General features: G+C 52.0%; 3 protein-coding genes across 25 annotated transcripts in view; 1 reads left to right on the forward strand and 2 right to left on the reverse strand.

The window, feature by feature from the left end:
* The first annotated feature begins 9,318 nt into the window (after positions 1 to 9,318).
* On the forward strand, positions 9,319 to 166,236 carry SHISAL1 (shisa like 1). 3 transcript variants are annotated; one of them, XM_055254029.2, is made up of 5 exons: positions 9,319 to 9,440; positions 108,160 to 108,258; positions 112,451 to 112,664; positions 123,916 to 124,233; positions 160,061 to 166,236. In XM_055254029.2, coding segments are annotated over exons 2-5 (600 nt in total). In that variant the 5' UTR covers positions 9,319 to 9,440; positions 108,160 to 108,191; the 3' UTR covers positions 160,062 to 166,236. The 3 variants fall into 3 exon arrangements, with proteins under 3 accessions (XP_055110004.2, XP_055110003.2, XP_055110005.2); XM_055254028.2 differs by lacking the exon at positions 9,319 to 9,440 and adding an exon at positions 79,076 to 79,333; XM_055254030.2 differs by lacking the exon at positions 9,319 to 9,440 and adding an exon at positions 97,109 to 97,130.
* Positions 166,237 to 195,917: 29,681 nt separating this feature from the next.
* On the reverse strand, positions 195,918 to 230,701 carry PARVG (parvin gamma). 18 transcript variants are annotated; one of them, XR_010117014.1, is made up of 14 exons: positions 230,400 to 230,476; positions 229,852 to 230,056; positions 228,364 to 228,454; positions 225,921 to 225,985; positions 223,920 to 224,022; positions 222,543 to 222,683; positions 221,138 to 221,253; positions 219,707 to 219,762; positions 219,192 to 219,214; positions 216,746 to 216,804; positions 216,544 to 216,612; positions 214,237 to 214,338; positions 198,428 to 198,751; positions 195,918 to 196,626 (listed from the first exon to the last, which is right to left on the reverse strand). XR_010117014.1 is itself a non-coding variant. In XM_063623008.1 (14 exons), the coding sequence occupies exons 3-14, from the start codon at positions 228,440 to 228,442 to the stop codon at positions 206,284 to 206,286; spliced, it is 996 nt and encodes a 331-aa protein (XP_063479078.1). In that variant the 5' UTR covers positions 228,443 to 228,454; positions 229,852 to 230,056; positions 230,400 to 230,701; the 3' UTR covers positions 206,055 to 206,283. The 18 variants fall into 18 exon arrangements, 15 of the variants coding, with proteins under 15 accessions (XP_063479076.1, XP_063479075.1, XP_063479074.1 ...); XM_063623008.1 differs by lacking the exons at positions 195,918 to 196,626; positions 198,428 to 198,751 and adding exons at positions 206,055 to 206,393; positions 206,881 to 206,953 and having other exon boundaries at positions 230,400 to 230,701; XM_063623010.1 differs by lacking the exons at positions 195,918 to 196,626; positions 198,428 to 198,751 and adding exons at positions 206,055 to 206,393; positions 206,881 to 206,953 and having other exon boundaries at positions 229,852 to 230,028; positions 230,400 to 230,535.
* Positions 230,702 to 243,455: 12,754 nt separating this feature from the next.
* Positions 243,456 to 286,586, reverse strand: part of PARVB (parvin beta) — a 141,446-nt gene continuing 98,315 nt past the window's right edge. For 2 of the 4 annotated variants that reach the window (XM_055254021.2, XM_055254024.2), the window contains exons 5-13: positions 281,373 to 281,513; positions 279,989 to 280,104; positions 276,476 to 276,534; positions 272,872 to 272,891; positions 265,437 to 265,498; positions 262,136 to 262,204; positions 254,232 to 254,333; positions 248,410 to 248,482; positions 243,456 to 243,835 (exon numbers count right to left, since the gene is read on the reverse strand). In XM_055254021.2, coding sequence (XP_055109996.1) covers positions 243,759 to 243,835; positions 248,410 to 248,482; positions 254,232 to 254,333; positions 262,136 to 262,204; positions 265,437 to 265,498; positions 272,872 to 272,891; positions 276,476 to 276,534; positions 279,989 to 280,104; positions 281,373 to 281,513 — 719 coding nt within the window. In that variant the 3' untranslated portion in view covers positions 243,456 to 243,758. Of the gene's footprint in view, positions 243,836 to 248,409; positions 248,483 to 254,231; positions 254,334 to 259,342; positions 262,205 to 265,436; positions 265,499 to 272,871; positions 272,892 to 276,475; positions 276,535 to 279,988; positions 280,105 to 281,372; positions 281,514 to 286,586 lie in introns of those variants that run through there. The other 2 variants (XM_063622995.1, XM_063622994.1) reach the window with 2 other exon arrangements.

The raw sequence follows: 286,586 nt of genomic DNA on the forward strand, positions 1-286,586 counted from the left end.
CATCTTAAGGAAGGGCTGGTATATTTTTAGGATGGGCAGACTTCCCAGGGTTCCGTCAGCCAGTCCAGGGTACCTGCGTCCACAGAGCTTCCCTCCCTCCCTTGGAAGGAGCACAGCAGAGCAGAAAGATGGAGAGAGGCCCCACCCCTGTCCCCGGGGTCTTCCCCTGGATCCGAAGGGTCTTAGACTAAGGTCAAGCTTAATAGCAGGTGAGATTTCTATTTCCTGCCTCTGGGAAGAGAGGAAAACAAATTATCAATTACAGGTGGAATTGTCGGTCAGAAGAAAGCCATCACTCTTGCTTTGGAGTTTACAGTTAATTAAGCCCGCAAAGAGGAACAGCTCCACCAGCTACAAATCCTGCCATCTCTGGGGACCCAGGTACCTGCTAGCCCAGGGGAGAGGGTCCCAGGGTACCGAGCAGAGGAGGCTGCAAGTGCTGTTGCTGAAGCTTCTGGGCAGGTTTGCAACCCTGGGAACACCTTAGAATCACCTGGGCTGCTCTTCAAAGTACGGCTGCCAGGCGGCTCCAGTGATATTTATGTACTTGGACAGGGGTGGGGGCGGACACCAGCACACACATTTTTTAAAGCTCCCCAGCGATTTCTCCATGCAGCCAGGGTCAACAAGCGCGGATGGGTGCTGGATGCATGAGGGGCTGCCCACTGCCCACTGATGCCAGCCCTGCCTGCTCCCCACCCGCGCCTGGACTCTTGTCACCAGGGGGCCCACTTGAATCCCCTCAACAAACCCAAGGGAAGGTGAGCGGCCTCCAGAGAATCCAGCCTGTGCCCCTGGCCTCTGTGAAGCCCAGTCTTCCAGCTGAGCCCAGACACTGAGAGTAGGTGAGAAGGGCGGGCCGTCCAAAGTGCCTGGGGCCCTCCCAGGGCTGATGGTGGCCTGGAGCTCCTGGAACCCTTGGGGAGGAGAACTTAGCGCCTGTCTTGGCTTCAACCTCACGGCCTTGTTCTCATCGGTTGTCCACATCTCTCCCTGGCCCCTGCTTCCTGCTGTCCATCTTCCCAGCTTTCAGGCCCGACTGCTGAGCCTCTTGCTGTGTTTCCTCCATCCTGGGCCCACAGATGGGAGCAGGAGTAAACCTCCTGACAGACACAGCCAAGTCAGGAAAGAGTGTTGTTTAGCTCCATCCGGAGGGACAAAAAACAAGAACATGGAGGGAGAGGGAGGCTGAGGGAAGGGGGCCACATAACAGGTAGCCGAAGGGTGCAGGAGGGAGCCCCCAACTGCTCTTTCAAGGAAAATGATTCTCCAGGAAGGAGGTGGTGACCAAGTACCTACAGGTGCCCAGCAGAGTGCAAGGGGGTGGGAGGGGCCAACTGAAGGCCAGTGTGTGCCAGGCCCTGCACCAGGCCTGGGGAACGCTGCAAGGGAGAAGACAGGCCTGCCTCTGCCTCACAGGAAGGGCATTCTGTTCCGAGAGACAAAGAATAAACAAATCAACCTGCTCATGAGCAAGGTCACGTGAGAGAGCCACAAGCATTGGAAAGAAAACTGGTGATGGGAAAGCCAGTGAGGACTTTGAGTTCGGTTATGAGGATGTGGGGGAGACACTTCCTGAGGAGGATGGGGAGGGGAGTGGAGATCCCAATAGCTGGCAGGAAACAGCCAGGCAGAGACCTGGGGGCAGAACGTTCTGCCAGGGGGAAAAAGTGCCAAGTCCTAGAGGCGGGAAAGAGCTTGATGCATGCAACAGAAAAAAGCAAGGCCTTTGTGACTGGAGGTGAATGAAAGTGGGGAGTGAAAGGCGAAGTCTGAGAGGTAAGCAGGGCTGGATTATGCAGAGCCTTGAAAACTGAATGAGGAATGTGAGCGTTCCTCTGCACGTAACCAGAGGCCAGGGAATGGTTAAGGGTGAGAAATGAAGCCACTTGGGACTGCTGCATTTGACCAAGGCAGAGTAGCTGGCCCTTCTGTAAGTCAACAACTATGCAATTAAGGCTGGGTGCGGTGGCTCATGCCTATAATCCCAGCACTTTGGGAGGCCGAGGCAGGTGGATCATCTCAGGTCAGGAGTTTGAGACCAGCCTGGCCAATATGGCGAAACCCCGTCTCTACTTAAAAAAATGCAAAATTTAGCCGGATGTGGTGGTACGCATCTGTGTTCCCAGCTACTGGAGAGGCTGAGGCAGGGGGATCACTTAAACCAGGGAGGTGGAGGTTGCAGTGAGCTGAGATCATGCCATTGCACTTCCGCCAGGAGGACAGAGTGAGACTGTCTCAGAAGCAAAACAAAACAAAGGAAAACAAAAAAACTATGCAATTAAATTAAGTGCATGAGGCAACCCCTTGGAAGCAGTGGGCAGCAGGCAGTGCAAGACTGCGATCCCTGAGAGAAGGAAAGCCTGCAGAGGCGCCTGCAATCAAATGAAGCAGCATTGGCTATATGATTATAAGCAAGTATAAAATAAGTATACATGAATCCGTACTGATATAAATATTAATACTTATATTTGGTTGGTGCAAAAGTAATAATACCTAATATTAATAAATGATTGAATAAGTAAAGAAATGGAGAGAAAACTTCAGTCTCCCATGCAGAAGATTTTTCAAATACTTTATGTAGATACTCCGTATTTAAGGAGGTAGGACATAACTCCCTACTGTTTAAGTGCGGAGGTACGTAGCAGCTTTCTTCCAGGGTATAGTATGGAAACGAGGGGGAAGAGTAAGTTTACAGTGAGAAACCTGACCATCACCACCTCGGTCAGGAATTGGGCTCAGCCTCAACAGTGATATGCCATGTTGGGAGGACATCCCCTTGATATGATGTGATGAGAATGGCACTTCACCTTTGTGGCCTTCCTCCTCAAAACCCAAAACCCCACTCTAATCCTGAGAAAAACCCTTTTGAGAATCCCAATCAAAGAATACAAAATACCTGGGCAGCGACCCTTAAAACCAGCAAGTGGCCAGGCGTGGTGGCTCATGCCTGTAATTAATTCCAGCATTTTGGGAGGCTGAGGCGGGCGGATCACGAGGTCAGGAGTTCGAGACCAGCCCGTCCAACATGGCAAAACCCTGTCTTTACTAAAAATACAAAAAAATTAGCTGGGTATGGTGGTACATGCCTGTAGTCCCAGCTACTTGGGAGGCTGAGGCAGGAGAATCGCTTGAACGCAGGAGGCAGAGGTTGCAGTGAGCTGAGATCGCACCACTGCACTCCAGCCTGGGTGACAGAGCGAGACTCTGTCTCAAAGCAAACAAACAAACAAAAAACCCCCAGCAAGTCGTCAAATACAAGGTAACTGAGAAACTGTCATGACCAAGAGGAGCCTAAGGAGATACGGCTGCTAATTATAACGTGGTGTCCTGGATGCCATCCTGGAAGAGAAAAATGACTTCAGGAAATCTGAATGAAGTATGAACTTTAGTTAATAACAATGCATCAGTGTTCATTAATTATGACAAATGTCCTATATTAAGATATTAATAACAGGGGAAAGTGGATATGAGCGCTAAGGGAACTCTCTGTACTCTCTTTGGAATAATTCTGTGAATCTAAAACTGTCTAAAATTTATTTTAAAAAATTAACAGAGACTTAAGGGACAATACCAAACAGTCTGATAAATTAGTCATGAGAGTCAGGAAAACTTAGATTAGGGAAGTGAAATCTTTGAAGAAGTAATGGGTGAAAGTTTGTCAGCATTGATGAAAAATACTCATGAAACTGTAAAATCAAGTAGAATGCGTAGAAGGAAAAAACATGCTTTGTCACATCATATTCAAGCTTCTAAAAACCAAATAAAAAGATAACATTTTAAAAGCAGCCAGAAAATAAGTCACATCACATACAGGAAAACACAGTAAGAATATTCATGATGGACTTTTTTTTTTTTTTTTTTTTTTTTGAGAGGGAATCTCGCTCTGTTGCCCAGGCTGGAGTGCAATGGTACAATCTCAGCTCACTGCAACCTCTGCCTCTCAGGTTCAAGTGATTCTCCTGCCTCAGCCTCCCGAGTAGCTGGGATTACATGCTCCCGTCACAACGCCCAGCTAATTTTTGTGTTTTTAGTAGAGACGGGGTTTCCCCATGTTGGCCAGGCTGGTCTCAAACTCTTGACCTCAGGTGATCCATCCACCTCGGCCTCCCAAAGTGCTGGGATTACAGGTGTGAGCCACTGTGCCCGGCCATGATGGGCTTCTTAAGCAGAAACAATGAAAAACAAAAAGAAAGGGACGATATTTTTAAAGTTCTGAAATAAAAAAAAACTGTCAATCTAGATTTCTATAATCAGTAAAAGCATTCTTCAAAAATGAGAGTTAAATAAAGAAGTCTTTAAATAAATGGAAGTGAAGAGAATTACAGCAAAACTACAATTTAAAAAAATGCTGTAGGATGTCTTTTGGGTCAAAACTTAGAGACAGAGGAATGAATGAAGAGTACCAGAAATGGCAAATAAATGGGTAAATATAAGGGGCTCTCTCTTGTTTCTTATCTTTACTTAAAAGACTTCCTGTATGTATTAGTCCATTTTTATGCTGCTGATAAAGACATACCCAAGAGTGAGTAATTTGTAAAGGAAAAGAGGATTAATGGACTCACAGTTCCGCGTGGCTGGGGAGGCCTCACAATCATGGTGGGAGGTGAAAGGCATGTCTTACATGGTGGCAGACAAGAGAGAATGAGAACCAAGTGAAAGGATTTTCCCTTATGAAACCATCAGATCTCACGAGACTTATTTACTACCCTGAGAACAGTATGGGGGAAACCACCCCATGATTCAGTGACCTCCCACCAGGTCCCTCCCAAACACATGGGAATCATGGGAGCCACAATTCAACATGAGATTTGGGTGGGGACACAGCCAAACCATATCACTATATGATCAAAATTAAGTGTAAGGTAGGGCTTATAACATATGTGAAAATAAATGATATGAAAACAATTGCTCAGGGTCAGGTAGGTGAAATTATACCATTGTATTTGCGAAGTGAGAAGTGTAAAGTAAAATGAGGAAGTAGAAATCGTGAAATTCAGGTGTGAAGGATGAAGAGGGACGCTAAATAAACTTTGATAAGTTAAGGATGCATATTGTTACCCCCAGAAAAACCACTTAAAAATAAAATCAGTACAGGAATTGCTAAGAAGCCAATAGCAGAAATAAAATGGAGCACTAAAAAATATCTAATTAACCTAAAAGTAGGCAAAAAGGAGCAATGGGGAACAGAAAGCAGGGGAACAAATAAAAAACAAATAATAAGGTGGTAGGCTTAAACCCAATCACATCAATATTACATGAAATATACATGGACTAAATGCCTCAGTTAAACAGCAGAGATTGTTGGACTGGATAAAAAAAGCATGACCCAATTATATACTGCCTACAAGATATTCATTTTAAATAAAAAGGTTGAAAGTAAAGGCCAGGAAAAGATAAAACATGCAAACATTATTTTTTAAAAATCTGGTGTGGCTATATTAAGGACACAGTAGACTTAAAAGCAAAAAGTATTACCAGAGATAAAGAAGGACACTTCATAATGATAAAAGAGTTCATTTAATAAGTAAATATACCAAAATATGTATGCATTTAATAACAGAGCATCAAAATATAATTAGCAAAAACTGATAAAAGGGTAGAAATAGATAAATCCACAATCATAGTTAGAAATTTTAATACTCCTGTCAGCAATTGATAGTACAATAAACAGAATATCAATAAGGTTATAGGTATTTGAACAGCACACTCAAACAACTTGATTTAATTAGTATTTATATAACACCCCATCCAACAATAGCAAAGAACACATTTGTGTGTGTGTGTGTGTGTGTTGACCTAAATTTTTTTTTTTATTATTATACTTTAAGTTTTAGGGTACATGTGCACAATGTGCAGTTTTATGACATATGTATACATGTGCCATGTTGGTGTGCTGCACCCATTAACTCGTCATTTAGCATTAGGTATATCTCCTAATGCTATCTCTCCCCCCTCCCCCCACCCCACAACAGTCCCCGGAGTGTGATGTTCCCCTTCCTGTGTCCATGTGTGCAAAGAACACATTTTTTAAGTGCACTTGGAACATTCACCATGATGGGCCATATTCCAAGCCATAAAACAAATCTCAATAAATTCCAAAGGATTGAAATAATAATGAGTATGCTTTTTGACCATAACAGAATTAAGTTCGAAATCAACAACAAAAATGATATCTAGAAAGTCACCATGTGTTTGGAAATTGGTAAATACACTTCTAAATAACCTAAGAGTCAAAGCAGAAATCACAAAGGAAACTAAGATATATTTCTAACTGAATAAAAAACTACCACCTATCAAAATGTGGGGGATGCTGCAGTACTTGGAATAAAATTTCTTTCGTACATGCCTATATTTAAAAAGAAGACAGGTTTAAAATTGGTCATCAAAATTTCCACCATAAGAAGCTAAGAAAAAGAAGTGCAAACAAAATCCAAAATAAGCAGAAGAGGAAAGACGTAAGTACACATTGAGAGTGGCCTTGTTCTTGTGTTGACGTTGCCCTATTCTGCCATCCTCCATCATCTCCTTGAGACCAAACATCGTGCCTTCAGGAAAGTTGCAGAGTTCTGATGGAGAGATACTTGAAGGTGATGTGGAAATTGTCAAGCAATCAAGACCACGTGACTATCAAGACCACGTTGTAGGCCGGGCATGGTGACTCAGACCTGTAATCCCAGCACTTTGGGAGGCTGAGGCAGGCAGATCACCTGAGGTCAGGAGTTCAAGACCAGCCTGGCCAACATGGTGAAACCCTGTCTCTATTAAAAATACAAAAATTAGCCAGGTGTGGGGGCAGGTGCCTGTAATTCTGGCTACTCAGGAGGCTGAGGCAGGAGTATCACTTGAACTCAGGAGGTGGAGGTTGCAGTGAGCCAAGATAATGCCACTGCAATCCAGCCTGGGTGACAGAGTGAGACTCCATCTCAAAAAAAACAAAAAGAAAAAGCCCAGGCACGGTGGCTTATGCCTGTAAACTGGAAAACACTCATGAAACTGTAAAATCAAGTCGAATGTGTAGAAGGAAAAAACACGCTTTGTCACATCATATTCAAGCTTCTAAAAACCAAATAAAAAGATAAAAATTTAGAAGCAGCCAGAAAATAAGTCATATCACATACAGGAAAACACAATAAGAATATTCATGATAGCCTTTTTTTTTTTTGAGAGGGAATCTCAAAAAAATCCCAGCACTTTGGGAGGCCGAGGCAGGCGGATCACGAGGTCAGGAGATCGAGGCCATCCTGGCTAACATGATGAAACCCCGTCTCTACTAAAAATACAAAAAATTAGCCAGGCGTGGTGGCAGGCACCTGTAGTCCCAGCTACTCAGGAGGCTGAGGCAGGAGAATGGCGTGAACCAGGGAGGGACGTGCTCCCCCGGCCTCGCCAGCTATTCCTGCAGGACAGGTCCTAGCAGGGACCACTGGCTGGGCCGGGTCAGCTGCCCAGGGATGGACAGTCCTGGGTGAGGAGTGAGAGCCGATGCTGCTCTGCTTCCAAGTAGCCCCGGAAGCTGGGGAGGCCCTGGGGAGGTTCACATCTGCCTCCATGCGGGGAGAGGCCTCTGAGCTTTGTCCCTGCTGTCCCAGCATCCAGGCAGCCGGCCCCCTATTCCCCAGGAGAGGAGCAAGGGGGCCATTCCCAGTCCCCAGCCCTGTTGGGGCCCTGCGAGACCGGCCCACCAGTGCCCAGAGGTCAGAGGAGGCGGGTCTGGGCTTGGGAGGCCCTGAGGGATCTTGGCAGGCAGAGAAGTGGAAGGGAGGGAGGAAGGTGTCTTCCCAGGCACGGGGGGAGCACCGGCCGAGGGGGTAGTGGGGAGGCCCAGAGTCCAGCAGCTGCACCCAGGCTTGCGTGTCTGGGGAGGACAGCCCGGCCCAGGCTCTTTCTGCACTGAAGCTGGAACCCACCAGGGTCGGGTTGCTTGTTAGCTCCAGCACACGGAGCAAACACACAAAGATTCGCAAACTTCTTTCCTGTGAGCTGAGTCAAAGCGGATGAGCAAACACGGGCGCCTGTGAGTCTGGCGCCTTCACCTGTGAGAAGGCAGACAAGCCCCTCACTGGCCCCGGGGGAGGAGGAATCACTGTTTGGTTTGAGAGGCGAGAGTGAGGCCCAGCAGGGTCAGGAGAAGCGCCCGGGCGCCCCAGGCGCGGGGGGAAATGCCCAGGAGAAACAGCCAGAACCAGGGAGGAGCCTTCCCGGCACACTGGAGAGCTTCCTCGGGAAGGCAGATGCGTTTGCAGAGGGCCTGGCCCACGGGGGTCAGCCGGCAGGAGCGAGGAGCAGAGATCGCAGGAGCCACGGTGGTGGGGGAGCCCTGAACTATATACATCAGGTTCGGAAGACGGCAGCGTTGCAGGGGACGTTCATCTGACCCTGAGGCCTGATGAGGGCGTGGTAAGGGAATGAGTTTTGGAAACCGAATGACCCAGGGGAACTGTGGTGCTACCGCCTTTTGTTGGGGGGCCCTGGAAAGGCCACCTCACCCTTCTAGACCTCGGGCTTCCCGTCTGCCAAATGGGCGTATCCCAGGGCCCTCGCAGGTTATTAGGAGCCGGAAGCGAGCCTGTATGTGGGATGGGTGTCTGCGCCCTTACTAAATCATTCTTAAGCACCTACTGTGTGCATCTCCTATGGAGTAGTCCCTGGGGGTGACAGTGGTGCCCTCGTGAAGCCTCAGCCCAGCTGGGGAGAAGCACAGAGTGGACGTGGTGGCCATTCTTCCTTCCAGTCCATTCTTCGATTCCAGCCCTGCTCTAGACAGGCAGACCCTCTGTCTTCTTTTATCTTCCAGAAAAGGAAACTGAGGCAGCCTAGGGAGGGGAAGCACCTTGCCCAAGCTGACTCGCAGGCCTGGCTCCTGGGTCAGGTGCTGTCCACAGCAGGAGGGCCTGGGAGACCCCCCCCTGTCCAGCCCTGTGCTTCTCAGGGGAGAATGCTGAGAACCACATCGCTTAAGTGCCTCACTCCTTCTCCTCCAGAACAGTCCCAGTGAGCAACAACTCAGGGCAGGCATGGGCGAGTTTGAGCGCTAGAAATCTCAGCTGGGATCCTGGCATCTGGGGAAGGGCCGGGCTCTATAAATAAACCACTCGCCTAAGCCCGGGAGCAGGCAGGAGCCTGGAGAGCCAGAGCTGCTGCCTGCCACTCCCCACAGATGACGGCGGCGCAGCCGGAGGGCCCCCCTCTCAGGCAGCTGGCCCCTGGGATGGGCTGGCAGCAGGTGGCAGCCAAGAATATTTGACCCCCTGCTCCCGAGGGCACCCCACCTCCACAGGCACACACACATCTATGCCCTGAGCTGGGACGAGCTGCACAGAGCGGGCTGGGGGCTGCTCCCTGGAAAAGAGGCAGCAGGTCCCTGGGACGCCTGGAGCCGCTTCTCCCGGTGCCAGCCTTGCCCTCTGCGTACTGGACAGCAACAAGCCCAGGCACAGGTAAGCGATGCCTCCTTGTGCCCCTGAAGGGCCTGCTCTCTTGGAGAAGGGGATGCGGGCCGGGGGGTGGGAAAGAGGCTTTGGGAGGAGGCCGGAGCCACAGTTCCCTTGGTTTCTTGCATCTTCCCTCAGCTCTAAGAATCCTGGCACAGGCATTGAGCTCTCCTCGCTCTCTGGCTCCCTCTCCATGCCCCCAGCCTGGTGGGGAACAGCCTGCCCTTTTCATTCTGGAATACTCTCTTCCTCCATCAAAACAATGGAGTTGTTGGCTTAATGAGACACTGGCCCCAGGGTAATAGGTTTGCAGGAACCAGGTGGAAAAGTTTTACTGCCCTGGGTTGCAAGCAGCCGGTGCTTTTGGGAGGAGAAAGGCCTCCGCTTCCTGCTCCGGGGTCTGGGTGGGGCAAGGCCAGAAGGCACCGGGCTTCTGCCCCTGTGGAGGGTGGACAGCAGTTCTTCTCGGGAGCACTGGCTGGGGAAGATTCTCTTTGGAAGATGGGGAGAAATCCAAGGAGGCAGTCCCCTGGGCGGGTCTCCAGTTCCCCAGTTCTGTGTCACACTTCCAGGCTTACACAAAGAAACTCGTTTTGGTGAGTGCTGCTTTGGGAGTCGAGCCAGGCCCGACGGACTCAAGGCAGAACGAGGGGACTTGCTTTGGGAGTTCGGTGCACTTGTCCTCGTGCTCAGAGGGGCTGTCAGGCCTGGCTTTCTGCCTAAACAGCTTTCTGTGTCTGATCCCAGGAAAGGGTATTCACCTGCAGGAGAAGCAGTTAGAGCAATTGTGCAGGACGCCGGGGAGATGAGCCTGTATATGGGGCTCCGTGGAGGGGCCTGCTGGCGTCCTTCACCCCCCCCGGTTCGCAAAGGAAGGCAGGTGCTGGGGGGAGGCCAGAGAGGATTTGGGGCCAGCCTTTCCACGGCACACAGCTCAGGAATCACTGGGGGAGTGGGATTAGCCGTGATGGATTTTTCTCGGCCTGAGGGCGAGCTGGCATCTGCCGCAGCCAACTCCTGCAGCAGGCTGGCTTGGCTGAGCACAGGTGTGAGGGCTGCTGGGCTCGGCAGGGCCAGGCTTCGTCTGGGCTGCTCTCCACTGTGGCAGGTCAGGAAACACCAGGCGGCCAGCGCTGGGTCTGGAACGGAGCACACAGTTCCTGCAAATGCTACCCAGGATCCTGAGGCTGCCCAGGGCCAGGGGTCCACCCCACCTCCCTCGCCGTCCACTCTGCCTCCCTCGCCGTCCACTCTGCCTCCCTCGCCGTCCACTCTGGTCGTGTCCCAGGAGCTGGTTTCCTTGACCTTCTCTCCCCTGTGTCTTCAAGGAACCCTGTTCAGGAGCCACTTTGTGAACCTGCCCAGGAAACCCACCCCACTTCCAGCTTTGCTTTAACTTCCAATCCTTCCATGTGGCCTGTGTCACTAGGACCAGAAATTGAATCACTGCCATCACTGGTACTGAAATTCCCACCCGGGCTCCTGCTGCGCGCTCCCCAGCCATGTGAATCTTGGCAGAACACTGGGCTCCTCTAATCTCAGTCTGCTCGTGGATACAATGGCCGCAATGCTTCCTTCCTTACGGGGCCGTGGGAGGATGGACAGATCACACGTGGGAAGCAGGACAGGGATGAGGGATGTGGCAGCCCTTGCGCTCTATGCATCATGATAATGTCTTCTTCTGATTAGCCTGTGCACCTCAAAGGCCAATATTTCCCAGCATGGGACCTGGCACACAGTAGGTGTGCAACAATGCTTATTGAATTTATACATTTGTGCGCACGCACGCACACACACACACACACACACACATCAGGCGACCTGCAAGGGTTATGTGGGCACCACCACCCTAGCTCCAACTCATCCCAACCCCGTCTGCCTAGGACAGTGGCCGTGATGCCCGCAGAAGCAGCCTCCGCACCCCCGTTTCTGGTGCCACCTCTGCCCCGCGCAGTCCTGGCCGACACCGCAGGTGGATGGATTTTGGTCCATGGCACTTGATCACTTCCGTACAATGGGGAGAGCCTGCTGAGGGCAGAGCTGAGGCAAGCATGGCTGTAAATCACCATAACCACCACCATCAGGCACTGGTCTTGGTCTTGGGAGTGTCTGCTCTGTTTTGGCTAATTATCTTCCTACTTATGAATGCATGTGCACACCCAGCCTCTCCCCCAGACGCCTCTGATGTGGGCCTGTTCCTGAGAGCCGTCCATAGACCACGAGGCTGGAAGGAGAGCTCCATCTGACTGGGTGCAGTCTCTGCGGGTGCCCAGGAAGGCTGGGAGAGTCTGAGGTGGTGGTGGTCATTTTCCCACCTCCATAACTGGGACGCCAGGACCGGGGACAGGGTCCTGCAAGTGTTGTAACAGAGGCCTGAAAACCAAGGCACGTTCCTACAATCACAACAGTGGCCCCGTTTGTCAGGAACTTGATGGAATGCCAGGCTCGGTGCGCCATGCTTGCAAACGTTGTCTTACACATTTAACTAGTCAGCACTTTGGAAAGGAACAAGGCTCTGTAAAAATACACCAATTGGCAAAATGATAGGGCATTCTATATGTTAGTGCAAATGAGTAAAAACCCCATGGTGTCTTTTGGTCACTCCAACAAACCTGCCCAGCCTTTAGCACCAAGCCTCTGCTGTGCCTGCTGCCCCGAGCACTCCTCTGGATGCCCCGAGCCCCCTGCCTCCGGGTTCGGTGCCGTGCACTGCCAGCCCACTTACCCCGGCTGTGGGTGCAGAGGGTAAGCTCTGTCTCGTGGATGTGCTGGTGAATTTTACCACCCAGCCATTTCATTCAGATTACTTCTGCCCATCCAGTTTGGGGTACTCCCTGCTCCTGCACCACACATATATCCACTGCATGGGTCTGCTGTTGCCGTAACCGTGCTCTGTAACAAATAGTCCCCCAGGCTCAGTGGCTCACAGCAACACACGTGTGTTTCTCTCACTCCCGGGCCTGTGGTCCGCTGGGGTTGGCTGTCTTGGTTGGGGATGGCTGAGCTCCACGGAGCTCAGCTGCACTTGGCTCCAGCCTGTGAGTCAGTTTCAGGACGGCTCCACAGGCCTCACGCTGGGGTCTGTTCTTATCTTGATGGTGACCGAAGAGCGAGGGGTCAAACCACACCACAGAAGCTGGCGGATGGTCTGCTCATGTGTCTCGGCTGCCGTTCCGTCTGCCAACGCAGACCACAAGGCCAGGCTCCGAGTCAGCAGGATGAGAGTGTAGACCCCCACCGAATTCTGCTGGAGGGCACCGTGAGGTCACATAGTGCGGGGAGGGAGTGGGGAATGGGGATGGGTGACCGCATCTTCCACACGTATCCTCCACGCTCTCTGCGGTTTATTCACTCATCTGTCCCTGTCCAGGCTGTTCCTCCTGAGGACAGGCCCCTGCCTGTTCTCCCTGGACAGGAGAGTAGAGGTTTGTTAAGTACAGAGCCAGGCCAGGCCAGGCCCTGAGGGTGCAGATCTCAGCGAGACAAGCTCAAGTTCAGAGTCAAGAGGGGACGTCAGTACTTAGGTCACAGCATTCCTCCCAGCTTAGCGGGGCTCAGCAAGAGGCACGGAGATGAGGCCGGGAGCACTTGTGTGTGAATGATGGAACAGGAAAGTCTTCGCACGGGAGGTGGCCCCATAAAGGAGCACCACAGGCTGGATGGGATTTTAGGCTGAGGAATGGATGGAGGGCATCCTGGAAGGGGGCACTGCCTGGGCAAAGACCTGGAGACGAGAAAGTCTGTGCCGTTCGTTGTTTAGCCTGGCTAGCCCTGCTGCCACTTGCTGAGCAAGCTGCCCTCCCTCCTTGGGCCTGGACGTTGCAGAAGGTCCACAGCCCTAGGACTCCATCAAAGGCAATTCCCCGGCACTTGAGTTGTTCCCTGAGAACTCCTTTAAGCTCCTCTGGCACCAGCTCTAAATTAACTAGTAACTAGGAACCTCTGATCTCATTATGTGAATTATAATTGTCCTGTTCTTTAATAATTCATAGCTGTGGAGCCCCAGGACACGGAGGCTCGGGAGAGCCACCCAGCAGGCAGCTCGAAGGGGAGGCAGAGTGGCTTAAAGGTGGCTCACAAATATTCCAGTTCAGGATAATTTGCAAAATAAATAATACACAGCCCCAGTGCCCTTAGGCTAGGAAGGTATTTCAATACCAGCCAGTTGAACTCACTGCAGGGAGAGAGGTTATTCTCCCACATTAAATACGTCCTTGTCTCCCAAGAATTCAAGAACCTGGACAGAGAGAGGACATTTAAGGAAATGAATCCTGCGCAGGAAGCATTTGTTCAAGATGTTCTGATCCCTGCCTGTACACACCACTTCCAGGCAGTGCAGACCAGGAGACAGAAAGACCTGCATTCCCAAATAGGCTCCTGTGTCTTGTAGCTATATGCGCTTGGACACATCCCTTAGCCTCCATGAGCCTCCGTGTATCCATCTGTGAAATGGGCAGGTGATCCCTGCTTGGGCCGGTCCTCCAGGAGGGCTGGGAGAATGAAGGGAGATGTGTGTGAAAATGCAGGAGGAGATTCTGCCTCTGTGTACATGGAGGAGGCTGGGCAGGAGGAGGGCAATGAGGGGTCCCAGGGAGGGCACAGGGAGGGGAAGGAATGAGGAGAGAGAGATTGGTCACCCCAGGCCTGGGGCAGTGACTCTAGCAGTAAACAGGGACCCAGTGACCTCAGATATCACTTGCAGGTGGTCCATGAAGCCTGGGCCCACCTGCTCTCTCTGCAGGGCGTGTAAACAGCCCCCAGCACCCCCCAGACATGAGGGCTGATGCACTAAAGACCCTCACGCGTGTCAAGGACGTGTGGGAGCCTGGCTGCAGCTGGCCTAAGGACCTGGGACCCCACCTGTCCCCACTCCATCATTCAACAGAGACCTAGACCCCTTCAACATTGTCTCCATCTCAAAAAGGAAAGAATTGAGTCCATATTTTAAGACAATGATTTTTTTTAAATTATACTTTAAGTTTTAGGGTACATGTGCACAACATGCAGATTTGTTACATATGTATACATGTGCCATGTTGGTGTGCTGCACCCATTAACTCATCATTTACATTAGGTATATCTCCTAATGCTATCCCGCCCCACCCCACAATAGGCCCCGGTGTATGATGTTCCCCTTCCTGTGTGCAAGTGATCTCATTGTTCAGTTCCCACCTATGAGTGAGAACGTGCAGTATTTGGTTTTTTGTCCTTGCGATAGTTTGCTGAGAATGATGGTTTCCAGCTTCATCCATGTCCCTACAAAGGACATGAACTCATCATTTTTTATGGCTGCATAGTATTCCATGGTGTATATGTGCCACATTTTCTTAATCCAGTCTGTCATTGTTGGACATTTGGGGTGGTTCCAAGTCTTTGCTATTGTGAATAGTGCTGCAATAAACATACGTGTGCATGTGTCTTTATAGCAGCATGATTTATAATCCTTTGGGTATATACCCAGTAATGGGATGGCTGGTCAAATGGTATTTCTAATTCTAGATCCCTGAGGAATCGCCACACTGTTTTCCACAGTGGTTGAACTAGTTTATGGTCCCACCAACAGTATAAAAGTGTTCCTATTTCTCCACATCCTCTCCAGCACCTGTTTCCTGACTTTTTAATGATCGCCATTTTAATGGGGTCTTACTCTAAAACCCAGGCTGGAGTGCAGTGGTGTGATCTCGGCTCACTGCAACCTCCGCCTCCAGGGTTCAAGTGATTCTCCTGCCTCAGCCTCCCAAGTAGCTGGGATTACAGGTGAACACCACCATGCCTGGCTAATTTTTATATTTTTAGTAGAGACAGGGTTTCACCATGTTGGTCAGGCTGGTCTTGAACCCCCAACCTCAGGTGATCTGCCCACCTCAGCCTCCCAAACTGCTGGGATTACAGGTGTGAACTATCACACCCGGCCAAGAAAATGAATGATTGAACATATAAGAGGAATAACATGAAAGTCAGTTTAGGATGAAACATTCATTCACTGTCACCCCCCACCCACCCCCATCCTACACTGAGAGTTGGTTTCCTTTTTATTAATCAGTCCTTGTCTTGCTTCAGAAGGGGCCACTGCTGAGCACCTACTGTGTGCACGGGTGGTCTGTCGAGGGGCTGTGGAGCCAGACAGCCTGGGTGCAAACCCCTGCTCTGCCACATCAGCCATGAAATCTTGGTGGTCACTTTACCTCTCAGTGCCTCGATTTCCCAACCAGTCAATGGGGGCGATGGCAGCGCCTGTCTCACTGCGTCTCGGTGAGGATGGAATGAGTTCACTGGCTTGAAGCTCTTGGAACTGTGGGGCTCTCGGGAAAGGCAGACTATTGTTTTCCCAGGCTCTGCCCTTAGAGAAACGCACCCAATCTGGGGCACTGATGCCCACTTCATAGAGGAGGAGACTGCAGCTCCCGGGGAGGCCTGTGCGCCTTACTGTGCTTGGAGTGACTCAGAGGAAGCCCTTGACTTTGGAGGGTATCAATGGCAACCTGGAGGAGAGACTGTAGCCTTATGGGTTTTTAGCTTTTCTTTTGGTTGGTGGTTTTCAAATAAAACCTTTTCTAAGGGGCTGCTCTGTTTGGAGCCACAGCCTCCTTGTTCACATGAGTTACCTAAGCAGGCAAATGGCCTGTGTCCTGCAGAAGCCTCTCTTCATCCAGGGAGGCTGCAGGTACCGGCTGTCCTTGCTCTACTGGGGCGCCTATAGTTGTCCTGAAAAATGAGTTATTTGGGTTCATTATTTCATGACATGCTGGTGCTTTGTTTTGCTTCAGTGAGCACTACCGAACTGAGTATTTCCTCAAAGAGCCTTGGGCAGGCAGCCTGGGAGGAGCCAGCCACAGCCTCTGCACAGACTCGATTTCTGCCTCTCTCCCTGATGCTTCAACTGCCTCTGCAGTGAGAAGGCTTCTGGTGATGTTTGAATGTATTTATGAGTGAAATGAATTTCAGGCTCCAGGGACAGAGCCTCTTTGTAAGAGCATAGGGGCCAGGCTTGCATCTCCACCTTCCCCTAGTGCCAGTGCAGCCTGCTGGACCGAGGACCCCAGGGGTTGGCCCTGTCTCCTGCAAGAGTCCATCGAGGGTGGTGTTGGAGAGCCAGCAGCGGCCAGCCTGGGTTCCAATCCCAGCTCTGTCATTTACCAGCCCACTAACTCTGCACTAATTTAACCTCTCTGAGCCTCAGTTTTGTCATCTATAGAATGGGAACAATTAGGCAAGTGTGCTTTGAGAAGAAAACAAAATAATCCACTTGGAATGCTTAGCACAGGGCATGGCACGGCACAGAGGAAGCACCCACAGGAGCTACCGTTGCCATGGTGTTACCATGAATTATAGAAGGATGCTGGGCTTATCACCGCCAAACAGCCCAGGACACAGGGATAAGTTCTGGCCATGAGGCCTGAGACAGCCCCCTCCCGTCTCACCTCCCCACCGCCTCCCCCGTGGAGGGGGATTCCTGTCTCTTACTCCGGGATTCCCATCTCTTCTTTGGACCTCTCATGTCCCTGGTCAGTTTGGCTTCAGTGTTTCACACTTGCTGCTCCCTCTGATCCCCTCTCCCATTTATCAACTGGTACGCCCACATTCCCCTGGGCTCAGCCTCTGTTCTGCCTCCTGGAGGGGCCTCTGGGACCATCCCATGCCAACAGCCCCGCCTCTGCCCATCTCACAGTCACGGCTTGCTCTCAGCACATGCTCCTGACCACGTCCCCTCCTCCGCCATTAAGTTGGTGGCTTGTTCTGGAAGGATGACACAGCCACATCTTTCTAGTTTCCCCCCACCCCCTCCCTTTTTAATTAAAAAAGTTACATATGCACATGGTTATGTAGAATACATATAAAATCTTATGGAAGAGTAGGAAATGAAGAGTAAAAGCCGCCTCTGCTCCCATCCCCCTGCCCTGAACCGCTCCCCTGAGGCAACAGCTGTTCTTTGTTTTGCTTTTAATTCTATCAGCTCTCTTTCTAGCTTCAAATAATCCACTTCGACCTCTTTCTTATCAACTTTGCACGTTATCTGTGGGCTCTGGCTCTGAGACGCGAGGCTTGCCCAGGTGGGTCCCCTATGCATCCTGCTCTCTCTCCCCCTCCCTTCACCTCAACGGTATTTTCTTCTCCCTGCGGGCTCCGATGGACTCCATGATTTAAAGCATAGACGACCATTGCTGCCTGACCCCGGTCATCGCCCCAGACTCTTGCTCTCCTCCTGCCCGAATCGTCCCCAGCAGGCCAAAGGCCAGAGGGAGCTCCTTGGACCAGGGCTCTCCCCTGTTCAAGCCTCCTGTGATGCCCAACAGCACCTGTGGTCAGGTCCAAACTCTGCCGTGGCCTCCAGACCTGCAGGACCTGGGCCTGGGGCCTCTCTTGAATGCACCTTGCACCCCTCTTGCTCCACGCGCTGTGCCCCCTCCTCCACCACCTCTCTGTGCTTTTCCTCCCAGCCCCGCTGGCCCCCTTGCAATTCCTCTAGCCGGGCAGACTTCCCCCACCGGCCCCCGAGCCAGCCGAGCCCCGGGCAGGACGATCGGGTCCTTCTTGCCATTCATGCCAGGCTTGAAAGTCACTGTCCACAGGGCGTGCCCAGCATAGTGGCTCTGAGGCTCCCCTCCCAGACGAAGTCCTCCCCGCCACCCGCGCCGCCATGGGGCTTCTCTCCTGTGTTGGTGGTGGGCTTCACATCGGACCCTCCCACAGGAAGATGAACCAGTTCCATCTTGACCTCAACTCTGACGTCAGTGTCTGGAGCAGCGCTTGGCCCTCTTTGGGCCTGGACCAATGAGGCCGCTGGGTACATGAGCAAAGAACCTAGTCTCAGTTTCTTGATGTGCCAACCTCGACCGGCATAGAGGGTGAAGAAATGACCCCCCCATTCTGCCCTTCCCCACTCTCGCTGCTGCCCAGGGTCACAGCTCCACGGTCAAGGTTGGGAGCTCCACGGTCAAGGTTGAGGGCCTCTGCATTCCAGGTGGAACAGCCAAAAATCGCTTTACGGCCCTTTGTCAATGGACTCATTCTACACGTTGGAAATTAACAAAGAAGCCGATGTTAGCATTGCGTGGGGGTCATTCCCTGAGGAACCTCGGAGTGTGATTGAACCCACAGGCTAGGAAATATGGTTCCAACTCCTGAAAACCTGTGCTTAGGAGAATCCACGCAGCAGCGACTGCCGCACAGGCGTTTTCACCTGCTTCTTGTCTCGCAGCTGCTCTGCGTTGCCTTGGAAGCCCCTGTCCCCCAGTCTATGCTGCCTTCTCCTTGGCTCCTGCTTAATTACAAGCAGCTCTCAAATGTTCATGCATCCTAAATGCGGTGTGCGTGCAGCCTGGGCTGGGGCGTACATGAAGGGCATGGGGGGTAAACCAGCTGCCTTTCTCCTCATCTCCAGAAGCTTCTGTTTGCCTTCATCCTTGAAGACAGTTCAGCTGGCACAGAACTCTGATCAAAACCTGTTCCATCAGAACTTGGCAGACATGGCTCCACTGCCTTCAGGCTTTCGTGGCTGATTGGGAGAACTCTGATACCCGCCCGTCTCTTGTTTCCTTGCCCCAGACTGCTCTTTCCCTCTGTAAGCTTTCACGATGTTCTCCTTACAGTTGTCATTCTGAAATTTCACCAGGCGTGGGTGTTTCTCCATCATTAGTCCTGCTCAACTCTTATCGGGTGCTTCGGATCCATAAACATGTATCTTGCTGCAGCTCGGGGGGGGAAACATTTCTTCTGTTACTATTATTATTATTTTGACAGAGTCTTGCTCTGTCGCCCAGGCTGGAGTGCAGTGGCGTGATCTCGGCTCACTGTAACCTCTGCCTCCTGGGTTCAAGCAATTCTCCTGCCTCAGCCTCCTGAGTATCTGGAATTACAGGCACATGCCACCATGCGCAGCTAATTTTTAGTAGAGACGGGGTTTCACCATGTTGCCCAGGCTGGTCTTGAACTCTTGACCTAATGTGATCTACCCATCTCGGCCTCCCACAGTGCTGGGATTACGGGCGTAAGCCACCATGCCTGGCCTATTATTTTTCAAACTATGACTTCCTCTTCCCCATTGTCCCTTGCTATCCCCCATGAGCTGTTCTCAAAGGGCTGCTAAATCTTGTTGTCAGACGCCCCTGCCCCTCAGTCCTGCAGTTCACGTCCCTCCTCTGGAAGTCACTTTGCTCTGTGCTAAAGAGGTGCTTTCTCTTGTCTTCCAGAGTGCCAGCCTGATCTCCAGATGAGCCTCTGATGATTCAACACACCCGTTGCACTATTTTTGTTAATTTCATCATCTTCAGTATTCTTCGTGTCTTAGCTATTCTTTCTTGTTCCTCCGCTTCATCCTTACCACCTAGCACGCAGGCAGGTCCACACAGGCCCACTGCCCCTGGGTTCCAGGAGTCGAAGGTCCCTGTCACCAGCGACTCTGGTTAACAAAAGAGAGGAGGAACCAGGCGAGCACCTGTCATCCTAAATGCTCCTGCGCCCCGGCCAGTCCTGACCTGAGTAGTTTGTAATGCCCAACTTGGGCTTTTCTGCGCCCAGCTAGGGAGACCCATCCTTCCTGCCACCTCTGGTCAAGGTTTATTTGACTCCAGTCTCACCCTCAGCCCAGCCCAATACTGTCCTGTCCACAGGGAGGCCCCTTTTCTCTGTTGCCAGCATAGTTAGGAGTTCGCCCTCTCTCTAAGCACTTTCTGCTTTTAGCGGCCCCAGGGAGGGAAGGACAGAGTCCTGTGAACCCAGTGTGCCATCTTGGGCAGTAAGTCCACCCTAGCAGGGGGCTTGGCTATTTTGCCTGGCAAATGGATTGATGATGTTTTTCTTTCGTTCCCCCTAAGTAAATATTAAGTAAGGCATTGCTTCTCTTTCAGCTTAATCATCGGGGCCCGGTCATCCTTCAGGCACCTGTGGCTTATCCACTCCTTCTGGGGAGGGGAGGGGATGACTTGACAGGTTTATTCCCCTGGAGGCTGGGGCTGGGGCTGGGGCTGGGGGCTGGCCTGTCAGCTGCACTATTGCTCATTTCTCAGCTAGGCAGCCCCTGGCCCAGGGTTGGGGTGTTGGCTGCTTTGGCTGGGTTGGCTCCGGGCTCTGAGCTCCACAGAAGGTACCTGGGTGCCTGCTGAGCCCCTCCAATCACACGACATGTGATGCAACAGAGCACGTATCCCAGAGGAGGCCCTACTGTGCGCAGGGCCCTGCACCTATAGAGAGGCCCTCAAGGCATATGCCTGGGGCCAGAGCTGTGTGCCTGCTCTTTGATCAGAGCTGGTGCAGTGCCCGGGGCTCACAACATGCCTTACGGATGAAGAGAAGACAAGTCCCTATTCCCAAGATCCTGAAGTCCTTGAGGGACAATTGGGCCATCCAGAGAGACATGAGGGTCAGAGAGGAAGGTAGCACCTCGCCCCCGCACTGCAGAAAGCCTGCCGAACACTCTGCCTGCGCCCTCATGGTGTAGGTGCTCTTATTGCCCTACCTTACAGATGATAAAACTGAGGCCCAGCTAGGCAAACCCGTGCCCGAGGCAGCCCGGTAAGTGGTGAAGCTGCCATGGAGCCTCCTTCAACCCATCTGCCAACCTTCAACTCTGTCAATGGGAAAACTCTAAGTAGCCAGCACCTTAGAAAGGCAACTTACCTGTGCCCGACCCCATGATTTACCTGTTTCCGCTCCATGATTTACCTGTGCCCACCTCCGTGATTTACCTGTTCCTGCCCCCATGATTTACCTGTGCCCACCCCATGATTTACCTGTGCCCACCTCCATGACTTACCTGTGCCCACCTCCGTGATTTACCTGTGCCTGCCCTTATGATTTACCTGTGCCTACCCCCGTGATTTACCTGTGCCCGCCTTCATGATTTACGTGTGACCATCTCGACGGAAACCATGAGCCTGAGATCCACAGAGGGGAAGGGGGGCTGCCTGCAGCCATCAGAAGCGCTTTCCCAGGGAGGGATATCTGAGCGGCTGACGGGCTGGGGAGGGCCCGGGAGCAGGGCGTGTTCCGGGAGACTGCGAGGATTAGGAGTTGCTGGAGTGCAGCAGGGAGTGGAGGAGAGGAAGGGGCTGCGGGTGGGGCTGGGGTCCGGGCAGCTCTCAGAGCCTCAAGTGACATAAGTGCATTTAAAATCCCCACAGAGTGCAGAGGGGAGAGTGACAGGTGGCCAGCACTGTTTTGCAGGGGTGGGTGGGGCAGGTGCCAGTGCCCAGACTCCGGGGTGGCCAGACAGGGCACCGGATGTTCTCCCAGGGGGCTGGGTAGTCCAGAAAGATGCCTCCCACTTCCTCCTGCCCCCCGTTTCTTTGCCATTTTCTTCCTTCCAGCACGCACCCCTACTCACCCTGCTCCGCCGAGAACCATCAGGACAGAGGAGAAAGCAGTTTGGCCCGGGGCTCCCCAGGCTCTGGCTTCCAACAGGCTGGGCCACCTTCAGGAAGTCACACGACCTCCCTGAGCCACAGTTCTTGTTTGTCTCAAAATGCAAACAGTATTCCTGCCACTGGGAGCTGTGTGAGGGCCTCACAGGTGATGGATGAGAACAGACTCTGTGGACAGAAGCAGCCGCAGGGAGGCGGCTGATCAGGGCCATTCATTCCCCCATCCATATGGACGTGTCACCCCAGGGAGAGAGGGCATCCGGCCGTCCCCTCTGGCCTCTCCCATTGGCCACAGGCTCTGAGTTCAGGCCACCACATTCAGATGTGATCAGTAGATTTGATTAATGTAGATTCCACTCGTCATCACTCCTCAGAAGGGGATGTGGGTTGGAGAGTAATTATAATCAAGTTTGAGGAAAGCTGATGGTATTAATGAAAATCATTATGCTCCTGGCAGCTAATCCCGGCAAAGGGAGGGATTGACTATGTTTGAATTCCTCTTTTTAATGTTCTGTTTTCGATTGGGAACACTTTCAAATGACTTGTGGGGGACAGCTGCTGCCAGGCAGGGCCATTTCTCATGCCACAGCTTAGCCCTGCTTGGGGCGGTGGAGAGAGAAGGGGAGGGCAGCTGAGCCGGCCTAGGTTTCCTGGCCTCACTCCAGTTTTCTCTGGGTCTCTCACCCTCGTGTCTCCCCATCCTTCCTGAAAGATCCAATCAGGCTTCTCCGGCTAGTTACCTCCAAGGTGCTTGTGGAACTTCCTGAGACACAACTCCGCCAGCCTCATCCCCGGCTGAACATGCTCTGTGTCTCCTCTTGCCCTCCAGAAAAATATCCCAACTCTGAGGAGGGTCTGTCTGATCTGCTCCCCAACCCCAGCCACCTCCCACTGGCCTCTGTAGCCCCCTACCTGCATGGGGTCCTAGGCCCTAGTGTCCAGGCCTCCGCTTGGCACACCCTGCACCTTTGTCCACACTGTCCCTCTACCCAGGGCACCCTCCCTCCTCCCCTCCCCTGGTCACCTCCTCCTCACCTTTTAACACTTGGCTCCTCCCTCAGTTTCCATGGAAAGAGCCCTCCCAGTCTCCCTCTCACCTCCACATCCATCCCGATGCTCCTTTGGCACCTGTGCCCCTGCCCCACCCCAAGAGCTCTATCTAATCGGTCATACTGATTTGTGCTGTGCTTGTCCCCTGAAAGAGTGGGCCTGACTCGCCCGCTTCTGTGGCCCTAGGGTCTGGCCCTGGCAGGTGCACAGGGAACAGTCATTGATACCTAAGAACTTCACTTGGCCCAGAGACACAGAGGTGCAAGCCACAGCCCTGCCCTCCAGGAGACCCTGATGTGGTCACAGAGACAAGTCTCCAGTAATTGCCACATGAGATCAGGGCAGGAGGAGGCCTCACGGAGTCACGGAGGGTCCTGGCATCTCAAAGCAGCAAGCGGCTCTGAGCTGAGCCTGTCCTTCACCCACCCTGCCCTCCACCCACCCTGCCCTCTTTTTTTTTTTTTAGACTGAGTCTCGGTCTGTCGCCAGGCAGGAGTGTAGTGGGGTGATCTCGGCCTACTGCAACCTCTGCCTCCTGGGTTCAAGCGATTCTCCTGCCTCAGCCTCCCGAGTAGCTGGGACTACAGGCATGTGCCACCACGTCCGACTAATTTGTTTATATTTTTAGCAGAGATGAGGTTTCACCATGTTGGCCAAGATGGTCTCCATCTCCTGACCTTGTGATCTGCCCACCTTGGCCTCCCAAGGTGCTGGGATTACAAGCATGAGCCACCATGCCCGGCCATGCCCTCTTAACTGGAGCCACCCCAATGGCCTCTCAAGCCGAGCCCACCAGCTCCTCCTGCCCAGGCAGACGAGAGCTCTGCCAGCCATGAAGTGCCTCTCTGGGGAAGCCAAACCCCTGCCAGGGAGCTGCCCTAACCCATCCTCCCTGCACAGTGGGCTCTGCCTCCGGGACAGCCCTTGGACGGAAGTCATGACATCAGCACAGCCCCTCTCTGCAGCACGCGCACTGGTGGCGGGGAGCCACTGGGGGGGTGCAGGGCCACCTCCCTTCTCTACCCCAGGCCAGGAGGGCAGAGCTGCAGAGCCCTGCACAGGTGGATGGCTGCTGATGTGAAGCCCACTCCACCCCAGATCTGCTCCTGCCCCCGCCCACCCCGTGGAAGCCACCTGCCAGGAGGAACGGGTTGGAGTCCCACCTCTGCCGTTCTCTGGCTGGGTGATCTCCAGCAAGCTTCCTCAGCGCTCCAGGCCTCGGGAAAGTCACACCACCTGGGGGCTGTTGCCAGCCCATCAGCCAGAGAGGTCGAGACCCACTCTGGGGCCAGAGCCTTTCTAGGCAGGGGACTTAGCGGTGTATTTTTCTATTGCTGTATAAGCAATGACCACAGGTTCAGTGGTTTAAATGGCACCATCCGTTCTCTTACTGCTCCGTAGGTCAGAAGTCCAATACGGTGCATGCTAGGCTAAAATCAAGGCGTGGGCAAGGTCTTTCTGGAGGCCCTGGGGAAAATCCATCCCCTGCTCATGGGGGTACAGTTGGACTCCAGCTCCCGGAGGTGGAGGACTGAGTTTTCTTGCTGGCAGTCAGCTGAGGACCATTCCCAGCCTCTGGAGGGACTCACATGCCTGGGCCCATGACCCCTTCTTCCATCTCCAAAGCCAGTGTCAACCTAAAATCATCAAAAGGGCCAGAATCTAGTTTCAAGATAGTTTATTTAAACCATGGACCTGAGACCCACAGAGGTTTATTCAAGTATTTATTATAAAACCACAGAGGTTTATTAACAGTGTTTGAGCCCAGCCACTAGGGAAGCACAGACTCCAAAGAATGGAAGTCAGTGCTCCAAAATATGGAAGTTTGGGAGTGTTTATAGAGACAAAGTTTAGGGAAGCTTAGCAGAGCTTCAACATCTTTCTGCGTAAGGCTTAATGTATAGTCACAATGATCTGATTAGTCAAGGTGATCTTTTCCCTTTGGGAAAGGTATATTTAACCTTCCACGCTGAAGATGTAACAGTCCTGGGGTCTTTTGTGCCGTCTGGGCTGAGCTGGGACAGTATTGTCCTGACTGCAGACAATCAAGGAGGCAGTTCTAAAACAAAGATGAGTGATTGGAAGTGGGGGAGGTCCGGCCCCTGTTTTCTTCTACCGAACAAGAACAATGAGGAAGAGGGCTATTCTCTAATCTAAGAAACAGGAGGCGACCGTCTCTGGTAAAAATACAAAAAAGGGCTGGGCGTGGTGGTGCACGCCTGTAGTCCTAGCTACTCAGGAGGCTGAGGAAGGAGAATGACTTGAATCTGGGAGGTGGAGGTTGCAGTGAGCCAAGATTGCACCACTGCACTCCAGCCTGGCGACACAGCGAGACCCTGTCTCAATAAAAAAAAAAAGAAAGAAAGAAAAAGAAAAAAAAGAAGAAGAAGCAGGAGTTAAAACTCACTATAGGACTCAGTCTCTGGGGCTTAACTTCCCCCTTGGTTTAATAAACCTAGAGGGTCTTGGCATTTCTTTGACACTAGCAATGGAGGTCAAGTCTTTCTCGAGCTTCTAATCTCTCCCCCTCCCTCCACCTCATCTTGCTTATCAGCCAGACATGGGTCCCTGCTTCTAAGCACTCGTGTGATTAACACTGGGCTCACCCGGACACCCAGGACAATTTCCCCACCCCCAGGTTCCCACCCTGAATCACAGCTGCAAAGCCCCTTTTGCCATGAAAGGTGACGCGTTCACAGGTCCTGAGGTTCTGGTGTGGACGCCGTTGGGGGCCACATTATGGCGACCACGGCAGGAAAGAGAACCACGCGCATGCCTCCAGGGTTTCACATTCTAGTGAGGCAAAGAAAGAAGAAAAAGTCTTAAATAGAAGCCAAAATGAGACACGCTATAATCCAGACAAGAGCTGTGAAGAGAACCGACAGGGCAAAGTGCCCAGTGGTGGTGGGGAGGGAGGAGATCCCTCACCCTGGAGGAGAATCCGTGAGCACACAGTGGTGGCTTTAGCTGTGGTAATTGTTCCTGGCAGAGGCGTGAAGTGAAGTGAGGCACACAGGTGGGGGCGGGAAGGTTTGGTGGTCGCCTGGTAAGAGAGGCTGGCCTGGACCTCCCTGGCCAAGGAGGGCTGGGGTAGGGGATGTTGGCCTCTGGTCCCACTGAGGCAGGGTTGCCCCTGGCTGCAGGGCTCCCAGCCCAGAGCTGGCCCCATCTCCATGTATAAATCCACGGACTAGAACATAAGGCAGTCAGCTCCCCTGAAATAATTGCTGGTTTCTGCCTCAGGATGCTGTCCATGAGGCTTTTCCTCCTCACTGGGACAGGAACTTTGAAACATGTGGAAAAGAGGGCGGGGGCAGTAATGACCCAGACCCCGAGCAGTCACCAGCTGCCCTCGGGGTCAGCAAGGGAGGGGTGTTAGCCGTCAGAACCGTGAGACGTCTGCAGGTCCACAGGGCCCTTTGCGAACGGATCGTTGCTTGCGGGAGCTACTGAGCCTGGGGCTGTCCACGGTGGGTGGGCAAGACGAGGACAGGGGCGGCATGATCAGGTTCGGGGCATCGGGAGGAGAGCAGTGATGGCTGCCACAGAGGCCACAGCACAGTGAAATCTCATCTCGGGGATCCTGTGTCCAGTGATGAGGGATGTGGGCTCTGGGGCAGGGCAGAGGAAGCTTCAAACCCCACCTCCTCTGGGCTCAGCTCCGCCCCGCTTGTGGGAATAACAGTAGGCTCTCCTCCACTGAGTGGTTTAAGATGTGTTTGTGAAGCACCTGTTGTGTACCAGGCGTTGCCCGGGAAGATGTCAATGCCCCAGAAAGGCGTGCATCCACAGGTACATGGCCCAGGACGGGACAGACATTAGCTATCTAAGGGGCTGAGGAGCCACAAAGGCAGGTAACTACTCCGAGGCCCCAGGGAGGGAGGAAGGCTTCTCTGAGCTGGGAGCTAAAGGACGGGCAGGCGTTCACTAGGAGAAGACGAGGAAGAACATTCCAGGCAGAGGGACCCACACGTGCAAAGGCCCTGGAGTGGGAAGGACCCTAAAGTGTTTAGGCACAGAAAAGCTCAGAAAATTATGCTGGGTGTGGCATGTAATGTGGCTGGAGAGGTGGCAACAGCCAGTGTCCACTAAGCCTTCGGCATAGGGCAGCCACACGTCCGGGTGGCTCAGGGAGCCCTGTTCACACTGGTTATTCACCCTCATCAGTAACAGCACCCCCTTTACTCACGTGCTTGTGAACTACAGAGGACCAGGCGCCAACGTCCCTTTTACAGACCAGAGCCAGTGCAGGAAGAACGCTTTGCCCGTGGTGCCCGGGGTGGGCATGGGGTCAGAGCGGGCAGGGCCTGGGTGGGTGTGGGGTCAGAGCAGGCAGGGCCCAGGGTGGGTGTGGGGTCACAGCAGGCAGGGGACGCAGGCCCTGACTCCCAGGCCAACACTCAGTGGCTCCGAGGGACACTGGCCTGGGAGCGGGATGCTGTTGTGAGTCCCGATTTTCCCACCAGCTGCAGGAACAGTGGGGACAGGAGGTCATTCCGGGGTGGAGGTCCTCATGGCACAGGCCTGGCTGCAGGGAGAACGAGAGGAACAGTGAGGACCAGAGGTCGTTCCAGGGTAGGGGCCCTCGTGGCACAGGCCTGGCTGTAGGGAGACCGACAGGAACAGTGAGGACTGGAGATAATTCTGGGGTGGGGGCCCTCGTGGCACAGGCCTAGCTGTGGGGAGACTGAGAGGTTTGTCTTTGGCGTTTCAACTTTGGAATAATTAAGGCTGACAATTTGGAAAGTAGAGGAAAACCTAAAGAAGAGAATTCTCCTCCTTATAGAAATGACTGGGATAGTGGCCGCGGGCACAAAGGTCCAAAAGTCTTCTGGGAGGTGCCCTCCAAGGGAGGCATTGGGGTGGCCATACACAGGCGGGACCCTGGGTGCACCCCACGGAGTAAAGCCAGGGGAGTTCGCCGAGGGGGAGGTGCAGCCACCGTGGGGCATGGGTGCCAGGTAGGGCCTGGGTATTGGGCTCAGCCGGGGGACTTAGAGCTGCTGAGAGCTCAGGGCACCGCAGGGACCGTTGCGGGGAGGCCAGGAAGCACACCAGCCCCTGACAGTAGAGAACACAGGACTGGGGGTTGGGTCGCCAGGGTCAGTGCCACTGAGAGCTGCAGGACTGGGCAGGTCCCCCACCGCCAGTCCTCGGGCCCTCATCTGAGCAGAGCTGAGGCTGGCTGGGCCCTCACAGGCCAGTGCGAGATGTCAGGGAAGGGCTAGGGGAGCGCTAGGAGAGAGTGAAGTGTGGTCAGGAGACCCCCACTGCTGTGCCCGCTGGGAGGGTTTCATGAGTGTCACTGAGACATGGGATCCAGGAGTGAGGGGCCTTCCCCCAGCGAAATTCTACCCTCTGACCTTGGCAGGCAACCATCCTGGCAGGCCCGGCCAGCCTGTGTCCCACGGCAGGGACTTCGTATTTGCTGATGCCCAGTCCATCCCAGGGTGACATCTGACAAATATCTACTGGCCGGGGTTTCCCCTCTCCCATCTCCCCCACCCGAGCTTCCCCCATCTCCCCTCTCCTGCCCCTCCTGCCTCTACCTGAGGCAGCCAACCCACCAGCCCTTCCCGCAGCCCCACGTTCAGGCCACATCCCAATCCCTCTGCTTGTCTCCACCCTGTGGCAGCCCTGCCAGGGCTCCAGGCTACCCTTGTCCAAGCCACCGTCTCCCGCAGCTCATCTCCCACTGGGTGCCCACAGTCTCCTCTGAGCCGGCTCCCTGCTTCCCCGACCCAAGGCAAGATGTCTTTGGAATCCTGCAATTTCTCCCTGCCACCGGGCAGCTCTAGCCACCTCCGGTCCACTGGGGATGAAGTCCCAACACTCACCAAGGCCCCTGGCCCTAAGTGACTGCCCCCTCCGCCCCCTCTCTTGATCTCATGACCCCTCCCCACACCCCTTTCCCACCCCCACTCCCAACCAGGCTCCAGCCACGCAGCTCCCCTCCCCCGGCTCTTCCTCTAGCCCAGCTGTTGGCCATCTCCAGCCTTCTGGAAGGTCCCAGGAGTTTCCTTCCCAGCTTTTGGCGTGGCTGCTGGTTCTTGCCCTTCTGCCTGTTTCACATCTCACCCCTCCAAGAAGCCACCCCCAGTGGGAACTCAGCAGAAACCGGGGATTTTAATACACTTTGCCGACATGCCAGCCTGGAGCCCGGGGAAATCAGCAGTTTGTAAACACTGGGAATTAGGGCGATTAGGGAGGAGGCTGTTCCCTCTCCATTAATTCAGGCAATTGCACTTCATTGCTCCCGGGGGCCCCTGAGTCTCCTCTCCCTCACCCCACCCTGCACACACTAACTGTGGCCAAGGGTGCCGGGATCGAGGAGCACCAGTCAGAGTTGGAGGAAGGGGTCTGGGGTGTGGGGGAAGCCTTCAGGGCTGGACGGCCAAGTTCAAACCCGGGTTCTGCTCCTCGGTGTGTCACCCCAGAGGAGTCCGTTCAGCTCTGAGTCTCTGCTCAGGGACATCAGGTTGTCTCCATGAGCTGCAGGGAGTGTCCTGGCTTTCAGGCTCTGCTCTCTGCCTGCCGCTCCCTCCCTCCCTCCCTCCAGAACTGTGTGCCCATCAGCTACTCTCTGAGAGCAAAGGGCACCTGCCCGAGGCCAAAGCATGAGTGTGGGGCCAAGGGCAAAGAGGAGGGAGGGCAACTCAGCATGGGCTGGGGAGCCGGGAGGCTGTGTGGAGGTGCAGTCCGAAACAGTCCTTAGCTTGGGTAGAATGTCTGTGGGTGAAAGGAAAGGGATAGGGGAGAAGGTGTCCAGGAGGAAGGACAAAGCTGAGCAGAAGCCCAAGGCAGGAAGGAGGTGGATGAGCCCAGATGAAATCAAAGCAGGGTTGGGGAGAGGAGCAGAGGGCCTAGAAGAGCTCACCTACAGAGGGCCTTAAATGCCAGACCACGGGCAGACCCTGGGGGCAAAAAGGGCTCGAATGTGCTTACAGCTATGTTAGAAGCTTCTAGATGCCAGTCCTGATCAACCAGCCCTCAATGACAGTGTCAGGTCCTATGTCAGGTGCTGGGGACCCAGACATGCGCTCTGCTCTGGAAGGCTCGTCTGCAGGGAGGCAGGAAAATCAACGTCCAGTGCCAACCCTGTATGCCCCAAACTGTGATGGGGAGGGCCAGGGCTCATCTGGGCAATCAGGGAGGGCTTCCTGGAAGAGGGCACCCTGAACTGAACCTTGTAAGTCAGTCAGGGCAGGAATAGGGGAACAGTATCTGCAAAGGTACAGAGACATGACAAGGAAGGGACAGGGAATTTGCAGGTATGACCAGTAAGAAAGTGAAGGAAGGGGTGGGGAGAAGGGGCTGTGATAATGACCATGGGCATTCAACCGGGCACAGAACTCTTCATTGGGGTCATTTCAGGTATGTCTTAGCCCCTCCGGGCTGCTATGACCTCTACACCATTTTGCAGATGAGCACACGGGTTCAGAGGTTAGGTGACCTGTGGGGACAAGGCCGTGCTGGGATCCCAGCCCGAGGCTGCCTGACCAGGGTCCGTGCTCTCAGTCTGGGAGTTGGGGCAGACAGCCAGGCAATGGCCAAGAGCCACTGGAGATTTTATGCAGAAGAAGGACAATGTGTGAGCTGCACTTTTAAAGGTTACTGTGGTGGAGGGTGGAGGAGCAGGAGGGGCCAGGTCCCTGTGTGACAGCAAGCTCCAGAGAAGGCACGCCCGAAGTCACCTCACCGAGCTGTCGGGAGTGTGGCCACGGCCATCTGTGGCTGACCTTGGGCTTTGCCCACTTAGCTGCTGGAGAGGCGCAGCTCCCACTGTGCCAGGCCAGGACGGGTGGGGGAGGCGACCCTGAGAACCAGAGTGGGAAGACCCTGACAATGAGGTGATTATGTCTTGAGCTTTGCTTTTAAAAACCTTAATGGATTTTTTCCACTCCATAAAGCCACCCTGCGGTCTAGGAATGATCATTGAGATCCGGGAACAAGACTAATGTGGCTGAGCTGAGCATCCGCACCCCACCCCCTGCCTCCTGGCTGTGTTCAGTGAGGGAGAGGGAGCTGGGCACAGCGTGGGGTCTCAGCCGCTGTCCTTCTGGCCCTCCAAGTGTGTGACAGATATTCTAGCTGGCATCCCAGCATGCCAGCACTCTGCCCAGGCTCTGCCAGTGGGAACGCACTCAGTCCTCAAGGCCACCCTGCAGGTTGGGGGCCGCTGTCATCATCCTATTTATAGGTAGAGTAGCTGAGGTACAGATGTCTGTGTGCTCAGCCAGGAGGTGGGAAGCCCGTGGTCCAGGAGCCTCTCCCCTACATCCAGCCCTGGGGCTTCCCTTCCCTCGTGGATGGGGTGCTCACCACCCTTCTTCACAGTCCTTCTTGTGGTCAAGCTGCTTTGACCTCCTGCTATAGGATGTTACATTCGACAATGGCCCCTGTCGGGCTTTGTCTCTGCCCTGCCCCAACACCAGCGTCACTCCCTGCCTGGCCACATGGATGGATGTGAGCCCCACATGCCTTGTCGTACCAGCCAGGCCTGTGGCTCCTTCTTCCCTACCAGGGTCACCCTGGGCCCCTGTTCACCCTGTCTAAGGAGGGTGACAGGAAGTGACAAGCTGGAGACCACCCTGCCACTGGACTCCTCCACCACAGAGCCTCACCTCTTTCTAGTCCTTGCCCTCCGCCTCCCCCTCCCCTTCTTCCCTACACTCCTTCTTGCCAGGATTCCACAATAATAATAACGATTACAACAATAATAATAGCAACCAGCACATTTGTGGTATTTGCAGGTGCCAGCCTTCGGGTAAGCAATGCACACATCTTAACTCATGGAACCTGCTCAACCATTCATACAGGACACAGCATACTGATACCATTTTACCACTGAGGACGCTGAGACCCAGAGAGGTTGAGGCACTGGCCCAAGGCCACACAGCTCCCTAGATGGGAAGACCAGAGGAAGTCTGCACTCACTCGTAACTGTAAAGCCATATGGCCTTTCTGTTTGAGAGGGGCCTTCTGACGTCGGGGAGCCAGTGCCCCTCCCAGGGATGACTCTGGCTCCCAGTGTTTGGGGACACCCAGATAACGGGAGCTCCTGATTTGAACTCCTTTCCCTGCAGAGTCGAGCTTCCCTCCTCCTCAGCTGCTGTTGCCAGGGCAGCTGATTCCACAAAGAGCCCGGCGGCTCCAGCAGGACTGCGCTTTCCAGACAGTCCGTGCACTGTTTGGGTTCCCTTTGTTCCCTGGAGGATTGATGGAGTCTGGAGGCTCCTTGTTCTCCAGGAGTCCCTCAGCAAATGGATCTGGGGGCTGGAGGGCTCGGGACCCCACCCTTGGCTCTGCCACCAACCCCTTGCTATGCAGCTTGGGGACGGGCTTTCTGTTCACAGCACTCTTCAGCTCCGCAGCCCGCGAGGGCTGAGAGCTGGCATTTTCTGCACAGCCACTGTGTGTCCACCCCGGAAGCAGCTTTCACCCTTGTGGATCTCAGGGACTCTTCCTAGTAGTGCAGTGAGGTGGGTGACGTTCCCATTTCGCGGGAAAGGATACTGAGAACTGCCTTGCCCAGGGGCACAGGGGGGCCAGATGCAGCATGGGGGAGACCCAGCTCTCGCATTGCTGACTCGAACTTCCCGCTGCTGCGGGGGTTCTGGGGATCTGGGGTTCCCAGATCAACAACCAATCCTTATTCCCAGGGCTGTCTGGTCGCATCCCTCCCAGGGCCCCGTGTGACCCTGGAACATGCAAAAGGAAATTGTTTGGAGCCAACATTTGGATCAGCTTCTTGTGGCATGATTCAAATTCACTGGAAGTATACAGTATGCACCCTACTTGCTGAGAATAATTTTTATTTTGTGTGTCCAAACCTTGGCTGAGCTTTCACTTAAGAATCTGAATGGAGCTGATCTAGTCACCAGCACCTAAGACAGCTGCTGCAGCATTACCGCCTCTTAGGCTGGCCCGTGGCCCCCTCCCTCCCAGACCACCCTAGAAACAGCGCTGTTTGTAAGCAGAAGACTTCTGGGCTGTGTATGATTCAGCTGCAGGGACAGAAGCCCCAGGCCTGCCCCAGCGAGGAAGAAGGCAGCATCAGCCTTGCCCCAGAGATGCCTGCCTGCAGCTGTGGGAGTGTTCGGCTTTGCAGGGATGCAGACTCACCTGCATTGCCTCTCCCCTGCTCACCCCTGGGTCTCTCCTCTGGCCCAGGTCAGTCTTTGTTAGTAGATGCACAGCACAGGTCATGGAGTTGGAGCTATGTTTGAATCGTGGCTGTATGTGAGTGGGCAAGTGGCTTCCTCTCTCTGAGTCTCAATTTTACTTATCTGCAAAATGGGATGGTAACAAGCTTTGCAGAGCTATGCTGAGGATTCAAAGACTGCCTACACAGTGTGCTGACAGCAGGTGCTGTGTCCATCCTGCCAGCTTCTGCCCCCACACACGCCGTTTTCTGAGCCCGTTTCTTTGGGAGGTCTCACAGATCATAATAATGATGTGCATACACGCTGACAGCCTCCTTTTTTCCAAATCCTTATCCCGTCTCATTTTCTTGCCTTATTATACTGGCTACAACCTTAATGTTGAATAGATGTAGTGGGTGTGCCTGGCTTGTTCCTGATCTAAGGGGCAACATTTTCAATCTTTCATCATTAAGTATTATATTTGCTGTGGGTATTGTAAACATCTTTTATCATATTAGGGAAGTTTCCTCTATTCCTAGAATGCTAAACATTTTTTAAAAATTATGAATGTGTATTGAATTTTATCAAGTGCTATTTCTACATCGAAAGAGATAAACATATCATTGTGTACATTATTCTTCTAATGTGGTGAATTACATTGATTGATTGACTGTCAAATGTCAAATCAATCTGGCATTCCCAGAGCAAATCCAATTTGATTATAAGGTATTGTTCTTTGTATATATAGCTAGCTTCTGTTTGCAAACATTTTTGAGGAGTTTTGCATCTTTAATTTTTTTGTATTAGTATTTTATGCAGCAATAACTGCATAAAAATTGCAACAAAATATATGGGTTTAAAGCAACAATAGTCTTATCTCCAATGGATCTATCATTGGGATTCAGACAGGACAGAGCAGGGAGAGCTTGCCTCTGCCCTATGCTTTCTGGGGCCTCAGCTGGAAGACTCGAAGCTTGAGGGCAGGAATGGCATGAAGTCTCATTCACTTTTATGCCTGGAGGTGATGCTGACTGTTGACTGGGTCCCTAACCAGGGCTTTTGGATGAATACCACGTGCAAGCTCTCCAGGTCGCTTGGGCTTCCTCACAACATGGCTGCTGGATTCCAAAAGCAAGTGCCCTAAGAAGGAGAGGGAGAGAGACAGAGAGAGAGAGGGAAGTAGAGAAAGGGAGAAGGAGGGAATGATTGAAAGGAGAGAGGGAGGGGGGGGGAAGAGAGAGAGAGGGAGAGGTAGGGGAAGATAGAGGAGGGAGAGAGAGGGAGGAAGGGAGAGAGAGAAGGGGGTGGAGAGAGAGAGAGAGAGAGAGAGAGAGGTATATGTTCTTTTATCTTTTATAGACCTAGCCTAGGAAATCACATGACATAATTTCTACAGCTCTTCATTGGTAGGGAAGTCACAAGACTCCTCCCAAACTCAGAATGAGTGAAGACTGTCAATCCCGTTGCAACAGGAGCATGTGGGATGGGATAAACCTATGGGTGTGTCTGCCTTTGGAGAATACAGTCTGGCCCCCTTCTTGTAATGTCCTTATCAGCTTTAAGTATGAGGGCTATGCTTTGCCTCTAAAACAAGTAGAAAAATATTCCCACTTTTTTTGTTATGTGCGTAATTTGTACCCAATTGGTGCTATTTATTTCTTAAATGTTTCGGAGAATTCACTCGTGAGGCCATCAGGGCCTGGAGATCTCCTTGTGAAACGATTTTAAATTATAAAGCAAATGCTTTGAGGACTATTCAAACTTTTAACTTTTTTCTTGATCAGTTTTGTTTTTCTAAGAGTTTGTTCATTTCAACTAAATTTGAAATTTATTGCAATAAATAGGTGTTCATAATATCCTTTCTTCATGATGGTAAGGTCTGTAGTGATGTCCCCTTTTTATTCTTGATATTGCTTTCTATTTTCTTGATCAGTCATGCTAGGGATTTATCAATTTTATTACGCATTTGAAAAGTAAACCTTAAACCTTGTTGATTTTTCACTATCATATATTCATTTTCTATTTTATTTTCAGATCTCTCTTTTATTTATTCTACTTTCTTTGGGTTTACTTTATTCTTCTTGTTGCTGCTGCTGTTTTGGGGACTTTGGGGGGTTTCTTTTTGCCTCTTGAAATGGATATTTAGATAACTTATTTTCAGCCTTTTCCCCCCTAAAATATATTTTGAGACTGTAAGTCTTCTTCTATGCACTGTTTTAGCTAACTTGCACACATTTTGATAATTCTTTTTTATTACTGTTTAGTTCCCAATTATTTTCTAATTTTCATTGTAATCTTTTTGTCATTGTTTATTTAGAAGTATATTACTTTATAAACAGTGGGGATAGTCTAGATGCCATTTTGTTATTTTCAGTTTAATTTTACTGTGGTTAAAGAATGTATGATTTTAATCATTTGAAATTTGCTGAGACTTGCTTTATGGGTCAGCATATAATCCATCATGGTAAGTGTTCCATACACACTTGATAAGAATAAGAATCCCACTGTTGTTGTTTTACCATGTTCTATATATGTTAGTTAGGTCAGGTTTCTTAATCATGTTGTCTGAGTTTTCTATATCCGGACAGTTTTTGTCTGCTCATTTTATCAGTTACTGAGACAAATGCATTAATCTCCCACTGTGATTGCTGCTTTGCCTATTTCTCCTTTTAGTTCTGTCCATGTTTTGCTTTGTTTGTTTTGAGATTATGTTATTAGGTCTATAGAAATTTAAAATTGTTTTATCTTCTTGGCAATTGACAATTTTTCATTATAAAATGTTCCTCTTTATCTCTAGGTATGATTTTTGCCTTAAAATCTACTTTGCCTGCTATTACTATAGCTAAACCTACTGCTTTTTGGTTAGAGTTTGCGTGATCTTTATCTTTTAACTTTCAACCTCTCCAGTCCTTTTATTTAAGCTGTCTCTTTGAAGCAGCATATAGTGGAAATTGAAAAAGCTAATTAAATCAATTAGAATTATGAGATAATTTTGTCTTTAATAAAAGTATTTCTTTTCTATTTGTCCCACCTGCTCTATATTTCTTCACCCTCTTACTTTACTTATTTTAGAATGATCAAATATTTTTATTATTTCACTTCTCCCTCCAATTAGCTTGTTAGTTATACATTTTTAGTTATTTTTTAGAATTACTGTATAGATTCCAACATGCATCTTTGATACATTATAGTCTAATTGAAATGACCACTTTACACTTCACAGTAAATGCAAAAATGCAAGCATCTGTGAACATTTTAATTTTCCTCTTCCATACATTTTTCTTGTTGTTCTGTTGTACCCACAGATTCACGTTTACTCTTTATCTGGCTCTTCATATGGTAACCCCCATGTGGCTATGTTTCTGTCTGAAACAAGTTTCCTCCTGCCTGAATAACTTCTTTTATAGTATTTCCTTTCTTGAAGGTTTATTAGGAATAAATTCCTTGAGTTTGTATTTGTCCAAAAATATTTTTATTTCACTTGTATTTTTGAAGTATTTTTCATAAGGTTTATAATTCTAGGTTTAGAGTTATTTTAGGTTTGTCTTATTTTCTTACAAATGTTAATTGTATACATTTGTGGGGTGCAGTGTGATGTCTATATATGTGTTTCTAATACACACACACACACACACACACACACACATACATATAAAGGGAATGATAAAATCAAGCTAATTAGCACTTTAAAGGTGCCATTCTACAGACTTCTCGCTTTCATTCTTTTTTTGAGAAGTCAGCTACTAGTCTTATTATTGTTTCATTGATGGTAATGTGTCTTTTTTCTCTGGCTGCTCATAAGCCTTTCTCTTTGTCTTTAGTTCTCAGCAGTTGCGCTATGATATGCCTCAGTTTGGCTTGGGAGTGTGTTATGCTTCTTGAATTTTGACTTGAGATCTCATCAGGTTTGAGAAATTCTTGGAAATGATCTTTTCAAATATTGTTTCTGCCTAATTCACTTGCTCCTCCCCTTTCTGGGATACCGATTATATGTATGTTGGATCTTTGATTCCCATAAGTATTTTTTTTTAAATTATCTTTTCTGTATTTTTCCTTTTTTGATGTCTTTATGCTACACATAAATATAAATATTTTCTACTTGTTGATCTTCCTGTTAGTTAATTCTCATTCAGTCTAGTCTACTTTGCTCTTTACCCCATTTATTGAATTCTTGTCAGCTATTGCGTTTTCACATCTAGATTTTCTATTTGCTTCTTTTTTGCATATTCCAGCTCTTAGCTGAAACTCTTCATCTTATTTATTTCCTTAAACATATTCATCACAATAATGTTGATGTCTGTGTCTGATAACTGCAATATTTAGATCACCAATGGGTCATTTATTATGTCTGGTTTTTTTTCTCTTGTTCCTGTTGCTGGTATGCCTGGTAATTTTTAAATACATGTCGAACATCATCTAAAAGCCTATATCATCTTCATATAATATAATCCCCTTGAGAGGGTTTAGTTTAACTTCTAAATGCATTTAGATTATGAGGAGATAATTTCAATCTAATCAGGGCCTGAGCTGACTCTAAGCTGGGTTTTGGACTTCTAAGGCCTGCTTTCTGTGATTTACTCTTACTTGTAGGGTATTGACACCTTCAGAGTCCATCCGAGACTGTGGTGTCTCAGGTGTTTTCTTGCGTCCCTCCTCCTTGGTGATCCCTGAACTCCAATTTTTCCTCCTTGACCATAAATCTGCTAAAAGTTCTTAGATTTTCAGTCTAAACGGCCACTATCTGCTAGGTTTATTTTGCTTAGGAATTGGCACATTTTTCAAAGGGGAGATGGAGAGAGTATTGGGGTCACTTCTTTGTGCTTCTCTTCTCCTGGAACTTACATCTTCAAGTCTTGGATGCTCAACTCCAAGATTTATCTTCCTGGTCTCTTGCGACTTCCAGGAGCTCTGATTAGCTGTCACTTTCTGCTTGGCTTTTTCTTGGCTTCTCAGCCTCTTGGAACAGCTACCTACAAATTGGCAGACGTCTTGATGGGAATAGAAGGGTAGACTATCAGCCTCACCTTAATGAGTTTTCCTTCTCTCTGGGATCTTGGCCCTGAAGTTCAGGCTGCCTTCATAGCTCTCCTGTGTTTTTGAACTGATACTGCCTGTATTTTATATCACTTTTCTCCTTTCTTGGAGATCAGGATAGAGGGCAGGTAGGAGGGAATGCTGGCCTCAACTTGGCAGATACAGTGGAGATGGTAGCCATAGGAGGGTTGAGAGAGATACAGTCACGGCGATTAATTAGATGGGAGAGGAGGAACCAATAATGAATGTAGATGGATTGTCTCTCTGAGATGCTGGGCACATGCTCACCAGCCCCCAGGCTCAGGGGGGGCCTCTCCTCTGGGTCCCCAACCTCTGCCCTGTGGGTCCCCATTACAGCCCTGATCACTCTCTATAGTCGCTCTATATGTTCTTGTCTTTGTCTCCCACCAGCTAGGAGCTCCTAAAGGAGGGGGCTTTATCTGCCAGTCCTGGTGTTGTCCAGCACTGAGATGGTCATGAGTCATTGAGGGAATGAATGGATGAAAGAATGTGAATTTGTTGAACAATGATCCATGATGAAACCAGGGTCTCATGGGTCCAAAAGCAACTGGGACTTCAAGCTCTGTTCCCAGCCAGGGCTTGAGTACAGCAGTGAAGCTGGACAGGTCCGAGGTCCCAGCACATCTGTCCCCCTTGACAGCTGGCATGCCTGGGCCCGGCTCTACCTGGGTCACTGGATGAGTCCCAAGGCTATTCCCAGGCTATTCCCTGGGCTCCTGGCTGTCCCCAGTCCTCACTGGGCCCCAGGCAGACCACATTCTCACCACCCTCTCCCCTTTCTCAGGTTAGATGGGGGTGGGTGCCAAAGGCAGGCCTCTCCCTGGCAGTGGGAGGGCTGTGGGAAGTGTGTGGGTATAGCATGTATAGCAACCTGGAGGAAGCTAAAAGATAAACACCGCTTGAGATGACTTGGCCCTTCCGTTGGCCTCTCCTTTGGGTGCAGAATTTAGATCAGCAACAACAAAGAAAGAGGGGCTCTCCTGCTGGGCTTGCTACGCCTTACCCAACCAGGCCAGCCCACTCTGGGCTGTACAGGGCTCCTCTCACCACATCACCTGTAGAAGAACTGGCCAGCCAAGCCATTGACACTGCCAACTGGCTTTGTTTTGTCTGTGAAGTAGCACAGAACTCCCCTGCAGGGCAGAGGCCAAGGGACACAGAAACTCCTGTCACTGGGCCAGGTGCAGTGGCTCACGCTTGCGATCCCAGCACTTTGGGAGGCCAAGGCGGGTGGATCACTTGAGGTCAAGAGTTCGAGACCAGCCTGGCCAATGTGGCGAAATCCCGTCTTTACTAAAAATACAAAAATTAGCCAGGCATGGCAGCATGCACCTGTAGTCCCAGCTACTCGGGAGGCTGAGGTATGAGAATCGCTTGAACCCAGGAGACAGAGGTTGCAGTGAGCCAAGATTGCGCTACTGCACTCCAGCCTGGGCTACAGAGCGAGACCCTGTCTCAAAAATAAAGGAAGAAGAAGAGAAACTCCTGTCTCATGTCTCAGGTGTTCCCTCTCCATTGGTATCAGACAGATTTCCTCAGCGCGCCCTGGAGGGGTTTGGGAGGGCAGGGAGAGCTGGGAGGTGAGGCCAGAGGAGCTGATATGCACGGTCATGTGGGCTGAGGGTAACTGGGCTAGGGTCTTGGACCCTGGATTCTGGTTCTTTCCTGAAGACCCAGAAGCTTCTGGCTCCTGGCCAAGATCCCAATCAATACCCACTGCCTCCCATGGACCCTGGCCACCCAACAGACTCCCATTCATCCCTCAAAACTTTGAGGCTGTCTCCTCCAGAAAGCCTTTGTCAGCTTCCCCAACACCTCCCAGAGAAGAAAACACTCTTTCTCTAGAGTGACTTCCTGACTCCATTTCACATTGGATGGGCTGTCGTTGTTTCAGTCTCTCTTATCCCCGTGCAGGCTCATGAGTATCTTGGGAACAGTCTGCCTCGCCCCTCCTCGCCCCCCCAGCTCCAAGCACCGCAGCCAACACAGGGTCAGGCTAAGAGCTGCTCTTCTCTGGAGGTGATTATGACTGAAGAAATGTCACAAACCTTGTAGAAAAGAGACGGGCTGGAGGAGACACAGGGCAATGGGAGAATTTGCCAGCCATCACTGGAGATTTGACTCACCGTCCCAGCCAGCAGCAGCTGGGATGCAAACCTGCCCCCTGGGAAGGTGCTGTGTGACCCTGGGCAGGTCCCTGTACTTCTCAGAGGCTCAGTCCGCTCCCCTCTACAAATGGGTAATGACCTATTCCCTTGAGGCTGCTGTGAGACTCCAATAGGTCACAGCACGTCCTCTGTTCCCACCCTCTGTGAGTAGGCAGAGCCTGCATGAGCAGGTGGTTATCAGGAGGTTCAGTGGCAAACAGCAGAAATCTCATAGAAAGCCTACCTGAGGATTCTCAGAATCTACAGGAGCCCAAATCCTAGCCAGGAAAGGGGACAGGAGCCGAGGGCAGCCTGGTGGCCCAGGACACAAGCAGGTCCAGCTGTGGGAATAGGGTGGCCAGGCAGCCCTTGCTGCGGGCGCAGGCACTGCCACACTGGAGGCACGGTCTCTACCATGATCACTCCCTGATGGCACCAGCTTCTTTGCCTCGCAAGCGCTAGATGCAAAGTCCCAGGGGAGCCTCTGATTGGCTGAGCCAGCTGGAGCAAAGTCCCAGGGGAGTCTCTGATTGGCTGACCCAGTTGGAGCCAATGACCTCAGCCTCCTGGCCTGGGCACTTCCCTAGTAGAAGAGTCAAACAATGGTGAACTCACCAGGATAGGCCAGGGGCGCAGGTGTCTGGCAGCCCCCAAAGCAACCAGTTCCACTCAGAGGGCTCTTTGTCATAGTAATTCAAGGAATCGCCCACGGCCAGAGCCAGAGCTGGGGGCCGTAGCAGGTTTCCTGGAGTTGCCGTAATAAAAGACCACACAATGGGGCCTTAAAACAGTAGACTTTTATTCTCTCCCAGTCTGGAGGCCAGAAGTCCAAAACCAAGGTGGCAACAGGGCCGTGCTCCCTCTGAAGACTCTTCGGCAGGATCCTGTCTTGCTTCTTGCAGCTCCTGGTGGCTGCGACATCCCCGGGCACGTGGCTTGCAGCGGCTTCACTCCCATCCTGCCTCCCTTGCCGCCTGTCCTTCTTCTTGGCTCTGGGCGCATTGCTGTGTCTTTCCAGGGCTTCTTAGAAGATCACATTACTGGGGCTGGGCGCAGTGGCTCATGCCTGTAATCCTGGCACTTTGGGAGGCTGAGGCAGGCAGATCACCTGAGACCTGAGGTTGGGAGTTCGAGACCAGCCTGGCCAACATGGTGAAACCGCGTCTCTACTAAAAGTACAAAAATTAGCTGGGTGTCATGCACCTGTAATCCCAGCTACTCGGGAGGCTGAGGCAGGAGAATTGCTTGAACCCTGGAGGTGGAGGTTGCAGTGAGCCAAGATTGTGCCACTTCACTCCAGCCTGGGTGACAGCGTGAGACTCTGTCTCAAAAAAAAAAAAAAGATCACGTTACTGGACTTAAGGCCTACTTAATCCAGCATGACCTCATCTTAATGAATTACATCTGCAAAGACGCTGTTTCCAGATGAGATCGCATGCTGGGGTTCTAGGCAGACACGGGCTTGAGGGACAGTAGTCCACCCGGTGCAGGAGTTTTGTGAGTACTTGTGATGGAGGCGACAGAAATGTGCTGCCACATCAAAACCTACTAGAAAAATGTTGTGCCTTCTGCACGGGGTCCTACACTGGTCCCCCAGTCCACTGTTGTGCCCCAAGAATCCGAGCTGTGTCTCCGACCCCATCACTTCCCCGGAGGCCACCCTTGAGGCCCATGTGTGCCGCTGCCTTCACAAGGGGCATCTTCAGCCAGTTCCTGGCCACAGAGCAGCAGGAAATTGATTCCCGGCATTCGGAGGATCAACAGGTCGTTAAGGCAGCCTGCGACATCTGGTTTGGATGCTGTAGAAATGTCCGAAGTGCTTCCACACCCGATGGGGCCTGGGCTGCAAGGAGACCAGGGCTGGTGGCCAGAGAGAGTCCCCAACATCTAAGTCTGGGTCCTCAGACCTGGTGACATCACCCCACATAAAACCTTCCAGGGCCTCCTTTCCCTCAGGTAAAGATCGAACATCTCAGCATAGCCCACGAGGCTCTGCAGGCTCCGGCCCAGCCCCTGATGGGCCAGCAGCTTTTCTGCTCTTGGCACGGGCCCCCCCGAGCATCTGTCACTGCCTCAAATGCTTGCTGAGGTCCTGCCTCAGGGCCTTTGCACAAACTGCCCCCAACCTGAGAATCTTCCCCCACTCTCTCCCCGAAGCCAGTTGAGGGTTCCTGCCCACCCTTGGGTCTCAGCCCAAATGTGTCCCATGCCAGGGCCAGGCTAGGTCACCTGTGAGCCGCCCTTCAGGTACCCACTCCTCTGTTTGCAATGGCACGTTATTGGTGATGACCACATTGTACCCCCCATCCTGAGGGACGGCAAGCTCTGCAGAGAGCTGCTCCCCACCACGTCCCCTGTGTGAGGGTCCCTGGTGCTGGCTGGCTTGGACCTGTGCTCCTGCCTGACTCTGCCTCTCACCTTTTCAGTGACATCAGGCAAATCTCCTTTTGTTGAGCCTCAGTTTTTCCTGCTGGCAAAATGGGGTATTAATCCTGGCCTGTCTGCCCCACCTGAAAAGCTGATGATGAGGCTCAAAATCATCTCCTTGTACCCAAGCATTTAGCTGATAATTGTGGAGCACAGTTATCCCCCTGTGAAGGGTTTGTCAGGTACTGACAAAATAGGCAAAAGTCTCTGTCCTTGTGGTTAACATCCTGGGGAGGGAAGGACAGGCAATCAACAACCACATAAGGGGTGATAGTAAGTGCAGAGAGAAGTAATAATAGTAGAGCAGGTAAGGTGGCCAGGGCGGGATCACAGGCGGCTACACCGGTCAGGGCTTGGGGGGTCTCCAGGGAAGGTGCCGTGCGGGTCGTCCCCTGCAGGAGGTGCTTTTGGCAGCCTGCTTTTGTAACCGCCTTTGGAAATAATATCAAAAGGCTGCAGGTGCAGCGCTCTAGGCAGGGGAACCAGCAAGGGCAAAGGCCTGGAGGCAGGAAGGTCGAGGCCGGCAGAGCAGGCAGACCACTGTGGGCGTACATGCCGGGCGGGGGCTGGCGGCAAGGTGCCAATGCCCTACTGAGTGCTGGCCCACTGCCCCTGCCGTACGTGAGCATCCCAACTTTGCCCAGGTGTTGCCTGCCACCAGCTTTGTGCAGGGAAGCACTGAAGAAGACTGCTTTCTCCGCCTCCGGCCCCAAGCCCCCACCTGGGGAGGACAAATTCATCACCGCTACCCGCCCTAGCTGAGCAGTCATGTGTTTTCCTCCCAGACAAATGAAAGAGCCCTGGCTGCTGCCTAGCCTCCGGGCCCCTCCAAGGCATGGAAGAATTAATCAGATTGGAAGCCGCTGCCATGTACCCATGGGCTGAAAAGACCTGCCGCAGTACAAACAAACCCAATCTCCTGCTCTGGGCACACGCAACCTTGGAAATAAAGACACGCTTAAACCGCGCCTCTCCCATGAGAGCCCCCGGCCAATACCCAATTATCTTCCTACCATTAGCCAAGGAACATTTGGAGGTCGGGTTCTCATTGACACATATGGAAGCAAGGCTGAATGTGGATCCCACCCTGGGGGAGTTCCCCCAAACTCCCCTGCAGCTGACCAGGGTCTTCATCTAGGTGCTCACTTCCAGGGAAGAGCTCCAAGGAAGACCCGAGGGTTGGCTGTGGGGCCAGCAGAGCGAGGGTCTCTCCCTCCACCAGCAGGAAGAAGGGAGGTGGCATTGGTTCTGGTGCCTGTGACACTGGGAAAGGTCTGCTGGCTGTGCAGTCAGAGGGGCTGGCTTGGTTGGACTCCCCGGCCTGCCGTGTACCAGGCAAAGGACATTGAACAGGCCATCTCAACTTTCTAGGCTTTGGTTTCCCCATGTGTAAAATGGGCTCCCACCTGCCTCACTGCATTGGCTGGACAGTCAGATGAAACTCAGCAACCTCGTCCAGCGAAGGGACTCCACACCTTCAGGGAGATGTAACTGCTTCCCAGAGCAGGTATCTGTCTGTCACAGTGTCTGGGGACTGGCAGAACTTTATGAAGAAAATTAAAAGTGTTTTGCAGCCAGGCGCGATGGCTCACACTTGTAATCCCAGCACTTTGGGAGGCCGAGGCGGGTGGTTACCTGAGGTCAGGAGTTCAAGACCAGCCTAGCCAACACGGTGAAACCCCGTCTGTACTAAAAATACAAAAAATTAGCTAGGCGTGGTGGCAGGCGCCTGTAATTCCAGCTACTTGGCAGGCTGAGGCAGGAGAATCGCTTGAACTCAGGAGGAAGAGGTTGCAGTGAGCCGAGATTGCACCATTGCACTCCAGCCTAGGCAACAAGAGCAAAACTCCATCTCAAAAAAAAAAAAAAAAGAGAAAAATGTGTTTTGCAGATCCTTGCTCTGGAATAATAATTATGCATATGTTTTATCAGGCCATTAACTTAAATATCTATGTAAATATTCTGTCTTATCATATGTGATGTATAGATACATACACTGAGATATAAAAATAAATTGTGGGGTTCTGGGTCCCCTCTCCACTTACGGACTGGGGAACTCCTTAGCTAAGCTAATTACCCCTGGATCAAAATTGGGGCCTCATTGTTCTCTGTCCTGAGCAGTTTCCTGCTGGAACCGTTGCTTCTTCTGCCAGGATCCTGGCTTTTCCTACCCGAGAATGTTGAGGTTCTCTGTCAGTTTTGTTGTTAATGTGTCTTCGCCAACCACATTTCCGGGAGACTTGCCACCCCAAAGGAGCCTGTAAAACACCTGTCCCCAGACCTAAGTCCTTGGGAATGACCCTGTGTCTCTGCATCGGGACACCTTTGCTGCTCCATCAGCCACCCTTTGAGGTCCGTGCTACAGCTCTGAGTGGGTTTTAGAAACTTAAGCTTTTGGTGTAAAGAATAATTTCCAGGCCAGTCTGAAAGCAATTCTTCCAATGCACAGAAGTCTTGAACACTTATACCCAATACCCAGTCCTCAAATCAAATGTTAGTGGCTGTGTCAGTTAGTTTTTGCCATGTAAGAAACCAGCCCAAATCTCTGTGGCTTAAAATCAGTGATTTCTTGAGCTCATGACTCTATGGGCTGCCTGAGCCATTTTGGGGGCTGGCTGGGCTGAACTCTTATCTGCAGGGTAATATCATGCTCTGTGGTCAGCTGGAAGGTTGGTTGGTGATGAAATGATCTCGGGTGGGCTCGCTTGTTTGTCTGGTGCCTGGCAGATGGTAGCCTGGGGCCCCTCAGTTTCCCCTTGTGGCCTGTGCAGCAGACTGCTTCGGGCTCACTGACTTGGTGGCCTCAATGTTCCCAGTGTACTGAGTGGACAAACCCTAACACGCTGGGGCTTTCCAAGCCTCTGTCTGCATCACACCAAAGCTAGTCACATGGGCAGGCCCAGGGTCAGTGTGGGAGGGGACAGCACAGGCCAAGGAGAGAAGGAGGGAGGGCTGTGGCCTTTTCTAGTCTATGGAAATTATTGTTTCTTGAATGAAGATATGGTTGGGGGAGGTAGGGGAAGTGGGAAGGGAACAGTTGTCACAAGTGGCCGTTGGCTCACTATCTTTGCTGCTTGCTGGTGTTAGGGGGGCACATGCTAGCACCAGCCAAAGTGCCATGAAAATCCACCAATTCTACCCCAAGGGGTGTCCAGCACTTTGTGATAAGGATGCATGGCACAGTGGGGGCCAAAGCAGGTGAGCAGAAGCTGAAGGAGAAATAGGAAGGAGAAGCTGGAGGGTGGGGTCCCAGGATGCCAGAGACCAGAGAGACCTTGAAACCCAGGATGCAGCCCACAGCCTCTTCACAATGGGGAGCTGAGTCACAGATGCCTTCAGGGGAAGCATCTGCGGCCCCACCAGGGCAGCCAAGGGGATGTGGGAGGGTGGGCTCTGTCCTCTGGCTGTCTTTCACTTTCTGTGACCTCAGGCAGGACCCTTGACCCCTCGGGGCTCGGTGGCCTGGTCTATAAGGTGGGTCTGTTTGCTGTCTTTCCATCCTGGGGTTGTGGGAAGATTCAATGAGATAATGTGCGTAAAACACTGAAAACCATGGGTGGCTCACAGAGTGTGCACCTAGCACACAACGGCTAGTCGCCGTCATAACCAAAACAAAGGTTCCGTGGCTTGCCCCTTGCAGAGTTCAATTAACAAGAGTGAGGTCCGATATAAAGAAAGTGACTTTTTATTCCTAAGCTAGCTTAGGGGAAGAAGTACAGACTTCCTGCCTTAAGAGTATTGCTTTACTTTTGGAGCAGAAGGCAAGTGCTTTTTAAAGGGGGCCTAACATGAATGGCACACAGGGAGAAAGCGAGCAGGTAGCAGAGGTCTGTGTGCTAACTTGGTACTTTATCTACCAGGCGGTGGTAAAACTGGTGACTGCTGGCACCTTCATGGGCAGGACTGGGTTGTAAAAGCAGCTGAAAACTCTCCAGGTGGGAGAGAGTTTCATAGCGGACATCCTTTGGATTGTCGATGGACTGTTATCTCCCGAGGCAACCTCCTGGTGGGTGAGAGTTCCACTCTGGAGCGTCTAAGCGCATAGCTAGATGGACTTGGACTGTAGCACGCATCAGGTGCAGCGGAGGCAAAAGGTTATAACTGCATTTCTAAAGGGATAAGTAGGAAGTAGGGAATAAGGGGAATCAGACAAAAGAGAAAGATAATAAAAAATAACTCATTATATTTTTCTTAGAAAAATGGGGATACTTGGTTAGACTGTTATTACTCATACCCAGGCCTCCCGCTCCCAGCTGCATGATTTTTCCTTGGCCCTGTGTGACAGGTCTCTGTCTTCGGAACGTGGGGAAGTTTTCTCGGAAAATCCCTCCCACATCTTTCTTGGGATTCTGAAGTTTCACTGTTTGAGATGAATTCCTTTGAGATCAAAGTTGTCTCCACCTGCAAATGGGGGTTCCACCGGATGACGTGTGATGCTCGCGAAGTGCGGCCGGGCTCCTCGCAGACGCTCCATCCATGCCGCTGGCATGAGCATCATGGAGACGGGGAGGGGATGAATCAACAGACACACAAGTGTGTCCTGGGAAGCAGCACCACAGGCCAGGAAGGGTACCCGCTGGGGCTAGCCTGCCCCATCCGATTCCAGCTCTGCTGTGTGCTGGCTGTGTGACCCTGGGGCATCCTTTAGCCTCTCTGTGCCTCAGTGGCTCCCTCTGGAAAGCAAGCATGGTAACAGGCTCCACTCAAAGGGCTCCTGTGACAATTCAACAAGTTTAACATCCATACAGCACTTTATTCATTCTTTCTCAATTCCCCCCTTCACTCCTGTCTGGCAGACTCACTCTCCCCGCTTGCAAGGAACTGCAGCTATTTCACCTCATTTTTCCAGGTGCTTTGGGTAATGCAAAGTCCAGGTGGCTCTTGTATTAAATTTGAGACTCTTAGAATTTGGAGCTTCCTCCTCTGCCAGCTCAGCTCCGAGTAGTCCAGCGGTCGGGGAGGCGTGCGGTCAGTTTCTCCTCTATCCCCTCCCTCTTGCTGGGTGTTGCTCTTGCCCCTCCAGGGCTGGGCCTGCCCAGGGAAGCAAGGAAGGTTTTTTTTGGCAGGGGAGCGGGGCGCCGGGTCTCCCTCGACAGACACGGCTGTGAGCTGAGGCTGGGCCTCTTGGGTGGTCCTGGAGACCCTCCCCATGGGTTCCTGATTGGCAATGCCGCCCTCTGCTCCAGCTTCCAGGATCCACCCTTTCTTCTGGGTCCAATTTGGCTGAAAGAACAAGTCCTTTTGTCCCACAGCTCCTAGAATAGCCCAGAGTTTGTTCCCAGACCTTAGCATAAACCCCAAGATGTCCCCAGGGGACACTTGTCAAGCTCTTGGTTGGCTGGCTGGTACCCCTCATCCTTCTCCTTAAGCAGCTACCAGCTTATGTTGCACCCTTGTACCAATTACAGTCAGGCCCCTTCCTCCAGGGTGACCTCCTGGCTTGGCTTGTGGGGGATGGCTCAGTCCTACCCCCATTCACACCCCAGCCAAGGCCCCACTGACAACCATAGGGGCCGCTGCCTGGCGGGACTTCTGCTTGAACCCCAGCAGCCGTGAGTCCTGGGCTGGCTTCTCTGGCTGACTCAGGAGCCTGTCTCCACCGCCTCCATCCCTGTGCTCCGTCCTCCCCTCATTTCAGTGTTTACCACTCTGGCCTGGAGGTCACTCCTTCCATGCATGTCTTCAAAGGCAGAAACCATGTCCTGGGCAGGCTCTGGCACAGAGTGGCAGTTCCATAAATAACCAGATGAAGCCTCTGTCCCCCGGGGATGGGGGTGTGTGACCTGGGACGTGGCAGTCCCAGGGCCTCTTCCCTGTGCCTGAGGCCCAGCCCCTCCTTCATCAGGTCAGGGCGAGCCCCCCCAGGGGGAGTTGGGGTCCAGATGGTCCCACCGCTGCAATTATAAATGCAGCAGGATGGAGGACGGGGTGAGCAGGGGCTGAGGGGAGCCGCTCTGATGGTTGACAGGGAGTATCCAGGGTGGCCACGTTGCCCTGCCTCTGGACCTCGGTGTTCTCATCTGTGAAACGGGGGCAGTGAGCCAGGCCCATTTAAGTCAGGGGACTCTGGGCTCCCTCACACAACCAGCGCTCCTGTGACGACGCGTGGCCTGTCTCTTGGCCAGCCCAGAGCGGCCGTCTGGCTCAAGCGCTGACTCAAAGTGCGTCAGACAGGGAGCCAGAGCGGGATTCCCGGAATGCCCTGGAAAAATGCTGGGCACCGTCCAGGCGCCGCCGCCAACCATGTGGAGTCTCTCTCATTCCACAGGGAACCCTTATTACCCTCCGGACTGGCGTTCCTGATCCAGCCGGGCTGGCCCTTCCAGAGGGCTGGGAGCCATCAGGGCTGGGGCTGTGGCGAGCAGAGAGGGATGTGCCAGGTGGCCATCGTGGCCTCATGTCCTGGGTGTGAGCCTCGGCTGGTCTGAGAGCACTTGGGGCTCGCTCACGCAGGCTGCTGAGCTGGGGGCTCCTAAGCCAGTGACACAGGGCCATGGAGGAAGGAAGGAGCCGGGCTGAGTCACCAGGCCCTGAGGGCCCCAAGTCCTAGGGTCAGGTCCTTCATCAGACACTCGTAGTCAGGCACCAGGGGCTGCAGATGGCCCCGTGGTCCCCGCCCTCCCTGCCCCCACAAAGCTGTCAGTCCACACAACGAAGCCGAGTCTCTGGAATCAGGCCACATCTCTCTCAGCGACACAAGGCAGCTCCTGGTGGGGAGTGGGGGAAGCCCATTTTACAGATGAGGACACTGGGGCTTAGCAGGTCTAGGGGACTTACTGCAGACCCCGCAGCCAGGAAGTAGCAGGGCCACTCGCTCATTCAGTCCTTCAACTACCGTGGGCTGAGAGTCAGGATAGCCAGCGTCTGCACACTTGGGCTAGGAGCCCAGCAGTGCCAGGGGTGACTACTGGCACCCCCACGTTCTAGGCGTTTACCCTGGATAAGTCACAGCCCCTCCGGGCTTCAGATTCTTTATCTGTGAAATGGGTCTGACACAGTATTTGCCATGGGCATCGAGCATGGTATAAGCCAGCCCATGTCAAGGGCTCAGAGTGTGGCCAGCACACAGCCAGTGGGTGCCCATGTTTGCTGCTATGGTCAACTGGATGGAGCCTTGTGCTGGGTGCTGGGAAGGGAGGTGAGGGAGACCAAATCCCTGCCTTTGAGATGTTCTTTAGCCTTGTGTGTAAAATAGGGACAAAAATATCTAGCTTCTTTAGGAAGAAAGATAAACAAGATAACTTACAGAAAGCATTTCTTGGAGCCAGGCGCTGCTTGGAGGGCAGTTCAATAGGCATCGGTTGCCTTCTGCATTTCCCTGGCTGTAACTTTCAGACCAACTGGGTGTAAGCTACTTTGGACTCCATTGAATGGACCCACCAGGGCTCACTCAACTGCTTGTTCCTCTAAACGGTTTTTCAACCAGGATGGTACAGCTGAAAGTATCTCTGGAACTAGAGCGTCCCTAAGAACAGTCCCTGGAGGCAGAAGCTGGGCCCTGGCTATAACTAACCGCTGGCTGTGCTCGGTCAGGGATGGTGGAAGGCGTTCCTTTGAGAGAAATATTTGGGATCCTCTGGGTAGAGAATCATCTTTGACAGGCTTGGGGCTGGGAGCCCTGCCTCCTCTAGAACTGAACCCCAGTAAAAGTGCCAGCCAGGGGCCCACGGCTGGTACCGTGCAGGGGGACTCCAGCCTGAAAGGGTCTGCAGTGCGGCTTGTGTTTTGCTCGAGTTGCCATATACCAAGGCAGCACTGACGGACGGGGCAGCTTCAACCACGGACAGCCATCTTCTCACCACTCAGGAGGCCAAGGTCCCAGGTGGGTGGTTCCTCCTGAGGCCTCTCTTCCTTGGTGTGTAGATGCCACCTTCTCCCAGTGTCTTTGGCCACCTGATTGTCCCTCTGTGGGTGTCTGTGTCCTAATCGCCTGTTCTTATAAGGAAACCAGTCCTACTGGATTAGGGCCCACCCCATTGACCTCATTCTAACTTAGGCACCTCTTTAAAGGCCCTGTCTCCGGGTACAGCCACATGTGGAGGTATGGGAGTTAGGATTTCAACACATGAATTTTGGGGGTCATAACCGAGCCCATAGCGTGGGTGATTCATCACAGTTCTAGGATTTAAAGAGCCTGAGTTATTCGAGACTGCAGGATGACTACCCCAGTAACCGCTGCGACAGCACCCTTAGCCCTGCCCTTCTCAGGGGAAGCCAGGTCTGGGGGAGATAGTGACTTGTCCAGGCTCTCACAGTCAAGGCTGAGGCGGGATTGAACCCAGGCCTGGCTCATTCCAGAGCCTGCCAGTGCCAGCTGGGAACCCAGTGCTGGAAGGAGCTGGGAGGAGACGGAACTTGAGACCTATTTACCTTGGCACCTGCAGTGCCCGCTTGGGCTTGGCACACAGCTGCTGTTCGGAAGTTGTTGGATGAATTTGACAATGACACATTTTGGCACAGTCCTTGCCCTGGGGGCACCCCCCACCCCATGAAAAGGAAGGCTCGCCGGCACACACACAAACACCAAGATCACCGAGGCCAGAGCCAGGCCACTTTTCCTTTCTGGTTTGGGCCCTGCCAGCCTCCGCACTGGGACAGTGTGGAGCTGATCTCTCCACGTCTGCTCTGCAAAGCCAAAGCCAATTCCTAAGCCCTCGGCTGTCCCAGAACTGAGTCATGACGGAAGCTGGTGGGATTCCTCGGGGGACAGATCTGGCCCCCACACGTCCTTGCGTGCCTCCATCCATGCCAGCCAGCTCCAGCCCATACCACACCACCCAGAAGTCCGCAGCCAGCACACGTTTCCACTGGAATGAAGCACTGCCCTGGCCCCGGCTCCGAATTCCTTGCCGCTCACGGTCTCCAGCCGGCCGCCAGCTGTAACAGCCTGAGATGGCCTGCAGGGCAGGGAGCCGCAGTAGCAAAGAACATTTGTCTTCATCCGGTTGGAATTTTCTCTCCAAATTACAGTGGCTGCGGTGGGCCTACTGTGCGAAGCTCCATTTACAGAAACCCTGGGCCACAGTCTGGGCATGACCTGCTCTCCCGAGATGCCTTTCCCAGCTCGGCACCATGCTGCCCAACATTCGTGCGCCCTGGGTTTCCAGGCCCCTTCCTGCCTCTGAGCCTTTGCCAAAGCCATTCTCAGTCTCAGAAATCCCTTCCCAGCCCACCCTGCTGCAGCCCCGGGTCGGGCAGGGCAAGGCCCACACTTGCGTCTCCATTGTACTCCTCGCCGGCTACCAGACTTAAGTGGGCTGCTTTGCCTCTCTGAGCCTCACTTTCTTGGTTTCTTCATCTGTAGAATGGGAATAGGCTTGGGGGAAGCCTGTGTCCTGTGGGCAATGAGGGGATTGGCAGAAGCCAAGGAGAGAGAGCTTTTGCAAAGCAGGATAGCTTTTTTTTTTTTTTTTTTTTTTGGTGACGGAGTCTCGTTCTGTTGCCAGGCTGCAGTGCAGTGGCACGATCTCGGCTCACTGCAACCTCCTGGATCCAAGAGATTCTCCTGCCTCAGCTTCCCAAGTAGCTAGGACTACAGGCTCGCACCACCACACCCAGCTAATTTTTGTATTTTTAGTAGAGATGGGGTTTCACCATGTTGGCCAGGATGGTCTCGATCTCTTGACCTTGTGATCTGCCCGCCTCGGCCTCCCAAAGTTCTGGGATTACAGGTGTGAACCAGCATGCCCGGACAGCAGGATAGCTTTGAAGGTTGCCTCAGCCAGCCTGCCCCTGGCCCTTTGCACACACGCCCATGCAGCCCCATAGGGAGGATGGCTCCTCTCCAGCTAGTCCTGCAGCATGCCATGGCCAATCTCATGGGATAGAGGTGGGGGTCCTAACTCCTCACCATCATCATCATCATCGCTAACCCCATGGGCCAGGCTTGGGCCCATGAAACCCTCATGACTCTCTCTGAGGAGTCAGTGTCCTCATTACCCGTTTTCAGGATTAGGAAGCTGAGTTGAGCGAGGGCTGAGTTCACCCCACCAGGAAGCGGCTGAACTGGGACTCAGCTCTGCAGCTGGGGAGTCCCAAGCACCAACCTCACCAAGGTCCGCTGGGCTGCGGGTGGGGGCCCAGGTAGCAGGCATGTCCCCACACATGTGGTCTACCCCTCATCCAGGATGCTTATCCTGGGGTCCCTCTGGGCCCAGGCACATTGACGCCTAACCAAATCTGTGTTCTGTTAGCAAGAAACTGGGGAGGTGGCTCCCATTAAGGTGCACACAGTTACAGCGGAGGGCTAGCGCTGTCCCTGATGGATGCCCAGAGGATGCCCTCTGGACACCAAGGGGGCCTGAGCCACCCCCTCAGCAACACCCGCACCGAGCCCTTTGCTGCCCTCACCCTGCCAACCTAATTCAGCATCTCTTTCCTCCCCTGCTGACCCCAAACTTCGGCTGAGAACCTCAGGTCTGTCACACACACTGGGGTCCCCAGACCTCTGGGTCCAGTATCTGCTGGATCCTCAGCGTGCCCCCGCCACCTCCCCCTGGCTCTGGGCATTTGTCCCGGCCCCTCACCACCTCCTAGGATACCTCGAAGCCCTGCCACGTCCCTGGGGAGACTTGGACATTCACACTGTGATGTGCAACCTCCTGCTCCTAAGTGTCTCCCCCTCCACGTGACAGAGCGCCCTCCTTGACCAAACTTTAGCCAGGTGCCTCTGAGCCCTCTTCTGGCACAGGCCTTGACCCTGGCTGGCAAAGAATCCCGCTAAGTCAGTTCAGGGAGAGAATCCACCACCCTTGATCTCGGATCAAGTTCCTCTCTCCCACTCTTGATTGTTAAGTCCTCGTCCCTTTAGCAAGAATCCCACTGGGCCTGGGTAGCAGGAAGTCCTCTACCCTTGATGTCAAATCCAGTCCTTCTGAGTAATTTTCCATCCACCGCCCCTCACTCTGCTCCTTGGCCATAAATCTCCAGCTGTCCTTCCTGTCTTCGAGGTTGAGTTCAAACTCTGTCCGCTGTTACAATCATCTTTAGTAAAGTCTTCTTTGCTATTTTTAAACACAGGTCAGGTGCAATTTCTCTCTTTAACATACACCCCTTAGCCCTCCACCAGCTTAACCATCCCCCTAAAACCGTTCAGCCCTTAAATCTCAGTCCATGTCCTGGTTTACAGCGAGCTTGATATTCCAAGTGATAATTTCACCTCCGCGAGGGGGCTCTCTCAGCTCCCTGCCTCTTCGTTTCTTATCCGTAAAATAGGTACAGAGGATTGAAAGGATGTCAGGCGCTGCACAGAGCCTGACTCAGAACAGGCACACAGCAAAAGTGTGTTTCTCTCTCCTTCTTTGGCTCTTCTTTACAAGAGGTCTTAAACCTGCCAGCAAAGAAAGATTGCACGTTGCTGGGATATTCTGTCTTCCAACGGGGAAAACAAAATTCCAGGTGGTGAGCGAGCGGCAACTCTCAGAAACAGTGACATCTGCCCAGCTCCAGCTTCCCCATTTATCCCTCGAGTTCAGTGCTCAAAGGGACAGGCAGGTGGCCAACTGCAGAGATTAAATTGAATGAAAAGAACCAGGATGCCATTGGATGGTCCAGGCTCGGCCGCGGCAGGGTGTGGGTCGTCAGCGAGACTGGCTCAGCGTTCTGTTTTCTCTCCAACTGGAACAGCGGGGCAGGGAGCCGTGAAATGTTGCAGTTGTTTGTTGGAGTTTCTTTTCTTATCCTCACGCATGTAGCTTTGGGAGCTGGCTGGAATGTAAGCACGACCTGCGTGACTCCCTTGCAGGGGAACCAGTGTCTTTACTTCAGCTGGCTTTGACAGCACAGTCTGGGGACCCTGAGGCCCAATTGATGTGACAGCTCTGAGTCTCTCCTGGAGGCAGGCCTTGGTGGCCTGTGAACTCTTGCTCCTGGTTTTTCATTTAAGGAGGCTCAGAGAAGGCAAGGGGCTGGCCCGAGATCACACAGCAAATAAGCTGGGAGCCCAGAAGCTTGGATTCTCTTCCTTTTATGTTTATTTCAAAAGCCACCTGCTCCAGGAAGCCTTCCTGCACATGCCACCTTATTCCAGGCTGGGCCAGGTGCCCTCTGGACCCCCAAAGTCCCCGAGTTCAGAGCCCTGATCATGCAGCATTGCAACTGCTTTTGATGTAGCTGCGTCCTTGGGGCAGACATGGCATTGTGTGGGCACAGAGGCAGCAACAAGTGATGAATGAATGAATGTCTGCACAATGCATGCAGATCTTTCCCTTATCCTCAAGGTGGCCTCCTCCCCTGCACACGGTGGTGAGCAGAGGCCCTGACCACGAGGCTCTTTTATCTCCAGGATGGCCAGCTCAGACCTGGAAACTGACAGCTAATTAAAATAACACGATTCATAATAACAACAATAAAAATAACTATCGCATTACTGCCACCACCAATTACTGAGCATCACTACAAACCAGGTGCATTTTCTGTTATATTTTATTGAAGGAGCGTGACAGCCGTGGGAGGTAGGTATTCTTATCCTAATTTTTCAAGTGATCAACTAGAGACTCAGAGAAGCAACTCCTTATCTGAGGAATGAAGGTTCCACTGGGAAATGAGACAAGTCAGAACAGCGGAGGGCACAGGGTGAGGGCTGAGGACTGGCCAGTTTGTGCTTGGCAATGACATTAGGGCTATCCTAACAAAGTTTTGCAGACTGAGTGGCTCAAGTGATGGAAATGGTCTGGGTGCGGTGGCTCACGCCTATAATCCCAGCACTTTGGGAGGCCGAGGCAGGTGGATCACCTGAGGTCAGGAGTTTGAGACCAGCCTGGCCAACATGGTGAAACCCTGTCTCTACTAAAAATACAAAAAAGTAGCCAGGTGTGGTGGTGTGTGCCTATAGTCCCAGCTACTCGGGAGGCTGAGGCAGGAGAATTGCTTGAACCCGGGAGGCGGAGGTTGCAGTGAGCCGAGATCATGCCACTGCACTCCAGCCTGGGAGACAAAGCGAGACTCCGTCTCTCTCTCTCTCTCTCTCTCTCTCTCTCTCACACACACACACACACATGCACACACACACACAAACCCACAAGTACAGCCATGAAGAAAATCCCCAGAAATAATGAAATAAAGACCATAAGCTCACTACCAGAAGAAACGAAATTCGCAAAAACTGCAAAGGGGAATCACAATCTTTCTGAATTTTCTCCTTGCTTCGGCTGAATTGCCACAAAGTACTTCCTTCTTCCTTAGGCTTTAATGGGCCCATGTAGACCTGTTACCGCGCTTGGCACAGGCTTGGTTTCTGATGGATGAAACAAAGATATGGGCCACTTGCTCATTGGGAACAGAACCCAACTCCCCACCCGGGGTCTGCCCAGTGTTCCCAGGGTCCTGGGCAGCTGCTGATCCCAAAGGTGCTGCCCCAAGAGCCAATTCATTCATTCATTCAGAAGATTAGTATTGAGGTCCTAGAGGTGACAGGCCCTGGGACGTAGCAGAGGGTAAGGCAGATGCAGACCCAGCCCTCGTGTTGCTGAAGCTCCAGATCAAAGGGGCATCGGTGACAGCATGGATGATAGTAAATTGCACAGATGTTCGGGAGGTGAGGAGCCGTGGCAGGAAACATAACCGAAAAGAACAGGGAAAGGGGAATCAGGATAGGGAGAAAGTGGGGAGGGCAGGTAGAGATCTTGAACAGTGAGATGGCCAAGGCCTTACAGAAAAGTCAGTGCTTTAGAAAACATGTGACCTGGCTGGCCGCAGTGGCTCATGCCTATAATCCCAGCACTTTGGGAGGCCGAGGCAAGCGGATCACCTGAAGTCAGGAGTTTGAGACCAGCCTGGCCAACACGGTGAAACCCCATCTCTGCTAAAAATACAAAAATTAGCCAGGCGTGGTGGTGGGGTCCATAATCCCAGCTACTCAGGAGGCTGAGGCAGGAGAATCGCTTGAACCAAGGAGGCGGAGGTTGCAGTGAGCTGAGATTGCACCATTGCACTCCAACCTGGGTGACAGAGCGAGACTCCGTCTCAAAAAAACAAAAAATGTGACAGAAGCAAGCCCATTAGCCCAGCGGGTATCTTAGGGCGAGTGTGTTCCAGAAAGAGGGTGGTGAGTGACTTTGCTCTGGTGAGGTAGGGACTGCAGAGGGGTTGAACAGTGAGCAGGGTCGTGGTCTCCCGGCCTTCAGAGGGGTCCCTTGTGCTGCTTGCCGAGAATAGAGAGGGGGAGAGGGGTTTTACCCACAGCTCCTCCACACACGTCTTGGCTGTGTGCTTCTGCCATTACCAGATGACCTGAAAGCTTCCCCAGGGCTGGGAAGACAGTGCTGGAATAAGGCTTGGAAAGTGTGGGTGCTCTCACCAGCTCTGTTGCTGACCCACTGGGTGTTCTCAGCCAAGTCACTCAGCCCCCTGAAGGCTTATACAAAATGTCAGTTGAAATCGCCAGGCTGTCGTGGAGTCTAAGCGGGAGAGTACACGGGCACTTGCTATAAAATCGCAGGTGCTCCCTGAGGTCTAAGGAGCCTTGGGACGAGCCGCCTTGACTCAGAGCGAATTCTCAAAAGGGGACATATATGCACAGAGCACCTGCCGCATGCCACCTGACGGAAGGTGCAGAAAATGGGGGCTATTGGGGGCCACCTGGGTTCTCCAAAAACAGGAATTTACCTGCAAGCAATAGGTCCCTCAAGCAGCTCCTTCCTTGGGGCTCCTGGCTCAAATCCTTCTCCTCGCCCCCCATCCCTTCAATAGCACCCTGGGACTGGGAAGAGACACAGGCCAGGAGGCCCAGTCTAGAAACCTCCATGCTCAACTCATCCTGCTAGAGGTGGATAGAAAAGAGGGGTCTCCAGGTCCCTGAGCCTCAGAGCCCGGGGCAGGCAGGAAGAAGGCCGTGGGGCCCACACATCTCACCCCAATGGGCCCAGCAGCAAGCCCCACCGGCCTGGCGGAGACAGAAAACTGGGAGCCCTGGAGATCACAGGGCTGTGTTGTGTTTCCTCTTTTGCAAGAAAGGAGGGGGCGGGCCAGCTGACCATCAAGGGGAAACTGAGGAAGGGGGTGAGGACAGTGAGGGGAGCTGTGTCAGTGCAGTGGATGTGGTGGCCAAAGCGGTCCTCTTCTCAGGCTCAAATACCCAGGGCACCCAGGCCACAGGTAGTGACCGATGAGGACCAAGCCCAGAGGAGTCCCCTCCCCTCTATTGCGGTCTCCACTGGCTGTGACGGGGTGTGGGGCCATCGTGAGGGGGTGCCAGCCCTGGGCCTACTCCTGAAAACCCCAGGAGGAGGAGCACCAGTGACAGATGTCCCTGACACCCATCTCACTGCCACCCCCACCCAGCCTGCCAGACCTGCTTCCTGAAGGAAACTATGGGAATGGTTCAACTGCAAGCAAATTGGCCACCTTGTAAGTCAAGCCAGGCTGTCCGGGGCTTTTCCTGCTTGTGTAATGAACAAGACCTGCAGTTCTTGGTCTCTGAGAATCACAAACCTCTCTGAGCTTTGAAAGAACCTAGAATCCTCTCTGCCATGAGGCGCACACACGTGAATGCACACACTCACCCAACGTGAGCCTCCCTGACTACAGAGCCTCTGGGGCCCCTTCCAGCCGGGACTCATTTTCCACTGAGGTTTGTCCTTACCCAGTCAGAAACTGAGATCCACAGTGGGGGTGAGGGTGAGGTTGAGGAGTCAGGAACACTTGTCACCAAAATTCCCAGAATTGCCCACAAAATGCCATGTCAGCGGGTTCCTGTATGCAGGCAACTAACCCATCATTAAATTCCCCAAGTCTCCGTCAGCCGCAGGCTCTCAATGGCCCTCAACCAATTCTTCAGATTCTTCCCCTGTGATGCAGGCAAAGCCAGGTTCCCACTGCGGCCCTGCCATCGGTTTCGCTATCCGGTTCCCCCATCAGGCAGGGCCTGCTTCTACCTGCCGTGTTCATTGCCTACTTAATATCAGTGAGGTGACGAGGGCTGGGGTGACGACACTGTGGCTGAGACAGGGTTAAATTGATCACATACTTTACGGCACCCCCTGCTCCAAGATGAGTCATTGTTTCAGGGGGAGGTTCAGGGCATTTGTGGGAACTGGTGTTTTGTTTTGCTTTGTTTTTGAGATAGAGTCTTGCTCTTGTCACCTGGGCTGGAGTGCAGTCGTGTAATCTCGGCTCACTGCAACCTCCGCCTCCCGGGTTCAAGCGATTCTCCTGTCTCAGCCTCCTGAGTAGCTGGGATTACAGGCGCCCGCCACCATGCCAGGCTAATTTTTGTATTTTTAGTAGAGATGGGGTTTCACCATGTTGGCCAGGCTGGTCTCGAACTCCCGACATCAAGTGATCAGCCCGCCTCGGCCTCCCAGAGTGCTGGGATTAGAAGCGTGAGCCACCACGTCCGGCCTGTGGGAACTGTTTTAAATGTCGGCTGAGAAGAGGAAACATTCAAAAGTGGAAGGGAGACAGGGGAAACAGCATTTTCTGACCACTCACCCCGCACAGGGCATCTGTCCAAAAGCTCGGCTAGGAAAACATAGAGAGCTCTGGTAACTTGCCTCAGGTCACACAGCAAGTGAGAAGCACAGTGGCAGGCAAACCCAGGCCTGCTGGGCTAGTTTCTACCCTCATCACATGACCCTGGGCCACCTCTCAGGCACAGCAGAAACCCCTGGGCAGAAACACATCCAGGAAGACAAACCTGGAAACCTGACAAGTTTGGAAAGTCGGGGAATCTCTCGTGCAAGGCTGAGACCTTTGGGGCCCCTGGGCAAGTGGGCTGGGGGGAGCTGTGCCATGCATGTGAACACCAGGCTGACGAAATTTGTCTCCATTTATACTTTCTAGTGTGGGGGAGGGGTGCCTGTGAACTTGGGGTATGCCCACCCCTCGTGATTCCTGGACAAAGGCCACTTGTTCCTCAGAAGCAACCCCATCACCTGGGAGGAACTGGCAGGGGTGGTCTCAGGACCTGGCAGCCGCCGCATAAATGGGGATGGGGCTCGCACCCCCTGAGGCCACAGGCAAATCAGCTGAACCGCAGCCCCCCAAGCCTCTAACACAAATCCCACCCCAGCTGCCTTCCCATCTCATCCTCTGATTAGACGGCAAGATGCAGCCACTGGGCGGAGTTTCCCAAAGCAGATGGCTGGCCCCAGGCTGCTGCCCTCCCACGCCTAGTCCCTGAGTCTCTTCTTCAAGATCTTCACACCTTGAAGACTCACTGTCAGGGTCTTTTGGCAGGACCCCCCAGCCCTGAGCCCCATGTCTGAACCATGGACTGATGTAGGCACCTCGGCCAGGCCAACTCTGGGAATAATAGCCGTGCCCAACCCAGCCCTCTCTCCTGGGTTTCCCCTGAGCCTGCGGCCCCTGGCTCCAGTCAACATCGAGCCTCTCTCACTGGTCCCACCAGGCAGAAGAGAAGCTGGCAGCAGTCTCCTCCCCTTTGGAGACTCAGGGTGGGACTGCGCCCACTCTCTTCTTGAAAGAGTGTCCCCGCAATCCTCCCTCTCTGGTCTCTGATGTGAGTGAGGAGTCAGGATTGGGAAAGGGGGACCCCCTTCCTTTGCCTTTCTGGGGACCCTGACTAGTGATATCTCGCTGATGCTGGTGTCCTGGCACCTTGGTCAGATCATCCCACTGCAGGAGGTTCTGGGCAGCTGGCTGGGCTGCTGGGCAGAGCCAGGCTGATGGTACTCAGGTGGAGGCCTGGGAGCAGACAGCAGGATGATGCCTGGACAGCGACAGTGGTAGTGGATGGAAGTGGATGAATTCACGAGGTGGAACCACAGAGCCTGGTGCCAGCCAAGGGGAAGCATCTGACTGGAGGGTGAGGGTGGAGATCTGGGCATAGGGTGCAGAGTTCCAGCTCAGACCTGCCTGCAGCCTCAGGGCCTGGACAGTTGGTGACATGGGTTTCATGCTCAAGAGAGAGATTGGGGACTTGGCAGCCCATAGATGAACAAGTGAAGAGGAAGGGTCAAGGTTACAAATGTGACCTAGAAAAATACCTCCCAGCCTGTCTCCCTGCCTCCGCCTCTCCAAGTGAGCAGACCAGAGCACCTCCTGGAATGCAGCCTTCACCCTCTGTGTCCTTGCTGAGTGGAAGAACCCTTACTCCTGGTCACTGTGGGAGGGTTTGAAGCTAAGACCCAAATGCAGGAACTCGCCCTCATTACACTGACTGTGCTTCAATTCCCCCGAGGCTGCTGGGTTTCAGGAGGATGTTATAGGATAGGGGTCCAGAGAATGGAGCCTGAGGGACCCCATAGGTTGGCTGCCTGGAAGAGGCCACCCTGACCGCCGGAAACCTGCTCTGGAGTCCGCAGGTCAGGGGCGCCAGCCAACAGACACCTGGACAGCAGACACCTGAGCGCTCCCCTCCAGTTGGTCCATGGGAGTAGAAAACAGTCATTGTGATTTGCCGACCGCTCAGGACTCTGTGCAGCCACGGGGCAGGGGAGTGGTGAGCTAGACAGCAACCCGGGGAAGGCATCCACTCCAGGGCAGCAGGCCCACCCCGGGCTGCAGAGCTCAGAATCCAACAGGCCTGCCCAGTGCATCAGGGGCCACCTGTGCCAGACACCAACAGCAGCCTGGGATTCAGCTGCGTAACCGGCCTATGCTGGCCAGGGAGCAAGGCAATGACCCCTCGCAGATGCCACCCAGGCAGCAATGGGCAGTAGCATTTGCGGCTGGGCTCAGATTCCCACTCCACGGCTGGGAGTTGACCACGGGAGGATCTCTGAACTTATCTGAGCCTCTGACTCCTCCTCTATGAAACAGGCATCAAAGAACACCCCAAGGATTGTGCCAAGTTCACTGAGTGACAGGAGCTCTGGGTGGCACATGAATGGCTTTGATTTGTTCCAATCGCTGCCTCTCACCTCATCCTCTCCAGGCCCCTGGGGATGAGCCCTCAGCCCGGATGGAATCCACCTGTCCAGGTTCATCCACCTGCTGGTGTTGGCCTTGTGTCCTTCCTCCCACTCCAGGTCGTGGCCGGGGTCGTGGCATGCATGGGGACATCATTGTTGGGTTTCCCCTCCTCCCCTCCCTTGCCTATTGGGACAGTGGGAGCACAGAAGGGTCCGTGGCAGGAGCCTGGCAGGGTCAGACCTGATTTTCACCTGAAGTCTCTATGGAGTGTTTCTACTGACGAGGATCTAGATAAACAACAGCATCATGAAATCTCAGGGAAAATACTGACCCACGTATATGTGAATCACTGGACAGCAGAGGACCAGATTATATTTGATTGCCCCTAGGAATGAGGAGCTCCCTACCTGAAGGGACAGCCAATTTAGACTGTTTTTCCCAGCTCCGAGATTTGGGGCCCTTCCAATCCACCCCAAAACTCTCCCTGCTGGTTCCAGCCTTGACTCTCAGAGATGCAGAAAACTTGGCCATTTTCTATCCTCCCCAGCTTGGCTCTGCAGAGGTAATCTATTGTACAAGTCACCACAGCAGTCCATCCCATGGGGAAGCATAACGGCAACATCAAACGCCTACTGTGTGCTTTAGAAGCTCTCACTATGTGCCATCGACATGCATATCTCACCCCGCAGCACCACGCCCCAAGGATGGGCCATTGTCCCCATTTTACACAGGGGGAAGCAGGCTAGGGGCAAAGCACTTGACTGAGGTCATAGGCTGGGAGTGCCCAGTGGCATTTGTCCTCAGGCTGGCAGACTCCAGAGCAGTGCTGTGAGCTCTCAGCCACTCCTGCCTCCTCATGTGGAAACAGGGGGTGCCAGGGGTACAGCATGCGCTTGGCAAAGCTGAAGATGAAGACAGGGGCCTGGGGCAAGGGCCGCCATCCTCGAGTCCCCTGGTGGGGGTCAGGATTAGAGTGGGGGCCAGGAGGCAGCCTGCATCCTGAAGCAAGGGCCCTGACACTTTCCTCTCTGGGAAACAGAGATGCAAGGACAAGCAGCTTGCTCAAAGTCACTTGCTAGTAAGCGGCAGAGCCAGATTCACACGCCTTCCGCTACTCCAGGTGAGACTGCAAGGATGGCAGCCTGGAGTGCTGGCTCGGCACATTTGGAGATGGAAACTCTCCCCGCCTCTGGCTCCCCTGCGCTCCCCAACAGCTGCCCAGGCTCAGCCATGTCCCCACAGATGGCAGCAGCAGCTGGCCACACTGCGGGGGCGGGGTCCCTTCACTATTCTTAGCTCCTCAGGGCCCAGGCTCTGGGAGATGCAAGGTCACCCTCCACCCTCCTGTCCCTGAGAGAGAAGTGGCTTAGACTCAGCTATGCAGATGGAGGACCTGGGCAGCCAGTCTGCCCTGCTCCGAAAGGCAAGGACCCTTCGTGGTCCAGGGAACAGGCCAGCAGGCAGCTGGTGGGAACTCAGCCCCCAAAATCCTTTGGCTTGTCTTGTTTGCTGTCATTTAGGCAGATATGCGATGCCACCATTCGGTCACCACTCTCCTATGTCACCTGGGGCCTAGGCTGAGCCTGGGGGACCTCTGTGCACTAGCGTGTCCCTGGCACCCAGGTCACTGATCGGCACGGAGGAAGGGCCTCCATAAATATCTGTTGAAAGAAATGATTCATCCATGAACAAGCCCTAGTCTTATCTTTGAGAAATTCACTGCCTGGTGGGGAAGGCAGGCACTTTATTAATAACAATCATAGCCAGGCATTCGCAAAGCGCTCTCTGTCAGCTGTGTCGTCAGCACTTTTCACACCTCATTGAGTCCTCACGACAAGACAACTGGGGGGATGAGAACAAGTCTCACCCTCATTTTACAGATGAGGAGGCTGGGCTGGAGAAGCCGAGGTTTGCACACGGCGGTGGCTCCAGACCTCAGGCTGGAAACCTCCGCGCAGACTCTGGGATGGTGGCTGTGGCGGGGGCTGCAGAGGAGGTGAGGTTTCCCTCGACCCGAGGTGAATTGGCTGAGATGGGGGCTGGCATTTGGGAAGAGGCACCTTGTAGTCATGACCTGGAAGCCTGAAAGAACCTGTTGTTGGGGGGAAACCAGGGCCTCAGGTGTGTCTGCAGCTGCTGGTCATGTGACACATGGCAGACCAGGGCTGGCTGTCCATGGGGTGTTGGGAGCCACAGAAGAGCTTGGGCAGGGAGGTGGCAGGATTAAGGTTGCATTCTGGGGCCGGCCACGGCAGCTCACGCCTGTAATTCCAGAACTTTGGGAGGCTGAGGCAGGTGGATCACGAGGTCAGGAGATTGAGACCATCCTGGCCAATATTGTGAAACCCTGTCTCCACTGAAAATACAAAAATTAGCCGGGTGTGGTGGCATGTGCCTGTAGTCCTAGCTACTTGGAAGGCTGAGGCAGGAGAATCACTTGAACCCGGGAGGCAGAGGTTGCGGTGAGCTCTGCACTCCGGTCTGAGTGGCCCCCGAGACTCCATCTCAAAAAAAAAAAAGAAAGATTGCATTTTGGCCAGATCCTTCTGGCTTCCATGTGTAGGGGACAGGGGAGTGGGCCGGGGCAGCTAAGGGGGCCTATGAGGCAAAATTCAGCAGGAGTCAGTGGGATCTGGAATGGGTGGTGTTAGATGGCTGGAGCCCTAAGGGGTGGTGGGATGAGGGACCGAGGCAGAGATGGCCATCAAAGGGGACACCAGCTTCCTGGTGTGGGTGTCCAGTGGATGGAAATGTCCCTCCCTGAGGTGGGGGCAAATAAAACATACTCAGCTCTTATGTCAGCCTCTCACCTGCCCCTCAGGACCTCTCATCATCCTGTTTCCCGCACGCCTCCCCTCCCAGGCTGCGCAGCTCCCCATCTGTTTCATCAAGCATCTGCCCCCATCACAAAATGCACATCTAGCCGTCCGCCTGACTGCCTGCCTGTCCACAGCACAGACACCCAAGCTGCCCCCTCTCAATCTACCATGCTTTCTCCCATGGAAGAGTTACAAGTATTAAATGGGCTAATTCATCATGTAAAATGCCTGGAACAATGCCTGGTACCTCAATAAATATTAGCTAGAGGTAAATTATTACTGCCATTATTGTTACTGTCAATTGAAGACCCACCACCCATCGTTCACCCAGTAAACTCCCGAGCCATGCACCCCTCACCCATCCATCTCACACTCACCACCTTACCCATCTACCCATCAACCCAGCCTGCCCTTCAGTTCTCCACATAGCCCTCCATCTACCCAGCCACTCATTTGTATAGTCATCCTGCCATAAACTTGTTCACCCATCATCCATCCGCCCATCATCCACCCGCCCATCATCTACTCACCCATCCACCAGGCCACCCATTCACTTATCCAACCCTCTAGCCACCCGCCCATCTACCCATTATCTACCCATCTAGCCATCCCACCCATTCACTTACCCACCCACTCACCCATCCATCCATCCACCAGTTACCTACCCATCCATCCCTTCATCCATTTACCCACCCATTCACCCATCTATCCATTCACCAATTACCTACCCACCCATCCATCCATCCATCCATCCATCCATCCATCCATCCATTCACCCATCTATCCATTCACCTATTCCCTACCCATCTATCCATCCATCCCCCCATCTACCATCTGTTCACTCATGCCACATCCATCTACCTATCTACACATACCCATCTACTGGATGCAAAGTCCTCTGCTCACCCCCCAGGATACAAAGACATGGAAACTTGAATCTGATGCGGGGACTCTCAGTGTCGTTGGGAAGGCCAGGCCAACACCAAGCAATCACCTATTAAAACAGGGTCCTCTGCTCTAAAGGCCAGAGGGAAACAGAAAAGTGAGAGGCCAAGCTGAGCAGACTAATCAGAGGAGGCTTCCTGAAGGAGGGAAAGCTTTCTAAAGTTGTGATTTCCCAGGGCCCTCCCCAACCTCAGTTCACTCTCCAAGCTTTCAGAAACCAGGTTCCAGTGTGGCTGCGCTCCACTTACTGCTCCTCCGCTGCCTCTGTCATTTCTGCAAAAATTATCCCATTATATTTTCCAAGGACAGGCCAAGCTGTTGAGGCAGTGAGCTCATGTGTGGCTTCGTAACAAGAATAAACCAGCGCTCTATGCTGAAGTCCTCGAGTCCACCTGTTGGCCCGGGGGAGGGAGGGAGAGAACTGGAAGGGGCCTGGGAGGCGGGAAGAGACGATTCTAATTACACAGTGGAATTAATCACAACACCTTCACCGAAAGGACTTCGCACATCATTATCTGCTGTGGGAAGAGCAGCTTCATTGGGGTGTGGGGAGAATTAATTAAAGTTGGGGACGCGTTCAGAGGGTTGGGGATGAAAGGTGCAAGGCAAGTACCAAATATGCTTATTAATCAAACATCAGTGCCAAGTTGCAGATGTGGCCAGACTGCTCCAGGTGTCCCGGGGGAGCTCAAGAGGCACCAGCCGCTGCCTGCCTCCCAGGCTGGCTCTCCAAGCCAGACCTGTTGGAACCACGTATGCGACTTCAGGCGTAGAGACCCCCTCTGGGCTGGACCCTGTGGTGGGTCACACTGGGGACACTGAGCCAAGGCAGACCCAAACCTGACTCTCTGGGAGCTCCTGGCAGTGACAGAGGCACAGATAGACAGTGTCACTTCACTGGGACCAGGGCTGTGATGGGCAGGAAGCACAAAGTAAGCAGGGACCCAGACTGGGGCGCAGAGAAGGCTTCCAGGAAGAGGAGACAAATGTTCTTAGTCCTCAGAGACAAAAAGGAGCAAGAGAGAAGTCCAGGGAAAGAAAACAGAGAGTATAACGGTACCTTCAGAAAAGGTGAGAGGCTACGCAAGCCTAGGGTGGCCTTTGGCAGGAGACGGGGCAAGATGGCAGGTGGAATCCAGACTTCAGCCTGAAAGTAGTAAATAGGGAGCCATAGGAGGGTCTTGAGCAGGAGAGTAGTGCTGTTGGATGTGGATTTCACACAGATCCTTTGGCTCCATGTGAAGGATGGCTCAGTGGGCCAGAGAACGGAGTCAGAGAGATTGTTGGCTACTGCCTAAGTGCAGGCAGGAGACAGTGAGTCTTGGACCAGATGGCACCAGTGGGCACTGAGGGGGGGTACTAGGAGGAATGGCTGAGTATCTAGAGCTAGAGGGCCAAGGGACCCTGCCCAGTGAAGCCAGCTCACCTAGGGACTGTGAGCCCCCGTTGTCAAGGGCAAAGTCCCATGCAGACAGGGCCCTATGTCTGTGGCACAGACCCATCCTGCTCTGACCGCCATACTCCAGAGTCCAGGGCGGGGCCTTGGCCCTATTGACTCCACCCTGGGAGGCACCTGGCAGCCTGCAGGTTCCCATTTTTGCCCATCTACACCCAACCCCCTCGCCAAACTTCCTCACTGCTCCCTCCCTCCTCTCCTGGCAGGCCAGACTCTGCCCCAGGGTCCCCAAGCTGGCTCAGGAGGACAGGACCTCAGCTCTACTAACCAAAGGTGCTAGCCTTTTGCCTTGGGCAAGTCACTTTCCAGCCTCAGTTTGTTTGTGAGACGGGTGTGGTGATGACAGTGCCCACATTACAGCCATTGAGATGTTTCTGAAATGCACAGAATTGCACCCAACAAGCGGCTCAAAACAGCGGTTGTGGTTACTGTCATGGATGATGATACCAAGTGCCTAGCAGAGCGCCTTGCACACAGCAGGAGCTTAAGATACAGCAGCAGTGACTGTGATAAGTGAAATATCAAACTATAGGTACTGACCGCTAGTGGGGGCAGGCAGTGAGAACTGCAGAACAGAGGCCCTACTGTGTGCCAGGCTTTGTGGTAAATCAGTTAGTTATATGGCCTCCACTGACCAACCGTCCCAGGCCCCTAAAAGGGAGGAACTGTGGGCCCCATTTCAAAGATGAGGAAATTGAGGCTTACAAAAGGCAAGTGTTTTGTCCAAGGGGGCGCAGACAGGAGGCAGACCCAAGAGTCTGACTGCAAATCTGTAACCGTCGCATTGAAATGAGACATGAAGGTGGCAAGGAGGCTCACTGCGCAGGGGCCTTGAGCAACTCACCAGACCCTCGGAACCTCCATTTTCTCATCAGTAACTGGGGCTCATGCTGCTGGTCCTAGAAGGTTGCTCTAGCAAGCCAGGGTTCTGGGCATCCATCTTTGCAAGCGGTGCTCCCAGATATTCCCATGGTGCCCTGGGGCAGAAGGCAGCCCATCCTCTCTCTTGGCCTGGGCTCCAGTACCCAGCGTCACATTCTGGGGAACCTAGAGCAGGATGTCAGCAAACCCGACCGCAGAGGGCCTGGTCCCTCATGGGGCCTGGATCCAGGGTGGAGAGACTGAGGCAGAGGCAGCTCCTGGACACCAAGATGAAACCTGGCTTTCTCCGACTGAGAACGCAATGTTGGCATAAATGACACTGAAGGGTTTGGAAATCCAACCCAGCGCAGGCAACGTCTTCTACCGACCAGCTGTGTGACCCTAGACAGGGTACTTAACCTTTCTGATCCTTCCTATCCTCAGCTGTAACAGCGCAAAAGCAATAGTGCCTTGCTCATGGTGGGCTGGTAGTGCTCATGAGGAAATGTTTGTAAAGGCCCAGGCCTGGCAGGAGGTTTATGAATCCAAGCTCTGGAAGCTGGAGTTTCCTTTCCTTTCTCCTCTTCCAAAGGAACCAGGGCTTGGCTGGTCCCGATCTGCCTGAGAGCCCTTGGACAGGGTCTGTGGAGTGTCCCAGGCCTGTGACCATGGGAACACCTCCCCCGGCTTCCTCATCCCAGTCTCACCCGATCTGGCCCTTGGGCATCTCTGTGGCAGTTCTGGTTCATCTCAGATGTTGACTGGTGACCAGGCTGCAGCTGGCAGGTGCCCACACAGGCTTGGGCCACCTGGCCAGGGCCACAGCCTCCACCCTGCCGCTCAGCCCCGGGCCGGCTTCCCCACAGCTGGGAGCCTCACAAGAACAGAATTCAGACAGTCACTGGAACCTGCCGCCAAAGCCTCTTCTTTCCCTGGGCTTTACGGAAACATGAGATTTTGCAATAACAAAAGGTTGCTCCGTGAGGCCAAGCCAAACAATTTGCAAGATTGGGAGAGGCTGCTCAGCGAAATCAGAGGCCTGGAATTCCAGCCTGGGCCACGGGGGCCTGAGCTCTTTAATCCCAGATAACCTGCCTCTCGGCGCCTGCGCTAAACCAGCCAGAAGCCATTGTTGTACGGAGTCTACCAGAACCTCCCACTGTGAGATGGAGGGGCCCGACCTGTAATGAGCATGGAGCAGGTGAGGAAACCAAGGCCTAGAGAGGCAGACCCAGGATAAGCTCCCACTCCAGAGCTCTCTACTCTGTTCTTTGTTGCATTGAGGTCAAGAGTAGAGGCAGGGCGGGGGCTAGGGAGGGACAGATCCAAGTTCAAATTTCAGCTGTGCCACTGCCAGCTGTGTGCCCTTGGGCAAGTCCCCTAACCTCTCTGGGCCTGTTTGATTTTTTAATCTGTTAATAGGGAATGCATAGAAGTGACTCCTAGGATGGTGGTGAAGATTCAGGTAAACCATCCGAGTGACACCATGAGGCACAGAGTCCCCAGTAAGTGGGGGCCTTCATTTGGCTTCAGTTAAACAGAGTGTTCTGCCAATACTCTGTGCCGAGCCCAGGAAGAGTGGGGAGAGAAGGCGCACTCCCTGTACTCAAGGAGCTGGTGACCTGGTCAGAGAAAAAAGGTAGATCTTAATCTCAGAGGGGCCATATCACTCGTGCAGGGCACACAGCTACAAAGTTGAGGCTCCTGTTCCGGCCTGGGCTGCCTTGCTCCACCTTGGGGATATAAAATGACTGGTCTACAGAGCAGAGCCCTCACCCTAGTGCCCCAAGACAGAGGCTCTGAGAAGGAGCTTCCCCAGCAGGAGCACGAGCATCTGCATCAGGGTCCTCAGATTTCTGCCCATCTCTGTCTCTCATGAGCTGTGTGACCTCTGGCCCATGACAAACCTCTCTGAGAAGAGGGTAGCACCTGCCCCTACACCCTGCATGGATGCAAGGCATGAGCAGATGTGGAGGGCGCTCAGTGAACTTCAGGGACTCCCGCACACACCAAAGATCCTGCCTGTCATCATGTTTGTTATTATTATTAGTGCATTACTCCGGGGCCTGCTGCAGGGTAGGTGGGGCTCTGTGCAAGTGAGGCTCATCGCTGGGTGTTCAGCTCCACCTGCCAATTGGCACCATCTAAATTCTCGCCGTCCCGGGCTGGGTTTCAGGTGCCTGGCGGTAGGATGCAGTGAGCTGTGACAGCCGCCAGCTGCAGAGATGCCAAGCCCGGGTTAGATGCACAGTGCCGGGAAACAGGAGTGGATTCTGCCATTCCCCCAGATGAATCTGATGCCACAGAGCTGTGGGGCGGGGCTGAGCATCTGAGCTATGGTGGGGACCTCTCACTTCCCCCTGGACAGAATCTCTGCCTCCTGTGAGCCAGCCTTGGGCTGAGGCCAGTCATCACTGTCCCCAATTTACAGAGGAGGACATGGGGCGCCAGGAGGTAGCCAGTCCACCTGCTCCAGGTCCCCAGCTGCTACGTGGGGTGCCAGGAGGCAAGCCTAGGACACAGCCACAAAGCCAGAGCCAGGGCCCTCATTCACCAGCCCCTCCCCCTGCCCGAGAGCCACTGTTCTAGCCTCACCTGTCTCCTCAGCTCCTTGCCTGGGAAACTGATATTGACAGCACAGACAAATAGCACCTACCCCACCTTATGACGTAATGCGCATCACGCGCTGAGAACAGAGCCCAGTGCTACCCGAGCGGGGCTTATCATCAGTGATCGCCTACAGATGAGGAAACTGAGGCCAGGAACAGCCTGCATCCCCGGGGTCTCTTGTGTTTCAGCTTCAGGAAGTTCAGTTGGTGTTCCCCAATCCCCCAACCCTCCTGGCTCCGTGTCACCCCCTCGCAGCCGACGTCCTCCCAGTGTGCCTAGGCTGCTCGGTGGTCCCTGACCCAGGGGCATCTCCATGGGGCCTGAGCCCCAGGACTTGGGGGGGGGGCGGCAGACAAGTCTGCACAGCAGCCTCTGGAGTCCAAGCGTTTCCCTGGGAGCTCGGTCCCTTGTGAGACTCAGCTGCCCCCAGCACATAGCAGGTCCCCTGCAGCCAATCTTCTCCAAACTGATGGTGACGATGTCTTTTCTTTCCCATGTTGAATGCCCAACCACTGGGAGCTCAGACTTCATCCTGAAGGTACCCATGGAGGGTCTGTAAGCAGAGCATTGGCGAGGTCAGGAGGTGTCCCCTTGAGGGACAGTGGAGGATGGGCTGTGAGGCTCTGCACCCCTTTAAAAAGGCATTAGCATGAGTGGTTGCTGAGGACGTGGGTTTTTCTATTGCTGCAAAACATAACAAACTGCCACAAACTTGGCCTCTTAAAACACAACCCACCTGCTGTTTCACAGTCCTGGAGGCCAGAAGTCTGCATGGGCTCAGTGGGTTATCTGCTTAGGGTCTCATAAGACTGACCTCAAGGTATCAGCTGGGCCGGGCCCTGGCCTGGAGGCTCCTGGGCTTATCTGGGGATGTCAGCAGAATCCAGCTCCTTGTGGCTGTAGGACTGAGGTCCTGTGTCCTTGCTGGTGTTGGCTGGGGGCTCTCAGCTCCTCACCGCCTTGCCCTGAGACCCCTGCACCCCACTGCCTCATGCCCACGCCTCTCACCCGGGGTCTCTTGGGCCCCAGCTGCTGTCACCAGTCAGAGAAAATGCTCTGCTTTTAAAGGACTCATGTGACGAGGTCAGCTGAGCCAGATCATCTCCTCTTAAGGTCTGCTGATCAGTCACCTCTGTGACACCTGTAAAGCTCCTTTCACAGTGCAGTGTAGTCACAGGGAAACACTGGGGAGGGGGGTCATGGTGTGGCTTAGAGCCGAGCCTGCTGCATGCGCTTTGTTTGCAGACAGAAGCCACCTCTTGCCTCCTGCCAGGCCTGGAAGAGAAACCTGTGTTTACACTTGTGACCAAGAGGGAGGTGGGCAGGCCAGAGAGGAGGAGCTGGGAGACTGTGGAACCCCCAGGGATGAGATGATGGCCTTTGGCAAACCCCACTGCTGGCATCTGTGCAGTGCATCTGGCCTGTGAGCCTCCTGGACCCTGGCACCCAGCTCACCACACCTTCCAAATCTGTGGGACCACAGTCAGCCATGGCAATGATGCCTGCACACAGAGCAACTACTATGTACCCAGCCCCAAGCAGTCAAGACTCACAATACAGCAGCAGCCAAGGTTCAGATTCAGCTCTGACCCCACAGCCAGCGCCCCTAACCAGTGGGCAGCCCTTCCTCCCTGTGACCCATCCCTATAGCCACAGGGAAGCCATGGCTTTGCTGTGACACGAGGCTCCTGTGGTCAGTTGGGAGAGAGAGCAGGGACAGGCAGCCAGCCAGCCCCACCCACTGGCAAAGGCACGAGGGTGGCAGTGACCCAGCCAGCCTCACACCTCAGAGGAGGCCAGGGCTGGGAGGCAGAGGCCTGGCTGCTGGCTGGCTCCTCTCCCCACCCCCCCAGGGATCCTGAGCTGAGTCACCCCCCTCACGGCCTCCGCCTCCTCCCAGGTAGTCAGGTGGAGTGAACACAAGGCCCTCCAGGGCCCACCAAAGTGCTTCCTCCTGCCTGGAATTGATTGATAAATAAGGAAACAGAAGCTCAAAGAGGCAACAACTTGCCCCCGCCTTGTCCACCCTACCCAAGGAGCAGAGCAGCCACCCAGTCCAGGGCACTGCCCAGCTTGGCCACACCCTTGTTGGAGGACTTTGAGGGGGTAGGGTGCATCTAAATCTCTCTGAGCCGTCGATCTTGAATTTAGGAAACGAGGGCTGGAGGATTGGACCCCTTGGAGGAGGAAGGGGCTGGGGGTGGTCCTTGGGAGGGTGGGGGGCTGCTCCGCAAGGAAGTGGGGGAAGATGAGGGAACGTGTCAAGACCAGGGACCAGCTGGTCACGCCAAACCGGAGCCCCCTCCCCCTGCCTGCCCTAGGGTCTTGGCCTCCAAGCACCACCCTCTCAGAAAGGAAAGAGGGTGCGATGCCTCATGTCCCCAACTCCCGATTAAATGGCTGCAATTTTGATGTGGCAGGTGATCTTCTCGGGAAGCCTGGCTTTAAATTTAGCTCCCTCCCCAGCCAGCCCTTTGAAAAGGCTGCTCTCCACCAAGGGAGAGAGCGTGAGTCATCGCCAGGCCGCCCTGTGAGCAGTCGCGTTTGCGGGGGACCAGGCCTCCCGAAGTCAGAGACATAGTAAATAGGGATGGAGGATGAAGCCACGACAGATGTGGGGTGTCGGGCTTGGCCTGGCACGCAGTAGGTGCCCAGAAATGGGGCAGGGGAATGTCTCCCAGGGTGGCCTGCATAGTCACCTGCACATGCCTCCCCCAGTGCAGCTGGCAGCAGAGACGCAGCAGTATTTGTTGCATGGTCCGTGGATGACAGCTTACTCGCGTGCATGCTCCGTCTCACTGGACTCACATAATAGCCCCCGAGCCTACGCCCTCACCTGCCTCGGCAGACGCCCGGAGGGCAGAAGGCTGAAGAGTGCTCCCCTGCCCCCAAAGATACCCGCATCCTAATCCCTGGAGCCTGCCACTGCTACCTTATACGGCGAGCAGGGAAAAAAGGACTTTGCAGCTGGGGTTGAGTGGAGGATTTTGAGATGGGGGGATTATCCGGGATGATCCGGGTGGGCCCTAATGCAATCACAGGCATCCTTATAAGAGGGAGGCAGAGGGAGCATCCGCCCCGAGGCTGTGGGAAGAGGAGCGCAGAGAGATCTGAAGATGCTGCCCTCCAAGGCCGGGTGATGCCGCCGCAAGCTGAGGGTACCACTAGAGGCTGGAAGGGGACAGGAGGCTGCTCCCCTGGAGCCTCCAGGAAGTGCGGCCCCGCGTACCCCTGGATTTGGCCCAGGGATACCCATTTGATTTCAGACTCTGGAACTGTAAAGTGGGTGGTCACCTGGTTGGCGCAGCACAGGACACGAGTGCACAGAGAAGTGAACGGCCTTGGCCATGGCCATATAGCTGGCGAGTGGCCAAACAGAGATCCAAACCCAAATCCATTCAGTTCCAAAGTCCACCCTTCTTCCTGCCGACCCCTCAGCCTCCTGGAAAAGCAGAAGGGACGTTGATGAGACCAAGTACCCACGAAGTGCCAAGCATTCATTTATTTTGGGTTAATCAACAGGACCATTGCCTGTTATGATATTGTCTCTCATCTAATCCTCACATTGACCCTTTGAGGTCATTCCCATTATGCAAATGAGGAAACTGAGGCTCAGAGAGGCAAAGTAGTTTTGTCCAAGGTAGGCGAGCCCGTGCTAGAGAGAGAAGGTGAAGGTGCAGGGCCCTGGGAGCACTGCGGAGGGCAGCCCAGCCCAGCACATAGTGGGCCTGTCATGGGGTTATGAGGAGGCCACGGAGTGACCACCCAGGACAGCCACCGTCCTTGCAGATTTGACATGGCTGGAGCTGCGGCACCTGGCTGCAGAGGAGGCTGGGCAGGTGGGCTGGGCCACAGGCACAGGAAGAGGGGATGGAGTTTCATCCTGTAGGAGATGGAGTGACGGAGCTTTAACATTTGGGCTGTCACCAACCCGACCGTGAGCTTCTTTGGGGCAGGGACCTCTTCTGGTCTCTGGGTGTCCAGCACTACCTGGGACAGGCACAGAGCCCCACCCAGTGGCAGGTGAAGGGCGGGAGGGAGGGAGGATGAGGGGGAGGGGCTCCTCTAAATGATGACGCTTTCCATATGCCCTGAACACACCACACACACACACACACACACAGATACAAAGACACACACACCACACACACACACAGATACAAAGACACACACCACATACACACACACATACACACACAGATACAAAGACACACCACACACACATATACACACAGATACAAAGACACACACCACACAGACACACACACACATACACACACAGATACAAAGACACACACCACACAGACACACACGCACACATACACACACAGATACAAAGACACACTACACACACACACACATACACACACAGATACAAAGACACACCACACAGACACACACAGCACACATACACACACCACACACAAACACACAGATACAAAGACACAGACACACACACACACAGACACACACAGATACAAAGACACACACCACACAGACACACACACATCACACATACACACACAGACACAGACACACACAGCACACATACACACACCACACACAAACACTACACACACACCATACACACAGAAACACACACCACACACCGCGCCACACACAGACACGCACCACACACATACCATACATACAAACACACCACACATATACACACACCACACACAAACACCACACACACACCACACATACCATACACAGATACACCACACATACATAGATACACAGACACACACCACACATACACCACATTTACCACACATACACAGATACACAGACACACATCACACATGCACACACACACACACCATCACACATATACGTGGAAAACATGCACCGACACACTCACCATATGGAGATTCCAGACACGTGCACCCCAAAAAGGGAGATGCCTCATTCCAACACCCCCACATGCCAACAGCCATCGCACACCCCAGCACACACAGCACACACCCCACTCATTCACACCATCCACTCACACCTCACACACACACACCATTCACTCACACCCTCACACACACTCACACACACCCCCACCACTCACGTCTCACACACAACCCACACCACTCACACCCTCACACACACACACTCGCATACACACTCACCCACCCCCACCACTCACACACACAAAACCACACACACCATTCACATCCTTACACACACATAACCACACACCACACACGCTATTCACTTTCACCTCACACACATACATACACACTCGCACCCCCCACACCACTCACACCCTCACACACACCCAGTCATATACACACACATGCCACATCCCCACACTACTTATACCCTCACATACAAACACACCACAGGCCCCACACACAGCACTCACACCTTCACACATATACACCACTCACACCCTCACACACGCCCGCTCATACACACACACACCATCACATCCCCACACTGCTTACACCCTCACATACAAACACACCACAGGCCCCACACACAGCACTCACACCTTCACACACACATGCCACTCACACCCTCATACACCCCCCCCACACCACCACACACCATTCACTCACACCTTCACACACTCACATATACACTCATACACACCACACACCCCACAAACCACCACACACACCACTCACACCCTCACACACACCACTCACACTCACAGACACACACAGCCTGAGACACACACACTGACACACATCACTCACATATACATATCACACTCACATATCTTCACATATACACACAACACACCCTGCTCACACTCTCATACACACACACATACACATTCACAAACACACCATACACACCGCAGACCACACACCAACCATACCACATACACACAACGCACACATATAACACACACAACACACATATAACACACAACACACACACAACACAAACACACATTTATACTCACATACCACACATGACACACAACACACATAACACACATATATAACACAACACACACTCTTATACACACATATACACACAACACATACAACACACACAGCACACACTTTCAACCGTCCTATGTATACTCACACACATACACATCTCACACATACCACACACACCACCACACACTATATATAACACACAGACACACTGTAAACACACATCACACACCTCATATACAGTACCACACAGACATACAACACACACAAGACACACACACCACTCACACACTCTCATATTCACACACATACCACACACACAAAACACACACCACTCAGATTCTCTCATACACACATACATATTCACACATGTACCATACACCCCACACATTTAATAGGCATTCACAGAACACACATAGCACATGCACACACCAAACACCACATACAAATCGCACATGCAACACACACACACACACCACTCACACAACAAACACAACACACAACACACATACACACCCTACACCACACACACACAGACACCACACACACAACACACCCCATCCCAGCAACACAGGCGGCCTGCTGTGACGCCCCCACACTTCCTCCCCTTGCTCAGCCCACATCCCTCAATGCTGAGTGTCCCTGGCGCTGAGAGCCTGAGACACGGTCCCTGCTAGGGCACAGATGACAGAAACCTCTCCAGCATGACAGCCAAAATCAGACGGGACAGTCTGGCAGGCACCTTCCAGCCCCGCCACCACCAGCACCCGGCACTTCTACCTGTTCCACGGCCTCTCTGGGCCGCAGTTTCCTCCGTCCTCCTCTTGGGATACTTGCCAGGCGCCAGGAGAAGTATCTCATGGGCCCAGTCTCATTTAGTCCTCGAGACACTGCGTGGGAGGCAGTGCTGTGACCTCTTTAGGAAAGAGAACTGACATTCAGGGAGCTTCTGTGCCGTGCCCAAGGCCACCTGGCCAATTAGGGACAAAGTGCCACCTTGCTACAAATCCCATGAGCCTTCCCACTGGGCAACACTGCCTGCCCCTGTGGCTGAGCAGGCACTGCCTCCCTGACCCCTCGCTGTGGCCCTGACCTCGCCCTGCTGGGGCATTCATGGGGCCCCTCTGCCCCTCCCATGAGCAGGGCCCACATCGGCTCCCTTGGGAGGAGATTCAGTGTCCTGCCTGGGCAGCTGCTCAAGCCAGGTCCACTGAAGGCAGGAAGGCATGGACACCTGTGAGACAGGTGGGGAAATCGAGGCACTCCAACAGTGCAGGCTTCCTAGGGTGGGCGCCCCAGCACCATTCCCACTGTCCAGCTGGGTGCCTCGGGCACGAGGCTGAGCCTCCCTCTTATCCTTGAAAGGGGACCAGGATGTGGCATCAGAAATGCCATCTGGATTCCCAGCCTCATCAGCGGGTCATGCACAAACTGTTGCCAGGCACCTCCCGCTGTCTCGGTTCCTCCTCAGTAAGGAGAGGGTGCAACACTTGCCCTCGGTGCCTTCTCTTGATGTTCACCAAGGTACCTGTGAGGCCCCAAGGCTGGGGGACTGGGCCTGGACGTCAGGCAGACCTGGGCTTGAGCCCCAATTCTGCCCCTAGCTGGCTGTGTGGCTCAGAGCAGATGTCCTAACCTCTCTGAGTCCCAGCACCTCTGCTGTGAAGTGGGGAGGACGCTGCCCAGCACTGTGGTGAGGAACAAATAAAGCATAAAGAATGCATCAAGTATAAAGGGCTCAGCCCAGTTTCTGGTGCGGTTCCATCAATGCTAAGAAAAACGAAATGAGGGCCACCATCTCAGGAGACCCAGGTGGGAGGATCTTGGGGCCAGTCCTCCAGGGGCTCCCTTCTCCCTCCTAAAATTAGGAATCGATAAAAGATCCTCATCTCCATTCTCTCTCGGGGCCCTCGAGGAGGCTGCAACCGTTTCCCCACAAGATCTCTTTACACCGGAGCTCTCCTGGCCAGGGACAGAGGAAGGTGGGGAAACGGGGGCTCACTGGCTTTGAGGCCACAGAAGGGCAAGCGCAGCCTTGTCCCGCAGGTAAGGGGTGAAATGGGGGGCAGACTGGAGCTGGGGGGCTGCCGGGTGGAGAGGGGAGAAGAAGCCGAAGAGGGGACCCCATGCAGTGGCCCAGGAGGGTCGGGAAGTGGCGCCTTTCCCATTGGAAACCCCGGCAGAGGAGCTTGTCTCATGTGAAGGGTTCTTAGCCCAAGCTGACCGTGACCCTGATACCCTGGCCAGGGTCTGGCTGGCAGGAATAACGTGGCTCCCAGACAAAGCAGGTGTGTGTTGGATGCGGATGGGAGGACTGGAGAGTAGGAGACTGGGGTGGGAAGAGGAGAGGAAAAGGGAGTGGGAAGGAAGGAGGGAAGGAGGAGGAAGGAACAAAGGAGAGAGGAGGAACGCAGAGGAAGGAAGGAGGAAGGGAGGGAGGAAGGAAACGCGGCAGGAAAGCGGAAAAAGGGAAGGGAAAAGTAGAAGGAAGGAAAAGGGGGAGGAAGGCGTGAAAGAACGAAGGGAAAGGAAGTAAAAAGAGAGAAAGTGAGAAGCCACCGCAAACAGCAGGAGGGGAGAGAGAAAGAGCCAGAGGGGGAGAAAAGAGACCGCGAAAGAAAAAAAAAATGAGAGGAGGACGCAGAGAGAGAGAGAGAGAGAGAGAGGAAGGGAGGAGAGAGGAAGGGAGAGAGAGGAGAGCGCAGGACGCGGCGGGCAGGGCGGCGGGAGCTCGGCGAGCCCGGGCGAGGGGGCAGCAGAGGGCGCGGCGCGGAGCGAGCGCCAAAGAGTGAAGTGGGCAGCGGCGGCGGCGGCGGCGGCGAGCGCGGGGCCCGACGAGCATGAGCGCGGCGGCGGCGGCGGCGGCAGCGGCGGCAGCGGGCGCGGCGCGGGGCTCGGGGCCGGCGGGCGGCCGGGCGGCGCGGGCCGCCGAGTAGCCGCGGGCGGCGACGGGGCATGCGGCCGGCCGCCGGACCCCCAGCCGGACCCCGAGCCGGACGCCGAGCCGCAGCTGCAGCCCCGGCCCCAGCCCCAGCCCCAGCCCCAGCCCCAGCCCCAGCCCCGGCCCCGGCCCCGGCCCCGGCCCCGGCCCGAGCTCCGCGCCGCGCCCGGCGCGCCTAGGAGCGGGCGCCTTCCGAGCGCCGATCCGGGAGCCCGGAGTCCCCGCGTCCCCGCAGCCCCCAGAACCCGGACAACTGTTGCGGCGGCGGCGGCGGCGGCAGGGGCATCGCGGGGGCGTGGGCAGCCCCCGCACCCCAGCAGGCGGCTCCCACGGGCGCCGGCTCCCGACTACGAAGCGAGGAACGAGCGGGCGGCGGGCACGAGGTGAGCTGAGCCCCGGGGCGGGCAGGGCGGGGGCCGCGCGGGGGAGGGGCGCGCCCGGGCCGGGGTCCGAGAGCGGCGGGGAAAGGGGCCGGGGCGGAGCTCCTGGCGGAGGAGGGTCTGGGCGAGTGGGGGGCGGGGTCTGCGGCGCGGGGCTCCGGAGAAGGGGTGAAGGGTGGGCGCTTTGGGAGAGGCGGGTACGGGGCATATGACGGGGGTCCGGGGCTCTTTAGAAAGGGGCCGGGGACGACCGGGCAAGGGTCTGGGGCAGGAGCCCTGCGGGACAGCTGGTGTTCGGCACTGGGGTCCGCGCCGGCGCTCACCAAGGTCGGGGTCGCTGAACCTTGGAGAGGAAGGGGCTGGGTTCCGAAGAGCAGTCCGGGGCGCACCGCTCCGGGACGCGGCGGCCGGGACTGGAATCCGCGTCCGAGGTGGGGACTAGCTTCCAAGAACAGAGTCGGGGAGCGCAGTGGGCTGGGAGCCCCGTGCGGGCTGCACAGGGACTGAGGGCCACGCTGCGGACCCAGAGGGGCCTGGGGGTCCCAGCTGGGCAGCGCAGGGGACGGGGAGAAGGACCCCTCCCAAGTGCGTGCCCCTGAGTCCTGGTCCGCCGTGTGGCCCCCCGCGGAACCGCTGTCGCCTCCGGGGCCGAATCAACATTGATCCCGCGCCCGGGGCTGGGGTGGCCCGGCGGCGGCCTCAGAAGCTCATTAGCGCCCGTGGTTGCCATGGCAACGAGACCCCAAGCGTCTCGAGGTTATATTTATTCTAATTATTATTATCATTATTAGTATTAGTATTTGTTACTCAGCCAGAGGAAAAAAAGGGGGAAAAAGCCAGCGCGTCCTGGTGACTGCAACCGTTACCTCTTTGGAAAGAGTCAAGAGGATGTGGGCAAACAAGGCCGGGTCCATGCCCCCCTAGGGTCCCCCCCACTTTTGCTAGCTGCCCCAGCCTCACCCCTGGGGCCATCAAACAGGGAAGGGGAGTTATGTAATCTGTGGGAGAGCACCTCTGGGGATGCCTCTTTGTATCTCCCTTACCTCTCTGGGCCTCCTGAGCCTGTTTTAAGTGACTACACCTGTCACTTAAAGGAATCCCAGCCTAGGATGGGAAGAACACGAAGTGCCCCACACAGGGACTCTCTGGGGGTGGCCTCCAGCCCCCTCTCCACGGCTGTGTGACCTTGACCAAGGCTCCTGACGCTTCCCAGCCCATTTCCTCATCTGGAAGATAGAATGGCAGCCATGCCCACCACCAAAGGCTGCTGTGAGCTCACTCTAAGAAACCGTTGTCGGTTCCCACTGAGTGTTGGTGGCTGTGTGACCCCAGGCAGCTATCCACATGTCTCTGGACCTCAGTTTCCTAGACTATAAAATGAGGGCCCTGCTCTGGGCATTGTCTTAGGTGTTTTCGGTCAGTAATGTCCTGTGAATCTAGCTGCTGGCTGGCTGGGCCTGAAATACCATCAAGTTCAGCTCTGTTTAGACCCAAACTGAAAAGAAGTCCCTCCCTGCGTCACCCTTTGTTTCCTCGCCTGATTCTGATTGTCCAAACCTTGCTGGGAATCAGACGGTCCAGGGGTAACCATTGGGACTTTTCACCTACCGGTAGGCTTCAGCTTCGGTGAGAAATGTCATTCAAAAGCAGAATTCAAATAACCTTCAGGTCCTGGCATCAACCAGGACAATCCCCGTGCTGGTCACGGTGGCCTAGAATTGGGGGGTCGCTCCCCATCCCCTGAATCTGTGACTGCTCAGTGCGGGACACCTCTCTGTAAGCACCTCGTCTCTCCAGAGAGGCTGTCTGCTGTGCCTGCTCTGCCAAGAGATGACCAGGAAGTTCTGCAACCAGACAGCCCCGGCCCCTCTTGTGGCTGAAGCTGATAGCCCCAGGCAAGGGTTTCTGACAGTTTCTTTCTTTAATGTCGTCTTCACGCTGCATTCCTGGCCCAGGCATCTGGGAGGTATGGACTGATGAAGAGGGGTGAGGGGAGCAGTTTGGCTTAGAGCCGTGTGTGTGTGTGTGTGTGTGTGTGCGTGTGTGTGTGTGTGTGTGTCCCATTCTCACACTTCTGAGCCACCCAGCCTGGAGCTTATCAGGGCAGGTGGACCGGATGAGAAGGGTAGGGGGCAGGGCCAGTGCTGCTCAGTCAGACCTGTCAGTTAGTGACAACAAAAGCGAGTGGGACCTGCCCAGAGTGAGACCAGCTGAGAGCCACTCCCGGTTACCAGTCATCCATCCATCCATCCATCCCTTCACTCCCCTTCTTCAGCCAACTCCCCAAGCCCCCATGCCTGTGCTGAAGGGCCTCGGCTCACCTTTGGCACTCTCAAGGAAGCAGAGGAGGAAGTGACCCTGGACAAGCCAGCAGAGCTGGAGGCGTGCCTAGGTCAGGCCACGAGGCAGTGGGGAGCTCCTGGGGGTGGGGAAGTGCACATGCGGTAGGCATCTGTCCTTTGGAGCCTGGGAGAGGTTGGGGCCAGGGGAGCTTGGTCCAGAATGACAGGCATGAATCAGCCAGAGTAAGGGGGAGGAGATGTTCTGGGCAGGGACCCTCTGTAGGCAGAGATGCAGACACGGCAGGGCAGCTGAAGCCTTCTGGACCTGCGGGGCTGGGAGGCGGCTGTAGGCCTGGAGGGCTGGGGGATGGAGCAGGGCCAGGGCAGGAGACAACACTACCCCCAGCTTGAGTGAGGGTTTGAATAGCAGGGTGGGGCAGGGAGGAGGGGAGGGTGGCCAGGTTTGGAGCTTAGACAGCTTCTGGGTGGGCTGCCCTTGGTTGAGGTGGGCAGAGGGAGAGGCAGTTTGGGCCAAGAAGGTGAATCTGATTTCCAGTTCCCCAGGACAATTGGCTAAGCCCTCTCCAGCCCCACCCCAAAGGCCACACTGGCCTCATGCCCAGGCCCTTGGCTTCTGGGGCGGGTAGGGGGGCGGTGGCATGTAGACACCAGGTCTGGCCACTTCAGCTGTCTGTGTCCACAATACAGGACTTCACCCAACAGGCTCACAATTGCACCCCCCACAGAACTAGGGTTGCACTTGGCAGTGACAGCCCGAAGGCCTGCTCCAAGCCAGGTCCCATGCTAAGCGCACTCAGAACCCAGCTTCCCACTGAATCCTCATGCCAACCTTGTCAGTGGCAACTGTAGATTCTGTTGTATAGATGAGAAAACTGGCCCAAAGAGGCTAATAATACATAACCCCACCAGGACCAGGCTCCCAACCACTACACTATATCACCTAGTGAGGCATGGGGATATAGAGGCTCCTAGGACACAGCACCAGGAACCATGAGGGGGCAGGGGCCCCGCAGTCTCACTTTCTAGTCATTATCCTGTTTACTTTCCAATATTACCGACCCAGAGCCTGGCCCGCCTTATGCTTAGATGAAAGCTATCACCTCCCTTCTTAAGGATGCTCTGCCTCTATTAACCCAGTCTCGGCTGCTTTAGCTTCTCCCCAGTTGACTCGTACAACAGATTCACAGGATCTTAGAGCAAACTGAGAGCCCCTTCCCCAGCTCCCCGAAGAGGGGCTTTTCCCAGCCCAGCTGCTCTTTCAGAAGTTACTGAAACAATCGTCAACCCCTAAGAATAGTGGGGCCTGGTTTCCTAAACACTAAACAGGCAGGGTTCTGGACATCTGAGCCAGGATGAGTGAGGAGGGTGACCCGAGGTCCTGCCCATCCTGGTTATGCCTTCTTGGGGACACCAGGGGATACCCACTCTGTAGACGCTGGTCTCACTCTGCACAGGGCCTGGCAGGGGGGTGGCCCCATCTCTTCCTCCCTCCCTTTTTGCACCCCTTCCCTCCTTCCTGCCTTCCTCCAGAGTACACATTCCTTGACCCCTAAGCATGAACCCCCTGGAGAGGTGGAGGAGACCCCAATGTCACTGAGACCCACCCCCCGGGCAGCTTCCAGCCAACCTGTTTAACGATTGACTCTATGAATAAATCATTCTCTAGCTGGGGCTGCGGATGTCCCACTGGCCCTACTGATGTGCCTTCTGTCCCCCCACCCCAGTTATGATGAGCCTCTTCCTCCTTTTCCTCTTAGCTGTGGCCAGGTCAGAAATGTTCATCCTGACTTCCCCAGTCACTGGCCGTCCCCACTTCCCACAAGCCCAGGTTTTCTCGTTCAGCACCTCAGGACACAGTGCCTCCGAAAGCACCAGACCAGGCCCAGGCAGGGTCTCTGGCGTATGCGCACGTTGTGTGTGTGTGTGTGTGTGCGCGCGCGTGCGCGCGCCCCACTCTCCACAGCCCTCAAGGGGGTGGGCAGGGCGGTAGACAAAGACAGTGCCAATAGCAGGCCTGAGTCTTGTGTGCTGTGCTGTGATGGGGAGAGGCCCCAGGAGCTGCTGGTGGAGGGGGTTGAAACCGATCTGCTTCCCCATATTCAGATGGGGACACTAAGGCCCAGAGAGGGCTGGGACCGCGCTCAAGGTCGCACAGTGAACTGGGGATTCTTGAGGGCCAAGGATGTTCAAACCTACATTGCAGACATGTCGACATTGTCCAGAGGCCTCGAGGAGCTTTCGGGAGTCGGGGGCGTGGGGAGAAGTACAAACATTTCCTAGATGATGAAATTTGCACTGAACCCCCCCGAGGCACTCATTTTAGGAAAGGGCTTCAGAATCTCACCCTGCCTGGCCATCCACAGAAGCAGAAGCTGAGATGAAATGTAAATGTCTCCAGTCCCATATTTTTCAACATCAACCTGAACGGGGCGTTTACATTGACGGCCCATACCTCCCAGCCTGCTCTCCTTCCCCTCCCATCTGGGGCACATACTCCAGTCACCACCCATCTGCCTGCATGCACACCTACCCCAACAGATGTGTGCAAACGGCTCCCTCCAGAAATTAAGAAATAATGCATGAGTTTCCCAAATTACACCCATTTAACACTGAATTAAGTTCTGGAAGCTCTTAACAGAGCCCTGGGAGGGAAAAAAAAATTTTTTTTTGTTCACACTTCCCTGGAAAATGAGACAAACCGTGATCTTTGAAAACCCAGCTACATAATCTGATTATTCCTCCCTGGCAAGCCTCAGAGAGATGCCCGGCAGAGGGAGGGGACGGCCGGCTCTGCCGCGGAGGAGAGATTTGCATCGGGAAATTGGACTGGGAAAGTTTGTCTCCCGTGCCAGATTCCGAAGCTCCTTGTTGTCGCCTGATGGGCTCAAAATAAAGTGCCGTTTTCTTAGATATTGGCACAAATTAAAAATAAAGGCAAATTCCTTCCATAATCCAGCGCGAGAATTTCCTCTGAGGCTCCTGGAGCTTGTCACGGAAACGATGGTGATTTGCTTTCACTTTGGGTTCCTTTCCCTTGTCGGGAGAATTGTACGTGTGCAGCTGGATTTACAGACCAAAAGAAATGCATTTAGCGTTCATTCATGCCACATTTCTGGAGCGCCTACCAAGTTCTGGACAGGGTGCCAGGCCCAGGGGGCGAGGAGGGGCGATTTGAAACAGGGTCCTTCCCTGGTGAGTTTTGCAGTGTGTTTGTTGCGGGGAGGGGCAGGAGAACTAAAGAAAGGCCTCTGAGAGGGGTCAGGGAGGGCTTCCTGGTAGAAGTAACTTTCGGCTTGGGTCTTGAAAGGTGTGTAGGGGAGTGCCAAGTAGAAAGCAGAAGGGCATTTCAGGAAGAGGAGCAGCCTGAGGAAATTCTTGGTGTGGGTCTCACACGGATGTGGCTCCTCATTATGAAGGTTCCTTTGTGACAACCTAGCTGGACATGTGGCTTTTTACAAAGCCCTTTCATATCCATTATTTTCCACTGCCCTCGGGTAGCCCAAGGCAGGCCAAGTTTCCCTAAAGGAGAGAGCTGAGCCCAGAGACGGGAAGCAAGGTGGCCAGAGTCACAGGCAGGCGGGGCTCTGAAACCCAAGGCCCTGGATCTCATGGGCTCTGTGCGGGTGGAGAGCAAATAGAGTAAGTTATTCTATAGAAATTCTAAAACTTAAAGAACCATAGACATGAATTCCAAAGTCTAGAAAGGCCCCTTTCTCCCTCCACGGGAGCCGAACTCCCTGGCTGCAAGAGGGGCCGGGCTTTAGGACCTGGGTCCCGGTGATGCCCGTGCTGGGGCTGCCAGCTCTGAGCCTCGGTCTCTGCGTCCAGAAAATATGCTGACGGAGCCTCTCTCTGCCCATTTGCAGGAAGTCTGGCATCATCCCAAGCCCCAGAAGGTCCAGGTTCAGCCTTCAGGTCAGTGAGAGTATAGCAGGGTCTTTTTTTTTTTTTTTTTTTTTCTTCTGAGGCGGAGTCTCTCTCTGTCACCCAGGCTGGAGTACAGTTGCTCAATCTCAGCTCACTGCAACCTCCACCTCCTGGGTTCAAGTGATTCTCTTGCCTCAGCCTCCCTAGTAGCTGGGATTACAGGCACGCACCACCATGCCCAGCTAATTCTTGTATTTTTAGTAGAGACGGGGTTTCGCCACGTTGGCCAAGCTGATCTCGAACTCCTGAACTCAGATGATTCACCCACCTTGTCCTTCCAAAGTGCTGGGATTATAGACATGAGCCACTGCGCCCAGCCCTCCAGCAGGGCCTTTGCTGTTTAAATTGTTCGGGCTTCTGGGAGCTGGGCTGGAGTGTGGCAGTGTAGCATCAGCTGGGTGCAGCTGCCCGGAATCTGATCCCTAGGACAGAAAGGCCTTTGGGGAATGAGCCGTGCAGCTGAGATGAGCCCCATCGTCAGGACAACGGGCCAGAGGGAGGCTCCGTGTGCTGATCCCAGGCAGGCTGCCTCCTTCCCCAAGAGCAGCCTGGAATTCCCAAGGCTATGCTGGGATTCCACACAGACAAGTCTCCTCGTTGCTTGCTCCTCACTTTGTGACCTTGGGCAAGTTATATAATCCCTGGAGCCTCAGTTTCCTTACCTGCAAAACGGGTTATTGTGAGACCAGATAAAATAAATTCATACAAAGGGCTTAGTTAGCACAGTGTGCATTCAATACCTTGTCCACCTCTGTATTCTCACTTTGATACAGTTACCAACTTTGTGTTACTGTGTTAACATTGTTGCAGCCCTTCCATGAAGCAGCCAGGCAGGAACCAAATCTGCTCATCCTCAGACCCCTAGAGTAGGGACCGCCATGCCTGTGGTTGTTGAATGAATGAGGAAATGAATCAGGTGAGCAGTTAGACCAGTGGTGGTGTTTCTTACCCAGCACCATGGCAACTGCGCACCAGGCAGGTGGGAGCCAGCTTTGGAGCCTGGGTTCTGATCTAGCCCCGTCTCTTCCTAGTGACCAATGGGGGCTGCATATTTCCCTCTGAGCCTCAGCATCCTCATTTTCAACATAGGGCTAATAATGATGATAATAACCTGAGTGGCTTGTGAGGATTTGAGGTGGGGATTGTAACATTTGGGACAGCTGGGTCAGTTACATCGCTAACCGTTGTGTTTTACCCCTAAGCTCTGGAGAGACAGTAAGAGTTCAAACCCCAGTCTCCACTCCTCCTGGCTGTGTGGAAATTACATCACCTCTCTGAGCCTGTTTCCTCATCTAAAAATTGGGATGATATCCACCTCTTTAGGTATTAAACGAGTTATTTCAAGGAATGTGTTTGGTGCAGACAGGCATATAGTAAGTGCTCAGTAAATATAACTGGTATTATTATCACCACTGCTAAATTTAAAAACAGAAGCACCAAGGAGGCACAGAAGCAGTGAAGGGTCAGAGAGCCTCTCTCTATCCTGGAAGGGTGGAGGCCACCTTGTTCCTAGTTTAGCTTGATAGTATCAAGTGCAGGTTTGGCATGCTTTGAACAGGTTGCTGAGAATGAAGGGATGGATGGATGGATGGATGGATGGATGGATGGATGTTGAGTGGGTGGATGGATGCATGGATGGATGAATGAGTGGATGGATGGATGGATGAATGGGTGGGTGAGGTGGATGGATGGATGGTGGATGGATGAATGAATGAATGAATGGGTGGATGGATGGATGAATGGGTGGGTGAGGTGGGTGGATGGGTGGATGGATGGATGGATGCATGGATGAATGGGTGGATGGATGGATGGATGAATGGGTGGGTGAGGTGGGTGGATGGATGGATGGATGGATGCATGAATGAGTGGATGGATGGATGAATGGGTGGGTGAGGTGGGTGGGTGGATTGGATGGATGGATGGATGGACGGACGGATGGATGGGTGGATGGACAAATGAATGAATTAGTGAATGAATGAAATTAAGATCAGGGCAGCCAAGGAAGAAGCTGAAGTTTGGGGGCAGAAGCTTCCCTTTGAGGATGAGAGCGACAAGGTGGGATGCGTTGTGTAGCTGGACATGATCTCTCTCTTTGCTGCATGAATCTTTGTTGATAGGGATGGTAGCCCGAGTCTGGGGGCCCTGGCTGCTTGGTATCCCTTGCAATTTGGTTCTGGAGCTGGACAGAGCTGAGTTCAGGCTGTGACTCCCTCAGTTTCAGCATAGGCAAGTTCCCGTGCCACTCTGAACCTCTGTTTCCCCCTCCATAATGCGGGGAGAGGACTGGCTTGCAAAGATAACACATTTGAAGGTGGTTTGCAATCTGTAAAGTCAAACTGAAAGTCAAGGGAGGTGTTTGGGCTCCATGCAGTGGGTGACAGGGAGCAGAGGTGGATTTGGATCTGGCGGAGCTCATGAAACATCAGCCTGGACACTCTCTGGTCCCCTCCTGAGGAGACGTGAGGCACAGGGTCAGGGAAGGGGTAGAGGGGGCACCTTGGGCAGTGAGGCAGCACCTCCAACTCATGGGCAGAACCAGGCCCAGGGATGGGAGTGCTCTGCCCAAGGCCCTTGGAGCCCCAACCTGATGGGAAGACCTCACCTGCTCACCATAGCCCTACCCTGCGCACTTTGCCAACATCACCTTGTTTAAGTCTCATAACTTTCCGTGAGCAGGGACAGGTTGCCATTCTCACTAGAGGCTCAGAGAGGCAAAGTGACTTCCCCAAGAGCACACAGCCACTATGTTGCAAAGCCAGGATTTGGACCTGGTGGCTTCTGTTCTTTCTGCTGGGGAGGCTGAATGCACTTTGAGGTCAGGAGGGGTGCTGGTGTGGAAGCTCAGGGTCACCACGCTTCTGTGCCCACCCCTCACCACCGTGTGGCTTTGCCCAGCCTCCTGCCTCCTGTCTGCCTCGGTTTTCTTCTCTGTAAAATATGTTCACAGCAGGCCCTCCTGCAGGAGTCTGAACCCAGGAGGGACCGTGCAGAGTGCTCTGATGGGCCCACCCTCTCCATTCCTTGGTTGTTCTTTGACTCCTCTTTGGGGAGGAGAGACACCCGGGGAAGGTGTGGGGCCTGCAGGAGCCACAGAGGAGCTGCACTGGGGTTGCTCCCGCTTCCCTGCATCTTAACAACCAGGGGCTGGTTTCTGCTGCCTGCTGCTTCCTCAGAAGGGGGTGGGTGCCAGGCAGGCATGGGCAGGCCACTTGTCCGGTGCATGTCATGGGTTTATTCACTCCTGAGATAGCACCCAGGGCCCTTGGAGATAGCACCCAAGGACACCTGTTTGTCCTTGCTGCTGCGAATGATGGGGATGATGATGCCCCTTCCCAGTTGCTTGTGTCTTGACTCAGCCCAAAACCCAAAGCACTTTCCCTGTGGGAGAAGATGGTGGGTTGTGGCTGGCCGCTGGTGAGACTCCACTGCCCAAAAGTGCTGGCTAGTTCCCACCACTTTTGCTCTTCCTGCAAAAGCAAAGCCTTCCCCTCCAGGGACGAGCTGCTGCCAGGGCCTCCCTGGGCGTGCGCACCGCCTGGGAGTGCAGCCCTTCCTCCATCACCTGCAGGTCCACAGGCCAGGGCTCGAGCCCCAGACAGCCTGGACATCGGCTGGAGCTGGGCCAAAGAGGGGGTCACAGTGGGAGGGTGGGGTCCTGGTAGAACCTTAGGCAGGACTAGGAAAAGATCAGGAGATTTCTCTCCTGAAATTCAAACAATTGGACAATCTGTTCTGGATCGATTTAGAAGCAGTGGAGTGGAAAAAAATTAGAAAATATAGTGTGAAAGCTATTTTCTCTCCCTCTCAGCTCACTTGGGCAGAGGGATGAGCTGGAGTTTATTTGCGGACTGTCCAAGGCCCTGGCCAGGGCCTCATACCTCCTCCCTGCCCCCTGCTCCACTGCCTGGCCCACTTATCCCCAATGCCTGCTGCCTTCTCCTCCACGCCCAGTTCTGGGCTGGCAATAGGGGGTCTCAGAGGGGCAGCATCCCTGTTGGTTCCAGGAACCAACAGCGTATAGGAACTCAGACATGGACATGGCTAAGATCGGACGTTTGTGTTCCAACAGGCACCCTGAGGGAGGCCCTTCTGTCCCTCTCTCCCACACTGCCAGACAAGGCCTCTCCATGCCAAGGTTAAGGTGTCTCTGCCTAATTCACTCCTATACCCCCAGGGTTCAGGCCATAGAATCAGGGCTGGCACATAGTAGGTGCTCAGTAAAAGTTTCTTGCCTGAATGATGGAAGGAAGGGACAGGGGAAGGAAGGAAGGAAACTGAGGCTTTAAATGAAGTGATCCGTTCACAGTCACATGGTCTGTTAGAGATGGAGGTGGGATTGGAATCAGATCCATCACCCTTGAGACCTGATTTCCACCCACCGCCATCGCCCATCCCTGGGGCCAGGAGCTAGGTCTGAGACATTTAGGGGCCTCCCACACCGACGACCCCTTTCTTTCCCCAGTACAGTGCATCCCACTCCTCCTAACACAACTCCTACATTTAATCTTTCACGACTTGAGCCAAATGCTGATTGTTTTAAAATAAGCATGTTTAGTGTGAGGCCAGACCGGAGTGGTGGGAAGGGCAGGAGAGCCGAAAGCCAGAGCCTTCCTTCCACATGGTCTGAATTGTCCCCGAAGGGAGCAGTTCCGTCTCCGCTGTGGTGTGGGGAGTTTCTGCGGCTGGAGGAGTTCGCCCAGGGGCGGGGTCTGCCGGGACATCGCCAGTGTGGGGACATCTGGCACTGGTGGGAAATGGGACCAGTGGATCCCAGAATGGTCTCTTGTGTTTTTCCCCTGTCACTGGGAGAGGGAGCTGTTCCCAGTAATGGGGAAGTGGTTTCATTTCTGGGAGTGGCAGCTCTCTCCTCTTTCCCCTTCATCCCCAAGGACCAAAGCTAAAAGCCTGAGTCCTAGAAAGAACTTTGACTTGGAAACCCAACCAGCTCGGGTCCAAGTCCCAGAAGCTCAGCAGCTGTGTGGTCTTCGGCAGGCAACACAACCTCTCCGAGGCTGTTTCTCATCTGCAGACTTGGGCAATAGCTCCTCCTTTTCGGAACACTGGAGGAGATGATACTTGTGAAACACCCAGGACGGTGCTGAACACATTGGAGGTGCTCAAGGAATGGCCTTTCCCTCCTGTCTCCACCACGTGCGAGGCCAGGGCTTATGCACAGTTTCACTCTTACTTTGGTTCTGCCTCCGTGGCCTGGAGTCTTCACGGGCTACTGTCCTGGGCAGGTTCCCTGGCTGACAATGAGAGGCGAAGCCACGGTACAACGGGACCCTTTGAGCCCCAAGTGTCTGAGCCTCCACCCTTAGCCACGCTGGGGACTTGTGTGTGGTGCCAGGTGTGGCCAGCACCGCATCCTGGCGGGAGCCCCGTGCTGGGAAGTCAGAGATCTGGGTGCCAGTCCCAAGTCTGCCACATATGAGCTGTGTGACCCTCTGGGAGTGATAGCCTCTCTGTGTCTCTGTGTCCTCACCCGAGGGTCATGAACAGCCCTTACCCACTTCTCAGGGCCACTGTGCTGCTCACCTAAAAGAACCTATGTGACAGCAGTGAGCAGGCCCCGAGCCTCAGGAGAGGATGGGAGGGAAAAAGGCAGCCCTGGTGACTGACCCCTCCTAACCACCTAGCATGGGCTCCGAGTTTCACATACATCATCTCATTTAATCCTCACACCACCCAAGTAAAACTGGGGTTAGCACCCCACTTCACAAGTAAAGGTCCAGAGAGGCTAAGTCACAAGTCCAGGATCACAGGGCCAGCTGGGTTCCCACCCCCAGACCAGCCTGCATGTTCTGTCCTCTTTCTGGCCATGGCTGTGGCCACCCTCCGCCAGGCCTGGGCCCAGCACCCACCTCCCCCTGGCATTCTGCACTTGCCATCCCAGTCCTGATTGCTTTCCTGCTGACAAAGTGCTTTCATAAATACTTTTTGATGTTACCTCTCCATTCCCCAGAAATTTGTGAGCCAACACTCCCCTTTCAAAGCAACAGCACACTAATTGGACTTCCATGATACCATTTACCCAGATGTCGACCGATGCTACACAGTTTAGCAGTTTTCTCCCCGTTATAAGGGCCGTTCCTTTTTGGAAAGCAGGAGGCCTTCTCTTGAAGGCTGGTGCATGGCATCAGGCCTGCAGAGCGGACTCTTGGGGTAGAGGCTTGTCTGCTCTGGACTTCCCCACCCCCACGGTGGGCTCCTGGATGGGCTGGACTGGGTCAGGGGGCAGCCAGCCTGAGTGTGGGGCCTTCCCCTGGAGGGGCTTTGCCCTGCCCCTCAGTCCCTGCTCCCTCTCAAGCGCCTTGGTGTCAGGAGGCTGCAGTGGCAGAGCCCAGCTCAGGAAGGTCAGAGGGCCCCGTGCTCAGCAGACGTGGCAGAGATGTTTATTAGCCATGCTGTCGTTTCCAAAGTGCAAACTCAGGATCAGAATGGATCTCTAGTTTGGGGACGACTAAGCAGAGAAGGATTCAACTGAGGAAGTGGAGCCTGGTGCTTGCTGTGCTGCGGGGGAGGACGGAGAGGACTTGGGGAGTCTGTGTCTGAAGTGGGCACAGTTCTGGGTTCTAAGTCTGGTGTCAGGGGGTCTGCCCTCCTTGCCTCCCCCAACAACGCATCATCCAGTGGTTTATTCTTCCTGGGGGTTCGGCCCCCATGGGAACAGCCCACAGAGCAGGGCAGCAAACCTGAGACCAGAGACTACAGAGCCAGGGCAGCTGAGAAGGCCACCTGGCGGCACGGCAGGTTTGGGGTGTCAGGGGCCACAGGCGTGGAGGCAGATGAGGTGGGAGGAAGCTATTGTCTGTTGACATCTGGGCCTAGGAAAGCTGGTGGGGCCAGCAAGGGTTTGCAGGGGCTCGAGAAGGCAGCCGAGAGCCACTTCCTACCACCTTTGAAAGCACCTATTTCCCTCGCTGTCCAGCCATTGCCACCAGGGAGTCCTCCTGGGCGTGGACCGCCCCGAGTAGGGAACAGGCCTGGCTCGCTGCAGGCCGGTGTGGCTGACTGGGCCCCGCTCGTTGGTGCAGCAACTGATCCATTCGGGAGGCACATCTATCCCTCCCAGCCCGGCTCTCGGAGCTGGATCGCACCCGCCCAGCAGCTTCCATGCCAATTACACAGAGTGTGGGTGGGAGGCTCATTAACCCTCAGAAGTGGAACTGGTCCAGGGAGTGGCGAGGATGGACAGGGGCCTTCCAGCCGACGATGGGGGGTTAAGCGTGCCAGGTCAGGGGTTGGGGAGCTGGCTCAGCACCATCCCTGTGGTCTCCGCTGCAGCTCTATTTGCATAATTTTGAAGTTGATTGGCCTAAAGGCAACTTCGCTTAATCACAGCTGACAAGTCTCTGGTTGAAACAGCAGCTGCTGCCAATTAGCCGCGTTGGTGCCTTGGTTTGTTATAACTCTCTAGGCAGCAACCCCCAGCTCCCCCTCCTGCCCGCCCCCTAATCTGCTTCAGAAGGAACTGGTGGGGTCAGGTAGCTGCCCAGAGAACCTGCTACATGCTCCAGCCCAGGTCTTCTCAGACTTGCAGATGCTGGGGAATGGGTTAGCGCGCGGCCTCTGATTCAGCCGGAAGGGTGGCGCGAGAGCCTGCATTTCCGACAGCTCCTGGGAGATGCCAGGGTTGCTGGTTTGTGGGCTGTGCTTGGGGTAGCAATGATCTCACCCAGAAGTTTGCAAACTGGGGCTGCCTGTTTGTGTGAATAAAGTTTTATTGGAACACACCATCACTCATTCATGTAGGATTCTCTACAGCTCTTTTTTGTCTATAACTGCAGAGTGGACAAAGACTGGGCGGCTTGCAAAGCTGGCCCAGCAGCTCTTCCTTGAGTGGGCATCAGAGCACCCTGGAAAGCTGGGAGAGATGCAGATCCCTTGCCGCCCTCCTGCCACCCTGGTTCTGATCCAACAGGTCTGTGCAGCCCTGGTGCAGCCACTTCCGGGGATCTCTCTGTTCATCCTGGCCTACCCTGGGTACCATTCCCATTAGATAGCTGGGGAAACTGAGGCTCAGAGCGGTCACTCACTTGTCCGAGTTCCCAAGCTAGTAAGCTCTGGCCGATTCCCACCACATCCTGCATCCTTGACCCAGGTCCCTCTCTCCAGGGTGTACCACGTCCCAACTGGGTTCCCTGGCTTGGTCTGCTCCAAATCTGGATTCCATGTGGGGGCCTGCTGTTTGTAACCTTGGGCAAGTCACAGAATGACATGTCCTGTTGCAGGAGCATGATGTTAGGAGACCAGGTCTGTCAAGGGCACTGCAGAGAGCACTTGGCCCCTGGGGGTTATCGTTGCCCTGCTCCACATCGATATGGGTGGTTTACACTGTGTGATGCCTCTCCCCTCCCTGCCCCGGACTGTGAATCCTTTGAGGGCCAGGATGGATACCCATCCTTCCATTGCAGAATCACCTGAGGCCGGGGAACTGCTGCCTGTGAGCCTATGAAGGAGGCAGCAACTCCCCAGCAGTGGCTCAGGCAGGGCCCTGCATGTTCTTCATCTCAGTCATCCTGCCCATGACCTGGAGGGGCCAGGATGGAAGCATGGCACCATCCACAAAGGAAGAAACCAAGCCTCCTCGAGGCAGGTGACCGACCCGCCAGGCAGGTAACAACAGCGTAAGAAGCAGCATTGGGATTCTGTGGCCCAGGTGACGTGGGGCCACCAGCTCAGTTCCAAACACGGAAATATAGGAGGATGTTATATGGCCTGGTGTCCTCAGTTTACAGATGGGGAAACTGAGGCACAGAGCGTTTATGACTGGGAGGGTCTCAAAGGGGCGAGGTGTCCTCGGCCTCAGTAGGCAGAGGCTGGGAATTCATGGCGATTCCCTACTGGAATTGGACAATTCCGGCACCACGCCCAGCAGCCTGGGACTGTGAACCGGAAAAAAACGCCGCTTTCTCAGGGACCCCCAGCCAGGCCAAAGCAGCTTCTGCAGTCCCCACCCAGGCCCCTGTGTGGGTCTCAGCTGCCCAGAGGGGTGGGCCTGTGTGCAATGGATGGGGACTGGGGGGTACTGTAATCATTATTTTTCTTTACATATATTTTAAACCTTGACTTTCTATTTTATCTTCTGAACTCCAGGCCACGGAGTCAGGCCCATGTCTCTCCCTGCTTTCTGGTACTCTCCCTCGGCAGTCCTTGCCAAGGCTTCTTTATTTACTTGTTTGTTTGTTAATAATATCAGAAACATCCTTGACCCATCCCCCAGCATGAGGGCAGGAGCGTCAGCCTGTGCGCCCGCCAGCAGGGCCCACTTCACCCCACGTCCCCTTGTATGCCTCGCTATAGCCAGATGTGCTCTCAAAAAGTGCTTTTTATTTACAGTTCTTTTTAGCCTTCTAGAAAGCGTACTATGCTGAACTTCATCTGTGGAGACTTTACTTTCTCTCTAGCCTCATAGGCTGAGATGCCCCATGATGTTGTGTGTGGCCGCAGTGCATTTGGGTAGCTGAAGAGTGTTCTGGTGTTTGGCCATAGCACCATGCATTTTCCTCTTCATCCACTGGGCCATCTCCAGAGCTGTCTCCAGGTTTTTCCATAGCGCTGCTGTGAGCTTTCTAGAGCCTGGTCCCCTCGGCCGAGAGGGGATGTTGGTGCTGGTCCTCCCCCACAGTCGCTGAGGCGAAGACCCCCTGTGCAAGAGGATGTGGTCACAGTGGCCTCCCTGAGGTGGGGTCACCTTCCCTCCAGGTGGCCCTCACCCCGGTCTTCCAGGCAGTCTGGTCTTTGTTGTGCTTCCAACCTCTGTCAAAGGTGAACTTTTAAAATTCCTGCCTCATAGGGTGGATTGCAAGGAGTAAATGTCATTGGCGGACCCATACTTTGCTATGTCGTAGGTGTTCCAGATCTGGCACACAGGAGGTCTGCTTTGAACTATAACAAAATCCACAGGGCAGCCCAGGCTCAGAGAGACAGAGAAACATGCCCAGGATCCCACAGCTGAGAAGTGGCAAGGCCAGGACTTGAACCCGTGTTCAGACCCCAAGCTCAGAGCCCTTTTGTTTCTCTGCTGCTATGATGAGCCCCAGACAAGAGGCAGGAGGAACTTTGTGTGCCTTGTTCCCTCTGCCAGGAACACTTCCCCACCCCCACCCCCGCCCCGCTGCCCGACTCGTCCTTCAGGTGTCCACACCAGACCCCCGATCTGAGTCCCCAGCCAGGTGGCCCAGGATGAGTTACTGAAACTCTGCACCTCAGTTTCCGCATCTGTAAATTGGGGATAATCACAGCCCCTCCTAATCATGAAGATTAAATAAATACCACCCCCACTCCCGGCCCTTTACCCCATCAGGCTGCGTCAGGCACTCTGGGCACCCACAGCCCCCTGGTTTCCCATCATGGCACCCATCGCTCTGGGCTGCCATTGTTGGGACCGTGGCTAGATAAGGGGCACCCAGACCAGTCTGAACTTGCTCTCTGTCCACCGAAAGGAATGGAAAAAGGAGGTTTATTTCTGGCCTGGCTCAGGATGGGCAGGCTTCCAGGGATGGGTGGGAGGCAGAGGAGGGCTGGCCTCCTTTATGGCTGTGTTTAAATGCCACCCAGAAGGCAGCCAAGGGCGCCGCCGAGGTACCACGATGCATGATGGCCCAGGGGTGGGAGATGGCCATGGGCTGGGGGGTTGCCTGGCAGCCAGGAAGTGTGGCTGCAGAGGCCAGCCAGGCCCCTGGGCTGTGTCCAGATGGTCATGGAAGCCACTGATGTGTTTTGAACAGTGGCAGGTGTGGGCATCCCCCTCCCCGTTCCTGCCCCATCCCCACCCCATTCCTACTGGCAAGGAGGACCCTCTGCTGCTAGGTGGGGACAGGCCAGGGGTAGGGGGGCAACAGCAGGAAGGTCAGCCCAGCTTGGAGTCAGGCAGGTGCTGCACACCCTCTGTGGGCTCTCGGGTTCCAGGTACCCTTCCTCACCGGGCTGGTGTGGGGACCGTTTGTTTTACCCACACCCCTTGCTGGGCCGTGCTGGACAGAGGGGCTTGTGCAGTGGTATCACTGACCTCCATTGCCTAACAGAGACTGAGGGCCACGGGAGGGAACCCACATGTATTGTGCCAAGCATCTGCCGAGGTGTGGACCTGGAGCCCGGTGGCCTGGGTCTAAGCCCCAGCTCTGCTGCTTCTAGCTGTGGGATCTCACAGGGAGTGTCTCTAGTTTGCTCACCTGTAAAATGGGGCTCTTGCTGGTGCTCTGAGGATGCACAAGGCTGTAAGACCAGAGCCTGGAGTGCGTGGGGACTGCGGGAGCAGCCACTGCCATTCTGGGCCTGGGAGGTGGCGGCCCTAGGCCCAGGCGGGAGCTGGACGTCTGCAGGGCTGACTCAGCGCCCTAGCCCGACTCCCCGCCCCGAGGAGCACGCTGAATTCTCGTCAGCACACACAGGCCAGGCTGCACTGGAAAACACTCTTTTGCCTATACAAGGCCCGACCAAGTTGCTCTCCTTTTATTGGGGTTTAGGGTTGGTGGCAACCAGGAGCCGGGGAAGAGGCCAGCAGCCACAGGGAGATCGCAGCCAGCAGAGGGGGCTTCTGGTCCCTCAGTCACAGGGCTCGGCAGGTAAGGAGCAGCCTGTGGAGGTTTCCAGGTCCTCATTGTGCAGGGGCACCTCTGTTCCTTCACACTGGGCCTAGGGTCCCTGCCCTGGCTAAGCACTGGGTCTAAGGGAGAAGCCAGGCAAGGCTGCTAAGTGACTCCCAGTCACAGAAGAAGAGGGGTCAGGGTGACGGCTATGCCAGTGGGGCAAGACGGGGAGCAGGCTCTGATCGAGAGGGGCAGGAGCCCTGCAGGGGTGCACAGATGCTGGTGCTACTAACTACCTGCTGTGTGACCTTGAGCAAGTTGCTGACCGTCTCTGTGCCTCAGTGTCCTTGTGTCAAGAGCCTTGCATAGAGAGGGGTTGGAGAGAAGGCCAAAGGCTCGGGGCAGGGTCCGGCATGGCTTGAGAGTTGCAGAAGGCCTAGGGAGTGCTCTCAGGATGCCCTAGTCATGGCCTGGAGGGCATTTGGTTGGCTTCATGGAGGTGAGGTGGGTCTGTTCAGCCCACTTCGGAGTCTGCAGTCCCAGTCCAGCATCACACCAGTATGAAATAAGTGAATAGATGAATGAATGAATGAATGAATGAACGTACGAACGAACAAATGAATGCATTGGCCCCTCCCAATACCCCTTCAAGGTAGGTTTGTTGTCCCCATTTACAGATTGGGAAACTGAGGCTCAGGGCTTTGGCTTCTCTTCACTCCAGTGAGGAAGGGGTTCTGGGGACCAGGGAGGCTGAGGGAGCTGAAGAGAAACCCAGAGCCACCCCCACCCCGAGGCGAGCGCCATGCCTGTCTTTCCTCTTCCTGCCCTGACACTTTAAGTGATTCATTCTTCATGTGATATTTTTGTGTTTCTCCAGTGGGAAAAAAATGCCTCTGGGATTTCCAGGGGTTGTTTTATCTCCATGGTGCAACCAAATAACTTAGGAGGACAGAGAGAAACAAAGGGTTGTTGAGCTGCAGAAGGCCCACGATTGTCTCAGCCGAGCTCTCCCTTTAATAGGGGAGGAAACTGAGTCTGGCCTGAGCTCCTCGCCCTGTGACCCAGTGTGGCCCCCTGGAGGACAGTGGGGCCTCTAGGGCCTTCAGCAGGGTTGGGGTTTCCAGCTAAGCCCCTTTCAGCTGTGTGTTCTTGCTCAAGTTTCCCCTTCCCCAGGCCTCAGCTTCCTCATCTGTAAAATGGGATCACAGTGGTGCCTATTTCCAACATTCAAGACAGTAGCACACGCAGAGGACTTGATGCGTGCAGAACTGGCCCAGGCCAGGGGCTCAAAAGGGGGAACATTGAAACAGCTGAGTTTGTAACTTGGACGCAGAGCCCAGCTGGCTGGGGCATGGTGGATTCAGCGGGGAAAGGTGTCAGTGAGGGACAAGAGCCTTGTTAGGGATACACTGGAATGGTTATCCACTGAGGGAGGGATCTGGGGAGATGGGAGAGGTTTCCAGGTTGGTGGTCACCTGCATGCCTTCCCAATTCCAGCACCCAGGCCAGCACCCTTTGTGGCAGTGTGCTTCTCCTCGTGGCCCTGACCCTGAGACTAGCTCCATGGAACAAGTAGTATGCCCGCCTGGTAGGGAGACAGTGGGGGCCCAGGGGGTGTGAGCTGGCCCACCTCAGCTCCCCTGGACTCAGGGGGACCGGTCCCACCAGAGCCCTGGAGTTGAGTTTCTAGGCTAAAATAAGGGACTTCCACCCAGGGCTGATGGCCCAAGGTCACTCCTGGTAGTGGCTGTAAAATTTGAGGCTGTGTCTCAGTTGAAGGAGATCTCCTGCCTGGATCTCTGCTGTTCCCATCTGGAAGTTTGCTCTTTGCAATAAAACAAACCAGGCCAACGCGTGCTAATGGACTTCCTACTCTATGGCCAGCAGATATTTATTCAGCACCAACTGTGTGCAAAGCATGGTGGGGCGATGCAGAGGCACAAAATTTCTCACCCTTGAAGAGCTTGTACTAGGCAGGGAAGCAATAAACCAACAGGTAAGGCAGAGGGAAATCAGTGCCAACTAAAGGAACAAGCAAAGCATGGAAAGATGAACTGGGGAAATCAGACGTAGACATGGAGTTCAAACACACTTTCATTTGCCAAGGGGCACACAGGACCCTCTCTGGTACCTAAACCATCAGCTTTGGGAACAGTAGAGTAGGCGACATCAGATAAGAACCCTTTATGGATCAGCTGCTAATGTTGTGGTCCTTTCTATCTTTGGTATACCTGCAAGGGGTGGGGCACAGCTCCGGTTTCACAGATGAGGAAGCTGAAGCCAGTGAAGTAACTTGCCCTAGATCACCCAGCTAGTTAGTGATAAAGCTCTGATCCAAGGCCAAGGAGACTCGCTGCAAAGCCTATGTGGTCGCCCCCAGCACCCTGTTTGGAGTTGAGCAAACCCGGGTTCAGATTGCAAACCTGCCACCCTCCAGCTCTGGGCAATCACTTAGTGTCTCTGAGCTGTGGTTTATTTATCTCAGAAATGGAGATGATCATTGCCTATGTTCATTCAACCAATTAACACGTTTATAAAGTGCCTACTACGTGTCAGGCCTGTGCTGCCCATAGAGATGAGCAAAAACGAATCGGTCTCAGCAGGGCTGGGTTCGGGGATGTGATCACTGCAGGGCTAGGCATCGGGTCAGCAGGGCTCAGGTCACATTGGCCGTTACTAGGGTGTGAGGTGCTGGCCCTTCTCACTCGCTGTCAGCAGTGGAGCCCAGCACCCCAGCTGCAGGTGAATGGGCTGCCTCTCTGTCCTTCTCCAGCCATACACTCTGGCTGCCTCAGTCCTGGCCAGCACAGCGAGGAAAGATGTCCTAGTTCTCTCCTGCCGCTTCCTCCTGCAAGTATGAAGGGGTCACAAAGACATGCTTTGATCTCACTTCATATGCAGGCATGGAGCCTCGAGAAGTGTTTATTCCTGGACTTCACGTTTCAGAGTGAGATTTCATAACCTCTAAGTGGATGTCCTGAAAACAAAAGTTCACAAACTCAGGATTAGGTCTGCACTGCTGAGGAAAGGCCCTGGAGACTGGGAAACTTGAGGAGGTTAAACATCCCTGATGATACATATGTGCACACGTGTATGCATGTGTGTGCTGTGTGGAGACAGGCATGCACACAAGTGCTGCCCGTAGGGGTAAACACTCTTATGAGTCGTGGAGACAGGGCACAGGAGCAGACCCTGGGGTTTGAGTCCCCTCTCCGAGCCCCACATTCTCCATCTGCGTAACAGGGAGACTGAGGGTGCAGCATAGGGCTGGGTGGGAAGGGAACGGGTGAGGAATGGGGAGCATTGGGCGCCATGCTCCACCCGGGGCTTGGTGCTCTGCAGCTGCTAGCCCGTCTCCTCATCTATACTTCCTGCCCTTCTGCTGGGCCGCTGCCTACCCACAGGACTGTTGGTGAGGCCCCAGAGAGCCCTGCCCTGTTGAATTACTAATCCGTGCTAATGCTACCACTGCTAATCATCGTGCCCACATAGAATTACTAAACATTATGTAATCTACTGTCTGTGACCGCCTCCCCCCAGGCTGCAACGCTCATGGCAGTGGGAATCCGCCGTGCCCAGCACTGTTGGTCCACAGTAGAGACTCGTTAGGTGATCCCTGAGTGGCGACCAGGAGAGAAACCACTCCCTGAACAGTGGGGTCAGGAGGGCGGGCAACTGGGGCTGCTTGTGGATGAGGTGGCACTTGAGCCAGGCCCCATGGGCAGGTTCAATTTGGACATACAAGGTGGGGAAAGGATGTCCAGGGGCAGCAGCTGGGCAAAGGCCCAGATTCCTGAGCTCTGCCACCAGCCGCTTCACACCTAGAATGCTGGGCAAGACTGATCCTCACCCCAAGGTCGGCCTCCTGCCTCCCATGACCGTAAAGTAGGTGGGATGTGTTTGGGGAACAGGCCACTTGTCCTTTGTTCTCCATCCTGTGGGGTTCAGGCCCGAGCGTGGCCCTTGTCTAAGGAGGGCCAACCCTGGGGCAGAGGTCCCAGTTCTGCCACCCTCGGCAGCCCTGTTCTCCCAGCTCACTCTCAAGTTAGGACACAAACCAGGCAGGCTGCACAGAGTGCTCCTGCCCATGCTGGCCCCGGGTGAACCCCACCCAGCCCCTGCCCTAGCACGGCCTCCAGACAGCCCGAGACCACCCTGGGGAGAGGGGAGGTCAGAGTGTCAGAAGCTCACCTGGGGAATGAGAGAATCACTGGGGCGAGCTGCCCTGAGAGGTGGCCACCCAGGATGAGCCTCCAGGCTGCGGCTTTGGAGAGGGGAAGGGTGGTCCTAGCATAGGGGAACGGCATGAGTGAAGGCCCAGAGGCACCACAGACCCAGAGGGCTGAAGCTCCAGGAACAGGGAGGGCAAGATGGCCACAGGACCAGGCCACAAGGGGCCTCAGGTGCGAGCGCAGCCTTGAACCCAAGGGGGCAGGTAGGTGATTAGGTGGGTACTTGGGAAAGCTGGCTCTGGGGGCCGCCTAGGGCTTGGGTTGATGGAAGAGGCAGAGTCAGAGACAGCAGCAGCAAGAAGCATGTGGCCAGGCCTGTCCAAGGCTCACTTCCTTTAGTTGGTGAATTAGATGCCGATGTTCGTTCCCATTCTAGGGCTGAGGACGCTGAGGCTCATGTGTCACCCCAGGTCACATGGGATGTGGTTACAGAAGGTGGAGCCAGGACTTGGCCCCAGGCAGAGGGCTCGACCCCCAAGCCCTGCTGCCTTAGACCTGCAATGGACTGGAGGTGTCGCGCTTGGTCGTGCCCAGAAGTGGGGCGTGGTGGGCTGAGGAGGGGCTGGCTGGAAGCCCCCAGTGCTGTGGGGGGTCTCCAGGCATCAGGCCAGCGTCCAGGCTTCTGGGAGCCTGAGGCCTCAGCCCCGCCCCTCAGGCCCTCCTGCGTCCCGCCCTGCCGAACCTGGCTGACACAAAAACAGATCCGTTGCTGTTCCTGGTGGGGTGTAATTCATCTTCCCAGCTCTGTTTCTCTTCACGTGCCCTCCTTCCTCTCCTTCCCCAGCCTCGCCAAGTTCAGTGTTTAAAAATAACCTTCGAATCTCGGAGCAGCAGTCCCAGGCTGACCGGAGGGGTGGCCCGCAGAGATGCATGCCTGATTCGTGATTCTGGCCGTGGTCAAACAACAAGCGTTCAGGAACATCTCACTCAGCCAGAAGGTTCTTCCAGTTGCTTGAGTTTTGTTGTTGGCCACGGACTACCATCTTAGGCAGTTTACAATTTTCAGAGAAATAGAACCTGAGAGGATAAATCTAACCTGTCCATGGTAAATGTGCTTTCTGGGGGTCCTCGGGAGGCCTCAGAAGCTTTTTCAGTGCCAGGAGGTAGAGTGAGCTTTGCTGCTGAGTGGCTGTGTGACCTTGGGCAAGTCACTTCACCTGAGTCTCAGCTTCCCCCTTCTGAGATGGGAGCTTGGTGATCCACCTCCTCGGGCTGACATGGGGGTCACCTGAGACAGTGCAGTGAATACCAGGGTTCAGCCTGATGCACCAAGAACTCTGCGAGTGTGAGCCAGCCTCAGTCAGCAGCCCCAGGTGGCAGGCAGCTCAAGGCCCACAGGAGGACGGAGGACGGCGGACGCCCTTCCAGGCCTGTTCTCGGGCTGCTGGAGTGGTGTCCCACAGGCCTCATTTGTGGGGCCCCTCAGGTGATGTTGCCCAGTGGTGTAACACGCCATCATTATCAGAGCTCCCCGAGCCCAGGTGCCCTCCGCACACCCATCATCATCACAGCTCCCTGAGCTCAGGTCCCCTCCACACACCCATCGTCATCACAGCTCCCTGAGCCCGGGTCCCCTCCACACATGCCATCGTCATCACAGCTCCCAGAGCTCAGGTCCCTTCCACACATGCCATCGTCATCACAGCTCCCTGAGCCCAGGTCCCCTCTGCACACACCATCATCATCACAGCTCCCTGAGCCCAGGTCCTTTCCACACACGGCAACATCATCACAGCTCCCCGAGCTCAGTTCCCCTCCGCACACACCATCGTCATCACAGCTGCCTGAGCCCGGGTCCCCTCCACACACACCATCGTCATCAGAGCTCCCTGAGCTCAGTTCCCCCTCTACACACCCCACGGAGGGACCCAAAGTGATGGCTTTGGCCTTGTGAACATCGGTGCTATTGAACTCATGGCCCTGAGGCTGGCCGCCTCATGGAAGCCTGACTGGGATCACAGCAGCTGGCTGGTCCCCAAGGTCCGGGGAGGTTTCCAAAGTAGCTTTCTGACCTGGCTTGGAATGGGGAGGTTGGCTTCTAAGCTTTGCTGTCTCAGATCATTAGAAATAGAATTTTTACTTAGGTAACTTTTCGTGACGTACAGCGGGTTCTTCTTTCTACTGAGGATTCAGATTTCAGCTCTTGCCCTGAGCTGCCTTGGGGGCCTGGGGAGTAAGGGCAGCCCCTACCTCCTCATGCAGAAGCCCCCAGACCCCTTCATCCAGAGTTCCCCACATGCCCCTGGGGCTTTTGTCCAGCATACAGGGCTGCGGCTTTGATTGCACATTGGCCCATCTCAGGCCAGACTTGGGGGGTTGGGGGCACAGCCAGGCCATGGATGCCGAACAGACCCCCAAGGAAAGCCCAGGCTGGACGTGGGACCAGTACAACCACAGCGTGCTGTGGCAGGGACACCTGCAGCGTGCAAATCCACATGACCACAGGGTGTGCCTCAGGGCCCAAGGCTGGTGTCCCGCAGGGCTGGGATTCCCACCCAGTCCGTGGAACTCCTAAGCCCCAGCCCCCGGCTTCAGGCTGCACACTGTCCTTTCCTAGAACCACGTTGTCTCACAGCACATCTCTGCAGTGTGCGTTCATCTCTGGAACCGTCCCCCAGAGGCATAAAGGCCTCTCCAGCTCTGGACCCTGGGTCTGCGAAGGCAGAGGTGGGGTCTGCTCGGCAGATCGGGGGCTGAGGGCCAGCCCTGGCCAGGACCCTCTTGGCTTAGTAGAAGAGGTCCTGGGAAGAATCGCGTAACGGGAGGCTGCTGGGCACACTTGCCTGTGCTCCCTCAGGGCAGGGACTCACCTATTCTGTGTTCCTGGAGCCCAGCCCAGGGCCTGGCCCCGAGTGCAGGTCAGCAAGTGGATGTTGAGAGAATAAGTGAATGAATGAATGAATTAACACGTGAATGAAAGAAGAGATGGAATACTGTAGGCCTCAGTGGAGGGGCAAACTTTTTCCAGCTGATAAAATCATGGCAGGCTTCCTGGAGGAGGTAGTGCTGAAGCAGCTTCTAAAGTGATGCAGGATTTGGACTCCTAGGGGTGAAGGAAGAGTGCCCCCTGGGGTGAACAACAGCCCCCCAACATCAGCCAGTACACTCAGGGCTTTGTAGGGAGTTGGAGCAGCAGGAGCAGGGGCGAGGCCTGTGGCTAAGGCAGATCCTCCTCATTCACTTAACAAACGTACCAGCTCTTGGACCTGAGCCCCAGCCACAGAAGTGGGGCAGCCCCACCCTACGAGGGCAGAGGAGCTGGAGTCTGGGGACCTGTTTCAACTCTTATTGGGCCTCGGCTTCCCCATCTGTAGAATGGAGCACGGGGGAGGCATCTCAGAGGTCCCGTCACTCTCCACTCCCACAGGGCATTTCCCAGAGCTCATCCACAGGACTCCCCAGGAGGAGTCCATTCCTGAACACTCCCGGATGCTTGACCTCGGCTCCTCCTCCCAGGAGGGCCAGAAGGAGGCCGGGAGGAGGCCCAGGCTCGGAGCAATTAAGCAGCTTACAGCCCCCAGGGACGAGCAGGGCAGTGGTGGGAGCAGAGAGGCCTGTGGGTGGATGGGGGGGGCCCTCCCCAGAGGAAGAGATGAGTAAGCTTAGTGTTAGGGGCCTGCGTTTCAGCAGCATTTTAGCATCCTCACAGTCCCTTCCCTTGTTCTGGCAAATCAGACTTCACAAGGTCAGCACCTGACATCCCAGCTCCCACCGCGATGCCCATGCTACAGGGGAGGAGACCAAGCCTGCAGAAGCAGGGCCCAGGCCAGGGCCAGGCCATGAGCGCTGTGCGTTTGGCCTTGAGTTTTGCCCCATCTCCTCGCTCCAAAGTCACCAACCTCTGGGTGGTCCGAGTGGCTTTCCTTTCTGCCTGCCCAGAGCCCTAACTCTGCCCCCATAAAGCAGCATTCAGAGCTGCCCTGGGACGCGGGTTGGTGTCCCCTCTGCTCTCCCTGACCAGGCTGTGAGCTCTGGAGGGCAAGGCAGCCCCTGGCTGGCTCCCAGGGACAGAGCAGGTGCCAGGACAGTCTGGGCAAGCAGAGGGGCTTATTTCTTTGAGCCGCGCATCGTCTTCCACCAGCTGTTCTTTCAGAAACATGTGGTCTGGCAGCAGATCCCTGCACTGCGTGTTCAACTCTGAAACCATCCTCCTGGGGGGCGGAGGGCCTCACCTGGCATGGACAGGATGGAGCGGGCAGGGAGTCTGTTCTGCAGATGGTGGAGGTGGGGCTGGGGGATGGGAGGGTGGCTCGGCCCGGCTAGGAGGTCCTCAGGGTCTCCCACCCAGGTGGGATTCGGGGCTCTCCAGGCCCTACCATCCTCACATCAGACCCTGCCCCCAAGTATGCAGGTGAGCTTCCTCGTGTGGACCCAACCCAGTCTTTCCACAGAGCAGGCTCCACATGAGAGGCTGTACCTGTTTGCTCGGGCTGCCTAGCAAAGCTCCTCAAACCAGGAGCTTCAACAAGAGGAATTTACTCTCTCAGCCTGGAGGCTGGAAGTCCAAGTCAAGGTGTCAGCAGGGTGGGGTCCTTGTGAGGCCGTAGGGGCGAATCTGTTCCTGGGGGTTCGCTGGTGATCTTTGGCATTCCTTGGCTTATACGTGCATCACCCCGACCTCTGCCTCCATCTTCCCATGGCGTCTTCCCTGCACATGTATTTCTTTGTCCAAATTGTCCCCTTTTGTAAAAACACCAGTCTTCTTGGATTAGGGAGCCACCCCACTTCACCATGATGACCTCATCTTAACTAATGACCTCCGTGATGACCCTATTTCCAAACAGGGTCAACCTTCTGAGTCCTGGGAGTTAGGACTTCAACATGTGAATCTGGGGGGAACACAATTCACATTCCATAACAGGGTGCCACCAGGGAGAGGATGGGGTACAGTACCTCTTCTGGCCCAGAGCCGGGCACATAGTAGATGCTCAGCAAATCAACTCCCATCTCTCATCTCTACCACTCCCACCAAATACACGCAGGCAACAGGGGCTCTGGGAGGACGATGCTGTTACACAGAGCACATAGATGGCCTCTCCTAGCCTCCGTTTCCAACTCGTATGGGAGACAGGGTGATCATAGGCTAATCCTGTCCCCTCAGGGCCCAAAGCCCTGTCTCTAGTGGCCCTGCTGATACCCCAACCCCAGGGCCTTTGACCCTGCTGCCTCCTCACCACACCCGCCCCAGGGCCTTTGCCCCTGCTATCCCTCTGTCTGCAGCACTCTTCTTCCAGAGAGCCACATGGCCTCTCCCGCCTCACTCAAGGGTCTACTCAAACGTCACCTTCTCAGAGAGGCCCTCCTTACCACCCTTCTAAAGCAGCTCCCCCATCACCATTCTCTGCACCACTCTCCAGACACACCTTGCTTTATTTTCCCTCATAATATTAAAATTTTTTTTTTATTGGGGCAAAATATACATTACAGAGAACTTATTACTTTAACTCCTCCCCGCTCCTTTTTTTTTTCTTGAGACGGTGTCTCGCTCTGTCGCCCAGGCTGGAGTACAATGGCATGATCTCAGCTCACTGCAGCCCCCACCTCCCGGGTTCAAGCTGTTCTCCTGCCTTGGCCTCCCAAGTAGCTGGGACTATAGGCCTGCACCACCATGCCCGGCTAATTCTGTATTTTTAGTAGAGACAGCGTTTCTCCAGGTTGGTCAGGCTGGTCTCGAACTCCTGACCTCAGGTGATCCGCCCGCCTCGGCCTCCCAAAGTGCTGGGATTACAACGCCTGGGTGGTGTGGGCCACTGTACTTTAACCCTTTTTAGGTGGACAGTCAGTGGCATTGAGTAAATTCAGTGTTGTGCGACCTTCCCCACCACGCAGCTCCAGAACTTTTTCATCTTCCCAAACTGCAACTCTGCACCCATGAAACACTCACTCCCCATCCCCCTCCCCCAAGCCCCTGGCACCTTCCATTCCACTTTTGAGCTGATGACAAATCTCCTGTGAATGGGACTTCTCTAGGGACCCCATGTAGGTGGAATCTCGTGGTCTGTGTTCTTCTGTGCCTCGCCTAGTTCATGAACATAATTCCCTCTAGGATCCCTGTGCTGTAGCATGTATCACAGTTTCCCTCCTGTTTTGGGACAGTAATGTGCATTGTGTGATGGGCCACCTTTTGTTGACCCATCCGTCCCTCGATGGGCACATGGGTTGCCTCTACCTTTTGACTAAGGTGAAGGATGCTGCTGGGAACACGGGTGTGTGTACGTATCTGTTCGAGTCCCTGTTTTCTGCGCCTTGGGATATGTACTCAGAAGCTTGGAGCATTTTAAACATTCATTTGTTTGCATGTTGTCAGCCTTCCTGAGTAGAACACAGGGGCTCCAGGGAGGAACCGCATCTATTTCACGCACTGCTGTGTGCCTCGTGCCTGGGAAGCTGCCTGGCTCCGTGTATACTTGTGGAGGGGTTCATAGAAGTCACCATGAACCCCTCCACCTTAGCGACACAGCAGGGGACCTGGGTCCTGTAAGCTCCTCAAGGTGGCCGAGCCAGCCCGGGCATCCTCACTCCTGTAGCTCTGGTGCCTGCCCACCAGCATCTGCCTGCCGGTCATTTCTACCAACTGAGCCATCCGTCCTCCTTTGATTAAGTCTCATTTTGCCATGAAAAGAAAAGGAGGTGAGAGTTGGCTTGTGGGGGAAGGTCATCCATTCCAGAAAGGAAATTGGATGGCGGCATCTCCATCGTCCGCACCCGGCCCCTGCTCCCAACAAACTCGCTGTCCTGCCTGCTGCCCACCTGCCCGTCCCCCGCTGTGGGCAGCAAAGCCAGTGTCAGGCGAGACAGCCCACACCCAGCCTCTCCTGGCTCTCATTAAACAGGCAGCTCTGGACGGATCAATGCAAGCCAGACGATGACCAGTTGTGGCCAGCAGTCCTTGAACGTGCTCGCCGTCCTCTTCTCGTTGCTGTTTTCTGCAGGTAAAACCTCCGTGGATGCTGGGGGCGGGGGCAGCATGGGGGATGTGGTCTCTTCCTGAGATTCGTGCTGGCCCATCTGGGGTTCTGGGGGGCGCGCAGAGGCTTGCCTTTTGTCCTCCACCTTACTGGCACCCCTCTGGTGAGCAGCTGATGTTGGTTGCTGTGTGGTTGGTCTCTGTCTGTCTGTCTGTCTGTCTGTCTGTCTGTCTCTACTGTGCACTGCAGCCCTGGGACTTCCCGTGGGAGCTCAGCTGGCTGCCAGGACCCTCCGGAGAAGCCCTGACTCGCATTCTCTCCTTTGCCCCTGCAAGACAAAGTTAGGCAGTGTCCCAGTCATCTCATTTTATAGATGAGGAAACTGAGGCTTGGAGAGGGACCTGACTTGCCTGGGACAAGGCAGTTAGCAGATTCTAGCCCGACCAGTCTCCTGGGCTGTCCCTGGGATCCCAGTTTAGGTCACAGGTGGGCTCCTGCTCTCTCAGTTACAAGGACGAGCACAAACTAAGTCCTGTGCTCCTCCCAGCTAGAGCTGAGAGCCCAAGTTCAAGGGCAGCCCTGCTCCCCAGCCAGAGCCTGCTCCCAGCAAGGAGCCCCCTCCGGCTCTCCGGCTTCCTCTCCCTCAGTCTTTCTGTGTCTCTGTGTCTCTGGGTCTCTGTCTCTCTCTGTGTGTCTCTGTCTCTCTGTCTCTCTGTCTCTCTGTCTCTGTCTTTCTGTGTCTCCATGTCTGTCTCTGTTTCTGTCTGTCTGTCTCTGTCTGTCTCTGTCTTTCCGTGTCTCTGTGTCTGTCTGTCTGTCTGTTTCTCTCTGTCTCTCTGTCGTTGTCTCTGTCTGTCTCTCTATGTCTCTGTGTCTGTCTCTGTCTCTCTGTCTCTGTCTCTCTGTGTCTCTGTGTCCGTCTCTGTCTCTGTCTCTCTGTCTCTGTCTCTGTCTCTCTGTCTCTGTCTCTGTCTCTCTGTGTCTGTCTCTGTGTCTGTCTCTGTGTCTGTCTCTGTCTCTGTGTGTCTGTCTCTGTCTCTGTGTGTCTGTCTCTCTGTCTCTGTCTGTCTCTCTGTGTCTCTGTCTCTGTCTCTGTCTGCCTCTGTCTTTTTCTGTCTCTTTCTGTCTCTCTTTGTGTCTCTGTCTGTCTCTCTTTGTGTCTCTGTCTTTCTCTGACTCTTTCTGTCTCTGTCTCCATCTCTCTGTCTCTGTCTCTGTGTCCGTCTCTGTCTCTGTGTCTGTCTCTGTCTCTCTGTCTTTGTTTCTATCTGTCTCTGTGTGTCTGTCTCTGTCTCTGTGTGTCTGTCTCTCTGTCTCTGTCTGTCTCTCTGTGTCTCTGTCTCTGTCTGCCTCTGTCTTTTTCTGTCTCTTTCTGTCTCTCTTTGTGTCTCTGTCTTTCTCTGACTCTTTCTGTCTCTGTCTCCATCTCTCTGTCTCTGTGTCTCTGTCTCTGTCTCTGTGTCTGTCTGTACTTCCTCATGCCCGCATGCTCTAACAGGGTCACTGACACCAGCCTGGTGGTTTTCAGCCCCTGCCCCTTTGCTGGGGGCAGCTCAGAGGGAGGCTATGAGGGTGTCTGGGGGTGCTTGGCAGGGCTCCCCGGACAGCAAAGCCGAAGCCACGCCCAGGCCAGGGGTCTGGGGGCCACCCAGCTGCTCTCCCCTTCCCAGATGCTTCCCATGCTTTGGCTCACCTGGAGGACGGACCCACTCAGCCCATTTTACAAATGAGGAAGGTGAGACACTCAGAAGGAAAGCAGCCTGCCCGAGGTCACCCCTTCAGGGGAGGGGCCAGCCAGTGAGTGAGGACCATCCAGATGCAGGAGTTACATGGAGCTGTGCACACAGGGGTGCGTTCGTGGTTGAGGCTTGGGGGCCCAAAACGCGGCTCTCTCCTTCGCGTCCCTGCTCTGCTGGGCCGAGTGTCCCTCGGCCTGGAGTCACGCCGTGCCCCAGAGCAGAAGCCCATGGATGCTGCCCTTTACTGCCCTTTACTGCCCCTAGTGCACGCACAGCCTCTTTCTCTAGGTGGGTGCTGCGCCTTGCTGTTTACAACACACTCCTGGGAGCCCCCAACCCCCCTTGGAGACCATGAGTCTTTCATCAGTGAGGGGAGGAAGCCAGAGAGGTCACGATGGCCCAGGCGGCCTCATGCCAGGACTCCCACCCGGTTGTCCTGGCTCCCAGCCCAGGGCTCTGTTGGCTCCGGGAAGGCAGCCGGGGAGGCCTCATCATTACCAAATGGCCACAGCCCATGGCGCTGACCGCCCAGTGGTGGCCGGGTGAGCTGGGTGCTGGTAATGGGCAGGACCCTTCCACATCCCCTAACCTCGCCGGGCCTGCCCTCCCTGGCCCCCCCATCTCTGCATATCGGGCTCCTCCCAGTCCCTAGAGGCCCAGCTCAAAGGCTGCCTCCTCCATGCTGCCCTACCGCTCCGTCCCTTCCCTCCCTGAGTCCTGTGGTAGCCTCACGGGCCAGTCCCAGGGCCTAAGCTAGACTTTCTGACCAGCAGTGTGAGTGTGCCTGGTCCCTCTCCAACTGCCCACACCCTGAGCGTGAGCAGGGCCTCCTCACTGACCTGGGCAGTGTGACCCAGACGGTGGCCGGAACTGGCCAGCTGCCTCTGCCCCTTGCCACTAGGCCAGTGGGTCCCAAACCCAAGCCCATCAGCATCCCCTGGAGGGCTTGCCAGGACAGATGGCGGGGCCTACCCCAGAGCTTCTGATTCAGAAGCCCAGTGGCCTGAGAATCTGCATTTCTGACAAGCCCTCCGGGGATGCCCTCGAGGCCGATCAGGGGCCACACTTTGGGAACTGCTGCCCTGAGCCACAGTTTTCTCCCCTGTACGATGGGAATAAATGAGATAGAGTGAGACAGTTGTCTACTTGGGGCTCCCTTAATAACCTCTGCATCCCCAGAGGAGGTCTTCTTCTTTCTTAAGTTTGAGGAAGATAAGGGGGCCTGGAGAGCTCCCGTGGTTCCCCAAAAGCTGAGAGCTTTCTCTCACGTGGTCATGCCCATCCCCACAGAAGAGGGTGCTGTCTGTGGGGGAAGGGGTGTGGAATTTCATACCCCCCGCCCGAGGAAGCCTCAGCACCCCGGCGCGTGAAGGCCACCTGCCCATCTGCCCAGCCCAGCCCAGCTGGGACTCCCCTGCGGCAGCCCCGGGTGGGCAGGCGGGGAGCTGTGTGGGCTGCAGCCTAATAACCTCTCAGCAGACACAGAGCTTTCAACGAGCTGGAGGAGCTCCTGCAAAGCCACTGCCTTTGTGGTTGAAGGAATGTATTCAGCCAGCGAAGCCCCTTTTCAGCGATACAAATTAGATACAGCGATCTCTTTTATGAAGATACTAATTAAGCCTGAGACAGCGGGCTCTAGGTTTTTTCCATTGTTATATTTGTTCAGATTTTCAGTCCTGTTAACACCATCCTGGGTTTGCGGTAGCATTGATGGCTGAATAGCGGCCTCCGCCCCTGAGCAGAGCGGTGGGAGGGTTCCAGGCCAAGGCGGAGCTACCACCGTGAGGTGGGGGTGACTGAGGCAGGCCCTTGGGGACTTTGGGGCCTAGGGTACTAGTTTAGTAGAAACGAAGGAACGGAGGATCTGCTGTTTTTGACACAAGAGGTACCCAAGAAGTCCTTGCACCTATGCCAGCCACCACCCGGGCCAGCCTGGGCTTAGCAACAGGTCCACCGCGGCCCACCTCGGAACAGAGAGCTAGTGATCCAAGACTGGAGAGGGCCCCAAACTTTGAATCCAGGCCTGAGTTCCATTCCTGCCCCTGCAACACTTATCAGCTCGGGCAAGTCACCTTAGGTCTCTGAGCCCCAGTTTCTCCATCTGTAAAGTGGGATCTCAAACTTGCTTGGCTGTGTGAGTTAAATGAGATGGGTCTGTGAAGCATACAGTAGGTGCTCAGTTAAGGCTGATTTCCTAATTGAGTGACTGCTGCCTGTCAAGTATGTTCACCAAAGCAGGAGAGCCAGCCCTGCCCTCCAGGACCAGCCAGTTGGGTGACACAGAGAGTGTAACCAGGGCTGGGAGGCTGGGGGTAATGGGAACCCAGAGGTGAGGCTCACGGTGGACCACAAAGGCATCCAGGGGAGGGAAGAAGCAGGCAGGACCCGAGAAGAGGCCGGCCAGTCCCCCTGCCTCTTGGCAGAACCCATGGACTGGTGAGGGACCCCTCTGAGCCTGGTGACCTCCTGTCTTCCAGTCTTGTCTGCACATTTCCGGGTCTGTGAACCGTACACAGACCACAAAGGCCGCTACCACTTCGGCTTCCACTGCCCCCGGCTCTCAGACAACAAGACCTTCATCCTCTGTTGTCACCATAACAACACGGTCTTCAAATACTGCTGCAACGAGACGGAGTTCCAGGCGGTGATGCAGGCGAACCTCACGGCCAGCTCCGAGGGTTACATGCACAAGTGAGTGCCACTCTGGGGGTGCAACCCCACTGCCTCGGGCCCCGGGCAAGGCAACCTGCCTCCCAAAATCCTGTCCCCTGGGGAGGCAGTTGGACAACCACTATAAGGTTGGGTGGGCCTGGAAGGAGTCTGGGAGAGTCTTTGGATGACCAGGGTTTTTGGCCCATTGTGCCTTCTAAGCTTCAACCTTCTCAGCTGAGAAATGGACGCAGAGGCCGGGTGCGGTGGCTCACACCTGTAATCCTAGCACTTTGGGAGAATGAGGCGGGTGGATCACCTGAGGTCAGGAGTTCGAGACCAGCCTAGCCAACATGGTGAAACCCCATCTCTACTAAAAATACAAAAATTAGTGGGGCGTGGTGGCAGGTGCCTGTAATCCCAGCTACTCAGGAGGCTGAGGCAGGAGAATCACTTGAACCCAGGAGGCAGAGGTTGCAGTGAGCAGAGATGGTGCCATTGCACTCCAGCCTGGGTGACAAGAGTGATAAAAAGAAAAGAAAGAGGGAGGGAAGGAGGGAGGGAAGAAGGAAGGGACATAGAATACTCACTTTGCAGGGTTACCATAGAAGCTAAGTGAGGTTAAGGATGTGGAAAGCTTTCAGGCGTAGAAGGCGCCTGGGCCCATAATCCACCGGGTTCCTTCATTCATTCTTCATTCATTTAACAAATACTGATTGATACCATTGACCCAGAGATTAATCCCATGCAGTTCTTTTCCTTAAGGTGATTAAAATACACTGGGATCAGGGGCCTGATGGAGGGGACCGCAGATGTGGAGAAAGAGAGAGTTTGCTGATAGAAAAGCAATGAGAACATGCTAAGTAGAGTCATGGAGTTTCAAAACAGCATGCATTTCTCTATTATGAGTGAAGCTGGCCATCTTTTCACATGCCTGAGAGACATTTGTATTTCTTTTACCGTGAGCTAGCTGTTTATGTCTTCTGTCATTTTTCTATTGAATTTTTTGTTTTTTTCTTATTTATTTATGGGTGCTTTTCATATATGAAGGAAATATGATGAGTTGCAAACATCTTCCCATCTTCTCATTGTTGAATGTTTCCATACAAATGTTTCCTCAATGTGACTTTGACTTTATACTGCTTTTTCCTCATGCTTAATTTTTGTTATGTAAACACATTTATCCTTTTTTTTTTCTTTTATGGCTTCTGGCTTTTGCATCATACTAAGAAAGGCATTTCCTGCTCTGAGGTCATTAAAAATACCACGTTTTCTCCTAATTATTTTACGTTTTAATATTTTGTCTTTAAGTAGTTGAGCTCTCTGGAATTTACTTTGATGAAAGTTTTAAAGTTGGAATTAAACTTTATTATTCTTTTTTCAAAATGGGTAGCTGGTTATTCCAACACCATTTATTAAATTGGCCATCTCTGTTCCCCCAATATGAAATGCAAACTTACCAAATACCTTAATATACGAAATCTGAGTATTGAGGTAGAGTGTGATATGCAGTTGGCTTCAGTTGCTCTGGCTATACACTAGTGCCTCACTGTGTTAACCACTGTGACTTTTAATATGTTTTAATGCCTTAGTGGGCTCCTCCTGGCTCTCTTGTCGTACAAACTTTAGAATTAGCTGTGTAGTACCCCTACTTCCCCCCGCAAAAAATCCAGTTAGTATTTTTTACAGAGATTGTATTGAATTCATAGGTTAATCCAAGGATTGACTTTTTATGATGTTGAACATTTCCATACAAATGTCTTTCCATTTGTTCAGATTTTCTTTCATAGCATTTTAGAGTTTTCTTCATATAGATATTAGACATATATTTTGCATTTATTTCTAGTTATTTCTTTTTATGTTGCTGTTGGGTCTTTCCTTCCACTATATCCTCTGAGTATTGTTAAAAGCAATGATTTTGAGATATGAATGTTGATAAAAGCAATGATTTTGAGATATGAATGTTGATAAAAGCAATGATTTTGAGATAGGGATTTTGCATTCAGCCACCTTACTGAAATTTCTTATTTTTTTTCAGTTGATTCTCTTAGGTTTCCAATTATTCCACTTGTAAACAATGATAATTTTATTGCCCTACCTTGCCGTTTTTGTGCCTCACTTCTTTTTCTTGTCCAATTGTGTTGGCTAGTGCTTCTAAAACAGTCTTTAGAATTGTCAGGCTTCTTCTTCTGATTTTAATGTGATGCTTCAAATCATTTTCCCAATAAGCATGAGGCTGAGTTTTGGGGCAGATGTATTTTTTCATGATAAGGAAAAATCTTTTTGAAAGGGGCGTTTGTTGAAGGGAGGCGGTGGGTTGCGAGTGTGAGCCTCGATCTCTGTCTGATGTTGGGGCTGAAGGGCTTTGCCACCATGCTGCATTCACTCAGGGGGAAGCCGCCTGTTCCAAATCTCCCCACCTCCCACCTAGGCCAGCTCCCCAGCCTTCCTTCCTCAAATGCACGGGTGCTTCCCCTGAATCTCTCGCCATCTGCTCAGCCCTTAGAATAATTCTGTGTGTGAAGTCACTCAGCAAGCCCTGTCCATCATATCAGGGCTGCAGTCAGTTCTGGGATTTGACCCAAGCCTTGTATAAGACAAGGAACGAATTCCCTGAGAGACGAGGGTAGTGCCAGGACTCGGGTGAGGACCCTGTCATGCTGCAAGTTCTGGCCGAACGCCAGACAAGGCTTGGCAAAACAACCAGACTCCTCCAAGGTCTGGTGACTGGTGTCTGGGATCCTCATTTTGAAGCCCACAAGTTTCTATAATCTGCATATTTGCACAGGATTTCACACGGAACACTCCACTCCAGCAGCACAGGGGGTCCTGGCGGCTGCTGATGAAGAGTTGGGCTGCAAAATAAAGGCCTTCCCCTGGGGAGAATGGGAGTATTGAGGATCAGAACTTTAACTTACATTTTTAATCTTTAGCCCTCGAAAGTGTTTATGGAGCACATAATATAGCTGAGTCTCTGCACTCAACCTCATCATGCCGCTGCAGCTACCTGGCAGCCCATCCTCAGCCCATTTTACAGATGAGGAAGGGGAGGCACAGAGCAGTTGAGTCACTTGCCTGATGAAGGCAGCGGTTAGTGGTGGAGCCAGCAGCCAACCCAGATGGTCTGGAATCACTTTAGTCATTCTGGAGCTTCTACCAACAGAGGCAGATCCTACTGAGGAGAGGCCCCCTGAGTGGGGATCCCACCCCAGCACCACTGACATTTGGGGCCAGGTCATCCTCCATGGTGGGGCACACTCTGTGCATTGTGGGATGTTTAGAAGCATCCCGATGGCCTCCACTGACCCGGTGCACCTCCTCCCCAGTGACAACCCGCAATGGCTCCTGACAGTGCCAAATGCGGAGGCACAGAATCATCTCCAGTTAAGCTGCTGCCCTAGGGAGATCCCATCCCTTGTCATTCTCCAGTGATCTTCTCGCCACCTTCCCTCTCCATAGCTGTGAGTATGGAGCCCACACAGAGGAGGACGCAGCTCCTTCTCCTCCCCCAGGCTTCTCCTGTCATAGGTGCTCCTGCGGAGGGAGGCGTGGTGCTTGATTCTCGAGATCTGACAGCGTTTAAGAAGGTGGGCCGGACGCGGTGGCTCACGCCTGTAATCCTAGCACTTTGGGAGGCAGAGGCGGGCGGATCATGAGGTCAGGAGATTGAGACCATCCTGGCTAACACAGTGAAACCCCGTCTCTACTAAAAATACAAAAAACAATTAGCCGGGCGAGGTGGCGGGCGCCTGTAGTCCCAGCTACTCGGGAGGCTGAGGCAGGAGAATGGCATGAACCCCGGGGGGCGGAGCCTGCAGTGAGCCGAGATCGCGCCACTGCACTCCAGCCTGGGTGACAGCGAGACTCTGTCTCAAAAAAGAAAAAAAAAAAAGAAGTTGGGAGCCCCACAGCCCAGAGGAAAGAGCACTTTTGGGCAGAATTCTCTGCAGCCCAGTGGAAGAGCAAGGGGAACCAGGGAAGAAACAGCTGGTGGAGGCAGGGGGACCGGGGGTCTTGTCTAGCCTGGGGGCTAGGGTGGTTAGACTTTCTTCTGAGGCCATCAAGGGTCCCTGGAGGGCTTTAAATGGCTTGGTGCTGCATAGGCCATGCTTGGGACAAGGCCCCGGAGGACCTAGAGTGTCTGCAGGAGCAGGAGGCATGAGGGTGGCCTAGGCCAGATCTGGATCCCACTGAGGGGAGATCAAGAACTCGGGTCAGGGGCCATGGAAGCCTCTTCCCAGCTGCCCAGTTTCAAGGACCTTGGGGAGAGGACCCAAGCTCAGGGAGCTGAAGTAGGGCCTGGTGTCCAGGTGGGGCTGGACCAGTGGCAGAGGGTGACTTGAGGATGAGCCTTGGGGAGCAGGACGCAGGGCTGAAGTCCCGGGTCATTGGATGGGTTGGAGAGGGCCTGTGTGTGCAGGGGGACCCAGGTAGAGTCCACCTCTGTGCCTGTCCTGTATTTGGGGCCCTGGCCACACGATATCACAGGCTCCTCTGGGCAAGACACCTATGGTGCCCATTAATCCTCACCATGGGAGGAAGGAGGGGCTGGGGCCCAGGCTGGAGAAGTCACCTGTCCCAGACCACATGGGTGATAACAACTGGTGTCAAGATCTGAGGAGCTCTGGAGCCCTGGTTCTGCCACCCTTTGGTGCATCTAGAAGGCCAGGACTTGTGTGCCATTGGTGACCACACCAGATCCCACCTACGAGGCTGGATGTTCCAGTATCCTAGACAGGTTAGCACTCACCAGCAGCCCATCTAGATGGACCAGGCCAACGCGACTCCGGGAAGGGGCTTTATGCAGATGCAAGAGCTCCTGGTCCTCCCCCATCGCCCCTCCCCCCCACCCCCGCCCCTCCACAGCCCTCCCTGCTGGTGAAACAGCCAGGAGGCGGGGCTGGTGACAGGGAAAAGGAGAGCGCTTCTGATGACTTATTTATTTGTATTTTTCTGGAGGAACAGAATGGTTTGTTTTGGTTCTGGCTGCCTGGCAGGAAGGCAGAGTGAGAGGAAGCAGCCTCGCCAAGCCCACCGCCACAGCGAGATGCCCGCTTCCAGCCACATGGGCCATAGAGGGACTGCGGAGAGAGGGGTGGGGCAGGGGCCCTGACATGGTGAGAAGTGTGCTGCCCTCCTTCCCATGCCAGGGCACTCCAGACACCAGCAATGGCGACTCAGCCTCAGGTCCCTGAGCAATCTGTGGAAGCCTCTGTGTGGGGGTCGTGGTGGGCCAGGGCGTGCGGGGGATGTGGTCAGTTCTCTCTGGGGACAGGGAAAGTCTCTCTGGAGGAGGTGGCTGGGAGTGGCATCTCCCACGATGCATGGGCGTTCCTTCACCAAGCAGATGGGCCACAGGGGGTGGGAGGTGGGGAGGGACTCTAGGAGGACAGAACAGTGCACCCAAAGGCCTAGCATGTGCAGGCATGGACTGTTGTCCCTCCCTTGGCCATGCGTGAAACCTCTGACCCCCAAAGCTTTGCCCTTCCCCAGGGGATGGAAGTGAATGAACACTTATGAGGACTTCCTCCAACACGAGGGGCCTGACTCACGCTGACACCCTCCATCTGTTATCTATGAAGACCTTCCACTAGCCCCGTTCACTAGGGCTGAGGCTCAGAGAGGGTGAAGCCCTGCCTGCAGCCACACAGCACACAGGGGACACAGCAGGGTTTGGGTCAGCCGTATCGGTCATCCTGGGCTTAGTTATGCCGAGGGGAGGAGCACCCTCAGAGGTCCCGGGAGCTTGAGAAGCGAAGGCTTCTTTTTGGCTCGTACTCTGGGTCCTTCTTGGGCTCTCTGGTTCTACATCTAAAGCATTCTGTGATGGGGCCGGAGAAGCAGCTCCCATCCCGGGCAGGATGGCCCCGCGGTAGAGGGAGAAGGCAGTGGTGAAGCCACACACGTCGTGTCTCTAAGCTTCTGCTCAGAAGTGGCCACAGCATTTTTGCTCATGTTTCATTGGCCAAAGCACATCACTTGTCCAAGCCTGTTACCAGTGGGGTGAGGAGAGACAGAGGGATTGACCCTATTGGGAACGCCCTCAGCCAGGCGCAGTGGCATTTTGATAGTAACAGACTCTGCTTCACCAGGTATATCCAGGCCCAAAGCCCACACACCGCCACTGCCCTAGACAACCTCGATCCTGCTGTGTGACCTTGGGCAAGGCACTTTGCCTCTCTGGGTCTAGACCTATTCAGCACTCTCTCTGTGCCTTAATCACACGAGCCAGCATTCCAGGGGTCTGTCTCTCTCCAGGCCCTCGTGTTATCTCACAGCCTCACAGTTACACCATGAAGTAGGGGGTCTAGGTATCCCCATTTCACAGACAAGGAAACTGAAGCTCAGTTGCCCAAAATCACAGAGAGAATTTTGCTGAGCTGGGATTTGAATTCACACAGCCTTGACTTCTTGAGCCCATACCTTAGTCGCCAGAGTCATCCACCTTGTCTCATGGACCCAAGGCCACTCCTGCCAATGGGCTCCATACTCTCTTTTTTTTTTTTTTGAGACTGAGTTTCCCTCTTGTTGCCCAGGCTGGAGTATAATGGCACAATCACAGCTCACCGCAACCTCCGCCTCCCGGGTTAAAGCAATTCCCCTGCCTCAGCCTCCCAAGTAGCTGGGATTATAGGTGCCCGCCACCACGCCCAGCTAATTTTGTGTTCTTAGTAGAGACAGGGTTGCTCCATATTAGTCAGGCTGGTCTCAAACTCTTGACCTCAGGTGATCCACCCTCTTCGGCCTCCCAGAGTGCTGGGATTACGGATGTGAGCCACTGCGCCCAGCAGGCCATACTCCCATTTTTTAGACGAGGTTGGCAGAGGGGCCATCGGCCATCTTCCAGCTGAGCCGATGTCTCGTTCTGGCCTGCTGGCCTCAGGAACTCTCCTCCTCCACCCTCAAATGTGACTGCCTGGTGGGGTGGTGACGGGGACTTCCATCCCCACACTGGCTGCAGCTGCTCTTCCTGCTGACGGATCTGCTCCTGTGCCCCAGGAAGATGTTCAGTGAGATTCCTCCATCAGAGAAGGTTTTGTTTACTGCTTGGGAAACACCAAAAGAATTTGAATCAGTAAATATCCCAAAATACACTGAAAAAATTGCAATCTGCGGCTTTGGCTGCCTTCACATCTCGCTCCATAAAACAGCCTTTGGTTTTTTATCTTCTGCCATTTATAAAACACACACCCACACAACAAAGACCCCTGCATCTGGATGGAATTAATTTCCAGGTCACATATTTTTCATTACATTTACAAAAGTTTTTTAAAGACCTGAATCTTCCCAGCTGGCTGACCATGGGGAGGGCCAGCCGTGGCAGGCCAGGGGAGTGGTTTCAGCATGGTGCCCATGGCCCGGGCGTCCCTGCCTGCCACCTCCAGGGTGGTCACCTCACAAGGAAGGGTGAGTCAGCAAAGGCAACACCCCCCGCAGGCAGGCCCCTCCCTTCCCTGACAGCGAGGATGAGCTGGGAGGGCCGGGGGTCAGGTCATGTGTCGATTCCAGCAAGCTGGCTGCAGAGGCCGGGAGCCCGGCAGTACACACACACACACACACACACACACACGATGACAATGACACACTGATCTGCAGGATGCCCCGAGGAGGGAGGACAGGGACTCGCCCTCAGTTCCTGGTAGAGGGTGAGCCAGGACAAGCGGGCACACCACGCAGGTGCAGGGGACCCCTCTTTGGACATCTATCCTAGATTCGACCATGGAATTCCCCCAAGATCAGCTCACTTGAAGTCAGAGAGGGACCTGGGTCCAGCTCCCAGCGCTGCCACTCAGCAGCTATGTGGCCTTTTGCAAGTGACTTTGCCTCTCTGGGTCTCATTTCCTCATGTGTGACATGGGAACACTAGCTCCTCCCTCATGGCACCATCGCATGGATTCAGAAGCACAGGGCACTGGCGCATAACAATTGCCAGTGTTTCTATTAGCTGCTGGTGCACAGACATGCAGCCTATAAACTCCAGGGAAGTTAGTATCAAAGTGGCCACTGTCACCAGCCCATCCTCAGCTCTCAATATGTGTTGGTGTCAGTATTCACAGCCTAAGGCTGAGTGCTGGGCTCATAAAGACAATTTGAACCCCAACCCTGCCCTCAGGGCCCTCCCAATCTCCAGGGGCAGACAGTCCTACAAAACAACAAAGACAACAGTGTGTTCTGGGAAATCCAGTGGCTTTGAGAATGCAGGGTAGGGGTTGGACTGACACAGGGCATCAAGGAAGGCTTCCTGGAGGAGGTGATATCTGGGCTAAGACACAGTGCCAGGGCCAGCTGGGTATGCAGGAGGTAGGCAGGAGTTCTGGAGAGAGGTGCAGCATGGACAAAGGCCTCCAGGCAAGAGAGCTATTGGGCTGGAGCAGCTTTCCTTTTCTTTTTTTTTTTTTTTTTGAGACGGAGTCTCGCTCTGTCACCCAGGCTGGGGTGCAGTGGCGCAATCTCAGCTCACTGCAAGCTCCGCCTCCCGCATTCACGCCATTCTCCTGCCTCAGCCTCCTGAATAGCTGGGATTACAGGCACCCGCCACCACACCCAGCTACTTTTTTTTTAATTTTTAGCAGAGATGGGGTTTCACCGTGTTAGCCAGGATGGTCTCGATCTCCTGACCTCGTGATCCGCCCGCCTCGGCCTCCCAAAGTGCTGGGATTACAGGCGTGAGCCACGGCGCCTGGCCCCTGGAGCAGCTTTTCTACCTGAGAGCCTGGGTGGCTGCAGCCAAGGCAGTGTGGTGTCGTGGTTTGGAGCGCAACTCTAGAGCTCAGCTGCTGAGTTCAAATACTGGTTCTGCCCCTTAATGGCTGTGAGCTCTCAGGCAAGTCTCTTAATTCCACCGAGCCTCAGTTTTCCATCTGTAAAGCAGGGATGACAATGATGAAAAAACTGTTTCCTCCCGTGGTTGCGTGAGCATTAAGTGGGCTAACATGGGAAGCAGGTGGGGGAACGAGCATCCACTGCCACTTCTGGTACTATTATTTCTTGGCCTGGTGGTTCGAGGCCCAGCCTGTGGCCCACCCACACCCCCAGCTGGCATCCTGGACCCCTTCTGTGGACAGCATCTGCACACAGCTGCCCTGCCTCCCCTTTCCCCGTCTCCTCCCTCAGCCCCCGTGGCTGCTGCCATGGGAACCACCGAAGAAAAACCTGGCACTTAGAGCAATTCTGTGGGGGCTGCAGGAGGGAGGGTGCTGGGGAAAGCAGGAGGGCCTGGGGACTGGAGCCAGGCCTGACTCCTCGGTCTGCGGGGACATCTACCCTGGGGACACCTGCCCCAGCATGCTGGATGGGGCCGCAGGCCTCTTTTTCCTGGAATTCCTGGAAGGAATTCCATATCCAGATGCCTCCAGGACAAGCTAGACTCTCTTTAACATAAGGCCGCTGGGGCCTGGCTGTCAGTCATTTACACCTTAGCATGAGCGAGCCCATCAGTCTGATGCAGGCTTCTTGGCGGTGGGGGCTGGGAGGTGGGGGCAAGGAGGCAGCAAGGACCCACAGTGACCGGGAGCTGTGGGATTACAGCCACAAAGCCTAAGCACCGGCCTACTGCTGCTCATGGGACGTGCTTAGGACATGCAGAGGCCTCCCAGCCAGGGGCTCCCAGGCACCCGAGCAGCATCTTCAGGCCAAGAACTTGGCCAAGTGAGAGGAGGGAAGGCATTCTAGGCAGAGAGTGAAAGCAAGCTTCCCTCGCCCCGGGCTCAGCCCTGGTCGGGGCCGGAGGAGTCCAAGGGAAGCAGCCCCCATCTTCCTACAGAGGCCGCTGCTGGCGCCGGGGCTGACCTAAGCCTGGGAAGATCTGGATCCTGGAAGTTGAGACGGGGAAAGGCCTCATGCTCATCTCCTCCAGGCCCAGAGACAGGCAAGGGTTTTCCCAGGCCACACAGCAAACCAGGCAGAGGAAGAATTAGAACCAGGTCTCAGGCTCCGGGCTGGCCCCTTCCCCCAGCCTCAAACAGGGTCTTAAAGGATCTGCTGCCCCCGAGACCCCCATCTGGGCGAGAGCGAGGTGAGTCTCTCCCTGGGGATGTGCAGCGGCAGCGTATGCAGGCCGGACACTGGCTCCGTTCACGCCTTCTCGACACCAGAAGCGCACACCCACCCAAACACATGCCTGCAGCAGGGAGCAGACGGAGGCGGCGCTGGAGCGATTAATAGATTGGTGGCTTCAGGCAGCCCCAGCCCCTGGCACGCACTGTTAGGGCTTAGCAGCCCCAGGTGCAGTGGCAAGCCCTGGACACCGTCCACCCTGGGCACAGGTCAGGGAGACTTGGACCCTGGCCCTGGGGAAGGGAGTGGGAGACAGATGTGGCTCTGGGTGACAGGGGCTGGGTTTGAGGGGAACTCAGGGCTGTGGGCCAGAAGACAGGCTTGACCCAGCTGTGTAGGAGGGTCAGGGTGTCCGGAAGGCTTCCTGGAGGAAATGATCTTCGACAAAGGGCCGGTGGGAGGTAGGCAGGGGAGGAAGGGGGCAGGGAAAGAAGGCACGGCCTGTGCAAAGGCCGGATGCCGGAGCGCAGACCCTCTGTGCAGTGGTGTCGGCTGACACCGGGAGAGTCAGGCTTCATAGCGGGCCTCCAAACCCTCCCGCAACTTTGGCCACCTCTGCCTGAGGAAGGCAGAGCAGCCCTCGGTGGGGAAATGTTGGGCAAATGAATAAGAGAAGTGAGGTCATGGGGCCCGGACACCCCCAGCCATGCACAGCCTGGTCGTGTTGAGTGAAGGGGACCCGTGGGGGAGGCTCAGAGGCAGTCTAGAGGGCAGAACCTGATGCCTCTGCCCTTGGTCCAGCAGGATGGGGGGACCTCCATCCTCACAGCAGGGGTGAGGCAGTGAGAGCATCCTGGGTGCCAGGAACAACGTAGGCAAAGGTGGGGTGGGAGTTGGTGAGCAGGGGCACCTGCAGGAAGGAGGGAGAGGGCAGATCAAAACAGCACCAGGTAAAGGAAGAGGCTGCCATGTCCTGGGAGCCCCAGATGCCAGTTCAGAATTCCCCCCAAAGTGCCTGACTCTGTGGGACCCGCAGGGATCTCAGCCCAAGGACTCAGGGTCCTGGAGGATGCTCAGGTGGGGACCAGGCCCAGGGCAGTGGATTCCAGGGAAGGAGGCGAACAGGCAGGCAGAGGAGAGGGAGCCAAGGCCCCGCCCTCCAGAGGGGCTCAGTACCCTCCTCCCGGGGACCCCAACATAGCCCCAGGACACATTCTCTAATCAGCCCCACTGATGAAGCCGGCCTGAGCTGGGCTGCTCCGCTCTCCTTGCTCACTCCCTCTCTGTTTGTTCACAGCAATTACACCGCCTTGTTGGGAGTGTGGATCTATGGCTTTTTCGTGTTGATGCTGCTGGTTCTGGACCTTTTGTATTACTCGGCAATGAACTACGACATCTGCAAGGTCTACCTGGCACGGTGGGGCATCCAAGGACGATGGATGAAACAGGACCCCCGGCGGTGGGGGAACCCCACTCGGGCCCCTCGGCCGGGTCAGCGGGGCCCACAGCCGCAGCCTCCCCCAGGCCCGCTGCCACAAGCCCCGCAGGCCGTGCACGCGCTGCGGGGAGATACTCACAGCCCACCGCTGATGACCTTCCAGAGTTCGTCTGCCTGGTGAGTGGCTACAATTGAGACCCAGGCTGATTTGGGTCATTGTCTTTGGAGAGCTTGGAGAATACGCCATCTTTCTCGCTATAGTGTTTGGCTCATTGGTTACCTGATCGTTTGCTTATCTTGTTGTTTGCCAAGAAAAATTTCAAACTGTCATGGGTAGCCTACAACACATGCCTGGACAGGAAAGTCAAAATGAGAGGTGGAAACAGGGCTTAGAGGCAAAGCTGGCAAGCTCATTGCGCTTAGAGCCCAGTGTGAGAGATGTAACCACTAAACATTAGGTGGAGTTTTGGGCTTCCTGGCTGCCAAGGCAAAGGGGAAAACCGATGGCTTTCTGAGTTGTAAATGTGGCCAAAGGAAGCAAATCAGTCTGTCCAGCCAGATTTTTCAGCATGAGGTTAGAGAATACAAATGTTACTTGGTTCCTTATATGCACATGCCCTGTGTGGCATGAGGGGTACTAGTTCTGACTCAGGCAGGCTGTTCATGAAGGAAGGAGGGAGGGAAGGAAGGAAGGAAGGAAGGAAGGAAGGAAGGCAGGCAGGCAGGCAGGCAGGCAGGCAGAGAGGTGGCATCTCAAGGGTTGGTCTTGTGGGGTGGCTGCCCCACGGTTATGTTCAGATCTGAGCTTGTCTACTGCAATTCCCATTTCAGCCCAGTTCCAGTATGGTGGGGATGGGCCTGACCTAGCCCCAGGTGGCCCTAGGTAGTGCAGCATCTAGAGTTGAAAGGGGAGAGGCAGGGTCTGTGCATTTGGAGCAGGAAATCCCTGGGAGGCTGGCTAGCACCAAGGACAGGAGCCAGACTGAGGGTCGATTCCCAGGTCAAGGGCTAGAGTGAGAGGTTCAGATGCTCTATGGGGGCTGAACTGCAGCCATGGGCACACAGGGCTCAGGGCACATCATCCAGGGACATCATGATACCAAGCCCAGGCTGCAAGATCCATCCCAGAGCCCCCCCGCTGGAGGAGTGCAGGAGTTTGCCACACAGTGACCCCTGGGTTCACGTCCAGAGGCTTTGCAGGTAACCTAACCTGGGTCTGAGTCCCGGCTCTGCCATTTACCTGCCCCTTGACTTCGGGCATGAGATTTCACCCCTCTTAACCTTCCGATCCTCGTGAAGGAGGAGCGGGTAAGACTGCCCCCTCCCAAGGGTTAAGTGTGCACCTACCTGGCACATAGTAGGTCCTCAGTTAATCCTTGCTGCCTCCTCTTTGGAGGCAGCAACGAAACGAGTTAGTGATCGTTCACATAGCTAGCAGGTAGTGACCTTTCCAATTATTATTAAATAATTAATAAGATATGCATAAATCAGCTTGTGCTTATCGATCGAATAATGACGCCATCCATCACACAGGAGACAAAGACACAGCCCTGTGTGGCTCGCTTTGACAAATGCTGGCAGAGTGGGTCCTTGTGCAGGGGCTTGTGCCAGGCTGTGGGGGATGTGGAGGTGGTGGGTAGAGAGGAAGCCAGCCTCCACCCTTGAGCGGTGGGGACTCCAGAGAGCTACAGACAATAAAACGTCTCTTGGCAGGACCCAATTGTGGGGGGTTCTGAAGTGTGGATCCCTTGCAACAGACACACCTAGAGGATTTGTTAAACTAAAGACCCAGAGCCTACTGACCAGGCATCTCTGAGGGTGATGCTCATAGGCACTACAGCTCGGGAGGCACTGGGAAATGTCTGTAAGAGCCAAGCTTTTTGATAGCTGAGAATCTTCCCTTTAAAACGGTGGTCCTCCCCCACTCCCGCACCTTTTGCATGCACATGCATTTGGAATAAATAGCTCACACCTCCCCGAACACTTGCCAAGAGGATGGAGGATGCCATAAGCACCCTGCACTCAGCACGAAACCTACCTGGGGGCTGTTTTCCTGCCCCGGCCTCAAGGTCTTCCATTTCCTACGTCACTGTGCTTGCTGCTAACAGCTCCCCCATCTCATCCTGCCCAGAACGTTTTTGCCTGTCTCAGCAGCAGTTCCCACCCTACCCCTGTTCCATATTGCTTTTCCCCAACAAGCACACATTGTGCGCCTGCTGTGTGCCAGGCACTGTGCTATGCCATCAGGATGCAGAGAGCTTGCCAAGCCTGCAGGGATTGTGCATGGAGCCTGAGTGGGTGGCTGAGCCCCAGGTCCAGGTGGGACACGTTTCCTTTTGGAGCTCAGAGGCTCCTCGTCTTTCCTGACTGTCCTGAGTGCAGGCTCAGGAAGGTGTTCCCATCACCATGTGAATGTGAAAAAAGGTTGTCAGAACCCACAAGGGTGTGGTGCAGGATAAGGGAATAGCCAGTCCCTGGCTGGATTCACGGGCACCGTCCCACTCCCGCTGTGCTCTTTGATACGTAGCGTGACTCTGGGTGAGGAGCTTCCTTTTTGGGTTTCAGTTTTGCCAATTGAGGAACCAAAGTGAGAGGGGATTTGATTTGGAGATTAGGGAGGAGCCTCCTTTTCTGCCACTCCAAGGTCCTCCCGGCTGTGTGACCCAGGACATCTCCAGCATCATAGCTCTGACTGTAACCCGACTAGGTCTCTGGCCCCGGGTGGCCCAGCCTCCATGTGGTGTCCCAGTCAATGAAACACCACTTGGCACCCAAACAGGCATTACAAGCACCCTCTGCGGCCCTCCGCAGTCACACCGGAGAATGTCCAGGCAAGGACTGTGGGCCAGGGAGGTTCTTGAACGCTCATCAGCCCCTGGAAAGGCTTCTCTTCCCCTCACAGCCCTCGCAGGAGCCTCCTGCTGAGTGCCGCTGCTCCCCAAAATCTCTCTTCACTTCTGCTTTCACCTTCAGAAGTCTCCTGTGAGCCCAGCCTCTGTGGCTTCTCTCTCTTTCTCCCCTGCCCACCCCAGCTCTTTCTCCTGCAAATGAATCCAGCTTCCCCAGCTCCTCGAGGCTCCCCGTGCAGGGGCAGCAGGAGGAAGGCAGCGGCAGACACACCCTCATCACCTGAGCCCCTGGAGTCTCCTAATGAGGCTCAGCCACTTCTGGGGAGGCTTAGTGGGACCCAAGCAGTGGCTCAAGGACCACCGCAGGGGGGACAGAGGCAGGAGGCCAAGGCACTGCCAGGACAGAGCAGTCAGGTGATGCCAGGGGAGGTGGAGGCAAGGGGCAGCTGTGCTGGGGGCCAGGACTGCCTCAGTGCCCAGGAGTTCCCTGGCCCTGGCTCCCACCCTGGCTGCCGCAGCGGGAGGGCCTGTGGTGGGCAGGGAGCAGATCCCACAGCTGGGGCAGAGGAGTAAGCTGGGCCACTGCTGGGCCCAGCCTCAAGGCCCTCGGCTCCCCAGTGGAGGCCAGCACAGCCTCCCCTCTCAGAAACCCCTTGAGTTTGGTGGGTGAGGGGCCCGAGGCAGCCCCCAGGCCACCGCTGAACAGCAGTATTGAAGGCCGTGGCGGCAGTGGCTCAGCCCCACACAGCCCCCACCTCTTGGTCCCCACAGACACGCACTCCATCAATCACAAGAAATGTGATTTTCCTGCCAGCTGGCCGGGCAAAATCCAAGTGCTGCCAAATCGCATGGCCAGGCAGGTGGGGCGTTGTGCCATCCCCCGCCCGTGTGATTTATAACTGAGTTAGGAGCCAGCAGGGGGTTCGGGAGGGGTGCAATGGTCACAATGCTCAGCTGCCTTCATTTAATTTCATGGAGAAGCGGGGCTTTCCCTCCACTTAGTAGATACTGAACTCAGACTGCGAAGTTTCTTGCTCAGATTCTCTGGACTCTGTCTTCTCTGGTGACCCCAAGACTCCGCCCGTCATTTCCTCCTGAAAATAGTCAGGACAACCCCCGAGGGCCCAGAGCCCAGCGTGACCCAGCAGGCACCCCAGGGACGCAGCACCTGCGACAAGGCGCCTTCGTCACCTAACAGTGTCTCCTTCGCACTGTGGAGGTGCGAGGTTTTCCTCCCAGGCGTAGAGAGCCTCTCCAAGCACCTTGGCCCTCCTTGCACAGTTGCACACTCAGTTCACAGCGCGGCAGGAGGCAGCACTACCCCCTACACACACACACACACACACACACACACACACTCCCACACACACACACACTCCCACCTGTATTCAGCCCGGCCAGGCCCTCCAATCTCCGACCTGACCTCACTATCTGGACTTCCGTCCTCCTGCCGGACTCCCTACCCTTGTCAGTTGTGCAATGATGTGCAGCTCCCCCTACCAGAACCTCAGCCCGACAGCACATAATAGCTGCTCAGCAAATCCCATGCAAGGGATCCAGCAGGAGCATCAGCATTGGGGGTCTGGGACAGGGTCTGGGCTGAGCCCTCTCTCCCCTCAGGCGGCAGGCCCTGGTCCCCTCACCCTGACAGCCCAGGTCTCACTTCTGCACAGCCAGGGCCCACCTCAGCCTGAAGGAGCAAGCAGTGAAGGGGGCACCAAGGGGAGCTGCTGTGCCCCCGGGGTTAAGCCGGGCCCGAGGACGTCGCCCCATTCCTGCCACGTGCTGTGCTGTCATCATCACTGCAGCTGTGGCCTGGGTCCTGGGAGGTGCCACTGTCATGGTTGTGATGGTCATTATTGTTGCTGTCTCAAATCCAGGGCACAGGCAGCGGCTCCCAGTCAGACACACCCACCTGGCCCCGCCAGTGCCGCACAACCTGCCTGCCCCGAGCCTCCCCTGCCTGAGCCTCGGTGTCCCCATCTGTAAATTGGGCAAGCCTGGCCTCGCAGTGCAGTTGTGAGGACCTGATGAGGGGCTGACACCATCCTGGGACCCCCAGCTCCACTCCCCATTGTCCCCACCTCCCTCCCTCCCCCATGCATCCACATTCCCATCGCTGAGAGAGGGCCTCGGCTGCCTCCTAGCCTGCTGCCTAGCCCTTGGTGGCCTGACTCCGCCTCCCCACCTGAGCGGCCCCTCCTGAAGCCTCAGGCTGCTGTTCAACACCCTGTAAGACCCGCAGGGCCCAGCAGAGAGTGCTGGGAACCACCGTTAGTGCTTGACTTTAGACACTGCCCCCCTTGGTATTTCCATGGACTCTTGTAACTCCCACCCTGGTGACTGGGCTCAGCAGGATGCCTCATCGCCTTGTACGGATGAGTGAACTTGGGCCCAGGGAGGGTCAGTGACTTGCCCAAGGCCACACAGTAGATCCAAGGGTTTGAGCCAGGGTCTCCCCAGCCCATGTCAGATCCTGAGCTGACTGCCACCTGGCCTCTGCCTATCTCAGAGCCTCCCCCCACCTCACTGCCCATGCCTCCAACCCAGCCTTGACCCCTCAAATCCCTCGCAGATTCACACCTCCTTGCTTTTGACTCGGTTCTCTTCCCAGTGTACTCTGTCCCACATCTCCCTGGGAAACTCCTATTCATCCTTCAAAACCTGCCCTGAGGTCTTGGGGCCTGGGTGGGGATGGGGGCTGGGGAGTGGCTGGAAGAGAGGAGGCTGCCCAGCCCCAGCCCTCCCAGCCCCCAAGCCCTCCCAGGCTGTCAGAGTTCAGGGAAAAATTCCCGACTTGGCTCAAGGGGATCATGTGTACATCTCGGATCTTAAGGGGCATCCAAATCCCCTGGGTCTTGTTGGGTTTGCAAATTCTGATGCCTGATGATGGGGTAGGCCTAGGACTCCGCATTTATAGCAAGTTCCTGGGAGATGCTGATGCTGCCTGTGGGGCATGCAGGGACAGGGCAGAGTGGCCATTAGAGCCTGAGCACCTCTACAGCATTGGCTCCGTCACCCTGGGCCCTGGGGACCTCAGGCCACCTCGAGAGACAGGAGCCCAGCAGGGGCGGGGTGATGTCCAGAGTTCCTCTCTGTCCATTGGCAGAGGAACTGCCTACCAGCAAAGCCCCAGTACCACCGTTTCTCACCTTACTCTCCCTGCGCCTAGAACTCCTCGAGCTCTTTGCAAAACTCATTCGTCCTCCCCTGTGAGGTCCCAGAGTTTACCCAACCCCAGAACCTTCTCCTGCTGAAACCCAAGCATCGTGTTCTTCCCGGCTCTGCAGCCAGAGTCTTTGGTGTGTGGTTTCTGCAGGGAGGGTGCCAGCCAACACCAAGAAATTCCAGAAAATGAGGAGACCAAAAAGGGAGATGACCAAATATCTTCTTTCCTTGGCGTAACATCGGATACCAAGGAGGCTTCTGTGATTGGAATTCAGAAGACAGTTGATGTCCTGAGTGGGGATGGAGTTGCAGCTCCTTGGGGGTTCCAGCTGGACCAGGAAACTGGGCTGTCCCCTCCAGTTCCTGTCTTTTCCCAGCTGGGGCTTGAGAAGGCACGTGTTCCCTCCTTTGCTGGCTCTCTGGGCTGCTTTCCGTTTGTTCGGACAGCTTGGCTAAAACCCCGGAGGCTGTCCATTCATCAGTGTCACTCTGCGGTGGTGGATACCATGGGCGGCAGGCGGGGGGTGACAGAAAGGCTCAGAACCAGTGACTCCACCTGCTGTGTGTCCACGAGTTGCTGGCCCTCCCTGAGTCTCAGTGCCTGCCCTGGACAGTGATGGTGGTGAGAGGTCCTGAGGGTACACAGTGGGACTGCAGGGAATCTCCTCCTCCTACCCACGCCCTGGTGCCCAACTGTGCAGACTCCCCAGAGTGCAGGCTACAGTCTCAGCCTCTAGGAACCCTCCTTAAGCTGAGGCCTATGCTGCTCCTCCCGCCGTGTCCTGGATTTGGTTGACTGTGGCCCAGCTAGGATCCACATCACCACAACCCACGGAGGCCCCTGAGGTGCACCAGGACCCCTGTGGCAGCTGCAGAGTGTCTCCTCACCCCTTCTCCTGGGGAACACAACTCCTTGACCCCTCTCTGTACCCCCAAAGGTTCAGGGGGCATTAAGATGCGTGGAGAGGCCCAGTCGCCGTGAGCCAGCGCACAGGCCGCCTCGGGGGCTGCGGTCCTGTTGCTATTCTTTATTTCCCTGCCTTAATACCTACCTCCTTCTCCTCAGCACTCCCCCAAGGGACAGTCACAGTTTCCTCTGTTTTTCTGCTTCATTTTCCACCATAAAGGTGCCCCTGCTTGCTGGAGGACTGTATTAGTCAGGGTTCCCTAGAGGGCCAGAACTAATAGGAGCTATATAAAGGGGAGTTTATTAAGTAGTAGTAACCCACACGATCACAAAGTCCCACAATAGGCTGTCTGCAGGCTGAGGAGCAAGGAAGCCAGTCTGAGTCCTAAAGCTGAAGAACTTGGTTGGAGTCCGATGTTCCAGGGCAGGAAGCATCCAGCACAGGAGAAAGATGGAGGCTGGGAGGTGAGGCCAGTCTCACCTTTTTACATTTTTCTGCCTGCTTTATATTCCGGCCACGCTGGCAGCTGATTAGATGGTGCCCACCCAGATGAAGGTGGGTCTGCCCTCCCCAGCCCACTGACTCAAATGTGAACCCCATTTGGCAACACCCTCCCAGACACACCCAGGATCAATACTTTGCATCCTTCAATCCAATCAAGTTGACACTCAGTATTAACCATCACAAGGACACTGCCAGTGTGGGAACCAAGTGACCTCACCACCACCCGCAGGCCTCTGTGTCCCTCCAGCCTGGCCAGTCATCAGGGCAGTGTTGTCATCCCGCACATAAAATGGTGTGTCTTGGGTTTTTAATTCCACATTATGTCCCGTCGAGCCTCCCGTGTGATGGAAAAGTGTTCATAACCACCCTGCAATGGCTGTGCTAATTGTCCAAGGAGCAGGCGGTGGCCCATAACTCAGTGACCCACTTCCGCCCCAGGCCATGGGGGTTCCTAATTTTCTACCCTGAAATGGTTCTCTTTTAGCCTCTGTGAGCACGCCTCTGTCTCACGCCCAGGGTCCTTCAGCCTCCAGGGAGAGAGGGTTTCCAGCTCTCCAGCACTGCCTGGAACCTGCCATAGGGATCCCCTCCACATCCCTCCCTAGGAGGTGCGGCCCAACGATCCAGCACTCACTCACCCTCCAGGAAGCTGGCCTCTGTTTGAATAGCCCCGCCTGCCATGAAGCTTTTTTGTTTTGTTTGGAGGCAGAGTAGTTGAGTTAGGAGCAAAGGCTCTTGGAGGCAAACAGAACTGGGTTCAAATTCCACCTCCCCTGTTTTGAGGTACCCGGAGGGCCTCCAGCAGGCAGCTTACTGATCCTCACCAGGACAGTGGGTGACAGGACTGGCCTCTCAGGTGCTGTCTGCTTAAATGAGAGGAAACGCGGAAAGGCCCTGGCACGGAGCAGCTGCTCTGCAAATGCTCGGATCCCTCTCCCGGCGTCACGTCCGTGAGCCTTCCCCACTGTTCACGGCTCTGTCCAAGAGAGTGCTCAGCTGTCCCAGGATTCACAGTCCACCGGACTAAGTACTGGTCAGCCAGGGGAGGAGCACCTAACACAAAGAAAGGTTTTCAGTGGATGAATAGGAGTTCGCCAAAGTGGGGAAAGGGATCCTGGCAGAGAGAGCAGCTTAGGCAGAGCCTTGGAGGAGGGAGGGACTGAGGGGAACCGGGGAGCCCCGGGTTCTCTGCACCGCAGGGTCCTGGCTCCTGGCCCCTCATGGCTGCCCTTCTTGCTCCTCTTTGCAGCTTGATCCTCATCTCCCTGATCTTAGACACAAGGGCTCCTCCCTTTAACTTCTCTCTCATCTCCACCCATCCCCTGGGGACCCCACCCAGACCCACAGTTCCAATCTTGTCCACCTCCCGGTCTTTCTCCCTGGTCTTTCTCCGCTGAATCCAGATCTGCTGGTCATTGCAGAGCCTAGTCTTCAAGGGCAGCTCTTGGATGTCCCATAGACGTGGGGGACCGGCACATCCACGTCCCCGCTGCCTCCCACCATCTCCTTGGCTCCTCCCTTTCTTTCCCGCTTCACATGTTCCATCAGCAATACCTTGAAAATGAAGCCAGAATCCGCCCCACACCCACCCCTCCACTGAGATCAGCCCTCCTTGTCCATCTTTTCTGGCCAGGATGGAGGCAGCCGCCTCCGCTTGTCTCCCTGACACCAGCCTTTGTCCCCGACAGCAGCAGGGTGATCTTTTAAAAACATTAAGTAAAGACACGCCGATGGCCTCCTTCACACTTAGGAATCAAAATGCTTTCCTTGGCCAACAATACGATCTGACTCCACCCCACCCCACTGTCCCTCTGTCCTCATCTCACCACACTGGCGCTTGCTGCAGCCACACCAGTCCCGCTGCTGTTCCCTCCACCCAGACCTCTCCCCTCCTGGGTCCCAGCAGGGCTCACTCCTCCCTTCCGCAGCCCCTGCTCAGAGTCACCCGATCAGAGGGGCCTTCCCTGGCCAAGGTTTACAAAATAGAAGCAGCCACCTCCCCCCGTCACTCTGTCCCTTTGTCCTCCTTCAGCTGCCTCATTATGTGCATCGCTGCCTGACATCACGTTTGCTTTGTGGCTTTGTGCCTGTCTCCTCCACTGGATGGAAACCCCAGAAGAGTTGGGATTGGCGTTTCTTGTGCTCAGCTGTGACCCCAGCACATAGAACAGGGCCTGACACATAGTAGGTGCTCAATACATCCGTGTGGCATGAATGAATCTTCCTGCCCCGTGCCTTGCACATAAAAGGCACCTGGACAGTGTCCAATCAATGAACTGCATTATTACTGTTAGTAACAGTAGCTCCCATTTATTGAGGACTTACTGAGCTACGCAGCTGCAGCAAATTGTGCCATTTAGCCTCCCCAGCTGCACTGAAGCTTGGCCATCCCGAGCCTCGTTTTATGAAGGAGACACCAAGGCTCGGAGAGAGATTCCTGGGAACTGCGCGGCAGCTGAGCCGGAATTGGAACCCAGGTCTGGTGGACTCCAAAGCCCACATCCTTGTACTGGGAAGAGCAACGTCTCTGCCTTTACTTTGCTCCCTGTGAGAGCTAACCCTGAGATAATGCCACCCCGTGCTGGCTGCATAGCTGCTTTATGGTTGTGGATTCTCTGTGCAAGGTAGGTCTCACCCATCCCCCAGGCAGGACCTCAGGGGTCCCCCAAAGCACTTGAGATCTATCTGGCCCACAGGTGTCAGTGAAACAAGTCCTCTTGGGTCTGGGCCCAGGCGCCTCCCGAAACAGCCTGGCTTCTGATCCTCCATCGGCCCCTTCGAGGGCTGCCAGGCAGGGGTTTAAATGAGGTGATGGTGCCAGCTTGGTGTGTGCTCGGTTGGGGTGCGTGGTTGGTTTTGTTTGCTTTCGGGGTTTGTCTTTTCCCCTGCACCATTTGTGAAGGTCTTTCCCAGCCCTGGAAATCTTTTCCGGAGGCGGCAGGTGTACTCATCTCTTCCACCTGGCAGCTTCCCACCTCCCTCTGCAAACCACTCCCCACCAGAGGAGGGCCCGGCAGAACAGAAGGTAAAAACGCAACACCCACGCTTAGTTTTAATACAAGTTTACTTCGAAAACCTCCTAGTTGTACTCTAGCAACCCCGCAGAGGGGTGAACTGCATAGTCTTCGAATCAGAGCTGAGTTCAGTTCCTGTCTACGGGCCAGTGGGCGCCTGCAGGTAAGCCGGAAGCTCCCCTGAGCCTCAGTGTTCCCATCAGTACAATGGACACAAGTGGCCTTAGGTTGTGAGACCATTGTTAGGACTGGAACAGAGCCCGGCCTGTGGCAGATGCCTCAGGAAATGCTAACTGTGATGATTATTGCGACTATTATTTGAGGAGTAAAAAATAGGAAAGGAAAAGCCGCTCAGGATCCCGCTCACACGCAGCTACAACTGCTTTGCATTTTTCTCCCTTCTAATGCACACCTGCTTCTGCGCGCCTCTAATAATGATGTGCCTTCTGATTTTATTCTCCTATTGAATCAGCGATGACCCGGCGATTTTACCCGACCTTTCGAAATGCCATTTCAGCGGCCACCCAGTTGTCCGGAGTCCATGTGTGGGATTCATGCAGCCATTTCCCTACAGCGGGGCGTTTATACAGCATATAATTTTTTTATTAATACGATGACAAATAACACCAATTCCAGAAAACAGCAGACACCTTTGTGACTTTGCGGCCTTTCCCTTTCTGGAATGATTTCCTCCAGATAGATGCCAGGGAGGGAGAATCCTGAGTCCAGGGGGGTGACAGTTTTATGGGTCTCGATTCCAGCGCCAGCCTCATTCCCAAAGGGCTGGTGCAGTGAGGCAGCTTTTGAGGGCACTGGATTTGGGGCACCCTCTCCAGCATGGGGTGCCCCCATTTCTATACAGCTTGCATTTCTTGAGATGGAGTCTCATTCTATTGCCCAGGCTGGAGTGCAGTGGCGCGATCTTGGCTCACTGCAGCCTCCCTCCTCCTCCCAGGTTCAAGTGATTCTCCTGCCTTGGCTTCCGGAGTAGCTGGGATTACAGACACCCACCACCATGTCTGGCTAATTTTCATATTTTTAGTGGAGACGGGTGGGGGGCGGGGGGGCGGGCGGGAGGTTGACTGTGTCAGCCAGGCTGGTCTTGAACTCCTGACCTCAAGCAATCCACCTTCCTCAGCCTCCCAAAGTGCTAGAACTACAGGCATGAGCCACCACGCCCAGCCTGTTTGCATTTCTTTGATGGTTTTTGAGATAAAACACCTGTCCTTTCATTTTTTAATTAATTGTATTTCCTCTCTTGTGAGTTGCCCATTTATTTTACTGCACCCCCAAGACAGTTGAGGTTTGAAGCCATTTTCATAAAGCAACATTCATCCCCCACGTTTCAGTTCCTTGGTGTTCTTGTCTGTGTACATCCCTCATTCTGTTTACTTAATACATTTTTAATTGACTTGAAATCAAGTCATGTTTGTAGAAAACTCAGATTTGCTCGAAGCAATACCATAGCTGGTTTAAGAGTTGAATTTTTCCTAATTCACATTGAAATGAACAAGTAAACATATCCGTCATGAGATGGGGCGGCATCACATGGCTCAAGAGAATTTTAGGTTGTAGGAATTTGGGGAGCCTGTTGTTAAACAGCCACTATTGCAAATTATATAAACGTGCAATTAAATACATTGTATTAAACACAGAGGTAATACATCCTCAAAAATGTATCACTTCTTAGTTCTTTTGCTACATTTACCATCATCTGTGCTGGCGAGGGTATTTGCATCTGTTGTGTCTGTATGGTGGAAATCTATCGAGTGGTGGCTACTTGTATCTCTTCCTGTCTTTGATTCAGTAACAGCACCAGTATTTACACTCGGGAAATTGACAGCACGTGCTACAAATCAGGGTTTTCTACCCCTGGAGAACAGGTTGTTAAATGCTTACTAGCTTGCCCCTGTGCAGAACAGTTCAAATGCTAGTATATTTACCTCCTCACATAATCTCACTTGCTCCAGTGGTCTGTGAACGTTACTGTGGGAAGCCAATGTGTTTTGTTTTTTTTTGTTTTTGGAGACAGTCTTGCTCTGTTGCCCAGGCTGGAGTGCAGTGGTGCGATCTCAGCTGACTGCAACCTCCGCCTCTGGGGTTCAAGCAATTCTCCTGAATTAGCCTCCTGAGTAGCTGGGACTACAAGCATGTGCCACGACGCCCAGCTAACTTTCTGTATTTTTAGTAGAGACAGAGTTTTGCCACATTGCCTAGGCTGGTCTTGAACTCCTAAGCCCAGGCAATCCGCCTGCCTCAGCCTCCCAAAGTTCTGGGATTACAGCCAATGTGTTTATGTGCACATGAAACAGCCACCTAGTGTTTCCAGGGACACCCACAGACAGGTACCCAGGGCAATGATGGGACAAGAGGCAAGGTGGTCCTGGGAGGCCAATTCATCGGCCCTTTGCAGCTCCTGGCCCTTCCCCAGGCAAAGAAAGGGCAGATGAGGAGGCAGAAAGACTGGTCTGTGCCACACATCTGGGTCTTTAGTCCCCCCAAGGAAACGTCTTGGGCTTCCTCTTTGCAAAGCCTCCAGCCCTGTCCCTTTCTGTCTGTGGAACAATCCGTGTTTGTTGTATGGATGCAGCCCAGACACCATTAATTTACTCATTTATTCCGCAAGCATTTATTGAGGGCTGGCTGCAGGCCATGCCCCGTGTTAAGTGCTGGGAACAGAAAGACGAAAAAGGCCGGGCCCCTGCTCTTAAGGAACCCTGTCCAGTGATGTGTAGAAAATCCATTCTGACCCTGCCCTGGCTTTGCTTGGAAAAATCAATGTCTTCAGCCAAAGGGTGACTATTCCTTAGGGAAGGTTTTTGGAAAAGTCATTTTGAAGACGCACTTCTAGAATGAACTAGACCTAGCACAGCTATCTGGAGTTCAGATGGAGATTTTGTGTCTCTGGGCCCAGGGCGCAGCTGTTGGGAGAAAGGAAACTGCTCTTATTAGGAGCTTGGCAACATGACACCCCTGTTTCTGGGGACGTGCTACCTGCAGCCGGCATCTTACAAGCTCCCTCCTCGGAGGTGGCTCCTATAATCCTGGCCCGGAAGAGACCCGCACGGCTCCACCCAGCCAGTTTGGAATCTTTAGTTTGGAATCTTAATTAAAATGCCTTAACGCAGTAACTACTGTGCAAATAAAGATGCCAGCTTGCGTGAGTAATTAACAAAAAGACACTTCCACAAAGGCCCAGGCGAATCTGGGGGCTCGTGAATACGCCTCCAGCTCAGAGGATGCTCCTTTATGTTGATTTGACAGGAATTCCATATAGTCACCCTCCAGGCTGCAGCGAGAGTAATATGGAAGAAGCGAGATCACCCTACAGAGAGAAGTGTGGTTGGGCCGGTGGCAGTAATGTTCTCAAAAAAACAATTTGGTTCAGGGGTCCTTAATAGGCCCGGCTCCCAGATGAGGCTTTACAGGGCAGAGCGAGTGGAGAAGGAATTTATCTCCATCGACCTGGGTCAGGGAGAACCATGGATTCTACTTTATTTCCCCTGCTATTAAAACCCTGGTCTTAACTGCTAAAATATTTCCTTCCAAGAATAGATGCTTGTTGGCAAATGTCTCCCAACATGGGCATTTCGGCTCCCGTCAGAATGATGGAAACCGAGGCTCGCCCGTGGGCTGGAGGGTGCTCGCTGCCTGCTCCTCCTAAGCTCCCTCCAGCTTGGACTTCCTGTAGCTTCTAAGGTGCCCCAGAGGGAGATGGGGGAGAGGGGGACTTGTCACCTGATCGCTTCAGCTGTGAGCTCCAGGACTGAGGCTGTCACACCCTGTCTGCTGGGGCCTGTGGCTTCAGGAATAGCTGGGTGCTGCAGGTGGGGGCAGGCAGGAACAATGAGCTCTGGAGCTGCCTGGGCTGGGCTTGGACCGGACTCTGTGCTGCCCAGCTGTGTGTTCTTGGGCAAGTTGCATCACCTCTCTGGGCTGTCATGTGGATACAGGCACAGGGAGTAAATGAGCTCCACCTGGCAAGGGGATCATGGGGATGAAATCGGAGGGGATGTGGGGAGGGCCTAGCTCAGTACCCCGCTCATAGGAAGAACCCCCAAAATCTATCCTCTTCTCTTTATCCACTCTGAGTGGGGAAAGAGGTCCCTGCTAAGTGTGCCTCCTTCACCTACCCCTCGTTTGAGGTTGCTCAGGACTTACTCACAGCTTCTCTAGCCAGATAAGAAGGAGATACTGTGCTAGGTTGTTCTGTTGCCAGCCTGGCTGCTCTGGGGTCGTTGTATCCCAGGATCTGCTGGGATCCCGGGTGAGCTGGCTTGAGCTGTCTGAGACTTGGGAGGTGGAAGCAGCCGTCAGTAGTGCTGGTGGTCTCACTGGGCAGAGCCAGGGGAGCACAGCTGCAGGGGTGTCCCAGGGCCCCTGGTGTCCTTGGGTTTTCCTTCTATGTCCGGCTCTCCTTCCCGACCACCCACCCTAGGCTGGCAGACCCTGTGACCCTCCCTGTGGTCTCACAGAGGCAGGATGGGCCTGGCTTCAGCCTCCATGTGAGCTGGCCCCGCTGTCTCCCTGCCCAGCGCTGCCGAGCGTCCCTTCTCTAAGCCTCCAAGGTCCCTCCTGGACCTTCACTGCCCAGCTTCTCCTACAAGTATGGAAACTCAAGTCCCTATCATAAACGCCCTATTCCATGACAGCCATGGCTGCTGTGTCCCTGCCTGGACTCTGACCAATACTGTTGTCACTTATGTTTCTAAGGGACACGTCCTTGTCACCCCTCAGGGCCTCGAGCCCAGATGTGTCCCCTGATCAATGTGTACACTTACTGGAGTGCCGCTTACCTCCTCCCCAAAGCCATGACTCAATCTATGGGACATCTCACTGTTGACGGCATCCAAGAGGGAGGGAGATTCGGGACTCAAGTCTGCAGGGTCGCCGAGATGGGAAAGGGTGGTTCCATTCGTTTCAGGGAAACATGGAGCCAGCGAAGCACGGGGACTTGGTCAGGTGGGGGTTTTGGCGAGAGGCCACTGCCACACAGCTGACAGCAGCCAACCAGCAGGAATGGAGGCAGGGAGGCCTGGGGGGAGGCCATCACTGTGCCCCAGGCAGTGGGGGGACACAAGGCAGTAATTTGGAGGTAGTGCAGGCAGGACCCACAAAGGAATTGGATGTTGCAGGGGCACACTGAGGACGAGGACAACGCAAGGGTCTGACCCAAGAGATGTGTGGTGTTGCTGCTGGCCAGGAAGGACAGTGTTGGAGGGGCGGGGCTGGGCACAGGGTCATGCATTGTTACCACCATGGGACGCCAGCACCAGGGGAGAGGCGGAGAGGGCAGAGGTGGGTCCTGAGGGGCTAGGACAGGTTACAGGTGAGCAGGAGTCTGTGTGGCATGGTGTGTGGTGTGTGCATTGTGTGATGTCTGTGTGGCATGGGTGTATGTGTTGTGAGTGTGTGGCTTGGTGTGTGTATATTGTGTGGGTCTACGTGACGTGTGTGTGTTGTGTTTGTGGCATGGTGTGTATATTGTGTGGGTCTGTGTGGCATGGTTGTGTGTGTGTGTATGGTGTAGTATCTGTGGCATAGTGTGTGTATAGTGTTGTATCTGTGGCATGGTGTGTGTGTGTGTGTTGGCATCTTTGTGGTATGGTGTGTGTGCGTGTTGGCATCTGTGTGGCATGGTGTATGTGTGTGTCTTCTGTCAGTCTGTGGCATGGTGTGTGTGTGTATCGTGTGGGTGTCTGTGGCATGGTATGTGTGCATATGTACTCTGCATCTGTGTGACGTGTGTGTATGTGTATATTGTGGGTGTCTGCAGCGTGGTGTGTGGCATGGGGTGTGTATGTGTGTTGGTGTCTGTGGCATGTGTGTGTATATATATTGTGAAGGTCTGTGTGGCGTGGTGTGTGTGTATATATTGTGAGGGTCTGTATGGCATGTGTGAGTGATATTGTGTGGATGTGTGTGGCATGGTATGTGTGTTTATGTGTATTGTGGGTGTATGTGTATGCTGTGTGTGTGTGTATTGTGGATGTTTACTGTCCCGGGCAGTAGAAAGGATGTCGGGGAAGCAGCCCCAGCATCAGGGACAGGCCAAGAGTGCAGAATGCTTGGAAGCTGGTCAGATCAGAGCCCGGGATGAAGGAAGCACGGAGATGCAAGGGCACCAGGGCCCGTGGGACCAAGAGCCGATGATCAAGGCCACAGCGTACACAGCCCTGGAGGCAGAGGACACATTCATTTCACAAGGATTAAAAAGCATGGGCCAAGGCTGGGCCCCAGGCCAGGATTGGGGATGCAGAGTGGATCAGTCCCCATCCCTGCCCCCAGGTGCTTACCCACACCCATTCACCCCACAGGTTTCCCCACCCCAGCCCCTTGGCGAGCTCCTACTCATTCCTCAAAACCTCGCTGAGGTCACGCTCCTTCCCGAGGCCTCTCCCCATCCTCTAAAAGACCCTCTCCCTGCTGCCCACTTCCAGCACAGTCAGAGAGCTCCGTGGCCTGTTTCCACTGGACTGAGTCTTCTGGGGGGGGTACTGGTGCCATGGCAGAGCCCTGGGCTGGGAGTCGCGGCACCTCGTTCCACTCCCTCACCCACAGTCTCGCTGTTTAACCTCGGGCAGGTCATGTGCCTCCTCAGCCTCACTTTCCCCTTGTGTAAAATGAGGGAAAGGACTGAGGCTTGAAGCCATCTTTCAGCTTAAAACCTCTTTGACCTTCTATCTGGCTAATGGAGGTGCTGACCAGGGGCGAGAATGGATTTGAAAAATGCTTTGAAAAATTCATAGCAGGAGGCAAAGAAGAAACAGTCTTTATTTTCATAGAGCGGGAGGCAGGAGGAGTTATGGACAGAGGCTGCCGATGAAAAGGACAGCATCTCAGAGCACTTTGTGGCATTTAATGTCGAATGCATCCTCCCATTAAAGCAGTGGCATCAAATATTTACCAAAGCAGCATTAAAAATTAACCTTTACCATGGGGATGCATAAAGGCCCTAAGTTCCCCGAGAAGTGTCCGAACGTCAGGAGGGTAAAGCGACAGGAAGGAAGGCTGCAAGTGGGGTGTGAATAATGGAAGCCCCCAAAACTGACACAGCTCCCTGTTGACCCCACTCCCAAAGCCAGGGGCAGCCTCCAGCCCTGTCTCTGCAGAGGCTTCCAGCCCTTCGGAGACTCCCAGAGGGCCTGCAGGATAAGGACAGGCCCTCAGCTGGGCACCCACAGCCTTCCATGGCCTGGCCCTGCCTCTCTGGGCAGCTGGGATCTGTAGGATGGAAAAGAATGAGCCTGTTGGAGTTGGAAGATACCAGAGGAGGAAGTGGGGAGTGGTCCAGGCACTGGAAATAGCACCTGCAGAGGCACTGAGGCAGAGACAGCTGCACATGCATCCATCAGAAGAGCAGCCAGGCGGCACGAGTGTGGGGGGGGGAGGAAGTACAGGAGGGGATGGGTGGGAGATGCAGGTAGGTCTGACTGTGCAGGGCCATGGTGAGACGTGGGCTTCTCGGTCCAGGGACAGGGGTGCCCTCGAGGAGAGTAACAGGACGCATTTGCCTTTGGGAAGGGAGCTGGCAGTCCACCAGAGAGGCTGCCGCTCTCACATGAGCTGCATCCATGTCTGCGTCTTGGCTGAGGGTGGTGGTGGGGAGGGGCCGGCACCAGGGAATGGGGTCCATGAGATTGGCCAGGGCCTGGGGTGGGGGCTGAGAAGGAGGTGGGGGGCCAAGAGGATGTCTGGGACCCTGGGCTGAGTAGCCTGGGAGATTTTCCAAGATGGGGACCTTGGGGCGGACGTGGCTCTGGGCTCAGCAGCATGGAGTGTCTTGAGTTTGAGATGCCCCAAGAGACAACTGCAATGGGCCTGGGGAGGAGCAGTTCCCACCTGTGGCAGGAGGAACTCCAGGGTGAATGGGGTCTGGAAGCCGCGAGAGGATCAGGACAGCCAAGGGGCGTGGGAACTGGCCTCGGATGTGGGCTGCTTGCCCTGCCCTCCGCCTGTCGCTCCTGCGATGTCCCCTGCCTGCCGTGCCCACGTCCCCATCCCAGGTACAATCCATGGGCTCCAACAACATACCAGGCACCGTCCTGTCTGCCAGAAGCCTCTGGGCATGGCTGGCACCAAATAGCTTTGTCATCCCCACCCCACTGCCTGCCTTTTACATAGCTGGGATGCCCGCCAGCTTCTTTCTGAAGGAAAGAAAGGTTCCATGTTTCATTATTTAGATTATGTGGCGCCCTATAAAGCACAAAATAATTCTCATTGTCCTCAAGCAGGATCTTTATTTTGGTTTTTCCTGGAGACCAGGGACGCTGACTGGGGCGCGGAGCTGAGTGGGGTGTGAGGGAGTTTGCAGAGCACGGCCATTTCCCCTGTGCACCGCCTCGCCAGTGGCGTTTTTCTTGCCATTTTGCCAGAAACTCAGGCTCAGAGAGGCCACAGCACGTGTCCAAAGTCAAACAGCCAGGGAGAGGCTCTCCCAGAGCACCTGCAAAGTGCCCTGGCCCCCCAACACACACACACACACACACACACCAGAGCCTCCAACACACACATACACACCAGAGCTCTCCAACACACACATACACCAGAGCCCCCGACAGACACACAGCCCAACACACACAGAGCCCCACACACACCAGAACCCCTCAACATAGAGCTCCCCCAGCAAACACAACAAGCCCTCCAACAAACAGACAAAACACACCCCACTGCTTCATCTACTCCCCATCCCCATCCATCTAGATGGCCCATCAAGATATTTTGCTGAAGACAAAATAAAAATTCCCTTAAGCATCTCCGCGGCCCCGCTTTGAATATGTTTTCTCTCGACTCAAAAGGACATCCATTTCTTGGGTGCTTTCTGTGTGCCAAGCGTTGTTACGTGCACTGTCTCATGTCCTCACATGTAGCAGATGAGTAAACTGAGGTGGTGGAGATGGTGACTTTGAGCTAAGGCTGAGTGAAGACTGGTACATCCTGGGGTCCTCTCTGCCAGGTGCACACTGAATGGCAAAGCTGGGTCTGAGCCCTCAGCTTCCCAGCAACTCTCCCCTGAAGCAGAGAAGGGGATGAAGCTGTGATGCAGAGAAGCCTGATCCAGACACCAGCTCACTCTGGGGGAACCCACACATCCCTGAAGGATGGGACTGGTGCCAGGGAACCCCCAGAGCCACACTGGCACCAGTAGGAAGAGGAAGCAGGAGGCAGAGGGAAGACCTCCCCAGGCAGCCTGGCTCTACAGCAGATCTGCTGGCCTCAGTAAGCAGGGAGCTCCCCATCACTGCAGCGTGCAGGCTGAGGTCAGAGGCTCGTTCCCTGGGACAGAGTAGAGGGATGTCCGGATGCACAATCTGCAAGATGCTCCCTCTCCCAGAATCTCTAGCTCTGCCATGAAGCCTTGTATTAGCTAGTTGGTGCTGTGTAACAAGTTACCCCACAAGTCAGCAGCTTAAAACAAGCATTTATTTAACCCTTTCTGTGAGTCAGAAAGGTGTGAGTCAGGGTGTGGTTTTGCTGGGTCTCCTGGCTTGGGGGTCTCTCAGGAGGCTGCAGTCAAAGCATTGGCTGAGACTGGTTCTCTCAAGGCTCTGCTGGAGAGGACACACCTCTCAGCCCACTCAGGTGGCTGGTAGCGGGTTCAGGTGTTGGCTGGGGGTGTCAGTTGCTCACCAGGTGGGCCTCTCCACAGGGTAGCTCGTGGCATGACAGCTGACCGCCCAAAAAGAGGGCTCTGGGAGAGAGAGTTCAAGGTGCAGAGCCCGGTGGAACCCACAGTCTTTTTGGAGCCTAATCTTGGAAGGGACATCCCATCCCTGTCACTTCTATTCTATCCATTTGTTACAAGCGAGCCACTTGGCTCCGTTCCCATCCTTTGGTCTCCCTTGGTACCAAAGGGAAGGGTGTAAGTAGCTGGAGGTAGATTCTTTGGAGGCCGTCTTAGGGCTGCGTACCACAGGCTTCAACGTAGACTCACAGTAGGGGGCTGTGAGCAGCCGCATTTTACAGATGGGGGGACTGAGAGCAGAAGGGAAAAGTCAACACTCTGGTGTGTGTGTGTTGGGGTCTCTGTTGTGTGTGTGTTAAGGTCTCTGGTGTGTGTTTTGGGGGCTCTGGTGTGTGTGTTGGGGACCTCGTCCAAGGTCACATGGCTTGTGAATTGCTGGGGGCTCTGGTGTGTGTGTTGGGGACCTCGTCCAAGGTCACACGGCTTGTGAATTGCTGGGGGCTCTGGTGTGTGTGTTGGGGACCTCGTCCATGGTCACACGGCTTGTGAATTGCTGGGCCCAATTCAGGCTGGGGCCTGTAGGACTCTGGTTAAACATCTTGGGCCACATTAGAGGCCTCCCAGGCCATGCCCGAGGTGCCCCATCCTGGCAGAGAGCATCCCTCAGAGTGCGGAGGGTGAGCAGGGAGGCAGGCAGGGCTCCAGGGACCTTGCTGCATCTGCATCCGTGGACTGACATCCCCTGAGAGTGACTGCATCCGTCAGGACACCCCACCTGTGCCCCAAACCCCTGCACATTGGACCCTGCAAAGAGGACAGGTCTGCAGGGGATGGGAAAGTGTGTCCAGCCACCAGAGCTCACACCACACCTGCTCTCTGTCATTTATTCAGCAAACTCTCCCATAAAGCTCTCCCATATGCCAGGCTCTGCACTGGCCTTGGAGAGAGGCTGCCAAGGGAACCACCATTGAGAAGATCTGGTCCCCAGCAGGCCTTGGGTCTCTCTTCAGCTCCTCCCTGGGCAGCATGGCCCTGAGCCTCACTTTACCCAACTGTAAAATGGAGTGATCATCTCTGCTTTCCTCCCAGTGAAGGTGCAAGAACTGGGCAATCCCACGGGTCCACCAGGGCTTTGACAAGGCAGGTGCTGGGGCAGAGCACTCTGGTCAGGAAGCAAAAGATGAAGGTTCCCATCTTGGCCCCAGCCTGGATCTGTGCCCATTGCATTGTGTGGACGCACCACACTGTGTTTCTTCATCACCTTTTGAGGAAACTTGGGTTGTTTCCACCTTCCGGCCGTTATCAGCAAAGCTGCTATGAACCTTCACATCCATGTCTCCTGGTGAAGTGAAAGCACACATCTCTCTTGGGTATTGTGTGAGTGTCCCGTAGCTGCTATAATAAATTATCACAAATGCAGTAGCTTAAAACAACATGGATTTAGTCTTGTACAGATCCAGAGGACAGCAGTTGGAAAGGAGACTCATGAACACCTCATGTCAAGGCATCAGCAGCACGGGGCCCTGCTGGAGGCCACGGGAGTGAGTCTGTTTCCTTGTCTGCTCCAGTTCCCAGAGGTGCCCACATTCCTCAGCTTGTGGCCCCTTCCAGATACAAGGACATCTCCAACCTCTGCTCCCATGGCCACATCCCCTCTGCTGACTCTGAGCCTGCTGCCTTCCTCACTTAGGACCCTGTGATGGCATCAGGCCCAGCCAGTTAATCCAGGCTCATCTCTCTCTCAAAACCCTCAACTCCATCGCGTCAGCAGAGTCTCTTTCTCCGTATCGAGGCAGCGTTCCTTGGGATGGCCATCTTGCCCCAAATAGGTTCCTTGATGTCCCTGTACTGTCTGCAGGGACACATTTACAAAGTAGGATTAATAGCATCTTCCCCCTTTCAGGTCCCTGTGAGAATCCCTTGGGAAAATATGTGAAGGTGGCCGGGCCCTGTGGCTCACGCCTGTAATCCCAGCACTTTGGGAGGCCGAGGTGGGCAGATCACCTGAGGTGAGGAGTTCGAGACCAGCCTAACCAACATGGCAAAACCCCATCTCTACTAAAAATACAAAAACTAACTGGGCTTGGTAGTGGGTGCCTGTAATCCCAACTACTCGGGAGGCTGAGGCAGGAGAATCGCTTGAACCCGGGTGGCGGAGGTTGCAGTGAGCCAAGATTGCGCCATTGCCTGGGCGACAGACTCCATCTCAAAAAAAAAGAAAAAATACGTGAAGGCTCCCAGCCCCACACCCCACGTGCATACAGTCAGCGCCAACTAACAGAAGCTGTTGCCGCTGCTGGGGAACACATTGTCTCCAGTTCACCTGGAATGAGGCGTGTTGTGCCTCATGATTCCTCTGCTTTTGTCGGCAGGAAGGGTTATTGTCACAGATGTTCCACATTCTGGAAGCTTTCGTTGTTATTCAAATTACCAGGTGCTCTGTTATCTTCCCACTTAGGTTGCAGGTGCCAGCCCACCAGGCCTGCCAGCTGCAGACCCTCCTCACCCTGTGGGCCTTGCTTGCAGTTCCAGGCTCAGCTCCTCTCTCGCCAGGGCCACTAGAGCCAGCAGAGCAGCCTGCTGCTCCCCAGCCTGCCCAGGCCACTGCCCCAGACGAGAGGGGCTGGCTGTGTGGCCCTGTGGTCAGCAGCACAGGCCAAGCTCCACTGCTAGCTAGATACACAGTTCTGGGCCAGTGACATTTTTCTCTCTGAGCCTCATTTTCCTCATCGGCAAGTTGCAGGGACTAGTGGTCCCCACCCCTGAGGCTGCTGAGAGAACTGAGGCTACACACACATGGGAAGTGCTTGGCACAGTGCCCGGTGCAGAAGAGATAATCAGTTCCCTGCAGCCCTAATCTTGCTGCTATGAGAATTAGGCATGATCTTCCATGTCGACTCCCCACAACTTTGGGATCAGGTCCAGACACCTTCTCCTGGCAGATGAAGGCCTTGTAGCTGCCGCCTCTCCAGACTCACCCCTGCCGGGAGCATCTTGTGCCACGACACCCATGCCCCTTGTGATCCTCTGAATGGCCTTGGCTGAGGCTGTTCCATCTGCCTGGAGTGCCCTCCCTGTCGTCCCAACAAACCTTGTCCAGGGCCCAGCTCTGTGGCTGCTCCCAAAAACTTTTCCCCCAATCCCCACCCTGGCCAGGGCCCCAAGACTGCCAGACACTCGCCGCTGATACAGTGTGGGTCTGCTGCTCTTGTTTCGGGGTCCTGGTGTGGCTCCGCCACCAGCTTGGAGCCCTCGAGGGCAGGGCCCACACCTGACTCAGTTCTGAGCCCCCAGAACCCAGCCCAGGCCCTGGCCGAAGATGCTATAGTTCCAGCTTATGGAAGGCCTAGTGTGAGGGGCCACGAGTTGACAGTGAGGGGAGTGCTGGTAAGCCTGGGCCTGGGCCTGGGGTTCCACAGAACTGACAATGAGGGGTGAGATGACCTGCAGAGTGCCTAGGAGGACACATGACCCGTGCATCAGGGTAGGCAAGTGCTCTGCATGGCAGGAATCAGTGGCCACACAGGAACAGCTTCCTGCACTCACAGGTATGTGACCAAGGCGTGCTTGCCATGAGAGCAGAACAAGAGTTGACATTTGCCAAAGATTCCTTCCAGAAGGCTGTGCAATGAGGAAGCATTCCCGGGGCTGCTGTGGGCTGATGAGCTGGGCTGTGTCCACAGGAGTGATAGCCCCACTGGGCAGCAGTGAGGATGGCCTAGAGCGGTATAAGGCCCAGAGAGGTTAATGACTCGCCCAGGGTCACATAGCCTCTGAGGGGCAGAGCTGGGAACTGAACCGGGGCTTGTCTGACATTGAGGCCGTGGTAATCTCTGCCATGGGACTCTACAGTGCTGTGTGGTACAGGGTGTTACAAAGGCCTGTGGGAGTCAGACAAGCTGCACAGAAGGGGCGCCCAGTGAGTGAGGTCTTGAAGGATGTACAGGAGTTTTCTAGGTGGAGATAGGGGAGGGTATTCCCAGTAGTGTGAAGAGCACACTGGGGCTTTCTGGAAAGAGAGTACTTTGGAGTGGAGACCACAAAACTGAAAGTAATAGTTCTGTTGGTGAGAGGCCTTGAGGCCCAGCTAAGGCATCAAAACTTTACCCTCTAAGAAGCTCTAAGTAGAATGTTTCTTTTTAAAAAAAATTGATTGATTTTGAAATATTTCATTTTCTGCAAGAGAATCCATATAATGTATATATATATATATAAATATATATATGTGTGTGTGTATATATACATATATATATGGTATAAAAAGCAATGAAGCAAACACCACATTCTCACCACTGGCACAAGAAATAGAGCTGCATCAATGCCATAGCGGCCCTCAGCATGCCCCAGTGGCACCCCTTCCCTCCCGGGTCCACCAGCCTGAATTTTGTGCTTGTCATCCCCAAACAGAGATGTATCCCCAGGGAGTGACCGAAGCCACATTGCCCTCTAGGGAAACCGCTCTGGGGAATGCAGAGACTGCCATGCAGGGGCAACCATGGGGAGGCCTCGGCCAAAGTCAGGGGTGACGCTGCCCCCACCCCAGAATGGACAACCTCTTTTCCATGTCAGCCTGCAGCAGCAAAAAGGAGTGAGGAGGGGCATGGCTGCTGCCACCCTTATCCCTGAAGGGCCACCACAGGCCAAGAAGGCCAGACTGTGGGCCACAGGCAAGTGTTTGGCTCTGCATTTTAAGTTTTCCAGGTAACTGAGCAGCTTAAAAGAGAATGGCCTGTAAAGGAGTGAGTTTACTGTTCCTGGGGAAAGCAAGCAAAGGCCTCGACCATCACCTGGACCTCCTCTCCAAGCCTCCTCTGACTTTCTGTCCCTCTTCCCTCAGCCCCTGGGCTCCCTCTGTCCCAACCTTTACCAGCCTAATGGCACTATCCATACCTGCAGACAGGGTCTGCAAGGCCAGAGACTGAATTGTCACCAGGTCCTGGGCTGAGAATAAGTCCATGTCACATTCTTCCCTTCCTGTGCAGCACAGAGGTTGGAGATGGGCTCTCCAGTCAGGCCGTAACTGAACACAAGTCTAGCCTCTTGCAGAATCCAATGAACAAAGCGAGGTCTAGTAGAAAGAAAGTGACTTTATTCCAGAGCTTGGTTAAGAGGAAACAGTACAGGCTCCTGACTTAAGGGAATCACTTCAGCTTTCGGGGAGGAAAATGGGGTCTTTAAAGGGGAACTCGGTGTGAAAGGCATGCAGGGGAGGGAGTGAGGAGGTACAGGGTCCACCTGACTTGCTTGTATGTCTTCTCAGTCGGGTGGTCTGGAGGGCGCCATGGTGGACAGAGCTAGGCTGTAAACTCACCGTTGTCTCGAGGCAATCTCCTGGTGGGGGAGAATCCCAGAGGGTGCCTGGTTTGGTTCAACATTTTGTCCTGAGAATTTCTAAACAAATCGAACTATAGTTAGGTATGCTTGCAGTGCAGGGAGCACCTGGTGGAGGGGAGGTAAATGTTATAATTGCATTCCTGAAGAGCTAAGAGGTGAACACACAGGGAAAAAGAAAAAGATAAATTCTAGGAAACTTGGACACTCACTTGCAAGCCCCCCTAAGCTGAAATTCCGACATTGTCCAGCCACCACAAAGATCAGCAGAACCTTGGGTCATCTCCTCTATTTTGGCACATATACTTCTATTAATACAACCCAAAGTCCTTTTCCTTCTCAGCTCCCCTTAGCATGTGAGAGTGTCTGCCCGTCCCCACACGCAGCCATGCCATGCACAAGCCCAGGGTCAGGAAGTGCTTCTCGGAACCCATTTGTGCAACCGAGGGCTCCACCCAGGAAGCAGCCCCCCATCCTGCTGTTTCCCAGCTCCCCTGGGCCTCTGGCTGTTTTTTTTTTTTTTTTAAATAATTTTTATTTTATTTTTAGACGGAGTCTTGCACTGTCGCCCAGGCTGGAGTGCAGTGGCATGATATCGGCTCACTGCAACTTCCGCCTCCCAGGTTCAAGCAATTCTCCTGCCTCAGCCTCCTGAGTAGCTGGGATTACAGGTGCGTGCCACTGCACCCAGCTAATTTTTTTGTATTTTTAGTAGAGACGGGGTTTCACCATGTTTGAGCTGGTCTCCAACTCCTGACCTCATGATCCGCCCGCCTCGGCCTCCCAAAGTGCTGGGATTCCAGGCATGAGCCACCGCACCTGGCCTACTTCTGGCCGTTTCTACCATGTGGCCACCCTGTTGCAAGTTTCCACCCAAGAACATAGCGGGGCGGGGGAGGACACGCTTCCCTTTTTCACGAGCCTTGTGTGATGTTCTCAGGTTTTCAGCCTCATGGTCGAGTCAGCCAGGCTTCATTCTGGTTTCCAACCCTTGGGTCCAGAATGTTGAGCTGGTCACACCTCCTGGTCCATAGCTCCCCCATCAGTGGCTGTGATGGGCCCCTTACTGTGCCTGCCCCCTGACCCCCCAACCCTCCACGCCTACTCCATCCACCCCTCTCTTGCATCTTGAGTGTGATGCTCAAATTATGCACAATGCTGGGAAAATGGAAGTGTTTTCACTTTTCATGTATAGTATTTCTTACATTTGACCCAACATTATGTGTGCAAGATCTCTGCATTCTGCCACAGGGGCTCTTGCACCCTCACTTCTGAGAACCGTATGGAAGCCTGTGTACACACCATGGAATACTATGCAGCCATAAAAAAGAACAAGATCATGTTCTTTGCAGGGACATGGATGGAGCTGGAGGCCATTATCCTTAGCAAACTAACACAGGAACAGAAAACCCAACACGACATATTCTCACTTATAAGTGGGGGCTAAATGATGAGAGCACATGGATACATAGAGGGGAACGACACACACTGGGGCCCACTGGAGGGCGGAAGGTGGGAGGAGGGAGAGGACCAGGAAAAATAACTAATGGGTACTAGGCTTCATGTCTAGGTGATGAAATCACCTGTACAACAAACCCCCATGACACACATTTAGCTGTGTCACAAACCTGCACGTCGTGCACATTTACCCCTGAACTTAAAAGTTTGTTTTTTTGAGACAGAGTCTTGCTCTGCCACCCAGGCTGGAGAGCAGTGGTGCGATCTTGGCTCGCTGCAACCTCTACCCCACCGGATTTGAGTGATTCTCCTGCCTCAGCCTCTCAAGTAGCTGGGACTACAGGTGCCCATCACCACCCCTGGCTAATTTGTATTTATTTAGAGACGGAGTTTCATTCTTGTTGCCCAGGCTGGAGTGCAATGGCATGATCTCAGCTCACCGCAACCTCCTGGGTTCAAGCAATTCTCCTGCCTCACCCTCCCGAGTAGCTGGGATTATAGGCATGCGCCACCATGCCCAGCTTATTTTTGTATTTTTAGTAGAGACGGGATTTCACCATGTTGGTCAGGCTGGTTTTGAACTCCTGACCTGGTGATCTGCCCACCTCGGCCTCCCAAAGTGCTGGGATTACAGGCGTGAGCCACCGTGCCCGGCCTTAAAAGTTTTTTAAAAAGAAGCAGCTCATGCTAATGCAGTTCCCTAGGAAGGTGACGGGTTGCCCCTGAAGACCAGCTCCAGGGCTGCTTTGGGAAGTGCATGCAGAGAGAGGTTGCCAGATCGTCTGCAGAGCACAGTGGCGAGTCCCTTTCACAGGTGTTCACTTACCTTTCAAATCATCTGATCTAAGTTTGGCTGATTTGATGGCTCTAAAGTGACATCTTATGGTCTTACAAATTTTGTTATCTAGGTAATGAATACATTTTATTTTATTTATTTATTTATTTTTGAGGCGGAGTCTTGCTCTGTCGCCCAGGCTGGAGTGCAGTGGCGCAATCTCGGCTCACTGCAAGCTCCGCCTCCCGGGTTCCCGCCATTCTCCTGCCTCAGCCTCTCCGAGTAGCTGGGACTACAGGCGCCCGCCACCATGCCTGGCTAATTTTTTGTATTTTTAGTAGAGATGGGGTTTCACCGTGGTCTCGATCTCCTGACCTCGTGATCCGCCCGCCTCGGCCTCCCAAAGTGCTGGGATTACAAGCGTGAGCCACCGCGCCCGGCCTAGATTTTATTTTTTTAAAGCAGTTTTAGGTTTACAGAAAAATTGAGAGGAAAGTACAGAAATTGCCCAGGGGCGGAAGGTGGGAATTCAAGACTAAAGTTCAGGGCAGAGGGCTCAGCGTGTAAGTGGCATTAATGCCACAAATCATGAATCTCGAATCTCGATGACCAATGCCCAGGGAAGGAAAGCAGGGCGTGGGAGGTGGCTGAGGACAACTGTCTGAGCCTGGTCTCTGTGTGGCTCTCCATTGTGTGGGAGCTGTTGTTTTTGACCTGGCATCCTGCTGATGGACACTTCAGTGATCCACATCTTCTGCCGTGACCCACCTTTCTGTGATTAATGTGCTTGTACCTATGTTGCCCTTGTGAGCATGTCTGTAGGAGATTCGTTACGTGCGACCACTGGGTCAGAGGATGTGGGCATCTGTACTGTAGGCATGTGTCAAATTGCCTTCCACAGAAATGACCCCAGCATCTCCTTGACTAGCAGTGAAGCAGAAACCCAAACCAGCACAAGCGTCGGGCGCTCAGCACTTTTGATCTGTGTCAGGGTGGCAAGTGAAGGAATGCAGATGCTCCCTTTTGTCTGCGCTCTGAAATCCTCTCTCATTATGACTTTAATTTGCATTTCTCTTATTTTAGACTTTGGATTTGCTATTTGACAGTTTCTCTCTTTCTTCTTGGCAATTGGTCTGTTTAGATTCTACCTTTCCAGATCCTGTGGGTAATTTCTCTTTTCTTGGAAATTGATCCATTTCTTGGAGGCTTCCTGATTTCTGTAGAGTTGAGCAGGCAGTTGCCTTTGTTCTTCTGCTTGTTCAGTTCATCTTAATTGAGTGCGGACCCTGTGCCAGGCATCGTTATTGGCCCTGGGGATACAGTTATGGGCCAAAAGCAGCAAAAAGCCTGCTTTTATGGAGACTGCAGACAATTTTTAAAATGTTATTTTAAAACATATTTAATATGTTAAATATGTGGACTGTCAGACGGTGATAATGCGTTTGAGATAGAGGATGATTTTAAATGGTGGCCAAAGCGATCACTAAAATGGTGACTTAAAGGAGATCAGGGATTCTGCCTTGGGTTTATCTGGGAGAAGAGGCAGGAACATGCTGGTACGGATGGTGTATTAGTCAATGTGCTCCAAAGAAACAACCAATCGCATATAGACATACATGAAGACACACACTGTAGGGAGTTGGCTCCTGCAGCTATGCAGGTTGAGGAATTCCAAAAGTCTGGGTTAGCAAGCTGGAGACCCAGGAGAGCCGATGGTGTGAGTTCCAGCGTGAGTTCCAGTTTGATTTGAGGGTCTGAGACCCAGGAGAGCCGATGGTGTGAGTTCCAGTTTGATTTGACGGTCTGAGACCCAGGAGAGCCGATGGTGAGTTCCACTGTGAGTCGATGGCCTGAGACCCAGGAGAGCTGACAGTGTGAGTTCCACTTTGACTGGAGAGCCTGAGACCCAGGAGAGCCAATGGTGTGAATTCCAGTCCCAGCGTGAGTCTAAAGGGAGGAGAAGAACGATGTCCCCACTTAAAGGCAGGCAGAGACAGCATGAATTCCCCCTTACTTGTTGGTTCTGTTTAGGCCTCCAGTGGGTTGGATGAGGCCACCTGCACAGGGGAGGACACCATTTTCCTCCGTCTGCCAGGTCACATGTTCATCTCATCATGAAACACCTTCACAACACACCCAGAAAAATGTCTCACCAAATATCAGGGCACCCTGTGGCCCAGTCAAATTGATACAAAACAAACCATTACCATTGGAGTGGAGAGAATGAAAATGAAGAGAGTGAGGAATAGGACAGGGAGGTGATGGGGTGGGAAGGGCTTTAGCTTCTGCTCTGAGTGAATCTGGGAGCCACTGAGGGTTTTGAGGAAAGGGGTGATGTAATTGGACTTAGGTTTTCTCAGAGCTCCTCTGGCTGCTGTGTTGAGAGCAGATGGAAGGGGCTGACCAGCGCAGACACCACTGCAAGAATCCTGCCAGCCTGGACCACAGTAGGAGCAGTGGAGGCAGCAGGAAGTGTAAGGCTTATTGAGATTCTGAAGGAAGGGCCAACGGGATTTGCTCCTGGGTTGGATATGGGGTGTGAAAGGAAGAAGAGGGGTCAAAGATGACTCCAGGCCTCTGAGGAGAGCAACTGGCAGGATGGAGTTGTATTTCCTGAGGTCAGGAAAATTGTGGGAAAAGCCAGGTGGGGGAGGAAGGTTGGGATTTTAGTTTGGGGTATATTAAGTTTGAGGTGTCTATTAAATATCCATTTGGTGACATTGAGTAGACACGTTGGCCATCAGAATGGAGTTTAGGTGAGAGTTTGAGGCTCAAAAGTCATCAACATATCTCCAGCCTGGGTGACAGAGTAAAACTCCGACTCCATCTGAAAAAAAAAAAAAATCAACATACAGTGTTTAAATCCTTGGAAGGAGATGAGATCCATGAGTGTGTAGAAAGAGTGGAGAAGAGGAGGTCAGGAAGATGTGGGCAGACCAGCAAAGGGCTGGAGCAGGAGCAGTGGGAGGAGGAGGAGGAGGAGCCAGGAGAGGGGACTGCAGTGTCCTGGAAGCAGGTGGAGTGATCACCTGAGTCAATGCTGCTGGGAGGATGAGTGAAAGGGGGACTGAGAATTGACCACTGGGTTTATTAACACAGAGGTCTTTGGTGACCTTGACAAGGGCAAATTCTGCAGAGAAGTTGGAAGAAAAGTCTGTTGGGAGGGGCTAAGTGATGGTGAGAAGTGAAGCTGGAGAGCAAAAGTGCAGAGAATCCTTCCAAGCAGTCACCTCCACCTTCTACATATTATATCTCCTGCTTCATTAGATTCCTCAGCAGTGAACATGTCTCATTGTGTTTCAAAGAACAAGTAGTTGGGGCCAGGGATGATGGCTTATGCCTGTAATTCCAGCATTTTGGGAGGCCAAGGCAGGAGGATTGCTTGAGGCCAGGAGATCAAGATCAGCCTGGGCAACACAGCAAGACCCTATCCCTGCAAAATTTTTTTTTTATTAGCTGGGTGTAGTGGTGCACACCTGTAGTCTTAGCTACACAGGAGGCTGGGGCAGGGGAATCACTTTAGCCCAGGAGTTTGAGGTTGCAGTGAACTGTGATTGCACCATTGCACTCTAGCTAGGGTGACAGAGCAAGAGCCTGTCTCTAAAAAAAATAATAATTTAAAATTTAAAAAAAAATGGAGTTGAGTTCCTTTCTTTTGCTGTTAACTCCATTTCTGTTTTATTTATTGCTACTGTATGTCTTTCTTAGGTTTATTTTGTCTTTTCTAACTTTTTGAGTTGGTCAATTCATTCTTATTTATTAATAAGATCAGTGTTTAAGGCTATGTATGTTCCTCTTAGCATTGGCTCGGCTGCATCCCACAGGTCCTTAAATATATATTTTGTTATTGTCTAGATATTCTGCAGTTTTTATTTTTTGCTCTCTCTAACTCAAGGTTATCTAAATGTTTATAGACCTCTTGGTGGCAAAGTTTGGTTTGGTCTGTGGTTTCGTTATTAGTATTTTCAAATTCTAGTATATTGTGATCAGAGAATGTTGTCTTATTTCTATTTTTTGGAATTTACTTTCTTTGTGGCCTGATAGTCACTTTTTGTGTGTGCACTTTCAAGAGCATTTGAATAGAATGAAGGTAGACTGTGTTTTACACACACACACACACACACACACACACAGTTGTTAGATTATTTGGCTCCATATCTCCTTACTTTAGTTTTTGCCAACTGCATATGGAATGGATTGAGAAAGGTGAATTAAAATGCACTAGGCTGGGCATGGTAGCTCATGCCTGTAATCCCAGCACTTTGGGAGGCCTAGGTGGGCAGATCACATGCGGTCAGTAGTTCGAGACCAGACTGGCCAACATGGTGAAATCTCATTTCTACTAAAAATACAAAAAAAATTAGCCAGACATGGTGGTTGAACACCTGTTATCCCAGCTACTCAGGAGGCTGAGGCAGGAGAATCGCTTGAACCCAAGAGACGGAGGTTGCAGTGAGCCAAGATCATACCATTGCACTCTAGCCTGGGCAACAGAGTGAGACTGTCTCAAAAAAAAAAAAAAAAAAAAAAAAAAAGGCACTAATACTAGCATACTCTGCTTCTTCTTCCTAAATTTCCAGTCTTGCTCTGTGAATATTGAGGCTTCTCCCTAAATTTCCAGTCTTGCTCTGTGAATATTGAGGCTATGCTATTTGGTACATGAACATTCATTACTGTTAGATCTTCATGGTGACTCTTATCCTTCACCCTCACACAGTGCCCTTCTTTTTTCTCATTCAATATTTTTTGCCCTGACTTCAGCTTTGTCTGATATTAAGATTATGACCCCTGATTTATCTTCATTTGCATTTGTCTGTTATGCTTCTGCTCATCCTTTTTAAAAATTATGGTAAAATGCACATAACATTTATCATTTTAGCCATTTTTAAAGTATACAGTTCAGGGTTATTAAGTACTTCTCACTATAGTGCAACCATCACCATCATCCCTCTGTAGAACTTTGTAAAAAATCATCTGCCCTTTTTTTTGTTTTTTTTTTAGATGGAGTCTCGCTTTATCACCCAGGCTGGAGTACAGTGGCATGATCTCAGCTCACTGCAACCTCTGCCTCCCGGGTTCAAGTGATTCTCCTGCCTCAGCCTCCTGAGTAGCTGGGACTGCAGGCACCCACCACCACACCTGGATAATTTTTTTGTATTTTTAGTAGAGACAGGATTTCGTCATATTGGTCAGGCTGGTCTTGAACTCCTGACCTCGTGATCTACCTGCCTCGGCCTCCCAAAGTGCTGAGATTACAGGTGTGAGCCACTGCACCTGGCCCTGCCCATCCTTTTCTATGAAACCTTGCTGAATCATTCTACCTTCAGTGCCTTTGTTTGTGATCAGTCTTTTTTTTTTTAAGCAAGTGTGTATGGCTCATTAACATTTACTGATATGGCAGATGCATTTGGTCTTAGTTCTGTCATCATTGTTTGATAGGCTTTCTGCTTTTATAGTTTTGTGGGGGTTGTCAACTTTTACCATATGGTCTCTGTTGTCTTTGTTTTATTTTCTGTGTGTATGTCTTCTAGATAATTTGGAAAGCTGCGCTTTTGATCCCATAGTTATCTTCATAATTATAATATGACATGATATCTTTAATCCTTTTATTTCTCCAGACAACATTTATTTTCTCCCTACTGTGAAAAGCATCAAAATTAGAATACTTCTACTTCCCCTCCTCTTATCTCCCTTCCATCATTTTAGTTGATTATATTTTTTGTTTACCTTGACGCCTCTAATTTTAAACTTCTAAGCAATTCTTTAGACCCTCAACTATATATGAATATGTCATAGTTTACTTATATTACCTCCCTGCTTCTCATCTCCACTGCTCCAACTTTTTATTATTTATGCCAGTTCTCTGTTTTGTTTCATTCTTCTCTGTGATGGTCATAATCTTTAGATTGGCTGCAATAGTCCTACAGTTACACAAATTCTATGCTCATTGCTGGCACTCTTGGCAGGGCTCCATTTATACCTTGACCCCTGATTTCTCTTCATTGCATTTGTTATGCTTCTGCTCATCCTTTTTATGAATTGTGGTAAAGTGCACATAACATAACATTTACCATTTTAACCATTTTTAAGTATACGGTTCAGGGGCATTAAGTACCTTCTCACTGTAGGGCAACTGATATGGTTTTGCTGTGTCCCCACCCAAATCTCATCTTGAATTATAACTCCCACAATTTCCATGTGTCATGGGAGGAACCTGGTGGGAGGTAATTGAATCATGGGGGCAGGTCTTTCCCATGCTGTTCTCCTGGTGAATAAATCCTCATGAGATCTGATGGCTTTACAAACGGGAATTTTCCTGCACAAGCTCGCTCTCTCTCTCCCTTTGCCTGCCACCATCCACATAAGATGTGACTTGCTCCTCCTTGCCTTTTGCCATGATTGTGAGGCCTCCCCAGACATATGGAACTGTGAGTCCAATTAAATCTCTTTCTTTTGTAAATTGCCCAGTCTTGGGTATGTCTATCAGCAGCGTGAAAATGGACTAATACAGCAGCCATCACTGCCATCCATCCACAGAACTTTTAAAAAATCATCTGCCCATCCTTTTACAGTAAACCTTTCTGAATCATTCTTGATTTGCCTAAGGGTATCCTTAATTTTTTTAAGAAGGGGTCATGGGAACTTTAATTCAGAAATATGTTCAACCTGTTTTTCTGTTGACTTTATTCTTGAAAGATGGTTCATTGGGCTTTAAATTCTTGGTTTATTCATTCATTTGACAAATATTTATTAATCCCCTACAGTATGCCAGTTACTGTTCTAGGCCCTGGCAATGCAGCGATGTGTAAAACACATAATCGCCTTAACCCTCTTGTAGCTAACTTTCTATTTGGGGAAGACAAACAGTAAACTATTAAGTAAGTACAATAGGTGGTATGCTGGATAGAGGTGTGTGCTATGGAGAAAAACAAAGCAGGTGATGGAGAGCACCTGGACCTGGCTTTGTTCTGTGAAGCAGAGGAGATGGCCCCACAGAATCTCTCACCCTTAGCCCCTGTACACATTCCCACTAATGCAAAGGGTGGAGAGTAGGTTCTGCCTCTTGGCATATCACACACTCAGGGGAGGTGGGCTTTGCTGGCTTTGTTGGAACCACTCCCTTGACTTCTCCATTTGGTTGAAGATGGTTTATCAGTTAAGAACACTCACCAGATACAATTTATGCAAGTAAAAGAAATTCAACTGCAATGGTATGGAGGGGGCAGTCCAGGGCTGCCACCAGAACCAAGTTTCTGCCTGCTTTTCTACTCCACCTGTGTTAGTGAGCGTCCTTCATTCTCATGCATGCAAGATAGTTCATTTTCCCCTGGATTCATGTCCCCTTCCCCATAGACTCCCACTTACACAGCATTAGCCAGACTGGGTCATGTGACCACCCCTGCTTGCAAGGGAGTCTGGGAAGGTAAGTATTTGTGACTGGGCAATTGCTCTTATAATAGACACAGGGCAGTGGGGTTCATGCTGCTTTCCACAGATGAAGCTTGTATTTCTTTTCCTCATTGTCTTGTTTGAAACTTGACTCTGCCAATCAAAGCTATAAGTGCCCCATAAACCTGTTTCCACACTGTAGATCTTGTTCCACTGGTCTCCTGGCTCTTCCCTATTCCAGGAGCACCTTGGTCTCTTCTTTATAGCTTTGTATGACATGGTCGTATATTAGTGTCATTCCAAAATACATAATGATTTTTGTCAATATGAATGGTATCTGTATCTGTGTTTAATATTTAGTTTGTTATAGCAATGGTGACCATATAATTTATCAGCCAAATCAGAATACTTTTGAGGGTAAAAGGGGAACAACATTAAAAATTATGTCAGAACAACAAGTGTTAATTGAGACTGTCCCAAGCCATGACATATAATTACCCTAGTAATTGCTGAAGTCAATGCACACTGTTGCATTTTATAAATTGATCTGATGTCTTATAGGTTGACTATTATACCTCTATGTCTGCACTCTCCATTCTGCTAATTAACCTGTTGATTCTGTTAAATTTTCTATGTAAGTTATCCACAATTAACTGTAATTTTGGTTCTTCTATTCCAGTCCTATTCTATGCTTATTTTTCTTGTCTTATTGCATGAGCCAGAGCTCTAGTACTATATGGAGCTATGATAGCAGACGTTTTTTTCTTGCTTCTAGTCTTAAAGTCACATGGTTCACAATGTTCAGAAGACAAAACCCACATGCTCAGAGGAAACCTGGCTTTTTCTGGCACTGAGGCCAGAGAGAAATGTCCCCATGGAGAGGAGATACCATGTGATATTTTTTTTCCTTGTATTTCCTCCAGAAAACCCTTTTGCTGTGCCTCAGGATGGGGGAGATGAGATCTGAAGCACCCAGTGCAGCCTCCGAGAAGAACAACTTCCACAGAGATGCCAGCGACAGCCGAGATAGCGGCGGTGGCAGAGGAGGAAATGGTGCCTGTGCCCAAAGCCCCATTCCGTGGACTTCTGAGATATGGAGCAAACTCAGGGGTAGGGGCTGGGGGTGCAGGGGAGGGGATTCTGAGCCACCTGTCCGCAAGCAATAGTCCTACTTTGGGCTGGTGGCTTCTGAGAGGTGACTCATTGTGGACTCAGGATGACCAAGACAAAGCAACTCTGGCTGATTCCAGCCAGGAAGATTGAGGCCTGTGAGTTATACCCGTGGTTGAAAACCGAAGCTTCCCTTGCCCCCGCTCCCTCCAACAGCGGCCCCTTGGGGCTATTTGTGTCAGAATATTGAATGTGCGTGTGTGTGCGCGTGTGTGATTTGGGGTGTTCTTTTTGTTTGCTTGGTTAGTTGGTTTTTATTGGGGCTTCCCCCCTCAAGTTCTCTGATGGGCATGAGTCACCCTCCGGCTGGGGGTTCTCATCCATGTCAATGTCCAAGCCGCAAGCTTCTTGCTAAGCACAGGGTACAGCCCCTCTGTGTCTCGGGGAGCACTGGGGATTTGAAAATGCCAGTCAGGGTTGGTTCTTACAGAATTTGTTTCTGTAACAATAGTAATACTAAGGGACGCATCTCAGGCTGACCACAGGGCAGGTACCAAGTTAAGTGTTTTTGTGCACTCTCTCTCTCACCACCTGGGAGGCAGGTATGATTAACCCCCTGCAGAAAAAGCTCACAGTGGGGAAGGGGTGCCCAGGGCCACATGGCTAGGAGGAGACCAATCCCTCATTTGACCTCAGGGGTGCAGGAACCCAAAGTCCAGGCTCCAACTCCCTGGACCTGACATGCTCCCCGGCCAGGGCACACCCTGCACAATGCTGGGAGTATCTCCTTGATGCCTCCACAGACCATTGCCCTGACTTCTCCACCATCACTGCCTGGAGCGCTGATCCACTCAGCACATTCTGGCCAAGCATCTGCTGTGTGCCAGGCCCCGTGCTGGGCAGTGATGGGAATGAAAGATGAGTCAGACCTCATCTCTGCCCCTGGGAAGCCTCCCATCTGGTGGGAGACACAGACACATGGATCTTTGCTGGAAAGGGTAACGAGGCTATGGAAACCCAGGGAGAAGGGTTCTAGAAATCCATCCCCTTTCAAGTGAGACTTCCACGTAAACCTAGATGCCCATACCATCAACCCACAGAGCTAATCACCCCCACTCCTGCCCCGCTGCCCTGGGGCATCTATGAGATGGCATCACCTAAATCATCACAAACATCTCCAAAGGCCACGCTGCCAGTATAGACACACTCATTCCGTGGGTGTTAGTGATACCAAATCTCCCCCAGCTCTTAGCTCACGAGGCCCTGCTTAATAAATGTATGTGTCCTCTAACCCAGCTTCCTCATTTCATCAGAGCTAGGGTTCTCACCCTGACCACCCAACCCTTCACCAGACACGACAGTGAGCAAGGCAGGTCCCTGCTCACTGTGCTAGCTTTCTACCTGGGGCAGGAAGACAGTGAAGAAGGAAGGTGGCAAGGGCGATGAGTGCTCTGCTGGGAACTCAGTGCCAGGAACTCAGTTCGAGAGACATGTGAGTGAGACCCTTGTGGACCTGGGGTGGTCTGGGAAGGCCTTCTTGAGCAGATGATTGAAGCCCAGATTTGAACGACACACAGGAGCCAGTAATGGGCGTTAAAGATATGAAAATAGCATTCCAGGCAGAAGGAACGGCTAGTGCAAAGATCCTGCGGCAGCCACAGGCTTGGTGGTTTCAAGGAAGCACAAGAAAGCCAGGTGGCTGGGGCCCCAGAGGGAAGGCAGAAGGAGATGAGGGTGATAGTGCCCAGCTCTGGGCTCCACTGTCAGTCAAGCTGTGCAAACACAATGCCCTGCCTTTGGAAAAGCAGAACAAACTTGCTAGGGCATAAAGCATCCTCCATTCTGCCTGGCTCTCCATCCTCCCAACAGCCCCATGAAGAAGGGACTCTCTCCATTTTATGGACGAGAAGACAGACTCAGCCGGGTCAAGTGGCTTGCCCAGGATCACACAGGTCGGCTGTGGAAGACCCAGGCCCCTGGCTTCAGTCTTTGGGTCCAGCTGTCTCCTCCAGGCAGTGCTGCCAGTGTCCAGGCATATGGCTTGGCAAAGTGGGAGAAGCTCTGCTTGGGGAGAGAAAGGCATGGCTTCCTCTCCCCTGATGTGAGCCATCCCAGGGCCATGTTGCCATAAGCGGGTGCACAGCCTGTCCACTAGCCCAGCTGGGGAAGCCACAGCTGTGTCCCATGTGCAGTGCCTCAGAAGGCAGAGGAAGCCTTGGGGTGGGGGCCTAAGACCCAGATTCTGACATCAGCTCTGCCACTGAGAACAGCGTGACCTTGGGCAAGGTCTGTTACCTCAGTTTCCCCATCGGTAAGAGGAAGGAGTCAGATGGGTATTTAAGGAGTTTGCAACCCTCGTGTCTTGCTCTCCTGGATGATGCTCTGTAGGTGCTTCCTCTGCCAAAAAGGAACTGGTGGCCTTGCCTCCCTCTCCTGGACACCTGGGGTCAGAGGTCACTGCCAAATAGACAACTAGAGCTGGGGTTCACCTAAGCACCCCTTGAGATTTACAACCTTCTAGGAGGACATTCCTCCTGCCTGCCCGCCCCCCTCCCTGCAAGAGGTCTTTTCAGGAATAACTGAAAAACCCATGGGGTTTGTGGTCCTGCTGCTCTGCCAAGTCCCTCTTGGGCAGCCGGGCTGAGGACTGGAACATTCTGTGGCAAGCAGGAGGCCTCAGCAGAGATCACCAAGACCCAGCACACCTGGTATAGATAGCCTGCGGCAAAGGCAGGTGCAGAGTGCAGACAGCCATGGCACCCTCCTTCCTGCAGGTCACCCCCACGAGCCACTTAACCTCTCAGAGCCTCTGCTTCTCACCTGTCAAGTGTGTGAAGTAGGGTACCAGGCAGTCACGGTACTTGCTGTCTCACAGAGGAGCCGACAGGTGAGAACAGTGTGCACGTGGGTGTGAACACTCAGTGTGGAAAGCAGGTGTGTGTGTGTGTGTATTCAATCCCCCAATGGTGTCAAGAGCTCCTCAAAATGCCATGGGTCCCCAGGTCATTGTGATAAACACTGTCCCCATCCTGCTGTGGTTGTGGCTGGCAGGTCCTTCAATGAGGAGAGTGTCCCTGAGAACAAGATGGATGCAGGGTAGTGACAAGTTCAAGCATAGATTTCTAGAATTACCACTTTTTAGCAACTCCTCAACCTGATTTTTTAAGCTGCCTACTTTTACTTTTTACTGTGAGCTTCTGTCCATCACCATGTAATTTGTAATAATAATAATACAAAAAGAAAGAAAAACACAAGAGGACAAGATGTCCACAGAGGAATCTGCATTCGAGGCTGCTTTGCAGAACTACCGCGTTTGTAAGGACTGTTTCCCACTGGGAACTGTGTGTAATTAACGAGCAGTTTTATGCTTTCCCTCTCGTCTGTGTACGGTGTGATTGTTGTGTGTTTCAGAATCTCTATTCAGAACCAATAGCTGGTAGTGCCCACTGGCTCGCTGCCCTCAAGTTAGCCTCTGAACGTGCCCTGCACCTAGAGAAGCAGCCTGCTCACCCGCCTCACCTGGCCGCTCCAGTGGCCAGGCCAGCACCTGACCATGACCATTGCTGATGTGCAACAGGCCTTAATTGAAAACACAAGTACATACGTGCACATGCAACCAGCTGTGCATGCACACACATGCATGGACGCACATGCACACACAGGTGATTTCACAGGTAGATCTGGTCCCTCTTGCTGTCTCCAATGCTCTAGAAAGCAGCAAGTAGGCAGCTGACAGTGGTCCCAGGGTGGGTGGCATCTCCCCTCATCATCAGAAAGATTCAGTCAAATTTTGTCCGAGAGCTGAAGAGAAGGACTTGGGAATGTCAGGGAAAACACGACAGGGATGGGGGTTAACAGGCTTCTTTGGCCGGGAGATGGTTCCCAGTTCACCGTCAAACCAAAAGCTCTCTTCAGGTCATGTCAAAGAGACCAGGGCTGTGGGTGTGGCTGGGCCTGGCACTGACTCCCCCACAGGCTGCTGTCCAGGTCGGGTCAGGATTACAGCCGCCATCTCCACCCAGGCCCCTCCGCTGGCTCAGCTGCTTTCACAATCACCGTGTCTGTTAGAGACTGTGCCATTCAAGGAGACAGGGTCCCCGGGGGTGCGGACTTGTAAAATTTTTTATTGGCTTATTTTAATTTTTCAACTTGGCTGAACTGGTCCCCATCAACAGGAAGAGCCTTCGGAAGTGAATTTACAGATTTCCCCCATGTTTGAAATTAACATAACATGAACCCAGGAGGCAGAGCTTGCAGTGAGCTGAGATCGCACCAGTGCACTCCAGCCTGGGCGACAGAGTGAGACTCTGTCTAGGTAGGTAGGTAGGTAAGAAGGAAGGAAGGAAGAACAGACCTGGATGGAGTTATTGGGAACATGTCTTATCAATGTTGAAGGGCAACCCATCACTACAGGGAGACATCCACGTGGGTTGTTTTCATCTGCTATGAAAATCTACAGTTGGAATCATGGAAGCAAACTGCAGGAATTCTTAATCATCCTGCTCATGTGGTGGGCATCAGAGGGTGTCTGCCTGGCCCCCACAGCACTGGGACGGTCAGAGAGGCCATGAGTGGATGACGCCCTGATCACTGCCCTTTGCAGTCCAGGAATGCATCACTGGGCTGGGGCCATGCCCTGTGCCCTCTGGAAGACAAGCCTGTGCACTATGTGCCAGATGCCATGCACAGTGCCCTAGTTCCTTGCTGTAGCACCAACACGTCCCACGCTGGTGCTTAAGTGCATGCAAACAACTTTAGGGGTTGTGGCCCGAAAAGCTCAAATGTTAAAGTTCAGCAGTCAGGCGAGCTAGAAGAGGTCAGGATCCTCCTAGAAAACTCACTCGATGACACACGCTTCCCTCACCTATTCAACGGATACTTGCCAAGCGCCTGCTGCTTGCCAGGCCCTGTACCCAGGGCCCATCTGGGAGCCATTCCTGCTATAGCTGGGACCACCTGTGAAACAGCTAGTTGTGCGTAACAGACATGCTCAGATTCACAAAATGAATTCAGAACACTTACCTGTCCCACCCATGAAAGTGACCTTGGAGGTGTCGTTGCCCCCACCACCCCAGTTTCTAGTCCAAGCCAACAGCTGGTGCTAGATAGATGCTTCATGAATGAGCAGATTTGACTGTTAGTTACTCTGTACCTAAAACTCCTATCTTCACATCAAAGCCCTGACAGATTTGCCCTTGACAGACTGAAATCCAGGGCTGCTGCAGGGTTCACCTCCAGGAGGCACCATTCACGACACTGTCCCATAAATGGTAATGGGCTCCCAGGGATACTGCTTACATAGACTGCACTGAGAACGGTGACCCTTGGGTTTGTACAATGAGGTGCCCCGTTGAATGACCCTAAACCAGCCTCCAAAATGTGCGGGATCCCACATCATTGATCAGCGCCAACCCTGAGCACAGGATCAAAAACTATAGATGACATGGCCACCCTGGCCACAACTGGAACCAAACTGGTGGCCCCAGAGAGAGCCTCTTCTTGGAATTGCACGTCAGTTTCTCATACCCAGTTTCTTCCTATTTTTCCCCATTTCCCATTTTAAAGCTAGCGGCATACCTCACAGTCAAATAACCAAGTGGTCAGTGTCTGGACGATGTGCAGTAATGAGGTGGGGGCTGCAAGGGTGAGGGGCTCAGTCACCTTAACAAGGCAGGAAACCTCCCACAAAAGGCTGATGTGTCATCCCCAGGGCCAGCTGGACAAGGGCATGCAGCGGCAGGGGTGGGGGGATGGAAATATTTTCTCTCCTGTAAACTCTGACTTCATGTGAGCAGGCATGGGGTCTCCCTGAGAGCTGATAACCGGGAAAACCAAAACCAACAATATTCCTAATAATAATACTAGAATGTAAGAATAATCATGTGTTTTTCACTGACCGCTGTTGCTCTGCTTTTGTCTTTATATACAGTAGTTTTTCTAACAATGTCCCTAGGTTTTAATAAAGGAGTGTCATGTCAACTGTTCCCTAGATTGACGTTTGCTTCGATGTTTCAAAATGAGCTCAAGGGAACCTGTGCCTGCATAATATGTCACTCTGTTGGGGAGGGTGGAGGACTAGGGGCTGGGGTCCCAGCCAAGGTGGTGTTGGGGGAGCTGGGCACATGAGTCCGTCCTGAACACTCAATGCCAATGGCAGGTCGATGCCACCTCCAAAGGGGCAGGGGCAAGGTCAGAGAAGAGTGACAGAGCCCTGAATCTGGCACTAGCACTCGACAAGACAGAGCTGAAAGCACGTGGAGGGTGGGGGGCGGGCATCACTGCAGATGGCATGCCATCCGTGGCCCCTGGTGTGACATGCCAGGTGCCTCTTGTTTGTCATCTCATTGGCAAGAGGACAGAGTAACCTCCTTTAATGAGCACTGTGCTCCTGAAAAGCTACCATCCCTCATGCTGGGACCGTGTGTCCCTCACGCTGGACACAGAGTCAACTCTGGCCCCACCCGCCAGCAGGAGGAGTGAGGATGCAGGAGAAGGGACAGGCTGCACCGTGGAGAAAAGCTGCACCCGGCCTTGCAACCCAGTCCCACTTCACCTGGGGCCCAGAGGCCCCCCAACACCTGAAATCTGATGACGGGGATACCAGACTGCTGGCACCCCCAGACAATGGATGGTGGCAAATACTATTTTCCTCCAGAGAGGTCTCATCATCCGACGCTTCAAAATATTTCTGCCAACAATTTACCAAATGTATCTTTCCTGGCACACAATCAGAGATCACCAGGTACACAAGGCAGCAATGTGAAGAAGCAATGGAGGCACAAGGATTAGGAGACAGGCAGAGAGACCACAAAGCCCAGGAGCAGTGAGACACGTGTCTTCACACAGCCACACTTACTGTGCTCCAAATACATAAAATCACATCTGAAACCCATAAAAAAAGATACAGGAAATTTTCTAAAGAGCCGATTAGAAACTGTAGAAATTTCTTAAAAAGTACATAATAACCCAAATTAAGGTCTCAGTAAATGAGTTTAAAAGCAGATTATATAAGACAGTGTGGTATTGGCAAAAGAACAGACAGACCAATGAACAGAACAGACAGCCCAGAAATAGACCCACATAAAATAGTGAACTGATCTTTGACAAAGGAGCAAAAGCAATAGAATGGAGGAAAAAATAGTCTTTTCAAGAAATGGTGCTGGAACAACTAGACATTCACGTGGAAAAAATACAAATCTGGACACAGACTTTACACTCCAAAAAATTAACTCAAAGTGGATCATAGACCTAAGTGAAAAAAAAAAAAAAAAAAAAAAAAAAAAAAAAAAAAAAAAAAACAACAACCCCACAACTGTAGAACTCCTAGAAGATAATATAGGAGAAAATCTAGATGACCTTGGTTGGGCAATGACTTTTTAGATACAACACCAAAGACACGATCTATGAAAGAAAGAATTGATAAGTTGGACTTCATTAAAATTAAACATTTCTGCTCTGTGAAACACTATCAAGAGAATGAAGAGACAAGCCAAAGAACGGGAGAAAATATTTGCAAAAAGACACATCTGATAAAGGATCATTAGCCAAAATATACAAAGAATTCTTAAAACTCAACCATAAGAAAACAGCCAGGCACAGTGGCTTGCACCTGTCATTCCAGCTATTTGCAAGGCTGAGGCAGGAGGGTCACTTCATCCCAGAAGTTTGAGACCAGCCTGGTAGCTACAGTGAGACCCTGTCTCAAAAAAGAAAACAAGCTGGGCACAGTAGCTCACGCCTGTAATCCCAGTACTTTGGGAGGCTAAGGTGGGTGGATCACCTGAGGTCAGGAGTTCCAGACCAGTCTGACTGACATGGTGAAACCCCATTTCTACTAAAAATACAAAAAAAATATATATATATTAGCCAGGCGTGGTGGTGCATGCCTGCAATCCCAGCTATTTGGGAGGCTGAGGCAGGAGAATCACTTGAACCCAGGAGACAGAGGTTGTAGTAGGCCGAGATTGCGCCATTGCACTCCAGCCTGGGTGACAGAGCTAGACTCTGTCTCGACAAAAAAAAGGAAAAGAAAAGAAAACAAACAACGTGATTAAAAAAATGAGCCAAAGACCTTAAGAGGCACCTCACCAAAGAAGATACACAGGCAGCAAATAAGCATCTGAAAAGATGCTCCACCTCATATGCCATCAGAAATGCAAATTAAAACAATGAGATACTATGACACACCTATTAGAATGGCCAAAATCCAGAACACCACCAACAACAAATGCTGATGAGAATGCGGAGAAACAGGAGCTCTCATTCACTGCTGTGGGAATGCAAAATGGTACCCACTTTGGAAGACAGTTTGGCAGTTTCTTACAAAACAAAACATATTTTTACCATCCGACCCAGCATTCACACTTCTTTGTATTTACCCAAAGGAGTTGACAACTTATGTCCACACAAAACCTGCACATGGGTGTTTATAGCTTTATTCATAATTGCCGAAACTTGGAAGAAACCAAGATGTCCTTCAGTAGGTGGATAGATATAAACTGTGGTACATCCAGACAATACAAGATTATTCAATGCTAAAAAGAAATGAGGTATCAAGCCATGAAAAGACATGGAGGAAACACAGATGCATATTACCGAGTGAAAGAAGCCAATCTGAAATTGTGATTTTCCTACAAGGAAATTCCTTGTGGACAAAGGACAGACAGAACTCAAAATCCTCCTTCTGCTCACGTGAGACAAATGCATGTCTGATTTGCTTCCTCTGACCTATTGGTTCACTAAGCCAAACTAAGGTAGAAGTGGCTATTCTTCTATGCCACCCCACATGATGATTGTGTTTTTGGTGAAAGGCTGGCTGATCAGACACTCAAAAGAATGCAAGCATTTGTCTCTTACCTACCTACGACCCAGAAGTCCCTTCCCCGACTTTGAGTTGTCCCACCTTTCCGGACCGAACCAATGTACACCTTACACATATTGATTATAATGTCTCATGTCTCCCTAAAATGTATAAAACCAAGCTGTACCCCAACCACCTTGGACACGTGTCCTGAGGATCTCCTGAAGCTCTGTCATGGGTGTGTCCTTAATCTTAGCAAAATAATCTTTCCAAATTGATTGAGATCTGTCTCAGAGACTTTTGGGTTCACACTTGTATCCTGAAAACTACAAAACACTGCTTAAAAAAAAGAAAAAAACAATAAATAAGTAAATGAATTATTTTTATAAGAAGAGAAAACACTGCTGAAGGAAATCAAAGGAAATCTAAATAAATGAAGAGATGTGACGTATTCATAGATTGAAATACTCAACAACGTAAAGATGTCAATTCTCCCCAAATCAGATTGATGTCAATTACCTCCAATTCCTGCCAAAATCCCAGGAAGATTTTTTGAGGACAGACAAAATAATTCTAAAATTTATACAGAAAAGCAAAGGACAAGAATAGCTTAAGATAATTTTGAAACAGAATAAAGAGGGAGAAATGGGAGTAATCACTCAACCCAATTTTACTACTTATATAGCTATAGCAATCAAGACTACCTGGTTTTATTAGAAGGACAGACACACAGATGAATGGAACAGAATAGAGAACTTAAATAGACCCACACATATTTGCCAAACTGATTTTTGACTAAGGTGCAAAAGCAGTTTGATAAGGGAAAGACAGGCTTTCCAACAAATGGTGGTGGTGCAATTGGATAGTCATAGGAAAAAGGTAAAAGAAAATAGACCCTTGAGGTAAGCACCTAAGTCTTATATACTAAGTAAAAATAATATTAAAGTAGAATATAAATTTAAACATTAAATGTTAAACTATAAAGCTTTGGGAAATATTCTTTAAAATAAAAACTGATTAATTGGGCTTAATCACAATTAAAATGTTTTGGTCTGTGAGAGACCCTGTTAAAGGGAGGAACAGACAAGCTACAGACAGTAAAAAACAAAAATTTCAAACCACATATCCAACAAAGGACTAGTAGCTAGACACAAAAAAAAACACTCAAAAGTAAATAGTAAAAGACAAAAACAATCAAAGTAGACATGAAGATACATTTTACTAAAGAGGATATACAAAGGGCAAATAATTTTGATGAAGTCCAATTGATCTATTTTTTACATTGTTGCTTGTGCCTTTGGTTTCATATCTAAGAAACCATTACCTAATCCAAAGTCATCAAGAATTACTCATATGTTCTCTTCTAAGAACTTTATAGTTTTAGCTCTTACATTTAGGTCTTTGATCCACTTTGAGTTAATTTTGTATATGGTGAGGTAGAGGTCCAACTTCATTCTTTTTCATATGGATATCCAATTGTCTCAGTACAATTTGTAATTGTTCTGGCACCACTATCAAAAACCAACCGACCATAAATGTGAGGGTTTTTTTTTTTTGTACTTTAAATTCTGTTCCTTTAATATGTCTATTCTTACGCCAGTACCATTCTCTTTATTAGCATAGCTTTGCCGTAAGTTTTAAAACTGGGAAGTATGAGTCTTCAAACTTTGTTCTTCTTTTTCAAGACTATTTTGGCTAATATGGGTCTCTTGCATTTCCATATGAATATTAGGATCAGCTTGTCAATTTTTGAAAATAAGGTAGCTAGGATTTCGAGAGGGACTTTGTTGAATTTATAGATCAATTTGGTGAGTATTGTCACATTAACAATATTAAGTATTCCAATCCATGAACATAGGATGTCTTTTTATTTATTTAGACCTTTTAAAATTTCTTTCAAGAATGTTTTGCAGTTTTCAGGATATAAGTTTTATACTGTTTTGTTAAATACAGACAGCAAATAAGTATATGAAACAATATTTAACATCATTAATCATTAGGCAGATGCATATTAAAACCACAATGTAGTATCACTACACACCTATTAGAATAGTAAAAATAAAAAACCTTACTGGTGGGGCTGTAAAATGTTACAGCTACTCTGGAAAACAGTTTGGTAGTTTCTTTAGAAACTGAACATGTGGCTGTGTGTGGCAGCTTACACCTGTAATCCCAGCACTTTGGGAGGCCGAGGCAGCTGGATCATGAGGTCAGGAGTTTGAGACCAGACTGGTCAAGATGGTGAAACCCCGTCTCTACTAAAAATACAAAAATTAGCCGGGCGTAGTGGTGGGCGCCTGTAAGCCCAGCTACTTGGGAGGCTGAGGCAGGAGAATTTTTTGAACCCAGGAGGTGGAGGTTGCAGTGAGCCGAGATCGTGCCACTGCACTCCAGCCTGGGCAACAGAGCAAGATTCTGTCTCAAAAAAAAAAAAAAAAAGAAAGGAAAAAAGAAAAAGAAAACTGAACATGCAACTACCATCTAACCCAACAACAGTACTCCTGCACATTTATTCCATTTAAATTAAAACAAATATTTATATAAAAACCTGTAAATAACTGTTTATAGCAACTTTATGACATAAAATGATGGAAAACACATGTGGGAAAAATCCACATGTACTTCAGCTGGAGAATGGTTAAATTGTAGTACATTCATAACATGGAATACAATGCAACAATAAAAATAACTATTGATACATGCAAAAATCTGGATGAAACTCCAGATATTATGCTTAATAAAAAAGCCAACCACCACAAGTTACATATTGTATTTATATAATACTCTTAAAATGATGCAATTATAAAAATGGATACCATATTAATATTAATGATTGTCAGGGATTAAGGAGGGGGTGGGACAGGAGGAAAGTGGGTGTGGCTATCAAAGAACCACAGGAGGGATCCTTGTGATGGAAATGCTCTGTAATTCAGTGTGTTGATGTCAGTATCCTAGTTGTGATATTGTAATGTAGTTTTGCAAGAGGCTGCAACTGAGGGAAACCAAGTAAAAGAATGTCTCTGTACTACTTCTTACAATTGCATGTGCATATGCAATTATCTCAGAATAAAAAGGTTTAATTTTAAAAATCAGATTAGACACAAATGGAGAGGTAATTAATCAACCTGAAGATACGTCGAAAGAAAACATCCAGAATAAAGAGAGGGGATAAAAGAACGAAAAACACAGAAAAGTACTTAGCAGTCATATATACATATATATGTGTGTGTGTGTGTGTGTGTGTGTATGTATATGATATATATACTGAAAGGAGATATATAACTGAAATATAATTGTTCCAATAGGCAAGGTAAAAGGGATTGGGGGAGAAATACTATTTGAAGAGATAAAAGGTTAAGAATTTTCTGCAACTACTGAAAGACATCAAGCCACAAGTTCAAGAAGCTCTACTAAACTGAAGTAGAAGACAAAGAGAAAACCTTAAAAGCAGTCAGAAAAGGGGTGGGGGTGGGAGTGGAGATTAACTGCAAAGAAGCACAATTAGACTTGCAAACTACAATAAAAGTACTGGAAACTAAAGGACAATATAATATTATTTTATACTATTATATCAAACAGCATATATGTTAAAAGAAACTGCCAAACTAGAATTCTAAACCTAGCAAAAATATCTTTCAAGAGTGAAGGTAAAATAAGACTTCTTAGAAAAGATGAAAATTTTTAAAATATATAATAACTAATAGACCCCAACTTTAAAAAATATACCAAAGTGTATTCTTTAGGCAGTAAAACAAATGATCCCAGGCAGAGGTTGATGATACAGACAGGAATAAAGAGCAACAGGAAGGACATATCTGGGGCAAATCTAAATAAAGAGTGGCTGATTTGATGGTTGTAATAATGTCTCGTGAGTTTTAAAATATACATAAATAAAATATGTAACGACTGCAGAGAACACAGTAGGGGTATAAGTTAAAGTATTGTTAGGTCCTCGGATTGTCCAGGAATACCAAACAATATTTACAATATTATGTTAAGGATGCATTTTGTAATCTCTAGGGTAACCGTTGCAATAACAGTAAAAGAAAATATAACTTCCAAGCTAATATAAAGGAAAACACGGAATGACAAAATGCAGTTATCCAAAAGAAGAAAACAAAAATTGAGAAAAAAGAATATAAAACAGGTGGGACAAAAAAAAATCACATAATTAAAATATTTAAAACCAAATATTTTAGTAATTACATCAAATATAGGTGAATGAAATGTGCCATTTAAAACACAAAGACTATCAGATTGGATTTTAAAAAAAAACAAAAACACCAACTATATGTTATTTATAAAAGACATTTACAACATTAGGTCACAGAAAGTAAGTGCAAGTAAAAGGATGGGAAAAGATATACTGTGCAAGCACCAACGCAAACAAACAATAAACAGAAAAACTGGTGTATCTGTAATAATATCAGATAAAGTATACTTAAAGATGAGAAGTATTAGCAAAGATATAGGATAACATTTCATAATGATAAAAGACAATTCTACAAGAAAATATAACTATCTTAAATTGGTAGGCACCTACTGACACATAACCTCAAAAAATATATAGCAAAACTGATAGAACTATAAGAAGTAGACAAAATCACAATTATACTGGGAAATTTTAGCATACTTCTCTCTATAACAGGTCAAACAATCAGATGAAAGATAAGTAAGAATATGAAGAGCTGAATGTGATCAAGAAATCTACCTAATGGAGATATCTAGAATAATGCATTCAACACATACCAATACACATTTTCCTCATGCAGACACAGAACTTTTACAAAAAGTTACCTTATACTGTATAATTAAGCAAGTATCAGTGAACTTCAGAGGACTTTATTTGACCACAATGCCATTAAGATAGAATTCTATAAAATAGATACATATAGGAATTTTCTACTATATTTCTCACACTTCTGAAGGCTGAGAAGTCCAAGATCAAGGCACTGGCAGATGTGGGATCTGGGGAAGACTCTCTGCCTCCAAGATAGCGCCTTGTTGCTGTGTTCTCTGGGGATGAATGCTGTTTTCCAAACATATGGGGATATTCTAGCATACACACACACACACACACACACACACACACACGAAAAAAACCATATATATATATTTAGTGTGTGTATATATATATGTGTGTGTATATATTAGAAAATTCCTATAGTTCCATATATATTCCATATATATGCTAGAAAAAATATATTACATATAAAAAATCTATTATATATAATAGATATAATATATAATAGATATATATAATAGATATTATATATAATCGATATATAATATATAATAGATATTATATAATAGATATAATATATAATAGATATATGTAATAGATATTATAATATATAATAGATATATGTAATAGATATTATAATATATAATAGATATAATAGATATTATAATATATATAATAGATATATATAATATATAATAGATATATAATATATAATAGATATATATAATATATATCATATAATAGGTATTATATATTATATATTATATAATAGATATTATACATAATATAATAGATATTATATATAATAGATATTATACATAATATAATAGATATTATATATAATAGATATTATATATAATATAATCGATATTATATATAATAGATATTATATATAATCGATATTATATATAATAGATATTATATATAATCGATATTATATATAATAGATATTATATATAATCGATATTATATATAATAGATATTATATATAATCGATATTATATATAATAGATATTATATATAATCGATATTATATATAATAGATATTATATATAATCGATATTATATATAATAGATATTATATATAATCGATATTATATATAATAGATATTATATATAATCGATATTATATATAATAGATATTATATATAATCGATATTATATATAATAGATATTATATATAATCGATATTATATATAATATAATAGATATTATATATAATAGATATTATATATAATATAATAGATATTATATATAATAGATATTATATATAATATAATAGATATTATATATAATAGATATTATATAATATAATAGATATATATAATAGATATATATAATATATTATATATTATATAATAGATATTATAGATAATATAATAGATATATAGAATATAATAGATATATAATATATTATATATTATATATAATATAATAGATATTATATAATAGATATTATATATTATATTATATATATCGTATTATATTATATATAATAAATATATAATATATTATATATAATATCTATTATATATATATTTTTATATATATACTAAAACCCCACCTCTACTAAAAATACAAAAAAATAGCTGAGTGTAGTGATGCACACCTGTAATCTCAGCTTCTCAGGAGGCTGAGGCACGAGAATCACTTGAACCTGGGAGGCAAAGGTTGCAGTGAGCCAAGATTGTGCCATTGCACTCCAGCCTAACTGACAGAACAAGACTCTGTCTCAAAAAAAAGAAAAGAAAAATAAATAAATTATATATACATATAAAATATATAAAAATTCCCATATGTTTGGAAAACAAGAAATATAAATAGGCTAATGTCAAAGAATAAATCATAATGAAAATTAGAATACATTCGAGTATAAGGAATTGTTACATATTTAAACTTATGTGATTCAGATAAGTAAGTGCTTAAGAGAAAATTCAAGCTTAAGAGCATATCTTGGTAAAAAAATCAAAGAACATCTAAATTAATGAAGAGATGTAGCATGTTCATGAGTTGGAAGACAAAACAGTAAATGTGTCAATTTTCCCCAAGTTGATACAGAAGTTTAACTGACTGAAAACTAATGTCAGCCATACTTTTCACAAATAAAAACAGAACAGTCGGCCGGGCACGGTGGCTCATGCCTGTAATCCCAGCACTTTGGGAGGGTGAGGTGTGCGGATCACGAGGTCAGGAATTCAAGACCAGCCTGACCAATATGGTGAAACCCCGTCTCTAGTAAAAATACAAAAAATTGGCCAGGCGGTGGCGCATGCCGGTAATCCCAGCTACTCGGGAGGCTGAGGCAAGAGAATCGCGTGAACCCAGGAGCTGGAAGGTGGCAGCTTGGGCGACAGAGAAAGACTCCATCTCAAACAAAAAAAAAAAAAAAAAAGAACAGTCAAATAAACACAAAGTATATAAAAAGGAAAAGAACAATGAAGACAAATACACAACTAAAGAAAAAGAGAAACATAACACAGAGACGATCAGCAAGGCCAAATGCTTGTTCTTTAAAAAATAAAATAAAATTGATAAATCCCTGGCAAAACTCATATGATAAAACTGAAAGAAGACACAAATTCCCAATATCAGAAATTAGAAAGAAGACACCACTACACCTCCAGCAAGCACAAAAATGAAAACAGGCTGAAATGGTTTGAAGGTATGTTTTCCCCCAAAATTAATATTTTGAAACCTAAGACCCGATGTGATAGTATTAAGAGTCAAGGCCCTTAGGAAGTAATTAAGTCTTGAGGATGGAGCCCTCATGAATGGGATTAGTGACATTATAAAAGGGCTGGAGGGGACTTTCTGGGCCTTTTTGCCTTTCCATTTCTTCTACCATGTGAAGACACAGCGTTCATCCCCAGAGGACACAGCAACAAGCCGCCATCTTGGAGGCAGAGGGCGAGGCTTCCCCAGACCCCACATCTGCCAGTTCCTTGATCTTGGACTTTCCAGTATTCAGAACAGTGAGAAATTAATTTTTATTGTTTGTAAGTTACCCAGTCTGAGGTATTCTGTTACAGCAGCCCAAAAGGACTAAAAAGGAAATTGTTATGAAAAAATAATATCCAAAGCGTTTGAAAATATAAAAGAAATACTTTTCTTTAAAAAGTACAAATTTTCAAAGCTGATATAGAAATATAGAAATGTAAAGGGTCCTATAGTAATTAAATCAATTGAATCCATAACCAAATCTCTCCCACTAAGAAAACCCCAGGGACATGGATGAAGCTGGAAACCATCATTCTCAGCAAACAAACTAACACAGGAAGAGAAAACACCACATGTCCTCACTCATACATGGGAGTTGAACAATGAAAACACATGGACACAGAGAGGGGAACATCACACACCGGGGCCTGTGGGGGCTGGGGGGCAGGGGGAGGGAGAGCATTAGGACAAATACCTAATGCATGCAGGGCTTAAAACCTAGGTGATGAGTTGGTAGGTGCAGCAAACCACCACGGCGCATATATACTTATGTAACAAACCTGCACGTTCTGTACTTGTATCCCAGAACTTAAAGTAAAATAAAAGTAAAAAGAAAAAAAAAACCCAGGCCCTACAAATTCAACCATTTAAGGAAGAGATCACGCCAATCATAAGCTCTTCTAGAAACCATGCCAATCATATACAAGCTCTTCTAATGAATATTAAAGAGCATAAAATGGCCTCAATTGATTTTTGAGACTAGAATTACCCTGATACTAAAACCTGACAAAGTAAGTCTCACTCATCAGCATAGACGCAAAAATCTCAATTAAAAGACAATAAACAGAATTCAGCATGACCTAATCAGGTATATGAACAGAAATGTCTGCTCATTAGTGCATTCTCACACTACTGTAAGACATACTTAAGACTGGGTAACTTATAAAGAAAAGAGGTTTAATGACTCACAGTTCCACATGGCTGGGGAGGCCTCAGGAAACTTACAATCATGGCAGAAGGCACCTCTTCACAGGGTGGCACATGCCTGTAGTCCCAGCTACTCGGGAGGCTGGGGCAGGAGAATCACTTGAACCCGGGAGGCAGAGGTTGCGGTGAGCTGCACTGCACTCCAGCCTGGGCAACAAGAGTGAAACTCTGTCTCAGATGACAGCAGAAAGGAGAGCAGCGTGGTGGAGGCAGACCCTTATAAAACCATCAGATCTCCTGAGAACTCACTTACTCTCACGAGAACAGCATGGGGGAAACCACCCCCATGATTCAATTACCTCCACCTGGTCACACTATTGACACCTGGGGGTTATTACAATTCGAGATGAGATTTGGGTGAGGACACAGAGCCAAACCATATCAATCAGGTTGCTTTGACATCAGAAAACAATAAATATAATTAGGGGAATTCGCATTTTTTCTTTAATAGAAAAATATATGATCATTTTAAGAGATACAACAAAAATTGTAAAGTTCAACAGCCATTCAAGACAAAAACAGCTAGGCAAGCTAGGAGTCCAAGAGAACTTTATTTTAACAGACACTAGATAGCCACAAAAAATTACAGAAAATATCTTACTTGTCTCAATACTTGAAATATGGAAAGCTTTCCTTTCCTGTAAGAAGCAAGCCCGTGGTCCCAGCTGTCATCACTGCTACCCAACATTGACTATGAAGTCTCAGGCAGTACAGGAAGACACAGACAAGAAACAAAAGGTGTAAGGATCAAAAAGGAAGAAGTTTTCAAACATTACCTTTCACAGATGATATGATTGTATAGGTAGAAAACCTAAAATAGTCTAACATAAATTATTTCCAGTAGCTAAACATTAAGAAATATGTAATCCCAGCAGTTTGGGGGGCTGAGGTGGGTGGATCACCTGAGGTCACGAGTTTGAGACCAGCCTGACCAACATGGAGAAACCCCGTCTCTACTAAAAATAAAAAATTAGCCGGGCGTGGTGGTGCATGCCTATAATCCCAGTTACTCGGGAGGCTGAGGCAGGAGAATCACTTGAACCCAGGAGGCAGAGGTTGCAGTGAGGCACATTGCACTTCAGCCTGGGGAAAAATAGCAAAGCTCCATCTCAAAAAAAAAAAAGACAGAAAGCAATACGTTATCTCATTCATGCAAAATCTAATGTGGGTTGGTGAAAACCCCTTTAGTTCTAGGCATCCTTCATCCTGTCCACCATCACCTCACTGGTGGCCTCCAAGGTCACCATGACGAAAGACAAGAGTTTTAGGGAAACACATCAACTTTGAAACTTTGGCCCAAAAGTGGTACATGACACTTCCACTCACATTTCATTTGCTAGAACTAGTCACATGGCCCCACCTAACTACTAGGAAGTAGGAAGTGTAATCTTCCTGTGTGCCCCGCTGGTCATTGTTTTTCCCATACGTAGAACATACTCTCAATTTCTCAAGAGAGAAAACCCCATTCCCATAAGTCAGCAAATCCAGCTTGAAACTGAGGGTCTTCTTAGGCTAGGCACAGTGGCTCATGTCTGTAATCCCAACACTTTGGGAGACCAAGGGGGGGTGGATCACCTGAGGTCAGGAGTTTGAGACCAGCCTGACCAATATGGTGAACACCCCATCCACAAAAAAAAAAAAAAAAAAAAAAACCCACAAAAAAAAGAAAGAAATTGAGGGTCTTCAAATTGAGCTGCCTAGTGCTCTCCATCAGGTCTATACCTGCTTCTTCTTGGTCTGGAGATTTGTAAACTAGAAGAGACATATTCCTTTCCTCCTATACAGACCCAATATTCAATGATGGAGTAGGGTTAGGACAACTGCAATAAATACTTTTACTTTTAAATGGAGAGAATGAAGACAGATAGAGGCAACAATTCTGAAATCTTCTTAGGCTCTGCGCATTGGCTCATGTCTGTAATCCCAACAACTTTGAGAGACCGAGGCGGGTGGATCACCTGAGATCAGGAGTTTGAGACCAGTCTGACCAATACGGTGAAACCCCGTCTCTAAAAAAAAAAAAGAAAAGAAAAGAAAAGAAAGAAAAAGAAATTGAGGGTCTTCAAGTGAACTGCCTAGTGCTCTCCATCAGGTCTATACCTGCTTCTTCTTGGTCTGGAGATTTGTAAACTAGAAGAGACATATTACTTGCCTCCTACACAGACCCAATATTCAATGATGGAGTAGGGTTAGGACAACTGCAATAAACACTTTTAGTTTTAAATGAAGAGAATGAAGACAGGTAGGGGTAACAATTCTGAAATCCTTCTGAGTAGACATTGTGAAAGCTCCTACCCTTGTTAGAGAAGGTTTCTTCATTAAGCTTCTCTAGGAAGAAGTCCCTTGTTCCTTGTTCTCCCTGGCCCTTTTGTCATTCCATCACCCTCCTTGGCCACATCTCAAATGGACGTGGAAGAATATGCTGTGTTTGGACTGTGAAACTCAGCTGCTGTTGGCCCATGGAAAATTGGGGAGCCATAGTTTGTTTTAAGTCATGAATAGTCCGAGCCCTTTTTAGTTCAAACTATGGGTTTCTTTTGTAATACAATGTCCTTAAAACTTAGTCTGCTTTTGATTTGTTTCCAAAGAGTTTCCTGTACCATAACTCCCTGAGAAGTTCTTTTTGAGATGTATATCTCAACTTATTTACCTTCTTTGCTCCCCCATCTCTCTCTTGCACACAATATCATGGCACTTACCTTGAGTCTATCTGGATCTTTTTAATCTGCCTTTTGCCCTGAGGTAGTTTGAGCCTTTGTTGCTCAATGGTGTTGTCAATCCTGTATCAAGTCAGTTGGCATCTGGAAACAGTCGGCTTTTTAATTTTGCTAAGCCCTAACTTTCTGGAATTTCTCTATTTCCTTTATTGCTGCTCACAAACTAGCCACTTATTTCTTGTAAGACTTTGTTGAATAAAATCAACAGCCAAGATATGCTTACAATAGCCTTCTTTCTTAGCCTTCTTAATGCAAGTATGCCATTTAACAAGTGTGTTACCATTAATAGTACAGATTGCCATGCCCCAGCCTCCAGTAGCAGTGTCCTTGGCACACACCACCAGCCACTGAGCTAATGCTGTATATTTTGACTTTTTGATACAGCAGCACCAATGATTAGTCGGGACAGGATAGGCTATACTGAGGTAAAAAACAAAGGGTTGTTTATCACTCACGCAAAGATGATGCAATCAGGCAAAGCTCCAGGGAAGAAACTCTCCTCCATAAAGTGACGCAGGGATCCAACTGCTTTCATCTTGTGTCTCCACAATTTCAACACAGAGCCTCCCTGCAGTGAATGTCATGGAAAGGGAAACAGAATAAAGGAGGCGCTCTTCATGACTTCATCCCAGAAATAGTGTTATATATTGCCTTCCTAAAACCCCCCAAATTAAAACATACTACAAAAACACTATGACCAAATCAATATGTCATTGGCATAAGAATGACCGATTAGAATATAAAATATATGTGAGTATATATAATAATTTCATATAACAAAAGTAACATTTTGGTACAGTGGGGAATTATTATTTAATACATAATTATTTTGTTTTCATCCCAGAAATAGTGTTATATATTGCCTGCCTAAAACCCCCCAAATTAAAACATACTACAAAAACACTACGACCAAACCAATATGTCACTGGCATAAGAATGACAGATTAGAATATAAAATATATGTGAGTATATATAATAATTTAACAAAAGCAGCATTTCAATACAGTGGGGAATTATTTAATACATAATTATTTTGTTTTTCACTAAACCACAAAGATTTAACTGGCATAACAGGCTACTTATCCAGAAAAAAAATAAAATTGGACTCCTGTTTTAGCCATATATGAAAATAAGATTTATATTAAAGGCTTAAATAGAACAATAAAAATTCAGCAAGAAATTCTGAAGGGTTATATCAACACTCTCAACAAAGGGACAGGTTCCTAACCAAGACCAGATACCCAGGAGCTATAGAAGGAATGATAAACATTTGGTAATGCAAAAATTAATTTTTGTATGACAAAAGATGATGTAAAGTCAATATATAATTGAGATTTGGAACACAGAGCCACTTGTAAGGCTGAAATTTAATATACAGAGAACACGCACAAATTGACAGGGAGGGAACAAACAACCCAATAGAAAAGCAAAAAGAAAAACCAAGAGGCAAGTCACAGAAGGAAGCCAAATGTCACCCAACATATGAAAAGACCTTCAGACTTCCTGGGATGGCAAAGGGGAGCCAGTTGAAATAATGAGATACCACTTTATGCCTATCAGACTGGCAAAAAATAAATCTACAAATCTATTGTTGGCAGCTGTGTGAGAAAAGGGTACTCTTCGGCTGGGCGCAGTGGCTCACGCCTGTAATCCCAGCACTTTGGGAGGCCGAGGCGGGTGGATCACGAGGTCAGGAGATTGAGATCATCCTGGCTAATACAGTGAAACCCCATCTCTACTAAAAATACAAAAAATTAGCCGGGCGCAGTGGCGGGCGCCTGTAATCCCAGCTACTCGGGAGGCTGAGGCAGGAGAATGGCGTGAACCCGGGAGGCGGAGCTTGCAGTGAGCCGAGATCGCGCCACTGCACTCCAGCCTGGGCGACAGAGCAAAACTCCGTCTCAAAAAAAAGAAAAGGGTACTCTTACGCACTGCTGCTAGAAATGAGAATTATAACTTCTGTTGAATGCAATCTGAAAATATCTATTAAAATTTAAAATGCACATACACTTTGAACCCAGCATGAGTAAAATGGAATTCCGTGGTAGAATAGAAACAAAATGATGCTTATCAGCAGAGGAAGACTTAGAGGTGTGCTACAGGGGAAAAATGAGTATACACATATATATAATATATACGCATATATTTATCATCTATACACACATACGTCTACTTTTATTATAAAATTTATTAACACTAGAAGATTTGCGGCACAAAGTTTACAAATAATAATAAAATATATGATACTCTGTTTTATAAAATGTATATATTCAACTGATTCTCACAGAATGCTTTTTTGATTTTTGCCAAAGTCTTGTACCTGCAGCCAATAGATAGTTGCAACCAATACACAAATATAACATAACATTACCCACAGACAGCTCAGTCACCGTGGAAGAAAAACCTCCTGGGGGTTGTCACTGAGGGTTTCGCTGGGTCCTCACCCCAGGGAAGTGAAGACTTTGTGCCACATGATCAAGGGCTTGGATCATTGTGGTCTTTTGTGTTTCCAAAGACAATTACTACAATATTTCCCTTACCACATGCACTGTTGTGATATTATCTTGCCACTTCCATCAAAAGGTGAATGTTGTATCTCCTCGCCGTGAATCTGAGCTGACCTGTCATCATTGTGATCAATAGAATATGGTGGAAATGACACAGCTCCAGCCTTTGCCTCTTGGAGTGCTTCTTCTTAGAACTCAGTCACCATGCTGTGAGGAAGCCCAAGTGGCCACGTGGAGAGGTCAACACAGAGGAGAGTTCAGGTCCCTTCATGATAGGCCCAGCTGAGCTCCCAGCTTGCAGCCAGCATCAACCCCCAGCCATGTGAGGGAGGTCATGTTGAATCCTGCAGCCATCCCAGTATCCCAACACCATGTGAAGCAGATACACCACATGTGTAACTCACAGGCTTGTCATAATAAATGGTTGTTGGCAATTCGAACTACTAAGTTTTAGGGTGGTTTGTTACAAGGCAATAGATAACCTGAACAACTCTCCAAATGAGGACTTGGTTTAAAAATGTATTTTAATGATAGGAACAAATACATATATTATGCTTAAATGCCAAAATGTGTTACCATCTGTATAGTTTGCTTTCCTGGCAGTCTTTTTGGTTCTGTTTTCCTATTTTGCTTGGCTTCATTTTCTCCTTCCCACACATCACATCCTATGCCCCCAAATCAAGTTGATTCTGGATACTTATGCAATTATTTATTAATGTGTACAGACACATATAGAGAGGGTTTTATTGAGGAGGGGATCACTGTGTTATAAAAATGACTCTGTGGTTCTATATTTTGCTTTCTTATTTGACAATTCTTTGTGAAAATTCCTCCAAATCCCCTATAGAGCTCCAATTCATTATTTTAAATCGTTGCAAAAAATTCCACAGCATGGCCATTCCATATTAATCAACCATTCTCAGGGGTATGCTGGAGCCAGCATATACTGGCTGGTGAAAGTCTACTGTTAATTTTTCAGGAATTTTTGTGAGTCCGTTGTTAAATGCAGCCAATAAAAAAATTAAATTACACAAACTTCCAATTAAGTACATTTTATTAAAAACAAAGGTAATGCATACTCAGAGTAATCACATCCTAATTATCTTACCTCATTTTACTATTATTGATGCACCTAGGGTGACTTAACGTTTATTACAAAATACTACACAATGGCGTGCTTCTGTGCATCTCTCTCCAAGACAGTGTTCAGGGGCGTCATATAGGTAGTTTAAAATTGGCCTTGGTGGAACTATATACACCATGGGAATTGGCAAACAATGCACATCAGGGCCTGATTGATTGTTTTGTTGATTGTCTAGACTTAAGCAAGTGATGGAGAAAATGTTAATGATGCAAATTCAACTTTAAAGTGTCACGTCTGTAGCTATTGCATTGTGGAGCAGGGACAGGTGAGGTGTTTGAATTATTAAGTAAGTTGGTTGAGAGAGGTTGCATGGAGAAGGTAAGCACAGAGGCAAAGGAGGTGAGGGTGTGAGCCCAGCGAATATCTGAGACAAGAGCATCTGAGCAGAAGGAACCACAAGTGCAAAGGCCCTGGGGCAGGTGTGTGCCTGGCAGGTTGGAGGAATGGGAAGGAGGGCAGTGTGGCTGGAGCCCAGTGAACAGGAGAAAGTGAAGGGGGGTGGAATGCAGGAGGGGTAATAGGAGGGGATGTTAGAGAAGGTGCAGGGAGCCAGTCAAATTATCTGGGGCTTTCTTTGCAGAGTCCGGGAAGGACGCTGGCTTGCATTTCAGGTGAAAAGGAGGTGCCTCGGCAAGGTTTCGGCAGAAAAGCAGCATAATCTGGCTTACCGTGTAAAGGCTTCTTCTGACTGCAGTGCTGAGAACAGACTGCAGAGGCAAGGATGAAGGTGGCTTGCACTAGGATGGAACCGGGGCAGGGTGGAGAGAAGCCGTCAGATTCTGGATGCACTGGGGCAATGAAATGACAGTTTCCTGACAGATTGGATGTAGGGTGCAGGAGAAAAAGGAACCATGAATAAACAAAGGCTCCTGGCCCAAGCCACGGGGAAGAAAGGGCAGCCACCAACCCAGATGGGGAGGTGGGAGGAAATGAGGAGATCAGTGTTGAACGTGTTGGATGTGAGCAGAGGCGTCTTTCACATCCACGTTGAAAACCTAGTTGGAGGTCAGGAGTCAGGACAGAGGTCCAGGCTGGAGGCGTACATGGGAGTCATTGGCATCGGAGGGCATTTAAAACCCCAAGGCGGGATGAGTTCAGTAAGGGAATAAGAAGGTAATAAAACAAGACACAGGAAGGACTGAGCTCCAGAACGCGCCAACACATTCAAGGTCAAGGACACAAAAAAGAGCCAGCAAGGGACTGAGGAGGAACTACCAGAGAGGTGGGAGCGAGGCTGAGAGCAGCAGAGTCCTGGCAGCCAGGTGAGGAGAGGGCAGCAAGGAGGAGAGAGAGACCAGCCAGCAGAGTCAGACTCAGAGGGTGGCTCAGACAGCTGACGTCTGCCAGTCGACCCTGGATTTTGGGTTAGGGGTCACTGCTGACTTCATTAAGCCTCAGGGAATCCATGGGGTCAAGAGTGTGCTGGAGGGGGTGTTCAAGAAAGATGGGGAGGAGTTTCGCTCCTTCAAAGAGCTGTGCTATCTAGAGGGGGAAAGAAACATGGAAGTGGCCAGGCGTCGTGGCTCACGGCTGTAATCCCAGTGGGAGGTTGAGGCGGGCAGATCACCTGAGGTCAGGAGTTTGAGACCAGCCTGGACAACATGGTGAAACCCCGTGTCTACTAAAAATACAAAAATTAGCCATGCATGGTATGCATGCCTGTAATTCCAGCTACTCGGGAGGCTGAGGCAGGAGAATTGCTTGAACCCAGAAGGCTGAGGTTGCAGTGAGCTGAGATCGTGCCACTGCACTCCAGCCTGGGCTACAGAGCGAGACTCCATTAAAAACAAACAAACAAACAAACAAACATAAAACATGAAAGTGGAGGGCAGGAGTAGAGATCAAGACTGTTTTTGAAGATGGAGGAACAATCAGGGTACAGTGGCTCTCACCTGTAATCCTAGCACATTGGGAGGCTGAGGTGGGAAGCATTGCTTGAGCCCAGGAGTTTGAGACCAGTCTGGGCAACATAATGAGACCCCTGTTTCTACAAAAATTGTAAAAGTTAGTCTGATGTAGTGTTGCATGCCTGTAGTCCCAGGAATTCCAGGCAGCAGTGAGCTGTGATCAGACCACTGCACTCCAGCCTGGGCAACAAAGTGAGACTCCATCTCAAAAAATAAAATATAAAATAAAATAAAATAAAGATAGAGAAACAGTGGGTGCATGAATGCTGATGCTAGGAGTGGAGCACCTGTGGCAGGGCACAAAACAGACGGACTGCTCCCTGGTAAAGCCCGGGCTTTGATGGGGCCCCTTCCAGTCACTGGCACATGCTCTTCCCCACCCCTGCATGTCCATCCCCAGAGGAGAGCGAGCCCTGCGCCTTGCTCAGATGCGGCCCCGTTGGGAGCGGCACATGCTCTTTTAAAAGAACACCCCAACTGCAGTGGGACGTCCCACCTTCCCATGAATCACCCCAGAAAATAACCGAGTGGCTGGCAAATATTCAAACCAAACCCCCAGTGCGGGAGGCAGCAAGACATGACATGAACAAGGAGTGGGCAGGATGAGCCGGAGAGGCAGGGACAGACGGGCTCTTGTTAGAAATGTCTATTTGTGGCTCCCCCGTCTAATTTCTGAATATGATAATGAATAAATATTGGTCTTTGCTTCCGCAGCCTTTTCTATCTGGGTGGCTCAGCCAAATAGATGCTGCCACCTTTTGCTTTCTAGAACTGTTGAGAGACTGGGGCTCAGAGAGAAGAAAGGCATCCCCCAGGGTCTCAGGGCAAGATGGTAACAGGGAAGGGGACACCGAATGGTCAGAGACCCTGGGAAGGATCTGTGTTTGCCCTAAGCTTGAACTCTACCTCCTGCATTTGTCTCTGTAATGCACCCTCCGAGTGTCATCCAACTACTGCTTAAATACCACCAATGGCAGGGAGCTCACTACCACTAAGTGGTCCGTGCCATCGTTAGTTGGTTCAGAATGTTAGAAAGTTCCTTCATTTGACAAACTTCTTTCTTGAATTCCTGTAATGTCTTGAGCAGTTCTCTAGATGTGGGATGCCGTGAACTGGTCCTTCAGGGTCCCTGCCCTCAGTGGAGAGACAAACAGGAACCTACACACAGCAGCACAGGGAGGAGAGGCAGGAGAATCCAGCTCGTGCTTATGCAGTGCAGAGGACACAAGGCCACAGGAGAGGGTGATGAGGCTTTTTGCATTAGTTGACATTGAGCACTGTCAACTAAGCTGAGAGCTGGGTGACAGGAAGGAGCTCTATGTGTGGGTCCAAGTGAGGGCAGAATTCTGAACAGAGGGACGGGATTGTGGAGGGAATTCCCAGAGGTGGGCAGGCACCCTTGACATTCTCACTGGGGAAGAGTCAGTCCCAGGATCAAAAACTGGAGGGCTGGGCGCAGTGGCTCATGCCTGTAATCCCAGCACTTTGAGAGGCCAAGCGGGGTGGATCACTTGAGGTCAGGAGTTCAAGACCAGCCTGGCCAATATGGGGAAACCCCGTCTGTACTGAAAACACAAAAATTAGCCAGGCATGGTGGCACACGCCTGTAATCCCAGCTACTCGGGAGGCTGAGGCACGAGAATTGCTTGAACCCGGGAGGTGGAGGTTGCAGTGAGTGGAGATTGTGCCATTGCACTCCAGACTGGGCAACACAGTGAGACTCCGTCTAAAAAACAAACAAACAAACAAAAAAACCTGGAGTAAGGCAATTGGGCAATTGGTCGCAGGGCACGGGCCACCTGTCTGGCTGTGCATCACCCTTCAGCAGCCCCTCCCCCAGTTCACCTCCCCACCTTCCCCACCCTCACCAACTCTAGGTCTTCTGGCCCTCCTGTCTTCTCTGAGTGGTGCTGGGAGGAGGGTCTGGGTGGGCTTGGGATCACAGAGGGCAGACACATTGAGGAGGCTCTTGAGGTCACAAAGGCCCACTGCTATGGTTTGAATATTTACCCCCTTCAAAACTCATATAAAACTTAATTGCCAATTTGGCAGTGTTGAGAGGTGGAGCCTTTAGAGATGATTGGATCATGAATCATGAGGGTTCTGCCCTCATGAATGGGTTAATCCATTCACAGATTAGTAGCTTAGTAGATGAATGGGCTAATGGATTAATGGGTTATGACAAGAGTGGCATTAGTGGCTTTATACAAGAAGGGAGAGAGACCTGAGCCAGCACGCTCAGCCCCTCACCATGTGATGCCCTGTGCCACCTCGGGACTCTGCAGAGAGCCTCCACCAGCAAGAAGGTCCTCACCAGATGCAGTGCCTTGACCTTGGATTTTTCAGCCTCCATACCTGTAAGAAGCAATTTGCTTTTCCTTATAAAAAAAGCCCAGTTTCAGGTATTCTGTTATAAGCAACAAAAAATGGACTAAGACACCCACAGAGGAGGGGCTGAGTCAGGACACCAGGTCTGGCTGCTCCCCGACCTGTGGAGGCCCTGAAGCCCCAGACTTATTGTGCTTGCCAGACTGTGAGGCAGCTCCTCCAGTGACCGAGGCCCCTCTGGCTCCCTCCCCTCAGCCAATGGCCCCCCTCTGCCCCTTGGGCCCATGTGCCAGCTTCCCTCACCCAGGGGGCAGCCCTGCAGAGACCTCATCAAGGAAAACCCCATCCCTCCTGGGCCTTCTCTGAGGTTGCAGTGAGCTGCACAGTGTTCCCAAAATGACACATCTGCATCCTAACCCCAGGAGCTGTGAACGTGACCTTATTCGGATATGGGGCTTTTGCAGATGTGATTAAGACAAAGCCCGACCTAAATCTACTGACTGGCATCTTCATGAGAGGAAAGAGAGGGAGGTTTGAGACACTCAGACACAGAAGGCACCCAGAGCGAAGGCCACATGACATTGCAGGCAGAGAGGAGAGGGATGCGGCCACAAGCCAAGAAATGCCAAGAGCTTCCAGGACCCACTGGAGGCTGGGCAAGAGGGGTCCGGAGCAGACTCACCCTCAGCCTCCAGAAGGAACCAACCCTGCCGACACCTAGATTTCGGGCCCTGGGCTCCAGAACTGTGAGAGAAGACATTGCTGTTTATTTAGGCCACCTAGTTTGCGGTCATATGTTATGGTAACCCTGAGCTAACTCACAGAAGGATCAAAACCACTCAGGTGACGGGTGCTCCATAAATATGAGTGGGATGCGTGGATGAGAGGCTGGTCCCGAAGAGTGGAGCGCCCCCGCCCCACACCTTCTTTCCTTTAACACTGCAAGGTCACAGCCTCTCTCAACATCTGGCCCCACTTTCTGAATCTCGCCCTGGCCCCCAGGGCGTCCCATTGAGGCCCCCTGCTCAGCCATGCTGTGGCTGTGACCTGGCAGCTCTGGGCTCCTGTAGAATGAGTGTGCAGGAACTCAGATAATACCTGCAAACTGCCGGGGGCAGCCACGAGTGCAAACGCATCAGTGCGCCTCCACCTCCACAGCAAGTGACCCCAGTGAGATGTGTCCCCAAACGGAGGGTAGTTTTGCTTGAAGCTGATGTCTCTTATATGTAATTTTATTCTTATCGATAGAAGCAGCTTGTAAAATGTGTAGCTACGTGTGTTTAAAGGCTTTTACACTGTGTAAAATTTTTCCTAAAGTTAGATTCACAAATCAGGGGGTGGGGGAAGTATTTTGTCAGATGCGTCCCCGCTCCAGCTGGCCACGGTGCCTGCTGCTCTGGCCTCTCCCCACGCCTGCCAGGGTGGGGTTCCCTGCCGGCACCTGGAAGGGAAAGGGCCCAGGACCTTCCCAGTACCCTCCTCCCGGCTCCCTCCGGACGGGCCATATTGTCCCAGGAGTTGGTCTGAGATAGAAGCTGTGCCCTCAGGAAAGCTGCATTCCAAACATTTTGTCTCCACCCAGGAGAGGATCTGAGCTGCCTGCTCAGCGGGGAACAGCCCTGCACAGCCAGCTGCTCACAGAGCCTGCATGAGGCCCCATCCCCTGCTGGGTCATCATTTGCTTTCCATGGCCTCCTCTCCTTGGTGGTCCTCGGTTCTCACATCTCAAACCCCACAAGGCTCTTGAGGCCACAGTGGCCCACTGATATGGTTTGAATATTTGCCTCCTTTAAAACTTATATGAAACTTAATTGCCAATTTGACAGTGTTGAGAAGTGGAGCCTTTTTTTTTTTTGAGACAGATTTTTGCTCTTGTTGCCCAGGCTGGAGTGCAATGGCATGATCTTAGCTCACTGAAACCTCCGCCTCCCAGATTCAAGCGATTCTCCTGCTTCAGCCTCCTGAGTAGCTGGGATTACAGGTGTGCGCCACCATGCCCGGATAATTTTGTATATTTTTACTAGAGACGGAGTTTCTCCGTGTTGGTCAGGCTGGTCTCAAACTCCCAACCTCAGGTGATCCGTGCCCGGCCAAGAGAGGTGGAGCCTTTAACAGGTGATTGGGCCCGGGTGCGGTGGCCCACGCCTGTAATCCTAGCACTTTGGGGGGCCAAGGCTGGTGGATCACTTAAGGACAGGAGTTCAAAACCAGCCTGGCCAACATGGCGAAACCCCGTCTATACTAAAAATACAAAACAACCAGCCAGGTGTGGTGGCAGACGCCTGTAATCCCAGCTAGTCAGAGGCTGAGGCAGGAGAATTGCTGGAACCAGGGAGGCGGAGGTGGCAGTGAGCTGAGATCGCACCATTGCACTCCAGCCTGGGTGACAGAGTGAGACTACATCTCAAAAACCAAACAAACAAAAAAAAGAGGTGATTGGATCATGAGGGTTCTGCCCTCGTGAATGGGTTAATCCATACACAGATTAGAAGCTTAATAGATGAATGAGCTAATGAATTAATGGGTTATGACGAGAGTGGCATTAGCGGCTTTATACAAGGAGGAAGAGAGACCTGAGCCAGCACACTCAGCCCCTCACCATGTGATGTCCTGCACCACCTCAGGACTCTGCAGAGGACAAGGCAACCGTGACTGCCTCCATCATAAAGCCTGGTGAGGCTGGGGAGTGTGACCACTCCCAGGACACTCAGAGCCCGGCTCTCACATCCTGAGAAGCCCAAGGCACACAGGGAGGCCACTCGTGCCCCCTCGCTCCGTCAGCAGCACCAGCCAAGTCCACCTGGGACCCGAGGTGGTAGTGAACCGCCTCCCCAGGATGAGTGCAGCCCCAGCATCCGGTCACCTCCCGCCTGTCCAGCCTTCCTACCTGAGGCCCCAGAAACTGGGGAGGGGAGCTAAGACCCCCGCCGGCCCTTGGCCGGATTCCTCAACCACAGAAGCCAGGAACATAGCAAGACCCAAAACCATGGTTCTCTCACACAGTTGTGTTTGGGAGGTTTATCAGGCAGCTGGAGGGAACTGGAAGACAGGAAAGACGGGAAGCTGTTATGATTGGCATCATAATCCCCACCCCCATAATGAGGAAGCCTCGCTGGTGCAGTGGCCACACAGGGAAAACGTGAGCTGTCCGCCCTCCCACGGTTGCTACCTTGCCAGAGAGCAGCTTGGGTGTGAAGTCAGGGGACCTGATTAGACCTGCAGGATCCCCCAGCTGTGGGAAGGCAGGTCAGGACCCGAGCAGGAACTCAGGGGGCTCCACTGGAAAGAAGTTGCCAACTGTCCCAGCCCCGGGGGTCTCAGAGCACAGCTTTTCTGGAGCAGCCTCATTTCAACAGCTCCGGGTCCAGGTCCAGGCATTACAGGGTGCAAAGCTTCTACAGTCTGTCATTTTAACTAAAGAAACACAAAGATATTCTCCTCTTACCAGGTGTATAGAAACTATACCATGTGGGCCAGGCGCAGCGGCTCACGCCTGTAATCCCAGCACTTTGGGAGGCCGAGGCAGGCGGATCACCCGAGGTCAGGAGTTCAAGACCAGCCTAGCCAACATGGTGAAAACCCCATCTCTACTAAAAATACAAAAATTAGCCAGGTGTGGCAGTGGGTGCTTGTAATCCCAGCTACTCAGGAGGCTGAGGCAGGAGAATCACTTGAACCCAGGAGGCGAAGGTCGCAGTGATTCGAGATCACGCCACTGCACATGCATTACTGGGGCCCTCCCAGTACCTTGGAAGCTGCTGTGTGAGGGAGGGAGGAGCTGTGAGGTTTCCCTAGCTCCTAGGAAGTCCACTCTGCTCTTTAGGGATCCTGCCCCCTTGCTCCAGAAAACATCTCCACATCACACCGGGCCACTGTTGCAGCACCACAGAGCCCTGCTGTCAGCTGCTGCTCCCAGGGAGATTCAGCCAGAGATGTGTGTGTGTTGCGGGTGGTGGTGGCCGGGGGGTGCTTCTGAGAAGCCCAGAGCAGGGAGGGTGATGCCCTGGAATCTCAAGGTCAGAGCCTCCTGCCTTAAAAAAGGGGAGACCGAGGCTGTGAGCAGGGAAGGGCCTTGTCCCCTCAGAGTCGGTCTGCCTGTACCCCCCAGGTGAGTTAACACGTGATTAGCTTTGAGCAGCATCATGAGAACAGCATGACCGGTGCTTTCTACGCGACCCAGGGACTCTCATCTTACCCTTGGTCCCAATGACATCCTGCCAGTCCCCAGGGGCTCCTAAATGGTGAATGGACATCAGCTGGTGGGCCCTGTCTGACCCCCACAGCCCAGATTTTGATAGCCAGAGCAGACAGGACAGGGCACAGGGTCTGTGCCCAGGGTGGCCTGAACAAGGCACTGGCCCAGGGTGTGGAACCCAACACATTAGGAGCACCCAATTCTGCCCTGCACTTTGGAGGCCAGAACCCTGTGCAGACTCCTCAAAACGTGGTTCTTCCCTCTACTGACACCTCTCTGAATGGGGACTCACTGCCTCTAAGGCCATGGATGTCATTCTTGCCCATTAGAAAGCTCTGTCTGGCCAGGCACAGTAGTTCACGCCTGTAGTCCCAGCATTTCAGGAGGCTGAGGCAGTAGGATCACTTGAGGCCAGGGGTTCGAGACCAACCTGGACAACATAGTGCAACCCCATCTCTAAAAAAATTTAAAAATTAGCTGGGCATGGTAGCACATGCCTATAGTCCCAGCTACTTGGTAGCCTGAGGGGAGAGGATTGCTTGAGCCCAGGAGGTTGAGGCTGCAGTGAGCCATGATCTCACCACTGCACTCCAGCCTGAGAAACAGAGCAAGATCCTGTCTCAAAAACAAAAAAACAAACAAAAAAAACCCCACTCTGCCTGATGCTGATATAGAACCTGCCTGCTACGCCCGGTCACCTGGGGCCTCTGCCTCCCGCAGGTGAGCCCATGGGGAAGCTGAGTCTCTGTCTCAGGCTATGGGCTCCCTTGCACCCATTTCTTGCCTCCCTCAGCCCCTGGGACTCAGGCCGTTTCCTTCTTCCAGAACAGCTACCCCAGCCCACTCTGTCCTCCAGCAGTCAGGACAAGCTCTTCAAGAAGATTCCATCTCCCAGCACACCCCACACTAATTGTGTCCTTGAGAAGAAAGCACCAAAGTCTCTTGTGGCCGGTGTATACAGTTGTCCCTCAGTATCCTGGGGATTGGTTCCGGGACCCCGCCCCCCGCCCCAAGGATACCAAAATCCACAAATGCTCAAGTCCTTGATATAAAATGACATAGTATTTGCATATAACCTATACACATCCTCTCATGTACTTATAAATCATCTCTAGGTTACTTATAATCCTTGATACAATGTAAATGCTATGTAAATAGTATATTTTTAAATTTGTATTTTTTTTTTTTTTTTGTGGAGAAAGAGTCTCACTTTGTCACCAGGCTGGAGTGCAGTGGCACCATCTCGGCTCACTGCAACCTCCACCTCCTGAGTTCAAGTGATTCTCCTGCCTCAGCCTCCCGAGTAGCTAGAATTACAGGCATGCCCCACCATACCAGGCTAATTTTTGTATTTTTGGTAGAAACAGGGTTTCACCAGGTTGGTTTCAAACTCCTGACCTCAAGTGATCCACCTGCCTCGGCCTCCCAAAAGTGCTGGGATTACAGGCATGAGCCACTGCGCCTTGCCTTTCCTCTGAATATTCTTGATCCAAGGTTGTTGAATCTGAAGATGTGGAACCCGCAGACATTGAAGGCCGACTGTACCGACGTGATGGAGAAGACTATCTATAGATACATGCTACCCCTCCCCCACTGTCTGGCTGGATCAGGGGCTGGGCTGGGCTGGGAGACAGAGCTAGGCAGGCGGAGGGCTTTCCTGAATGGAGGAGAACGGATGGTGGGAGAGCAGATGCCTCCATGTGGGGACTCGAGATGGAGAGGGAGGATTTTAAAGATACTTTTTGCTGCTTATTAAAACTCTACTATGTGCTCCCTGAGAATGGTTCTATTTTCCACAGTATGGCAGACTTAATCACTGAATAAGAGTCCCACTGCAAAGCAATGGAAAATATAATGTATATGTATGTATGTATATGAATGTATTTTATATGTGCATATATGCATAGAGATCTATAATGTATGTGTTAAAATGCGCCCCACTGAGCAAGCAAGAACAAGGAAAATACAAACCAGAGAACTTCAAGTGAAAGTGAAATCCCAAGAGGTGAGCAGTTGCCAAAGCTGGCTTTGCCTGGGGGACCTCAGCCATGCCTGGTTACCTGATCTTCCTTTGTCATGACCGCAAATGGCCCTGGGGATGGGAGGAAAGCCAGGGCCCACCCATCAAGGGAAATCAGGAAACCCGGCGGGGTGCAGCGGCTCACGCCTGTAATCCCAGCACTTTGGGAGGCTAAGGTAGGCAGATCACTTGAGGTCAGGAGTTCGAGTGCAGCCTGACCAACATGGTGAAACTCATCTCTACTAAAATACAAAAATTAGGTGGGCGTGGTGGCGGGCGCCTGTAGTCCCAGCTACTCAGGAGGCTGAGGCAGGAAAATCGCTTGAACCCAGGACGTGGAAGTTGCTGTGAGCCGAGATAGCACCACTGCATTCCAGCCTGGGCGACAGAGTGAGACTCTGTCTCAAAAAAAAAAAAAAAAACAACAGGAAACCCTACATAAAGCTGGTATCCTCCAAAGGACTGTGCTTTCACTATTGGAGTAAGATGGGGAAAGGGGGGCTGAAGAAAGGGAAAGCAAGGACACTTGTCTATATCAATCTTGGACATGAGTAAAAAAATGAATAAAAACATCCCATAAAGAGTCATAACCACAAGCCAGATGGGCTTAGCCAGGGCTCATAACCACGGCCATAATATGGGTCTTACACTAGCTGTGTGGACCCCAAATCCTTAGACTAGGATTTTCACATAAAAGAGCCAAATTGGAGTGACCCTACACATCCAGCAGAAGCAGATGTGAATAATCTCTGGAGGTTCCCATTTTCAACCTAGGCCTTGAAGAATTCTCCACAATTAAGTTGAAAGGACCACAATCAAAACCCTCCAAGACCCATAAGGGAAAAAGCACCATGAGCAAGCGTCAAGGTAAACCACAGGCAGCACAGTGAAGCTGCAAAGTTTGGATATTAGCGTCATCAGACACAGAACAGAAAATAGTTAATCCATAGAAAGAATTAAAGGAAGGGTTCAAATATATGAATAATATGAATAAAGAACAACAGACTATAAAAAGGCCAAGATGTTTTGAAAAAGAAAACTTCTAGAAATGAAAAAAAGCATATCTAATTGAAATAAAATGAACGATTAAATAGAGTTGATGCAGCTGTTTTAGTCAAGTGCTGTAGTGTTTGTTCCACCGCTGCTGTAACAAACACCGAATGAGTAGGAGTTCAAATATTTCTTGCTCACATACTGTTCAAAACGAGTGTTCCTGACTGGCAGGCAGCTCTCCTCCCAGGGTGACTCCATCTGTGGCTCCAGCATCTCAGCACACGGCTTCCAATCTCACCAGGCTTGTCAGCATCACCGGAGCATCAGGGAGTACCACAGTATCAGGTCATGCAGGGGACCAGGTTTGAGGACCAGGCTCAGCAATGTTGTGTTTTACTTGATTCACATTTTATTATTGACCAGGTTGGGTTGCAAAGAAGGCAGGGCATGCAGTCCAGCTGCATGCCCAGCAGGAAGAGGAGATGGGCTTGGTAGGTGGCTAGGCCATCTGGGCCATGGCTGCTGAATAAAGGTGGAGATCCCAGTCAGTGCTAGCCATGGCCATTGTTTAGCTGACAGCAGTTTTCAAAACCCTGCCCACCATTATTGCAGTTCATCCTTAAGATGGATTCCCATCCTGGGAGTTGAACTAAGCAGGTAAGATCATTCCATTTTACAGATGAGGCAACTCAGGCTCAAAGAGGGGTAGTGACCTGTCCAAGACTACACAGCTGCTAAGGGGCCCATTAAGACTGGAACCAGGATTTCCCACATCACACTCCTGCCTCTTACTCCAGACAACCAGGGAAGGGAGAGGGATCATGGAGCCGGAGGTCCTCCACTTGTCCCTGTGTTTTCAGCTGAGCTGGTGAGCCTACCAGCCCAGCACAGGGGCTGAGAAGATGGGCTCAAGTCAGAGCTAAGCCCTGCTTGAATGCTGGCATCCTGGGGTGCTGGGGTGGCCAGCTGGGTAGGCTGCAAGGTGAAGCAGCAGATCTGGATCTGACTCACCCAGGAGAGATAAGAGGTCACGTTAGTGGGTCAGTCCACAAGTATTTACCCAAGTCTAGGTGCTGCTATGGGTCTCCAACAAGCAAAGCCTAGAAGCAGGGACATAAATCCAGGGAATTGAACAATGAGAACTCATGGACACAGGAAGGGGAACATCACACTCCGGGGACTGTTGTGGGGTGGAGGGAGGGGGGAGGGACAGCATTAGGAGATACACCTAATGCTAAATGACGAGTTAATGGGTGCAGGAAATCAACACGGCACATGGATACATATGTAACAAACCTGCACATTGTGCACATGTACCCTAAAACCCTAAAGTATAATAAAAAAAAAAAAATCCAGGTAGGACTCACCTGATGAGCTGGCCTTTTAGTGCCTAACTCTGAGTGCCAAAGGCGTGCCAGGCCTCTAACCTCATGTACCTCATGTCACTGCATCCTCACTAGGACCTATGGAGGAGGGACTTCCAGCACTGTTTTTGTGCCTGTAGTGATGATGGTGATAATGATGATGATGATGATGTGATGGTGATTATAGTGACAGTAGTGGTGATGATGGTGACAATGATGGTGATGGTGACAATGATGATGATGGTAGTGATGATGGTGATGATAGTGACAGTGATGGTGGTGATGATGGTGATAATGATGGTGATGATGACGATGTGATGGTGATAGCGACAGTGGTGGTGATGGTGACAATGATGGTGATAATGATGGAGGTGATGACAATGTGATGGTGATGATGGTGACAGTGGTGGTGATGATGGTGATGTTGATGATGTGATGGTGATGATGTTGATGATGGAGGTGATGATGATGTGATGGTGATGATGGTGACAGTGGTGATGTTGATGATGTGATGGTGATGATGTTGATGATGGAGGTGATGATGATGTGATGGTGATGATGGTGACAGGGGAGGTGATGATGAGGATGATGACGGTGATGATGATGATGTGATGGTGATGATGGTGACAGTGGTGGTGATGATGGTGATAATGATGGAGGTGATGATGTGATAGTGATGATGGTGACAGTGGTGGTGATGGTGGTGATGACATCGATGATGTCATCTGACATTTATTGAATATTATGTGTCCAGCAAGCTTCAAGCTCTCCAGATAACTCAACTTTTTTAATAGCCCTATGAAGAATAGATTCCTTATTGCCTCCATTTGACATAGAAGGAAACTGAGGCTTATTGACGTAAGTGATTTGCCTGGGGTCACAGAGTGAGGTGAGGATGTGCCCAGGATTCACACGCCAGGGTCTGACTCAAGCATCACACTCTAACCATTGCACCACCCAGCCCCTTCCACCCTGGGCCACACCTCCCCTGGGATAGAGCCTCGGTCTGAGCACTCTCTTTATACCCAGCTCTGTGCCCTGGGCCTGCACACAGTAGGTGGAGAAGTTGTCTTACGAATGGTGTGTGCACTATGATTTTGTACCTTTGTAAAAACCCATCTAGGTATTAATGCATCACCGTTCTAGGTAATAATAAACCAACCCATATGAAATGCTTGTGCATAAATAAATGAATTCATGCAATTGTTGGCCAACCCAGGTCCATTGGCTGACTCTTCTTGGAAGAATCATTTCTGGGACATCTTCATCATCTACTTTCTTACCAGCCAGGCCCCTCAGCCCAGTCCCCCACTAACCTAGGAGTCCAGAACACTCCCTGGGCTACACCCCCAGAGGGTGGGGACCCCATGTGTCTCTAGGTCCATGATGCCCCTCTGCTCACCACTGCCCAAGTCTTACAAGGAAAGTAGGCTGGTGGGACAGGGATGGGGGTTGGGATGGCACTGGCAGCTTTGATCCATTGCCAGAAGACATGGGGGCAGGAACACACTTTTCTCTAGACAAGCTGTTCGCTTACCAGCTGACTTTGGTAAAAAGAAAAAAAAAAAATCCTAGTTCCATCTGTTCCCAGAGCAGAGCTGGTGTGAGTCCTGGGGCTTCCTGCAGCTCAGGCGGCCAGACCCAGTTTCAGACTCCAAGACAGCTGCCCTCTGGATTATTTTGGGAAGCAGCTCAACTCCGAGGCACCCCAGCCTTCGAGGCATTTCCCTTCGCTTCGAAGCTGTTTGCACACCCAGCCCAAGCTGCCAGCTCCTTCTCTGGCCCTGGACGCCTTCCTGTTCAGCTTGCTATAATTATCCTGCTTCCAACTTCTGCTGCAACTTCCACTGGAGTCGGATTTCTTGGGATGGAGGAAGAGAGAAAAAGAGTGAAGGCCATGGATAGTGAAATAAGGGGAGGAAAGGGCTCCCTGATCCTGCTTCTTCTCAGTCTTCTTTGTGGGAACCACTTCTTCCACCCACGCCCAGGCACCCAGGGCCCCCAGGCATCCACCTTGTCCCACAGTGAACCCTCTTCCCCACTCTCTTCTCAAAGAATGTCCCTACTCCTTTTCTGAATGACAAGTTCCCGGGGCAGGCAGGAGGAGGGCATCTTGGGCAGAGAGAACAGCATCAGAAAGACTTGGAAAGATCACAGAGATGTCAGGGATATAACTGGAAGCAGTGTGGAAAGGCTGAGGCAGGGATGGAGACAGAACACCGTGAGCAGGAGGACCACAAAGCCAGCAGCACCAGAGCACCCACAGTCCAGACGCTGCCTGGAGGCTGGGACCTGGGAAGGTTAGAGCAGGATGGTAGTGAGACTGGGTTCCCAGGACAAAAACACTCTGGCTGCTGGTGCAGAAGTGAATTCAGAGGGGACAAGAAAGGGAGGCCAGCTGGAAAGTTCCAGAGTGAGGATTAGGGGATGGGGCAAGCTCTGACTTGGATGTGGTGAGCTTGGGGTGGGCACCCCATGCACAGCTATGCCCTGGGAAGTTCAAAATGTCGATTAGGTCAGAAAGTAGAACAGTGGTTGCCAGGGGCTAGGGGAGGAGGATGGGGGTAGTTATTGTTTAATGGATGCAGAGTTTCAGTTTTGCAAGATGAAAAGAGTTTTGTGGATGGAGGGTGGTGACAGTTGCACAATAATAGGAATGTACTTAATACTGCTGAATACACTTAAGAATGGTAAGATGGTACATGTTGTCTTATGTGTATTTTACCACACAAAAAAAAAAAAGAAAAGAAAAAAGAAAGGAATGTGGGTCTGGAGCTCAGGGCTAGAGCTGCAGTGGAGATTGGAGAGTGACCCTTAGGGAGGAGGGACAGGAATTTCAGAAGCATAAGGCATCGCCAGGAAAGCTGTTTGGAGTGGGAAGGACCAATACTGAGTCTATTTCTGTAAGTACACAAGCTCACTAACATATAACCAACACTACACAAAATGATAAAGAAAGTCTTTTAGGCAGGAAGAAAATGCTACCAAATGGAAGAAGAAACAGTGAGCACCAGGAATAATAAGCATGTGGGTAAATATAAAAGACTTTCTTCTCAATTAAAAAAAACTCTTTCAAAGGCAATCGATGTGGCTGGACACTATGCCTCACACCTGTAATCCCAGCATACTGGGAGGCCAAGGTAAGTGGATCACTTGAGGCCAGGAGCTGGAGACCAGCCTGGACAACATAGGGAGATCCTATCTCTACAAAAAAAAAAAAAAAAAAAAGAAAATTCCAAAAAAGTTAGCCAAGTGTGGTGGTGCATGCCTATAGCCCCAGCAACTGAGGAGGCTGAGGTGGGAGGATCAACTGAGCCCAGGAGGTCAAGGCTGCAGTGAGCCCTGCAGTCTGGGTGACAGAAAGACTGTCTCCCTGCCTCAAAAGAAGACAATTGACATTTTTAAGCAAAAATAATATATTGTGAAATTTATTCTGTAGAAATGAGACACATGACAACAATAGGACACAGAAGAGTGAAACGGAAGTAATATTACTTAAAGGTAGATGTAATAAGTTAAGATGTTATAGTAGATTAAATGGTGGACTCCAAAAAGATTTGTCCACATGCTAATCCCCAGAACCTGTGAATGTTAACTTCTTTGGGAAAAGGGTTTTTGCAGATAAAATTAAATTAAGAATCTTGAGATGAGATAACCGTGGAAAAAAGGTTTTTGCAGATATAATTAAATTAAGGATCTTGAGATTACATATCGTGGGTTATCTGGGTGGGTCCTAAATCCCATGACAAGTGCCCTTATAAGAGACACACAGAGGAGGGATAGACAGAGAAAGGAGAAAGAAGCAAAATGACTGTGGAGGTAGATATTAAAGTGATGCATCCACAAGCCCAGAGATGCTGGTAGCCACCAGGAGCTTGAAGAGGCAAGATACAACTTTCCCTCTAGAATGTGACTCCAGAGGGAATGTGACCCTTCCAACACCTTAATTTCAGACATCTAGCCTCCAGAATTGTGGGAGAATAAATTTCTGCTGTTTTAAGCCAAGAAGTTTGTAGTAATTTGTTACAGCAACAACAGGACATGAATGCAGATGTGTATATAAAGTCTAGAGCAACTACTAGGAAAAGAAAAGAAAGAAATACAGTTGGCAAGCCAATAATGGACATAAATTCACATCGCTAAAAAGTCCTCAATCCAAAAGAAATAAGAAAAACATATGAACAAGGCAAACAGCAAGATGGCATTAATTATTCCATTAAATGTAAATGGACTAGAGGTACCTAGAATAGTCAAATTCACAGAGACAGAAAGTAGAATAGTGGTTACCATGGTCTGAGGGAGGGGAGAAATAGTGGTTACCATGGTCTGAGGGAGGGGAGAATGGAGAGTTAGTATTTCCTGGGTGCAGAGCCTCAGTTTGGGTTGATGAAAAAGTTCTGGAGATGGATGGAGGTGATGGTTGCACAACAGTATGAATGTACTTAATGCCACTGAATTGTACACTTAAAATGGCTAAAATGGTTAATTTTATGCTATGTATATTTTGCCACAATAAAAAATGTAAGTGGACTAAACCCTCTAATTAAAAGGCAGAGGTTTCCAGATTGTATAAAAAGACACAATTATTTGTGTCTATAAGAAACCTACTTTAAATACATGCAGTTTAAAAGTATAGTAAAAGATATACCATGCTAATACTAACAGAAAGTTTGAGTGGCTATATTAATATCAGACAAAGCAGATTTCAGAGTAACAGATATTACAGGGGATAAAGGAGACAAAAGGACATTATAATCTTATATGAGGTATGAAACAAAAATTGATAGAATTGAAAGGGGAAATAGAGAAATGTACAGTTACAGTTGAAGATTTTAACACTTCTCTCTTAGTAATTGATAGAAGTAGTAGAGAGAAAATTAGTAAGGATATAGAAGATCTGAACATAATCAACCAACTTGACCTAATTGACATTTCTGAAACATTTTGTCCAACAACAGCAGAGCACACATTCTTTTTCAAGTGCATACAGAATGTTTACCAAGATAGACCATAATCCCGTACATAAAACAGGTCATGATGCATTTTAAGTGATTTAAATCATACAAAGTATGTTCTCTGACCACAACAAAACCCAATGCCAAAAGATAGCTGGAAAAAAATCCCAAAATATTTGGAAATTATACACTTCTAAATAACCCATGAGTGAAAGAGGAAGTCACATTTGAAATTAGAAGATATCTTGAACTTCATGAAGGTGAAAACACAACATATTAGTATTTGTGGGATGCAGCTAAAGCTGTGCTTAGAAAAAAAAAATTCCAGCATTAAATGTTTATATAAAAGAAGAATGTTCTCAAATCAATGATCTTAGCTCCCCAATATTTTTAAGGTATCAGTTTTCCCCAATTTGATCTAAAGAACACAATTCCAGTCAAAATTTCAGCAGGCTTTTTTGCAGAAAATGACAAACTGATTCTAAATTTTATGTAGAAACCAAAAGAATTAAAAAGACCTAGAAGAACCAAAATAATTTTTGAAATGAAGAACAAAATTGGAGGACTTATTTTTGAATTTTTAGTAGAGACGTAGTTTCACCATGTTGGCCAGTCTGGTATCGAACTCCTGACTTCAGATGATCCACCTGGATAGACTGAAACTCCATCTCAAGAAAAAAAAAATTTGGAGGACTTATACTACCTGCTTTCAAGACTTGTTATAAACCTCCAGTAATCACGACACTATAGTATTGGCATAAAAATACACATGTCCACATAAAGATGCAGATTGTGTAGATCAACAGAAGAGAATAACGCATAATAGAGAGTCCAGAAATTGACCCAAATATATATGGCAAATTGATTTTCTACAAAGGTGCCAATGTGATTTGATGGGGAAAGGAAAATCTTTACATGAATAGTACTGGAACAATTAGGCATCTATCTATATATACACACACACACACACACAGGCAAGAAAAGAAAATTTTTAAAATGACCTATTACCTAACCCCATATACAAAGATTAACTCAAGATGGATCATAGACCTAAATATAAGAGCTCAAATTATAAAACTTCTAGATTTAAAAAAATGGCAAATTATTTGAACAGACACTTTACCAAAGATATACAGATGGCAACATACATGAAAAGACGTTATGGACTAAATGTCTGTGTCCCCTCAAAATTTACATGTTGAACCTCTAACCCCCAGTGTAGTAGTATTTGGAGGTGGGGCCTCTGGGAAGTGATTATGGTCAGATCAGGTCACGAGGATGGAGCCTCATGATGGGATTTGTTTTCTTATAAGAAGAGGAAGAAACACCAGAGCACTCTGATGCTCTTGTTCTCTTCTCTCTTCTGTCTCCCCTTCTCTCTCTCTCGCTCTTCCCTTGACCTTGTAAGGACAGAGAGAAGGAAGCCATCTGTGTTCCAGGAAGAGAGCCTCAGCAGGAGCCAAATCTGCCAGCACCTTGATCTTGAACTTACCAGCCTTCAGAACTGTGAGGAATAAATCTCTATGGTATTCTGCAGCCTGAGCTGACTAACACACATACTCAGTGCTATTAGTCATTAGGGAAATAAATTTAAAACTACAATGTGATACCATTGTACCCTCTAGAATGGCTAAAATGGAAAAGATGGACAATACCAAGTGTTGACAAGGATGTGGGGCAACTGGAACTCTCATACACTGCTGGAATGGTACACTTACTTTGGAAAACAGTTGGCAGTCTTTTTGTTTGAGGCAAAGTCTTGCTCTGTTGCCCAGGCTTAAGTGCAGTGGTGCAATCTCAGCTCACTGCAACCTTTACCTCACAGGTTCGAGTTTTTACCTGCCTCAGCATCCTGAGTAGCTGAGATTACAGGTGTGCACCACCACATATGGCTAATTTTTGTATTTTTAGTAGAGATGGGGTTTCACCATGTTGGCCAGGCTGGTCTTGAACTCCTGACCTCAGGTGATCTGCCCACCTCAACCTCCCAAACTACTGGGATTATAGACATGCACTACCACACTCAGCCTAGTTGGCAGTTTCTTATACAGTAAAACATACACTAATATGACCCAGCCACATCAGTCTTAGGTACTTACTCAGGAAAAATGAAAACATAGGCCCCACACCAAGACTTGAACATGAATACCAATGCCACTCATAAAAACTAAAACCCCAAAAGAACCCCAAAGGGCCATCAACTGGCAAATGCATACACAAATTGCTGTGTACCCACACAATGGTGCTGTACTAAGGATATGAGTTGTTGATACAAGAAACAATGGAGATGCTCTCAATAGCATTATGCTAAGTGAAAGGAATCACACACAAAAAGCAACATACCATAGGACACAGTTTATAAGAAATTCTAGACAAGTCTAAATGACAGTGACAGAAAACAGATCAGTGGTCCCCAGGGCCAGGGGCCGGGAGAAGGGAAGTGGCTGCAGACAGGTACAGAAACTTGCATGGTGATGGGAATGTCCCATGTCTGGATGACGATGGTGGTGGTTACATGACTGCGTGCATTTGTCAAAACTCATCAAATTATACACTTCAAACTGGGAAGTTATTCTTCAATAAAGCTACAAAAATTAAATAAGTCACTTTTTTTTTTTTAATTGCTGTCAAATAGAACAAGAGTGAGGACATGGAACAGCCAGGCAGAGCCAGCCTGCAGCAGATGGGGCCCAAGCAAGTGAGGACGCAAAGACCCCAGGAAGTGGGGCTGGATTTCAGGCTTTTGGGATGAAGCCAGCTGAGAGAGGCTGAGCCTGTGTCCCCAGAAGCTCTAGGAGAGGACTTGAGGTGCTGGAGGGGGCATCTCAATGGAGGGCGCACCTGAGCAGGTGGAAGGAGCTGGGCTCCAGGTACCTGGTGTGGGAGGATGCACATTTCCCAGAGGCAGCCGGGAAGTAGGGTGGGTATCCATGAAGGGGGTGCATCTGAGTGCTCATGTGGAACCCGCTTATGGGCTTGGGTTTGCCCTGTGAATTGGGAGCTGAGAGGGGCAGGCAGATGGGAAGCTAGGTGAAGGGAAGACCCCTCAAGGCCTTCTCACACCCAGACACCAGCTCCCAGGGCTGACCTGGCGCTGCGTCACTGGCTCCCATCTTGCTTCCCCAAAGGACATCTGCCCAGGCGCCCCCAGTGGGTGTCAATGATGACCTAGCCCCTAACCCCCCTCTAAAGCCCCTCCCCAAGGCCACAGCTGTCAAACTGTGAAAACCCCAGACCCAGAGGCCTCTTCAGGGTCCAGGGAGGAGCAGCAGCCTGGGGCAGTGGTTGCCCTTCTTCCCAGCCTCAACGCTCCCCACAAGTCCCACTCCTCCCTGCCAGCCCCAGCCCTCCCCATCAGCCTCAGCCCTCCCCGCCAGCCTCACCCCTCCCCACCAGCCCCAGCCCTCCCCACGAATCTCACCCTCCCTGCCAGCCTCACCCCTCCCCGTCAGCCTCACCCCTCCCCGCCAGTCTCACCCCCCACCAGCCTCACTCCTCCCCACCAGCCCCAGCCCTCCCCACCAATCTCACCCCTCCCCACCAGCCTCACCCCTCCCCACCAGCCTCACCCCCCACCAGCCTCACCCCTCCCCACCAGCCCCAGCCCTCCCCACCAATCTCACCCCTCCCCGCCAGCCTCCTCCCCGGCTCCCATCAGCCATCAGCTCTGCTCCACTCTGGAAGCCCTGGACCGACTATGTGCAATTCTCCCACACGACTCTTCTTTATGTGCAGAAAATGCCAAGTCTCACTGGAGCGAGTGGAATACCACAGCTCCCAAGGACAGACTAGAGGTGACCTGAACCCACTAATCAACCCCGAAGATTGCTTCTTTGTGACTTTTGGGCAAAACTCACGAGGGCAGCTGCAGGACTCAGCCCGGCCCCGGTTGCTTTGACAGTCACGGAATCCACTTCTCCCGGTGGGTGGGGGCATGGCTATGGAGCCATGCGGGCTCCTGCCCTGGAGGGTGACTCTGGGGCCCATCATCCCGAGTGAGAAGCAGGTGGGTGTGGGGAGCTGGGCTGGAAAAGCTGGGGTCTGGGGCTGTGGGCCCTGTCTGAGAGCCCCCAGCCCTGAGTGATGCCACCTCTAGGCTGTCACTAGCCTAGGCCCACAGATGAGAGGCTGATGTGACCCACATTCACCTCATGGGAGGGAGGCTGCAGGTTTAAGGGCCCTCCCCAGGACCCTGGCAAGTTCCCAGAATCCCTCTCAGAAATACCTTTATTAAAATAAACTGAGCAAGGCCAGGCGGCTCAAAATGATCCTCACAAGGGGGTTCACAGATAATCGGATGATGGAGACAGGAGACAGGGTGGGAGGGAAGCGGGTCACGAATGCACAGGAAACAGCGGGACTGTGGGAGGACCCCCTGCGGCCTCAGGCCCTCCAGCTGGGCTGACAGGCAGGCTCTGGGCTTTGGGGGCAGTGAGGGTCAATTCGGGGCTCCAAGGGGCATCCTGTCCCTGTGTGCCTTCTGCGTGTGCTTGCAGAACAGGCCATAGAGCACCCGCAGTGTGCTCTTGGCATCCTTGTTCACGATGTCTGCAGGCCAAAGGAGGGCAGGGCAGCCAGTCAGGCCTGGGTGGCAGTGACCGACCGTCCCGGCGTGGTCGAGGTTTCCTGGCATTCAGGATTTCAGTGCTAATACCAGGAGAATCCCTGGAAGCCAGGACAGCTGGTCACTCCAGGCCTGAGCCCTGCACCCGCTGCGTGACTGCCTCCTCCTCCTGGCCAGTCCTCCTCTGAACCCTCCTGTGGTGCCCCCAACACAGCAAATCCTCAAGGTCTGGCTTCTCTGGACAGCCTGTCCCCAGAGACCTTGGTCTCCCCCTCCCCAGAACCTCTTCCCCTGGGGCTGCAGTGCCCCCTCCCAGGAAACCTTGGCAAGCGCCCATTCTCCACCCCTGCCAGGCAAGAGGACTCTGCCAACACGTGTTCATCCCCTAACGCCCTGCACCCTGTTGTGTGGCTCTCGCACGAGGCTGCCACCCAGGGCTGGCCACCGTGTGGGCATCTGCCTCGCACTCACCTTCAGGGCTGACAGGGCAGCTGAGCAGGCCCTCGTCCTTCAGCAACTCCAGTGCCAGGGTGACGTTGTGCAGCTATGATGACAAGGCCCTGTCAGATGTGGGCACAAGCAGCAGCCCCAGGGCAGGCCCTGGGTCCCAAGTGCCAAGCCCTTCCTATTGTCTGTGATGTCCATCATGAGCCCAAACTCCCATCCAAGGTGGGCATCCCTGACCACAACCACAGTCCGTAGTCATCCGGCATCTCCCTACAGCCCCCAAGGATGGGGAGCTCACTCCATCACACAAGCAATCCATGCCTCATTCCTCAGCCACTCACAGACCCCGCTCTGAGCAGGTGCTATACCACACTGGGCACATACTTGTGTCCAGGGGCCACTGTCAGTGAAAAAGGCAATCACCAAGGAGGATACCCAGTAGGGATCAGGGAAGGCTTCCTGGTGGAGGTGACGCCCAGTGGTGAGTCCTGCCAGGCAGGGAGAACTACCCAGGGAAAGGAGCAAGGGCCTGGGGTGGCAGAGCCCCTTTGAGAACAGCTGTTTCCCAGGGCAAAGCACAGTGAGGAAGTCAAGGCGCGGAGGAGCCAAGGGGCTCGCTGGAGCTCACGAGACAGCAAGTGCTCAAAGCAGGTCTGTCCGCTCCAATGCTCATGCAAAGCAGGCTAGAGACTGGAGCGGTCCCCACCCAGGCGTCTGTCCTTTCCGCCACCCCTTGCCTGGGGTGCAGTCTCAGAGATGGCTCCCGCCACCCCTTGCCTGGGCATCAGTCAGGTCCCCCAGGGATTCAGAGCTCAGCTTAGTCCCTGCCCAGGGCCTCCCCTTGCTCACCTGCAAAGTGGGCTCACCACAGTTCCCCTGTGCCTCGCTACAGGATATGGGGAGAGCCCAGGAGCCTGCCGGCCCTCCCGCAATAGGTCCCCTCCCTTTCCATCCAGCTTCTCCCTTGGGCCTCATGTACAACCACAGTAGGTCCCAGCCCTTTGCCTTAGGGCAGCAGCCTGGTGTGTGTGAAGACGGACAAACTCCTGGTTCACCGTGACGTCGAACAGGTCCTCCCTTCAATGACTTAGCCATCCGTAGATCCACTAGAGGGGCTGGACATCCCAGCCTGGGGGTCAGCTGTGCCTGGTCCTGTTCCCTATCTGCCTGACCACACCAGCACCACCAGGGCAGGGCAGTTCCCATGGCAACCCAGCCAGGGGCCAAGAGGCCAGGTTGGCCGAGCATTGGATGAGCAAGGCCAGGCAAGACTCATCCAGAAATGCCAGCCTGGCCCAGGCCACCTCCAGCCACCTGGAGGGCCCGAGCAAGAGGACTCTTGGGATCTAGCTTGGATGTCTGTGCACTGTCACCCCCACCCCTGCCACTAAGTGTCTGATCTCGGACAAGTCACATATCCTGGCTGGGCCTCAGGTGCCTCATCTGTGTCATGGGGATGATGCATCTGTCTGCCTGCCTCTCCAAGGCTGCCATGTGCATCCAATGTGATGACGGACACAGAATTGAAGCCACAAAGCAAGATTTGAAGGTGAGGATGATGAAGGCACAGGAGCTGGAAGTGGGTGAGCAGAGTCCTTCTCCACTTGGGGACACGAAGATGGAGAGCGGGTCCCAGATGGAAAGGAGTATGTGGGCAAGGTGCCCAGCAGCAGCAGCACTGCTCCTCTGTAGTCAACCAACAAGAAGAAGCAGGCCAGGCGCGGTGGCTCATTCCTGTAATCCCAACACTTTGAGAGGCCAAAGTGGGCAGATCACCTGGGGTCAGGAGTTCGAGACCAGCCTGGCCAACATGGTGAAACCCTGTCTCTACTAAAAATACAAAAATTAGCCGGGTGTGGTGGCACATGCCTGTAGTCCCAGCTACTCAGGAGGCTGAGGCAGGAGACTCGCCTGAACCAGGGAGGCAGAGGTTGCAGTGAACCGTGCCACTGCACTCCAGCCTGGACGACAGAGGAAGACTTCGTCTCAAAAACAAAAAAACAAACAAACAAAAAAACCCCACAGGCCTTGGCATTTGATGCAATTGAAAAATTAGCTGGGTGTGGTGGCACGTGCCTGTAATCCCAGCTACTTGGGAGGCTGAGGCAGGAGAATTGTTTGAACCCAGGAGGCGGAAGTTGCAGTGAGCCAGGATTGTACCATTGCACTCCATCCTGGGTGACAAGAGTGAAACAAAGGCTATCACACAGCGCCAAGGATGCGGCATGCTGCAGGTGCCAATGCGGGGTGAAACTCTGAGGCTGTCCAGACCAAGGTGGATAGGAAGCTCCGAGTGGACAGACCAGAGCCTCACTGGAAGTTCCCATCACTGTGTCCCCAGTTCTCCCTCCTAGACTGGAATATTCTGGGAAACTAGGGTTGCAATTGTTGCTATTGTTCACGTTCTCATCATGAATATTATTTGCAGTTACACGGAGAGTAAACGGTGGAGAACAAGACCCTGAGGAACCTGAGGTTCCACACTCCACACTGTGCTCTCCTGCCTCAAAGTCCCGCCTTTGATATACTCAGTGAGCCAGCATCTCCCAAACTGTGATCTAGGATGGACAGGAAACGGGATATCCGTGGCCAAACGTTTTTAGAAACTGTTGGATTAAATAAAATAACCTGCAAGTCCTTCAGTGCAGGACTTATCAGAGCCCTGAATGTGTTAGTGGGTCTCATGAACCTTCAAGACTAGACATGTTTCCCCAAGTTATTTATTCATAGAACCCATTTGTCACAGAACACCTCCTGGGACCAATGTTTTGGAAACACTTTGTTCATTCACTTATTTAAAAAAATACTTGTCATCTCCTATGTGCTAGCCACACAACCAGTGCCCGAAACAGACCAGACCTCCTGCTCTCATGGAGCTTATGCTTTCGGAAGTGCCATCAACACTGAAAATTATGACGTCTGCTTCTGCTTGTCACACTCTTCCTCAATGACATTGAATCTGAAGAGCTGACCCTGGCTCCAGAGCTATCTCACGATACCTGTCCAGAGATTTTTCTTCTGTGTGTGGTTTGAGATGAAGGTAAAACTACCACCTTCCACGGAGCTGAGACAAGGTTACAACCCAGGAGGATATGTGCAAACCCTCCTGGGAAAAATAATTTAACGTGGAAGGACGCCAAGGATTCCTGGCTCCGGGGATTTTATTTCTGGGAGCGAATGATCTTCTCTCCCTCTGTCCTTAACTTCCGTGCCCACAACGAATAACTATCTCACATAAACACCATCGGCAAAGAGGGTCTGATAATGAGAAATCCAATTTCGAGAGGCTACTCTGCCAAGATAACAATTCCGCAGAGGCCCACCTTCAGCAAGGGCTGGTGTTCCCGCCCTCCTCAGCTGACGACCTCTTCAGCATTTTGATTACACATTCCTGCAGCAGAGATTGCCCACAATATGCTGTAAAAATTCATTCTTGGAGTCTGAGCTAAGAGGCTGCTGCTTTTCCCCCACATCTAATCTGACTCATATTCAGAAGTAGGTTCTAAAATCAGTGGATTCAGCAAAGCGGCTGCACACAACAACATGGAAGTCTGCACGTTTGTTCCCGTCTTGTAACTGGGGCTTGGATGGTGCAACAGATTGAGCAGAGGCCCTGCAGCCTGGGGGCGCCCCAGAGCGGCTCTGAGCTGGGTTCTGAGCCCCAGGCCCTCAGCCCGCAGGTGGTCCTGCCTGCCCGCTTCCTCCGCCTTCTCTCCTCACCGCTCACATTTCAGTGCCTTGCCTTCCGGAGGCAGGCTCTGACCCCAGGCTCAGCCTTGGCTTCAACCCCACTGAGCCCTGGCACCCCTCCATCTCCCAGGGAGTCACACTGGCTCCACAGGAGGGAAACAGGGAGGACCCTAACTCACTGTGTGCGCTGGGCCAGACTTCTGTGCCTCTCTGAACTGTTTCCTCTGTGGAAATGGGGATGGGAAGAGTTCCTAACTCCAAGACGCAAAATGACGATTTGCTAGCACATTCGTCCACACTGCCTTTGGGAGACTCCACCATCGGCCCAATTCTGCACCCACACACTTTGCAGGGCTGTCCCATGTCACTGCCAAGGCCACAGGGCCTGCTCTGATGGAAGTGGCAGCCTGCCCATTCTGAGCCAGGGCTTCATGCCTTCTGCCTGGTCTCTCATGTGTCTGCCATTGCCAGGAGGAAAGCGTGCCCGGGCCAGCTGCTGGTCCCAGGAGGAACATGGCAGGCTGTGGCACAGAGCCCAGCCACCCAGCCATGGCAGCCTGATCCCCATCCAGTCCTCGGAAGAGTGGCAAAGCCTAGCTGAGCCTCTAGCAGCTAAACTCAGCCGACCTGCCGGTCTGTGGGAAGCAATGAGTGTGGTTTTCAACCCCTAGGTTTTTGGGTGGTTTGTTAAGCAGCACCTTTGTGGCAATGGCTGGCTGAGGCGGCTCCTCCGAATGGAAGCAGTGGCCACCGTGCCTGCCGCGACCACCAGGACCGTAGACACTGACTGCCCCGGCCTCGTTGCTCTGAACCAACATCCCAGCTCTTGGGAACCAAGTCCAGAGCACCTGGCCTCCAGGGAAGGTGGAGGCCACACCCACTCAAGACGCATCCCCGTGGGGGCGAGGGACATGGCAGGCTGCGGGCTGCAGGCTGTCCTGGCGTGAGGCTGCCACTGAGCAGCTGGGTGATACTGGGTAAGCCTGTTGGGCCCCTGGCTCCCCTCTGTAAAATGGAGATGCAACCCTGCCCCGCTCTCACAGGGGCAAGGAGGGAGGGTGAGTGGGGAGAGGGCCAAGAGAGGCAAAGTGCAGGGAGCTAACTCCAAGAGAGTGTGGACCGTGGTACAGGGCCCCACAGAGCACCAAGGGACTGCAGAGGAGCTGAGAAGGTGGGCAGAGCTGGCCGCCCGCCCGGGGAAGCAGGTGGGAAGGAAAGCCAGGGTAGGCTGGGCTGAGAGCATAGCCTGCATGGATGCGAGCGAATGGGGGAGGACTAGGCCCTGGAGAGCTGGAAGGGGGCCAGAGGTCATGTGGCTGTGGCTGGGAGTCAGCAGGAAGGGAGGAGGGGACGTGGCTGGGGAGGCAGATGGGGCTTGGCAGTTGGGTGCTCCACTTGAAGCCAGGGAAAGGCACAAGGGTGGGTGTCCAGGAAGGTTAAGGGGAGGGGCCTAGAAGAAGGGCCCAGGTGGAGGGGGAGTCTGGTAGGGGCCCAGGGGGGACCTCACCTGCTACTGGGCCCCAGATAGGCCGAGAGGCCTGATCCAGTGCCAGGGACGCCCTGGGCATGTGAAAGGGATGGAAGCCTTTGTCTCTCCCAGAAACGGCCCCAGAGGTTGGCCCTGGGACTGGCCATGCGGCCCTGCCTCCTGCTTCACCTATTTAGAAAAAGCTACTGCTACAGAGAGATAAAGAGGTCCTCCTGCCCCAGGCCACGGGAACCCTGGCATGGATGGAGATAAGCTGGCTGCCCGGGATCCTGGGCACGCCACCAGCCACCAACACTCCAGCCTGTCCTTTGGGATGCACGCCTCCAATGTCACCTCCTGTGAGAGGCAAGGCTGGGGATACTAGGGACCACATGTCCCTCAATGCTTTCTCCTCGATGGTTCTCCAAACTCTTTCTTACTACCTGTGTGGCCTGAGTAGGGGGCAGGGATTGTCAGCCCATTTTCAGAGACAGAAAACCTGAGGTCCAGGCAGGCAGGGAGCTGGTGGCGAGGAGCATAAGACCCTGGCCTCTTGCCTGGCAGTGACCCGGGGTAAGCCTTGGCCGCCCTGGGCCTCTGTTTCCTTATTTGGAAAGTAGTAAAATCCCTTCTCACGGGCCAGGCCTACCGGGTAGGAAGGGTGCTCCTGGCAAGGGAAGAGCTTGTGGCAAAGCCCAGAGGTGGGAGAGCCCAGGGAGTTGGAGGAAGTGGTGGCACACACAACAGGGCCTGGTGGGGGCGGAGGCAGGACTAGCCAGCAGGCAGTGAAGGCTGTACCTGGGGAAGAGGCGGTGGGAGCTGCATCTCTGCAGGCTCACCTGCCCTCCCACCTCACCTCCATCACTCTCTTCATCCCTCTTCCCCAGGTCAAGCCACAGCCCTCGTGCCTGGACGCAGGCAGCCAGCTCCCAGCCAGTCCACCAGCCTCTAGGTCCACGTGGGAACTGCTGATCCCCCCAGGTCAGGCCCCACCCTTCCAGCCCCTTTAGCCAGAGTGAAGCACCGACACCTCCCTGACCCATTCCTGTTCTGGCCCTACGCTGAGCCTTTGCTAATGCTATTCCCTCCCCTCTGCAAGCCCTTCCTTGATAACTCTGCAAACCAATCCCTAATCAACTTCCCGGCTCACCTCTGATGCAATGCCCTTCTTGACTCCTTGAGATTATTCTAAGCCCTAATTCTTCCAGGCCCCTCCTCTGACCCACGCATCTGAACCAACACATTTTGCTGTGGCCCTGCAAGACCACATGTCACTAGGAGAACAGTGGGCATAGACTGAGAGGTCCCTGAAAGCAAGAGCTATGTTGGATCATCTTAACATCCCATGCAGTTCAGGGCCTGGCACTAAACAGGCCCTCAGAGAATGGGGGAACAGGCGTGTGGGTAGCGGATGGGTGGATGAGCAGGTGGGTGGATGGGCAGGCAGGTGTATGGGTAAATTGGGTGGATCAATAAACAGAACAGGAAGATGGATTGAAGGATAGACAGATGGATGCATGAAAGGACAAGCAAGTGAATGGACAGGTAGGCAAGTGGATGGATGACTGGATGGATGGACAGACAGACATATAGATAAACTTCCTATAGGTGGGTAGACAGGCAGGCAGGTGAATGGATGGATGGATGGATGGATGGATGGATGGATGGATGGATGGACTGGGTACATGAATAAACAGACAGGAAGATAGGTGCATGGACAGGCAGGTAGGTGGATGGACAGGTAGGCAGTTAGATGGATGGGTGCATAAATGGTGGGTGGCTTGGTAGGGGAAGAGGAGGGCTAATAGGCAGTCAGGTAGGTAGATAATGGGTAGATATGGATGGATGGGTGGGTGGGTGGATGGATGGGTGGGTGGGTGGGTGGATGGATGGATGCATGGATGGGTGGGTGAGTGGGTGGATGGATGGATTTATGGATGGGTGGGTGGGTGGGTGGGTGGATGGATGGATGGATGGATGGATGGATGGATGGATGGATGGGTGGATGGATGGGTGGGTGGATGGATGGATGGTAGATGGATGGACAGGTGAATAGGTGGATGGATGGATGGATGGATGGATGGATAGGCAGACATATAGACAAATAAGCTCCCCCTACACCCTTCACTTCACCTGAAGTAAATAAACAGACTGGTCATGTCAGTTCTGTATATCTGTTCACTCAGAGGTAGGCAATAAAGAAAAATCCTTGGAAAACTTACCATTTCTGCAGGAGAGTTGGGAGTGAGGTAGAATTCCTTTAAGTGCAGGAAGAAGCCTTCAAGTTGTCCAATCAGCAAGAGTAAGATGACCCCGTCTGCAAACTACAAAGGAAGGAACTGGAGACTGTCATATGGAAGAAGCCTGGGGAAGCCCACTCTATCTTTTACAGGCTGTGTGGCCCTAAGGAAGTCATATAACTTCTCTGAGCCTCTGGTTCCTTGGTGAGAAGTGGGGAAGCCACGCCTGACCTCACAGGGTTGCAGGTAAAAAGTGGTTTCGGGCTGCCTGGTATATAGTACATGCTCAGTGAAAAGAGTGCTTTCTAAACTTACTGCAGAAAAGCCTTATGTCAGTTTTTAAACAGCATGCTGTTCCACAAGCTACAGAAACACAGGGGAAAACAGAGTTAAGTGTAAAATTATTCCATCAGGGAAAGGCAGAGAGCAGCACACCGGGCTCATCTTGCCAGCTGCCACATTAATATTTCTGTCTGTTCTGTCTGTATGTTCAGAGATAAAGCTGTCGTCCCCGCCACCAGCATATCATATGTTAATATAATCCTATTGAGTCTCTTCAAAGATATAAAACACAGGATGGGATATTGGAAGAAACTGCCATTCGAAGCCCTTAATGGAATTTCCTCATATTAAGTCTGTTTCGATGTTACTAGTTTGGGCCTGAAATCTTTTCTGCCGCTATCCCTGGGTAATACAACTGGAATGCAAGGGGCTTCCTTACCCCATTTTATTGAACAGTCTCTAAATACCACCTTTGCACATGCCATGAGTCTCTAAAACCCATTATTTTACCAAGGGAGAGATAAAGATAGAACAGGTAGAATGTAAATCTCAGAAATCATCCTGTTTATACCCACACAAAACATAATAAAACTACAAATCTCTCACTTATTTCATGCCGGCAGCGTGCCAGGTAATATACCAAACACGTGGGGCTCACCAGCTCATGTATCACTCACAATTCTACCAAGTTGCTGTCTTGTACCCCCTTTATAAGAAGAAGAGCCTGAGGTTCAGAGAAGTCCAGTAACTCACCCAAGGTCACACAGCAAATGTGGAAGGGTATCAGCAAAGCCCAGGGCCCATAAGTGGTGGAGGCAGGAGGGAAATGTGTGTCTATCTGGCTACTGGGCCTGGTACTTCCACCCTGCCATGCTGCCACACCGTATCACACACAAACTTCTCACATGGCCACCATGTGAGGTGGTTATAAGCACTAACTCTGGCCCCAGCTGCCTGGGTTCAAATCCCAGGTCCACTACTTATCACTGTGTGACCTTAGACAAGTTAATTAACCTCTCTGTGCCTTCACATCCTCCTCTGTAAGTGGGGTAGTACAGTTCCCACTTCAGAGGATTATGGGGAGGATTCAATGAGTTAACATGGAAAGCATTTTGCCCTGGGACTGGCACATAGTGAGGGCTTTATTGGTTTTAGCTACTAGGCATGGGAGTACATTAACCCCTCCTCCCTCCCCAGCCAATGCCCATCCAGAGTCTCTCTGAGAGGTCAGCAGCCCTGGCTACAATCTTCATGAGCCAACTGGTCCATCTGGGACCAGACTCCCTCCCTACTCCAGATCCCAGCACCCAGAACCCAGGTGGCCAGATGCCTACGTCATGTCCCATTGAGGCCACTGGCATCCAGCAGACTCCATGCCCACTCTGCAGGCCCCAGGCTGGCAGCTGCTCTGCTCCTCTGCACCCCCCACTCCCGTGCAGTGTGGGAAGCCTACAGGGACACAGCTTCACCGTAGAAAGCCACAGCCCACGGTGGGTGCTGACCCCCTGAGATTCTGCTCCCGCTCCTGGGAAAATTTGGCTTAAGTCGGCCGGGGGAGGGGCTGGGCTCCTCAGGGTGCTTGTGAGAGACATGGAGCCTACAGACGGCGGGGCTGCACTGTCACCTACGCCTGGCACATGGCACAAATCTAATAAATTCTGTTTGGGCGAACACAACCACGCAGGGAAGACTCATGTGCTTCAAGTCTTGGCATCAGCTAGTCTGAGATTAATTATAAAATAAAATTATAACAATGAGAAGCAGTGACAGCCGAGGTGACTCCAGCTTTGTGACGTGATCCCACACCTCCACCCCCGGGATCCCACCATGTCCCTGGTGGCCAGTGCTGCCTGCCAGCAACAGTCCCACCGGGGAGGGGGACCCTAAGGCTCCAAGAGGTGATGCAACCCCCACCACACAGCAGGTTCCCAGGACCTGCAGAACCCTCTTTCCTTCCTACGGCCAGTGGCCCTGCCCTGCCTGGGGACGCTGCAGCTCAGTCCCTACCTGGGTGTCCAGATTCTGCACAGACAGGCCCAGGCGGTCCAGCTTCTGGTTGACAAAGTTCACGATGGCCTAACCAGGGAAGAACAAGGGCCTAGCACACAGCAGGTGTGATGCAAGGACCCGTGATTCCCTCCTACAGCGCAGGTGGGCAGTGGGTGGGGTGGGCGGCCTGAGAGCCGCTGAGAGCTTTGATCTCTCCTACCTCTTTCACTGCGTTCACTTTCTCCGGAGCCAGCTTAAATAATTCATCAAAGACGTCCTCTGCAGACACAGATCCAATAAACACCTCATTACGATGCTATTATCTTTGTGCCAAACAGGGAATTTTTTTTTCACAAAAGTTTCTTAGAATAACCAGTCCAGAGGGAGCTGTCGTTTTAGATCATGGTTCTCAAATAAAACAGACCTGGATTTGAGTCACTGCTCTCCTGGCCGTGTGGCCCCGGGGCAGTCACCTTCTCTCTCTGCGCCTCCCTAGCTGGGTTTGTTGCAGAAATGGAATTCGATAGCAGATAACACACCTAGCCCCATGGCACAGTGACTGGGCACACAGTAGGACTTCATAAACAGCCACTCTTCCTGCAGCTGACACCTGTTACTGCATCGGCACAGCTGCATCCCTTTACCTGCCAGCTGGCACTCCCTCCTCCCAGGGCCCTGCTCCAGTCCCCAGGGCCACGGGAGCAGCCACAGGTGGGTGATCAGGGTCCATGAGTCTCCTCCCCTTGGTTTTAAATTGGCTGAGTGAGGACTGCTCCCTGCTGCCTCCCCCTGCCCCCAAGAGTGTCTGAACCTACTGCCTGCAAAAGGCCAGCTCTTTCAGCAACTCAGTCACTCCCCTGGAGTCTGGGAACAGTGGCTCAGGCCCTGGGGGTCCAGCCTTGGGTGCCCCATGTCCAGCCTTGGGTGCCCCATGTCCTCAGGCTAATGCCCTTTGTGCACTAGCTGGATTCCTGCTATTTGAAGCTAACACACCTCCCATGGGGACACTGGTCCTTGGGCACCAAATACACAGACTGGCCTGAGTTTGCTGTGGCTTCTGCCACTCAGCAGCTGTGTGACTCTAAGCAAGTCACAGCACCTCTCTCTGTTTCAGTTCCCTTGTTAGTGAAGGGGGGAAAGTAGCACCAAATAGCATCATGCACGTTAAAATGCCCCTGCTCTGTGTCCTGTCTTCACCCTCTGACACCCACTTCTCATGCTGCCCCCTGCCCAAAATACTGCTCCCTGAGCAACCCCTCATGTCCTCAGGCTGCCCCTCCCACTACATACACAGATCCTCAGCCAGCCCTCCTTGCCCCTCCTTTCTCCTTTCTTCCCAAACTCAGCCTCCCTCAGCCCCCATTGTCAGAAGCTCCTGGCACATTATCATCTCTACCTCTGCAGGTGAGGTGCCCCTCATAGCAACCCTGCCCACATAGCTATGTGTCTGAGTGGGGAGAGTACAGGGAGGAAAAATAGTGTTAGGATGGATGGATATGGGTGAATAGATAGGTTGTTGGATGGGTAGATAGAAGAATGGGTGGATGAATAGGTGGATAGGTGGATAGATGAAGGGATGGATGGATAGGTGCGTGGGTAGATGGATGGATGGATGGATGGATGAATATATGGATAGGTGGGTGTATGGATGGATGGATGAATGGATAGATGATGGAAGGGTAGGTGGATGGATGAATGGAAGCATGAATGGATGGATGGAGGGATGGATGCATGGATGGATGGATGGATGGATGCATGGATGGATGGATGGATGGATGAATGTATGGATAGGTGGGTGGGTGGGTAGATGGATGGATGGATAGATAGGTTATGGATGGATAGGTGGATGGATGGATGGACAGATGATGGACGGGTAGGTGGATGGATGAATGGAGGCATGAATGGAAGGATAGAGGGATGGATAAATGGATGGGTGGGTGGATAGATGAATGGAAGAATGGGTTGACGGATGCATGGATGGATGAATGGATGGATGGATAGGTGGGTGGGTAGAAAGTGAGTAAGTAGATAGATGAATGGAAGAAAGGATGGATCAATAGATGGATAAATAGATGAATGGATGGGAGGGGGAAGAGCTGGCCAGACCACCGACAAAGGAATGGATGCATGAAAGAAGTAACAACTAGAACAATCAACTGATTGGTGAACAGCTCTGTCAGAAGAGCAGAAGCCACATTATTGCCCACTCACTATTGAGCACTGCCCACATGCTGAACACACTCATAAATTGTCTCCTTTAACCCTCACTGCCAGTTTAAAAGGTGAGTGCCCTTTTATAGATGAGGAAACTGAGGCACGGACAAGTTAAGATACTTGCCCAAACTTAAGTGGCTAATGAGTGGGAAAACTGGCGTTTGAACCCGGCCACTGACTCCAGAGCGCACACATTTAACAGACTCCACCATCACTGCCCATGTGAATTATAAATCTCTCTCCCCACAGGAACAGTATCATGAGAAGGAGCAGCCAGCTCCTTGGATGGACAGACAGAAAGAGGGACAAATGAATAAGAATGAGGCTTGAGATACAAACAGCAGGTGACGGGGAAATGAGAGAATGCTCAGCAATTAACCCTGCATTAAGACTTGTCTGCATTAACACGCATCAGATAGGAACAGATTTCCAAAAATGATGAAGGTACTCACTCGGAGGCTGGTCCTTGTCTGTGCTGTGCAGGGGGTGGAAAAAGCAAACAAATAGTTAAAAAAAAAACACCCTGCAAACCTACAATTTCTCAATATGACAAGCCTCAGTGCTGGCAAGGTTGCAAACTAACTGGCATGCTTGTGGTTTTCCTGGCAGCTTTGTAGGTAGGGCAGATAGCAGAGAAGGTCTTATGGGAAGCAAAGGGCAGAAACAGGTTCGTACCCTTCCCTGAGGCTTCCACGTCTAGAAACATTTGGACTTTGCTGGTTTTGTGGTTCCTGTTCTGTTCTGAGGGAGATACATCACACGTATCATAAAGTGCACAAGTCATAAGTTTACAGCTTGTGCATTTTACACATACACATGATCACCCCCTGTATGATCACCCCCACTTACACGCTGCAGAACCTCCCAGCACCCCCTCCCCCCTTCCCTCCTCGAACACACCTCCCCTCCACCCCCCTCCACCACCGTGAGCCCCAGCCCCACCCATGGGCCCTCATCCTTCCCTCACCTGTATTCAGTGAGCTGTTCCACCAACTTTTCTGACTTCAGACCACTCTTGGTGCTCTAAGAAAAATAAAGGGGGAAGAAATTAAATAATCCAGAAAACTCTGGGGCCCAAAGCAGCCCCAGTGACCCGTTTGCTCTGCATCATCCCCCCTCAGGACAGCCTCCTGGCTTGTCTTTCTTCCCCAGGAGCCTTGAGGTGGGGGATGTGTCTGCCTCACTCCCCGAGGCATCCCCAGAGTCTCACGGCAGGAGGAGGGCAGTAACAATTGAGCATGTGGCTATGAACAAATGAATGGTGAAGGAATGAATCAATGAAATCACTTCTGATTCATGTTGGCAGTATAGACCAAGCCACACAACTGCTTGGTAGGGAATTATAATCAATGGTTTTAAAAAACAGTAGAAGGCCAGGTGTGGTGGCTCACGCCTATAATCCCAGCACTTCAGGAGACTAAGACAGGTGGATGGCTTGAGCTCAGGAGTTCGAGACCAGCCTGGGCAACAGGGTGAAACCCCATCTCTACCAAAAATACAAAAAATTAGCCAGGCACAGTGTCTCAAATCTGTAGTCCCAGCTACTTGGGAGGCTGAGGTGGGAAGATCACTTGAGCCGAGGAAGCAGAGGTTGCAGTGAGCCAAGACTGTACCACTGCACTCCAGCCTGAGCAATAGAGCAAGACCCCATCTCAAAAAAAAAAAAAAAAAAGTAGAAATTACTCTGACTGGGTTTGGCCAAACTTGGCTTATTCTCTTGGGACAAGTCAGAGGTAAGCCCTCAGACACGAAGCCCCTATGCACGAGGGACCCGAGGCTGGGGTGGGTTGGGGGGCGGTCACGAGAAGCAAAGAGCTGGTGGGGCCCCCTATTGTGATGCTCAGAGTCTGTCTGGAGAGGAAAGTCATGGATTCCTGGGTATTAACTGCAGCACAGGTAGGCCGCACGCTAGACAGAACATCTGAGGGTGGGGAAACCCAGAAAGGCTCCTTGAAAGAGAACAGGGCACTGTCACAGCCATCAGTAATTTAATAAGAGACAGTACCCTCATGGTGAGGGCAGTGGTTTTGCCTCGGGGTGTGAAGGCTCCCTGTGGCAATGAACGGATGGCCACACATGGCTCAGGGATATGGCCTGACAGCCCCTGGCCTCAGCCTCTGCCAGCCAGATGCCCTCTGCTGAGGTCAAGTGGAGCTGGCCAGCCATGGACCTCCTCATGCCCCCAGGCCTCGGCCAGCCCCACTAGACTCTTACCAGCCCGTCCCCAGCTCCAGACAGCACCCCCTGGCCATCCTGGCTGGATTCTATTTCTCAGGGTTCCCTGAAACTCACCCTGGGTCAGCCCCACCCCAGCCAGCTCCACCCATGCAGGGTACAGCAATGGGGGGCCCAAGACGCTCAGCTTCTGCTTACGAATCCCTGGGGCCCAGGCTGCTACCTCGATGGTGATGACCTCCACCTGGACGTTGGTTGGGAGGGACAGGTCGGGCTGGAAGCGCTTGGCCAGGGCCACAAGGAGGTGCAGGGTGGACAGGAGGTCCTTGTTGAAGATGGCTGGGAAGAGGGTGGAGACAGGTCAGAGCCCAGGGGGCTGCCAAAACGTGCAGCCAAATGGAGGCTTCCTCATTGTCAGAACAACCATCTGCAGACCAAGGAGGTCTGTTTCCAGTCTTCTGGAGAGCAGAGATCTGGAGATACATGTTCAGAACCTAAAAATCATCACACTTCACCTCATCATCCCACTTCTTAGAATATAGCCCAGGGGTACGGTCTACCTTGTGGAAGGAGCTCTAGACACAAAGATGTTCAGTGCAGTGCTGTTTACAATTGGAAACAACCAAGTGACCTCTGGGAAGGCCCTGGCTAAACAATCATTGGATTTCAGCTGAATGTGACTTAATTCAGGGTTGATTTCATCAACACCAATTACTGACTGTGAGACCTTACAGGTGCGAATGCAGGCGCATGTGACCCAACAAAACCTGGGTTTGAAAACGGACTGTTAAATCCTCACCGCCCAACCTTGGAGAAGCTGCTTAACTCCTTTCAGCCTCAGTTTTCTCATCTGGGTGGGGTGGAGGGATATAGAGAATTGAAGGGAAGGAAATCTATACCAAACTGTGAACCAGGTGGGGTGGGGAAGTCTAGGTATTTGGCACACTCTCTTGGTTTTTGTATTTCTTTGATAAGGAGTCTCACTCTTGCAGCCCAGGCTGGAGTGAAGTGGCGCAATCTCAGCTCACTGCAACCTCCGCCTCCCAGGTTCAAGCGATTCTCCTGCCTCAGCCTCCAGAGTAGCTGGGATTACAGGCGCCCGCCACCACGCCTGGCTAATTTTTTGTATTTTTAGTAGAAATGGGGTTTCACCGTGTTGACCAGGCTGGTCTCAAACTCCTGACCCCAGGTGATCCACCCGCCTCGGCCTCCCAAAGTGCTGGAATTACAGGCGTGAGCCACTGTGCCCGGCCAGGCACACCCACTTTTTGTACAAGCAGGCCCTGCAGATATTCTAATACTTTAATGAGAGTGTGGATGGGCGGACCATGGTACTTGGGACTCAACAGTGGCTGTCATTCAGATAGCAAACAGAGACTGTTTGCTATCCTTGGGCTGCACTTTGCTGCAGTAATACCCTCTGGGGCACAGATGTGTGCTGGGCTGTTGGCTGCTCAGCCAGATGCCTGACTGTGGCTGCCTGAGGCTTCTACCTCCTTCCTGACTCCCAGGTTGTACCCCTGCTGGGAGAAGGATGAGTGCACCTTCCTGGTGGGTGAGACGCCTGGAGCAGAAGGACCCCAGTGGCCCCACACTCCCCCGGGGTGGCCAGGTTGTGGCCCACATACTCTCCACGCTCCACTTGGCCTGCCGCTCCTCCAGCTGCAGACTCCGGTTCACGGCCTCCAGCACCACTGTGAGCTTGTGCTTCTGGCTTGTGGCTGTCAGGGCAATGTCCTCTGCTTCCAGCTTGAGCGCTGCCAGCCTCTCTGGAGGTAGGAGAGGGTGGTGAGGGCCCCTGGCCAGGGACAGACCAGAGAGCACCTCAGGGACCCTCCAGGAGGCTGAGCCTGCCTGGTGCTTCAGAGAACATGGGTCTGGAGAGCCCATTCTTGGTGTTGGACCCTGGGCCACACCCACAGCCTCAATCGGGTATGCCCTCCAGCTCCCAGGAGACCCTCATCCACACAGAACAGGATTGGTGGGGCATGCAGGCCACATGATGTGAGCAAGCCTCAGCCCCCTGAGCTGGTCAAGACAGCCCACCTCACCTTGATCAGCCTGTGCCTGCAGCCCTTACCCTTCTGCACAGCTGTGTCCACTTCATCTCTGCAGGGCAGTGTGGCCTACTGGTTAAAGCCTACACTCCTAGGCTTCTATCCTGACCCCTCTGCTTCCCTAACCATGAGACTTTGGACAAATTATGAGGCCTCTCACAGGCTCCCTTTCCTCATCTGTGAAATGGGGATAGTAACAGCACAGGGCTGTTCTGAGGATGAACTGTGCCTGCTACATGGGACACGCCCGGAAGTGCTAGCCACATGAGGGGGATTGTGCAGCCCATCTCCAAAGAGCTTGGCGAACACTGCGGAGGCTGGCCCCAGGCGAAGTGCTAAGGACACGGAATTGGGCCTATCTGTGGCCTCCAACACCACAGTTGTGTGCAGAAGAGATGCGTAGACCACACATGACCACACAAGGGCAAAGGGAGAGGGTGACTCTGGGGCTTGTGGGGAACACTTGCCCGGGGCTAGAAGGAGGCCCTGAGAATGCACACCCCCTGCAAAGCGCCTTGGAGCTTTCCAGACTGAGGAGGAACACGGAGGCAGGAGCCCAGCCCTGCCCCCAGCCACCCAGGACTGCCCTTTTTCTCTCTAGCAGCCGGGGTCAGCCCGAGGGCAGGGACCATGGGTTCTTTTGTTACCTCCCAGCACCTCAAAACAGCAGGCACTCAATAAGTGTTACACAGGCAGTGTGGTATGGTAGAAAGAGCACCAACCCTGGCGTCAGAGCCCCAGCCTGAGCCCCACCTCAGCTCCCTCACTCATGGGCCGTGGACAGCGCCTCCATCTCCCCAGCCCAGGCCCATCTGGAAAGTGAGACAGGTGTCCCTAAACCCGGGACCATTGTGGGGACTGAAGGAGAGAGCCCACCTGTGGGTCCTGGAGGGACCAGGTCAGGGGGATGGGGCCGAGACCCAGGCAGCCCCAGAAACAGCCACTTACGGAATAGGTGGTGTAGGATGAGCCCATCGAACATGTCCTCCTCCAGGCTGCGGACCACAATGTGCTCAGGGAGAAGAGTGGCGTTGATCCACTCCATCAGCACCTGCAGGCTCCAAGGGGACAACTTTTGGGGGGATGGGGACTTCTCACCTGGCCCTCCACCTGGCTCGGAATGCCTGCCTCTCGCCTGCCAACTCCTACCCATACTTCAAGGCCTGGTCAAATGTCACCTCCACTGGGAAGCCCTCCTTGATCTCCCAGGCTGAGTTATGGGCCTGCTTCAGGTTCCTGCAGACTCCCTCCTCTCCATCACAAACCTGAGCAGTGTGGGGCTGTCATTATCATGTGTGAGGTTTTAGTACCAGGAAATGGGGTACTACCACAGCAAATACCCAAAAATGGGGAAATGGCTTGAGGAATGGAAAGAATTGGACAATGAACACTTGATAGAAAAAGCCTAGATTGCCCTGAAGAGGTGGTCCGTAGAAAAATGGATGTTAAAGGTGCCCCTGCTGAGGTCTGAGGAGGAAATGAGGGACATGACATTGGACGTGAAGATGGAAGTGGGGACTGCAGCGATGCATCCACAGGTCTGCGAGACCAGGATGCTGCAGCCATCACAGCTGGAGGAAAGGGAGAAGACAGGGGCCCCCCGAGAGCCTCCAGAAGGAGCCAATCCTGCCAACCCCTTGGGTAAGGGCCTCTGGCCTCCAGCACTGTAAGACAATAGGTTTCTGTGGTTTAAGCCGTTCAGTCTGTGGTCACATGTTACAGTAGCCCTAGGAAGCTAATGCAGGGGCTGCTGGTGCCCTACCCACTCCTTGACTGGTGCCTACTGGCCCAGCTCCCACCTGCAGCTCTGCTCGAAACTGTCCCTACTCTGCTGTGCTCAAAAGGTCAGAGTGCCAGGGAATCAAGGCCCAGCCCTTTCTCAGGGAGCAGCTGTTCACTAAAGGTTGTCAGGAGGTTGTCAGGGCGTGGTGTATAAATACCCCAGCTCCATCGCCCCTCAGGCAGGAATGCTCTGAGCTTGCTCTATGCTGGCTCCAGGGTACCCAGCAGGCTTGAGCCCCCAAAACCATGACCAGCTCCATCATTAACCATGTGTTGGTCCCTTCCCTTCCATGACCCCTGGGATAACCTCCCAACTCAACTACTGGCATCCAAATCCTTGTCTCTGGATCAGCCTCTGGAGGAGCCCAAGCTGGGATGACGTGTCAGCATCCTGCCAGGTCTTCCAGGCAAGACCACGGATGGTGTCCCCAGTGCCAGTCACAGGGCTGGGCCAGGTGTGCTGGTCAAAGGTGGGAAAGGTGGGTGGATGGAGTGAGGGAATAGGAAGGAGGATGGAAAATGGCCCACAAAGCCTCTGGGTATGGAAGATGGTGTAGGCCAGGAGGCCTCCCTGGACGAGGCAACAGAGAGGCCATGTGGAGACTGGAGACACAGAGGCTGAGGGAAACAGAGGCCTGGAGCCCACCTGTGCCCAGCTGGTCCAGTGGCCATAGCAGCAGACCCATAACCAAGGAGAGAACTAAGAATGGGTGACCCAGGCCCACCGCCACCACCTCACCAGTTCTCCTACACCTCGGGCAGACCAGCTGGGGAGGAGCACAGGCTTAGGGGCTGGCAGCTCATGTCAAACCAGAGCTCCGTTACGGGCAGCTGCATGCCCCTGACAGATGAGGTCACCTGTCTAAGCCTCGCTGTCTGTCCTGTCCCCAGGATGTGAGGGACAATAGATTCCCCTCAAATCCCATGAGGTTGCTGGGATGGTGTATGTGAAGGCACACATTTGATGCTCAATAGATGTTTGTTCACGCAGGCTCTGTGGGTGACTTGCTCCATTCAACAGGCCTTCCAGGGGTCTTCGGGGGTCACCACCCCCCAGCCTGAGGTCAAGGAGTGGGGGCGGCCTGCTGCCCCTGCCCCATGGAGGCTGCTGCCTGGTCTGCCAAGAAGAGGCACCCAGGGAAGTCAGGGCTGTGGAGGCTGCTGTACCTTCTGAAGTTCTTCAAATTTGGGGTCCTTCCGGGAAGTGGGTGGCAGGTATTTTTTCTTTCCTCCTGGAAGCAGAGTGGGTATGACAGGCACATGGGGACCCTGTGGGGCGCTTGGCCACGCTCCCTGCAGGTCACCCACAGATTTCAGCACCGCAGACCCGGGGCACTGGTCCTGCCACTTCCGCCCCAGCGTGCTTTCCCTCATTTCCCTCACGAACACCAGCTCATCCTCAGACACTGCAGCATTTATACTTTCAGACATAAACTCGGAAGTTATTTCTTGATTACTTGACATTCAAAGTTAACCGGGTATCCCATGTTTGATATATCTGGCAGCCCTACCTATTTAGGTAAAGTGAAACCCCAGCCAGAGAGGGTAAGAGGTGCCCAGGCTCACCAGGCTCTAAGCGGCTAAGGTGGGACTCACCCCAGGCCTGCCAGGCCCCTCCATGGCCCCTCTCATAGTCAGACTCCCCGGGGTGGCCCTCCGAGGCCCAGCAGCTCCCCTTCCCCAAGGCCATGGCCAGCATCTGCCCACATTTTAGACTCACAGAACCCACAAAATGTCAGGGCCAAGAAGGACCTCTGAGATCAACTAGTTCCAACGTACATGGGGGGAAACTGAGTCAGTAATGGGGACTGTCTTGCCTAAATTCACAAAATGCATCATCTCTCATGTGACCCCAATAAAGGCTTTTCCTAGACATTCTGAAAACCTTCAAGTACTACCCAGACCCATGTCTTCTGATGAAAGGGAAGGTAACAGCGTCATGGGCTGATGTGCCCAGCACAGGGCAGGCTCTCAGCAAACACTTGGGCAAGTGAGCAGGCGAATGAATGAATGAATGAATGAATGAATATGGTGCTGCTCCTTCCTGGAGCAGACTTCTCACCACTTGAATCATCCAATGTCCCAGCTCTGCTTGCCAGAACTTTTAGTATCTTAAATCAGTTGTAAAACAAAGAATTAATGGGTTTTTTGTTTGTTTGTTTTGTTTTGTAGTAACTAAGTCCTACTATTCTAACTCAGCAACTTTCCTCAGGACACTTTCTAATCTTCAATGGTTTAAACACAGAATATCAGATGGTGAAGAAGCCAGCCAGCTGACTCTGGACCAAGCTTGTCCCTTCTGGGGTCTCACTTGCCATGCCAGGGACCCTGTTAGCGCTGGAGTTCTCGCTCCATAACATCTACTTAAAAGGCGGCATTCGGGGCTGGGTGCAGTGGCTCGTGCCTGTAATCCCAGCACTTTTGGGAGGCTGAGGTGGGTGGATCACTTGAGGTCAGGAGTTTGAGGCCAGGCTGGCCAACTTGGTGAAACCCCGTCACTACTAAAAGTACAAAAATTAGCCAGGTGTGGTGGCAGGTGCCTATAATCCCAGCTACTCGGGAGGCTGAGGCAGGAGAATCTCTTGGACCTGGGAGGGGGAGGCTGCAGTGAGCCGAGATCACGCCACTGCACTCCAGCCTGGGTGACATGAGATTTCTGTCTCAAGAAAAAAAAAAATTAACAAACATTAAAAGGCGGTATTCACAGGAGCTGGAGAAAGCTGCATTCTGCTCCCTTCCCTTAAATTATTTCACATGTCTTCTTTGTCAGCACATTTATGTTTTTGTGGTTACATAAATTCCAATGAGTTCACCTAAAGCCCTTCCCCACTGGGACATCTGGCTGCTTCCTTGCATGCTGTTGCTCATTTGTTTCTTTCAGAGAACACAGGGAGGGTGACAGCTCTGGGTACCTGCCCGTGTCCTTCTTTTGAGCCATCTCCCAGAAGGGAGGTTGCAGGAACTGTGGCCGCCAACCCCCTAAAGGGCTCATGACACAGAGCTTTGCTGAAAGGGTGACCCACGCTCGTTGAATTGCTCCATCCTATGCTCACCCCACTTTTGAAAGAGACCCACATGTGTGAGGGGAGCACATCAGGAGCCCCACACCCTGCAAAGCATCACTCCATGGTGGGCATCGCTGTGTGGTCCGTGTGGAACCCCAGTTCTGGGACCACTCTCCTTGGGCTCAGAACCCAGCTCCACCGCTTGCTAAGAGTTTCCTGTTACTGTGGCACATTACCCCTTGTGCCTCAGTTTCCTCATCTGTATAAAGCAGGCAATGCTGCCCACCCTTGAGAATAAATGAGTTGCTATAGGCAAGAGGTGCTGGTGCAGTAGGGGCACACAGAAGGCTCACAGAACGACAGCAATCGGTATTCATCATCGTTATCCACACCGTCTCTCACCTGGAGAGGAGAGGTTCTAGCTCTGCAGAAGGTTCCAGGAGGAGGAGTTGGGTCAAGCATAAAGCAGAAGGTGGAGGCAGGGGTGAGCAGAATTGGGCGCTCAGCTGACAGCTGGGAAGGCACTGCAAGTTCCAGGCATGGCCAGGCTCACTCTTGCCACACAGACCCTCACCTTCCACCCTCAGACCTGCGTGGGCACACACCTTGTGAGAGCTCCTCCTCCGCTGAGGGCTCCACCCCCTTGGGGAGCTGCAGCAGGTCGTACAACAACTCTGGCTCCATCGCCTCCCAAGCCTGTACAGAGGAGGCAGGAGAGGGCGTCATGGTCTGAGAAGCCCCAAACTCACTGAGCCCTTCATTTCCTCCAGACCTGGAGGCACAGAAGGAGGGTCGAAGCCAGGTTCCGGGGACACGTCACCATGCCAGCCTAGGCAGGGGGTACGGGCCCTGTGAGAAAGAGCCCTTGAGCCAACCCTTGCGGGATGACGGGACAGAAAAAGGCACAGAAGCTGAGGGCGGGCACAGCCAAGCAAAGGCTTGGAGGGGAAGGGTCCCTCCTCAGGCAGGTGCAGAGCGGCCGCCCACCGTGCTCCTGCAGCCCCCAGCACCCTACCCAGGGACCCCCACCCCACCCCAGACAGGACAAAGCAGGTACAGCTCACTCCTCAGAGCTTGTCAGGTTGAGCTCAAGGGAAACCTCCCCGGTTGGCCTGTGTGGGGCTGGCTGAGGTGGACGCGTGGAATGGTGACATCTCCCATCCCATAAATCGGAAGGGCCAGGGTTGACAGAGGCACTGTTCATCTTCCTCCTCCTCATTACGGGCAGAAAGCTGGGGGCTCACCACATGCCCGGGACAGGGGCAGACCCAGGGGCCAGCCCAGCCCTTCTTCCTGTTCCCCTGGCCCACTTCCTCTTCTGTGAAGGCTTCGCCGGCTCGGCGGGCGCCTTCTGGCCTCCCTCTTCCTCCCTTTTCAGCCCCTGGGTCTTCTCAGTGTTTTCAAACTCAGTCAGACATTGAGGTAGGGGGGTCACATGACAGAAGCTGGTGGCCAGAGCAGGGAGCCCCCAGAGCTGTGGGAGACGGAGGCATTCACTCGACCAGAGTCACCTGTGTCACACCAGCAGCCAGCCTGGGGTGGGGGATGCCAGACTCCATCCTGCCCTGTAGCGTGGAGGTGGTGGGGACACAACTGACTCCCAGCCCCTTAATCCCCAAGCTGAGGGCCATGGCCAGAGAAAACGAAAGCACCCGGCCTGGGCGTCAGGAAGCCTGGGTCCCAGGCCAGCTCCTCCTCACTCGGGGTGTGACGTTGGGCAAACCCCCTGCCCTCTCTGGTCCTGATGCATGGTTACAAGGAGGGCCTGGACTCGATGCTGCCCAAAGGGATCAGCAGCCTGGGCAAGCCCCTTCCTGGCCCCAGGGCCTCAGTTTCTTCACCTGGAGACGGAGGGGTTGGCTGAAGTTCAGGGGCAGCAACTCCTCCATAGAACAGGGAGGGAGGACGCCGAGCAGCCTCTGAGCAGGGGCAGCGGGAGGGGCCATGGGGACTCAAGGTCCCACTGTACCGACTCCCTTCCCCGGGTGGCCTCGGCTGGGACTGCACTCTGGGATCCTTCCCAGGTGGTGTCTGGGCCCCTCCCTCCGTGACCCCCAGCACCCAAGTATGGCGGCCCCGATGCCAGAACTCACCCAACCGCTTTTCACGCAGGAAAACAAAGGCCTACTGGGTGCAAAGGGTGGTCCCTGGGTTCCGAATGGAAGCAAGTTCCGGGTTCTTCTGGGGGCTTCGGGGACCAGGCCGGGAGGCGGTAGCCCCGCTGCTCACTTCCTCCAGGGCCCGCGCAGCCGGCAGGAGCTTCCTCCTCTCTGCGGCAGGGCCCGAGGGGGGTGGATGCTGTGAAAGTGAAGCTGCCACAAACCTCCAGAAAGCTCTGCCCGGAGCCCCAGCGCCTGCCGTGCCGCCTGGGCCCCCGGGGTTCTGCGGGCCACTTAAACTCAATGCTTTTATTTTTCTCCCTCTCCCCGCCTTCCCCAAACCATGCCAGTTTCCCTGCAGGCTGTTCACCTCCAAAATGGCAGCTACTTAGGCCAGAGCCTGGGGTCCACCCCCACAACCCACCACCAGCACCCTGTCAGCCTGGCCTCCACGCTCCATCCCGCACCGCCGTCCTCCCACCTCCACACCCCGCCCCGGGCCAGGCCCCTTCCTCTCCCGGGACCACGCAGGAGCCTCCTACCTGGACTCTTGGCTGCAGCCTTCCCCACGCCCCCTGCCCGCCCTTGAGGTGAGGTTCTCACAAGCCCTCGGAGGAGTGAGTCACTTCCTGTCCCCACTCACTCAAACCCACCAACGGCGCCCAATAGCTCTTAAAATAAAATCCAGGCTGGGCAGCCCAGCCCATGAGCCCCAGCATAAGTAACCTGCCAGCCACACCTGCGTCCTCATCCCCTAACCTCTCTCCCGGCCACAGCGACCACCTGCCTCCCTGCCTTGGCATCTTCCCATGTCCTTTTCCCTCCGCCTGGAAGCCCCTGCCCCAGTTTTCACCTGGCTGAGTCCTTATCCTTCACACCTGCTTAAACACCTCCTCCTCTGGGAAGCCCTCCCTGATTGCCATACCTGAAGTAGGTCCTTCTTATAATTATTTAGCACGGCCCCTGGAGCTTTCCTTCATGGCACTTAAACCCATGGCATTATTGGCTCAACCAGTCGGTCAGCTGGTGTGTGACACCTGCCTCCCCACCAGACCTTTGCTCCTCAGAAGCTGCTATGGTCTGTCTCTTTCAATCACGGTTACACACCTGTGTCTAGAACAATGCTTGGCACAAAGTGGGCTCAGTGAATAAATATTGGTGGTGGTTGTTGCCGAGGGGATCGGGAAGGCTTTCCAGAGGAGAATGGGGCCTTGATGGCTGCAGTGGAAGAAGGGGTGAGAACGTGGCAGGTGGAGAAAATAGCATATGCAAAGGCATAGCAGGGTTCGAGAAGGAGAGATCTCAGCACAGTAGATAGTCAGAGAAACACTTCAGACCCGAGCTGGTCTTTCAAGCTGGAATCTTCACCATCCGGGCTGAAATGGTGAGTTTCCCTAGCAACAGGTGACTGGGAAGCTATCTACCCTTTCTGACAGGTTAGGCAGAAAGTGGCTAAATCAGGTGGGATGCAGGTATAAGGAGTGTGTGAGAGTAGGAAAGTAGGGTTGTTTACAAGAAGTTAATAAAAAATGACAAAACTTAGCACTGGTATTGTTGCCAATATTTATGGAGTCATTGGTGATGAAACAAACATAATTTTAAGGGCTTTCATTTTACTGGAAACTTCCTTGTGAGGTAGGTACAATCATCATCCCCATATTACAGAGGAAGAAACTGAGGCACATGAGTCAGTCCCTGCCATTCTGATGTGCCTGTGCTAGACTGGGGCTCGTGACAGGTGGGGAGAGAAGCCACCATGCAGGACCTATTTTGCTGGGGTTTGTGTAGCAGGCTCAGTCCATCTCTGGACCCAGTGGTTCTGGTGGGGCTTCTGACTCTGGATCACAGCCACATAGATATAGCAGTCACAGTTGCAGCAGCAAAGAGATGGTACATTCCCATGTGCTAACTGAAGACTGCTTAATAAAGGGACAGCTAGGGCAGGGTTAAAGGAACCCAGAAGAGACAGTGCTGCACCCCAGGCTAGCAACATGGGGGAGCTGTTACTTCTTCAAAACCTAGAGGGCAAAGGAGGGAGTGGGTGGCAGAGCCCAGGAACAGAATCGCTAAAGCTCTAAGAGGGGCCTCGGGATAGGAGCTGTGGCCTTTGGTAGAGGGACACAGCTAGCTCATGGTGAACCAGCAGAAGGGCACAGCTGGAGGTATCAATGACCAGACCTCACTCTCCTCCCTCCTGCCAGGGCCTCCCCTGGCCACATCCAGCCAGAAGCCAGAGAAAAGAAGTCCCCTGCTGCGGCCCATAGATGTGAGGAGAGAAAATGGTGGGGAGTGGATCTGCAGAGGTGAACCTAAAGCATTCAACCCAGAAAGCATGCTTCTGAAAAGGGCCAGCCTCACTCGGCAGCTTCCTTCAGGAGCCAGCTCTGCAGTATTCTTCCAAGAGTCTTTGCTGGAGGCGCTGCCTCCAGCCTTCCAACAGTTTGAGAATCACAGTTTCCTGTATTAGATTCCTTTCTCCTCCAAACAACTGAAGAGACTCTAATCATCGGCAACTGAATCCCTATTAACTTCGGACTTGTTACCAGAAACAATTGCAGGCGACATGACCTCCAGGATGGGAACTGGGATTGGTTACTTGTTCTGGTTGATTTAAAGGCAGTGGGGACCTAGTAACTGTTAGAGAATGGAGTTCTAATAGATCGTAGCCTGTGATGGCAAAATAATTACCTGTCATCACTCAGAACTAAGTACCTATTAAATTGCGGCTTTGGCAGAGTTGTGGCTTCCACACGCAATACAAACACAGGTCATCTAAGGACTATGGGGTGAACTTGTTATCATCACACCAAAGAGATTAAAGCAAGAAAAGGACAGTCCCGGGGCTTTACATTCTCAGCTCAAGGTATGTTCAGAATACAGGGAGTTCTCTGATAGCCCTCAAAGCATCTCTTATCTCTTGGGGCTGCAGGGCTGATGTAAGAATCAGATGCGGAATCTAATCCTATATGGTGTGGAGTTACAACAGACTAAATCCACAACTCACCAAGCCTCCTGTGTGTAGAGCATTGTTTAGGGGAAGAGAGGGACTCTAAGAATTGGAAGAGTAACATGGAGATAAGTCCAAGCACCCCCAAACCCCAATTAAGAGAAAGGCATGGATAGAAGGGAATTATTCCAGCCTTTTTTTTTTTTTCAGAGACACAGTGTGAAATATACCTGTGCAAATATGCCTAATACTACTGAACTGTATACTTACAAATACTTAAGACAGTAAATTTTATGTTACATGTATTTTTAACCACAACTAAAATTTTTAAAAATTAATAAAACAAAAACAAAAATTGCAGGGATCATATCACTTTAGGGATGTCTCTAAATACTTCAGTGTTTCTCCTAAAAGCATTCTCCTGCATAACACAGTACCATTATGATACCTAAGAAAATTAGCATTGATAGAAGGTTTTCTCATACTTCATCCACATTCAAACTTCACCAAGGCTTCAAAAAATGTCTATTACAGCTGTATTTTTTTTTTTTTTACTCCAAGATCCATTCAGGCGTCACATATCACATGTGCTTGCATTTGGTTTTCATGTCTCTTTAGAGTGCTTTCATCTACAACAATCTTCCATGACACTAACATTTTTTAAACATCCAGGTCAGTTGTCCTCTAGAATCTATCACCTCTGTCATTTCCTGGTCTGCTTCTGTGGACTGGTTTTTCTCCTGATTGTGGGTCACATTTTCCTGCTTCTTTATAAGAGTGTTTTATTGAATGCTAGACATTAAATTTTTATGTTGTTGCGTGCTGAATTTTGATGCATTTCTTTAAGAAGTGTTGGAATTTTTCTGGCAGAAATATTCTTTTGATGTCTGTTTTTAATAAGCATAATCTCTGCAAGCTCTGATCTTTGTCTCCTCAAATCAGTGAGACCTGGCTCTGTCTGGGTCCCCCTCACTACAGCACAGTCCAGGAATTATGTCCAGGCAGAAAGCCAAGACCAGGGCAGGGCTCACCTCACTTGCCACCCTTTTCTTGGGGATCACAGATCTGACTCGCCTCTTAACATTTTACTTTTATATAGTTTCAAACTCACAGAAAAGCTGCAGGGAAGTACAAAGAGTTCCTATGTGTATTAGTCTGTTTTCATGCTGCTAAAACAGACATACCCTAGACTGGGTAATTTATAAAGAAAGACAGTTTAATGGACTCACAGTTCCACCATGGCTGGGGAGGCCCCATAGTCATGGTGGAAGGTGAAGGGGGAGCGAAGGCACGTCCAAAGTCTGAAGTAACTGTTTCCTATGTTTTATGGAGGCCTCTAGTTATTCCTGATGGAAAGGTAACTCCAAAAGTGAAAATTCTTTCCTCATAAATATTGATCAATTACAAAGAAGAGTTACATTTTTTAGTGTACAAATTTGATAAACACTATATTAACTAAGTAATATATATTTTTAAAAAATAGAAATAGTGTCTCACTCTGTCACCTGGACTGGAGTGCAGTGGTGTGATCACGGCTCACTGCGGCTTTGAACTCCTGGGCTCAAGTGATCCTTCCCGCTCAGCCTCCCGGGTAGCTGGGACCACAGACATGTGCTCACAGGCTAAGTAATCAAAATTAACATCATAAGAAAGTAGACCAATCAACATGACATGTCTCCTGGTAATGATGCGCTGAGAACACATCACTTCTGCCAAAAATGCATAACCTGGATCTAATAACAAGGAAGATACTAGACCAATCCAAGCTGCAAGACATTCTGGAACATAACTGGCTTGGATTCTCCAAAGAATGAAGGCTATGAAACATAAGGAAAGACTGAAGGGCCACTCCAGACTATAGGAGGCTGGAGAGATGGGACAACTCATTCAATGCCTTGTCCTGCCTCTTATTTTGGTATAAAGGACATCATTGAGACAATTGGAAAAAAACACAATTAAGGTTTGTAGATTAGACAATGCCATTGTATCCGTGTTATTTCCTGATTATGACACATACTGAGATTATGGAAGAGAATGTCTTTACTTTTAGGAAGCATACACTGATGTATTTAGAGGTGAAGAGGATATAATGCATGCAACTTACACTCAAAGATTCAGAAAATGTATATATCACCAGGTAAATGTGTGTGTCTAGGCTGGGTGCAGTGGTTCACGCTTGTAATCCCAGCACTTTGGGAGGCCGAGGCAGGCGGATCACGAGGTCAGGAGATCGAGACCACAGTGAAACCCCATCTCTACTAAAAATACAAAAAATTAGCCAGGCGTGGTGGCGGGCACCTGTAGTCCCAGCTACTCGGAGAGGCTGAGGCAGGAGAATGGCGTGAACCCGGGAGGCAGAGCTTGCAGTGAGCCGAGATTGCGCCACTGCACTCCAGCCTGGGTGACAGAGCAAGACTCTGTCTCAAAAGAAAAAAAAAAAAAGTGTGTGTCTAAAGAAATATATATATCATTATTATTAAATCAAGAGAGAGGCAGGCAGACAGGCGGGGATAGACAGAGAGTAAAGAGGATAAAGTAAAAATGTTAACATTCATGAGTCTCCAGGTAAACATAGTGATAAGGTTTGGCTGTGTCCCTACCCAAATCTCATCTTGAATTGCAGCTCCCATAATCCCCACATGTCGTGGGAGACAATTGAATCATGCGGATGGGTTTTTCCATGCTGTTCTCATGATGGTCAATGAGTCTCATGAGATCTGATGGTTTTATAAAGGACATTTCCCCTGCACACAGTCTCTTGCCTGCCGCCATGTAAGATGTGCCTTTGCTCCTCCTTCGCCTTCCACCATCGTTGTGAGGCCTCCCCAGCCATGTGGAACGGTGAGTCCATTAAACCTTTTTCCTTTTAAAATTACCCCGTCTTCGGTATGTCTCTTTTAGCAGCATGAGAATGGATTAATACACATATTAATCATATTCCTGCAACTTTTCTGCAGGTTTGAAACTATATAAAAGTAAAATGTTAAAAGAAAAAAAGAAAGCCTTTGCTCTCATCCTAGTTTAATATCATGCTAAGTGCATGAATTAAAAAAAATCCAATGTGTTCTACTCCACATTGCTCCTTCAGATGTCTGAAGTATCCAAAATGTGGATGCTGTTTGTGCCTCTGTCCTTTTGACATGTCCCCATCATTCCTTGCGTGCAGTTGGCCCTCCATATCCTTGGTTGCACATTCATGGATTTAACCAACCACGAATTAAAAATATCAAGAAAAAATTGCATCTGTACCAAACATGTACAGATATTTTCTCCCTGTCATTATTCCCTAAGTGATACAGTGTAACAACTATTTACATAGCATTTACATTGTATTAGGTATCATAAGTAATTTAGAGCTGGTTTAAAGTATGCAGGAGGATGTGCATAGGTTATATGCAAATACTGTGCAGTTTGATATCAGGGACTTGAGCATCTTCAGATTTTGGTATCCTCCAGGGTCCCGGATTCACTCCACAGAGGATACCAGGGACGACTGTGCTTCCCTGCTTTCCAGCACAGCGTTTCAGGCTCACCTTGGCAATACTTTTTTCAGAATGAGATTGTGGGAGGAAATCTAGCACTACATTCCAAAGCCATCTAGAACATCAGAACCCTGTGTGGATGTTTTGAAAACACACCAAACATCCACAAAGGTGTTGCATACTTTAAGGCGACGGTCTGCCCTACGATGCAACAAAAGCTGTCCGGTGTGACCACGTCCTGGCTGTTAGGACCAGCCACATGGCCACCTAAATCCGAGGGGCTGGGGACTGGAAGAATATGTGGCCTTTGCCCCATTTCCCTGGTGTCAGAGACCTCCCTACCCGCCTCTATGCACAGATGCAGCCCTCTGCTCCATCTTCGTCCCAGACCTGCCCCCAGCTGCATTTCTTCATCGGCCTCACTGTGTTGTCCACCTGCCGCTCCACTCTCTCCTGGTTCTCGTGCCCTAGCACACCCCTACCCCCTCAACGCCCAAAACCTCAGCAGCACACAGCAGGCTCCCAGTATGCACTGACCAAATGAATGCTCCAGGTCCTACTGTGTTGGACACAGGGATTCCCCACCCCCTGCCCCAGGGCAAAGCCTCATCCTGGTGAAGATGATGATGGTATATTAAATCAAATTTAAACCCCAAAGAGTGGGTTTCCACGGAAAACCTCACTAATTCCGAGCTGCCCAACCCCAGAGCACTGTCCTTGCGGAAGGAACAGAGATGCCCATCCCTGCAGTGGCTGGGGATTCCTGCCTAAGGATGAACAGAGGTGACCTCAGAAGGTCCCTTCCTTCTCGAGATTCTCAGATTCTGCCAGTTCTGTCACATCTGAGGGCAAGTGGCTGTGGAATATCAGTTCCCCAGAGACTGGTCACCAGGAAAGGAGGGGCCCTGTCCTAAGCAGAGAGCCCTCTCCCCACCACAGCCCCCTGGGGAGGTGACAGCTGAATTGGGGGGCCTTTCTGGGGACATGCAGCTACGCCAGTGCATCGGCCTGGAAGAATGGGACAGAAGCAATGTTTTGTTTTGTTTTTGAGTTTCCCTCTTGTTGCCTAGGCTGGAGTGCAGTGGTACAATCTCAGCTTACTGCAACCTCTGCCTCCTGGGTTCAAGTGATTCTCTTGCTTCAGCCTCCCTAGTAGCTGGGATTACAAGCGCCTGGCACCACACCTGGCTAATTTTTTTATATTTAGTAGAGATAGGGTTTCACCATGTTAGCCAGGCTGGTCTTGAACTCCTGACCTCAGGAGAGAATCAGGTCAGTCTAAGAGCACCTTCAGAACCATCCTATATCACCTACACTTTTCTTTTTTGTTTTTGAGGCACAGTCTCACTCTGTTACCCAGGCTGGAGTGCAGTGGGGTGATCTTGGCTCACTGCAACCTCTGCCTCCTGGGTTCAAGTGATTCTCATGCCTTAGACTCCCAAGTAGCTGGGATTACAGGTGTGCGCCACCATGCCCAGCTAATTTTTATTTTTTGTGGGTTTTTTGTTTGTTTGTTTTTAGTGGAGACAGGGTTTTGCCATGTTGGCCAGGCTGGTCTTGAACTCCTAGCCTCAAGTGATCCACCCACCTCGGCCTCCCAAAGTGCTGGGATTACAGGCGTGAGCCAGAGCCCACTACACTCAGCCCAAAACCAATTTTTATAATAGGCAAATAATTAAAGCCACCTGGATTAGTCCCTACTCCGGTCCACCTGAAGCACTCAGGTCCTGTTCCTTCTCGAAGACAGGCTTCCACCACACCATCTCCAGGCTTCAGCTGTCCCTCTCCAGACAGTAAGCACCCCCCTGCCCCACCTGCACCCCTCCTTTCTAGAGTTCCCTCTCACTCCCCTGCCCCACCCACACCCCTCCTTTCTGGGCGTTTTCTCTCACTCCACCGGCTCAAGGGCAGGGGATGCTCTTCTCACTGGCCACTTGCCCCAGCCTTGGACAAACCAGACCCTTGGTAAATGACTGCTGAACAGAACCAATCGGAAGATCCCCAGAAGGTTCTGCACCATTGCCGGCCTTAAAGACTTGGCATCTCAGTGGACAATATTTTATCCCCATAGATAGTAACAGTTGAGTCCTACCCAATAAAGGCACAGGCGAAGACAGGCCGGCTCAAGGACCTGGCACTCTACCGCACGGCTTCCCAACCTCAGCACAGTGCACAGGGGGGCCGGGTGATTCTTTGCTGGGGACAAGGGAGCCTGTCCCGTGCACTGCGGGACGTTAAGCAGTAACCCAGGCCCCACCAGCTACCTGCCCAGAAGCCAAACTGTCTCCAGACATTGCCAAAGATCCCCCGAGGGGCAGAACCTCCCTCTCCGCTGACGATGGCTGACTCTGAAGGAAGGAGGTTGAATTTGTCCCTCAGAACCCTCAGCTGGAAGGTGGGGATTACTTCACTCCCCGAAGTCACAGTCACACAGTGACAAAGCTGGACACAAACCCAGGCACTTCTCCAAAGCCCAGATTCCCTCCATCCACAGTGTATAATTTTTAGTTGTTTTTTTTTTTAATAGCATGGTTGCCTTTCTCTCCGGGCTACCCATCCTGGACTAGTCACAATTTTATCATCATTTCATAAAGTTCAATGTGCCTGAAGCCTGCTATGACCTGTGCCAAGGAGGGTTTATGGCAGGGCCAGCATGGAGGGCAGGCCACCATCTCTGTCACACAGGGGTTCCTTGCCTTGCAGAGTCAAGAGCAGTCACTTACTGGTCAGCATGCAAGGTCCCATGACGTCACATCATGAAGAGTAAGGAGACCACCTCCACGTGTTCATGCAGCCTATGCCCCTGGCCACTAGCTTTGTGCATGTATGGTCTGGACCCAGGCAGAGGGGCAGATGAGCCTTTATTACTCACCTGCAGCTGTGACTCTGCTGCCCTCTTCTCCTTGTGGTCCCAGCAGAAGTTTGGGGCTCCCAAAGTCCCATCCCCCACAAAGGGCTATGAACCGGCTCTTCCCCCAGCTCCTGTCCAACTGGAAGGCCCCTGGAAGCAGGGCTGGGTGGAGTCACAACGCCCTGGCACCTGTTCCTTGGCTGGCACCATCCATGACTGCTAAATGCATGAAAGATTAAAACAGCAGCCAAACAAAGATGGTGGACAGGCCCATGCTCACAAGGTCTTTATTGGAATAAATAACAGCATACTGTGATGCCACGTGGCATTGTCCTAACCGCATCTCTGGCTTAAGAAGTGTTTGCCCGGTGTTGCAGCGAGCTCCTGAAAAGCGCCTGCTTCCTGCGGTCAGCCAGGTGGGCCTGACCAACAGCATGGCCACGGTTTTCGTGGCTTTTATTTAACATCCAGAAATCCAAAGTAAACATTGCTTAAAACAAGAAGACAGTAAAATACTGGCACACAAAACAGGGGGAAAGGATTCAGTTGCTTTAAAATAAAATTGCTCTTTGTCACCTCCAATTAGGACACCACGGCCCAGCGGGGCTCTGGGCTCGGTGCTTGCATAACACTGTGTGGGTGTCAAAGGGGAATGGAAGCTGTGGGAGGCTCCCCTAGCTGGTGTGGGCTGAGAGACATGTCACATGGAGAAGGAGAATCAGCAAATACCTTCCTGCCCTTGTCCGAGCGTCCACTTGGGCCTTGCAGGCCTGAGACCCCTTCGTGCTGGGACGTCTGTCCCCATGGATGGACATACATACTTGGCCTTGCTTTCACTTAGTTCCTGTGGACCAGGGTTCCTCTTCAAAGAACCATTCATTGAAAATGTGGTGCCGGGAGGAGGAAGGGTCCCAGAATTTCTCTGAACTAAGAACCAAGAGCAGCAACAGACGGGGCGTCCCATACCCAAGCCTCATGTCCCAGCAGCCATTCATCCCGAGCCTATAGGAATCGAGTTCACCCTGAATTCTGCCTTGGAACTGGCCCCTTGATGCATCTGTCCAGGCCATGCTATGAATTCAGACTCAAACTGACGGTGAATGGAGAAAAATGAGAGGAGTCAAGCCTAATGGGGCCCTTCTCAGGTATGCCAAAGACACACCTACACGTTGAACCAATTGGAAAAGAATGTGGGCAAAACATCACATCCAAGCCGGGTGTGGTGGTGTGCACCTGCAGTTCCAGGGACTCGGGTTGCAGAAGCGGGTGGGTCACTTGAGCCCAGGAGTTCCAGGCTGTAGTCTGTAGTCTGCTATGTGTGTGTCTGTGAATGACCACTGCGCTCCAGCCTGGGCAATGCAGTGAGAAATAATAATAATTATTATTATTATTATCTTAAATAATAATAATATTATCTCAAAATAATAATAATTTAAAAAATCACATCCTTTGCTGGAAACATGGTCTTTAAGGGTCCCTGTTGTGAAACACGAGTGCCCATGTAGCTTCCCCACAGATCTTTGATTCCTTTTACTGTTCGACTTGAAACCCAGAAGAGTGTGACATGGGCATGAGGACAGGCATGTGTTTACTAGACGGGAGCCGCCAGGACCTCCCTGAGAAGCTGAAGCCCCCTCCCAGAGTAACCATCCTCTCCCCTCTGATGACACAGAATGGGCCAGGACTGCTCATTTTGGCTGAAAATCACAGCTCTGTTCTTTTTTTTTTTTTTTTTCTTTTTTCTTTCTTTCTTTTTTTTTTTTTTTTTGAGACAGAGTCTCACTCTGTTGCCCAGGCTGGAGTGCAGTGGCATGATCTCAGCTCACAGCAACTTCCACCTCCCGAGTTCATGCAATTCTCCTGCCTCAGCCTCCAGAGTAGCTGGGATTACAGGCATGCATACCATGCATGGCTAATTTTTGTATTTTTAGTAGACACGGGGTTTCACCATGTTGGCCAGGCTGGTCTCGAACTTCTGACCCCGAGTGATCCACCTGCCTCAGCCTCCCAAAGTGCTAGGATTACAGGCGTGAGCCACCGCACCTGGCCAAGCTCTGTTCTTTTCAAATCCCAATCCCTGGGAAGGCACAGTGCCCTCTCGAGGCCCACCTGTAAGCAGGGCAAGGCTGGGCCGCTCTGCCAACTCCAGGCGGCCGCGGTCCTGTACATGCCATGCAGGCAGCACAGAACGTTCCAGCCCCAGGCTTTTTGTCAGTGTGGCTCTTTAATGTCACTGCATCCCGCAGGAGACGCCGTAATGCTGTTTTAATTATTTCTTTCCCCTGCTGGGAAATCACCTCCATCAAAATGGCTATTCTGAACCCATTCCCAGCCTAGCAACAGCCGGAACTGAGGGGGAATATTAAACTGTTTTCTAAAACTTCAGTGTTGGCATTCGATTTCATATTAAAACTTATTCCACAGCTCTGATCTGCGGCAGGAAGACAAAAAGCTAACAAGATCAGAAAGGCCAGGCTCACTACGGAGAACGCTGAGAGAAGCCAAGGAAGGGGGCTGCTTTGCAGCAGGTACATCCCAGGGGGTCAGCAAGTCATAACCCTGGGAAGGAGCTGGGGAGGGGGCGCCACAGCGAGGGACTGACTGCGACCAGAGGCCAGCCCAGAAAGCATGGCCGATGGGATCCCCAATTCTCTGCAGAGCTGGGGCGAGCGAGGGGGTGAACACCCCATAACTGAGTGAGCAGCGACTCCTTTTATAGGATACTCTAAGGGAGATGCTCTCAGGGCTACAGGGAGAGTGAGATGAACACTTCATATCCTCCCGTTACAAGGGGAATTATGCCCCCCCGCAAATCCACATGCTGAAGTCCTAACCCCAGCACCTCTGATGTGATGGTATTTGGAGACAGGGTCTTTATGGAGGCAATCAAGGTTAAATGAGGTCATATAAGTGGGCCCTAATCCAATAGGACCGCAGCCCTTCTAAAAAGAGGGGCTCAGGCTGGGCATGGCCGCTCATGCCTATAATCCCAGCACCTTGGGAGGCTGAGGTGGGCGGGTCGCTCAAGCCCAGGAGTTTGAGACCAGCCTGGGCAACATGATGAAACCCCGTCTCTACAAAAAATACAAAAATTAGATGGGCCTAGTGGTGTGCACTTGTGGTCCCAGCTACTTGGGAGGCTGAGATGGGAGGATCAATGGAGCCTGAGAGATCAAGGCTGCAGTGAGCTGAGATGGCACCACTTTACTCCTGGGTGACACAGTGAGACCTTGTCTCAAAAAAAAAAAAAATAAATAAATAGGCTGGGCACAGTGGCTCACACCTGTAATCCCAACACTTTGGGAGGCTGAGGCGGGCAGGAGATGGAGACCATCCTGGCCAACATGGTGAAACCCCGTCTCTACTAAAAATACAAAAATTAGCCAGATGTGGTGGCACCTGCCTGTAATGCCAGCTACTTGGGAAGCTGAGGCAGGAGAATCACTTGAACCCAGGAGGCAGACGTTGCAGTGAGCTGAGATTGCACCACTGCACTCCAGCCTGGTGACAGAGTGAGACTCTGTCTCAAAAAATAAAAATAAAAATAAAAAATAAAAGAGGCGGTGAGGACACAGACACACAGAGGGGAGACCATGTGAAGACACAGGGAGAAGCCAGCATCTACAAGCCAAGGCGAAAGGCCTGAGGATGTAACTCTCTGATGTCTTAGCCACTCCCCTGTGGCACTTTACTACACAGTGCCAGTGAACCAATGCACCCCCTCAGTTTAAAGTTTCCAAAGATGCATTCATTCCCCAAAAGGGCCTCTGAAGGGGAAAGCTGTGGCCCAAGCTGTCTCAAGCAGCACAATTAGAGCCATCTCCAGACCCAGCCCCTCAACCCCAGCAAGAAATTAAGAAACGTCCCCAGCAAACAGCTCCTTTCAAGGACTGGGAGCTGGGCCATCCTGGGTCTTGGATGTTTGTGCAAAAGCTACATTAAAACAAGTGGCCAAGAAGTGATAGGAATGTGTAGGAATGTGGATGGAGGACATCCACGTCACATCTAAGCTTCTGGGACTTTAAAGTTTTTCAAACTGCAAAACCCTTTTATGAAAAAGGCCTCACTTCCAAGGAGAGCCCAGCCCAGGAGATCCCTGGTGAATCGCCAAGCCCGGGTCCTCGGGGAGCCGGCGTTCCTGCTGAGCTGATGTACTTCTGAAGGCCTGTGATCACTAATCGCACCATCAGGCAGAATGCAGGGCGCTCTCAATCAGCTGGGGGTTGGGGTTCAGGCTTTTTTTCATCTTTCGGCCAAGGCAGACAACGGACTCATCATCCCACACAACTGAGTGACGCGAGGCCTCAAACGCAAGCACGAGTGTTTAGAATCCTGCATTTTCAAAGGCTCTTGCCCACTGGGAATTACACGGAAAGGAGATTAAGAATAACAACCAAAAGAGGCAGGGGGTGGGGCGGGCGTGAGGTAGGGGTGGGGTGGGGATGACAGTCAACACAGCTTGGACCAGAAGCCCATGGCACCTGGCTCCCTGGAAAGGCACAGGGCACAGACAGATGCCGCCTTTCTTATAAGTACCGCGCGCTAACCGATTGCGCCACTGGAGCCACTAGATGCCGCCTTTCTTGCTGGGACACTGCTGCCACCGTCCACAGCTCCTCCGTCACTCCACGTTCTTGTACTTGGTGAACAGGTTGTAAAGAACCCTCAGGGTGGATTTGAGGTCCAAGTTAACCACGTCTGCAGAAGGAAACAGAGAAACTTCAGAGGCGTGCCATCCTCCTGTCATTGCGGTAGGTACTCTCAGAAGCCATGTCTCCAGCATGACACCAGCTGCCCCGTCCACACAGAGCGCTTCACCTTAAAGACCGGCCGCCACCATGTCCAGGACGCACTGGACAGCGCCTCCCCAGACACACAGGTTGTGTGAGAGCTCCTGGCGTGGGCTGACACCCTGCGGGGACAGGCACCTGGGGTGACAAGAACAGAGACACTCCCACAGCCCCTCCTGGATCTGCATCAGGACGTGTCTAAGAACCGGTTGGGGGACATAGCTAATGACACTTACCGGGACCAAAAACCCCAGTAACACTTAATGGACCCGACAGCTCCCTCTGGGGCCCTGGAAGTCTTGGGCCACTTTCTTTGGGTGGACAAGAACCTTCCTGGGAATCAGACACCTTGTTCATTTCACTTGCTCTGTGACCTCTAAGTGACTTCTGTGATTTGGGGCTCAGTCTCTTCATCTGTAAAATGGGTCTGGACCAGATAACGCTCAAGGCCCTTTGAGTCCTGACTCCCTGTGATCCAAAAGCAGCCACAGGATGACCCTGTGCTTTAGCCATGATCACAAGAGTAAAAAATGACGTCGGTTACTAAAAGAGCAGGTGGGGTGGATGCTAAGAATCAGCAACTGTCCTTGTCACTGGGCGTGGAGTTTCTTGACTCGCACATCCTCATCAGAGCCTGCACAGCCTCCTTTCCTTCCCTCTCATTTTACAAAGAGGACCAAGACTCACGTGGAGAAATGACCTGCCCACGAGTGTGCTGTCAGAGCAAAAGCAGGGCTGAACTCGGCTTGTTGGGCTTGGGGACACATCCGGGGCTCTGTCGGGGAATCCAGGGTCTCCCCCTGGCCTGAAGAGTCCACCCCAGCTCCCAACAGCCCAGTGGAGGCAGGGGAGGGAGAATGGCGGCCATGGAGTTGGAGGTGGCCAAGGCAAGGGGGGCAGCAAGGACAGAGGAGCTCCCAGGGGTGGGGACCGCCACCCCTTGGCCCCCTCTGAGTCCACTCCCATGGCGGACTCACAGGGAGACCAGAGCAGCAGCCTGACACCGATGCTCCCACGCAGCAGCCCCCAGGTCTGAGCTCTGAGAACCTCAAGACAGCCTCGCTGGACAAACAGAACTCAACCCTCCCACCCCTGCCAGACCCGCTAACCATGGCCATCCCTTAGCACCTGCGCCCAGGCATAGGAATCCCCTTCTGTGACCCGTGAACCTCAGTCCCTCTGTGCTCCCCAAACGCCCACCCCACCATCCAGCTCTGGCACTCAGCTCTGTGAATTTCGAGCGAGCCACAAGCCTTTCTCCCAGGCAAGGGGCCTCCTTAAGAGCAGGGTCGGGGACCCCATTGGAGTCTCCGCCAGGTCCCTGCAAGGGTTGCAGGGGGCCAGGATGCCCATCAGAGCTGGGGGCCTAGGGAACCAGGTGCAGGCCTGGCTCTTCAGACCCACCCACGTGCAGGGGGCGTGAGACTGCTCTGCTTCCTCCGGGTGGGGACCAACAGGGCAGTCTCAGGCCTGCAGGGGAGGCCACAGCCACTGCCTCCCTCCCCACCAGCCCTAAGTACCCGGGTAAGTCTGCCTAGCTCAGAGGAGGGTATCAGGGAGACCACAGCCACTGCACCCCATTCTCCGTGTTATTCTCATCTCTGTTACCTCCTGATTCTTGCTCCCCAGCTGGTTTTGAATGAAGAAGGAAAAGTCTCTCATTCATTGCATCAGCCACAAAATAAAGAGGCCCAGCAGGGAGCCCATCCCATAAATCTCTGCGACTTGGCCCCTGCCCAGTGCTGGCCCAGCGAAGGTGCTAATGAGCACTGCACACCAGCTCTGCCCCCTGCCTGGGCTGGACAGAGGCCCTGGGACACTCAAGGGACCCTGCCTGGGAGGCTGCAGAACTTGCTATTTGCCCTGGGCCAGCGCCGCTGCCTCTGGCCTGGTTTCCACATGTCCGTGGTGGGTTCCCTAATGTGCCGTCCAGCGGCAGATGAGTAGGAAACACATCCGGGCTCAGGGGCAAACCCCCTCCTTGGAGGCCAGCCTGTCAGAGGATATCCTGGCCTCTGGACAGGCTCCTGCCTCACTCCTCAAAAACGGGACAAAGGGCCGGGTGCGATGGCTCACACCTGTAATCCCAGCTCTTTGGGAGGGCGAGGCAGGTGGATCACCTGAGGTCAGGAGTTCAAGACCAGCCTAGCCAACATGGTGAAACCCCATCTCTACTAAAAATACAAAAATTAGCCAAGCATAGTGGCGGCTGCCTGTAATCCCAGCTACTTGCGAGGCTGAGGCAAGAGAATTGCTTGAATCTAGGAGATGGAGATTGCAGTGAGCTGGGATCGCGCCACTGCACTCCAGCCTGGGTAACAAAGTAAGACTCTGTCTCAGAAAAAAAAAAAAAGTCGGGGGGTTCGGGAGGACAAAGAACCAGGGCTCCCTCAGCAGCTCAGAGGCCAAGGGCCACCAGGGGCTCTTCTGAGGGTATGGGGGAAGCACCCCATGCTGCAGATAAGGCCCAGGCTTTGGGCTTCAGGAAACTAAAGGAAGCCCCAGCCAAGCCCACAGTGGACATGAGCAAGGATTTCTCCTCCCTGACAGTGTGCGACCCACCAGACACTAACGCCGAGCTAGCAGCCACAACCTGGTGTGTTCTGTGGGCAGGACCCTCTTCCAGTGCTCATGGGAGCAGCTCACTTGAGTGTAATAGGTGCTCAGGGGCAGTGAGGCTCAGCAGCACATGGGTGGCACTGCCCGTGAGTGCTGCTGGAAAGTTACAGGGCAGAGTTGAACAGTGAAGGCTCTGACAAGTCCTGTGTGATGCACCCCCCACCCCCTCCGCCAGCGACCCCATGAGACGCGTGGAGGCAGGTGCCGTCATCACTCCCCTGCACAGATGAGGAGGCCCTGACACAGAAAGGCAAAGTAACCTGTTCAAGGATGCACAGCTGGGGAGAGGCAAAGCAGCATCCCTCATGCCCCTGCCTCGCAGCAACAAAAGGGCTGCAGGGCAGCAGCAACGAGGGGTCCCAGAGACCCAGGCCGGGCCGGCCTCTACAGGCAGCAGCTCCCCACACTCCCCGCTGGACGTGTGCTTTGATCCAGTGCCGTCGAGCGGTTTCCAGGCCAGGCACTGTTCTCAGCACCGGTGTGCAGGGGACAAAGCCCTGCTCCCTTGAGGCTTCAGTTCTAGTGGGGAGGGAGGGACAATAAAAAATTAACAAGGCGAATCGCTTGAGCCCAGAAGTTCAAGACCAGTCTGGGCAGCATAGTCTCTACAAAAAAGAAAAGTTAAAACACGAGCCGGGCATGGTGGTATGCACCTTAGTCCCAGTTACTCAACAGGCTGAGGTGGGAGGATGATGTGAACCCAAGAGGAAGAGGTTGCAGTGAGCTGTGATCATACCACTGCACTCCAGCCTGGGCAACAGAGTGAGACCCTGTCTCAAAACAAAAAAGAATAAACAGCCACACACACGAGACAGGAGGGTGTGAAATTGTCCTGTGAACCCCAAGAGGAGGATGAACAGGCAGGAAGGGACCGGCCAGGAACCTTCCGCGTGGACTGGCAGGAGGCGGTAGCTGCAGTGGGTAGATGGAAGGGACAGGATCCATTTTCTAGCTATTTTGGAGACTCCACAAAGCCTGCCGTTGAGCGGATGCTGGCAACAGGTGTAGGAAGCACCATGGACTCCCAACTCATATACCACCACGGGGCACTCAGGAGAGGGAGCAGGGCTAGGTAGGGGGCCATGGTCAAAGTGGGGGCCCAGGGCACTAAACCACAGTGTCTGAGTTCTGTGGGCTCCTCCTGTATGGCAAAGGTTTCGATGGAGGCAAAGAGATGTCTTCATACAGGACTTGTCAAAGCCTTTAATGTTCAGCTCTGCCCTGTAACTTTCCAGTAGGGTTCACAGGCAGTGCCACCCACATTCTGCTGAGCCTTGCTGTCCCCAAGCACCTAGGAAGAAGCCTTCCCAGGAATTCTGATGCTCACTCAGGTTAGAGGGTCCTCCTATAGGTAACTTGGCACAGGAGCCAGGTGGGGACAGGGAGGCAACCGCCCGCCCCAGCTCTGCTGGCCTCCTGCCTCCAGCTCCGACCCACACAGGGCAGGAGCGTGCCAAGTCCCTGCTACCAAGTACTGCCTTTGGCTGAGCATCAGGGGACCTCCAGCCCAACAGTCATTACATGTGAGTAAGCCTTTAATATCTTCTCAGGGCACGAAGCTGCATTTCCAGCCTGAGTGGCCAGCTAGAGACGCACTTAATCCTGAGGTCTGTGGGCAGAGGCCACGTCCTTCAAAGTCAAGTGGTTATTAAAGAACCGGCACTGCCAGCTCCACCAGCAAAGTCCTCCTGGTTCCCAAAATGAGGACATTGAGGAGCTGGGGTTGGCAGACCCTTGCCCCAGAGCCAGAGACATGGGGCCCATCTGGGGAACAACATGCCAGCCTTCCAGCCACTTCTAGGACCCGTCTTTCTTCCCCTCCATGCGCACCCCTCCCGGGGGAACCTGAGCCAGGGGCATTACCTTCAGGGCGAGCCTTGGGTTTCTTGAGGCCTCCGTCCAGCATCAGCTCAAAGGCGAAGGACACATTGTGGACCTGCCAAGGAAGGGGGTGGGTCAGCATTAGGGTCAAACAGTCATTCCCACCCACTGCCCACTGCTGGAGGACACCCAGCATGGACAGGACCGAGCCTCTGCAACGCTGACGTCCACAAGGACCCAGTGAGCCTGTGGCAGCCCACAGGGTGGGCAGAGACGGGTGAGGAAGTCTGCGGAGGGCTACATGCACTTACTAGGTGGCTCTCATCCCTCACACCAGTGATCTGGGCTGAGAGATGGAAGGATGAGGTGCCCAGCCTGCTCTAGAGGGCTCACGGCCACCAAGAGCCGGCTCTGCCCCAGATGCCAGCCACATGATGAGAAGTCACATTGACCCCATTTTATTTATTTATTTATTTATTTATTTATTTATTTATTTATTTACTTTTTCTGAGACAGGGTCTAGAGCGCAGGCTAGTGCACAGTGGCGAGATCTCGGCTCACTGCAACCTCCGCCTCCCAGGCTCAAGCCATCTTCCTGCCTCAGCTTCCCCAGTAGTTGGGACTACAGGCACACATCACTGTGCCTGGCTAATTTTTGTATTATTATTATATTTTTTAGAGACGGGTTTTGCCATGTTGGTCAGGCTAGTCTCTAACTCTTGGACTCAAATGATCCACCCGCCTCAGCCTCCCAAAGTGCTGGGATTACAAGCGTGAGCCACCGCGCCTGGCCCGCAGTGTCCCCATTTTACAGACAGGGAAACTGAGGCCCAGAGAGGATGAGTCCCATGCAGAGGCACACAGGCCTGGCACTGCCCCCAGGAAGGGCTGTAAAGACCTGCAAGTGAGGCTGTGTCTCTGCAGGATGGGGTACCCTCAGGGGAGGGAGGGCCCTAGCACTGAGTAGGGACAGTGGACCGGTCAGAACGGAAGTCAGGCCGATGGTGGCTGCAAGAGTCAGCCTGCAGGGCCTTGGTCCTGTTAGATGCTGCAGAAAGGTGGTCACCTCCGCCCTACCATGACTTCCTCTGAAATTAAAGTGTCTATTATTCCTCAGCCCCCAAGTGTACTTGAAGCTTTTATTCTGCTAATGATGGCTGAACAGGTTTACAATAAGAGCCTTCTGGGCTGTGTTTAAAGACCACTCCAGAGGGATGCAGGTGATCAACCAGATTACATCCAGCCACCCACCTGCCACAAGCCAAGGCTGATGGGAGGAGGGGACATCAAACAAACAAACAGCAAACAAACACAGATGTTGTCATAGTGCAAGGGACTTCAGGGCTCTTAGTAATCAAACATCCTGAACAGGCGTGGTGGTTCATACCTGTAATCCTAGCACTTTGGGAGGCCGAAGCAGGTGGATCAATTGAGGTCAGGAATTCGAGACCAGCCTGACCAATGTGGTGAAACCCCATCTCTACTAAAAATACAAAAATTAGCCGGGCATGGTGGTGCACACCGGTAATCCCAGCTATTTGGGTGGCTGAGGCACAAGAATCACTTGAACCCGGGAGGCGGAGGTTGCAGTGAGCTGAGATCGTGCCATCGTACTCCAGCCTGGGCGACAGAGTAACACTCTGTCTCAAAACAAACAAACAAAAAATCCTTTCAACAATTATATTTTCATGATTTTGAGGTCAATGAATCAGAAACATGAACAATTTTACTTGCAATGTAATTTAATAATTAACCAGCAAAAAGAGGCTTCCCTGGGTTAATCAAATGCACAACACTGGAAAACAGTGTGGGGTGCTTTGGAAAAGCTTCCACAGTGCACACGGCCCGTGCTTGGAGAAGCAAAGCGGTGAATGACATGCCAGCACCAACCGTGAGTCACGGGATCAGTGAGGAAGACACAGCCCGGCAGGAAGGCAGGCCATGTCCACCCAGGGGCAGGGGCGCAGCAGACCGAGACCCTGCTCCAGAGGCCAACTCAGAAACTGCCAATAGGAACCCTGGGCAACATGGCAGACACCCCAACCCTGCAGGACAGCCTGCCTGGAGGTGCGGGAGTGCTGCACCAGGGCTGGGCCTGAGGATGGTCAAACACTGGCAATGGGAGAGGAGTGAGAATGGCCCGTGCGGAGGGTGCAGAACGCAGTTCCCCTAAGGAGAGAGCAGGGAGCGACCTGAGGGTGCTGGGCACCCACCATGGGGTCAGTGTATTCCGTACAGGCTCCCTGTCCCCTCCCAGCCCTGTACGAGGTGGGTATCATCTTCCTTCACAGAGGAGGGCACTGGGCTGAGACGAGCTAGGATATCGGTGCCCTAAAAAGGCACGGGGCGGCCAGATGCAATGGCTCATGCCTGTAATCCCAGCACTTTGGGAGGCCAAGGCAGGTGGATCATGAGGTCTGCAGTTCAAGACCAGCCTGGCCAACATGGTAAAACCCCATCTCTACTAAAAATACAAAAATTAGCCAGGCGTGGCGGTGTGTGCCTGTAATCCCAGCTACTCAGGAGGCTGAGGCAGAAGAATCGCTTGAACCCAGGAGGCGGGGGTTGCAGTGAGCCGAAATCGTGCCACTGCACTCCAGCCTGGGCGACAGAGTGAGATTCCTTCCCCCACCTCCCCCAAAAAAAGGAAAAAAAAGGCACAAGGCTCAGAGGCACGGAACCAGGACTGAAACACAGAATCCACGCCTGTTCCCCTCCAAGAGCCTCCCACCTCCACTCCCCTAGCAATGCAGGCCCCTTTAGCTGACCACCGTCCATATCATCAAATGAGCTCACATACACGTATGCACGTGCACACATGCACACTCACACACACACAACACGCTTGACCCCAAATCGAGATGGAGACAGGGTAGCAAAGAGGGGGAATAGCGAGAAAAGATTTTTCTTTTAAGAAAAGATTCTTCTCCATTGTAAACGTCAGCACCAATTTGGACTGGTCTTTTCACGTGCCTTTCCCGTGCACCTCTTAAGCCTGAGGAATCCTCTTCCATGCAGAGGGAGCGGATGCTCAGGAGGAGCTGGGGATGAGATGCATGACACGCGGAGACACTCAGAGATGGCTGGAGAGTGTGATCGGGTGACGAGGTGGTCACCCCTACCGCATGAGAGAACAGTTTAAGGGGAGAGCAAAGCCCCTTCCAAACCTCACTGCTCTGCAGCCGCTCGGCCCCACAGTAAGTGGTTTTGAAGTGAGATTTTCCTTCTGCTTTCTTCTCAGGCTGAGGAAATGCCAGGCAGGAAATTGCCACCCTCCCATGCCTGTTATCTCTCAAGGCCATGCCTCCTTCCCCAGCCCTTTTTCATGCCCGGCATAGAAGTGTCCCCTGAGCCTAGGCCCCTGGATACACAGCACACAGCGCCCGGCGAGGTCTGGGGACTGCTCACCCCAGCTGTGACTGCAGTAGGAGGCCCCAAGGCCCAGCAGAGACCAGGCCATATACACACCTGCTTCGAGCCAGCTACATGGGCAGAAATCCTTTCTCTCTGCAATTCAAAAGGTTTTAATCAACCTGACCAGGTGACGAAAGAATAGATGGTTCTGGAATAGGAGTCAATCCTCCTGGCTCTGTCCTTGCTGGCCGTGCAACCCTGGGCTGGTCTCTAAGCCTTCCCGAGATTCCCTGTCCTCATCCAGTAATGCTGAGGGGGAAGCAACTTGTGTCTTCTTCTAGGAGTGATCTCCACGTCTCCAGGATGCACCCCACTCCACAGAGAGAGGGAGCCTGCAGAGTCTCCCAAAATGATTACCAATGGGTGCAAGCTGCTCAGCACGTGGCCAGTGCAGGGTAAGGCTCAAACAGTGGCTTTGCAACAAAAAACCGAAGGCCACACTCATGCCTCTGAGGAAGCTCACAGGGCATGAGCCTACAGGCTCTGAGCTGTCCACTGTGATATTTTTTAAATCCAATGTAATTGTTTTAAACCATAAGTTATTACTACCCTCGGGGACAGCAGCTCACTATGCATCTCTGGTTTTGCTCACTGAACCTCAGTCCCTCCTCCAAAAATGTGGAGCAGCTGTAAGGATCCCCAGGGCCAGAGCAAACGCACCTTGGGGTCTCAGCCCACAGGAGACATTAGCAAGGGATGTCATCAATGTCCCATCTGCAAGCAATTTTGAGCACACGGGTGTTGGGCCCAGCCTGAAGTGGGTGAGTCCTCCACAGCAGGGGACTACCCACCTGTCCAGGGGTCATGAAGGCTACAAGGTAGATAACAAACACTACGGGCTCACGAAGACCTTGCCAGCAGCCTCCACGAGGAGAAAGGGAAAAAAGGCAGGGGCTGGAGAAGGAACTACTGACAGCCTCCCATCCTCCGAAGGAGAGTGTTCCAGCCTCCCGCAGAGCCACGCCACCACCCCAGGCTCCCTTTCTCCTGAGTGAACAGGATGAATGGTGTGCTGCATGCTATACCTGAAAATAGCCTTCCCTTCCTCGCTCTGATTCAGAGGGGAAGGTGTATGACTCAAGCCTCCTCAAGCCTCACAGGCCAGGGCAGCAATTGTCAAAGACTTTCATCCCAGTTTCAAAGGGAAGAAGGCCAGGGCCCAGGAGATGATGCCTCTGACATTTGTACAAAGCCTTGTCTTGGAAAGAAACCAGCTCTAGGTCTCCTGGCTAAACTCACTGTTCTCACCAGCGTTCTTATTAGTTTGAACAAAGAAAACATCTCTCCAAAACAATGTGGCTGCAACCAGCCATATCGGGGCCGGGAAATGCATGCGCTTCTTCTCTGGATGGTCTGACCTTTCATTTCCAGGATGACAGCACAGGCACACCCATGTTTCCTGGTGAGTTCTGCACGATTCTGCTCATTCCCTCTGCACTCCCTTTTGCTCTCTCTCTCTCTCTCTCTCTCTCGATTCAACATGGACTCCATGTGCCAAGACCTCTCTAATCTGTCCTGATTGCATCTCAGCAGGCAAGATAGGAACAACATTTGGCCACAAGCAAACAGACTGCAACGTGCCAGAAGTGGGCAGATTGATAAACACTGGCCCCATTTCTGCTATTTCTCTGGCTGCCGCCACCAGCTTACATTGTCTGCCTCCCTGACTCATGGGTCTAACACTTTGGGAAAATAAAATGACAGATGCCCATGAATCCAAAGCAACATAGACCATCCATGGCCAAGTTTTTAAAGGCAATGTGCTAAATACTGCTGTGAGAGGCTTGGCTGCGGGAAGCCCTGGACAGAGGGCAGACAGCAGGGAGAGGCCCACGCACAAGGGCAGTGACAGTGGGACCAGGTGGCATGGGCCAGCCCAGATTCAAAGGAATGCCCCAAATTTGACCCTATTTGAGAAATTTTCCTAAGAAAACAATCCACAGAATGAAAAAAAAAAAAATCTGTATCAAAAAGACGCTCTGTTGTTTCAGTAGGGAAAAAAAATAGAAACGCGTTCAAGTTAACTGCCCAAGAATGGGGAATGGAAAGACGCTGGTAACAGAGCCATCCTTGGGACTTTGTGCCACCACTGGAGATGGTATGTGGAAAGCTTGGGAAGCAGCAGGGAAAACCACAGGTGCTGGAACTGCAGCAGAATGGGGGAAGGGTTTACAACTCTACCGAGATGTGACCACAATTATTAAAAACTACACAGTCCCATGGAAAAGACCGCAAAGAAAATGTGGCAAACAAAACTCGGATGTGTTGTGGACAGCTGATGGGCTTATTTCTTTTGCTGAGAGTTACATCTAATTGCAATATCACTTGTGCAATTTTTACTTTCTGAAGAATGCAGCCAGGCTGCAGAAAGAGCTGCTGGGATAGTCTGTGCCCTGCATTTCAATGAGCATTTCTTGAGCCACTACCAAGGACGGAGACCATGCACATACCTTCTGATCGAAGCTTTCCGGAGTCAGGTAGAAGTGGTGGAGAGGAACAAAGTAGTCTTCCAGAAGGCCCATGAGCAGAACCAGGTACACGCCATCTGCAAACTGCAGAGAAAGACTTGTGATGTTTCCGGGCAGCGTTAAGGAGTTGGCAAATGCTTTGCACAAACTCAAGGCGGGCATATTTTTTTCTTCTGAGACAGGGTCTCACTCTGTCACCCAGGCTGGAGTGCACTGCTGCAATCAAGTCTCACTGCAGCCTCGGCCTCCCAGGCTCAGGTGATCCTCCCTGAGGCGATCCTCCCACCTCAGCCTCCCAAGTAGCTGGGACTACAGGCATGCACCACCATGCCCGGCTAATTTTTGCATTTTTTGTAGAGACAGGGTTTCGCCATGTTGCCCAGGCTGGTCTCAAATTCCTGGGCTGAAGTGATCCACTTGCCTCAGCCTCCCAAAGTACTGGGATTACAGGTGCGAGCCACTGTACCCAGCTGGAAATATTTTAAAGTAAAGCAATCCATCCCTCCTCTCACTTTAGGCAGGAGAATCTGGAATCAACTGAAGGCCTGAACGTGAAGTCTTTTGAGACCTGGCTCGTAATCTAGAAAAAAGCAAAAGGGGAGGGGGGCTCTAATACATGGGGCACTGCAAAGACCAAATATAATGAGTGTTTGGAGCTGAGTGCAGCTGCCTGGCTAGGACCGTGCCTCTGGAACTGTCCCCCACTGCTGACCCCAGGGATAGTAGTGACTCCCATCACTCAGGGCTGTCATGAAGACACAGCGAGACGGCTGGCAGGGAGCACCTGGCACACGTGAGTGCTCCATCAGCATCAGCTGCTGGAATGATTAATTCAAATCTGCAGGGTGCAGAGCTGGGACCTCGTGGCCCTCACCACTCTGTCTTGCAGCAGAGACCACAGTGACTGCGGCCCCAGGCTCCAGGGGGCCTCTAGAGCTGCTATTCAACATGGTACCCAATGGCCACATGCAGCTATTTAAATAAAAATGTTTTTGTTTGAATGTTGCTAACTTATTTTTTATTGTGATAACATATACATAAGCTGAAATTTACCATCTTAACCGTGTGTAAGTGCACAGGTCAGTAGCATTAAGTATATCCTCATTGTTGGGCCACCCTCACCACCACCCATCTCCAGAACTTCTTCATGTTCCCAAAGTGACACTCTCTCCCCCAATTCTCTATTCTACCCTCCCCCCAGCCCCTGAGAACCACCAATCATTCTGCTCTCTCTCTCCATGAATTTGACTCCTCTGCATATCTCACGTAAGTGGAATCACATATCCATTTGTCTTTTTGTGTCTCGCTTATGCTGACCTTTCTCTTTAATTAATTTAAATTATAAAATATACCATAAAATATACCATAACATTTACCATCTTAACTACTTTTAAGGGTCCAGTTCAATCATGTTAGGTGCATTCACATTACTGTACAAACAATCTCCAGAATTCTTAAATTTGAATTAAAAAAAATTAAAATTAAAAATTTCCAGGCGCAGTGGCTCATGCCTGTAATCCTAGCACTTTGGGTGGCCGAGGTGGGTGGATCACGAGGTCAGGAGTTCAGGACCAGCCTGACCAACATGGTGAAACCCCGTCTCTAGTAAAAATACAAAAATTAGTGGGTGTGGTGGTGCGTGCCTGTAATCCCAGCTACTCGGGAGGTTGAGGCGGGAGAATCGCTTTAACCCGGGAGGCAGAGGTTGCAGTGAGCCAAGATCGCGCCATTGTACTCCAGCCTGGGTAACAGGAGTGAAACTGTCTCAAAAAAAAAAAAAAAAAGATGAAAAGTCAAAATCACAAACATCCAATATCAGAAGCCCTGACCTTTAGCAGGGGGAGCTGCAGCTAGAGCTGTAAAGCATAAAGCAAGTGCCAGTGGGCAACAGTCCCTCAAGGGACTCAGGACAGGGTCTGGGCCCTGCTGGAGTGCAGTGGTGTGATCTCGGCTCACTGCAACCTCCGCCTCCTGGGTTCAAGCAATTCTCCTGACCCTGCCTCCCGAGTAGCTGGGATTACAGGCATGTGCCACCATACCCGCCAATTTTTGTATTTTGTAGTAAGACGGGGGTTTCACCATGTTGGTCAGGCTGGTCTTGAACTCCTGACCTCATGATCCACCCACCTCAGCCACCCAAAGTGCTAAGATTACAGGCATGAGCCACTGCGCCTGGAAATTCAACGTGCTATCAGTTGATGGCCAAATGGCACTTGGCCTCCATGTCACATGCCCTCAGCCTTCCACACCACGAAGCAGCCAGCCACTCCTCTCATTAAGGAGATCAGACGGGTTTGAAGAACTCGTTTAAGTGTGTCTCCACACGGAAGCTTCATGCCCACAGCGCCCTGGTCAAGCGTGCTGGCATTTTCCCAGCAGAACAACACGGAGCCGCCATGCCCAAGTCTCCGTGGACTAACTTCCAGGGAATGGAAGCTGCCGCGTGAATGAAGGCACCGACCCACACCTCTCCCCAGGAGGTCTGGGGTGGTCACGCCGCTGCGCCTGCAGGCCCTGAGCCTGCTGAGTCTTTTCTTCCTTCCGTGGTGTCTCCTCACTGTCCCAGCACACGGGGTCACAGGAAGGAGGGAGGGAAGGCCACACGGAGAGGGAGGGCAGGGCCAGGGAGCCCAGCTGCGAGCGGATGACCCTCCACTTTCACAAGCACCCAGGGCGGCGCCCTCTCTCCGCAACCTGCTGTGTAGCTCAGCAGGGAGCAGAATCCCCACGGAGGCCCCGCCACCGCCTCCTCATCCGCAGTGCTAACCCCTGCCCAGCCCTGCCCACTTGATCTCAGTGCGCCGTCTCACCCGATCCTCACACTGCCCGTCGCCTCCAGTTTAATCCTGTGGACAGAAGCTCAGGGAGGCTGAGGAGCTCACTCACATCACAGAGCTGGGACGCTGTCCGCAACGTAAGAATGGTTTGGAAAAGGAGGGAAAACACACACCTACACCACACACACACCACACACACACACACACCACACACACACCACACACACACCACACACACATCAGACACACACACACCACACACACCACACACACACCAGACACACACACACACCACACACACCACACACACACACCACACACACACCAGACACACACACACCACACACACACCACACACACACACACCACACACACACCACACACACACACCACACACACACCACACACACACCACACACACACCAGACACACACACCACACACACACACACCAGACACACACCACACACACACCAGACACACACCAGACACACACACACCACACACACACCACACACACCACACACACACCACACACACCACACACACACACCACACACACACCACACACACACCACACACACACACACCACACACACACCACACACACACCACACACCTACACCACACACACACCACACACCTACACCACACACACACCACACACACCACACACACACCACACACACACCACACACACACCACACACACCACACACACCACACACACACACCACACACACACCACACACACCACACACACACCACACACACCACACACACACCACACACCACACACCACACACACACCACACACACCACACACAACACACACACCACACACACACACCACACACACCACACACACACCACACACACACACACCACACACACCACACACACACCACACACACACCACACACACACACCACACACACACCACACACACACCACACACACACACCACACACACCACACACACACACCACACACACACCACACACACACCACACACCACACACACCCCACACACACACCACACACACACCACACACACCACACACACCACACACACACACCACACACACACCACACACCACACACACACACCACACACACACCACACACACACACACCACACACACACACACCACACACACCACACACACACACCACACACCACACACACCACACACACACCACACACACACACCACACACACCACACACCACACACACACCACACACACCACACACACCACACACACACACCACACACACACCACACACACACCACACACACCACACACACCACACACACACCACACACACCACACACACACCACACACACCACACACACACCACACACACACCACACACACACACACCACACACACCACACACACACACCACACACACCACACACACCACACACACCACACACACACCACACACACTACACACACCACACACACACCACACACACCACACACACCACACACACACCACACACACACACCACACACCACACACACCACACACACACCACACACACACGCACACACCACACACACACCACACACACACCACACACACCACACACACCACACACACACACCACACAGACTACATAAACCACACACACACACACACCACATAAACCACACACACACCAGACTACATAAACCACACACACACCACACAGACTACAAAAACCACACACACACACACACACACACACACACACCAGACTACATAAACCCCACACACCACAGACTACATAAACCACACACACACACTAGACTAAACCACACACACACACTAGACTACATAAACCGCACACACACACACAAGACTACATAAACCCCACACACACACACCAGACTACATAAACCACACACACACACTAGACTACATAAACCACACACACACACACACACACCAGACTACATAAACCACATACACACACTAGACTACATAAACCACACACACACACCAGACTACATAAACCACACACACACACTAGACTACATAAACCACACACATACACACACACACCAGACTACATAAACCACACACACACACACACACATACACCAGACTACATAAACCACACACACACCAGACTACATAAACCACACACACCCCCACACACACACTAGACTACATAAACCACACACACACACACACACACACACACACACACACCAGACTACATAAACCACACACACACCCACACACAAGCAGAAACTGAAGAAATTAAACCAGGGCCTCTCCGACTCCTAGGGCATCAAGACGTTGAAGATTTACAGTCTTCATAAATGTATACGGTATTTATAAAAACACCCAAATTCCTTTGCAACAAAACAAAACAAAAATCCGTGCATTTCTGTGACCAGCGACCTTTTCTGGGGGACCACTGGTTAAACGTACTTTTAAGACTCTATATAGTATGATTAATAGGGGAAAAAAATGAAGATATTGAGTAAATAAAAATAAACGCAAATTTAATGTTAGAGTCTCAGTGTAAGAGGCCCAGCTGCGAATACTGATGTGCAGACGCCTCTGAGAGGGCTGTGGGGACAGCTGGCATGGATGTGGGGGAGCAGTGCCCCCACACGCCCCATGACAGTACCAGGGGCCCCCACACAGCAAATCTTCCTGAGCCTTCAAAGTGTGCGGTACAGGCTTCGCTCTAATGACTCCACTTCTAGGCTTTTATTCCGAGGAAGCAGGCAGGAGCACAGCCAGCCATGCACAAAGATGCTCTCTGCACTGCTGTTTACAGGAGCAGAAAAACATCCAGTCGTGAGGCACTGGTTTAATGAGGTGCAGTGCAGCCTTCCCGCTGATGAGATACACTTCCCATTAAAAGTGACAAAATATAGATAGACCAATAGATCGAGCAAGGGAAAAAAGACAGAAACACACACACACACTTTCTCTTACACCAAAAGATGCCCACAGTGTATTTAGTGACACAAAACACATTACAAAACAGTGGGCAGTAAGATCCACTGTTATTTAGAAAAATACCTTTGTGCATAGAAAATGTGGCTCATAGCTGTAATCCCAACACTTTGGGAGGCCGAGGCAGGCAGGTCACGAGGTCAGGAGTTCGAGACCAGCCTGACCAACATGGTGAAACCCGTCTCTACTAAAAATACAAAAAAATTAGCCAGGCATGGTGGCACGCACCTGTAGTCCCAGCTACTCAGAAGGCTGAGGCAGGAGAATTGCTTGAACCCAGGAGGTAGAGGTTGCAGTGAGCTGAGATTGTGTCACTGCACTCCAGCCTGGGTGACAGAGCGAGACACTGTCTCAAAAAAAAGAAAGAAAGGAAAAGAAAATATCTAGAAAAATACACATCCAACCATGAACTCCAGTTAGCTGCCCCTGGACAGTCTGAAGGGGGAGGTCTCCAGAAAAGTAGAAAGGAGGATTTTTACTTTTCACCTCGGCTGCTTCTGGGGTGCTAATGTCTCAAACAGAAAATAATCCGAGGCTAAATGTGCAACATTTGTAAACTGCGGAAAATAAGAAATGTGTTGGCCAGCGATACACAAATAAATATACACATTAAAAACAGACCGTGATGCTTTTGCACACAGACCCATGCTGTCCGTGACTCGCCGTATGTGTAGAAAAAAGGCCTGAACAAAACCCTCTGTGCATTCATCTCCGGGTGACGGGATTACGGGTGATTGTTGTTTTGCTTATCTGCATTTTCAGACATTTCTACAATGAACCTGAATTACTTTTTAAATTAGAAAAGCAAATGAGAAAAGTTAAAGAAAGGGAAGGGAATGAATGCATTCACCCTGGGGTTTAAGAAGGATCAGCTGTGCATTAGGGATGTCTGTACCAAGAGCTCAAAAATTTCCGCATTCAAGCATCCCGCTAATCCTGGGAAAATTATATTTTGTCTTTAATGCTCGCGGAGTGCCCAAAAACGTAATTTAAGGATGCTCCTTTAGCTTTGAGTAGGGGTTGGGGCTGAGGGAGTAGATTTGATATACTTATTGCAGAAGAAATGTGTTGTATGTACTTACCAGGGGGATATTTGCTAGGTCCTGCCCACAGTGTGACAGCAGCACTGAGCAGAGGCTGAAGGGGCCAGCATGTTCTAGACAGAGGAACTGCATGTGCAAAGGCCCTGTGGTGGGCTGGGGTGGAGCCCTGGAGGTGTTATGGGTTGAATAACACCATTCAGGTGTTTTGGGGTTTTGCATCTTCCAAAAAAAAATACAGTAGTTGGGAAGCTGAGGCAGGCAGATCATGAGGCCAAGAGATCGAGACCATCCTGTCCAACATGGTGAAACCCTGTCTCTACTAACAATACAAAAATTAGCTGGGCATGGTGGGACGCACCTGTAGTCCCAGCTACTTGGGAGGCTGAGGCAGGAGAATCATTGGAACCCGGGAGGCGGAGGTTGCAATGAGCCGAGATCACGCCACTGCACTCCAGCCGGGGTGACAGAGCGAGACTCTGTCTTAAAAAAAAAAAAAAAAAAAAAAAAAAAAGATACAGTGGAACCCTAATCACCAGGACCTCTGAATGTGACCATATCTGGAAACAAGGTTTACACAGATGCAGTCAGGTTGGGATGAAGCCATGAGTGGGCTCTAATCCAACGTGACCACGTCCTGATAAAAGGGGGACATTTGGACACAGAGACACACACACAAGGACGACACCACATGAAGATGAAGGCAGAGAAGGGAGTGATGTGTGTACAAGCCAAGGAATGCTAAAGATCCTGGCAAAACCCCAGAAGCTGAGAGGGAGCCAGGAACAGCTCCTCCCTCACAGCCTTGGAGGGAGCCCACCCGGGTCCCACCTTGACTTTGGACTTCGGCCTCCAGCACTTCGAGGACACAAAGCTCTGTTGTTTCGGCCACTCGGTTTGTGGTGTTTTGTGGCAGCAGCCCCGGGAAAGGAAGACGGAGGGGCTGAGAAGGCCGCGGTGGTTATTTCTGCCCGCACCACGGGAGCTCCTTGTGAGATGAACAAAATGGCGCCAGCTTTGTTCACGCGCCCCACCTGGGATCAAAACGCTGACTGCAAACGGCGGTGGACAAAGGATCCTCCAAGCCAAAGCAGCGCATACCTGGGTCTCCAGTTCCGTCACCTCCAAATTCAGCTTGTTCAGGTGCTTGTTCACAAAAGTGATGAGAGACTGCCAAGAACAAAAGAGACACAGGAGCCGTGAATGGCCCGCGTGCAGGTCCCATCTGGAGGGGCAGGCTTGACATTTGCCAGCCCCAGCTCTGTGAAACGCTTTCATCATCTCCTGTTTGCTAAAATAAAAAGCCCATGTTTCAAACTCAACATCCCGACAGTAGCCCCTAGTTTTCATGGCATAATGCCCACATCTATCCTGGCTACACATGTCTCTGTTCACCAACCCATGCACACATATGCCAATCCGTGCACGCATGCCATATTTAACAATCAAACTGGAGAGCACTCTGTGCTCTTAAGAAAGATGAAACTGCCAGGGGAGGATCATTACATTTGCAAATGTATCTTAGATGTGACCTGGAACAGTAAACGGCACATTCAGAAGACCGAGGTGAGTGCTGCCTTGAGCCACACCTACTGAATTTTTTTTTTTTTGAGATGGAGTTTTGCTCTTGTTGCCCCGGCTAAAGTGCAATGGCACGATCCCAGCTCACTGCAACCTCCACCTCCCAGGTTCAAGCAATTCTCCTGCCTCAGCCTCCCAAGTAGCTGGGATTATAGGCACCCATCACCAAGCCCGGCTAATTTTGTATTTTTAGTAGAAATGGGGTTTCTCCATGCTGGTCAGGCTGGTCTCGAACTCCAGACCTCAAGTGATCCACCCACTTTGGCCTCCCAAAGTGCTGAAATTACAGGCGTGAGCCATGGGGCCCAGTCCGCCTATCGATTTGCAATACATGGGGAGATCCACCCAGGGTGATCTCTCTGGGCTGTGGGGATTTTCTGAGCCCTATTATGTAGGTACCAATGGGCACTGGCTTCTCTCCAGCACAAGCTTAAAACCTGTCACCTGTAATTCCTCAGTGACCAAACCCAACTTTGATGGAAACTCAATATCACCCACCACTGCCCATGATATGATTTTTTTGTTTTGTTTTGTTTGAGATAGAGTCTCACTCTGTCGCCCAGGCTGGAGTGCAGTGGTGCAATCTCAGCTCACTGCAAGCTCCACCTCCCGGGTTCACGCCATTCTCCTGCCTCAGCCTCCCAAGTAGCTGGGACTACAGGTGCCCGCCACCACGCCGGGCTAATTTTTTGTATTTTTTAGTAGAGATGGGGTTTCACTGTGTTAGCCAGGATGGTCTCGATATCCTGACCTTGTGATCCGCCCGCCTCGGCCTCCCAAAGTGCTAGGATTACAGGCATGAGCCACCGCACCCAGCCTGCCCATGATATGATTTCTTACCCATTCTGCTCAAATTTACTGAGCAGCTACTATGTGCCAGGCATGCTGCTTGGTGCTAAGGACACCTCAAAACACAGTCAGAGAGCTCCACCCCTGGCCCCCGCCAAAGGCCTGTGATGTAATTCTCCATATGCGTGTAGTGGTGGGATGGAGAAGTCAAGAGATAGGGCACTGCAGGGAAACACGCAATGGTGGTGGGATGGAGAAGTCAAGAGATAGGGCACTGCAGGGAAACACGCAATGCAGGGGAGATTTCATGAGCCACAGAGGAGACGTGTGCGGACCCCCGTTAACACTATGGAGAGGGAGCATTGGAGCTGGGCCTGAGGGTGGGCCAGTGCAAAGTGAGAGTGAGCCGAGTGGGCACCCAGACACATCTGCAAACCCTTTGGGGTCTTCAGGCTGTGGCTGGATGTGGGTGGGATGGGAAGGAGTAGGAGGGGACGACCCAGGGAGAAACCTGCAGAGGTGGGCAGGGGCCCCTGACTTCATTCTGGGGCACAGAGAGCCATAGACACCTAAACTTGCAATATGGAGGTGAGGAAGGGACAGGCTGGAGTGGGAAGCTACCAGGCAAATCAAAGGATTCTGTCTTCTTCCTTGCTGGTGGCTCCAGTGCTGAAAATGTGTCTTTTGCAGAATGAATTAACATGGTATCTACTGAGAAATGAAAGCAACCTCAGGCCACACCATTCTCAATGCTACCAGTGACTATACGCTCCAGGCTAAGCCCATGCACAGAGAGAATCCAAGTTTATCCTCACAGTGCCCTGAGAGGTGGGTAACATCTTTGTCCCCACTTGACAGATGGGGAAACTGAGGCTGGGGGGTATAATCTCGCCCTTCTCCAGAAGTCACACAGCTGATAAGTGGGGGAGCTGGATTTGATTCATTCCCTGAACAGGTTCTGTCAGGGTCCCTGGGGGCCACATGTGACGAGGTGGAGGTGGGGGACTCTGAGGCTCCAAGTATATCTCTCACCACCCAAGCGTGCTAAGAAGGCTTTGTCCCAGAAGGACCATTAGCACGGTTCCAACAGCCTTTTGCAAAATGCTTCCAAAAATGAATGATCTCATTGTCCAAACCCAGGCCAACATTTTCCAAAAGTGGGTTCCACAGAAATACAATGCGTCCTACCACAAAATTGATAGATAAATAAATCCCACTATAAACAAACAAGTTTGGAAAATGCTTCCTACCAAGCTCCCTCTTGGAGAAGTACAGTATAGGTCAGCCTATTAAAGGTTCTGACAAGTCTTGCACTAAGAAAGCTGTTGGGGTAAGCTGTCCTAGACAAAGGAGAACTCTCTCGCCTGCACCAGGGGTAGAAATGAGCGCTCCTCCGATGTTATGGGAAGGAGGGAAGCACGCAGCCTCCTGAATCGGGATGCCTGCAGGCACTCGCATAAGTTGATGAGCAGCCAGTTCCTTTTGAGGGGAACAAGCCTGCGTGGCAGATCCCGCAGAAGCTAATCACACCCAGCCCCCAACTCCAGAGCCTTGGAGATTTTTCCATCCACAGATTGACCAGCAGGCTGCCTGGGATAGCGAGGGCCCGTTCTCTGTCTGGAGGGAAACGGGCCAAATCCATGCATGGCACGGCTCAGCCGCACAGGCCTGGGTGTTTACTGGGCAGGCTGTAGATGGTAATGAGGCCAGCGAGAGCAGCAGGCTGACATGCTTAAAAACATTCCCACATTGAAAAAAGGCCTCGAGTCAGAAAGAAGTGCTGGCTGGGTAATTCACTTAACAGAAGTGGAGCGGGCAGGCAGGAAGATGCCCAGGGAGCAGTGATGTTGAGTTAAAAGGCGCTAATTTTATGCACTGTGGTTACGTCTTTGACTGTAATTACATTTCAATCCATGTGGCAAACATTTCTGAGATTCCAAACATTTTCCCACCTTCTTCCCAGCGGGCGTTTGTGCTGTCAAAAAGCCACGAGCCAGGGGAGAGCACATCCAACATCCCACCAATAGCTCACCTTCTTCACCACGCTGAGCTTATCCGGGGCGTGGTCGAACAGCGTGTCGAAGGCATCCCGCTCTGAGGACATGCAAAGAGAGACACAAAGGAGCGTTTATGGAAACCCGTCGTGCTGCCCTAATCCTGGCCCATCCAGGGACCTGCCAGCTTCTGATCCCTCAGGAGGTTCAGCCTCAACTCCCACACCTGCCTAGAATCCTTCCAATTCCTACCAGAACGAAAGGGCTGACCCTGATGATCAGTCTCGGCCAAACCAAGGTGAGCAAGCACGCTTGGGAACAACTAGAACAGCGTGGACTAGAGGCTGCAGAGGGTCCCTTCCATCCGCTTTTTATCTTTTCATACGAAACACGTAGATGGCACCTGGCATCTGCCCCCGCCACATCCTAGGACTTGAGGTGTCCTGAATTCTCCCTGTTCCCACGCTCCTTGTCTACTGGCAAATGTCACCTGTGAATCCGACCACTTCCCCCGCGACGGTGGCCATGTCCTGCTCACGCCTCACTGCCCCTCGCCTGGGAGCAGCTGCAGCCTCCTACTCCACTCCTCACCCCTGAGCCCTTCTCCCCAGCAGGCAGAGTGAGCCCTTCCAAGTGCAAACAGGATCATTTGCTTCCCCCCTCCACTCCCACCACAACTAAAACCCTCCAACTGCTTCTTATCATGCTTAGAATAAAATCCATCCTCTCTCCTGCGAGCCATGGGACACTCAGATAAAATCCATCCTCTCTCCCACATGCCACGGGACACTCAGACTCAGTTATCCTCCTACACGCACCCTCCCTGACTTCACTCCACCAACCGGCCTCCCAGCTGCTCCTGCTGACACTGGTGCACACTTGCCTCAGAGCCTTTGCTCCTGCTGCCATGGCTGGGGGGGGGGGTTCAATAGGGGCATATGGGACAGAGACTTGGACCCCAAGCAGAGGGCTGAGGTCTCCAGGTAGACACAGAGCTGTGACAGAAGAGACAAAGAGGAAGGCATTTGGAAGGGGCCCAGGGCCCCCCAACTTCCATCCTCCAGGTTCCTGGAAGCAGGGCATGTTCAGAGGACCAAGCACAGCAGAGAGACCCTCTGTTACCAGCCAGGCTGGGACCCCAACCCAAGGAGCAGCCCTGGAAGCTGCAGAGCCCTGCTTGACAGGAAGAGGGTGGGGTAGGAAGCTCCTCCCGCCCGTCTAGGGGGTGGCCTAGGGGAGCCTCCTCAGGGACCGCCCTGGCCTAGAAGAGAGACAAAGAGAGCCTAGAAAAAGAAGGAATGGGTTAGGCCCAGGTAAGCCACAGGCCTAGGGAGAGAAGTCGGCCAGGCCTCCTCCCAGAGGAAGCATGCTGACCCTTCCTCCCAGGCTGGGCCCCAGGAGGCAGCTCACACCCCCCTGCCCAAGCCTTGTGGAGGTGGTGAGAAATGAAGTGGAAAGGAGAGAAGGAAAGTGTATGTGTACAAGTGTGTGCACGTGTGTGCACGTGTGAGCATTGTGTGCATGTGTGAGCATGTGCATGACTGGGAGGAGGGGAGGGAAGTTTTCTTCACGTAAAGACCGACATTGACCAAAATGCCCTGCCTCTGGACACATGCCAGCTTCCTAATGCAGCAGCTGTAAATTATTTTCATAATCATCTAAGTCAGAGTGCACTCAATAAGACAGTCTGCTAAGGGGCAAAAAAAAAAAAAAGTGAAATCTTTCCATCTTTACAAAGCAATACGCAAACTATAAATGCAGCTTAAGAAAAACCCCAGGAGCAGAAGAGTGCTTGACGTCAGCCAGGGTATATTTAGCTGGGCCACCGCTGGGCTGGCAGAGTCAAGCCACTCAAGGAGACATCGGTGCCGCAGAGGCCTCTCCGCCGGCTGCCGTGCCCCTGGACCCGGGGGACTGGCATCACGTCACACAGTCCACAAGGCAGGGAGGGGCTGGGGGCTCTGAAAATGGGCACTGGGGACCAGGCACAGGACCCAAGGGCATTTGGAAGGGACCCAGGGCCCCCAACTTCCATCCTCCAGGTTCCTGGGGGCAGAGCATGCTCAGAAGACCGAGCCCAGCGGAGGGACCCTCTGTTACCAGCAGGCTGGGGCCCCAATACAAGGAGCAGCCCTGGGAGCTGCAGAGCCCAGCTTGACAGGAAGAGGGTGGGGTAGGAAGCTCCTCCCACCTGTCTTGGGGTAACCCAGAGGCCTCCCCAGGGACCACCTTGACCTAGGGGAGAGAGAGAGACAGAGAGAGCATACTGCACCCCTGTGATGCGCTTGGCCTTGGGAACGAAAATAGATCCTATTTTGTTCTAGATGCCCCACTTCACACCCCATGAGTTTGGGCAAATCCTTCCCTCCCCAACCCCATTTCTTCCTCCGTAAAGGCGGCATTCTGACAGCCCCTGCCTTGCCCTTGGTGTGGAACTAAGGGGGGCAGTGAGTAGACGCAGGAGCATTGTCAGTCCTCAGTCCTTACAGCTCCCTCTCGTCCTGTCCCCCAGAGCCTGCGGAGGCAGAGATAAACAAGGAGGGGCCCCGCTCTTGGAAGAGGCACAGACTTGGGGGAGGGCCTGGAGAGGGAGTAAACTATGATAGTGCAACCCTGTTAGTGTCAGAAAAGAGGAATCCGGACAGGGGCCAACCGAGCTGACCATATGCCAGGGCTGCCCAAGCTCAACCTGCAGGAATGCTCAGCTTGGTCCCCATAATGTTTTGATTTGAGTCAACCGTTTTTATTTGTTTTGTTTTCTTTTGTTTTTTTTTTGGTCTTGGTTTTTTGGCTTTTTGAGACAGAGTCTCACCCTGTCACCCAGGCTGGAGTGCAGCGGCGCGATCTCGGCTCACTGCAACGTCTGCCTCCCGGGTTCAAGCAATTCTCCTGCCTCAGCCTCCTGAATAGCTGGGACTACAGGCATGCACTACCACGCTTGGCTAATTTTTGTATTTTTAGTAGAGACAGGGTTTCGCCATGTTGGTAAGGCTGGTCTTGAACTCCTGACCTCAAGTGATCCACCTGCCTCAGCCTCCCAAAGTGCTGGGACTACAGGTGTGAGCCACGGTACCCGGCCAGAGTCAACAGTTCTTAAATTGGAAAGTTTGTCCAAAAGTTCTGAACTTCTGGCTTCTCTTGAAGAACTGCAGGCTGTGGCAGCAGTGAGCCTGCACTCCCACCTGGCAGCAATAAGTTGTCCCTGGGGATGGGGGTGCGAACTCTCCAGTTTGCCCCAGACCCCACCACTCCCCACTGCCACCCAGCCCTGGGGTGAAGAGGCAGATGACATTATCATTGTATAATCTAGACACTCTCCTCTTTTATATTATCAACCTGGTCCCTGGAGGCACCTGAGTCTGGGACCCATGAACCAAGGGCTGGGGGGCCTGAGGAAGGCTTCACAAAGCAGCCCTGGGGTTCAAGCCAGGCTTGCTCGGGCAAGAGGAGGAGGAAAGGCACTCCACCGAGGGACCGGCAGGCACAAGGAGAGATGCCAGAAAGCCCAGCGCAGGTTCAAGAGCCGGGTGGCCTGTGAGAGGGGTTAACAGGGGCTGTGGCCCGCAGCATGGGAGTTATGGAGGGCACCTTCAGGAGCCACGGGTGATGGGATAGAGCCAGAGTTTTTGGAATGAGCCCTGTTGGCAGAAATGGGAGAGACATGAAGGGGAATTACTAGGAGTTATAAAGAGGGGGAAGAGGGTGAGGAAGGTATGTCCCCCCTCTTTCCCCTCATGCCTCAGGAAGGGCCTCCAGCCCAGGGCAGGCCCAGGAGGGGGAAGGGCCGCCAGTGCAGAAGCCGCACCAGCTCACCCGTTGCCATGGAGACCAGGCTGCAACCTCCCCGGATCCCCTGAGGCTTGTTTCTGTGGAGAGAAGCCTCCTCACCCACCTCGTCCAGGACAGTGACGCTGTCAGGAGGCAGCAAGGACCTGTGGAGCCACCTCCCTCACCAGAATGATGGGGAGTGGGCAGAACGGAGTCCCCATCCCTCCCTGGCTCAGGGTACTTGTGGGGAAACTGAGGCCCAGAAGACCACTCCTGGCAAAGCCCAGCACATTAGCCAAAGAGGGTCTGCCCGGCCTTCCAGAAGCTCTTAAAACATCTGCCCCCAGCTGCATGCAGACTGTGGCCAGAGCTGGCTGCCTTGGCAGGGGGTGGGGTGCACCCTGAGGAAGGGTCAGCTGCAGCCCACAGAGCACCTCTGGGTCAAGGAGCCATGTGTGAAAGGAGAAAGGCAGGGGCTATGGGCACCCCTGAAAGTTTGCTGGCACCAGTGTCTGCCAGACACGTGCAGGCTTCGTTGTATAAACACTGGCGCAGGGAAGAGGAGCCAGGCCATCCCCATGAGCTGAGTGCTGCTTGGTGTGTCACATGAGTACAGAAAGAACTAAGGCAGGGGTGGGGAGGAGAGCCAGTGGAGGCCACTTTGGGGCAGTGGAGTCAGAGAGGGCCTCCCTGATCAGTGACATTTGAACCAAGAGCTGGCAGAGCTGAAAGAGTGAGCCATGGGGTAATCTAGAGGGAGGGCATTCAGGTGAAGGTTGCTGGAGGAGAGAGCACCCTGGGGTGCTCTTGGGGGCTGAAGGAGGTGAATGGCATGGCAGGGAAGCCAAGACAAGGTGTGCTGCTGCACCCACAGGAGCGGGTGCCGAGCCAGACGCTCTGCTGTGCCTGAGGGTGCCAGTCTGGGTAACCAGGAGACTTCGGAACCTGCGTCAGCAGAAGCAGCAAGGCCGGGGGTGGAACTAATTGCCTGTCACCGACTAATAGCCTGTTTGCATTTTCTCAAGCACAGCGTATAAAGCCTACAAAGTAACACGAACAACCCCATCAGCCTCTTGTACAAATTGGTCTTGCGATTCCACAGTCCTCCCTCCCCTGGAGTGGCAGCTGGGTCCACTTTTCACACGTGACACCTGGCTCTTACCTAGGAAGCCACTGCCTTCACATCAGACCCTAAAGCTCATTCATGGGGTGGCAGGGGCTCCGGGGCCAGGCTTCTGGGCCCTTGGGCCACAGGGTGCTATACACAGCCCGAGGCCCATGTGCTCCCAACTGAACTGAACAGACTGTCCTTTCCCTAAACCTCCAACCAGGCCCGAACCAAACACAAAAGTGACAGCGCCACAAAAAAACAGAAAGACTCAAAAATGCTTGAGGGGCCCACTCTCCTCATCTTTTTTTTTTTTTTTTTTTTGAGATGGAGTCTTGCTCTGTCACTCAGGCTGGAGTGCAGTGGCGAGATCTCGGCTCACTGCAACCTCCAACTCCTGGGTTCAAGCGATTCTCCTGCCTCAGCCTCCGGAGTAGCTGGGACTACAGGTGCCCTCCACCACGCCCGGCTAATTTTTTTGTATTTTTAGTAGAGACGGGGTTTCACCATGTTAGCCAGGCTGGTCTGGATCTCCTGACCTCATGATCCATCCACCTCGGCCTCTCAAAGTGCTGAGATTAAAGGCATGAGCCACCGCGCCCGGCCCTCTCCTCATCTTTAGGCCCCTACAATTCCAAAGGGGTTCTGAGCCTCCTCCAGGAAGAAAGGATGGAAAGGAGGTGACAGAGACGGGCACTGTGCCCCCAAAACACGCCTCTACCTAGACGCAGGGTGGGGAGACGCCTCACCCCAGCCCCATGAGCCATGACCCCACTGCGGTTTCGCCTCCCTCAGCAACTATATACAGGATGTTTCTCTTTCTCTTCCTGCATTTGTTTTTTAATAATAGAGACATTTTAAAACAGCTGGAATTCTCCTTAAAAACAAACAAACAAACAAACAAAAAACAGGGAAGGCCTGTGAATGTTCCCAGCACAGCTTAAGGTCTAGTAAAGAAAGCCTAGGGGACACACACTGGCTGCATCTTCTCAATTCGAGCCCCGCAGGATCTGAGCCACTTCCCCTCTCCACAGGCATGATGGTTAATACTGTGTCAGCTTGACTGGATTGAAGGGTGCAAGGTGTGGGCCTGGGTGTGTCTGTGAGAGTGTTGCCAAAGGAGATTAACATTTGAGTCTGTGGATTGGGGAAGGCAGACCACCCTTAATCTAGGTGGGCACCATCTAATCAGCTGCCAGCACAGCCAGAATAAAAAGCAGGCAGAAGAACGTGAAAAGACTACACTGGCTTAGTCTCCCAGACTCCATCTTTCTCCCATGCTGGATGCTTCCTACCTTCCAACATCAAACTCCAGGTTCTTCAGCTCTGGGACTCAGACTGGCTTACCTGCTCCTCAGCTCGCAGAAGGCCTATTGTGGGACCTTGTGATCGTGTGAGTTAATACTCTTAGTAAACTCCCCTTTGTGTATATATATATATATATCCCATTAGTTCTGTCTCTCTAGAGAACTCTAATACAATAAGTAAGCAGCAATGGCATCCTAGCTGTTCCCCATAATAACTTTGAGGTTACAGAGCCCCATGGCCAAGCTGGCCCAGCCCTCGTATAGGACTCAGGGGGTGGCACCCCCAGTGGGCCCCAAAAAGACAGACATCAGCTCTGGGCTGGCAGGCTGGAGAGGCAGGTGGGAAACTTCTATTTGGTTTCCATTTTTCCTTTTAAGAGCTGTTCTCCCCTTCCTGCTCACTGGAGAACAGGGTATTTGGGCGTCAAGGGGTTTCTCTTTCGAAATGCTTCCCAAAGCACTGAGGCTGGCCAGGCCAAGAGCCGGGGTATCCTGGTACTGAGGGTTGAAACGTTGCCATCCCTCACTGAGATGAAGATGAGGTCTCAGGCTTTAATGGGGGGAAGAGGGAGTGATTGCCTCTCTCTCTTTGGAAACAGCCACTGAAAACCAACACTAATAAAACCACCCCACATAGAGGGCTGTCCCCCGGCCAAGCAGGGCACTCACCTGTGATCTCACCCAATACTCACAGCAGCCCCTGCCTGGGGAGAGCCTTTTACACTCCCATTTCACAGATGAGGAGCAGAGAGAGGAAGGGGCAGGCCACAGGCCACCAGCCAGGACTGAGCCCTGGCTGCCTGACTTTAAGGAAGTCTGCTAAACCAGTGGTTTCCAGGAGGAAATAATACACATGGAAGGACATCCACAGAGCTGAGCCATTCTCTTCCAGCCAGCTAACGACGCTCCATGTGCCGGCCGCCTCTCCTCCCTCCCTTTTACCCTCAACCACTCTTGCTCCAGCCCCTGACAGTTCCAGCCAGTATTACATTCCAGGCCCCTCCCGCTCCCCTAGCTGGTCACCCAGCCCTCCACCCCACTCCTAGCACAACCCAGCCCTCCACCCCACTCCTCCTAGCACAACCCAGCCACTCTCAGCTCTGAGACACAAGCCCCTTATACGGAAAGGTGGGGGTGGGCTGTGCACTTTCTCTAGGATTCCAGAACTATGGGGGCAGTGAGACCCATCTAGTTTCCCACTCCCCCCAAATGACTGTGTACACTCTCTGGGAGCTTCCTGGGGCAGCCCTAACACGCCTCCGTCTCCCCACTTTCCCCGGGGTTACTTACCAAACCGGCCCGTCATCATCCTGCAAACAAGAACACAGAGAGAGCCATGAGATGGGTCACTCAGAACACGGTTTCACAAGCAGCACAAGGGAGGATGACGGACAGAGCCAGCCAGAAAGCTGGGCCCTCGCTGCCCAGGTAAAGGCCTACTGATAAGAATGCAAGTTATATGGTGCTACGTTCCAGCCCTCTCTAATTATAAACGAGAGGTGCTTGTGTGGATTATTAATGTTTGCACAAGGTCAACAGCAAATCACCATCTCTATTTGCACATTAACCACCCCATTAATGTTGTTTGGAGGGGAGGTACTTAAATCAGAAGAGTGGTTAATATGAAGATTTCAGCAGACAACAGGTCTTCCAGCAGCCGTGGAATGCTCAAAACACAGGCTGGGCTAGGCACAGGGGCTCACGCCTGTAATCCCAGCACTCTGGGGGGCAGAATCGGGTCCATCACTTGAGGTCAGGAGTTCGAGACCAGCCTGGCCAGAATGGCGAAACCCCATCTCTGCTAAAAATGCAAAAATTAGCCAGGCATGGTGGCAGGCACCTGTAATCCCAGCTACTTGGGAGGCTGAGTCAGGAGAATCACTTGAACCCAGGAGGTGGAGGTTGCAGTGAGCAGAGATTGCACCACTGCACTCCAGCCTGGGCAACAAGAGGGAAACTCTGTCTCAAAAAACAAACAAACAAACAAAACAACAAAAAAATGCAAGGCTGGAGACCAGCCTGGCCAAAGTGGCAAAACCTCCTCTAAGAAAAATACAAAGAAATTAGCTGGGTGTCATGGCGCGTGCAGTAGTCCCAGCTACTTGGGTGCTGAGGTGGGAGGATCGCCAGAGCCCGGGAGGTCAAGGCTGCACTGAGCTGGGATTGCACCACTGTACTCCAGCCTGGGCAACAGAGCAAGACCCTGTCTCAAATAAATAAACAAACAAACAAACACACAAGGTTGCAGGTTACTCATGTTTGCAGGACACAATGTACTTGCAGGACTCGTGGAACTAAGGGATCCTGGGCAATCATGAGGCCAGGCCCTGATCTCAGGCAGGCGGCAGCGGAAGCAATGGGGGAGACGGGAGTGGTGAGCAGCTTCTCCTCAAAGATTCCCAGTGAGGGAGTGCAGAGATCCTTTCCATGCACTGCCTTCCTGAGAGGCAACGAAGTCTTTACTTTGTCCCCAAATCCCTCTAGGCTCAAGTCCTTTGGCTCCATCTTATTTAACAAGCACTTACTTGAACACCTACTATGTGCAGGCTGTGCAGATACAGAAATTAATATCCCCTGGAGATAAACACTATGTGGCCCTGCCCTCAGGATGCCTGGGAGTGAGAGACCTCGTAAGCCAATATTTCAATGTTGGCCACATGTGTCCAGAGGCTATGGGAACTAACAGGAAGCCAAGCACTCCTGCTTGGCAGACAGGAGGGCTTCCTGGAAGGGGTGACCTCATAGCCACCTCTTGAAAGAGAAAGGGGAACATTGAGACTGGACAGGAGGTGGCAATGCTGTCTTAGGAAACCGAATGTGCATCTTTGGGCCGCTGGTTTTCAGCAGACATCCGATGATTCAAATGTTCCGTCAGAGCATCTGCAGCCACAGGGAGGGGAAGGAACAGGAGACAAGGATGGGGTGACCAGCCCTGAGGAGAACCTACCTGGGGCATCATCCTGGAGAGGTGACCCAGACTGTCCTCTACCCTGGCCCTGGCTGGCAGAGGGACGCTGACTCAGGCTAGGAAATCCCAAGTCCCTTCCTCACTGCTCAGAGCCGTCTGGTATCTGACTGAGGTGGCTTTCACTGAAATCTCCCCTGCCCTGACTTTGGGGTGCTCCCCTCCTCCTGGAAGTTCCCTTAGGGCCCTGAGGCACTTCCCACAAGCCCCTGTGTTAGACTGTACATGTCTGTGGATGTATCCTTTCTCATCAGCAGGATGGGTCACCCTGGAGGAGAGGAACTGCACTCAGCCCACCTCTCAGTGTCTCTGTTGATCCAGCAGGGAGGCTGGCATGCAGCAGGTCCTTGGGGCCACTTACTGCTGGTGAATAGCTGAGGCCATTCTCCCACCCACTTGCTCATTCTGTCTCTGGACCATTCTAGTTTTATGGCAGGGGGCCCAGCTCCTCCTTGCTGTCCTCATATGGGACCCCCTCACCTAGAGGGGAACTCCTATCACAGCATGCCCACCACCCAACAATGTGTACAGGCCATTCCTGCACAAGGAGGCAGAGTCTGTTGCCTGCACCTTGATCCAGGATGACCTGTGACTCACTTTGACTCACAGAATTGAGGACACAGGTATGGATGTCCAAGACAATGCCTCAAGGGGACTGCAGCTACATTCTCACTCTCTCAGGACCCTGAGGGCACCCTGGGAAGATGCTCAGCACTGTGAGGAGGAAAGAGACCCAGGGGAGGCCAACACCAACCACCAGAGGTAGGGGGAACCCATCTCAGCCTCCCCAGCCTCCATCCAGCCTTCAGGTGTCTGCATCATATGAGCAACCCCAGGCAAGACTAGCTGAACAACCGCCCAGCTGAACCCAGCCTAAATTGCTGACCCACAGAATTGTGAGCAGCAAATGAAACAGATGTTGTTTTAAGCCACTCGGCTTTGGGGGTGATTTGTTACACAACAACAAAGAACTAAGACACCAGCCCAATCCCAGTTCCTCACGAGCAGCCCTTCTCCTACTGCTGAATAGGCAGAGCTGCTGCCAAAGGCCCACTGTGCTGGGCACAGAACCACGTTCTCATCCTCCCCTTTTCCAGGTCTCCCTGTTCCCTTTGCGGGCCTGGGGCAGACTGGAAGGCCTCTTCATAGGCCTCTGCACATGCATCAGCCTGCACTCCACTGTCCCATCATCTTCCCTGACAGCTTGCAAGCCACGAGTGGTTTCCTGTGTCAGCTCCAATTTTTGAAATCCCATCCATGAATTCACAACACAGTAATTAATCACTCTGTGAACTTAGCTGATGGATTAGCTGAGACAATCAATTTTTAAATGTTCTGTTTCATCTGAAACAGGTTTAGTCAAGAGGCACAAATGCAGTGAATTCTAAAGATTCTTAGCAGGTTATCACAAGGAGTCCTTAAAACCACACACCACAGATACTGTTTGATTTGCTATTTTCAATAGATTTGAAGCCTTTTAGACTTCTGAACACCTGCCCTCTGGCTTTCTCTAGGAGATAACAGATGGCTTAGTAGTGTCTGTCAAAGGAAAGTTCTGGCTTAAAGATGTAGCTCCCGCCTCTGACGGGGCTAATGTAGATGGATAAATGAACTGAGACAATGGGTCTCTCTATCCATCCTGAACTCTCTCTGCCTGCCCCACCTTGCAATGTTCTTAAAGCTCACCTTTTAAGATAAGGAATGAAGAAATTCAAAGTCTGTGGAAGGTAACTCAGTTCTAATGTTAAAAACTCTGAAGAAAGTGTGCAGAGGGAGGAGAGCTGGGGTGGGAACCAGCATGAGAATCACGTGCTACAGAGAAGGGGCATGGAGCAGGAGCACGCCTGCATCCCTGGCTGAAGTGGCAGCCTGGGGCCTCACTCACTCGGGGCAGCAGGGCCTGGAAGGGCAAGGCAGGGGTCCACCTACTCTGTGGTTGTGGTCAGCTCCTCCGAGATGTGGCTGGAATGCAGCAGGCCTTCCCGTTTCTGAAAACCCCAAAATAAACATACAAAATCAGGCAGTGGAGAGATGAGGAAGGATGCACTGACAGGGCAGACGAAGCTGCGGGGCCGGAGATCATCTTAGAAAAGAGCAACAGGAGAAGGAGGGGTGGTGTTGAACACGCATGCCAGGCCTGGGTAAGTACACAGCAGGGGACTCTGGGCAGGGTGCCTTTCAGCAACCACAACCTGTCCCTATCCTCCTCCCCACCCTCTAGTCTCCACGTGGCCTTGAGATTTGGCATTTGTGTGGGTCTCAGGAGAAACACCCCAGGTCAGGATTCCCCAAAGGGATCCTCTATGCTTTGCAGCCAGGAGAGGTGAGGCATGCAATTGGAAGGAACATAAATAACAGGGAACATCCCCTGCAATCATGTGTGTGCACAGGACTGAAGAGGGTCCCCCAAAGTTCATATCTACCACAAACTTCAGAACACGCTCTCATTTGGAAATAAGGGTCTTTGCAGATACTACCTCAGATGAGGTCATCATTGGATTATGGTGAGCCCCACCTTAATCCAATATGGCTCACGTCCTTATTAGAAGAGGAAACAGACACAGAAACAGACAGAGGGAGGAGGCCATGTGACAACAGAGGCAGAGACTAGAGAGATGTGGCCACAAGCCAAGAACACCAAGGACTGACAGCCACCACCAGAAGCTGGAGGAGGCAGGAAGACCCCTCTCCTAGAGGAGGAGACATGAGGGAGGTCATCCTACCCTGACAACGTCTTGATTTCAGACTTCTGGCCTCCATAATTGCGAGAGAATACATGTCTGCTGTTTTAAGCCACCTGGTTTGTGGTACTTTGTTATGGCTGCCCTGGGAAACTGACACAGTATATGTCACACTTCTCCCAGAGCGTGGCAGGTATAAAAAAGCAATGATGGCTGGGCACAGTGGCTCACGGCTGTAATCCCAGCACTTTGGGAGGCCAAGGCAGGCAGATCACAAGGTCAAGAGATCGAGACCATCCTGGCCAACATGGTGAAACCCTGTCTCTACTAAAAATACAAAAAATTGCTGGGCATGGTGGCACGTGCCTGTAATCCCAGCTACTTGGGAGGCTGAGGCAGGAGAATCGCTTGAACCCAGGAAGCAGAGGTTGCAGTGAGCCGAGATTGTGCCACTGCACTCCAGCCTGGTGACAGAGCGAGACTCCGTCTCAAAAAAAAAAAAAAAAAAAGAAGTAATGATGGTGGTGAGGGGGGCATGGCAGTGGTGATGGCAGGGGTGGCAGCCCACCTGTCATGGGAGCTCCAGATGGAACCTGGATGGCTGATCCAACCACCACTGAACCCCTCAAGGGACTGGGAACTGACTTCCCACTGGGCCAGCCCACAGTGCACACCACCAAGATCTGGGCTTCCATCCCTTTCCTGAGCTTGACCTCCAGGGAATATTCAGGGCTGGTGCTTGTTATTGAACAACAGTGTCGATGACGCTTATCCTGATTCTCAGGAATGCCTGCCAAGGAAGGTCCAGAGACATCGTGTTCACCTAGTTCCGGACCAAACATGCCTGAGGCACCCACCAGGTGCTGGGCCCAGGTCTAGGATTGGAGACATGAAGTTGGATGTTTTATAGGTTTGTAGTAAAGTCTTGGTTTTATGGGGGAAAGCACTGCAGCTCAGCAAAAGCAAGTGATCAGTCCAAAGCTACGTGGCCAGGCAGTAAATACGGCCCTTTCCTTCCTTCCACCCTTGAAATACCACATCCCTTACACCAACCACTCCATCTGGGGTTAGATAAGGGGTCCCCCGAGCAAGCTCAGAGGCCAGGGGGCTGCAGAGAAGACAGAAGGCGGCTCTGAGGTCTGGGGAGTAATGGCGCCCAGTTCACAGGGCCCCCTGCTCCCATTTCATTCTGCTTTGGTCGTGGTCCAAACAACACTTCTCTAACCCGTTATGGCAGGAAGCACCAGCAAGTGCTTGCCTGGTTCAAACTTTCTGCAAACCCCAAAGATTATCTTGGACCCAAGTGCAAGCCTGAAAGGAAATACTCCAGTTTCTGAGCCTGCACAGGGCTCCTGGGGCCCCGAGCTGACGTAGGTAGGCTTGGGAACCACATTCCCATGTGTCCTAGGGAAGCCTTTTCAGGCCAGCTGCCTGTGAACCAGTGGCCAAGACAAGGGGCCATAGGAATGGGCCCCCAGGTCCCGAGTCACCACCGCCAGCCACAAACATCCTCCTTAGGAAGGAAACATGGAGACATGGCAGGTGGCCCTCGCCTGATGCCAGAGAGGAGCATTCTGGTGCAGTCAAGACTGAGCTCCCAGGGTAACAGAGGGGCCAGAATGGGTTCGGAAAACACAGTGGCAGCCAGGTCCTCCCCGACCACAGAGACCACGGGACTGAGAAGTTTAAAAACCAGAGGAAAGTGGAGCCGGATGTCTCGAGTAAAATAAACATGGAGGCATCCAAGGTTCCGAGCGTGACCTCAACTCTGGCCACAGTGGTCGCCCCCGCAGACCCCAGGCGTGTGTTCCTCCTTTAGTGGCTCGGCAGCCTATGCTGAGCGCTTAGAGATTAGTAGGCACTCAGTGAACATTTACTGAGGGAAATTGCCACACGAACCCTAGGCAGCGACTGTCCACTTAAATGTAAGGGAAACAAGGCCAGGCACGGCAGCTCCCACCTATAATCACAGCATTTTGGGAGGCTGAGATGGGAGGATGGCTTGAGCCCAGGACTTCAAGACCAGCCTGGGCAACATAGCGAGACCTTGTCTCTACAAAAATTTAAAATTAGCCAGGCATGGTGGCATGTGACTGTAGTCCTAGCTACCTGGGAGGCTGAGGCAGGAGGACCACTTGAGCCCAAGAGGTTGAGGCTGCAGTGAGCCATGACTGCACCATGGTACTCCAGCCTGGGCAACAGAGTTAAACCCTTTCTCAAAACATAAAATAAAAAATAAATGTAAGGAAAACAGCAAGAGAAAGGTAACTCTACTTCACCCTCTGTTAGAAGGACCTGGGTTCTGGTTCCATTTCTCCAAGTGAATCAAGAGAAACGAACCCAAAAAAAGAGATGATGGGGCATGATGAATAATCCCCGACGAATGCAAAGTGGCTTTAATTTGGGTGTCTGTTTCATCCCGCGGGGCCAACCTCCTCCAATGAGTAATAAGCACATTCAAGGGGATTGAATTCCAACCAGTTGGCTTTGGAGAGAAATGAATGTTCTTTTCAAAAATGTGGAAAATTAAACCTCAACACCCTCATGCCTCTGCCTCTGCCTCTCATCAAATCAATGCCATTGTTCCCGTTCCAATCATTTATCTCAGAGCCAGGGTGAGACACACATTTTATCAAAAGGGAAAAATAGAAGGTAGCCTCCTGGGGGGGAAAAAAGGAGGGGGAGGGCAGGAAAACTGCAGGAGGAAGATGTTGCCTCTCTGGCGGAGTTACGGGCAGGCCGATCACTTGGTTATACTCACCCGCACAACCACCACCTGCACCGTTACATGCTCAGGAAGGCGGATGGGGGCCCTGAAGTGCATGGCCAGAGAGACCAGCAGGTGGAGGATGGCCACCAGGTTCTTCCCGTGAATTGCTGCAGGAGGGAGGAGGAAGGGAGACGCTTTAGATCAGGTTACACAGGAACCTGAGCCCACGTGCAGAAGGCAACAGAGACACAGCATCTAAATGAGACCCCAACGAGGCAAGGATGGAGCGAAGTGTGGACAAATCAAGAGAGCTGATGAGCAACCTGGTGAATTCACTTCTAGTTTCAATGTCTCCTTTCCTGTTGGCCTAAGGTGACTTGTGCAACCACTTTTAGAAGCACAATGTTTTTAAAAGCAATAAATTGGGCAGTGATGAGGGGAAGGAACAGGACAGCAAAATTAGCACAGAAGGGAAAAGATCAGGGAAAGCAGGTCACGGCCACTTACCCATCACAAGGATGTGTGTTATTATCTCCGGCACTAAAAAAGGGCTCCCTCTCCGCAAGGAACCATCCCAACAAGGGTAGGCTGCCAAGAGCAGAGGCCACTCTGGGGACATTAGATATTAGCCCCTGCCTCGCCTGAGTCTGTCCTCTCTCTTCCTCAGCATGCGGACTCAGGTTTGGTCATCACCACCACTTCTCCTGCAGGGTTTTACAGTTTACAAGGCACTCGATTCCCCACCCACAGACCCAGCAACCCACGAGACAGCCTGGGTCTGCCTAAAGTCTTGATACCAAGAAACCAGGTGCAAGGCCAGTCTCCAGGGTCTCCTGCCTACCGCTGAAAGCCCAGCTCACCAAAGCACGGAGACCTCTGGCTCAGCACAGAGAGCTCTGAAGCCACACCCTGACGGCCCTGCTTCAAGGGGAAGGAGGTGGGGAAGGAGTGGGCAGGACCAAGGAGAACTTTCCAGCTTCTCCTGGTTTAGTCTTTCACCTGCCGGGTTCACGTCTTGGCTGAAAATACCATGATGTCACATCTCATAATGCCAGGGTCACAGGCAAACAGCCCACTAGGTGTTGCTGCCACCAGTATTTGGGGTTGAGTCCCAACAAGAATCCCCCAAGGCTGCTTCTCTCTCTCTCAAAGTCCCTCTGACCCACCCATCCATAAACATTGCCTCTCTCCTCTGCAGCACGAGGAGGACAGAGAATCATGGCCTGACCAGGTCCCTTTTCTAGGATCTCCCTAACCCTTCTCCTGTTCTTCTCCCCTGCAATGTTCTATCTCTTACAGAGCAGGGAGATGAACCCAATTTTAAGATGCAAGGCCAGATGGGATGATGATGAATGTGGATGACAAATGTGGATGACGAATGTCGAGAGGACGGGCTCCCTCCAGACACTCCCTCCCCCTGCGGCGTGGAACTCACAGTCCACGCTCCACCGGAGCACCCAGCCGCGGGGCCGCAGCAGGTCATGTACTGCTTCCAGCACCGTCTGCAGCTTCTGTTTCTGCCCTATTTCGGACTGTGTCACCTCAGCCACATTCAGCTTGCATCCTGCCAGTTTTTCTGCAATGAGAAGCACAAGAGAAGAGGGTCAGAAAAAGCTGGAAGGGCCAGGTGCGGTGGCTCATGCCTGTAATCCCAGCACTTTGAGAGGCCGAGGTGGGTGAATCACTTCAGGCCAGGAGTTCGAGACCAGCCTGGCCAATATGGTGAAATCCCGTCTCTACTAAAAATATAAAAATTAGCCAGGCGTGGTGGCGCACACATGTAATCCCAGCTACTGGAGAGGCTGAGGCAGGAGAAGTACTTGAACCCGGGAGGTGGAGGTTGCAGTAAGCCAAGATCACACCACTGCACCCAAGCCTGGGCAACCTGAGTGAGACCCTGCCTCAGAAAGAGAGAGAGAGAGAGAGAGAAAGGAAAGAAGGAAGGAAGGAGAGAGAGAGAAAGAGAGACAGAAAGGAAGGAGAGAGAGAGAAGAAAGAAAGAAAGAGAGAGAGAGAAGGAGGGAGGGAGGGAGGGAGGGAGGAAGGAAGGAAGGAAGGAAGGAAGGAAGGAAGGAAGGGAGGGAGGGAGGGAGGGAGGGAGGGAGGGAGGGGAGAGAGATACACTGGAGGAACTCAGAACCACCAAGACCCCAGCCTCAAGGAGGTCCCCGAAGCGGGGCAGGTTACCACGTGGCCATGGGGGCATCTTGAGATGTTGAACCATGAACTCTGAGCTTCCAGGTCACTAATCTTCCTTAGAGAATGACGCCAGATTGAAAAGGGAAGAATAGTTAAGGATAAAACTGTGGGTGTTACACTCGGGAACATTCTATGCATACAAAATGGAAAAAAAACATAATTCAAGATGTAGTTGAGAGGCAAGGAGGTTACCTGGGAAGAATGAGAGTGGGAGTCAGGAGGTGAGAAGACTGTCCCTGTGGGTCCCAAAAGGGAGAGGACTGATAACGATAATTTTAAAAAAGGTCTTAGAAGCTTCCTCTGCCTCCCCACACACCTGAGGCTCCCATTCTTGTTTCTCTAACATTCTGACACCGCAATAGGAAGTTAGATTAGATATTCACAGAACTGGCGATGATTTTATTACCAAGAATGAACAGGAAACAATCTGGAGGAGCGCGGACAAGAACTGTCACATTTCGTCAAGATTCAATTACTGAGACTGAGCTCCAGCCGAGCCTGCACCTCCTTTAATTTCCCTTTTGTTAGCAGTAGGTACTGGCAGGTGCCGGCCACCAGTGCCCCACCCCACGCCCGCTGCAGGGCCACACGGCAGGAAGGACCCCCAGTTTCCCTGCTAGTCTTCGATTCTAAGACTCCAGTGTTTACTGATAGATCCCCTCTGCAAAACAACAAGAGCGACGTCACAGAGCATCATGAGATGGTTCACTGGGAGGGTGACTGCAAGCACTCAGCACAGAGCCTTCAATATACAGCTGCTGTCGGTGACGCCAGCATTGACATGCGATCATGGAAGCAATCAAGTCCAGGCCAGTCACAAATGAGGTTTCTGTTTTGCAAGTGGTTCCCAGCACAAAGTTCTGTTTAAAGCATTTTAGCTGGAGGCCCCCATGTCTTCAGTGTTCTCTCCCCAGCAGCCTCCCCTCCCTCAGTTAGAAAACAAACAGCTTTGGCATCCCTTTCAGGATAATAAAATTCTAGAGCAAGGCCTGCTGGGCTCGGAATACCCCTTCAGTCATTCGTTTGTTGGCTCACAGATAGGGACTGAAAACCTACTATGGGACAGGCACTGTCCTAGGTGCTGGATATGGCACAGATAACAGAGGTCCCTAGTGGGGAGATAAACACCCGTAAAAAACATCAGATTGGGTGGCAGTGACTGCAAGAGAAGAAACAAAGCAGCCCAACAAAACACATCCTGCAGGGGAGTGGAAACGATTCCCGCTTATTCATCTGATTTCCCTCCATCTGGATCTAACAGCTCCTCGCTGAGTCATCCACAGCTGTCTGTCTGAATTTGCGCCCTGGAAGTAGAGAGCAAGTAGGTCCCACAGGTGTTCAACAACCATGGAAAGGGCAGAGCAGGGCAGCTTGGAGAAGGAAGGAGAGAGATAGGACCATACAGAACTGGGTGGTCTGAGAGCCTCGCCCACCAGGGAGATGGGAAGCCTGACGCGCCCTCTTTGCACCTGCCACTATCCAGCCCTGCAGACTGAACATGGCCACGTCACCCAGTGTGGAGGAAGAGGAGTCGGTAGAGGAGCCGGGGACACTGGATTCGTTTGCCCGGGCTGCTGCAACAAAACATGCCACTCACCGTGCAGCTTAAACAATGGAGATTTATGTCACAGCTCTGGAGGCCAGCAGTCCAAGATCAAGGCACCGGCAGGGTAGATCCTTCTGAGGCCCCTCTCCTGGCTTGTAGACGGCTGCCCTCTCCTTCCTGTGTCCTTACTCGGTCTCCCTCTGTGCATGTCTGTGTCCTAATCTCCTCTTTTTATAGGAACCCTAGACATATTGAATTAGGGCCCACCCACTCGTATGGCCTCATTTTACCTTCATTGCCTCTTTAAATTTTTTTATTTTTTTGAGATGGAGTTTCACTCTCGTCACCCAGGCTGGAGTGCAATGGCACCATCTCAGCTCACTGCAACCTTCGCCTCCCAGGTTCAAGCGATTCTCCTGCCTCAGCCTCCCGAGTAGCTGGGATTACAGGCGTGTGCCACCACGCCCAGGTAATTTTTGTATTTTTAGTATAGGTGGGGTTTCACCATGTTGATCAGGCTGGTCTTGAATTCCTGATCTCAAGTGATCCGCCCACCTCAGCCTCCCAAAGTGCTGGGATTACAGGTGTGAGCCACCGCACCCAGCCTATTACCTCTATAAATACAGTCACATTCCGAGGTTCAACCTTCAGGGCTGGCTGGTAGCAGGGACAGTGGGGACCTGCCAGGCTACCCATCTCTCCCAGTGGGCGAGGCTCTCATACCTTGCAATGTGCCTGTATTTAAAGAGGCAATTAAGGTAAAATGAGGTCACATCGGTGGGCCCTGCATGTAGGACTTGAAAATATGAATTTGGTGGTGGAAACAGCAGGCAACAGAGACCAAAGAGACTGGCCATGCCAGTGTGCTGCCTTAGGCTGGGTCTTGGGTGACTCCTGTGCAACAGAGAATACGGCACATGATCACCTGCACCATCAGACATCACTGTGCCCACTGACGGGGGCCGCAGGAGCAACTTAGGGCTCTGTCTTGGCCACAGGACCCCTATCTTCCTAGCGCAGAAAGAGAGAAAGCTGGTGAGGATTCTCCCATGTAGCAGGTGACCCTGAGTGATGGCCACATGTGGGGTTGAGTACACATGCGATGAAGAACTTCACCTTCACAAGGAGAGGGTGTGCCCATGAGTGAGCAGCAGGACAACAGCCAGGAGCTCCTGCAGCCCGGGCACCTCACTCTGACCATATGCAGTCTACCTTGAGGGCTGCACCCCCAGAAACCTGGCATGTGGCACAGAACCCGGCAGCTGCTTCCAGAATCTTCTCTCAAGAAGAGGGATTCGGCTGGGTGTAGTGGCTCATCCCTGTGATCCCTGCACTTTGGGAGGCCAAGGTGGGAGGATCGTTTGAGCCCAGTTCAAGACTAGCCTGGGCAACATGGCAAAACACTAGTGCTACAGAAAATACAAAAATTATCTGGGCATGGTGGTATGCATCTGTGATCCCAGCTTCCCAGGGAAGCTGAGGTGGGAAGATCATCCAAGGCCGAGGGGTCAAGGCTGCAGTGAGCTGTGATCACGCCAGTGCACTCCAGCCTGGGCAACAAAGTGAGACACTATCTCAAGAGAAAAAAAAAGAAGAGGGACTCCTCTGGGGTCCTGCTGGTTCACTCCGGGCAATTTCCACATGGCCAAACCAGAAGTCTGTTCTCTTTCCTCCTCTCACCTCCTAGAAGCACCTCCTTTACCCTTCCTGAATGCAACACTCCTCTGGCTCCCCCTCCCTTGTGACTGACCTTTGCCAGAACTTCCACTTTCTGACCACTAATGGCTGACAGCCCAGGCCCAGGCCTCAGACCTCTTCTCTACTATAGATGCACAGAAGTTGGCTTTGACCTTGGTATTCAGCTAAAATCTCCTATTTGGTTTGGGCTTCTGCCTTTGGAAAGCCAAAGAGCCGAATGCCTACATCGGTGTCATTCCTGGCATGCTGGAGCTCAAGGATCAGGTGATCACATCAGTAACATTGCATCAAGAGAATATCACATCAACAGTATATTATGTCTTTTCAGTGTAACAACATTCACAAAACCAGGTGAGACATTCTGATGCTCTGTTACTATCTGAATATCCTGGTCCATTGTTCTTTTCTTCAGTAAAAAAAAAAAAAGTCGTATTAATATGTCAAACCACTTGACACTCAAGAGATTTTAGAATTGCCTTCTCAAGTGCTTATGCGATTATTCAAAAAAGATGGAACAGCAGCTACTCCACAAAAAAAAGGCTGCTTGAGCCAAAGGAAGCCTCATGTTATACTTTATAGATAACACAACTGATATAGCAGGACTCATGGACAATCACAGCAACTCCGGAGTAAGTGCTACATTTGCTAGCGCTAACTGAAGAGGGAACCAAAAAGATGTGCCTTGAGAGGGGAGGATGCGGCTTTAAAGATGCCCCTGTAATTCTACTCCATAGAAGGCACTGGCATGGTTTACAGACAACCACGGCTGAGATGCACATGCAAATTCAGAGCCTGTCCTGAGATTCTGAGGGCCAGCTCCACAGCCAGGCTGCCAGATACAAGGCTTGCAGACATACTGTTTCAAGTCATTGGGTGGAAGAAGCCACAGGTGCAGGCAAAAGAATCAGAAATAAAAAATGAAAGTGAACAAAACACTCAAGTTTGCTTCTGAAAATATTAGAAAATATCTGCTTCAGGCAGAGAGCAAAGTACCAACTGGGGGGACTGCTTCAACAGAGGGCCGTCACCAGCAACAGCCAAATCTTCACATCCAAAATCAAAGAGGAGGTAAGTCTCTACCAGAACCAGCCACTCAGAGAGAGAAAAACTGACAGCCCAGGGGCAGCTTCACATGAGGAGTATCCCTTCAGACAGCATCAGCCAAAGGTCCATGTGCTCTTCCAGCCTTCTGAGTTGAAAGTGAGC

The sequence above is a fragment of the Symphalangus syndactylus genome, chromosome 18 (assembly GCF_028878055.3).
Source record: "Symphalangus syndactylus isolate Jambi chromosome 18, NHGRI_mSymSyn1-v2.1_pri, whole genome shotgun sequence".
Classification (NCBI taxonomy): Eukaryota; Metazoa; Chordata; class Mammalia; order Primates; family Hylobatidae; genus Symphalangus; species Symphalangus syndactylus.

Coding starts and splice junctions, on each gene's coding strand:
- SHISAL1 (XM_055254029.2), top strand. CDS start 108,192: ATGACCAGTTGTGGCCAGCAGTCCTTGAACGTGCTCGCCGTCCTCTTC. Junction 108,259..112,450: donor CTCGTTGCTGTTTTCTGCAG/GTAAAACCTCCG, acceptor CCTGTCTTCCAG/TCTTGTCTGCACATTTCCGG. Junction 112,665..123,915: donor TCCGAGGGTTACATGCACAA/GTGAGTGCCACT, acceptor GTTTGTTCACAG/CAATTACACCGCCTTGTTGG.
- PARVG (XM_063623006.1), bottom strand. CDS start 228,442: ATGGAGCCAGAGTTGTTGTACGACCTGCTGCAGCTCCCCAAGGGGGTG. Junction 222,684..223,919: donor CATCCTACACCACCTATTCC/GTAAGTGGCTGT, acceptor TCCTACCTCCAG/AGAGGCTGGCAGCGCTCAAG. Junction 198,752..214,236: donor CCAACTCTCCTGCAGAAATG/GTAAGTTTTCCA, acceptor CTCCATCCCAAG/AAATCCGACTCCAGTGGAAG.